This window comes from Triticum urartu, chromosome 6A (assembly GCF_056163025.1).
Source record: "Triticum urartu cultivar PI428250 chromosome 6A, HENAU_Tu73, whole genome shotgun sequence".
Taxonomy (NCBI): Eukaryota; Viridiplantae; Streptophyta; class Magnoliopsida; order Poales; family Poaceae; genus Triticum; species Triticum urartu.
In genome coordinates, this window is record NC_141878.1 from 4,335,646 (window position 1) to 4,624,003 (window position 288,358).

The window sequence follows — 288,358 nt, forward strand, 5'->3', positions numbered from 1 at the left end:
CTTGCCGGGGAAGCCCCCTGCTTGTCGCTGGATGTGCTTGCCGTGGTTGCGGGCTCGTCATCTGCCTCCCTCTCCGCTACTAACGCAGCACTAACCACTTGATTTGTTGCCGCTATATATAGCAGCAACTTCTCTTGTGGCTTAGGTGCGACAAGTATTGGAGGGGAGGACAGGTATCTCTTCAGGTCTTGCAGCGCAGCCTCCGCTTCCGGAGTCCATCTCATTGGGCCTGCCTTTTTCAATAATTTGAAAAACGGCAGGGCGCGCTCAGTAGACCGAGAGATAAACCTGCTGAGAGCAGCCACACAACCGGCAAGTCTTTGTACGTCCTTGACACGCTTAGGTGCTTTAATCTGCTCAATGGCCTTGATCTTGTCGGGATTGGCTTCAATCCCCCGCTGAGATACGAAGAACCCGAGAAGCTTGCCGGAAGGAACTCCAAACACACACTTCTCTGGGTTGAGCTTGACGCTGATCTTGCGCAGATTTGCAAAGGTTTCGTCCAAATCTTGAATCAAAGTTACCCTGTCCTTGCTCTTGACCACTATATCATCCATGTAGGCTTCCACATTTCTGTGTATTTGCGGCTCAAGGGCGACATGGACTACTCTTGCAAATGTTGAACCAGCAATTTTTAATCCGAAAGGCATTCGTACGAAACAGTACGTGCCACATGGAGTAATAAATGCGGTCTTCTCCTCATCCTCTTCTGCCATGAAGATCTGATGATATCCAGAATATGCGTCAAGAAATGAAAGCAAATTACATCCGGCTGTGGAGTCAACAATCTGGTCAATGCGCGGCAAAGAAAATGGGTCTTTGGGACAAGCTTTGTTAACATCGGTAAAATCGATACAAAGTCTCCATTTCCCATTTGCCTTGCGCACGACTACAGGATTGGCCAACCACGTGGGATGGAGCACTCCTCTGACAAGGCCTGCTGCTTCCAATTTCTTGATCTCTTCTGCTATGAACTCTTGGCGCTCCACTGCTTGTTTCCTGACCTTCTGCTTGACGGGCCGCGCATGAGGACAAATGGCAAGGTGGTGCTCAATCACTTTCCTGGGAACACCGGGGATGTCAGACGGTTGCCACGCAAACACGTCGACATTCGCCCGTAGGAAAGCAACGAGCGCGCTTTCCTATTTAGGGTCGAGAGTGGCACTGATGGTGAAGGTACCACCAGTGCCGTCCTCCTTGGCGGACACCTTTTTCGTCTCTGGCGGAGCTGCCATGGTCTTCTTACACTTTCTGGTGGAGCTCGATGGTGCGTCCTCGACGGCAGCGCAGCACTCCGAAGAGGTGCGCTTGCCGGAGTGGGCACAAGAACTCTTGCCGGACTTGGTCTTCTTCCCCCCGGGAGCTTCAGCGGCAAGTGACTCGCGCTCTGATGCGGCTGCTGCTTCCCGGTAGATCTTGTCGGCACAGATAAGAGCATATTTCTTGTCGCCAGGGACAGAGATGACGCTTATTGACCCTGGCATCTTCAGCATGTTATATGCGTAGTGAGAGGCTGCCATGAATTTGGCAAGTGCTGGACGGCCAAGTATCCCATTGTAAGACAATGGAATATCGGCAACGTCAAATGTGACCCTCTCAGTCCTGAAGTTCAGCTCGCTGCCAAATGTTACTGGCAACGTGACTTTCCCCTTCGGCTTGCTCCTTCCCGGGTTGATTCCTTGGAATGTGCCGGTCTCTTTGAGCTCGCTGTCAGGGATTTGGAGTTTCTGGAGTACAGCGGAGGAGATCAGGTTCAAGCCGGCCCCGCCGTCAACTAACATCTTAGTGACCTTGAGGTTGCGGATAGTTGGTGAAACCAACATCGGCAGGCACCCGACCGCAGTTGTGCGATCAGGGTGGTCCTCAATGTCAAAGATGATAGGCGTGCTGGACCATTTCAGAAGCTTGCACGATTCGACAGGTGGTTCCGCTGCATTGACTTCCCGCACCCACTGCTTGAGTTGGCGGTGTGAAGTGTGCAGAGAAGCACCGCTGTCAACGCACAAGACCTCTGTGGCTTTCTGAAATTCCTGTTCACTGGTCTCAACATCATCCATGTCTTCGTCGTCGTCGTCGTCTTCATCGTTGTCACGGCCGCGGGGAGGCCTGTCTCCTTGCCGCTGCTTGGCCTTGCCGCCGCGTCCTCCCCGTCCGGCGCGCTTCTTGCCGGATTCTCCAGCACCTTCTTGGGCCCGCTCCTTGTCTCGCCGCTCGTACTCAGCCTTTTGCTGCTGGACAAGCTGCTCGACCTTCTTGCAGCTCTGGAGGTCGTGGCCCTTGGTGCGGTGAATCTTGCAGTATTGCTTGTCGGAGCCGTCCTGCTTGTCGGCGACTGCCACGGCCTGGCAGTTGGTGCACGCGGCAACCTCCTTGCCGGAGCTACCAACTTTGGCCTTTTTGGCGCCACCTTCATTGCCGGACTGCTCAACAACTAGCACCTCTTTGCCTTTCTTCTTCCTGTTCCGCCGCGGGTTTTTCTTTGCCGGGACAGTATCCTCGCTGTCAGATCCTTCTGCTCCGGTCTTCTCTCCGGGGAGTTTCCTCCCTTCCTCAGTGCGTGCACACTTGTCGGCCAGGGCATACAGCTCACTGACGTCTCTGATCCTGCGCATCGCCATCTCCTCCCTCATCCTGCGGTTACGCACGTTCTGATGAAACGCGCTGATGACCGCGGCGGAGTGGACGTCTGGGATGTTATACTGTACACGGCTGAACCTCTGAATGTATTTGCGCATGGGTTCTCCCTCCTTCTGGGCGAGCAGATGAAGGTCACTCTCTTGGCCAGGAGGTTTCTGGCCGCCTGTAAAGGCGTCGACAAACTGATGGCATAGATCAGCCCAGGAGGATATGGAGTTGTCCGGCAAATGCATGAGCCAGGACCTGAAGTTGGGCTTGAGCACCAGCGGGAAGTAGTTGGCAAGGATCTTGTCGTCCCGCCCCCCGGCAGCCTGCACCGCGATGGTGTAGATGCTGAGGAACTCCGACGGATGCGTCTTGCCGTCGTACTTCTCTGGTACATCTGGTTTGAAATTCTTCGTGCTGGGCCAGTGGACTTGCCGCAGCTCACGAGTGAACGCAGGGCAACCTACCTCGTACGGCAAGTCGCCTGGTTCCCCTGGCGCATGCATGTCGACAGAGGGCCCAGCACGCTGGTCTGATTGACGCCGCGCTTCTCTTCGCCGCTCGATGCGAGTACGAGCGTCCTCTTGCTGTCGTTCTTGAAGAACTTGGCGCTGATCGGGACGAGCTCGCGGATCTAATGATGCGGTGGAGTCGCTGTCGAGGTGGATCCGGCGAGTCGGCGATCTCGGCCTTCGGGGCGGAGAGTGCACAGTAGTTGCACCTCCACCAGTCTTGTCGTCTCCGACTCGTGCCTGGCTGGCTTGCCGCGGCTGCGACGTGCTTGGTTGCCGCGGAGTGTCGCCGTTGGCGAAGCCGATGAGACTCTGGATGGTTTCCCTCCAATCGTCGATCTTGTCCGCCGTTGCAGGGTAGTCTAGGAGCAGCTGAGCTCGCGCCAAAGCTTCGGCTGCAGTGGCGGGCGGTGGTGGCGAACGGTGCGAGGAGCGGGATATGCTCGGACTTCTAACCACGTTAGAAGGAGCAATATCCTGTCCAGGCGACCATGCCTCGCTCGTGCCAGCATGTTGGCGTGCATGGTGGTCCTGAGCGCTCCGAGATCCACCAGCCCGATCTTGGTCTAGCAAACGCATGGTACCATGAGTACCATGACGCTGCCGGTCCCGCGCCACCTGAGACAGGCGCGGTGCATGTACGGACGCCGAGGTCTTGGAGTGCGCCCGGTCGTCGTGGGAGCCGGCTACGCCGCCGATGGGCAACGCAGCCTCGCCCTTGGTCCTGGCAGCACCGTGAGCTCCCTCGTCTGCGCCCGTTCTTCCGCCGGCGCTCGTCCCACCAGCCGTTTGTCCCGGCGGTGGTGGGCAAGGCACGGACGGAGCAGCCGCCTCTGAAACCTTCTTCTTCGGCGGCATGTTGATGAAGATCTAGCTCGCAAGAACGCCGGATCTGGTTCGCACAACTCCGGCGCCCCCCCTACCTGGCGCGCCAAATATGCCGGGGTACTGATCCACGGGCACCTATGGGACCGGCGGACCGGGTCCCTTTCGGTTCGGCGGGGGCGGAGGTCGTGCAAAGAGCAGATCGAGGCGATACACGCGAGCGATTTACCCAGGTTCGGGCCGCACGGATGCGTAAAACCCTACTCCTGCTTTGTGGTTTGTATTGATTTCTTGCCCGGGAGCGTGGAGTGCTACAGTACACTTCAGCAGCTAGCAAGACCGAGCGTGAGTGTTCCCACTAGCTAACCCCCTTCTACGTTGCACACGGGCCTCCTTTTATATGCTCAAGGGGTTCCCGACAGGTGGCAACGGAGGTAAAGGGCAAAAATGGAAAGGTGCGGTGGTAGGCACAGCTACCTGTTACAGTGTATCATACCTAACCCTGACGGCAGGGGACAAGGGCCTTAAATGCCCGTCTATGTCGCCTAAACAGTGCGAAGAGGGACCGCCAGGGACGCCACCGTTCGCCACGATGGCGATCTTGTCAGCGCCGCTTGCCACCGCACGCCGCTGGCTGCACAGCCTCCCGCCACGTACGCCCGGAAGGGTCCCAGAGTGACACGTTGGTGGATGTTACTGGAGCGCGGGCCCAGGGAGGTGGCCTGTCGCGGCAAGCGCCTTGCCGCTGCCGTTGTCTTGTCGCGCCCGGGAGCTTATTGCTCACCGGGCCTCGCCGGGGCGCGTGGTGCGCCGCGGCAAGTTCCTTGCAATGCCTTAGGCGGCCTTCCCGGCAAGCTCCTCTTGCCGGGGTCTTTGGATGCTTTTGCTAGCCTTCCCGGCAAGCTCCTCTTGCCGGGGTCTTGTCTTCTTGGCTTGGACACTTTGTTCTTGAATGGCTCCAAAGGAACCACGGAGGACCTTGGCGGTCACCCGGCAAGCCTTGCCACGGGATGCTGCGACTGCCCGTGCACAAGTTCGGGATACTAGGGTACCCCTACTCTATTACACCGACAGGTTGTCAATCCCTTCATGGTCACTTGCAAAGGTGAGATCTGATAGAGATAGATATAAAAGATCACTAAAACATAAAACAAGATAAAAGTAAATAAATTGCAGCAAGCTATTTTTGGTATATAGATCTGAAAATATATGAAGAAAAATAGACCCAGGGGCCATAGGTTTCACTAGAGGCTTCTCTCTTGAGGTGAATAATAATATGGTGGGTGAACAAATTACTGTCGAGCAAGTTATGACGATATCCAAGGCGATTATGAATATAGGCATCATACATGTAGACCGACTCATGTCTGCATCTACTACTATTACTCCACATATCGACCGCTATCCAGCATTCATCTAGAGTATTAAGTTCATAAGAACGGAGTAACGTCATAAGTAAGATGATATGATGTAGAGGAATAAAATCAAGCAATATGATGAAAACCCCAGCTTTTTACCCTTGATGGCAACAATACAAATATGTGCCTTGCTATCCCTACGTTATCACTAGGTGAGGACACCGCAAGATTGACTCCAAAACTAAGCTCATCTCCCATTGCAAGAAAAACCAATCTAATTGGCCAAACCAAACCGATAATTCAAAGAGAAATACAAAGATATCAAATCATGCATATAAGAATTCACAAAAGATTCAAATAATATTCATAGATAAGCTGATCATAAATCCAGAATTCATCGATCTCGACAAACACACCGCAAAAGAAGATTACATCGGATAGATGTCCAAGAAGATCGAGGAGAACAAGGTATTGAGAATCAAGGAGAGAGAAGAAGCCATCTAGCTACTAACTATGGACCCGTAGGTCTGTAGTAAACTGCTCATGCTTCATCGGAAGGGCAATAGAGTTGATGTAGATGCCCTCCGTGATCAAATACCCCTCAGACAAGATGCCGGAAAAGGCCCCAAGATGGGATCTCATGGGAACAGAAGATTACGGTGGCGGAAAAGTATTTTGGTAGAAGCTTCTGGTCGTTTGGGAATATTTAAAAATTTATAGGACAAGAACTAGGGTTAGAAGAGCTCCGAGGGGCCCACAAGCCAGGGGACGCCCCCCCTAGGGCGCACCCTGGAGGCTTGTGGCCTCCTCGGGACTTCTCTGACTTCATCTCCAAGTCCTACGTGTGTCTTCTGGTCCAAGAAAAATCATCGCGAAAGTTTTATTCTGTTTGGACTCCGTTTGATATACCTTTTCTATAAAACCTAAAAACAAGGAAAAAAACAGAAACTGACACTAGTCGTTAGGTTAATAAGTTAGTCCCAAAAATAATATAAAATAACATATTAATGCATATAAAACATACAAAACAAATAATATAATAGCATGGAGCAATCAAAAATTATAGATATTGGAGATGTATCAAGCATCCCCAAGCTTAATTCCTACTCGTGCTCGAGTAGGTAAATGATAAAAAAAAGAATTTTTGGTGTGGAATGCTGCTACCTCTTGAGCACTGTGTTGGTTTTCCCTTAAAGGGGAAAGGGTGATGCAGTAAAGTAAAGTAAGTATTTCCCTCAGTTTTTGAGAACCAAGGTATCAATCTAGTAGGACACTACACGCAAGTCCCTCGTACGTACACAAACAAATAAGACCCTCACAACCAACGCGATAAAAGGGATTGTCAATCCCTTCACGGTCACTTACGAGAGTGAGATCTGATAGAGATAATAATGACAAGATAAATATTTTTGGTATTTTTATGATATAGATTGAAAGTAAAGATTGCAAAATAAACGGTGCCAGAAGTAACTTGTTGATGTGAGATTAATATAATGGATAATAGACCCGGGGGCCATAGGTTTCACTAGTGGCTTCTCTCAAGATAGTATAAGTATTATGGTGGGTGAACAAATTACTGTCGAGCAATTGATAGAAAAGCGAATAATTATGAGAATATCTAGGCATGATCATGTATATAGGCATCACGTCCGTGACAAGTAGACCGACTCCTGCCTGCATCTAGTACTATTACTCCACACATCGACCGCAATCCACATGCATCTAGAGTATTAAGTTCATAAGAACAAAGTAACGCATTAGGTAAGACTAGTCGCCAACCCGTGCATCCGCACGGGCTAGAATATAGAACATATACAAATAATACCTATGATACTGATTCATTGTTCTTATTTGGTATGTGCCCTGTTTACATGTTGAATTTGCTACTCCCTCTATTCACAAACGTAAGACATTTTGGCAGGCTATTTGTGAACAGAGGGAGTACATCACTATATGTTTCATATTCATAGTTTATGCATATAAATATATAAGGAACATATTTGAGTTCTGAAATTCATTTTGATGCATTTGATTAGTACAACTTTCACAACTTAAGCTAGTTTTATTCTCGATTTTATTCCATTTATGTTTTCAAGTGCATCAATGCGGATTTTATAATTTGTACTGGTTTTTAGTTGCTTACATCATTACATATGCAACCTTTTCTTTTTTTGGACGTGATCTAAAGCTTTTTCCTAGTAGTATATAAATTTCATCTACGTATATTAACGAAAAAATGTTCTTGAAGGTGAATTAAGTGCACATAAGACAAAACACTGACTATTGTTCTTTGTTGACCTGAGTAAGTTGTGCCCCCTTCAAGGGACTTTGATACAACTCATATGTCTTCCATAAACTTATGTTTTGATAGTAGATCATCATCTTTTGTGTTCGGCCGCAAATAGGCCTTCATAAGGCATATCCTGTAGCATCACCTGTTCCTGCTACTATATGCACTATTTTCAAAATTTCTCATAGAAATGAACCATCTATTTAATCCTACAGCTATATTCTGTCAATACCCTACTTAACTTCTAGGGGCTATATAAGATGTACAAACTACTATATGCTTTTCTTACTGTCAATATGATGAAGTGAAGCCTTTTGACGACTATATGCCATCAATTTAGATAAATTGTAGTTTTATCTATAGAGTGGCAGTTATAAAACCGTAGGGAAACATGCCTCGTTCCTTCCTAATAAACACGACCATTAAGTCGGTTCTGTGTATGCATGTATCCCCGGATCTGCACAATCTTCAACTATGTGGAATTTATTTCATATTTAAATAGTACTTTACTTAAGACCCGAAATAAGTGTTTGAAATTATAGTTTTTCATTCCCAGAATATTTTCAAGTTGCTTGATTTTTTCATTCTAAATTATATTTTTTGAATCGAAATTTAAAGAAACATATAAGCAGTATAAGACCGAAACAGTGTCTTTAGAATAAACACTTCTTTTTAAATTCCTATATTTAAGCGTAAAGTAGCACATTCGAATAAGTCTTCTTTACACATGTCATAAGTGTCTCTAAACTAAACATATTACACATCTGCACTTTACATGACACATGATTTTCACCCATGAGACTATATTAATTTATCTTGCAAAAATTGTAGAGCATCATGCTGGTTGTCACTATTGCTCCTACAAATAATATATAAAAAGAAACATCATTTTTTTGCGAATGAGCTAGAAATTAATACCTTGATATGTTTTAAAGTCGAAGGTGTTTTAGGTAGTCGGATGTCAAACTTCCCTTTTACAACCAAAATTGTAACAAATATTTAGGTTGATTGCATTGGTGTAATTAGTTTTATTAGATTATAATTTACCATGAAAAACATTCACGGCATAACTTTTCCATGGTATATTGTTTGTTTATATGCTGACGCAAACGTAGTGATCAAAGTTAAATATTAGAAAACATAAAGAGTTAGAAACTTTTAATATTGATGGAAAACATAGAGTGCAATTTTTGAATTATTACCAATTCCTATCATTATGAACCTATTCAGTTGGTGATCATGTGTTTTTTTTCTATGGTGGCGAATGAGAGTCTTAGTGACTGCATATCATGTGTTGATTGATAATCGTCTTGTAGTACCAATGGTGCTCCAGAGTTAGCTATGGTGCAATATCTAGAGGAGGGCGCAAAAACACATGTTTTTGTCTCCTTCCTCGAGCACGTACCATGACGAACTTGAGCAACTGACAAATACTTCAGTCAATGCTAAATGGTTTGAGGAAAATGCATATACATGCAGCCTACTGCTACGGTAGCTATGGATCCCAAATGATGACATACCTCAACATGAATGCTTGTTTTACATCTATATATGCATGTATGACAGAGTTAATGGACTTGATATAGACGACACCTTTCTTAAAGGAAACATTGTGAGTGAGGCGCCAAGACAACGACAAATTGGTATTTGTCTTTGACGGAATGCCGATTGTCCTTGGTGTTTTCTAAAATAATCGAGCATCCTAATTAGCAAAAAAACAATTTTTATATGGTTGTGTAGATAGCCTTGACGTTAAGGTATTTCTTAAAGGAAACATTCATATATACACTTTCCCAGGATGGCGAATGGAAGGAGTAACCTCGCATTGCAAGTATCCAAACCTGCGAGGCAAACTCCATTCAGAAACTATTCAAAGATTGTCACACAAAAATATACTACATACGTGTTCCTTGGCGAACCCTTTAAATTATCTTTTTATCTCTTAATATGCTTATCCAAACATATAAAATGATACCAGCTATGATATTTAGAGGAAATACCTAAAACTTTCATCCTTTAAACATAATATGATTCTTCCTCAAATTTGATGGAATATAGGCTAAACAGTAATATGTTCTTACAAAAACGCAGTGCCAATATTAGGTTTTTGGTCGTAGCTTGCAATCCATAAAAACAAAACTGGCGCCACTGGAAAGCTTACCACTATAATCCCACAACTTTTATTATTGCCTTAATTTCAGATTACACAATGTTTAATTGCAGTTTTACAATTAAATTGTAGCCACCTATCCACTTTCGAAATAATGACAACTATGGTTTACCTGGGCAACATCGAATATTCTTCCATAGCAAGCTCATGATTTCTCTTTCCTCCCTTGTCTTTTTCTCTGGTTTCATTGGTTGTTGCCTTGATCTCTTCCGGTTGGCTCTAGTCCCATCTCTTCCGATTAAATTCTTCAAGAAGAAATTTGTGCAGCTTGCTGCCGTGGGCTACACCTGGTTGTAGCCTTCAGTCCACTTGTGATCTCTTTGTTTCTCTGATTGGTAGAAAGATCACATGAAACCCACACAACAGCAGCAAAGAGCATGTTTACATGCAACAACAGGTGACGTACGGCTGCAGCGGCAACAGGTCGTGGCTGTAGAACTTCATGGCGATGGCTAGGAACAGAACATCGGCCAGCAGTAGCAAAGAGAATTATCTGCATGTATATGTATATATGGGAAGACGTAGGTGACAGGGACACTTCCTTTAATCTAAGATGCTAAGTATAATTTGTCTCGCTAATGTCCGAACTTTCAGGATGTTGTACGTAGACACTATAAATCAGTCCCACGTGATGGATAGACGGTCTATAATGTTTTTTTTATCTTCATTGGTTCATGTGGGAATTCCAAATATATGGATTAATCTGGACTGTAATAATTCGGTCCCACCAGATGAGCAGTTCCTAATTACTGATTAACGTGGTAATTTCTCGGGAGTCTGTAATTAGTATAGGAATAGATGACATGATGTAGATGGATAAACTCAAGCAATATGATATAAACCTCATCTTTTTATTCTCGATGGCAACAATACAATACGTGTCGTTTCCCTTTCTTTCACTGGGATCGAGCACCGCAAGATTGAACCCAAAGCTAAGCACTTCTCCCATTGCAAGAAAGATCAATCTAGTAGGCCAAACCAAACTAATAATTCGAAGAGACCGGCAAATATAACCAATCATACATAAAAGATTTCGGAGAAGAATCAAATATTGTTCATAGATAGACTTGATCATAAATCCACAATTCATCGGATATTGACAAACACACCGCAAAAAGAGTTACATCAAATAGATCTCCAAGAAAATCGAGGAGAACTTTGTACTGAGATTCAAAGAGAGAGAAGAAGTCATCTATCTAATAGCTATGGACTCGAAGGTCTGAAGTAAACTACACACACATCATCGGAGGGGCCATGGAGTTGATGTAGAGGCCCTCCGTGATCGATGCCCCCTCCGACGGAGCTCCGGAAAAGGCCCCAAAATGAGATCTTTTGGGTACAGAAGGTTGTGGCAGTGGAAATAAGGTTTCGTGGTGCTCCTGAATGTTTTCAGGGTATATGAATATATATATAGGAGGAAGAAGTAGGTCATGTTGCACTAAGAAACAACTGAACATAACATGCATGTATTGCTTTTGCATCCTGCCCTACAGTCATGTTAAAGTGAAATGCATCAGAAAAAAAGAAAAAGAGAAAGAAACCAAAGAAAACCAAGGCAGAGCGAACCTACATGCTATGCTATAGTGACACAAGAAGCAGCGAGCAACCTAAGCTAATGAGTCCGCGTAATAGCTCCCAACAATAAGGTATTCTTCATAGGAATCGATACAGACGGGACATAGCTGTTGCGGTGGAGGACTAGAGGCGTACGCGCTGGATTCATTGTCTCGTGGACGAGGTGGCTCCATCTGGAGAGCAACTAATTAGTGAGTACTCCTTCGTGAGCCTTTGTAGGGGTCCTTTTGGGTGAGATAGGAGTGTGTCATTTGGCGCACTCTCAGCCACCGCCATGTGTTGTGCTTTGAGTGTTTCCTTCGGATTTTTTTTCTCTACGCATTTTCGAATTTTATATGATTTTCCTAGTTTTTTAGCTTTTTGGGAGTTAATTGAAGAGAACCACCACATTTGAGGCAAGGGTTGCAGAAAACCATCTAGTCTCTAATTTTATGCAAAAATCACCGCGTTCTCAGTAATCTGTCTGCAGAAAGCACTGATCGGAGGATTTAGGCCGTTTAATCATTTTCTGACAAGTGGAGCTAGACTGTAAGATGCTGACTTGGCAAAACATTGACATATAACCCCCTGGATCGAAACAAAAAACGCAATCCAACCCAACGGGTGGCCTCCCTCCTCCCTCCGATCCTACAAGCCGCCGCCGCCTTCAGGCCTCCTCTGCCCGGCGCCTCTGGCAAGCTGACGCTCGCAACCTGCAGGCTCCTCACGCCGCCGTCCCCTGCGACCTCTTCTTCTCATTTCTTCTCTCTTGTTCTCTGCAGGAAGCCACCATGGATGGAGGTTCGCAGTTGTGCGTGTGGATGAAGGTCGCAGAGGCAGACTGCTACTACTGCTGTCATTCGACATACTCTGTTCTTGATTCCAATTTCTTTTCACGGGCGAGCGAGTGTTGCGCAACTTCCCATTGACTGCACACAAAGTGGTTGTTCTTGGCAATACAATTCTGTCACAAAATGGATGACGGGGTTGACTTCCCGAGCCAATTCCTGTTCCCCCACCAGGAGATGCCCGGCGCCTTCGGACCTCTTGGCCGCCGCCGCCGCGACCTGCACCCACACCCACCGCATTGCCCAGCTTGCCTGCACCCCCACCTCCGGCCACCTTCGCTCGCCACCATCCCATTCCCGTCCAGATTCGATGTCCTAATCAGAGAGGACAACGACGCTCGGAGCACGAGCCCGCAGCCTGTGGTCGCCTCCGTTTGCCACCCGCAGGCCACTCATGTGGCGGCCTTGAGTGCCGCCGCGACGACCTCGGGCACGGGCAGAAGACGACGAGCGAGGCACCCTACCACTTCCCAGCGGATCCACGGTGAGGCGGACACGCACGAGATGCGGCAGGTACTGGCCTCATCTCTGGGTCACACGAAGCCTGTAGTGGTGGTCGCCGACATGCTTGTCGGCGGCGGCGACGTCGCCGGAGTGGAGTGGGGGTCGGCCAGCTCGGGCTCTCCCTATCCGATGGGATCGAGGCAGCGGGCTCTGTTGGGCATGTCCGGTGGCTGATTGCTTTTTTTAGATCTATACTAGGGGTCTGTGTGTAAATTTTTTGCCAAGTCAGGTCCTTATAGCCCGGTCCCATATGTTAGAAAGTGATTAAATGGGCTAAATCACCTGATCAGTGCAATTTGCAAAAAGTTAACTAGAAACACGGTGGTTTTTGCATAAAATTAGGTATTAGGTGGTTTTCTGCAATCGATGCCCCAAATGTGGTGGTTTTTTGCAATTAACTCGCTTTTTGGTTTACTCCTTATTTTACTTAGGTTTTGGACTGAAAAACATTTTTAAAAAATTGAACGAAAAAACATGTTTCTTTTTTTTCTTTCTTTCGCGATAGGTATGGTTTGCTTCTCGTGAATGCACACATTTCCTACCGCAAGACGCACAGTCATGGTTCGCGGATAAAGAAAAAAAAATGCGTTTCATTCCTTCCGTGAGAGCCATGGATTTTGTTCTCGTGGAGACACGGATTTGCTTTTATGAGAGGCACGATTGTACCTTTAGGAAAATGAAAAAACACCTTTTTCCCTTCCATAAGAGGCATGAATTTAGTTCTTGTGGAGGCACGGATTTGCTTCCGTGAGAGGTACAGTCGTGCCTCTCGGAAAAAGTAAATAAACGCATTGTCTATTTTTCCTTCCGCGAGAGGCACGGATTTACTTCTTATGGAGGCACGGATTTGCTTCTACAAGAGGTACAGTCGTTCCTCTTCCGAAACGGAAAATAATATGTGTTTTTTTTCATTCCATGCGACACAAATATTTATTTCTTATGGAGGCACGGATTTACTTTCGCGAAATGCATAGTTGTGGCTCTTCGGAAAGAAAAAAACATGCTTCTGATTCCTTTTCTATGAACATGGGATGTAGTTTTGAAGATCTCGACGTGAGAAATCCAACGGTGAAAATGGTTCAAGATTTCCATGCACAATTTTAGATAGAAAATGTTTTTGCATAAAGGAAAATATGAAAGAGGTGAAAACTCCGATATTACCACTAGTGGCGCGGATGCAGTGTGCCACTTGTCGTAATCTTAGGAGGTAGATCTTTGAAACGAGTACTTCTTAATTCGTGATTTCGTCGATCTGTTGCAAAGTTGTGCTGCATGTGGGATATGGGGATATCTCCTGATGGGTTGCGCCAGATCATAAATATATCTTTAAAAAAAATCACATTGGAAAGGGGGGCTGTAACTCAGTTTCATTTCGACAACGACCCACCAGTGCGAGTGTCCCTTCTGTTGCGTGGAAAGTTCACTTGGCGCGTAGATTGTTGTATGGTGATCTAGCGCATACCCTCTCGTGTGTCAAGTCCTCTGTATGAGCCGACCCATTCAGGTTTTTTCGCACTGATTTTGGAAAGGTTTAGAACCATCCTTCACTTGGTTTTTTCTTATTCTTTTGTTACCCATGCTTTTATTTCTTTCTTCATCTTTTCTTTTTATTTTTTATCTTATCCTTTTCCTATTTGCAGATTGTTATTTTTCTGAAATTAATGAACATTTTTCAGACGCACAAACATAGTTTGAATCCGTGATTTTTTATGAATGCATTGATAATTTTTAATATCAAGGTTAATTTTCAAATTTGCAAACATTTTGGATGTTCAGGATCGTTTTTGGAAATTCATGAACATTTTTGGAATTCCTGTATATTGTCTGAAACTCTAAAGCTTTTTTACAACTCATGAACATTTTTGATTCACGGATATTTTTATAAATTCATGAACATTTTCTTTGAATTTGCAAACATTTATTGAAATTCGTGAACATTATCTAAAAACTAGCAAACATTGTTGTGAAAGTCATGAGTAATTTTGAAACTCAAGAACATTTTTCTAAAATTCAGGAATTTTTTGAATTAGTGAAAACATTACTATACGCGAACATATTTTTTAAAATTAGTGAACATTTGTCGAACTCATGAATAGCTTTTAAATTTTTTGAACATTTTTGGATATCATTATCATATTTTATCAGTTCACGAATATTTTCTGAGTACGCATTTTGTTTTTGAAAATTCAAAAATTTATTGGAAATTTGCAACTTTTTTCAAATCCTGAATTATTTTAAAGACGGAAAAGTAAAAACAGAAAAATAAAAAGGCAAAATAATTAAACAGGTGCTAGGCCGCTCATGGGCTGGCCCAAAACGAGTGCAGGGAAGCGGTGGGTGCGCGTTCCCTGCCGATTTAGCTCTTAGGTTGCTGAATAGGTGCACCACAAATAACTGAGGGGTACCCCTTTTGGGAGACCCTCAATGGTCACTTTTGGTGGGCTTGGCTCTCAGACGACGCCACGTGTTATTTTATTTTTATTTGTATGTGTTTTTGGGTTTTAGGTGTTTTTTCATAGTTTCTTTTTGTTTTTTGGATTTTGCCCGGTTTCCCCTCGGTTTTGAAATATAAAACTAGAAAAAACATATAAGCAAATTGTGTTTTTTTATTCTGCGAGAGGGATAGATTCATTTCTCGTGGAGGCACGGATTTGCTTTTATGAAAGGCATAGCTCTGCCTCTCAGAAAGGAAAAAGGCACATATTTCTTTCTCGTGGACGCACAGCTTTGCTTCCGCAATAGGCATGGCTATGCCTCATCAAAAGGAAAAAAATGCATTTTAGTGTTTATCTTGTTGTTTCTTGTTCCTAGAAGAATAGGAATTGCATGGAGATGTCGATTATCTGAACAAGAAATGGATGGAGAAGGCCATTTCATGGAGCTGGCAAACTTATAGGGAATTGTATGGACAATTACATGCAAAAATTCCGAAGGCTTGCAATAACCTTGGTTGGTATTCCATCTGTAAAGAAATATAAGAGTGTTTAGATCAGATCTTGTACTATAATTAAAGATACAGCCTTGGTCGGGAACTTGGGATGGGTAAACTAGCGTAGTTAAATAGACATGTAGCACTATGAAACTGTTTAATGGCTTAGCTGTTAGTGACAGAGTATATATAAAACTGAAGTCCCAAGTGGCACGACGCTCATCGAGCTGTTCAGAGAACATGATTGCCGGCGGCTTATTGAATCGATGCATTATTATGGTCTTGATTAGCTAATAGCACTAGTAGAAAACAGGGCTATGGTCCAGGCCGGCTCAGCCCATTAGTCCCGGTTCAGTGTATAACCGGGACCAATGTGGGCATTGGTCCCGGTTCGTGAGCCCAGGGGGCCGGCCGGGCCACGTGGGCCATTGGTCCCGGTTCGTCTGGACCTTTTGGTCCCGGTTGGTGGGACGAACCGGGACCAATGGGCCTCGCTCCTGGCCCACCACCATTGGTCCCGGTTGGTGGCTTGAACCGGGACCAAAGGCTTCCCTTTAGTCCCGATTCATGTCATCAACCGGGACCAATGAGGTGCTTATATATACCCCCTCGCGCAAGAGCAGAGCACAGTGCTCTTTTTTTTATGGCCGAGGGGGAGAGGGCTTTGTGGTGCTCTAGCTCACCTCCTATGCACATGAGGTGTTCGATGGAATGCCCGAGCCACACTACTTAAGCTTTCTCCTCTCGAAGCTCGACCTCCAAGCTCCATTTTCCTCGAGATTTGTCTAGATTTAGCGGTCCGTCACGCCCCGTCCCCGTCTTCACCGCCGTCGATCACCCACGCCGATCTCATCACCGACACCACCGTGGTGAGCCTCTTGTTCTTATCTTCTTTCTGAAAGGAAAAATATTCTTACTTGTATGTTTAGATAGATACTTGTATCATTTTTTTACATTTATTATTACATCTTATATAGTGCGATGGTTTTGGTATCCGTCCCCGGCAATGGATGTACGGTGACAGACACACCCGCGAGTACATTAAGGGCGTGCATGAGTTTCTCAATGCGGCTGAGGCAAACAAGCAGAATGGTTTTATGTGTTGTCCATGCACTGAATGTGGGAATACGAGGTCTTACTGTAACCGGAAAATCCATCACTCCCACCTGCTTTACAAGGGTTTCATGCCACACTATAATGTTTGGACGAGGCACGGAGAAATAGGGGTTATGATGGAAGACGGCGAAGAAGAAGAGTATGATGACAACTATGTGCCCCCTGAATACGGTGATGCTGCAACGGGGGGAGCTGGTGAAAATCAAGAGGAACCAGACGATGTGCCCAATGATGCTGCCACGGGTGAAGCTGCTGAAGATCAAGAGGAACCAGACGATGTGCCCGATGATGATGATCTCCGCCGGGTCATTGTCGATGCAAGGACGCAATGCATTAGTCAAAAGGAGAAGCTGAAGTTCGATCGCATGTTAGAGGATCACAAAAAAGGGTTATACCCCAATTGCGAAGATGGAAACACAAAGCTCGGTACCGTACTGGAATTGCTGCAGTGGAAGGCAGAGAATGCTGTGGCTGACAAAGGATTTGAGAAGCTACTGAAAATATTGAAGAAGAAGCTTCCAAAGGATAACGAATTGCCCGACAGTACATACGCAGCAAAGAAGGTCGTATGCCCTCTAGGATTGGAGGTGGAGAAGATACATGCATGCCCTAATGACTGCATCCTCTACCGCGGTGCATACAAGGATCTGAACGCATGCCCGGTATGCGGTGCATTGCGGTATAAGATCAGACGAGATGACCCTGGTGATGTTGACGGCGAGCCCCTCAGGAAGAGGGTTCCTGCGAAGGTGATGTGGTATGCTCCTATAATACCACGGTTGAAACGTCTGTTCAGAAACGAAGAGCATGCCAAGTTGATGCGATGGCACAGTGAGAACCGAAAGAAAGATGGGAAGTTGAGAGCACCCGCTGACGGGTCGCAGTGGAGAAAAATCGAGAGAAAGTACTGGGATGAGTTTGCAAAGGACCCAAGGAATGTATGGTTTGTTTTAAGCGCGAATGGCATTAATCCTTTCGGGGAGCAGAGCAGCAATCACAGCACCTGGCCCGTGACTCTATGTATGTATAACCTTCCTCCTTGGATGTGCATGAAGCGGAAGTTCATTATGATGCCAGTTCTCATCCAAGGCCCTAAGCAACCCGGCAACGAAATTGATGTGTACCTAAGGCCATTAGTTGAAGAAATTTTACAGCTGTGGAATGGAAACGGTGTACGTACGTGGGATGAGCATAGACAGGAGGAATTTAACCTTAAGGCGTTGCTGTTTGTGACCATCAACGATTGGCCCGCTCTCAGTAACCTTTCAGGACAGACAAACAAAGGATACCACGCATGCACGCACTGTTTAGATGATACTGAAAGTATATACCTGGACAAATGCAGGAAGAATGTGTACCTGGGCCATCGTCGATTTCTTTCGACCAACCATCAATGTCGAAAGAAAGGCAAGCATTTCAAAGGCGAGGCAGATCACCGGAAGAAGCCCGCCATGCGCACCGGTGATCACGTGCTTGCTGTGGTCAATGATTTACACTACGTAATCTTTGGAAAGGGTCCCGATGGACTAGCTGTTCCGAATGACACTGAGGGGCACGCACCCATGTGGAAGAAGAAATCTATATTTTGGGACCTACCCTACTGGAAAGACCTAGAGGTCCGCTCCTCAATCAACGTGATGCACGTGACGAAGAACCTTTGCGTGAACCTGCTAGGCTTCTTGGGCGTGTATGGGAAGACAAAAGATACACCTGAGGCACGGGAGGACCTGCAACGTTTGCACGAAAAAGACGGCATGCCTCCGAAGCAGTATAAAGGTCCTGCCAGCTACGCTCTTACGAAAGAAGAGAAAAAAATCTTCTTTGAATGCCTGCTCAGTATGAAGGTCACGACTGGCTTCTCGTCGAATATAAAGGGAATAATAAATATGCCAGAGAAAAAGTTTCAGAACCTAAAGTCTCATGACTGCCACGTGATTATGACGCAACTGCTTCCGGTTGCATTGAGGGGGCTTCTACCGGAAAACGTCCGATTAGCCATTGTGAAGCTATGTGCATTCCTCGATGCAATCTCTCAGAAGGTGATCGACCTAGAAATCGTACCAAGGCTAAGGAGTGATGTGGCGCATTGTCTTGTCAGTTTCGAGCTGGTGTTCCCACCATCCTTCTTCAATATCATGACGCACGTCCTAGTTCATCTAGTCGACGAGATTGTCATCCTGGGGCCTGTATTTCTACACAATATGTTCCCCTTTGAGAGGTTCATGGGAGTCCTAAAGAAATATGTCCGTAACCGCGCTAGGCCAGAAGGAAGCATCTTCATGGGCCATCAAACAGAGGATGTTATCGGGTTTTGTGTTGACTTCATTCCTGGCCTTAACAAGATAGGTCTCCCTAAATCGCGGTATGAGGGGAGACTGACTGGAAAAGGCACTCTTGGAAGAGACTCAATAATATGCAGGGACGGATATTCTTGGTCTCAAGCACACTACACAGTTCTACAGAACTCTACCTTGGTGACCCCGTATGTCGATGAACACAAGAACAGTCTGCGCTCCAAACACCCGGAGCAGTGCGATGACTGGATTACATGTGAACACATCAGGACTTTCAGCAGTTGGTTGGAAACACGTCTCAGAGGTGACAACACTGTTTGCGATGAGTTGTACTTGTTATCCAGGGGACCATCTTTGACTGTATTGACTTACAAAGGGTACGAGATAAATGAGAATACATTTTACACGATCGCCCAAGATCAAAAGAGCACCAACCAAAACAGCGGTGTCCGCTTTGATGCAGCAACCGAGAGCGGAAAGGACACATATTATGGTTACATAGTGGACATATGGGAACTTGACTACGGACCTGATTTTAAGGTCCCTTTATTTAAGTGCAAATGGGTCAATCTGTTAGGCGGCGGGGTACAGGTAGACCCACAGTACGGAATGACAACAGTGGATCTGAAAAACCTTGGGTACACTGACGAACCGTTCGTCCTAGCCAATGATGTGGCACAGGTTATCTATGTGAAGGACATGTCTACCAAACCGAGAAAAAGAAAAGATAAGGAAGTGAATACATCATACGATGAGCCAAAGCGCCACATAGTTCTTTCAGGAAAAAGGGACATCCTGGGAGTGGACGGCAAGACAGACATGTCTGAAGATTATGAAAAGTTTCATGAAATTCCTCCCTTCAATGTTTAGGCTGACCCAAGAATCCTGATAAACAATGAAGATTATCCATGGTTACGGCGCAATAAGCAAATGACACAAGCGAAGAAAAAGTGAAGACTTTCTCCCGCAACTATTATGATGATACCATGCCAAATTTGTAACAGATGAACATGCTACCATTGTCCGTTTTGTACATGCACATGCTATGTGGGTGAAATTATGATACCATCCCAACTTTCAACTTTTTCAGAGTTCATTTGAAATGCTTTCATGTCTTATGGTTTGAAACTTTAATACTTCGAAAGTGATTGTCCATTTTGTACACGAAGTGCATCAAGTTTTTGTCGTAACCCTCTCTACTTTTTGGAACATGCTATGTGGGAGAAATGATGATACCATGCCAACTTTCAACCTTTTCAGAGTTCATTTTGAAATGCTTTCCAATTTCAGAGTCATTTAGCTCAATGGCCCTCGGGAACGACGAGCTCACAATGGCCCTCGGGAATCTTGAGCACCCTGGACGGACACGAGGCACGCCAGGCTCCATTCCGTGGAAGGTTGGGTTTCCAGACGCAGGCGGTTACAAATCCCATGAGAGGAGGAAAAAAGTGCAGCGGACCCAAATACAGGCGCTGCAAGCAAGGGTAGACGCGATAGAGGAACGAGAAGCAAATCGCAGCAAACGTACTGCCGAAGCCTCCCTCGAAGCTACCCCGCCATCTCAGCGCAGAAGCAGCGTGGCTTCCACCGAGCTGCTTCAGCTGGAGCATGCCTTGACCGCTCCTGCCAGCTATCCCGTGGATGCTATAACGGAGTCTCAAAATTGCCACCTTATGACGCAATGGATGAATTTGAAGGTCAAGGCGGCTGTTGGCTCTGTTTATCCTACTGAACCCAGTGCAACTTTTCACTGCCGGCCGATTCCATAAGGATATGCTAGGGTGATGGTGGATGAGATAACGGAGGGATTTGAGGACCTCCAGCTTGACCACCCTACCGGTGAAGGGGAGACTCGGCTGGGGTCTGCTCTGAAGACTCCATGCCTATGGCGGAAGGAGCTCATCAACCTTCCGAACTGGACGCCATCGCCTCCTCCTCCTCCTACGGCGAGTCAGGGCACTCCGCCTCCACCGCCTCCTCCTCCGGCGAGTGACGATCAGGGACCTCGGCCGGCTCCTTCTCCGGCGCGTGGCGGCACTCCGCCTCCTTCTCCGCCTGCGCCGACGCGCCCGAGCAGCCAGCCTCCTCCTTCTCCGCCTTGTCAGCAAGGGCGGAAGAGACCTGCCGCCGCTCCAGCTGCTCCGGCACGTCGTAGTCCTTCTCCTCCGCCTCTTAAGCAAGTAAAGAAGACAACCGCTCCGTCTGCTCGGTCGGCGTCTAGCAGTACAATCAGAGGCGGGAGGACATACAGATTCGGTCCTTCTCTGAAGACTCCAGAGAAGTTACCATATGAGAGGACCCTGGAGGAGAACGCCGAGATCGCGCGAGAAGAAGTGAGGAACTTCTTTGAAGGGGTGAAAGCAAAGAAACATCCACCTCCGGAGGAGAAGGTAGATCGGGTGAAAGTGAAGCGCACTCTGGCTGCCCTGACAAAACCACTGAAGTCCGATCCGCCGAAAGGAAAGTATGACCGCATTATTGGAAAAGAATTTGCCGAAGCGGAGCGGTCGGGAAGTACTGTCAGTGATCAAAGGCTGAAAGAACGACGAGCTGGGAAACAAATTGCCCAGCTCGGCGAACAAGCGAAGCAATCGTGCCCCCCGCTCAAGGTGCCTAGCCACAACGTCGCTAATGATCCGAGGATGGTGCCCGGTTATAGCAATCTTGCAGATTACCTGCCCGACGAAGTACATTATGAACCCATGGACGTGCAGATACAAAGATACGAGTACGGGAAGCCTCTCGTCAAAGATGAAAGATCTCTATCAACGATGAGGCGAAGATTGCATGATTGGTACTTGAAAATCTGCAGAGACTCTGGGGGGAGGAGTACTTTGTATGTGAAAGTTAAAAAGGAGCATGACCTCGTTGGAATTGATCTGTTTCCTGTTCCATTTGAGGAGTTCTATCAGTTTTTCAATCAATTGGCCCTCGATAAAACAACGGTCGCCTGCTACTGTCTGTAAGTAGTACTACTTCTGTCATTAAGTTTCTTTATATAGTTTAGCTCTTTCATTGCATGTATTTATAATCATCCTCACTATATTATGCAGATTGAAGATCGCCGAATTGAAGAAAAGACAAGTCGGTGATATTGGGTTCATTAACACATATCTCATAGATGCAACTGAGGTTAAACTTCATGCCGCAGCTACCGAGGCCAACTTGCTACGATCGTTCGTAATAAATCAAAACAAAGATATAATACTCTTTCCTTACAACTTCAGGTGAGTGTTACTGTCTTGTGCGTATTCGATTTCCCTTATATATTAGTCAAGGTTATAGTAATGTAATTCATGAGTTATGCATGTGTGTGCAGTTTCCACTACATTCTCCTAGAGATTAAGCTTGAGCAGGGAGTAGTAACCGTCTTGGACTCTAAACGAAAAGATCCCAAGGAGTATGCGGACATGACTGAAATCCTCAAGAAGTAAGTTAAATCGATCATTATCCACCATATCAGCAATTTTGTTCATTTCCTGATATCAAGTAATTGTTTTCTTTGTCCGGCAGGGTTTGGAGAAAATTCGCCAAAACAGTTCCGGGACTGCCGAAGGAGCTGGAATTTAGACACCCGAAAGTAAGTACTATAGTAGCATGTTCCGCGCATCTCCTAGTGATTCAAGCGCTAGTTTCATCAATACCATTTAGCATTCTTGCTTATCAGTTTGATTGACCTCTATTTCTTGTAAAGTGGTTGTGGCAGGAACAAGGGAATGATTTTTGCGGATACTACATCTCCGAGTCCATCCGCCACACGACCTGTGAGCGGGGCGGGTACTCTAACGAACAATATGAAGTACGTAAATAACAACATTCACAATTTTATTTTATTACCATCATTTGTGTTGAGTTTCATTCATTTATATATATATATATATATATATATATATATGTATTGACCCCCTTCTTCAAATTAGATGTTTCGGAAGCGGGATGAACTCCTAGCACCAGCTCGCATGCGAGCAATTCAAGAGGAATTGGCGGCATTCTTTCTTGACCACGTGATCCCTGAAGACGGAGAATTCTATGTGGACCCTGAGTCCGTATGATTATATTTGTAAGAGATAATTATTGTATATATGTAGCCGGTAGTGTCAGATAGATATACGAGAACTTGTTGTTCGACCAATCTCTCGGAGAAGGAGAGGTGGTCGATATCACTTCTCTCTGTATGCATATATGTTCATGACGATCTTCTGTTTCCTTCGTTTGCTTACTAGCTAGCTAGCGTGTCTAGTCCTCTCTATACGTATGTATAGTACGTAGCGTCGACCAAGCACGGACATAACAGAGGACACTTCTCTCTATTAACTATAACTAGCTAACACAATATATGAAACACCTAAATTAACCCCCCAAAATTAACCCCCCAAAACCCCCAACCCCCCCGTTCAAAAAAAAAACAAAAACCCCAGCCACAGAAGTGCTGACGCGTGGATGCCTATTGGTCCCGGTTGGTGCCACCAACCAGGACCAAAGGGTCTCCTGACTGGGCTCTGCGCACTGCCCACGTAACCCCCAACCCCCCCCCCCCCCTTAAAAAAAACAAAAACCCCAGCCACAGAAGTGCTGACGCGTGGATGCCTATTGGTCCCGGTTGGTGCCACCAACCGGGACCAAAGGGTCTCCTGACTGGGCTCTGTGCACTGCCCACATGGAGGGCCTTTAGTCCCGGTTCTGGATTGAACCGGGACTAAAGGGGGAGGTATTAGTACCGACACTTTAGTCTTGGTTCCGAAACCGGGACTAAAGGCCCTTACGAACCGGGACTATAGGCCCTTTTTCTACCAGTGTAGAGTCTACAAAGTGGATAATGCGTTTCGAGTATAAGAGATCTTCTATCATTAGCAAAATAATGCTGAAGAAACGTGTGGCTAGGAGCCATAGCTGGGACCTTCTCTAAAACAAAGAAAATGTCTTTCTCACTTTGCCGCAGTTTAAAAAAAAAGTGCCTCCAAATGGCAGGATACCATGTACACATTAGAAAGAAAATTAATGGGATATCTAAAATACCATATGTAACGGAAGACATATCACTACGGAATTTAGAGAGAAGAGGGGGCTAAGTTTTTTTTAGAAGGTTTTGCTGTTGAATTGGACAAGTAGCAACTACTATATGTAACAGCAGACTTGATTGGAATACATAATTATTCTGGGAAAAAAGGTATTGGTGTATGGTGGCGTGGTCAGCACCTCGGTAGCTGATGATGTCAAAGTTAGATAAATATTGATGCTGTCAGATTTGAATATGTCATGGAATAAAATGTCAAACTTGCTTCAATTATTGTTGAAAGAATATAATGCCTATAGAACGTGTTGACCAACCGGTAGCTGTACGGAATAAGCAACAGGGACTCTCAAGGTTTGTCCATGCATGTCTTCTTTCTTGGCCAGCGTGCTTCATCCCTAACAGGTGAGGCCAACTCCGTTTTAGGCTAAAGTCATTTTTGTTTGCTCTTCGGCTCTCCACTCTGCTCTTGTTCCATGACTTTGGCCAAATCTCATCAGTATGAGCTAACCGTCTTGGTTGCCTTGAATATTAGTTCTCTTTCTTGCACATCTGTGTATATATATCTTAATAAAAAATGTTAGCATCTTGTTTAGTGTGCTAAAATTGCTTGGAGCAGTTCCAGTTTGAGCCACAGGACTAAATTGCTTGGTAAGCATTTCCTTGATGTGTATTTCTACGAGCTTGCATGTCTCAAGCAAACTATAATCTTACCATGCTCACACAGAATGTTGAACGGAGACGAGGACCCGAAGGATCTGCCATTAGCACTGTTACAGCAGATCACAGACCAATTCTCTGAAGAGAGAAAAATTGGTCAGGGTGGCTTTGGAGCGTTTTACAAGGTCAAATATCACTCGTTTGATTAGAACTTACCACGAATTCACGTTGTTTAGTTTCTTTTTTACAAATGGAGGCGTATCTCCGGCCTCTACATCATGATGATGCATGCAACCATCTTATTAAAAAGTCTCAAAATAACACAAAGTCATCACGGTATTACAGCTCGCAAACGGAGCAAAACAAAGAAGATGAAAGTAAACGCTCCAAATTACAACCCGTAAGGCAAAATAAAGGATAAGCTCCCTAGACTCCTATCCGGTTATGCGACCGCCATCCGAACCGGTTGAATATAACCCGTGCTACCATCTCCCACTGGTTGCACTCAGTAACCAAAGGCTCTCTAGAGTCAATAGAAGTGAGTAAGGACCACGTACGGATCCATGCGGTAGCTCTGAAGACAACCTGCAAGAAAGTTAAATTGTGTTTTTTGTTAAAAATCAAATCATTTCGACAATTCCATATAGTCTACAAAAGCGCACATATTTTAATCCGAATACGAGTTGTAGTAGTATGTTCAACCCCAGCTAACCACGTTCCAAACAACGATCCAATATCAACTGAAGGGTTAATGTTGAAGGCTATATGGATGGTTCTCCAAAGCAATTTGGCGAGTGGGCATTCAAGGAATAAGTGTTGTATTGTTTCGTAATGATTATAAAAACAACAACGTGAACTACCTATCCATCGCCTTTTGATTAAATTGTCCTTTGTGAGGATGACTTGCTTATGGACGAACCACATAAAAATTTTAATACGCAAGGGGACTTTAATCTTCCAAATATGCAACGATCTTGAGATTGGGCCAGAATTAATCAAGTCCATATAGAAAGATTTCACCGTGAAAACCCCATTCTTAGCTAGTGTCCAATGCATCAAATCCGCCTGGTCGGAAAGTTGAACATCTATCAATCCCCGAACCAAGTGCAACCAGGCAGTCCATCGCTCACCAACTAACGCACGCCTGAAGTGAATATTCAAGGGAATCATTTGGAACACTGTGCCTACGTAATCCCCCTTACGTTGCACAATGTTATAAAGGGTGGGATATTGCATGGCCAGGGATGTCTCTCCTAACCACGTGTCTTCCCAATATCTTGTTGACATCCCATTGCCAACCAAGAATTTGACCCTACGGAAAAACAAATCCTTCGTTCTCATAAGCCCTTTCCAGAATGGCGAGTCAGTTGGTCGCATGGTAACCTGGGCAACGTTTTAGACTGTAGATACTTATTGCGCAAAATCTGTGCCCACATGCCCTCCGGCTTCGTCTCTAACCTGTACAACCACTTGCTCATAAGGCATTTATTCTTGATTTCTAAGTTCTCAATACCAAGACCCCCTTGGTCTTTTGGCCGACAAAGGATGTCCCATCGCGCCAGTCGGTACTTCCTTTTGGCCTCATCTGACTGCCAAAAGAAACGAGACCTGAAGAAATAAAGTCGCTTCCAGACTCCTTTTGGAATTTCGAAGAAAGATAATAGGAACATCGGCATACTGGTCAGTACCGAATTAATCAGCACTAGCCAACCTCCATAAGACATAAGCTTGCCCTTCCAGCAGCTTAGTTTTTTCTCAATTCGATCTTCGATACACTTTCACTCTTTATTGGACAACTTACGGTGGTGAATTGGTATGCCCAAATAACTAAATGGTAAAGACCCTAATTCACACCCGAAAAGTTGTCTATATGTGTCTTGCTCGTCTTTGACCCTCCCAAAGCAGAATGCTACCTCTTGAGCACTGCGTTGGTTTTTCCCTTGAAGAGGAAAGGATGATGCAGCAAAGTAGAGTAAGTATTTCCCTCAGTTTTTGAGAACCAAGGTATCAATCTAGTAGGAGGTTACACAGAAGTTGTCTTATACCTGCACAAACAAATAAGAACCTTGCAACCAACGCGATAAAGGGGTTGTCAATCCCTTCACGGCCACTTGCAAAAGTGAGATCTGATAGAGATAATAAGATAAATATTTTTGGTATTTTTATGATATAGATTGAAAGTAAAGATTGCAAAATAAAAGATAGCAGAAATAGTAAATTGATAGGAAAGCAATATGATGGAAGATAGACCCGGGGGTCATAGGTTTCACTAGTGGCTTCTCTCAAGATAGCATAAGTATTACACGGGTGAACAAATTACTGTCGAGCAATTGATAGAAAAGTGCATAGTTATAAGAATATCTAGGCATGATCATGTATATAGGCATCACGTCCGCGACAAGTAGACCGAAACGATTCTGCACTACTACTATTACTACACACATCGACCGACTCCTGCCTGCATCTAGAGTATTAAGTTCATGAGAACAGAGTAGCGCATTAAGAAAGATGACATGATGTAGAGGGATAAACTCAAGCAGTATGACATAAACCCCATCTTTTTATCCTCGATGACAACAATACAATACGTGCCTTGCTGCCCCTGCTGTCACTGGGAAAGGACACCGCAAGGTTGAACCCAAAGCTAAGCACTTCTCCCATTGCAAGAAAGATCAATCTAGTAGGCCAAACCAAACTGATAATTCGAAGAGACTTGCAAAGATAACCTATCATACATAAAAGAATTCAGAGGACATTCAAATATTGTTCATAGATAATCTTGATCATAAACCCACAATTCATCAGATCTCGACAAACACACCACAAAAAGAGTTACATCAAATAGATCTCCAAAAGAATCAAGGATAACTTTGTATTGCGATCCAAAGAGAGAGAAGAAGCCATCTAGCTAATAACTATGGACCCGAAGGTCCGAGGTAAACTACTCACACATCATCGGAGAGGCTATGGTGTTGATGTAGAAGCCCTCCGTGATCGGTTCCCCCTCCTGCGGAGCTCCGGAAAAGGCCCCAAGATGGGATCTCTTGGGTACAGAAGGTTGCGGCGGTGGAAATTGGGTTTCGTGGTGCTCCTGAATGTTTTCGGGGTATACGGGCATATATAGGAGGAAGAAGTAGGTCGGTGGGGGGCACGCCGGGGGGGGGGGGGGGGGGGGGCAGGCGCGCGTCCCTGCCTCGTGGCCTCCTTGCTCGTTTCTTGACATCCACTCCAAGTCCTTTGGATCACGTTTGTTCCAAAAATAACTCCCCCGAAGGTTTCATTTCGTTTGGATTCCGTTTGATATTCCTTTTCTGCGAAACACTAAAATAGGCAAAAAAAAACTGCAATTTGCACTCGGCCTCCGGTTAGTAGGTTAGTCCCAAAAATAATATAGAAGTGCTTAGTAAAGCCCATTAAACATCCAAAACAGATAATATAATAGCATGGAACAATCAAAAAATTATAGATACGTTGGAGATGTATCACAGAACAACTCACTCTTGTGAAAGTTTATCTTTAAACCAGACAATTGTTCGAAGAGGCATAATATCAGTTTCATATTGCGCGCTTTGGCAATGTCATGTTCCATGAAAAGGACAGTGTCGTTAGCATACTGAAAGATGGAAACACCTCCATCGACCAAATGAGGAACTAAGCCTTCCACTTGACCATGCTGCTTGGCTCTGCCAATAAGAATGGCCAACATATCGGCCACTATATTAAACAAGAGAGGAGACATGGAATCACCTTGTCTCAAACCTTATGTGTCTGGAAGTAATGACCGATATCATCGTTGACCTTGATTCCGACACTACCATTCTGGATTTGAGAACCCACTTGGTTCCGCCACGCCTCACTAAATCCTTTCATGCGCATTGCTTGCTGAAGGAAAGGCCATTTAAATTTATCATATGACTTCTCAAAATCCACTTTGAAGATAACCCCATCTAGCTTCTTCGAATGGATTTCATGAAGCGTTTCATGCAAAACGACTACCCCTTCAAGTATTTGTCGCCCTGGCATGAATGCTGTCTGACTCGGTTGTACCACTGAATGAGCAATTTGTGTCAATCTGTTGGTAACAACCTTTGTGAAAATTTAGAAACTCACATTAATAAGACATATTGGCCTAAATTGTTCGATCCGAACTGCTACTTCTTTCTTGGGCAACAACGTAATCAAGCCAGATGAGCACTAAAGAAGTCATGAAACATATGCATAAGGTCATCCTTAATAATATGCCAACATTTCTTATAGAATTTAGCTGGAAACCCATCTGGTCCCGGTGCTTTATTCGGTTTCATTTGTGAGATGGCATTCAGAATCTCCTTCTCAGTAAATGGTGCAGATAGAATATCATTCTCCTCTATCTGAAGTTGTGGTATATCTCCAAAAACAGATTCATCAAGGGCCACCATGCTTGCTTATGGATGCCCAAAAAGTTGTTTATAGTAATTAGTGATATAAGCTTTCAAATTCTCATGCCCCACAATTGTCTCCTCGTCCTGTTCAAGCTGTATGATTTTCTTATTCTTATGTTTACCATTCGCAATCATATGGAAAAAATTGTGTATTGCCATCCCCTTGGACGACCTTAAGCACTTTAGCATGCAGTGCCCACTTGAGCTCCTCTTCTCTAAGAAGAGCTCGTAAGCCTTGCTCAGCTTCGGACTTGGAGTTTTGCTCACTAATTGTAAGGAGATTACTTTTGGCTTTTAAGTCTAGCACCTCAATTAATTGAGTGAGTCGTTCTTTCTCTTGTTTGTAAATCCCACTCTTATTTCTAGCCCAACCTTGCAGAAACTGCCTCAGAGTCTGATCTTATTTTGCCATCGCTCAATACTAGTTCGTCCACTAACATGTTTCGCCCATTCGCGTGCAATGATCTCCAAAAAGATTTCTTTCTCGAACCAACCTAGTTCGAAAGAGAAGGCGTTCTTATTCGCGATGTGTGTAGCCTCTCCCGAGTCTACAAGAAGGGGTGTATGGTCTGAGATCGCTCTCTGCATCGCATGAACCGACACCAAAGGATACTTTTGTTCCCATTTCACACTGGCGAGTACCCTATCCAACTTCTCATATGTGGGAGTGGGCAAAGAATTGGCCCAAGTAAATTGTCTACCGGTGAGTTCAATTTCTCTCAAATTAAGACTCTCGATAATCATGTTGAACATCATACACCAACGTCCTTCAAAATTGTCATTGTTCTTTTCATCTCTTCTCCAAATTATATTAAAATCCCCACCGACTAGGATTGGCAGAGTTTCATCTCCACAGATCCGCACTAAGTCTGCTAGAAAATCTGATTTAAGTTCAGGTTGTGCTGCTCCATATACAGCCACAAGAGACCATTGGAAACCATCCAATTTTGATCTCACCCGAAACATGAACGTAAAATCTCCCCGAACCACGTTTAGCACATCAAGTGTTTCACACCTGACCCCTAGCAAAATCCCACCAGATCTTCCTTTAGGAGGTAAGATGTGCCAATCAAAATCAATTCCACTCGAAATGTTGTTTAGTTTGTACCCTTTTGTAATAGGAATGTTAGTTTATCAATAAAATTACAGTAGGAAGTTGTGCAACTATTTCTGTCAAACAAGTACCAGAGTTATAATCAGAACTTGGCCACCCTACTTTCGTATTCTAGGATTGAGCATCATTTAAATGCTGACAAACAGGATGAACTCCAAAATGGGAGTACGGTTGCTGTGAAGAGGAATGGTGTGAGCATACACACAATTGATGACAAGCTATTTCGCCATGAGTTTAATAGCCCGAGGAAGATTAATCATGAAAACAGTGTTCGGTTTCTTGGCTTCTGGTCTAATTCATATCAGACACCCATAGAAGTGCCTGGGTCAGAAGAAATTGACTTGGCAAATGTTAGAGAAAGATTGCTCTGTTTCGAGTAGATCAAGAAGTTTTGATAGCCATATTTCGGGTACGATCTTATTTCTCTTCTTTTAACTTCTCCTCTGGGCTGAAGGACCCTGTGATGGGGAATAATAATTAATGCAGTAATACCGTCTTAATTGTATCTTTGGGCCTAAGGCTTCATGTGATGGGGAGTATATATCATGCATATGATACTAGTATATAATACTATCTTCATAGTACATAGTATTATATATCATCTTATTTATGTTAGACCATCATCGGGCCCCGTCTGGGCTCCACAGAAGCGGAGGAGCCCCCTTTCCCCTTCTGGCTGAAGGACCTTCTTTGCCACTCCGATGAGTGGTGCTGCCGGACATAGGGAAGATTTTGGAATTTCGTAGTCAGGATCGATCACATCAAGTAACACGAACGCACGCGCATACATTGAAAGCCAAGGATCCTTGTCGTGTCCTTATTTTCTCTTTATTTCTTTTCTCTTTTCTCTCTGTTGATTCAAACTCACACACCCTGCGTGCCTTTATATAGGTATACGCAGCAGACAAATATCAACGCACGCATAGCAAACCGACCTGAGCTTTCCTAACCCAACATGGACATTGAGTCAAGTCCTAAACCGGACTCTCCTAATCTAATCACCGGCAAACTTGATCACACGCCTAACATGACTCCAACTCCAACTTCTATACGTAAAATACCTCGTACTTCTACTTGGATACACCGCTAGTTACTACTGCTAGCCGGACTCTTTGCTTAATATGACCATTTTGCAAACTAAACTTTAAACTTGTTTGGATTAACGTAACATTCACCCCCTAATCCAAACATCCGACGTTTCCGGTGGCGTGACTTACCGGACCGCAACTTCTCTCTTCTTGCAACGATGGCCACCACCTCATCGTCATATTTTGCTTCTTATGCCGACTTGCAGACTAGAACCAACAATTATCCGGACTACCAGCCACGCTGCCACATCTTAGCGTGCTACATGCAGACTAAACTCATAGCCTCATGCAGGAACTCAACTTAACTAATGTGCGTCCATCTCACGTTGATCTTCATCTTCTCTTCGGTTGCTTGTGCACGGAGAGGCACATCTTTTCACCCTCCACATCTTTTTTCTTTGTCGTTGATGACACAACTTATCAAACAACACCTCTTGTCCAGCGGCAACACAACTTGCCATATACGTGCAACTCATCTTCAGCGTATATGAACTCACCGGAACTCCACCACCACGAACGGAAACGCAAGGAACAATTCCTTTTTCCTTCCGCACTCGCTCGTAATTCTCTTCTGCCGATGATGCATCTCAACTGCAGCAGAAGATTCACATACCTGAGCTTTTGGACGCACCTTACAAGAACTCATATGCATACCTCGATGACGGCTCGCAACTTTGCCATCTCCACCTTGCACCCTCCAACGATGATCTCGATGATTTCCTCGGAGTCGCAACTTCAGCACCTCCATAACCATCAATGATCATCAATGCCTTGCCAACGACAGCCCTGTCTCCCTCCTCTAGGTAGTTCCATCAAACAAGATCACCCGTCGCCTCGCTTGCGATACCTTCCTCGCCGCCTTCTCGTCGTTGCTCCGCCGAACGACTACCGCCTGATCCTACACGTCGCTGCACCACCCAACGACTATATCACCCGCTCCTCGTCGCTACACCAATGACTTTATTGCCCGCCCCGAGGTGCTAGTAGGTCGCCACCCGGGGCAAGCAAAGCTTCACCGCGAACTTGCTCTAGATACCAATTGTTGGAATTTCGCGGTCAGGATCGATCACATCAAATAGCACGAATGCACGCACACACAAAAACTGATTGCCAAGGGCCCTTGTCATGCCCTTATTTTCTCTTTATTTCTTTTCTCTTTTCTCTCTGTTGATTCAAACTCACACACCCTGCCTGCGTTTATATAGGTATAGCCAGCAGACAAATATCAACGCACGCATAGCAAACCGACCTGAGCCTTCCTAACCCAACACGGAAATTGACTCAAGTCCTAAACCGGACTCTCCTAATCTAATCACCGGCAAGCTTGATCACACGCCTAACATGACTCCAACTCCAACTTCTATATGTAAAATGTAAAATACCTCGTACTTCTACCTGGATACACCGCTAGTTACTACTGCTAGCCAGACTCTTTGCTTAACATAACCACTTTGCAAACTTGTTTGGATTAACCTAACAGAAGATATGGGTGGGGGGGGGGGGGGGGGGGGGGGACAAAGAGATGTGCCGCGGCCGGCCTAGACTAGTAACTAGTATACTGTATCAGTGAGTGTCGTGGGGGTGGAGTTCAGCACGACCGTACGCGCACATAGTTTAACCTTTTTAATTAAATATGTCCAAAAATGTAAATGATTTTGTACGGTTTGAATAAAACCCGCCTTCTTTAACGAATTTCGTACAGTTGGTTCAAAAAATTATTGAAATGTATGCGAACAGCGTTGGATGAACGCCTCCCGCACACGTGCCTACGGACTGGTCCTCCCGTCCGCAAATGGACGCGCGAGGAAATTTACGGGTCGCCGTAGGAGATGCCCTTAGAAATAATGTTGTTTAGGCTGTGTGACATGGCCGAGGTATTGTTGGGGAAGCAATCACAGTGCCGACATGAGTGAGGTTCATGTCATGGATGAATGCAGTTTGCTTGTGTTTGGATACTGTATTAACTAATATCTGGTAGTACTTCAAATACTGTATTAACTAATATCTGGTAGTAGTTCGGATAGTTTTTTATTAATTATTGTTCAAATATTTATCTTTTATGACACATGACATGGATGAATGCAGTCTGCTTGTCTTTGGAATGCAATGTCCTGTAAGTTGCTACCAGTGAAGAGACATTTTAAGCTTTGAGTTTTTCTTGTTTGACAAGTAGTAACGTGCACATGACTATCTGAAAGTGACATTGTCGAATGAACAAATCGGTTGTGTCTATACAGTTCCTGTTGATTTCTTCTCTTTTTAGAAATGGAGGATAACCCCGCCCTCTACATCAAAACGATGCACGCAGTCATCTTTATTAAATTTATTAAATTATTCAATAGAGACTGACAAAATTTACGACTACAAAAACATATTAATGTCACGAAGATATCAATTACATCAAGCCTAGGCTGAACTAAAAGTCCAAATAGACATTGAGGATGTACACAGCCAAAAAGAAAAAAAACTGCGAAGTGATCAGTCACTCCCAGTATCAACGCACTAACCACCACCAAAGACAGCACCCAAACCTCAAAGAGGTCCTCCAAAGACGACGCCTCCAAGAACGAAACAGAGCACAAGCATTTCGTCGCCCGATCAATGATCTTAGGTTTTCACCCTGAAAAAAGCCTTAATTCTTAAAAACAATGCCTTCAAAAAGATCATTGTCAGGCACAACCAACAAAGGTCGGACCTTTAGTTTCTACCACAGATTCGAGACTCGGTACTCGAGGAGCACCACCAAGACTGAAGTCCTCTAGTGCTATCGCCCCCACTTGCCGAGGCAGCTGCTGCAAGTCCCTAAACACAAAGCTCAAGTCTTCATCGCATTCAAAGCACCTTCCCTCCAATTGTTCTAATCCTCTAATCATAGCGATCATGATATTCTCCGCCTCTTGCAATACCATGGAAATCTCGAAGTAGACATGTCCCATGGTACGGAGAAAAAGTGGAGCTTCACAGAGTACCCACTTAAATTGCACGGGCAGATACCGAATCAGATCGGATCTAGAAAATCAGGAGTGTCTTGCGCCAATATGTAAATCTCCGGCGAAGAAATCCGGAACTCATCATGGGCCAGATCGAAGAGGATCAAAAGAGGTAGATCATTAATTTGGCGTGAGAAGATCACAAGGGGAACCACCATTATTGACCCACATCAGCAGCCCACACGCAGCAAATCCACGGAACCAGGCTGCCCCGATCTCCCTAACCGACAACCGGAGCCCCAACGCAGTGCCGGAGTGGTAGGAGAAGGCGACCCACGACGCCGGCCGGGTTCGCCCAACGACGGCCACGGTGGCGGCGAGGAGCGGCAGGTGAAGGGTAGGGCGGGCTAGGCGGCGAAAGGAGGGCTGGCCAACTGCTTGTGGCACCCGGCCCCCTGCATGCCGACCCAGCATAGCCGCCATGACCTGGCCATGATACAACTTTGCCTGGCCATGATTGAGCTACTATGTCCTTTGCATAATTTTTTTTTTGTGATGCCTCGCCTAATCATTGAGTACATCAAGCCAACAAGTTGCAATTGGTCTTAGCCAACAAGATAGGCCCATCTGTTCGAAGATTACTCAATGGAAATACACTCCCAGGTGCCACATCAGCACGTGTCCATCCAATGTATACATAAATCTAGAAATACGTACACAACTACTACTTCCTCAATACGTTTTAATTATGCATGTATAGTACTTTCTTTTTTGTAAGAAAATTTCAATCTTTTCATCTTCAATCATGGCAACACAAAAAATAAAAGAGGTAATAAAACTTTCAACTAGGTCCGTGGACGACCAGCGACGATTACAAGCATTGGAGCAAGTCGAAGGGGCACCACCGTCATCGCCCCTCCGTTGTCGGAGCCGGACAAATCTTGTTGTCGTAGTCAGACATGTAGCCGTCGTGCTAAGGGCCCATTCGAGCAACGCACCAGAGTAGTAACCATCTCCAATGAAGAAAGACGTAGATCAAAAGGATCAAACCTGTAAACACCCAAATGAAGGCGAACGACGACTTAATTCAAACAGAACCAACAAACACCAGCACTGAACAAATCCTGCGAGGTCTGACGGAGACACACACCCTTCGATGAAGCTAGATGCACCACTAGGATGGGAACGAGTACATGGCAGACATTATTCCTATTGAGAGACATCGCTGCCGCCATAGAACCCCACTAGTAGAAAAAGGGGCTTTTGTCCCGGTTGGTAAGGCCCTTTACTCCCGGTTTTCGAACCGGGACTGAAGTGTCGTTACTAATGCCTCTCCCCTTTAGTCTCGGTTCTTACTGGAACCGGGACTAAAGGGCGTGGCCACGTGGAGCTCCACCTTTAGTCCCGGTTGGTAACACCAACCGGGACTAAAAGAAATTTTATGGATTTTTTTTTAAAAAAAATTTGAATTTTTTTATTTTCAAATTTCTGAATTATTTTAATCTCTAGTCTGTAATCACCACCCCTCATCACTGCTTAATTTATCCTCTAACCACCCCTCATCATTCCAAATCATCTAACTTCTCGAACGGTCACCCATCCTCCCACTCCCCCAGCCTGAGCACGCTTAACTTCCGGGTTCTATTCTCCCTCGTTTCCAAGTCTGCACTTGTTGTTTTCCTCACAATAGTAAGATGTCAATCCTATTAACCTTCAGGAATTTTGCTTGAGCATGAAGTGACACATTTCACTGTTTGAGTTTGAAACTATTGTTTTAAAAAACAATAATTATTTAGTAACACTAATATTTCTTCAATAATTAGTTTGACAACAGTTTGACCATATTTGACCAAAATTCGAAATAACTGAAATAATTATTTAGTAACACTAATATTCTAGAATAATTAGTTTGACCATTGTTTGACCACATTTTGACCACTGTTTGACCAGATTTGACCCCATATTTTTTCCAAAAAAAATTTGAAACGATATTTTTTTCTGTTACTACTGGCGCACCTAGCAAATGGTGCGCCACTAGTAAGTTTGAAATTTTTTCGATTTTTCCACTCTAGATCTTAAAAGCCCCGTAACTTTTCCCCCTGTAAAATTCGGATGTAACTTTTCGAGTAGATGATTTTTCATATAAAAAACTTTTTCATCCGAGTTAGTATGCAAAAGTTATGCCTATTTTTACAAATTTCAGAAAGATTTTGCAAATAAAGTCAAAATTCACATTTGCAAATTTTCCCAACAACTAGACCACATATCACATGGGAAACTTATTTTCTTTTATTTTTTTGACATTTCCATCATTTTCTTTTATTTTTCTTAAAACTGAAAAGGCGATCCATAGAGGGGGGGTGTGGAGAGAGTTTGAAAATGGGACCTTTAGTACCAGTTCGTACCACGAACCGGTACTAATGCCTCAAAGGCCATTAGTACCGGTTGGTGGCACCAACCGGGACTAAAGGTCTAACCTTTAGTACCGGTTGGTGCCACCAACCGGGACTAATGGGCATCGCACCCTTTAGTCCCGGTTCGTGGCACGAACAGGGACTAAAGGGCCCAGGTGAACCGGGACTAATGCCTTAGCCGCACGAACCGGGATAAATGCACCCATTGGTCCCGGTTCTGGACTGAACCGGGACTAATGGGGTTACCCGGCGTGGACCAAAGCCCCCTTTTCTACTAGTGCCCCAACCAGGAAATTAAACCTAACAAGAACGAGAACATGGTCCCTCCCACATCGACGGTGAGACCTTTTGGCCATTAAGTTTATTTAGCTAACCAATTATCCAACTTTGTAGGAAGAATTACTTTTTGGTGGGACAAATTCAAATAGTGTTATTAACTAGTATCCGGTACAATTCTGATAGTATTTTATTTTCTATTGGTTGGAGATAGAATTTTTTCACTATATATACATGACCATGTAAACGTGCAACCTTCTTGGTTTAGGAATCCAATGTCCTGGAAGATGCTACCAGTGAAGAGACATGTAAAGTTTTGGGTTTGACCTGTTTGAAAGTAGTAGCGTGCATATGATTATCTGGCAGTGACATTGAAAGTGATATTGTCAAATTAACAAATCGGGGGCGCTTATTGAGTTCATGTTGATTTCTCTTTTAGAAAAACGGTTGCCTACACATTACCGTGGATGAATGCAGGCTAGGCTTAGCAATGCATGTTATTGGAATACACTACCAATGAAGAGACATCTAAAGTTTTTTTTTCTTGTTTGACAAGTAGTAACGTGCATATGACTATCTCAAAGTGACATTGAGAGTGATATTGTCAAACGAACAAAATGATGGTGTCTACCAAGTTTCTATTGACTTCTCTTGATCGAAGTGGATAAAATAATATGGAGATTGAGTGGCACTATACCAAACATCAGTATTAATTTGTACTAGCTAGCTATGTAACTAAATATAAGACGTTTTTGCAGTTCAAAAATAGTTATGTGATGTGAGGGGAGCAAGACTTTGACAAATTGTTGGATCTGTAGTTCGACGTTGCAAGATAAATTTTCCATGTTTTTATGTGAGAAGTTGTGCTCAAACTAATAGCTTGTAGGCAAAAATTTATGCAGCAATATCGGCCTAATTGCATCTTTGTGCCTGATGCTGCCTGGGATGGGAAGTATCATATATTAGTATCATGCATATGATACTAGTTTATGATGCTATCTTCATAGTACATATAATTATATATCATCTTAGCTCTTGGGGCTTGTTGTGCTGATCCCCCAGCAGGACTTTTGTAACTCGTATTGTTGTGTGTGTTTGTGCATGTGTGGTCTGCTGGTCGGAACCTTGCTACGTATCTTTGTGCCGTGGTCGTTGCATTATAATATAAGGTGCGGGAAAACCCTTTTTCGTCTTATATATGATCTTATTTATTAACATGCCTGACACACATTAGTACAACATTTATTATGATACGGTATTATAGCATGATAGTCAAGCCTCTCGTCCCTCTTTAATTTTATGTCACCTCACTGAAATTATCTAGCCGACATACATGATACTTTTACTTTAGGTAGGCTTACAAATACAGTTGTTTAGCTTGTGTGACATGAATTTGGTCAACAACAAAAACTTGTGTGACGTGGCGAAGGTATTTTGTGGAAGCAACCAAAGTGCCGACGGGAGTGAGGTCAGGTCATGGTGCGGCAGAGTAACCCTCCCCGAGTTCCCATTGTTTTTCTTTTCTCTCTCTCTTTATGTGTCGCCTGCATTTGGCGAGAGCTGAGGGGAACATTGCATCATATGCGTTGACCTGATAACATTTCTGGATACGTTGATTCTCATCACGATGAGGATCATGTGGCCGTGTATATATACAAGTGTACCTCATCTTATATACGTGGGAGTCTGGATTTATTGCACCTCAATAGTTTTATACCCTCTATCTAGAACATTCAGTCTGTGTCAGGAGTGGTGCTATTCTTATATAGAAGATTCTCTTTTTTGTTTCTTTCAAACCAGAGAACATTTGACCTTGCAACTTTGCAGGTCGACTGGACACAACTGCCACTCATTGTATAAAATTTTTCAATTTTTTTAATGAAACATAAATTTGCCAAAAATTTGTACAGCATAAATTTATGTGAAAAGGTGAAGAAAAAAACAAAAGATGAGGAGAGGAAACAGCAGTAGTAGCAGCATGGATCTGTTCATCGGTAAACTTTTGCAAGTTGTTAACCGGACGGTGGAGGTATTCTTGTGGAAGCAACCAAAGGGCTGACGTGCGGGTATATAAGAAGGGTGGGTGTGCACCTCATCATACCAGACAGACTATACCAGACAGAACAGGCCGTTCCCGAGGCTGCACCGACCCTCGTGCTGCCGCTGCGTCGTCCCGTCGGGACGTAGCGAGCGTGGCACGCGATCCCTGCAACCGCCCTGAGGTCTTCTCTGCCGTCACCCTGACCTGCTCGCCGCCGTTGCGTCGCCTCTTCGGGCCGTAACGCTGCGGCCCGCGGTCCACCCCCGTCACGCGCGTTGACTTCCATGTGATATACGCCGCGCCGCCTCTTTTGGCGCGGGAACGTCAGCGTCGGCGCCGGTTTTCGTCACGCTGTCGGGTTCATTATCGCCACGATCAAGCACCGCCGCCGCGCTCCTTCTCTAGCAGCCGCCGCCTCCTTAGGCCGCCGCCGCCGCTGCTCTTCTTCCGCGGCTCCACGGTGACTACCTCGACACCGGCGACCCCGACTCGACACCGACCACGGCGTTCTTCGCACGGCTACCTCGACTACGGCTACACCATCCTACGCTCTCCGCTACTTCGACATCGGCACAAAGGGCTATCATCCGCTTGAGCAACTCGTGGGCTTCCTCTACAGTCACCGCGTCCGCGACGCGACACCGTCCATGACGCCCCCGCTACGACCGCGGGGGGATGTCAGCCCGTCGGCTGCTATTCTCTCCAATCTGACCGTCCGCGACGCTCATGTTGTTCGCAACACTACCGCTATGACTGTGGGGGGGGGGGGGATGTTAGAGATATATTTGGGTTACATGTATTTGGTAGTTTAGGATTCCTACCTTATCTTTAGGAGAGGCATCTTGCCCTCCAAGTCTTGTACTCAATATATACTCGCCCTCGAGGCTCAATAATACATCCATCATATTCCGCACCAAACCTCTGTCTCCCTTCTAACAATGTTTAACCGGATGGTGGAGGTATTCTTGTGGAAGCAACCAAAGGGCCGACGTGCGGGTATATAACAAGGGTGGGTGTACACCTCATCATACCAGACAGAAAGGTAGTAGAGCACCATGGCCGCCCCCAGCTCCCATTTCCAATCCCAGCCGCAGCACTTGCTACTGGTGCTGCCAGTGCCAGTAATCCTAGTTCTCATCTTTGCCGCGGGAGTATTTAACCAAAAATTACCACATTTCACGGAAACGTGACAGAAAACTACCACTTTACGTTTTTGTGCGGAAAACTATCACTTTTGTCCTGATACGAGGGAAAAAACTACCAAGTCTCGAAACCTGTCGCTTCGCCCGCGCTAAGCATCAAACTGACCATCCGGTTCCATGTTTCAGGTGCCACGGTGGCCAACCGACGCCCGCCGCGCGTTAACGGTCGTTAACGGCGCGTCCGCGGTCGGACGGCGGCTGTCGGTTTGCGTTCAATGCACTCCGACGGCTGTCGGTTTGCGTTCAATGCAACCTTTTGGTGCATTGAACGCAAGCCGACAGCTGCCGTTTCCGACCGCGGACGCGCCGTTAACGCGCGGCGGGCATCGGTTGGCCACTGTGGCACCTGAAACATGGGACCGGCTGGTCAGTTTGGTGCTTAGCGCGGGCGAAGCGAACGGTTTCGAGACTTGGTAGTTTTTTGCCACGGATTAGGATAAAAGTGGTAGTTTTTGGCACAAAATCGTAAAGTGGTAGTTTTCTGTCACATATCCGTGAAATGTGGTAGTTTTTGGTTAAATACTCTTGCCGCGGCGGCTGAAGCTCAAGGGGGTTGCCGACACAAGTGCGGTAACATCGACATCCCCTTCCCATTCGGCATCGGCGTCGGCCACGGCTGCTTCCGTGATGGCTTCGAGGTCTTGTGTAACGAATCTTCCGTTCCTCCCCGTGCCTTCCTTGCTGGAGGCAAGTACGTCAGGCAGCAGTACAGCTCGCCATCCGGTGACGTTGAGTCGTCCTGGCTGGTGGACCTGGCGAGCGTATCAGTCGCTACAGGCGAGGCACGAGTGTTTGCCCCGGTCTCCTACCACTGCAACACAAAAGACAACGGGGTCGTCTCCATGGCACCGTATATGGAACTCCTGGGCACGCGATTCGCTGCCTCGACGGCGAGAAATGTTGTCATGGGCCTTGGCTGGAGCGCCGACACCTGAGTGCTTTCGATATCGAATTAGACAGGGGGGACGGGTCTTGCTCGGGGTCCTGCTGCCAAGCCACCCTTGCGCGCTACGGCAAGAGCCTCAGATGGACTGTCAAGTTTCTTAGTGACAATACAATTAACATGCCGCGCCTCCCGTGCTCCTATGGCATGCTGGTGGAGAAGTCATGGTACACGTACTCTATGGCGGATCTAGAGGGCTACAAGGTGCTACTCAATAGGTTTCCCCAGGGGCCAATAGCTCCTGTGCGACGTTTTTGAGGTTAATTGGCAAGAGTGCGACGTTGTTCGAGCAAATGGCTGTGGTGCGACAATTTTGAGCAGGCAAATAGCCCACGCACGACATGGCTGTTAAATGTGGTTAAATTGGTCGTCAACCAAGCCCGCCCGTTTATGTTAGGACATGTGGGTCCAACTTAATTGTTCCTCAAAACAGCTGACCGTGCCCTGCCGCCCGACCGTGCCGGGCCCGCCACTCTGCCCCCCTTCTTCTCCGGTGGCGGCGGATCTTGCGTTCTCGGTGGCGGCGGCGGAGCCCTCGTTCTCAACGGCGGCGGAGCCTTCGTCCTCAGAAAATGATGAGTGAATTCAAACCCTAGTCGCCCTCTCGTTCCTCTCTCCGGCCCGTAGATCTCAGCTCGTTTCCTCTGTTTTCGCTTGCGGAATCGATAGGTTGTGAGGGAAGCCCGTGGGCATACTGAGATGGAGCCGCCAGATTCAACTTCGAATAGGTAATGCGCCTCTCTCCGATCCAATTTTGCATGCAATTAGGGGGTGGCCTCGTCTGCTTTTTCTCACGGGCTCACACTGTCCGCCACTGACAGAGGGGATGCTGCCGCTCGGACCTTCGAATTGACAGTCAATTTCTTTCCATCAAAGGCAAAATTAGTTGATGGTAGCATACAGAACATTGAGAGAGACACTATTGTTAAATGGGAGGTTGAGTTTACAGAGATTGATCCACAAGTTCTACAGAACATGGGAGAGACAGCAGTGAAGAAATGGGTGGAAAAAATTGGCGAGAATATTGTTTGGGGTCCAGAGCAAGAAGTATCACTGTTGCGGTTTGATGATTGGAAAGGAGAGTATGTGAGAATAGAAGATGGTGAACAGATTGTTGAAGAAATCGATCGGAAAAACGGCTGGACAAGCAAACGGGCTAATTTTTTTGCTGAGCTCATTGATCTGAACATTTTTTCGAAGGTTGGATATGTGCCATCACAATTGGCTGCGCAGATGGTAGATGATGATTGGGCTACACAGAGGCCATTGATTCCCATGTGTCCTGAACTTACAGTAATACCCGAGGGACAGGCGACTAGAACTGAAACTGAAACTGAAATTGCAGCAACTATTGATTGGAATGTAGTTGAATTAGATGAGCCTACTGATTTGGTCATTGCACCAATGCCTCACATTGAGATGGCCAAACTTTTTGGCATTCCAGTCGATGACAGAGATAAGCAGGAGAGGGGTGAATCTAGTTTGCCTGCTAATGCTGATGAAGAAGTAGATGGACAGTTGATGCAACAAGCTGCAGATGAGGTAGATGATGCACATGATGATTAGCTGGTGCATGTGTATGACAAAGAAAACCCTGTCATTGAAGTAGGAAAGTTGTTCCCAAGCATGAAGGAGTTTAGGATGTGTTTCAAGACTTATGCCGTGAAACATGAGTTTGATGCCAAGACTATTTGGACTGATAGAAAGAAGTTTTTTGCGAGGTGCAGAGGATTTGATGGTAGTGTGAAGCCTTGCAAGTGGTACATATCTGCTAGACTGCAACCTGATGGACGTACTGTCAGGGTTAACCAAATGCCCAATCAACATACTTGTATTACAAGTTCACAGAGAGTATCAACCATGACATCACAACTTTGGGTTGCAGAAAAGATCACCCCAATTTTAGCCAAAACACCAAACACTACTGCGAAGAAACTCAAAATAGACTTGGAAAAGATGTACCCCATTAAACTGAAATATACCACAGTGTGGAAGGCAAAACAAAGGGCAATGAAAAATTTATATGGTGATTGGGCAAATACATTTAGGATGCTTTACAACTTCAAAGCAGAGGTGGAAAAGAGGTCACCTGGCAGTGTTGTGGAGATAGATACAGAGGTATCAGCCAAAGGTGAAGTCAAGTTCTCCAAGTTTTTTATGGCTTTGAAGCCTTGCATTGATGGGTTCAAAGCAGGGTGCCGTCCATATTTGAGCATAGACTCATCATTTTTGACAGGCAAGTGGAATGGTCAGTTGGCAGCATGCAATGCTCTAGATGGACACAACTGGATGTTTTCTATTGCTGTTGGCTTGTTTCAGTCAAAAACAGAGGCTTCATGGACATGGTTCATGATCCAGTTGAAAAGATGCCTAGGGCCAGTGTCACCTTTGGCTATACACACAGATGCATGCAAGGGGCTTGAAAATTCAGTGAAAAATGTTTTCCCACATGCTGAGCAGAGGGAGTGCTTCAGTCATTTGTGGATGAATTTGATCAAAAAATTTAGAGGAGAAGAATTTGGGCGCATGTGGCCAGCAGCAAGATCTTACACTAGACAGACACACAAATATCATCTTGATAAGATAATGGCGGCATGTGATGAGTTTGGTCCATGGCTGAACACCTACCATTCTTTGTTATGGTACAGGTCAGCATTCAACACTGCCATCAAGTGTGACCACATCAACAACAATTTGGCAGAGAGTTTCAACAACAAGGTGAAGGAGTTAAAAGATTTGTCTGTGCATGACATGGTTGACCAAATGAGGATCATGCTCATGCGGTTGTGGGAATTGAGAAGAAGGATAGGTGATTGTCTGCAAGGAGATAAGCTTCTAGCAGTGGTACAACAGGTGGTCAATAGGAGCAGATGTCTTTCACATTTGTTTGTTGAAAAATCTTCACCTTGGGGTGCTGAAGTTAGAGATAACAAAACTGGAAGGAGACATGTTGTTAACACTGAATTGCATAATTGCACTTGCCTCGAGTGGCAACACACTGGTAAACCATGTGAGCATGCCATTCTCTTCTTAGCATCCCAACCGAAGATAAACATGCACCCATATTTGCATGAATATTATTCGGTAGCAAAATTCAAAGCTGCATATGCTACTCCAATTCCAGCACTAACAGATCAGTCTCAGTGGCCTGAAGTAGACATTGAATTTTCCATGTGTCCTCCCTTGATGAAAAGAAAGGCTGGCAGGCCTAAACAGAGTAGATTCAAGGCATGGTTTGAGAAAGGTGGGAGTAGTAAGAAGGGAAATAAAGATGGAAAGCCAAAAACAGATGCAAGTTGTGCCAGGAACTTGGGCACAGAGTGGGATCTGTCAAATGCCGTTACACTCCTGATAAGACAAAGTATGTTCTTGTTTATTTGTCTGTGTTTTGATTTGGTGCTTTTTTCCAATTACTATATCTATAACATTTTCCCAATGGCCAGGAGGAAGCGAGCAAGTCAGCCCCTTGTTGTTGAACAGTGTTGGCCAACAAAAAAAGCAAGAGTCAATGGAGATAGAAAGAAGAGAAGTGTGCCTCAGCCTGAGCAGATTGAAGAAAATCCTGCTGCAGTCAACATTCAGACTGAAGAAACTGCTCTCGAGGTTGAAACTGAACCTGAGCGTGTCGAGGTTCAGACTGAAGAAACTGCTCTCGAGGTTGAAACTGAACCTGAGCGTGTCGAGGTTCAGACTGAAGAAACCCATGTTGAGGTACACACTGAAGAAACTGAAACTGCTGTCAACATTGAGACTGAAGACACTAATCACGAGGGTGTTGGTGAGGTGTTGAAAAGACCAGTGAAAAAAACCAAGATGATCAGTGAACTTGTGTGTGTAGTTGAACCAAAAACAAGAAGTGCTAAGGCGAAGAAGGGCATGCGACGTGGTAGGAAGAGGTAGAACAGAGAACAGTTTTGAATTTGGGGCATGTAATAATATTTGTAACTTGGTGCGTACTGGTAGTCACTATGTATCCCGTATTTCTATTCGAACTTGTTTGTTGGTACCTTGTCTAAACCAGCCAAATAAAATTCAAATTTGGGCTCAAATTTGAATTAGGGATGGGGTATTGATGTTTTAATGCTATCTAAAGTACCTCAACTGAAATATGTTTGTTTGCTGATCATTCCCAGCCCTTTTGGTAAGTTGAACTCATAGTCATGAAAAGTGTGTCTCAAATGACCTTCAAAGGTAGGGTAAATGGCCTCATATTTAAGCAAGTTTTTTTGCACCTTGTCTAAACCAGACAAATAATTTTTCTACACATCTATTCTACCTATATAGTGTAAATCTAAAGTCTCACTATTTATTGAATTAATTTTCTATTATTTTCTTTTTTTGGAAAAACAAGGTTTAATAGAAAATTATATATAAAACAAGTTTAAAAACATGAAAATGAGAAAAGTAAGTTAAGATCTTTCTTAGTCAATCCAAAATGAAGTTTTGGTGAGGTTTTCACACTTTTCATTTTCAAAACCCCACCTATACTCTCGGGTGCCCACTACTCTCTCCCTTGAACTCCATACTACATTGTTCGAGGAATGACAATTTTGTGAAGGATTTTTCGTAAAAATGTATGTAAATCATATTTATAATTTTTTCTCGTTACTATACGACATAATAAGACTATGTGCGCAAGTTTTATATTTTTTTGATTTTTTTTGAATTAGTTATGCTCAACCCTAATCAGCCAAAACCCCTCAAAACCCCTCAAAACCCCGCACACTACTGGGTCGTCGATCGTTGTGCGTGGACGGTTGAGATCAGGCGCTAGGGTTAGCTACAGTGTATATCGATCCGCATGAGACGCCCTGATTGGTTGAATCGGTGGGGTTTGGATCAGCCTCTCGTTGGGGCATCAGGACCGTTCATTTGAATCTAACGACAAGAGTTGACGCGGTGCATGCACCAAGCCTACGCAGTGCCCATTCCCATCGTTGCATGCGTGCCCGTGCCCACCCGCAGCATGCATGCTCACCCGCAGAACTGCGCCCGTGCTTGCATGTGGGCCCGCTTGCATGCATGGCCTCGACGTAGCCCTGCTCCGCCACCCCTACGCAGTAAGCTGTCGCATGCATACCATTACAACCGATGCATCGTCGCATCAAAGCATGCACCCGGCCACAATGGAGCACCCCGATGAAGACAACCAAAAAGCCAACGCTGCATGGCGTGCTGTACATGGCGTGCTCCTCTTTGAGGACGCAAAACTGGCATGGGGTATCGATGCAGTTCAAATGGCGTGCTGCCCGTTACAAGATGGGCAAATGAAGGCGTCCATTATTGTCACGTCTCCCTCTAGCCAGGAACTAGCAAGATGTGCAAATTAATGGGCTACGGCATGAATGCACGGGCGGCACACGCAGAGAACCCGGGGCAGGCGTGTCCCCTTGACCCACGACGGCACAGACGCGTGCGTGAACCCGTCCCCCTTGACCCGCGACCGGTGGCACAGAAGGATCGCAGCCCGTTTCCCACGCTCGTGTACACACTTTCATGGGGCGCCACCAAACGCCGCCCGCCCATTAATTCTAGGGTGCCACCAAACGCCGCCCGCCCATCTTCACCGGTGAAACCACGTCGCACTTGGGCTATTTAAGCCGGGCACTATCGTCTTCCTCTCCCTCCTCATCCACACCCCATCCTCTGCCTCCTCTGCCCTCCTTCTTCCTTCTTCTCCATCAAATCCGATCGAGCCCTCGAGCCACCCCGCCACCATGCAGTACACTGGCCCCACCTACCGCTTCCCCCCAACCACGCCAGAAAGGCTCTACCCGGCCGGAGTGTATGTCGAGAGAACCCTTAGGGTTTGGGCGATCTCGAGGTGGAGGGGCGCAAGGGAGTTAACGGAGTTCTTCCTTGCGGCCGGCTTCCACCACCTCCCCCGCGGCTCTCCTCGGATGTACCATGTTGAGGAGGTCAACCACAACGGCGTTGTGGTTGGGCTCCTCGCCACTTTCACTAACCCTTTTGATGCTTTCCATCTCCTCGGGCGAGCGTTTTGGGTAGGTTGTGAGTTCATAGCTTTCACAACCTACAATATCTTCACCGACTTCAACGGCATCTTCCCCACCAACGGCGTCATGCACACGCTCCCGTACCCCATCAACAACAGGGAGGGGGAGGAGTGAAGGGCGGCGCCCGGAGGAGCGAGGGCGCCCGAGGAGCGAGGTGGCCCCGGAGGAGGAGGAGAAGAAGAACCCGAAGAACCCGCGTTTTGTGCCCCCCTATCTATCTAGCTTAGATCTATCGTATTAGTTTTTTTTTAAGTTGTAATAGTTATGCTACTATTATTAAGTTTTATTAGTACTTAAAGTTGTAAGGCTATCATGCCCCGTGGAACTATGAGTATGCTACTATGTAATCGTTGGGTATGCTTCTATATAATCGTTATGCTTCTATATAATCATTGGGTATGCTACTATATATATTGTGTGTTTTGTGCTATTATTTGTGGATTCCTAGGGGTTGTTTTTGCTTATTATTCGTGCATTGCTATGGGTTGCTACGGGCCCGGGTTTCTACACCCCAATCACCACACACAACATCTTCAAAATATTGGCCAAACTATGGACATGCAACTAGGAGCCCCATGCAAACCCACTATGGACATGGGTGCAACTAGAAAATGCAAACTAATTTACTTCGGGCACTTCATGCAAGCATGCAACTCATTTAGTTCATGGAACAGTAGACATGCATAAAAACAATTAACATTTAGCTTTAATGCATCAAAAAAATATCCATCACAAACTTTAGTGCAAGAAAAAGGCAAAATAAAAGGACAAGTAACATTTTATTGGGCCCCATTTTATTTGCCGAAGTTAGAGATGGGCTGGTGCCCCTACGCGGGTGGGCTGGTCTTGGGCATGGTTATTTTCTCAGGGCCCATTTTCTCACGGCCCAACATCTATTCGGCAGCCCAGTTTTGTTTTTTTACTAGAAACTGAATTTGGGTGTGTACTCTGTTAACTGAAGAACAAAAACAGAGGAAACAGAGCACGAACACTGAATAGGGCCCCTGAGAATATCATTACAATAATTCAAGCAAGTTTTGCTTCACACTAATTCAAATTCATCTAACAAATCCCCTGAAACTAGTTGACACATTAACTGAAACTCTAACAAATTCTAGCAATTGATGAACATCAAGTAAAATAAACCCATAGCAATGACACAACCATAAAATGCTCCAGCCATCATATTTGCTTGCTGCTTCAAATCGATCAGATGCTTTAGTTGCTTGCCAATTTTCTTCAATTCACACTTCAGTTCTGCACTGTGCATCATCGGATCGGCTCTGTCCGCCAAATTGGGGGCTTGTTCCACGGCAAGCCGCCCCCCAAAATTGAGCTCTTGTGTTCCGGTTGATCCCTCCAATTTCAACCTTTCAACATAGTCATCGAGCCACTCAAAATGCCCACATTTCTTCAGAACCTGAAAAACAGTGCGCCGGAGGCGCATGAATCCTAGATCCACCACCCAGATCCACCGCCCTAATTCGAGGAAAAAAGAAAGAAATCGGGAGAAAGGAGACCATAGGATTGGTCAAGAACACAGATCTAACCTGCCCCGGCTGTGGCTTGCTCAAGCATTTCACAAACTCGCGCCCACGGTTGCCATTTTCTTCCCTCACACAAGTCAAACGCTTCAGAGGCTCCATGCGCGGGCAATCGGGGCATCTTGTCAACGGCAGTGCACCATACTGCGTCCATGGTTGGCGGGAGGCCGAAGTCGAGCTAGACATCACTCGCCGGCGGCGCGCTTCGTTGCCGGAGCAGAGGAAGAAGAAGGTGGGAAGGAAAGGGGCAGGGCAAGCAATGGAGGGCGGGGGGGTGGGGTGGGCTGGCTCGGGCTCGTGGCTGGCTCGGGTCGGGGCATGCTTGCGTGGATAAGTTGTGGGTCCCACCCGCATGCGAGCAGGGGCATGCTTGCGTGGATAAGTTGTGGGTCCCACCCGCATGTGAGTAACTTCTAGGTCTCGCGTGTCATAACTCGAATCGCTAACCCCTCGTGTTTTTCATTTCATGGTTAAACAGAGCCATGTCGCATTGGAGCTATTGTTTGCTTCTAAAACGTCGCATCGCAGCCATTCATTCCAACAACGTCGCACTCCTTCCAATTCGCATGAAAAACGTCACACAGGAGCTATTGGCCCGTTTCCCCAGGGCGTCCGCATGGTGCTCAATTTCACTGCTGGGGACGGTTTGTGTCCGGCAAAAGGACAGCCGCCGCCTCAGGACTACGCCTGCCTCAACAGCAACAGCTATTGTGCCTATGCAACATATGGATATACTCCTGGCTACATCTGCAAGTGCCTGGACGGTTACGCGGGCAACCCTTATTTCCCTAACGGATGCCCAGGTACATACTCCAACATCTCCTCCAGTATACATCCAAATAATTGTCCATGCAAATGTTGATTTCCTAAAATGTCCAACATACATACATGACAATTCGTTAACTCCGAAAAATGTTGATTCTTCAGACATTGATGAGTGCAACCTCCTCCAAAATCCATGCTCAAATGGCGGGGTCTGCACAAACAAGCTCGGAGGCTATGACTGTCCATGCAAATTCAGAATGAAGGACGACGGCAGAGGGGGAACCTGCACAGATATATTCCCTCTAGCAGCAAAGGCGGCTGTGGCCTGTGGGTAAGCTACTACTACACTGCACTATCGTAGAAACACATGTAAGAAAAGCGGCTGTATGTAAAAATTATTCAGTAGCTCCATGAAGCCGGTGACAGTCCTAGTTGCCATCCATCCTCTCCTGAGATCTGCCACACGTATGCCTTACAACACTAAAAAATGTTGCCAAAAAGGTACCCCTAAATTTTATAAGTAACCTCACAGAGTAGTAGTAAATCTCTATAAAATTCACACTCTGCTTGTTTCAAAGGACTCCAAACACAGTCGGTTATACTGCTTAATTTATGTGAATGTCCTTACTGCCATTTACAAGCTACTGCCTCTGTTCCAAAATAATTGAAGTTCTGGATTTGTCCGAAGTCAGACTTGTTTTTTATCACATCTATAGAAAAATATACTAATAACTTAAACAGTAAATTAGTTTCTTCAGATTCTTTATGACACATTTTTGTACTATTTATAGTTGGTTTTGTAGATCTTCGCACATTTTTTAATAGAATTGCTCAAATTAGGACAAACCTACAAATTAAGTTATTTTAGAATGGAGGGAGTAGATACTTTCCTTGTCCTCTGCACACATTCCTCATAGTTTCAGCCTCTTGGCTGCCTTGTTTTAGATTCTTTTCTTCTTATAGTTATAGTTGAAAGTTTTTTTAGATTCTGAGTACATGAAAAAAACTATTTACTTCTTAATTACATACATTTCTGCTTGATTTGCAATTGCGAATTTAGTGAAATAAACTAAGTTTATTTTTTGTCCATGTAGGTGCAATAGGTGGTGTACTTTTTGTGGTGATTATATCATTTCTTGTTATTCTTCGCAAAGAGAAAAAGAAAGCGAATGAATTATACAAAAGGAATGGCGGCCCAACATTGGAGAAGGTAAATGTGATTAAGCTTTTCAAAAAGGATGAGCTCAAGCCAATTTTGAAGAATATCAACTTAATTGGAAAAGGTTGCTTTGGTGAAGTTTACAAGGGCCTTCTCGAGAATAAACTAGTTGCCGTAAAGAAGCCGATAAATGGTTCTGTGCTAGAGTGAACAATTTGCAAATGAAGTCATCATCCAATCTCAAGTCATCCACAAGAATATTGTTAGGCTCATTGGTTGTTGCCTTTCATTTCTATCATTTTCTTTTATCTTTTTGAAACTGAAAAGGCGGTCCACGAGGGGGGTGTGGGTTTGGTGAATTTTTTGTAAGGCTCAAACATGTGATGTGTAAATGTTAGTAGTGGCGCACCAGGAGACAGTGTGCCATTAGTAGTTAAAACTAGTAATGGCGCACTATCCCCTGGTGTGCCATTACTAGTTTTAAAAAAAGAAGTAAAAATAATTTGCTAGAAGTGGCGCATAGAGTGTGTGGTGCGTCATTACTAGTTAAAACTAGTAATGGCGCACTGTCCCCTCGTGCGCCATTACTAGTTTTGAAAGAAAAAAATTGTTAGTAGTGTCGCACCGTGGGTGTGGCGTGCCATTAGTGATATGGACACTAATGGCGCCGTACCTTCACATGGTGCGCCACTGCTATATAGCAGTGGCGCACCACATATGTGGTGCGCCATTAATGTCCATATTAGCTATAGTCCTTTTCCTAGTAGTGAAGGGAGCGTCAGACGCCGGAGAACCCTCGACGGCGGACACCTTAGCCTTCGTGTCGACAGGCATAGGAGCAGGTTTCTAGTTAAGCATGCCAGCTCGCTCCAGAAGCTCGTAGGCATACTTCTGCTGATGTAGGAAGAAGCCAGTGGCCCGGCGAACAACCTCGTTGCCGAGGAAGTAGTGGAGAGGCCCCAAGTCCTTGAGGGTGAACTCGGTTCCTAGGCGAGCTTTGATCTTGTGTAGTAGCGCTGGCGAGGACGCAGTGAGGATGATGTCATCGACGTATAGGAGAAGGTACGCGGTGGCGGTGCCCTGGTGATAAACAAGCAGGGAGGCATCGGACCGTGTGGACCGGAACCCCTGCTGCTAAAGGAAGGCCGCGATCTGCTGGTACCAGGCCCGAGGCGCGGGAGAACGGGAGAGCAAGCACACATGGTCTGGATGGTCGGTGTCGATAAAACCAGTAGGCTGCTGACAGAACACCTGCTCGTCGAGGTGGCCATGCAGAAAAGCATTGCACACATCGAGCTGGTGAACGGGCCAGGCGCGAGAAACAGCAAGCTGGGGAACAGCACGAATCGTGCCCAGTTTGACAACCGAGGCGAAGGTGTCGGTGAAATCCACGCCGGCGCGCTGGAGAAAGCCGCGCACGACCCAACGCGCCTTGTAGCGCTCAAGGGAGCCGTTGGGCCTAGTCTTGTGGGGAAGACCCACTTGCCAGTGATGACATTGGCACAGGGAGGCCGCGGGGCAAGCTGTCATGTACGGTTGCGCTGCAGGGGGTTGAACTCCTCACACATTGCAGCAAGTCAGTTCAGATCCCGAAGGGCTGCACGGACGGAGGTGGGGAGCGGGGACGGGGCCAAGGCGGACGTGGCGCATGCGTACTCGTCGGAGGTGTATCGTGTGCTGGGACAAATCGTCCCAGTCCGAGCCCGAGTGACCACACCGGTGAGAGGTGCGGCGACAACCGAGAGGGGGACCGGCGAGGATGAGCTCGAGCCGCTCTCTGGAACGGCTGGAGTAGCCGCGGCGTCGGGGGCGGCCAGCAGGGCCGCGGCATCGGGGGCGGCCGAGGCGACGCCAGGGGCCGAGGTGGCGGGGGTGCCAGGGCCGCGACGGCGGGGGCGCCCGAAGGGGTTGCCACACCCGAGGCACCGCGGGAGGGCGCGGCCGGCGCTGGAGGCGCGAGCAGGGCCGAGCCCAGTGCTCGGCGCGGCGGAGAGGGCAACTCGCCAGGGGTGGGAGCAGGCGCGAGTCGCGCCGCGGGAGGCGCCGATGGTACCTGCTGAAACGGGAACACTAGCTCATCAAAGTACACATGCCGCAAAGTGATAACGCGGTGGGACACTGGATCATTGCATCGGTAACCTTTGGTGTTGGGAGGACAACCGAGCAAGATGCAAGGAAGCGACCGGTGAGCGAATTTGTGAGGAGTGGTGGACGCGGTGCTAGGATAACAGAGACACCCGAAAATGCGAAGACCATCATAAGATGGAGCCGCACCGAAGAGGAGCTAGCGAGGGGAGTAGTTCCAGCAGGGACGACATGGGCGAATGTTAATGAGAAAGCTGGCGGTCGCGAGGGCATCCGGCCAGAACCGAGGAGGCACATTGGAGTAGAAGAGCAACGTGCGGACACAGTCATTAAGAGTGTGGAGGACATGCTCAGCGCGACCATTCTGTTGTGATGGGTAGGGGCAATTGAGCCGGAAGATGGTTCCGTGCGACACAAGGAGATTGCGGACAATGACGTTGTAGAACTCTTTTATGTTGTCGGTTTGCAGGGCGAGAATAGGTCGACCAAATTATGTGGTGACATAGGAGTAAAAGGCGGTGAGTGTGGCGAGAGCGTCGGACTTGCGAGGGAGAGGGAACGTCCACACATAATGGAAAAAATCATCCAATATCACCAAATAGTATAAATAACCCGCGTCGCTTGCAACCGGGGACGGCCAAACATCACTATGCAATAACTGAAACGGAAAAGTAGAAATGTGTGTAGACTTGCTAAAGGGGAGACGAACATGCTTGCCAAGACGGTAGGCCTCACAGGAGTGGTCGTCAACCTTATTACATGAGAATGAAAAACTCTGAAGAATCTGACGCAAAACTGTGGAGTTGGGGTGACCGAGGCGGGCGTGCCAGAGATCAAAACTAGCGGCGAGGGCGGCAGGACGGGTGGTGGTGGTGGCGCCGGAAGGATACACCGGATAAAGCTCGTCCGGGCTGTCACATCAGTGGAGTACCATCTGTGTACGGGCGTCCTTCACAGAAAAGCCAAGGTCGTCAAATTCAATAGTTAGAGGATTCTCACGAGCAAGGCGACGAACAGAGACAAGGTTGCTAACTAGGTTAGGGGAAACAAGAACATTAGACATGTTAATGGGAGTAGAAGTAGAAGGAAACGACATATGACTGACATGTGTAATGGGTAGAGAGGAATTACCAACGATGATATGAGTGGGAGTATGAACAGGAGTGGAAGACGTGAGGTTACCGGGATGAGCAGTCATGTGAGTGGTGGCGCCCGAGTCCATGTACGAGTCACCTCCGCCACCGTAGTTACTTGGTGACGGAGCCGAGTGCAGAGCAGCGAGGAGGGCCGGGTCCCACGGTGGCAGCACCTGGGGAGGGAGAAACCCTCCATAGGCGGGCGCGACACCGTAGGTAGGCGCGGGCGCGGGTGCGGGTGCGGGTGCGGCCCCGTAGCCTCAGTTGGGAGCAGCGTTCTGCGCGGTGAAGAGCGCCTGGTGGCTCGCTGGACAAGGTCCAAGGATGCCCGGAGCAGGAGCCCGAGGGACCGGCATCGAGTACGCATGTACGACGCCCGTGCACGGGTTGGTGCCATACGTCCAGGGTGGGGTGGCCTGCTGCTGCTGCTGACGAGGGGCCCCAGTTGCGCCTGTTTGCGACAACCCCCGCGGCGGTTGCCGCGGCCCCAGCCACCCTGGTGCGGCTGCTGGGGGCAGCGGGAGGGGCGGGGGGTGCAGGCGCGGGCGGTGGCTGGTGGCGAGGCGCGGGCGGGGCGGCCGGTGGTGGGCGCCACGTGAGGTGCCGGCGGCGAGGGCGTGGTGCTGCACGCGCTTCTTGACCCACTTCATCCAGCGCTCCTCCAACCACAAGTATGCCACAAACTTGGGGAAGGAGGGCTCCAGTGTGAGGGAGAGGTTGGATGCGGCGTTACCAAAGTCCGCGTTGAGGCCGGCGGTGAGTGTGCTGAGGAGGAGGTCATCAGCAACCTTGGCGACGATGTCACGGAGCTCATCCGCCAACGTCTTCAGGCGGCAGCAGTAGTCATCGATAGATTGATCATCCTGATGACAGTCAAAAAATTCCTGCTGCAAAAAAACGCGGCGTTGAAGTTTGTTGTCGGTGAAGAGGCCGTTGAGCTTGACCCACAGGGCGCGGGCGTCATCACCATCGCTCATGACCGTGTGAAACAGGTCCTTCGAGATGGTGGTGAAGAACCACCGGATGAGTGTGGCGTCGATCGCGGTCCACTCGGAGTCGCCCACCATGGCGCGGGAGTCGACGGAGCCGTCAACGTGATGCATGAGGTTGTTCTCGCGAAAGAGTAGCAAGAAGTACGTCTTCCATGCAAAGTACGTGGTGTCGGTGGCATCGAGGACGACAGGGACGCGGTCGTGGACGTTGATGTCACGGATGTCAGTAGGGTCCGCCCCGGCGAAGGGGTTGGAGTAGGAGGAAGCGGAGGAAGGCATAGCAGCTCGGTGGTGGTGCAGCGCGGCGATGCAGGCAAGCAGCGGCGGCGAGCGAAGCTAGCGAGCGGCATGGGTGATGCAATCAGGCGGCGCGGGAGCTAGGGAGCGGCGCGAGCGTGGTAACTAGCAAGCGGCGCGGGCGTGGCAGGTAGCAAGTGGGGGCACGTGGTTCGCTTGCTGGGAGGACCGAACAAGCGTGGCAGGTAGCGAGCGGGGGCGGGATCGGGCGGTGAGCTAGTGAGGTGTACAGCGGGATCGGGATCGAGCGGGATCGGGCTGGTGGGCGTACGGCGCAGCTAGCGAGCCGGGCGGCTAGCGAAGCAGGCGGTTAGCGAGATCGGGCAGGTGGCCAGCGGGATCGAGCGGGCACGGCGCGGGAGGGGAGGTGCGGCGCGGGGAGGCGGCGGCGGCTAGGGTTAGACGGAAGCGGGAAAGGATCGACTTGCGATAGATATCATGTAGAGAATGGTTTGGTGCATCGATATCTCATTAATCATGCACTAGGCGCGCGCGCGCGCGCACACACACACACACACATATATATATATATATATATATATATATATATATATATATATATATATATATAAGGGATGTGACCGGTATCGTGTCTCCTAAAATAGACGTACATTCAGAAAAAAACAGACACAACCGGTACTATATACAAGACCCAAACCTACGTACATGTACACATGTTCAACACATATCTATTAAAAGAAGATCGGACCGGTCGGCCGCGGCGCGGGACGCAGCGCCCTACCTTCCAACTATAAATACACAACCAACACCAAGCACACAAGGAGACGAGGAGGAGCGAGGTGCCCACGCGAGGCGCTCGCCTGGCAACACGCAGGGGGCTCGGTCCTGTCCGGCGCCTGCAGCGCATGGGCAGGGGCGGACAGAGACGCGTCGAGCGGACCAGAAGGATGCACCGGGCAAAGCGCCGGAGGATGGACCCAGTAGTCCCTGAGACGGCCTGACGTGCGCTCGTCTTCCTTCTCATGCAGGCGGCCGGGAAGCGAAGGTGAGCAGGCGTGCTGAGTTGTGCATTTGAATTCCCGACGAGAAGACATGCTGATCATCTTTCCCTCAAGGTGAGAGCCAACTTTGATCTCTCTTCTCCCTTCTCTCTCTACATCCCGATGGTGGCGGCTGGAGCTGCGGCCGCACGGCCGAAGATGAAGCCGGCTGCTGCCATCGGCCCTCGATGTTCATGAAGATGACGTGTCCGGTTGTCGTTTCGTGTGCAGCCCCCGGCCACCCTGATACGTCTTCAATATATCTATAATTTTTTTTACTAATCCATCCAATTATATTATTCATTTTGGAGGTTTTATATGCATTATTATGCTATTTTATATCATTTTTTGGGACTAACCTAGCGCCAAGTGCCAGTGACAGAAAGGGACATGACACGTATTTGTATCTTGATTTTTCTTGGTTATTCTTACAATGGGAGAGATGCTTTGTAATGGGTTCAATCTTGCGGTGCTCAGTCCCGGTGACAGAAAAGCACATGACACTGAAGGAAATATGCCCTAGAGGCAATAACAAAGTTGTTATTTATATTTCCTTATATCATGATAAATGTTTATTATTCATGCTAGAATTGTATTTACCGGAAACTTGATACATATGTGAATACATAGACAAAACAGAGTGTCCCTAGTATGCCTCTACTTGACTAGCTCGTTAATCAAAGATGGTTAAGTTTCCTAGCCATAGACATGTGTTGTCATTTGATGAACGGGGTCACATCATTAGAGAATGATGTGATGGACAACACCCATCCGTTAGCTTAGCATAATGATCGTTTAGTTTTATTGCTATTGCTTTCTTCATGACTTATACACGATCCTCAAACTAAGAGATTATGCAACTCCCGAATACTAGAGGAACACCTTGTGTGCTATCAAACGTCACAACGTAACTGGGTGATTATAAAAATGCTCTACAGGTGTCTCCGATGGTGTTTGTTGAGTTGGCATAGATCAATATTAGGATTTGTCACTCTGAGTATCGGAGAGGTATCTCTGAGCCCTCTTGGTAATGTACATCACTATATGCCTTGCAAGCAATGTGACTAATGAGTTAGTTACGGGATGATGCATTACGGAACGAGTAAAGAGACTTGCCGATAACGAGATTGGACTAGGTATGAGGATACCGACGATCGAATCTCAGGAAGGAAACATACCGATGAAAAAGGGAACAACGTATGTTGTTATGCGGTTTGATCGATAAAGGTCTTCGTAGAATATGTAGGACCAATATGAGTATCCAGGTTCCTCTATTGGTTATTGACCGGAGATATGTCTCGGTCATGTCTGCATAGTTCTCGAACCTGTAGGGTCCGCACGCTTAACGTTCAATGACGATTTGTATTATGAGTTATGTGATTTGATGACCGAAGTTTGTTCGGAGTCCCGGATGAGATCACGGACATGACGAGGAGTCTCGAAATGGTCGAGAGGTAAAGATTCATATATAGGACGATGGTATTTGGACACCGGAAGTGCTCCGGGTGATACCGGGTCACCGGAAGTGGTTCCGGACAACCCCCGGCAAAGATATGGACTTAATGGGCCAAGTAAGGGAACACACCAGCCCACAAGGGTCTGGTGCACCCCGTATAGGGCCAGCCACGTCGGGAGAAACGGAAAGGAGAGGAGGACAAGGAAAGTATGAAGTAGGACTCCTACTTCCTTCCCCTAACCCTCCTTCCTTTCCCCCTTGTCCAAATATGGTAAGGGGGCCGAATTGGACTAGGGGCCCAAGTAGGATTCCTCCTACTTGGGCGCGCCCTAGGCTGCCTTCCTCCCTCTCCCTCCTTTATATACATGGGGAGGGCATCCCTAGAACACACATCAATTGTTCCTAGCCGTGTGCGGTGCCCCCTCCACAGGTACACACCTCGGTCATATCGTCATAGTGCCTAGGCGAAGCCCTGCGCCGGTAACTTCATCATCACCGTCACCACTCCGTCGTGCTGACGGAACTCTCCCTCGGCCTCAATTGGATCAAGAGCTCGAGGGACATCATCGAGTTGAACGTGTGCTGAACACTAAGGTGCCATACGTTCGGTGCTTGGATCGATTGGATCGTGAAGATGTTCGACTACATCAACCGCGTTACTAAACGCTTCCGCTTTCGGTCTACGAGGGTATGTGGACACACTCTACCCGCTCGTTGCTATGCTTCTCCTAGATAGATCTTGCGTGATCGTAGGAATTTTTTGAAATACTACGTTCCGAAACAGACACGAATTTGTATTGTTGTCATTAAGGATATAAAGATGGGATTTGTTCATATTGCTTGGATCCATTCTCTACATCATGTCATCTTGCTTGAGGTGTTACTCCGTTCTTGTTAACTTAATACACGAGATGCATTCTGGATAGCCTCGATGTGTGAAGTAATAGTAGTAGATGCAGGCATGAGTCGATCTACTTGTCACATACATGGTGCCTATATACATGACCTTTCCTTCAATATCGTCATAATTACTTGCTTTTCTATCAATTGCTCTACAGTAATTTGTCTACCCATCGTATGCTCTCTTTCAAGAGGAAAGCCTCTAGTGAAAATTATGGCCCCCGGATATATTTTTGTCATATTATTCTTCAGATCTATAAAATGAAAAACACAAAAATACCTTGCTGAAATTTATTTACCTTTACCTTATTTTGTTCATTTACTTATCTTTTATATCCATAACTATCAGATCTCATCCTTGAAATTAACTTGTGTGTTCCTCCTACTGGATTGATACCTTGGTTCTTTTTCTTTTTTGCGGTTGATACCTTGGTTCTAAATTGAGGGAAATACTCATCTCTCTACTTTACTGCATCACCCTTTCCTCTTCATGGAAACCCAACGCAAGCTCAAGAAATAGTAGACCCCATCACGACGGAGCCTATTATGGGACGAAGGGATCAGTTGATCAGAGAGTATTTTTCACTCCGATTAACCGTTGATTGATAGTGATACTATTTGCTTCTGACCCTTGAAACCCACAAAGGACTATTACTATTAGAGAGTGCCTTATTACATTAAATGGCTGAACAAAAGTGCCACTAAGCTCGGGCAATCTCTTGGCCCAGAAAGATAAAGGAAACGAAATAAATGGGATTTCTTGTTGTATGGCTTGGCTCAAACTGTTTGCAGAATCAACGGGTTTCCAATTCCAGTCCCAGGCTTTGATAGGAATACCAAGCCCACAATATCAAAATGTGTGCAATAATAAGGTCTTTTCTTCAGAATCATGAACATCATCTTCATCATCCGCTTGCAGATTCTTTTTTGCTGGCATTTTCAAATCGTCCATATCAACATGATATACCCATTCTTCACGAGGGAATCCACCATAGTTTCTAGATTCACTATTATCACCATACTCATTCTCTTCTTTTTCAATATCACCGGCTTTATAGAAGACACCGCTTTTGTTCAGTTTCTCTATCACCCTCTGTGATAACAAATAATTTCTAGTTAGTTAGGTAACACATCCAAAGACAAAGTGAATGGCAATAAAACGGAACTTCTACATGTGCGCATAACTCTGGCAAACGAAGCAGATCCTTACGAATGTTCTTCAGCTCAATCATAACCCGGTCAGTAATAGGGTTCTGGCTAGCAGATGCCTCAGATGTACTCGCACATTTTCTCCTTCCAGCAATTTTAGACTTTTTCGTACTGCCTTTCTTTTTTTCCAGCTTGTTCAACTCTAATTTTGTTTAATCTGTAATCTTTAGTAATGGTGTCATCAGTCTACAACATTAAGAATCATACATTCAAATTAAATTAACAATATTGCAGGAAGTAAATGCAAATAATAATACATTACACGTATTACCATCCCAACACTATGACCATAATCAAAGTCATACTTGTCTCTCTTCTCCGCTTCATCTTCTTTCCAGTTCCTCATCTAGGGGCACAACAATGCTAATGGATCATATTTCGGACAGGTGCTTGGTTGCACCTTGGCTGCACCTTCTCCCAATATAGATACAGGAAAAACAAAAAAAATTACTTAGCATGTGTTAGACAAATGTTACACAATACAAATGTTTAATTTAATAAATAAATCATACTTGCAGAAGGGCTAGGTTGCCTGCCCACTCCCTAACGTCGGCAAAGACCATACCAATCTCCGACAAACAAAACCGTAAAGTGAACACGTTTTAGTTGAACTTTTTTATTGACTTGACATCTTGCACTAGTGCATAATAATTCTTTGGAGTTCCTAGCAGAACAAGAAATGTTTGCTTCTGCCTGTATTAATATAGTAGCCTTCAAAACCAGAGAGGAGCTGAAGTGCTATGGGGCACGACGACGAGGCTCTTCATCTCAGCCAGCCCGGGCTTCATGTCCAGCCCCACGCGGAACATTGCCACCACAACAGCATCATCTCTGAAAACTGAATCAATACTTGAATAACAGTGGAACAAAAATATATGACCTTAACTGCAGTTTTTTTAGGAGTGTAACATCCTACAGAAGTACATTGTGAAGGAAAGCAATAATAAGATGGAGTTGCTTGCCTGGCCGATGAGACCATACAAACCGAATGGTTATACTTGGTATTTTGATTGGTAGCCAAGCGCAACTCGTACACTAAAGGTGGTCCTTTCTCACCAGTTTGTTCCAACGCCCCGCCAATAGTACACTTTATCACACATGAGACTATGTTCAGAGTCTATGATGTTACAGGGCATTGCAAGAAGTAAGATGATTTACTATTAGAGAATGTTGTTCATGTGGTTATTGATAAGGCACCTGATTCGCTCCGCTTTCTTTATCCAGCGCTGGAAGAAGATGGTTTTCTCAGTATCTTATTGTGAGATGTTTAACTAAGTTGTGTTCGGGAGTCGATTGCTTACCGGGGTATCCGGATGGTTGCAGTCAAGGCCGATGTCCTATGTAGTATTCGGCCACTGTTTTCGTGTCCGAAAGAATACCACATTCCTTTGTGCGCCGTGCCGAAGAAGTGCTGAAGGGTTCATGGTCCTTCCGGATTGAACTACCACAGGCGGAGAGGCCGCCGCTGGCATGGAAGGACCCGGCGGACTAGCATTACTTGGATTACGTTGAAAAGACCGGTGTCCTTCTCAATAAGGTTCCAGATGCGGCTCTGTAGAGTCTGCACTTCGTCGATTGATCCCCAGTCCAACCCCTTATTGATCCATGATGCGAGCGGAATTGGAGGGCCAGACCGGAACATGGGTGTAGCCGCCCACTTGGTGCCACGAGGTTTAGTGATGTAAAACCACTCCCGTTGCCATAAGTCGAAGATTCCGTGAAGGGTCCTTTTAGCCAAACAGCGTTGATGAGTTTTCTCATCGTAGCACCACCGCACTCCGCTTGTTTTCCATCGATTACCTTCGGCTCCACATTAAAGGTCTTGAGCCACAAGCCGAAGTGTGGGGGAATACGGAGGAAGGCTTCGCACATGATAATGAACGCCAAGACGTGAAGAAAGGAGTCCGGAGCTACATCGTGAAAATCTAGCCCGTAATAGAACATGAGCCCTCGAACGAAGGGGTGGAGAGCGAACCCTAGCCCTCGGAGGAAGTGGGAGATGAATACGACCCTCTCGCTGGATCTGGGAGTGGGAATAACCTGCGCTTGGGCAGGAAGCCTGTGGGGGATTTCCGCCGTCAGGTATCTTGCCGCCCGGAGCTTCGCAATATCCTAGCCTGTGACGGAGGAAGCCACCCACCAACCTTGAGGGCTGGGTCCGGACATGACGGGGAAGCTCAGAGCAATTAAATTGACCCTTGGGTGCTGGAGCTCGAGGTTGGAGAGGTTGATGAAAGGTTTGGCGTGAGGAGGCAAGACGGGTTTTAGTCCCTTTATAAAGGCAATGAATATCAAGCACCTCCTCCTAAGCCTTAAAGCCTGCGTATTCCTAAGGAATCATGCCAACATGACGTATTGATGAGGATCCCGCAATAAGGGGACGCGATCTCTGCTTCGACAGGACGTGGCAATGAAACCGTGTCTCGAAACATGGAGCGACAGGCTCAAAAACGGTTCGATATAATAACCGGGTGGTGACGTGATGTCACGCTACAAAAAGTTGTCAGCAGATTGGAGTCGTGAAATATTATACTCTCTGCGGTTGTGTGTGGTACTTGTTTTGCAGAGCCGGACACGGTCGTTGTGTCCGAAGACTGCGTTGGAGTATTCCGAGAAGGAACCCGCCTTGCAATGCCGAAGACAATCTGCGTGCCGGACACCTCGTCATTGAAGCCTGGTTCAGGGGCTACTGAGGGAGTCCTGTATTAAGGGGTCCTCGGGCGTCCGGACTATGATACGTAGGTCGGACTGATGGACTATGAAGATACAAGACCGAAGACTCTCTCCCGTGTCCGGATGGGACTCTCCTTGGTGTGGAAGGCAAGCTTGGCGTCCAAATGTGAAGATTCCTTTCTCTGTAACCGACTTGGTACAACCCTAGTCCCCTCCGGTGTCTATATAAACCGGAGGGCTTAGTCCATAGAGGCAATCATTATCATAGTCATACAGACTAGACTTCTAGGGTTTTACCCATTACGATAGGTAATCAACTCTTGTAATACTCATATTCATCAAGATCAATCAAGCAAGAAGTAGGGTATTACCTCCATAGATGGGGCCCAAACCTGGGTAAACATCGTGTCCCCTGTCTCCTGTTACCATCGAGCTAAGACGCATGGTTCGGGACCCCCTACCCGAGACCCGCCAGTTTTGACACCGACACCCTCCCCATGTATATATAGGTGGGAGGGGTATAGGTGGGAGGGGGAGGGGCACAGCCCTAGGGCGCCCCAAGTAGGAGGAATCCTACTTTTGGGCCTTGATACGTCTCCGTCGTATCTATAATTTTTTCTTGTTTCATGCCAATATTATACCACTTTCACATACTTTTGGCAACTTTTTATATGATTTATTGGACTAACCTATTGATCCAATGCCCAGTGCCAGTTCCTGTTTTCTGCATGTTTTTTGTATCGCAGAGTATCCATATCAAACGAAGTCCAAACGCGATGAAAATTTACGGAGAATTATTTTGGAATATATGTGATTTTTGGGAGTTGGAATAACCGCAAACGGAGGCCCACACAGGGCACAATACACCAGGGCGCGCCAGAGGCCCCTGGCACGCGGTGGTGGGTTGTGCCCACCTCGTACGTCGGTTGGAGCTCTACTTCGAGCGCACGGAAACTTATATCTGGAAAAAAATCGTGTTAAAATCTCAGCGCAATCGGAGTTACGGATCTTCGAGAATATAAGAAATGTTTTTTTGGCCAGATCTGGAGAACGCGAAACAGAAGAGAACAAAGAGGGAGATCCAATCTCGGAGGGGCTCTCTCCCCCTCGCTTCCGGTGGCGCCGGAGTGCCACCGGGGGCAACGATCGGGACGGCGATTTACATTAACAATCTTGCTACCGTCAACACCAACTCTCTCTCCCTCTTTGAAGTGGTGTAACACCTCTGAAAGATCGTGGATGTCGCCTAGAGGGGGGGTGAATAGGCGTTTTAAAATAATTACGGTTTAGGCTTGAACAAATGCGGAATAAACCTAGCGGTTAATTTGTCAAGCACAAAACCTACAACAACTAGGCTCACCTATGTGCACCAACAACTTATGCCAAGCAAGATAGACTACTAGGTGATAGCAAGATATATGATAAGAAACAATATGGCTATCACAAAGTAAAGTGCATAAGTAAAGAGCTCGGGTAAAAGATAACCGAGGCACGCGGAGACGACGATGTATCCCGAAGTTCACACCCTTGCGGATGCTAATCTCCGTTTGGAGCGGTGTGGAGGCACAATGCTCCCCAAGAAGCCACTAGGGCCACCGTAATCTCCTCATGCCCTCGCACAATGCAAGATGCCGTGATTCCACTAAGGGACCCTTGAGGGCGGTCACCGAACCCGTACAAATGGCAACCCTTGGGGGAGGTCACCGAACCCGTACACTTTGGCAACGCTTGGGGGCGGTCACCGGTACCCGTCAAATTGCTCAGGGCGATCTCCACAACCTAATTGGAGACCCTGACGCTTGCCCGGAGCTTTACACCACAATGATTAAGCTCCGAACACCATCAACCGTCTAGGGCGCCAAGGCACCCAAGAGGAACAAGCTCTAGGGTGCCCAAACACCCAAGAGTAATAAGCTTCTCAAACTTCACTTCCACGTATCACCGTGGAGAACTCAAACCGATGCACCAAATGCAATGGCAAGGGCACACGGAGTGCCCAAGTCCTTCTCTCCCAATCCCACCAAAGCAACTAATGCTAGGGAAGAAAATGAGAGGAAGACCGAAAGAAGAACACGAAGAACTCCAAGGTCTAGATCCAAGGGGTTCCCCTCACATAGAGGAGAAAGTGATTGGTGGAAACGTGGATCTAGATCTCCTCTCTCTTTTTCCTCAAGAACTAGCAAGAATCATTGGAGGGATTGAGAGTTAGCAAGCTCGAAGAAGGTCAACAATGGGGGAAGAACACGAGCTCAAAGGATTAGGTTCATTGGGGAAGAAGACCCCCTTTTATAGGTGGGGGAAAAATCCAACCGTTACCCACCTACCAGCCCGCGGCCAGCAGTACTACCGCGCATGGCCAGCGGTACTACCGCAAGGCCGCGTGGTAGTACTGCTTGCAACCAAGCGGTACTACCGCACGGTAGTGCGGTACTACCGTACCAACCTACGGTACTGCCATGACCCCCAGCCAGGGAAACAGACGCAAGCTGGGGCCGTACTTCCGCACGCGCGGTACTACCGCGCCCTCAGCGCGGTACTACCGTGAGGCAAAAAGTCCCGATAGGGGGAATGGGAACTTTCGTGCATACTTCCGCAAAAGAACAGAAGTAGTAAAAACTCGACACAGTAGTACTACCGAGGGGCGGTACTACTGCCTGGCCGCCTAGCGCGGTACTACCGCACGACGAAAGCGGTACTACCACGGCAGGTGCGGATGTAATTTTTTACATCCGCTCCTACTACCGCAACCGGGCGGCACTAGTCTGGTGGGCAGCGGTAGTACGGCTCTAGGGGAGCGGTACTACCATGAGCACCAGCGGTACTACCGTGGATTCCCACGGTACTACCGTTGCTCCTGGAGCGGTACTACCGCTGGGACCCTGACAAAAACCACACTCAAGAAAATCAGAACTGCCATAACTCCAGCATATGAGCTCTGAATTGAGCAAACTCAAGCTTGTTGGAAACAAGCTGGTTATAGTAAGAAGAGGCAGGGGAGGTATGCCAACAAATAGAGGAGTGAAACCTCCAACCGAGAAGAACCGGCAAAACCTCCAACATCGAAAACATCATAGAAGATGCATGCGAACTCTGTTTTCGATGAACTCAAGCTTGTCATCAAGATGACCATAAGCTCTAAGACTCACAAAGAGAACCAAACAAGAACCAAGAAAGATGATGCAAGGAAGCAATGGTTTGAGCTCTCTAAGAACGATACGATCAAGCTACGCATCGAGAGCCCCCCTTGATAGTACGGCAATCGATCCTATAACCCAGTCTCCCAACTACCATCATGAGACCGGTAAAATAGAAAACCTATCAAGGGCAAACCTTTGCCTTGCACATGGTCCACTTGAGCTAGATGAAGACGATCTTGACTCCCTCAAGTTGGACCACCTTTCTTGATTGGGTTGACTTGATGAAGACTAGTTGATTGCTCCCTCATACTCCACTATGGGTGAGCCACTCTTCCGCACATCTTCACAAGTCCATTGTCACCACAAAGGACGGCAAGCTTCAAGCATTTGATCTCTTCGTGATGCTCCACTTGAACTTGCACACCGCAACCTAACCCCACAAAGAATCCTCACGAAGATCATGGGTTAGTACACGAAGCGTAATTGACAATGCTTACCATACCATGGGATCACTTGATCCCTCTCGGTAAATCTTCTACACTTTGTGGGTTGATCAACTTGATTCACTCTTTAACTTAGTCTTGATCGACCTCTCACAAGACCAATCTTTAGGTAATTCCTTGAATAGCACCTTGGTCGACACAAACTCTCCTTGAAACCAACACATGTACTCCAAGAAAAGCCTATGGACAAAGCCTTCAAATATAACTCAAGGCAACCATTAGTCCATAGAGATTGTCATCAATTACCAAAACCAAACATGGGGGCACCGCATGTTCTTTCAACCTCTCCCCCCCCCCCCCGCTGTAATCTCTACTTAAACATGTTGCTCAACTCCATATATTATTTCCCAATGATCTATGGTTATCCTATGATGTTTGAGTAGATCCGCTTTGTCCTGTGGGTTAATCGTGATCTTGGTTGGTATGATTGTATATTTTATTTATGATGATGCCCTACCGTGCCCTCTATTCTCGCGCAAATGTGAGGGGCCCCTGCTGTAGGGTATTGCAATATGTTCATGGTTCGCTTACGGTGGGTTGCGAGAGTGACAGAAACTTAAATCCGAGTAGGTGGGGTATGACGTATGGGAATAAAGAGGACTTGATACTTAATGCTATGGTTGGGTTTCACGACCTAATGATCTTTAGTAGTTGCGGATGCTTGCTAGAGTTCCAATCATAAGTGCATATGATCCAAGTAGAGAAAGTATGTTAGCTCATGCCTCTCCCTCATATAAAATTACAAGAATGATTACCGATACTTGTTATCGATTGCCTAGGGACAAATAAATTTCTTGTTGACAAAAGCTCTCTACTAAAGCTAATTTAGTTGTGTCTTTATATAAACAGCCCCTAGATTTTATTTATGTGCTCTTTATTATCTTGCAAACCTATCCTATCACACCTACAAAGTACTTCTAGTTTCATACTTGTTTCCGGTAAAGCGAACGTCAAGTGTGCGTAGAGTTGTATCGGTGGTCGATAAAACTTGAGGGAAATATTTGTTCTACCTTTAGCTCCTCGCTGGGTTCGACACTCTTATTTATCGAAAAAGGCTACAAATGATCTCCTATACTTGTGGGTTATCAAGCCTAGTCTAATTCGCCCCCACCCCTTTCCATGTTTTCCTAAGAGGGAAGGAAGGGGAAGAGAGGAGGGAAGGAAGGGGGAGGCCGAATTGCCTCCCCTTCCTTCCCTCTTCCCCCTTTCCCATCCCCTTCCTATTCGGCCAACAAGGGGGGGGGGTGCAGAAGCCCATGCTGGCTACTGCGTTTTTCCCTCTTGGCCCAATAGGCCCATATCTTTGCCGGGGGGGGGGGGGTGTCCAGAACCAATTCCGGTGACCCGATATGTACCCGGTACCCCCGGAACACTTCTGTTGTCCGAATATCATCGTCCTATATATGAATCTTTACCTCTCCACCATTTCGAGACTCCTCGTCATGTCCGTGATCTCATCCGGGACTCCGAACAACATTCGGTCACTAATCACATAACTCATATCTCTTATTTACTAATCGGAGGCACCATACGAGGCGCCACGTTAATCCTCACAGTTAAATCACTATTTACCGTTGGATCAAAAGATGAACAGTTAAGATGAGTCCTTTCACCCCCCGAAAAAATGAGTCCTTTCACGGGAATTATCCCCACCAAGAGTCCAGGTCGTGGGTCTTCTCAATTTTTTTTCTTTAAATCTATCCCCAGTGCCCCACTAGGACTCCAGGTCGTGGGTCTTCTCCTCCAAAAAAATAAATAAATTAATCTGTCCCGGATGGAGTCCAGATCGTGGGTCCACTACTAGAAAAAGGCCTACTAATGGCGCACTAGTTTTGCCTACTAATGACGCATCACTGGTGCGCCATTACTAGCACGCCACTAGTAATTTTTACCAATGGCGCACCACTGATGCGCCATTAGTATCTGGTATACTAATGGCGCACCACTGGTGCGCCATTAGTATAGGCCACGGTGCGCCATTAGTATAGGCCACTGGTGCGCCATTAGTATAGGCCACGGTGCGCCATTAGTATAGGCCACTGGTGCGCCATTAGTATAGGCCACGGTGCGCCATTAGTATTTTTGAATTTTGAAGGCGGGAAAATAGTAGTGGCGCACCGTCTAACCCCCACCGTGCGCCATTGCTATTTTTGAATTTTGAATTTGGATCTAGATCGTGATTTTTTGCCCATTTTTTTGCTAGTTTTTTTGCTCGTTTTTTGGCACGATATTATTTCAAATTTTGTTCCTGTTTTTGGATCTTGTACGTTCTTTTGCCGTGTTCTTTTGCCGGAGAGGAGTTCGCCGGAGAGGAGGAGGAGGAGGTCATTGGAGAGGCGCTCGCCTACATCGCTAGAGAGGAGGAGGAGGTCGCCGGAGAGGAGTTCACCGAAGCATCAGAGAGGAGGAAGGAGAAACCATGAGGGAATGGGAGGAGAGGAGGGGGGAGGAGCTCACCGGAGAGGAGGGAGGAGAAACCGTGAGGGGATGGGAGGGGAGGAGAGGAGGGAGGAGGAGGTTCCCGGAGAGGAGGAGGTCGCCGGAGAGGAGGAGGAGGTCGCCGGAGAGGAGGAGGAGGTCACCGGAGAGGAGAAGGAGGTCGCCGGAGAGGAGGGAGGAGGTCGCCGGAGAGGAGGAGGGTAGTATGGTGGAGGAGAGAAGGGAAAATGGAGTGGAGGAGAGGAGGAGAAGGAGTGGAGGAGAGGAGAGGAGGAGATGGAGTGGAGGAGAGGTGGAGTGGAGGAGAGGAGAGGAGGAGATGGAGTGGAGGAGAGGTGGAGTGGAGGAGGTGCGCCCAGCCATATATACGACATCACTAGTAGAAAACAGGGCTATGGTCCAGGCCGGCTCAGCCCATTAGTCCCGGTTCAGTGTAGAACCGGGACTAATGTGGGCATTGGTCCCGGTTCGTGAGCCCAGGGGGCCGGCCGGGCCACGTGGGCCATTGGTCCCGGTTCGTCCGGACCTTTTGGTCCTAGTTGGTGGGACGAATCGGGACCAATGGGCCTCGCTCCTGGCCCACCACCATTGGTCCCGGTTGGTGGCCTGAACCGGGACCAAAGGCTCCCCTTTAGTCTCGGTTCATGCCACCAACCGGGACCAATGGTGGTGCCTATATATACCCCCTCGCGCAAGAGCAGAGCACAGTGCTCTGTTTTTTCTGGCCGAGGGGGAGAGGCCTTTGTGGTGCTCTAGCTCACCTCCTATGCACATGAGGTGTTCGATGGAATGCCCGAGCCACACTACTTAAGCTTTCTCCTCTCGAAACTCGACCTCCAGACTCCATTTTCCTCGAGATTTGTCTAGATTTAGCGGTTTCGTCACGCCCCGTCCCCGTCTTCACCGCCGTCGATCACCCGCACCGATCTCATCACCGACACCACCGTGGTGAGCCTCTTGTTCTTATCTTCTTTCTGAAAGGAAAAATATTCTTACTTGTATGTTTAGATAGATACTTGTATCATTTTCTTACATTTATTATTGCATCTTATATAGTGCGATGGTTTTGGTATCCGCCCCCGTCGGCCCTCGTCCTGTCTATGATTCGGATTTGGTATGTATATTATCTTCATAACTATTGGTTCATTTATTGTTTATGAAAATTATGCCGACCAACGTGACATAGATTTTATTTATCTAGGATGTATGTGAATCGGAAATGCCAACCGACCCTATTGTCGAGAGGTTAAATTTAGTTGAAGAAGAAAACAATTTGTTGAAGGAATAAATAAAAAAAATTGAGGAGGAGAAGATGGTATTGGAGTTGCATGTTGCGGATGTCGTCGATGATCACAAGATCAAGATGGATGCAATGTGCTTGAAGATTAGAAAGATTAGAAAATATGCCATTCATACCGAGGCTTGGTATCATTATGCCGTTGGATCAATTGTTACCTTGGTTGCGATTATGATCGCATTTGTTTTCGCATTGAAATGTTTTACATAGTTTCAATGTATGGTTTAATTAATTAGATGCTCTGGATAGCTATATATTGTTAGATGAGAACTATGTATGCACTTTGGTTTTAATGTGATGATGAACTTCTATTAATTTGGACACTTAATTATATATAATGCACGCAGATGAACCGGCAATGGATGTACGGTGACAGACACACCCGCGAGTACATTAAGGGCGTGCATGAGTTTCTCGATGCGGCTGAGGCAAACAAGCAGAATGGTTTTATGTGTTGTCCATGCACTGAATGTGGGAATACGAGGTCTAACTCTAACCGGAAAATCCTTCACTCCCACCTGCTTTACAAGGGTTTCATGCCACACTATAATGTTTGTACGAGGCACGGAGAAATAGGGGTTACGATGGAAGACGGCGAAGAAGAAGAGTACGATGACAACTATGTGCCCCCTGAATACGGTGATGCTGCAACGGGGGGAGCTGGTGAAGATCAAGAGGAACCAGACGATGTGCCCAATGATGCTGCCACGGGTGAAGCTGCTGAAGATCAAGAGGAACCAGACGATGTGCCCGATGATGATGATCTCCGCCGGGTCATTGTCGATGCAAGGACGCAATGCATTAGTCAAAAGGAGAAGCTGAAGTTCGATCGCATGTTAGAGGATCACAAAAAAGGGTTATACCCCAATTGCGAAGATGGCAACACAAAGCTCGGTACCGTATTGGAATTGCTGCAGTGGAAGGCAGAGAATGCTATGGCTGACAAAGGATTTGAGAAGCTACTGAAAATATTGAAGAAGAAGCTTCCAAACGATAACGAATTGCCCGACAGTACATACGCAGCAAAGAAGGTCGTATGCCCTCTAGGATTGGAGGTGGAGAAGATACATGCATGCCCTAATGACTGCATCCTCTACCGCGGTGCATACAAGGATCTGAACGCATGCCCGGTATGCGGTGCGTTGCGGTATAAGATCAGACGAGATGACCCTGGTGATGTTGACGGCGAGCCCCTCAGGAAGAGGGTTCCTGCGGAGGTGATGTGGTATGCTCCTATAATACCACGGTTGAAACGTCTGTTCAGAAACGAAGAGCATGCCAAGTTGATGCGATGGCACAGTGAGAACCGAAAGAAAGATGGGAAGTTGAGAGCACCCGCTGACGGGTCGCAGTGGAGAAAAATCGAGAGAAAGTACTGGGATGAGTTTGCAAAGGACCCAAGGAATGTATGGTTTGCTTTAAGCGCGGATGGCATTAATCCTTTCGGGGAGCAGAGCAGCAATCACAGCACCTGGCCCGTGACTCTATGTATGTATAACCTTCCTCCTTGGATGTGCATGAAGCGGAAGTTCATTATGATGCCAGTTCTCATCCAAGGCCCTAAGCAACCCGGCAACGAAATTGATGTGTACCTAAGGCCATTAGTTGAAGAACTTTTACAGCTGTGGAATGGAAACGTTGTACGTACGTGGGATGAGCACAGACAGGAGGAATTTAACCTTAAGGCGTTGCTGTTCGTGACCATCAACGATTGGCCCGCTCTCAGTAACCTTTCAGGACAGACAAACAAAGGATACCACGCATGCACGCACTGTTTAGATGATACTGAAAGTATATACCTGGACAAATGCAGGAAGAATGTGTACCTGGGCCATCGTCGATTTCTTCCGACCAACCATCAATGTCGAAAGAAAGGCAAGCATTTCAAAGGCGAGGCAGATCACCGGAAGAAGCCCGCCATGCGCACCGGTGTTCACGTGCTTTCTATGGTCAATGATTTACACTACGTAATCTTTGGAAAGGGTCCCGATGGACTAGCTGTTCCGAATGACGCTGAGGGACACGCACCCATGTGGAAGAAGAAATCTATATTTTGGGACCTACCCTACTGGAAAGACCTAGAGGTCCGCTCCTCAATCGACGTGATGCACGTGACGAAGAACCTTTGGGTGAACCTGCTAGGCTTCTTGGGCGTGTATGGGAAGACAAAAGATACACCCGAGGCACGAGAGGACCTGCAACGTTTGCACGAAAAAGACGGCATGCCTCCGAAGCAGTATAAAGGTCCTGCCAGCTACGCTCTTACGAAAGAAGAGAAAGAAATCTTCTTTGAATGCCTGCTCAGTAGGAAGGTCACGACTGTCTTCTCGTCGAATATAAAGGGAATAATAAATATGCCAGAGAAAAAGTTTCAGAACCTAAAGTCTCATGACTGCCACATGATTATGACACAACTTCTTCCGGTTGCATTGAGGGGGCTTCTACCGGAAAACGTTCGATTAGCCATTGTGAAGCTATGTGCATTCCTCAATGCAATCTCTCAGAAGCTGATCGATCCAGAAATCGTACCAAGGCTAAGGAGTGATGTGGCGCAATGTCTTGTCAGTTTCGAGCTGGTGTTCCCACCATCCTTCTTCAATATCATGACGCACGTCCTAGTTCATCTAGTCGACGAGATTGTCATCCTGGGGCCCGTATTTCTACACAATATGTTACCTTTTGAGAGGTTCATGGGAGTACTAAAGAAATATGTCCGTAACCGCGCTAGGCCAGAAGGAAGCATCTCCATGGGCCATCAAACAGAGGATGTTATCGGGTTTTGTGTTGACTTCATTCCTGGCCTTAACAAGATAGGTCTCCCTAAATCGCGGTATGAGGGGAGACTCACTGGAAAAGGCACTCTGGGAAGAGACTCAATAATATGCAGGGACGGATATTCTTGGTCTCAAGCACACTACACAGTTCTACAGAACTCTACCTTGGTGACCCCGTATGTCGATGAACACAAGAACAGTCTGCGCTCCAAACACCTGGAGCAGTGCGACGACTGGATTACATGTGAACACATCAGGACTTTCAGCAGTTGGTTGGAAACATGTCTCAGAGGTGAAAACACTATTTGTGATGAGTTGTACTTGTTGTCCAGGGGACCATCTTTGACTGTATTGACTTACAAAGGATACGAGATAAATGGAAATACATTTTACACGATCGCCCAAGATCAAAAGAGCACCAACCAAAACAGCGGTGTCCGCTTTGATGCAGCAACCGAGAGCGGAAAGGACACATATTATGGTTACATAGTGGACATATGGGAACTTGACTACGGACCTGATTTTAAGGTCCCTTTGTTTAAGTGCAAATGGGTCAATCTGTTAGGCGGGGGGGTACAGGTAGACCCAAAGTACGGAATGACAACAGTGGATCTGAAAAATCTTGGGTACACTGACGAACCGTTCGTCCTAGCCAATGATGTGGCACAGGTTATCTATGTGAAGGACATGTCTACCAAACCGAGAAAAAGAAAAGATAAGGAAGCGAATACATCATACGATGAGCCAAAGCGCCACATAGTTCTTTCAGGAAAAAGGGACATCCTGGGAGTGGACGGCAAGACAGACATGTCTGAAGATTATGAAAAGTTTCATGAAATTTCTCCCTTCAATGTCAAGGCTGACCCAAGCATCCTGATAAACAATGAAGATTATCCATGGTTACGGCGCAATAAGCAAATGACACAAGCGAAGAAAAAGTGAAGACTTTCTCCCGCAATAAGCAAATGCTATGTGGGTGAAATTATGATACCATCCCAACTTTCAACTTTTTCAGAGTTCATTTGAAATGCTTTCATGTCTTATGGTTCGAAACTTTGATACTTCGAAAGTGATTGTCCATTTTGTACACGAAGTGCATCAAGTTTTTGTCGTAACCCTCTCTACTTTTTGGAACATGCTATGTGGATGAAATGATGAGACCATGCCAACTTTCAACCTTTTCAGAGTTCATTTTGAAATGCTTTAAGTATTTAGTTTTAAGTAGAAATAAAAAATAAATAGAAAAAAATTCTAATTTTATAGTAAAGTTATTCATAAACTAGTGATTCACACAAATTTTTAAAAATTCAAATTTAAACTATTTAAAATTTAAAACTAATGGCACTAACAGAAAGTTTATAATTTTTGTGACCTAAAAGCAAAAAGAAATCACTAAAAAACTGTAAGTATTTAGTTTTAAGTAGAAATAAAAAATAAATAGAAAAAAATTCTAATTTTATAGTAAAGTTATTCATAAACTAGTGATTCACACAAATTTTTAAAAATTCAAATTTAAACTATTTAAAATTTAAAACTAATGGCACTAACAGAAAGTTTATAATTTTTGTGACCTAAAAGCAAAAAGAAATCACTAAAAAACTGTAAGTATTTAGTTTTAAGTAGAAATAAAAAATAAATAGAAAAAAATTCTAATTTTATAGTAAAGTTATTCATAAACTAGTGATTCACACAAATTTTTAAAAATTCAAATTTAAACTATTTAAAATTTAAAACTAATGGCACTAACAGAAAGTTTATAATTTTTGTGACCTAAAAGCAAAAAGAAATAACTAAAAAACTGTAAGTATTTAGTTTTAAGTAGAAATAAAAAAATAAAAAACCAAAAAAAATGCCACTTACTGGGCCTCCACGGCCTGAATACGACTAGAAACCCTACATGGGCCAGGATTCAGGCCCGCAGAAGGCCCAATAGGCCCACAGTCAAAGCAGTGTCAAATTAGGCCCACAGGCCTGCTGTTCAGAGGAGTTCAAGAGGGAGGAGGAAGCAGACCTTATAAACTGGTGTTGGGCGATGTCAACTAGCGATGTGGGACTAAACTTATGGGCGCGGGGCGCACAAGGGCATTGGTCCCGGTTGGAGGCACCAACCGGGACTAAAGGGGGCATTGGTCCCGGTTCGTGGCACCAACCGTGACCAATGCCCCCCTTTAGTCCCGGTTGGTGCCGCCAACCGGGACCAAAGGCCGCCGCTTCCCGCCCTTTGGGCTGCTGAAAATTGGCCTTTGGTCCCGGTTCGTGGCACCAACCGGGACCAAAGGGGGGCATTGGTCACGGTTGGTGCCACGAACCGGGACCATTGCTCTGGCTATATATACAACCCTTGTGAAATTTTCGCCAACTGCTCCATTCCCCATCGCCGACGCCGCCAGGCTGCTCGTCCTCCTCGTCGCCGTCGCCGCCGCCGAGCCCTGCCCCTCATCATTGCCTCCGCCACCGCCGAGCCCTGCCCCGACGCCGTCAGGCTGCTCCACTTCGCCGTCCTCGCCGCCGCCGTCGAGCCCTACCCCGACGCCTTCCCGGCCCGCTCCCACTGTGAGCCACCGTGCCATTCCCCTCCTCTCCTCCTCTCCCCCCGCCGCACCCTGCCACCGCCGCCAGCCGCGCCCCGACGCCGTTGCCCGCCGTGCTCTTGCCGCGCCCCGACGCCGCTGCCCGCCGTGCTCTGCCCGTACGTGCTCCGCTTGCCGCGCCGCCGCTGGTTCGCTGCCGCCGCCCGTCGTGTTCTGCCTCGACGCCGCCGCCTGGCCGCGCTCCGCTTGCCGCGCCGCCGCCCGCCTCTGTTAATTTTTTTGAGATATATGTATGCATGTGTGTAGTGTATATATATGTGTATGTATGTGTATGTGTGTGCAGTGTATATGTGTGTGCATGCAGATATGTATATGTATGTGTATGTATGTGTATGTATGCATGTGTGTAGTGTATATGTGTATGTATGTATATGTGTGTACCAGATAACTTCGACATGAGGGGGGTCGATATACCCCCTCCCCGATAACTTCGACATCATGGGGGGAGGGGGTCGCCGAGGGTCGAGGGTCGAGGGTTGCCGAGTGTTCGAGGGATCGAGGGGGCGAGGGTCGGGAACTAGCTAGGGTAGAGGGTGGAGGGTCGCCAAGTGTTCGAGGGGGCGAGGGTCGGGAAGAAGAGGAGAAAAAAAGAAGAGGAAAAAGGAGAAGAAGAGGAGAGGAAGAAAAGGAAGAGGAGAAGAAGAAAGGAATAGAGGAGAAGAAGAAAAAATAGAAAAAAATTCTATTTTTTCTTCTTCTCCTCTATTCCTTTCTTCTTCTCCTCTTTTTTTTCTTCTTTTTTTTCTTCGATCTTCTCCCCTTCCCGATAGGAAAGTTTTATATAGAAAGTTACAATTTTAGAAAAGTTTTATATATGCAAAAGTTACAATTTTAGAAAAAGAAGGATAGGAAAGAAGAAAATAAGAAGAGGAAAGAAAGAAGAAGAGGAGAGGAAAAGAAGAGGAGAAATAAATAAGAAGAAGAAAAAAGAAGAAAAAGAAGAGGAGAAGAAGAAAGGAATAGTGGAGAAGAAGAGAAAATAGAATATATTCTATTTTCTCTTCTTCTCCACTATTCCTTTTTTCTTCTCCTCTTTTTTTTCTTCTTTTTCTTCTTCTTCTTCTTCTTCTTCTTCTTCTTATTAGCCGGAAGTAGAGAGAGGTTTCCTAGTGTCAAAGTATTGAAGAAATCCATGCCTTCATCATTAGCCAGAAGTAACCAGGGCATGTTGGTACGAAGTTCTGCAAAGTTATTCTGGAATGGAGTCCCGGATAGAATAATCCGCTTTTTGGTACGAATTCAGCAAAGGCCTTCCAAATAGCGATATTCGGAAGGCTCTTGCTGAACTTTGTACCAAAAAGCGAATTATCCTATCTGGGACTCCGTTCCAGAACAACTTTGAAGAGCTTCGTACCATCATGCACATGTTACTTTCGCCTAATGATGAAGACATGGTTTTGTTGAATCCTTTGACACTAGGCAACCTCCCGACCCCTCGGCGATCCTCTTGAACATGAGAGGAAGAAGAGGGTCGTCTAGGGGTCGAGGGTTCCAGGGTCGTCGAGGGTTCGAGGGGTCGAGGATCGCCGAGGGGTCGAAAGAGGTTTCCTAGTGTCAAAGTATTGAAGAAATCCATGCCTTCATCATTAGCCGGAAGTAACCACGGCATGTTGGTACGAAGTTCTGCAAAGTTGTTTTGGAATGGAGTCCCGGATAGAATAATCCGCCTTTTGGTACCAATTCAGCAAAGGCCTTCCAAATAGCGATATTCGGAAGGCTCTTGCTGAACTTTGTACCAAAAGGCGGATTATCATATCGGGGAGTCCGTTCCAGAACAACTTTGAAGAGCTTCGTACCATCATGCACATGTTACTTTCGCCTAATGATGAAGACATGGTTTTGTTGAATCCTGAGACACTACGCAACCTCCCGACCCCTCGGCGATCCTATCGAACATGAGAGGAAGAAGAGGATAAAAAAAGAAGAGGAAGAAGAAAAAAAGAGGAGAAGAAAGAATAGAGGAGATCTTCTCCTCTATTCTTTCTTCTCCTCTTATTTTTCTTCTTCTTCCTCTTTTTTTTATCAGGAACGAGGGTCGTCGAGGGACATAGATGTAGTGTCGTCGTTGTCGATATATACCCCCTCCCGATAGCTTACTATGATTAGGTAGCTAGTTCTACGTTTGGCACTAATATATCCATCTATCATGTTTGAATAATAATTGCCATGTTGTAAATATTTGTAGAAACTATGGACACCGCCCTAGACGAAGCAACAAAAGAAGCGTTGTTGAGGGACATAATCGCAGAAGGAAGTGATGCCATCTCGTTGTTTCTCAACGAAACCGATGGTCTGGAAGGAGAGGGTGAACAAGCTGGCTACGGTGACCTAATGCCGGTGCAAGAAGAAGAACATGAGGACGGCTCCAGTGACCGAGCCGAGTCCGGCCAGGTATATATATTAGTTAAGCCTATGCTGACTAGCTGATTGATGCATTCATTGTTTTGGTATGTACACATATTAATTAAGTCTTTGTTCTTTTTTCTAGCCCTCCGGATCGAGCACAACTTCGGTAAAGAGACGAAGCCCGAAGAAAAAGTTGAGCTCGGATGAAAAGTTTGAGATCATAGCAATCGCGCCCGACGGCCAACCTATTGAACCCCTCCGGACAAAGAGCGCATTTGTTGCTCAGTGCGGGGTTCTGGTTAGGGACAAGATCCCGATAAGCATCCAGCAATGGTTTAAGCCGGCTACAGAAGACCCTGAGGTCTCTTATGTCAATGATATGCAGAAAAATGATCTTTGGACTGAGCTGAAGTCAAATTTCACCCTACCGCCTGAGGATAATCCAGAGAACCCAGTTAAAGAGAAATAAATCAAGTTTTTGCTCTGAAGAGGATGGCAGAACTATTCAGGAGGTGGAAGAAAGAGCTGAATAAGTTTGTCGAAAATAATGAGACACCAGAATTTAAGGGCAGATATGAGAATATCAGAGATCACTGGCCCGCATTTGTGGCCCACAAGACATCGGAAAAGAGTAAGAAGATGTCGGCGACAAACAAGCAAAATGCTGCAAAGAAGAAGCTTCACCATCGCACGGGGTCAGGTGGCTACCTCGTAGCCCGGCCTAAGTGGTCCAAGACTGAGAATGATCTGGTTCATAAAGGGATCGAACCAGAGACAATTAACTGGCCAGACCGTTGTCGGACTTGGTTCTTCGGGGCTGGCGGAACCTTGGACCCTGAAACAGGGAAGTGCATTTGGACAAACGAACAAATGGACATACCAGTCAGTAAGCTTAAGCAGTATATCCAAGCAGCGCAGGAAGGGACGTTCTTTGCAGACAGAGAGCACGACAAGCTCACAATGGCCCTCGGGAATCCTGAGCACCCTGGACGGACACGAGGCACGCCAGGCTCCGTTCCGTGGAAGGTTGGGTTTCCGGACGCAGGCGGTTACAAATCCCATGAGAGGAGGAAAAAAGTGCAGCAGACCGAACTGCAGGCGCTGCACGCAAGGGTACAAGCGATAGAGGAACGAGAAGCAAATCGCAGCAAACATACTGCCGAAGCCTCCCCCGAAGCTACCCCGCCATCTCAGCGCAGAAGCAGCGTGGCTTCCACCGAGCTGCTTCAGCCGGAGCATGCCTTGACGGCTCCTGCCAGCTATCCCGTGGATGCTATAACAGAGTCTCAAAATTGCCACCTTATGACGCAATGGATGAATTTGAAGGTCAAGGCGGCTGTTGGCTCTGTTTTTCCTACTGAACCCGGTGCAACTTTTCACTGCTGGCCGATTCCAGAAGGATATGCTAGGGTGATGGTGGATGAGATAACGGAGGGATTTGAGGACCTCCAGCTTGACCACCCTACCGGTGAAGGGGAGACTCGGCTGGGGTCTGCTCTGAAGACTCCATGCCTATGGCGGAAGGAGCTCATCAACCTTCCGAACTGGACGCCACCGCCTCCTCCGCCTCCTCCGGCGAGTCAGGGCACTCCGCCTCCACCGCCTCCTCCTCCGGCGAGTGACGATCAGGGCCCTCGGCCGGCTCCTTCTCCGGCGCGCGGCGGCACTCCGCCTCCTTCTCCGCCTGCGCCAACGCGCCCGAGCAGCCAGCCTCCTCCTTCTCCGCCTCGTCAGCAAGGGCGGAAGAGACCTGCCGCCGCTCCAGCTGCTCCGGCGCGTCGTAGTCCTTCTCCTCCGCCTCTTAAGCAAGTAAAGAAGACAACCGCTACGTCTGCTCGGTCGGCGTCTAGCAGTACAACCAGAGGCGGGAGGACATACAGATTCGGTCCTTCTCTGAAGACTCCAGAGAAGTTACCATACGAGAGGACCCAGGAGGAGAACGCCGAGATCGCGCGAGAAGAAGTGAAGAAATTCTTTGAAGGGGTGAAAGCAAAGAAACATCCACCTCCGGAGGATAAGGTAGATCGGGTGAAAGTGAAGCGGACTCTGGCTGCCCTGACAAAACCACCGAAGTCTGATTCGCCGAAAGGAAACTATGACCGCATTATTGGAAAGGAATTTGCCGAAGCGGAGAGGTCCGGAAGTACTGTCAGTGATCAAAGGCTGAAAGAACGACGAGCTGGGAAACAAATTGCCCAGCTCGGCGAACAAGCGAAGCAATCGTGCCCTCCGCTTAAGGTGCCTAGCCACAACGTCGCTAATGATCCGAGGATGGTGCCCGGTTATAGCAATCTTGTAGATTACCTGCCCGACGATGTACATTATGAACCCATGGATGTGCAAATACAAAGATACGAGTACGGGAAGCCTCTCGTCAAAGATGAAAGATCTCTATCAACGATGATGCGAAGATTGCATGATTGGTACTTGAAAATCTGCAGAGACTCTGGGGGGAGGAGTACTTTGTATTTGAAAGTTAAAAAGGAGCATGACCTCGTTGGAATTGATCTGTTTCCTGTTCCATTTGAGGAGTTCTATTAGTTTTTCAATCAATTGGCCCTCGATAAAGCAACTGTCACCTGCTACTGTCTGTAAGTAGTACTATTTCTGTCATTAAGTTTCTCTATATAGCTTAGCTCTTTCATTGCATGTATTTATAATCATCCTCACTATATTATGCAGATTGAAGATCATCGAATTGAAGAAAAGACAAGTCGGTGATATTGGGTTCATTAACACATATCTGATAGATGCAACTCACGTTAAATTTCATGCCGCAGAAACCGAGGCCAGCATGCTAGAATCGTTGATAATAAATCAAAACAAAGATATAATACTCTTTCCTTACAACTTCAAGTGAGTGTTACTGTCTTGTGCGTATTCAGTTTCCCTTATATATTAGTCAAGGTTATAGTAATGTAATTGATGAGTTATGCATGCGTGTGCAGTTTCCACTATATTCTCCTACATATTAAGCTTGAGCAGGGACTAGTAACCGTCTTAGACTCAAGACGAAAAGATCCCAAGGACTATGCAGACATGACTCAAATACTCGAGAAGTAAATTAAATCGATCATTATCCACCATATCAGCAACTTTGTTCATTTCCTGATATATCAAGTAATTGTTTTCTTTGTCCGGCAGGTTTTGGAGAAAATTCACCAGAAAAGCTCCGGGACTGCCGAAGGAGCTACAATTTAGACACCCGAAAGTAAGTACTAGCTATAGTAGCATTTTAAGCGCATCTACTAGTCATTCAAGCGCTAGTTTCATCAATACCATTTGGCATTCTTGCTTATCAGTGCCACCAACCGGGACCAAAGGGTCTCCTGACTGGGCTCTGCGCACTGCCCAAGTGGAGGGCCTTTAGTCCCGGTTCTGGATTGAACCGGGACTAAAGGGGGGAGGTATTAGTACCGACACTTTAGTCCCGGTTCCTGAACCGGGACTAAAGGCCCTTACGAACCGGGACTATAGGCCCTTTTTCTACCAGTGCATAGTAATGGCGCACCGTGGGCAGGTGCGCCATTACTAACTTTTTTTTATTTTTTTAATTTATTTTGAATTTTGAAGGCGGGAAGATACTAATGGCGCACCAAGGGCAGATGCGCCATTAGTAACTTTTTTTTTACTTTTTTGACTTATTTTGAATTTTGAAGGCGGGAAGATACTAATGGCGCACCATGGGCAGGTGCGCCATTAGTAACTTTTTTTTTTATTTTTTTTATTTATTTTGAATTTTGAAGGCGGGAAGATACTAATGGCGCACCATGGGCAAATGCGCCATTAGTAACTTTTTTTTTTATTTTTTTGACTTATTTTGAATTTTGAAGGCGGGAAGATAATAATGGCGCACCATGGGCAGGTGCGCCATTGGTAAGTTTGAATTTTTTTGAATTTTTTTGCCTCTCCAGATTTTAAAAGCCCCGTAACTTTTTTTCTGTTAGGTTTTTGAGGATTTTGAAAATGTTTAACGGGGTTTCCCCCGTTAAATTCGGATGTAACTTTTCGAGTAGATGATTTTTCATATAAAAAACTTTTTCATCCGAGTTAGTATGCAAAAGTTATGCCCATTTTTACAAATTCTCGAGAGATTTTGCAAATGAAGTCGAAATTCATATTTGCAAATTTTCCCAACAACTAGACCACATATCACATGGGAAACTTATTTTCTTTTTCTTTGACATTTTCATCATTTTCTTTTATTTTTTTAAAAAGTGAAAAGGCGATCCGGGGGGGTGCATTCGGTGGAAGTGGTGGCCAAGTTACTAATAGCGCACCGTGGCATGGTGCGCCATTACTAGTTCAACTAGTAAAGGCGCACCACTCCCACGGTGCGCCATTAGTAGTTTTGACAAAAAATTTAAAAAAAATTTAAATTTTTTTTTACTAATGACGCACAGTGGATGTGGTGCGCCGTTACTAGTTCAACTAGTAATGGCGCACCACTCCCACGGTGCGCCATTAGTAGTTTTGAAAAAAATTTAATTTTTTTTTTACTAATGGCGCACCCGCGGATGTGGTGCGCCATTAGTATTTGGACATTAATGACGTACCAACACATGGTGCGCCATTACTTTAGTATATAGTAATGGTGCACCACATATCTGGTGCGCCATTAGTGTCAATTTCATCTATAGCCCTTTTGTTAGTAGTGGTCTTCTTCTCCTAAAAAAATTCAATCTGTCCCCGATCTCTATTCTTTCTTCCTTCAAGTCGCGATGTTGGCCGTAGGCTCGAGTTCCCACAGGCAGCGCATCTTCCTCTGCCTCTTTTCTCTTCCATGATCTAACAGAAACACAAACTAATCTACAAAGATCGATCGAGCGGAAGGGAGCATGAATTGCGGTGCGGCGAACAAGTTCCCGTTCCGTGGGGCTACGAACAGGTGCGGAGACGCCAAACTAGAGGATCTAGGTGGATGCACTTCGAGATCTGGGTGATCTTCTCCGGCTTTTCTCAGAGAATAGTGAGATGGAGCCGCTGGGAGAGATCTGCTGCAGAAGAGTACATATTTTATCCATGATTGCTTCTACGATTGGTGTCGTACTGCTGGAGAAACATGGCAACAACAGACAATCATCAATCTTTGTTGATGTGGGTGACAGTTTGACACTCACAACATGGTACTCCCTCCTTCTCGATGTACAGATTTATCTCCCTTGCTGTTTATGGATGAAAATGGGGATGACGTATTAGATGCATGTTATGTATCTTTGCACCCATGGTAGGTATTGCGATTATTTAGATGATAGTAACTATGTGCATCAGATCTTTCTTTTTGTTAGTTTCTTCGCATGATAATGCTTGACTGTTTTTTAAACGCCGATGCACATGCAGCAGGCCGCAGACACACTCCATGCAGGTATTAAGCACCATTGGAGGTCTACAATAGCATAATCTATTAATCAGTGCACATACAGACATGGCAATGTGTTGGATGCAACCTCTCATCACCTTCATACTCAAGGTACCCGCCACATGAGTCTTTATCGTATTTTACTAAAAAGACGTTCTTAATTATAGTACACAATATATAGTGATGAGATATGGTATTAGTTTAAGAAAATCTCATTTGATTGTAGTATTTTTCATGTGAGACATTGATGGACACGGATGCCGCAGTTTGTTTTTCCAGTAGAAATGTCAGGCAGATGTTTGTTCAAGTGCTATGTGAGAATCGCCGATGTGTTGGATAGTGGCCTGGGTGCTAGGATTTGTAAGGACATTCCTCTGGCCTTGACCAGCCATGCCCTCTCCAAGCAGGGAGGCATGGATCCAGCTGTCAAAAAAGTCATTCAGGACATATTCATCTTTACGCAGTGTTCTCAATCATCCAATCTCAGATTCAATCGTTGCCATGGCACTTCGGTGTTACGGGGGATGACGAGGGTGGTCCAGCTCCGCCCCTTCGAATCTCAGATTCAGGTTCGTTCTTCATCAATCGTAATCCCGCGTAATCGTATTTGTATGATACTTGATGATGATCAGATGTATTTAGTGGACACATGCAGTTTATGAACCCATACTTGGATGGTTGGATTATTGATGTGCTTAGGGGTTGATGATGCACTAAACAGGCTCAGTACATGGAGAGAGGATTAAGAATAAGAGAAGTACAGGTTCGGATTTGGTCAGCACATGCATACCCCAGCTCACATACTACGCCAATTACTTCCTTCCCTGAAACATAGGCAAATGTGGACACAACAGTTGATGGTGGTCAGCATGTGATTCTTGATGTTAGGTCGAAGCAACACACAAGAGAGTTCAATGGCCATACGATGTACAGGAGGCTTCTTTAGCTTGTGCTAGAACAAAACAAAACAATCGTACTTTCATTTGATTCTGTTTAATCGAATAGATTATTTTCATCTACTATGATCTGAACTGAGAAATAACAGCACGCATCCATGACTAACGACAAGAGTCAGGGTGTCATCTGCCGTTTGAATGTTGTGCCTCAGTCCAACACATGTACGTTATGTCTTTTGCTACTGTCTTATCATTTTTTGGATAACTTAATATGTTGGTACTAACCCTTTGTGGACTCCTTCATGCAGTTTGTAGGTTGGAGAGATCATACAGTGTGCAAGTTTGAAGCCATACAAACATACATACACCCTTCGCAAGATGAATTTGCTTACCTTTCAAGTGGTTCTAGGTGAAGATTTTTATAATTTTCCAACTAATGGTATGGTTAGGAAATACACACGGTCGAAGCTCTATATGTCTTACAGAAGGTGGTATCTATTATTCAAACCTCTAATTAGTGCTTCCTGATTTACACATTTTTTTGGCACGTGGTTTTCTAAGAAACTAGGAACTGGGGTGATTATCTAACTATTATTCACTAACTATGTTAACGCGTTAAGACCAAATGCATTGGGAGTGCCCTAATTTGATATACAGCTGTGGCCATCAAAAAGTTCTTTGGAATTGGATTGAGGTCTCAGGATTAGTACACTGATAAAAATAACAATGTGAATGCTTCATCCAGCAGGAACAAAGTAGTAACAAGAGAGTTTGGTCTACTTCATTCGCCATGGGAATGAAATTCAACTAAAACAACGATATTTTTAGCAAATGTTTCCTCCACAGATTATACTCTTTTGAGAGTTCGTTTTCTTTGCGCCCTTCTTTTTTTTCTACAGTTGTGCTACTAATGGAAGCATGTCCTACGGTAAAATTATTACTCCCTCCTTCCATCTATATAGGGCATAATGCGTTTTCTAAGACCGTCTTTGACTATTGACAAGATTAATAATACATGACATGTGTAATGTGAAAATTATATCATTAAAAGTTTTTTTCGCACACGAATTTAACAGTGTGTTTTGTGTAAGTTGCATGTCATATATTATTGCTCTAATATTTGGTTAAAGTTAGCCTCAAAAAATACATTAGGCCCTATATAAATGAAAGAAGGGAGTATACTGATATGTTGGTGAAGGTAGCTGGGCGAAAGCAAGGAGCTGGTGGACGATGGCAACCTGCTGGGTGACGGCTACGATGTGCCGGGGTGCCAGCTACGCGTGTGTTGTTGGGCGACGGTGAGGTGAGGCGCTAGGCAACGCGCGAGTTGCTGGGTGACAGCGAGGTGAGGCACAGAATTCAAAGTGAGGGTAAATTTGCCTCTCTACACAGATTTCAGCTGGTCGGGAATACGGAGGGTGTAGTTTTCAATGTTCGTATTTCTCATTATTAGTCCTATATTGACAGTAGAATGATGCAACATAAAAATGCCAAATATATATGATCAATTCTACAATATTTTCTGACACTAAAATGTCAGAAATTTCAGTGAACTTTAAGTCTGCAATGTCAATACTCTAAACAATAAGGATTAAATGGTATGTGCTGAAAGATTAAATGGTCAACGTTCCATCATAAGTGGACTTATTTTAAGTTGGACAAATATGTGCAGCAGACGAACTTCTTCAATAGAGTTCTGTAAGATGACGGTTAAACAATAAGGATTGATTATGTTTCAATAAGAATGTCAAGAATGGCGTTACACTTTAGGTAGGCATAATGTTTCGGTCAAAAGATTTTTAGTAATTGTTAGTCTGGTACCAAACTTAACAACTCATGCACTGTAAGGCTTCCGGCTGGGATTATTCTTCCATCATAAGATAAATTTTCTAACTCTTATGTCGCTAGTGCAATTTACCGGTGGTTAACTAAAATAGAAAATGAAGAGGTGAGGATTCTTTATTACCATATAAGCTAGAAGAGGTTATGAGGTTGCAAATTTACCATAACATGTTCAATATTTGATTTGCCATCATAAAATCTTGATCTATATAGTGAATATATTTCCATTCTTACAAATTTGAGTATATAAGAAATCTTATTATTTTTGTGAAAACCTTGATCTGTATACATAATATATGTTGTTTCCTACAAATTGAATATATAATAAATAATATAATTTCTAAAAAGACCAATATGTTGTTTACTTAAAATTATTAGCCCGTGCAGATGCACGGGTTGATGACTAGTAATATAAAATCGTCATTGAACGTTAAGCGGGTAGACCCTACGGGTTCGAGAACTATGTAGACATGACCGATACACCTCTCCGGTCAATAACCAACAATGGAACCTGGATGCTCATATTGGTTCCCACGTATTCTACGAAGATCTTTATCGGTCGTACCGCAATGACAACATACGTTGTTCCCTTTGTCATCGGTATGTTACTTGCCCGAGATTCGATCGTCGGTATCTTCATAGCTAGTTCAATCTCGTTACCGACAAGTCTCTTTACTCGTTCTGTAATGCATCACCCTGTAGCTAACTCATTAGTCACATTGCTTGCAAGACTTCTGATGATGTGCATTACCGAGAGAGCCCAGAGATACCTCTCCGATACTCGGAGTGACAAATCCTAATCTCGATCTATGCCAACCCAACAAACACCTTTGAAGATACCTGTAGAGCATCTTTATGATCACCCAGTTACATTGTGACGTTTGATAGCACAAAAGGTATTCCTCCGGTATCCGAGAGTTGCATAATCTCATAGTCAAAGGAATATGTATATGTCATGATCAAAGCTATAGCAATAAAACTGAACGATCAATATGGTAAGCTAACGGATGAGTCATGTCCATCACATCATTCTCCTAATGATGTGATGTCGTTCATCAAATGACAACACATGTCTATGGTTAGAAAACTTAACCATATTTGATTAACGAGCTAGTCTAGTAGAGGCTCACTAGGGACTCGGTGTTTTGTCTATGTATTCACAGATATATCAAGTTTCTGGTTAATACAATTCTAGCATGAATAATAAATATTTATCATGATATAAAGAAATATAAATCACAACTTTATTATTTCCTCTAGGGCATAATTCCTAGAGGCAATAATCTCTAGCATATCATACACATACAAATGTAATCATAGCATATACATACAAATAGTCTCATCATAATTATCATCCAACACAAAGTGGTCTGTCATCATCATCTTAAAAATAGCGATACAAGTCTCGAATACTTGCAACTACATCATCATCCATCTAAACAATGATATACGCGAGAAGGGCTATCACTATGAGTGAGAGCGGAACTATCCAGTACATGAGGCGGCAGTTACGAGTCCTCTCTCGCGCTAGCGTGAACCTCAAGTAACTAGCTTCTGCTTCTTGTCTGCTTTTGAAGCCTTTATGGCTGGCGCCCGAGAACCCGTCCACTTGCGCCTGACACTCAGGCCACTCGTCATACTGTCCCGGAACCTTCCCTTTGAACACGACATAACACTGCTTCTTTGCCATCAAGAATCTGGGTACCTGTTAGAGATGCATCTTCATGAAGAGAATGTATGACCATATGCAACAAAATATACTAGAGCAACACGAGAAAGAAAGGGTTGGCAACTAGATGCAACATATAGTACACAAACTAATTAACTAGAGGTACGCAGGTCATCGTACCCAAACTAACAAAGTAGCGTTACGCAAGTTCGGCAGGGACCGTGGACATCACAGAGTTTCATCGCTACAGAAAATATACAAGTTTAACCGACACATATCATCATCATCGGCATCGTAAATCACTAGAAGGTCCATCCTTCCATACCATCAAGGATGGACCCTAGCTTCTTGAACGGCGTGAGGTCATGACGTTGCATGCCTATGCGAGTCCGGACGTCAACTCGCGATATAGGGCCGTGGTGGAACATCCACTTCTCATCGATGACTTCTTTCATGATGATCGTCGCAATGTCGCTCGGGATGCGAAAGAAATCGTCTCTAAGTTTATAATCCGCTTCATCTCCATGACATTCTACTCACTTGCGGATATGATCATCGTTTCTGCTTGTCACACGAAGCTTTTGGTGATCCCTTCTGAACTCCATCATGAAATGAAGGAGGTAGAATCCATCGTTCTTGAAGAGCATCATCTAGAATATTCATTATGTGGGTGTAGTCCTTCTTCTCGTAGTCTCTGGTAGTGTCTGTTGAGGTTGTTCCACCCCAAGAGCTTGTTTTAAGACGAGCTTGTGGATGGATTATGAAGGTGAGAAAGAAAACAATGAAGATGATGCGGAATACAAATAGGTGAGCTAGCTCGGACAATGACATGCAGACAAATTTCGTCAATAGTTTTGTGTATATATATCCATACACAAAACTGATAATCCTTATGATTTCTCTCCTACTTGTGTCGCATTTCATACCCGCCTTTCCAGTTTCCATGGTAGATTCAGCCTGCCAGCTGTGTTCATGGGTAGAAGATCAAGTTGCTGCCGGAAGGTCTTGCTGAAGTGGCGTTCCAGGACATGGAAGGAGATGGCGAGGATAGCGTTGCACTGCCAGTTTTGCATGACATGGGAATCACCAGGGACGAAGCTAGAAAAAATTCAGCACCGGTGTCAGCCACTACACTACCCACTACTGAACTATGGGAAGGAAATATAAGTAACTTTCGGAAAACAATACAAAGGTCGAAAATATGCAATCAATACACAATATAATAGTTGTTATTCTAAAATATTTTCATACCGGGTGAAGTCAAGAAACCTCTTACTTAAAAATTTAGAAGAAGAAAATATTAAGAAAAAACACTGACTTCAGAGCTTCATTTGTAACTTCAAGCAAAGGATGAACAAACAAAATATATTATACTGACAACAATGGTACAAAACAAATAATACTAAGAAATATATGATCAAGAGAGAATTTAAAGTGACTTGAGACTCCCCTTTTATAATTTCCCTTCACGACCTTTCGTCTTCTTAAAGAGATCAATCATGTCATCATTCGTAATGGTAGAAAAAATATATTTTTCCCACATAGCAAATCAGTCAATCACTCAAAACTGCTCCCATTTTGTTACGCAAAACATTGTTGACTGACGCTAAGGAGAATCGAGTATTTGCCTGCACATTACGCAAAAAATCTTGGTCATGATCTTCACATTTACATTAAAATTGTGCCGCTGCCGCTGCGGCCGGCCAGGCGGCATCAAGACAAACTATTGTTGGTTCGCGCTTGGGTTATTCCTCCAAGAGGTGAGAGAGATTGAGATTGCTAAGGTTTGTTTTTCGGTGTGGGAATTGAGGATTGAGGCGGCAAAGAGACGTATCGGTGTGTAGCTGTGGATCGTGCGACCTGCGCGTACTGCAGCGTATATGAGAAAGACCAAGCAGCGATCAGATCAATGTGTTCTTGGCTTTGTGTCAGCGTCACTTGTTACCTTTTTGTTTGCACGACTGTAATTGGGCTAACACTTTGGGCCTGTGTAGCTTCCTGGCGGCTGGGCTGGGGTCAATCGATTTTTTTGGCTGGGGTCAGAGACAGAACTTGTTAAGCATGTTAGTTAGAACGCTAAACCGCACTGGTGTCAACTTGAAAGACCGTATGTGAGCTCCGTCCCTGGAATCACATGGCTAGGTGACATTAGGCATAGTTTATTTCTTGAAAAGGGGGGACTTCCCGGCCTCTGCATCAGAACAATGCATACGGCCAACTTATTAAACAAATAAATAGGTTCACATTAGGCATATTTTGCCAGTACAAGAAAGGAATAGAACCAATACATGTTTCCATTGTCTAAAGATAGAGAAAGGAATCATTATCTAAAAAGAAAAGACAATGGAATAAAGACCCTAGCTTGCAACACCTGCTAGGTATCTCCTGTACTGAGACTGAGCACACACATGTATATATGGCTGACTGAGAGGGAAGCATTCCGTTTGATAATCGGTAGATATGATGATATGATAGGCACACATATATCTAATTAAAGTCGATGAATGCATGCAAGCTGGGTGCTAAACAAGAAACTACTGGAGTACTCATTCACCAGGTATGCCTTGATGTTCCAATTCCTGTAATTTTCACATAGTACATTACGTTTCGTTAGGTTTTCGCAGAGCAGCAAGTAATGATTAATAGAGGCTCATGTTTACATCGCAATGCCATGCATGATGATACTAGCAAATAAATCAAGGCGCCGTGTTGATTTAGGGTACTCACCTTCACCCGGTTGGATTAAATTACTAGTATGTGTACCTATGTTTGGAGTACATAGGAAGGGTATGTGGAAACATGCATGCCTGTGTGCATTATATCTCGATCCAATCACTAAATATCTGTATGTCCAAATAGCTCATTATAATAGGAGGTTGCAAGAATTTATCAGATTTGTTTTTGAAAAGTTTCTCGAAAATATACTAGACAGAATACCTACATACATACACGTGCATTATTCCTCTTTATTCATTGTACATATTCTTTTGCATTAAACACTGGTCGTTGGGTTGAGGCCGGTCATGAGTTAGACCATGAAGGTGAACGGCACCAGCAGCGTGAGCTCCATGGCAGGGTCTCTTGGTTTAGGTCCACAAACGCTAGAATATAATTTGACGGAAGTACTTATAATCATGAATTCTCTGCTATCCGACGTATGTCATTTTCTTGTTTAATTTGGCCGGCTAGCACTAGTGCAGAACCGGGCAATAGCACCGGTTCGTAAGGCCGTTTAGTGCCGGTTTAGGAACCCTAAACCGGCACTAAAGTTTCGGCACTAAAGGCCCCCCACTTTAGTACCGGTTCAGCACGAACCGGTGCTAAAGGAAAACCACGTGGCACGAGCCAGCTCCGGGGGCCGGGAGCCCTTTAGTACCGGTTGGTAACACCAACCGGTACTAAAATTTTTGGGGGGTTTTTGGTTTTATGATTTCTTTTTCATTTAATTTTGTGTTTTCCATTTTAATTCTTTTTCGTTTGCTGGTATTTTACGGTACTACACATTGTACACGTTATGCATATATATATATATATATATATATATATATATATATAAATAGAATTTCTAGTAGAACCAATCATATATATATCATCAATGTCTCACAAACCATCATATTAATTTACACATACACACATGTATAGCTATATACAATTTCTCCTACATATGCATGTTGCCTTCGCAGCCAGTGGCATTAGCCTAATTGGTGCCTTCGGAGCACGATGACAATTGGAAGTGGTTCATGATCTGGTCGATGGGGGCGGTAGCGGGTAATAGTATTCTCCCTTCGGATTTATGACCTGGTCGAGCAAAAATCCCGCTATTTTCTCTTGAAGTGCTTCTACGCGCTCCGTTTCTAGGAGCTTGTCCCATACCTCTTTGAACTGTTAAGAAGGAGATCAATATGCATTTGTATTAGTTGTGTGAGTAGATATCGATAATGATGTAAAAATTGTGAATAGTGTTCTGACAAGCGTACCCATTCCTGTCTTTGAGATCTGCTTCTTTCGGACGCCATCATGCGAATGTTCTCGCAAACGCAGAATGCACACAGATCAGTCCCCTGCGCCTGCTTCAGAGCCTTTATTACGAGAATGGAATTTAATTTGATCAGATAATAATTAATCAAGCATGATAATTAAAGAGATGGCAGCTAGCTAGTACTACTTAATTACTTACCTTGGGTCGAAACCATTTTAGCTGTGGTTTCCATTCGCCTTCCGTGACGCTGATGAACCTTGCCCAAGCCCTGCCCGCCGACAAAGAAAATGAATAAAGGGGTTATTAAATAGTTCATATCATGAAATGACGAACTAAATAGGCCAAGATATATAGTTAATAATGATTGAAATTACCTGTTGACTATCCCAAACAAGATGTTATAGTCACTATTTGCTTTGAGTAGCGAGTCCAGTATTTCAACTGTTCTGGCATCAACTTTAATGATACACAAGATCCAGTGAAATCTGCATGCACACACGTTTGCATGTCTTAATTAAGTGGGCATATGTAAGCAAAAACATGTAGCTAGCTAGTAGGCAAAAACAGAGAATTTATAGTATAAGAAAGTGTGACTCACTGGAAGTTGTAAGGAAGTAGTATATCTTCATTGTATTTGAGGCGCTTCAAGAACTCTAGCATGCTGTCCTCTACCTCTTTTTCATGATGCTTGTTTATTTTTCATGTGTATTCATTAACGGTGTTTGGGTAAATGAACCCAATGCCATAGCGTCCACCTTTTCTCATTTCATACATCTTCATCCTGCAGAATACCACAGAAAAGAATATAGTGAGGATAATTACACGTGATGATTGATCAAAAGGATCACTACAGCTAGCTTGAGACTTAAATTACAGAAAGAAATCACTTACAGACAATAGCAACTGACGATAGATTTGTCGAGTGCGTCTTGATTGTATAACTGAAACAGTTCAGAATACTCAACGACCACAGCTTTCTCATGGTAGTAATCATCCTTCTTGACATACACCATGAGGGACTCTCGATCGGATCTTTTGGTAATGTCCATGTACCATTGATGCAATTCATACATTCTCGTTGGGAGCTTCTTGACATCTTCTGGCTCGACCAAAGGTTGGCCCCGGATATATTTCTATTTTATTTCCTCCTCTGTAATCACAGGCATGTCCTCGATCTCGAGGAGTTGTCCAATAGTGATCTTGAGTTCTTCGGCCTGCATTATATGCTCCTGGGTTATTACCACATCGCCCACCTCGGGAACGTAAACTGTTTGGCCACAATAATATTGGGCGCGCGTACTGTCAGGTGTTGTTGGCGGCACAACAAGCGGGGGGATCGATTGCGCCGCCTGTTTTCCCAGCTGGGCAACGGTTTTCCCGCATTTTTTGACAGCTGCTTGTTGTTTGCTCGAGCTCGAGCTCGCCTCCTTCTGTAGACGGTGTCGATGTAACTTCCTAATGTGGCGCTCATAGTATGTGTCAACAGGCTTAGGAGCTGGTGGTTGAGCCATACGAATGAAGTGGTCAACTACTTCCACAGGCACTTTCTCCCTTGGCGGCGGTGGCGGTTTCGGTCCAAAATGGGCGTCGAGTTCTGCTCGCACTATGGCATTGGTTTGCTCCTCGGTCCTGTGGTAAGCCCTCACAGGAAGAGGAGTAGTGAGGTTTGGACCATATTTATATCGCTTGCCTCCGCCTGTACTTCCGGTACTATGACCTCGACTCGTACCGCTACGCACCATAGCTGCGGGGTGTCTCTTCTGCGATTGCTGAGGCGACGGAGACGGCTGACGGGGCTGAGTTGGACAAGGAGGAGTGGCCTGAAGCTGTGCCGGACTTGGAGGAGGAGTGGCCTGAGGTTGTGCCGGACTTGGAGGAGGAGTGGACGTCTGACGCTGTGTCGGACTTGGAGGAGGAGTGGCCTGACACTTTGCCGGACTTGGAGGAGGAGGAGTGGCCTCACGCGTTGGTGGACTTGGCGCGGGAGTCTGCTGACTCGGTGGCGGACTTCGACGAGGAGTCGGGTGACGTGGTGTCGGTGGCCTTCGAAAGATAATGCAATCCTTTCTCCATAGAATGACATGATGTATGGCCTCTCCCAATGTGTGCTCATCGTCACCTCCAGGAATGTCAAGCTGTAGCTCCGAATATGGGTCCACCACCTCATCAACCAAGACACGAGCATAGCCCGCTGGAATCGGGTTGCAATGGAAGGTTGCCTCGGGGGAATTTGAAAAAGCAACGGCGTCCGCCACCTTCATGGATATGTTCTTCATTTTGAAGTGTAGCTCGCAGTTAGTGTTCTCCGTGATGTCATCCACGGGGTATCTATCCAGCACTGCGTTGCCCGGGGCGGAACCCACGCTGCTTCTCGGCATGGATGGGGCGGTGCTATCCAATGCTGGATCATCCGCTAGCTGCTGCAGCTGCTGAGACCTTTGCTGGCTAAGTGAGTCGATCTGCTCCTGCTGCCGCTGGAATTTAACTTCCAATTCCGCTTGACTTGCTTCTAGGCCTTGAAGGCATTCATAGTCCCGCTTCCTCTGCTCCTCCTCCATCTTCCTCTTCTTCTCCTCCGCAATCTTCTTTCTCGCACGGGTTCTGTAGTCGGCGTTCCAGTCTGAAAACCCCTCATACCACGGAATAGCGCCCTTGCCTCGTGTTCTTCCCGGGTGTTCAGGATTTCCCAGGGCACGCGTAAGCTCGTCGTTCTCTCTGTTGGGCTGGAACACCCCCGATCGAGCCTCTTCTATTGCAACAAGTATCGCATCGTCGGCTCCGTTCAGACATGCCTTCGTCGAAACATTGCCTGTCTTCGGGTCCAACTCCCCCCCATGCGCATAGAACCAAGTCCTGCACCTGGGGGGCCAGCTCTTAGTAACCGGAGTGACACTTGCATCCTCCATCTCTTTCTCAGGCTTATCCCACTTAGGCATTGCCATCGCGTAGCCACCTGGCCCCAGCTTATGGAACTTATCCTTTTTTTCGGCATTCTTCTTCTTTATTCTCGACCGTTCCTTAGCTAATTCTAAATCCTTGAATTTCACGAAATCGTCCCAATGAGCACTTTGATTCTCTAGTATCCCCTCGAATACTGGAGTCTTCCTTCCTCCCTTGACGTACTTCTCCCACGTCGTTCCCTTGTGGTTCTTGAATGCAACCGCCATCTTCCTAAAAGCAGCGCCCTTGACATTCTGCACATCTGCTTCTGTGAAATGATCTGGTAGGGTGAAATGTTCCATGAGAGTATCCCAAAGCAGTTTTTTTTATTCTCGTCGACAAAAGTAACATTTGGACGTGGCTTTGCTGGCTTTCTCCATTCTTGAAGGGAGATCGGGAGTTGGTCCTTCACAAGAACTCCGCACTAATGAACGAACTTGTCCGCAATCTTCTTAGGCGCTAATGGTTCGCCATTAGCTTTGAATGCCTCGATATTGTACTTTACGCCCTCCTTCAACTTTTTGTTCGGGCCTCGTTTCGTCCTTCTGCCTGAAGATTTGCTCGATCCGGATGGCTGAAAGGAGAAAGATCGATTCGTTAATATATCTTCAACTCATTTAAAACATGCGATGATCACCAGATTCCTGCTTATATAAATATATATACCTCGCCGGTGTTTGTTGTTTCAGGATCAACATGTTCTTCGTCGTAGTTCATGACTTCATCTTCTCGGTCGTCGCGATCGAATATCATATCACCCTCTCCGGTGTTGTTTAGAAATTCGGAGCCGTCAAAATCTTCTTCATTCTGATCATCATCTGGCCCGCGTATGATATCGAACATGGTCTGTTCTCTCTCTCTGTCGGTATTGTCCGCCATAGCTTTTATTTAACTATGCCAAAAGAAATATAAAACAATTTAGTATAATCTCGAATAATAGATATAATCTCGAATACATCGTCTCGAATAATAGATATAATCTTGAATAAATCGTCTCGAATAATAGATTTAATCTCGAATACATCGTCTCGAATAATATATAATATTGAATAGTACATCACTGGCTAGGTAACTAATACATCATAGCGCGGGCGGTGGACACCCAAAGAGAAGGAACCCTCACAGGATCATAGCTGAAGTGAGATCCCTGAAGAAACTGCCAGGTATTGGAGAACCTGCCGCCCTCTAACGCAACCATGTAGGGATGGACGTGCTCGTCCTCCTCCCTGACACGACGACGTACCACCTCCGGCGGGGCCGGCTCCCTCCGCACCGAAACTGGCCCACACGAACGCCACCAAACGAGATCAGGGTCGACGACAGGACCCGGGGCCGGGTTCCTCATCAAGCGGCGCGCCCCTCCAGGCAGCACCTCCCAGTGCCAGTCCGGCGGAGCCCAGTCCCGGACATGGGTCAGCTGGACGTCGTCGCAGACGTGTCGACGGCGAGGATGCGGGCCGGGCATCGTCGACAACAAAATACTATATGCCGCAAAAGTAAAGTAACATTTTTTAAATGATGGATTGTGATGATTTCATATATGCAAATTCTAAATTTTATAACTAAAAATATAAGAAACTAAAAAAACATCGATCATCGTCTAACAATTTGAAATTAAGCTAATTCATCTAGTTAGCTAAAACTAACATTTCCAAAATTTCTAACATTTCTATATAACTAACATTTCTATAACATTTGACATTATATATATTATAACTAACATTTCTATATACTATTTGACATTAATCTAATCTAATTAATTAATTCATCTAAAACTTTGTATGAAAAACAGAAAAACAGAAAAAAAACTAAAAGCTAAAAACAGAAAAATTGTGTGTGTGCGCGTGTAGTGTGTGTGTGTGTGCATGTAGTGTGTGTGTGCGCTACGGTCGGCGCCGGCGCCGGTGTGGCTTTGATCGATTGGAGGGAGGAGAGAGGCCGGGGGAGGGGCTCACAGCGCGCGCAGGCAAGGTCGAGGCGACGGCGACGGCGAGGCAAGGTCGATCCAAAGGCGACGGCGACGGCGAAGCGAGGGGATCGGTGACGGGCCGGTGCGGCGACCGGGACGGCGACGGGCCAGTGCGGCGACAGGCCGGCGACGGGGGCGCCGCGGAGTCGACGGGGACGACGCGATGAGGACGGGGGCGTCGCGGAGTCGACGGGGATGGCGCGACAGGGGCGGCGACGACGCGGGACGGGGCGGCGGCAGAGAGAAGTGGGAGATGAGAAACTGAAAATTTTCGAAGTGTTTCTTATATAGGGGACACCTTTAGTACCAGTTGGAGCCACCAACCGGTACTAAAGGCCTGTTTTGGCCAGGCCAAGCGGCGGGAAGTGACCCCCTTTAGTACCGGTTGGTGGCCCCTTTAGTACCGGTTGGAGCCACCAACCGGTACTAAAGGGGGTGCGCTGCCAGTTGGTGGCTCCAACCGGTACTAAAGGCCCCCCTTTAGTACCGGTTGGTGCCACGAACCGGTACTAAAGGGGGTGCGCTGCCAGGCAAGGGGCACAAAAGTTTAGTCCCACCTCGCTAGCCGAGGGGCACTCGCACCTGCTTATAAGCCCCGCCGTCGCTGCTGTCTCGAGCTCCTCTCTTAAGCAGGCCTTCTGGGCCTACCTCTTCTGCGATGCCCTGTTGGGCCTACTGGGCTAGCGGGCCTGCATCCTGGCCCAACTTGAATTTGGGTTTCTAGTCGTATGCAGGCCGCTGTGGCCCAGTAGGTGGGCTTTTTTCTTATTTTTTTTGCTTTATTTATTTTTGTGAATAACTTAACTTTGAAAATAGATTTTTCAGTGATTCTTTTTTCTTATGTTTAATATTAGTGTGTTTTATCATTATATTCAATTTGGTAATGCTTAGGTTATTTAAAAAATGAAATGCCTTTGTAACGGATGAGTTTTCGTCCGAAACCCTGATACTTCGAAACAGATTGTCCATTTTGTACACGAAGTGCATCCAGTTTTTACGGTAACCCTCTCTACTTTTTTGCACATGCTATGTGGGTGAAATTATGATACCATGCCAACTTTCAACCTTTTCTGAGTTCGTTTGAAATGCTTTTCAATTTCAGGGTCATTTAGCTGAAAAAATCAGTAAATGCATGAAAGAATTTTCTTGCACATAAAATTTCTTCGTGTTTCAAATGCCAAAACACATAACTAGCTACCCTAACTATTACAGAGATTCCCTCCTGGGTGTGAAACACAGAAGAAAGTGATGATAGTTAAGCCGATCACATCCCAGATCTTTGGGTGTGAAACTTTTTCTTCGCGTGTGTCCCTTTGCGTCGTAGCCATGGAAAATCTTCATCATTTAACGGGATGCTCGGGTCAATATTCACTGTGAATGGAGCAATTTCATCAAACTTTTCATAATCTTCTGACTTGTCTGTCTTGTCATCCACTCCCACGATGTTTCTCTTCCCAGAAAGAACTATGTGCCGCTTTGGCTCATCGTACGATGCATTCGCTTCCTTATCTTTTCTTTTTCTTGGCTTGGTAGACATGTCCTTCACATAGAAAACCTGTGCCACATCATTGGCTAGGACGAATGGTTCGTCTGCATACGCAAGATTGTTGAGATCCACTGTTGTCATTCCGTACTGCGGGTCTTCCGTTACCCCGCCTCGTGTCATATTGACCCATTTGCACCGAAACAAAGGGACCTTCAAACCACGTCGATAGTCAAGTTCCCATATGTCCTGTATATAACCATAATATGTTTCCTTTCCCGTCTTGGTTTCTGCATCAAAGCGGACACCACTGTTTTGGTTGGTGCTCTTCTTATCTTGGGCGATCGTGTAAAATGTATTACCATTTATCTCGTACCCTTTGAAAGTCATTATATTCGAAGATGGTAACTGGGACAGCAAGTACAGGTCATCTTCAATAGAGGTGTCATGCATGGTACGTGCTTGCAACCAGCTGGCGAAACTCCTAGTTTGTTCACGTGTAATCCAGTCATCAGACCGCTCCGGGTGTTTGGAGCGTAGCAAATTCTTGTGTTCATCCATATACGGAGCCACCAAGGCGGAATTCTGTACAACTGTGTAGTGTGCTTCAGTGAGAGAATGTCCGTCCATACATATTATTTGTTCCCCTCCTAGCGTGCCTTTTCCATCCAGTCTGCCCTTATGCCGCGATTCAGGAACACCAATCGGCTTAAGGTCAGGAATAAAGTCAATACAGAACTCAATGACCTCCTCATTTTGACGGCCCTTGGAGATGCTTCCTTCTGGCCTAGCACGGTTATGAACATATTTCTTTAAGACTCCCATGAACCTCTCAAAAGGGAACATATTGTGTAGAAATACAGGACCCAAAACGTTAATCTCTTCGCATAGGTGAATTAGGACGTGCGTCATGATGTTGAAGAAGGATGGTGGGAACACCAACTCAAAACTGACAAGACATTGCACCAAATCATTCTGTAACCTTGGTATAATTTCTGGATCGATTACCTTCTGAGAGATTGCATTGAGAAATGCACATAGCTTCACAATGGCTAATCGAACGTTTTCCGGTAGAAGCCCCCTCAATGCAACCGGAAGCAGTTGCGTCATAATCACGTGGCAGTCATGAGACTTTAGGTTCTGGAACTTTTTCTCTACCATGTTTATTATTCCCTTTATATTCGACGAGAAGCCAGACGGTACCTTAATACTGAGCAGGCATTCAAAGAAGATTTCCTTCTCTTCTTTGGTAAGAGCGTAGCTTGCATGACCGTGATGTATGCCGTCTTTTCCGTGCATACGTTGCTGGTCCTCCCGTGTCTCAGGTGTATCTTTTGTCTTCCCATACACGCCCAAGAAGCCAAGCAGGGTCACACAAAGATTCTTCGTCACGTGCATCACGTCGATTGCGGAGCGGACCTCGATGTCTTTCCAATAGGGCAGGTCCCAAAATATAGATTTCTTCTTCCACATGGGTGCGTGTCCGTCAGCGTCATTCGGAACAGTTTGTCCACCAGGACCCTTTCCAAAGACCACCTTCAAATCCTTGACCATATCATGTACATCAGCACCAGTATGGTGGCGAGGCTTCGTCCGGTGATCCGCCTCACCTTTGAAATGCTTGCCTTTCTTTCTTATGGGATGCCTGCTTGGAAGAAATCGACGATGTCCCAGATACACATTCTTATTAGCCAAATATATACTGTCGGTATCGTCCAAATAGTGTGTGCATGCGCGGTATCCCTTGTTTGTCTGTCCTGAAAGGTTACTGAGAGCAGGCCAATCATTGATGGTCACGAACAACAACGCCTTTAGGTCAAATTCTTCCCCCATGTGCTCATCCCATGCACGTACACCTGTTACATTCCACAGTTGTAAGAATTCTTCAACTAATGGCCTTAGGTACACATCAATGTCGTTGCCGGGTTGCTTAGGGCCTTGGATGAGCATTGGCATCATAATGAACTTCCGCTTCATGCACAACCAAGGAGGAAGGTTATACAAACATAGAGTCACAGGCCAGGTGCTATGGTTGCTGCTCTGCTCCCCAAAAGGATTAATGCCATCTGCGCTTAGACCAAACCATACGCTCCTTGCGTCATCTGCAAACTCCTTCCCGTACTTTCTTTCGATTTTTCTCCACTGCGACCCGTCAGCGGGTACTCTCATCTTTCCGTCTTTCTTACGGTCTTCTCTGTGCCATCGCATCGCCTTGACATGCTCTTTGTTTTGGAACAAACGTTTCAACCGTGGTATTATAGGAGCATACCACATCACCTTGGCAGGAATCTTCTTCCTGGGGCGCCGGCCCTCGACATCACCAGGGTCATCGCGGCTGATCTTATAGCGCAATGCACCACATACCGGGCAAGCGTTCAAATCCTCGTACTCACCGCGGTAGAGGATGCAATCATTAGGGCATGCATGTATCTTCTGCACCTCTAACCCTAGAGGGCAGACAACCTTCTTTGCTTCGTACGTACTCTCGGGCAATTCGTTGTCCTTTGGAAGCATATCCTTTATCATTACTAGCAACTTTCCAAATCCCTTGTCAGATACACCATTCTCTGCCTTCCATTGCAGCAATTCCAGTGTGGTGCCCAGCTTTTTCTTGTCACCGACGCAATTCGGGTACAACAATTTTTTGTGATCCACTAACATGCGCTGCAACTTCTTCTTCTCCAAATCACTTGCGCAGTTTCTCTTTGCATCGGCAATGGCCCGACCTAGATCATCAACGGGCTTATCTGATGCCTCTTCTTCAGCTTCTTCCCGCATTGCCGGCTCAGCTTCTTCCCGCATTACCGGCTCAGCTTCTTCCCCCATTGTTGTATCATCGTATTCAGGGAAGCCATGGCCAGGATAGCTGTCGTCGTCCTCTTCTTCTTCATTGTCTTCCATCATAACCCCTCTTTCTCCGTGCTTGGTCCAAACATTATAATGGGGCATGAAACCGGACTTAAACAGGTGGACGTGAATGGTTCTTGACGCAGAGTAATTGTGACCATTCTTACAGCGAGCACATGGACAAGGCATAAAACCATCCGCCCGCTTGTTTGCCTCAGCCGCAAGCAGAAAAGTATGCACGCCCTCAACGAACTGGGGAGAGCATCGGTCATCGTACATCCATTGCCGGCTCATCTTCATTACACAACACCGAATAGACCAAATTAATACAAGTTCATACATAAAGTTCATACAACACTTAAATGCAACAAACAAATAACTCTCTAGCTAAAGCATTTAAATGCAACAACAAATACGATCAAGATCGCAACTAAGGTAACAATGGATCCAACAGCATAATGATACCAAGCCTCACTATCGATGGCATATTTTCTAATCTTTCTAATCTTCAAGTGCATTTTCTCCATCTTGATCTTGTGATCATCGACGACATCGGCAACATGCAACTCCAATTCCATCTTCTCCCCCTCAATTCTTTTTAATTTTTCTTTCAAGTACTCGTTTTCTCTTTCAACTAAATTTAACCTCTCGACAATAGGGTCGGTTGGAATTTCCGGTTCAACTACCTCCTACATACAAATATCTATGTCAACTTGATGGGCATAATTTGTCATAAACACGAAATGCAACTAGTTTTAAAAGAGAATATATATACCACATCCGAATCATAACAAGGACGAGGGCCGATGGGGACGGATATCAAAACCATGGCACTATATATATAACAAACAACGTACGGGTAAGATAATTATACGAGTAACTATATATCCAAATCACACAAACATCAATTTTTATATAAAATTTCATGAACAAGAGGCTCACCACAAGGTGGTGCCGCCGACGGGACGGTGCGGGCGATCGACGGTGGTTACGACGGAGATTTAGAAGGCACTAAGTAAACCACACCTACATATGCAAACTAAGTGTTATTTTTGACCTCAAATTGCATATAAATCAAATACTACCACATATATATATATATCCTCCCAAATTACTAAACTCACAAATTAATCACTATACAAAAGCATTGCAAGAGCTAATCTAGCAATGAGAGATGAAAGGACAAAGTTGCTAACCTTTGTGATCATTTGAATGGATGGGGGCCTTCAAATCTTGACAAATTTTGGGCAAAATGTGTGATGAGCTCGAGAGGAAGAGGGGAAGAACAGAGAGGAGAGGGGAAAGGGGAAGAAAAGAGCGAGCTCGGGTGGACGAAGGGTTTATGTAGGACGACCTTTAGTACCGGTTCGTGCCAAGAACTGGTACTAAAGGGGCTGGAGGGGCCCCAGTCTGACAACATCCTGCCACCACTCTCATTAGTACCGGTTCGTGGCACGAACCGGTGCTAAAGCTTCGCCAAGAACCGGTACTAATGAAAGCGGCCCGGCTAGCCGTTGGAACCGGCACTAATGTATACATTAGTGCCGGCTCAAATACAAACCGACACTAAGGTGCTTCACGTTTGACCCTTTTTCTACTAGTGTAGCTAGATACACATACACTAGATAAATTTAATCCATTCTCAACCTCATATCTGTATGTCCAAACAACTAATTGTAAAGAGATTGCAAGAATTTCTTGGAAAATAAGTTTTGGAAAAAATCTCAAAAATATACTAGAGAGAAAACATCATCTACGTACGTACATACATCACACAGATATATATCATGACCCCTTGTTTTCGTTCAAACAAGTCGGCAGTACTTTAGTCATGAAACTAACGTACCTTATATATACACAGCATACCCTGATTGCACCTAATTATCAGAAACAGTTGATGTGCATGCAGTTGTAAATCAAGATCAAGAGAGCTAGTCAACTAGCATCGATCCAAGATTACCTACATCAATGGCAGAGGCTTCAACATACACTACCATTATGCAACTATTCCACGATTGGGAAATCCATGCATTGATTCTCTTGAGCTTTGTCCTGCAACTATTCCTCTTCTTCTCCGGCGGCCTTCGGCGCCGACACAGCCATATGCTGCTTACACTCATGATATGGTTGTCTTACCTATCAGGTGATTTCATCGCAGCATATGCACTTCCACCACAGATGACAATGATCATCATAAACCAGCCCATCAGCTCACTCTCTTGTGGGCACCTTTCCTTCTTAGCCACCTTGGAGGACAGGACATTGTGACTGCTTTTTCATTGGAGGACAATGAGCTGTGGTTGAGGCACCTGCTGAACCTTCTAGGCCAAGCATGCCTAGTTGTGTATGTGTTGTGGAAATGGGCGGCATTGACACACTACCAACTTGTAATCCCGGCTGCATTGTTATTCATTGCGGGGATCATCAAGTATGGGGAGAGGATTTGGGCACTCAAGTTGGGAATCCAGAAAGGCCTCAGGACCTCCACTAACAGAGAAGCAAAGAAGGCATCCCTTGAAGTAGAGAATAGTGAAAACAATGTGCAGGCCTATCAAGCAATTGTTAGGTATGCTGCTCTTCACACAGAGCGAGGCTTGCGGGATATATTTGCTGGACGAAAACTCTTCGACATGGACGAGCAAACTCTTGAAAAATTTGGCGAGGCTTCGGGAGATGTACAAACGGTTTCCAAGAGGGTGGAGATTGAGCTTAGCATAATGTATGATGGCTTCTTCACGAAATCCCGGGTAATTCAAACAATGCCGGGTGCCATCCTTCGGTGTGTCCCCCTCGCCTCCACAGTGGTTGCCTTTGTGCTGTACGTCAAGATGATGATGACTAGTAGTGCCGATGCCGAGAAAACGGAGAAAGAGTATAGAAGAAGTAGAGTTGATGCTGCGATCACCTATATATTATTCTTTGGAGCGTTTTGCTTGGAAGCTTGCTCGTTCTTCATGGTGATGATGTCACCATGGGAGTGGCCCTTCTTGGAAGCTCGAGCTGGATGGTGTCGTGCGCTGCTCACTCGAGTGGCCTGGCCTATCTTCGTGAGGATCCAACCAGAGGCCAAGTCATGGTGGTCAAACTCAATGGGGTAGTACAACTTGTTTAGCTCCACCAGGAGCATGTCAGCTCAAGACCGCAGGAAGTGGGGTAGCACCATCGTGTTAATGGCAAAGAAGATGGCAGGCGTATTTGGAGCTAGTGAGCTATGGAAGAAGATAAGCAACACCAAGCGTGCCCAAGTCACGAGGGAGATCAAGGAGCTCATCCATGACTCATTAGGCCACGAGTGGGGTAGTCCTAAGCCCATGAGCGTTCCAGGTGCTTATAGATTACTACTCACCCTCCCCTTGGAGCGGGCCTTGGTGATGCTACACCTATGGACAGACGTGGTGGTGCACAAGGCAGCCAAATCAACAATGATGATGAGTAGCAGTGGCGGTGGCAGGCCGCCGGTTGATGTGGCCACCCAAGAGGAGGACCAAGAGGCAGCGCGGCGGCGACGTCTTATGGATACCTGCAAGATGCTATCTGAGTACATGTTGTATCTGCTGGTGGAGCACCCTGACATGTTACCCATCAGCACCAACGTGCAGGATGTATTGGCATCGCGCTCAGACTGTGTCAGGGGTGCATCCAGCAAGGACGACTTTCTTGATATATTTACTAGTGGTGAATTGGACTTTCCTGACTGGATCTTCTTGCGGGATCACAAAGCGGTGCTGGAAGACCAATGGGGCATCCAGGCCGAGGTGGAAAGACTGAAGCAGGTGTGGGTGCGGATGCTTGTGTACGCAGCCGGAAAGTGCCGGCCGGAAGAGCATGCCCGACGGCTGAGCACTGGGGGAGAGCTCATCACCTTGGTTTGGCTGGTCATGGCGCATCAGAGGCTGGGAGACGTGCAGAACAGTGTCGGTCTTATCAGAGATGGTATCAGCCGACGACATCTTTTCGATTTTGAGGAGGAGGTGTTAAGTTGTACCAACTTGACGGGTTCTGCACCAAAGGAGGAAGAGGAGTTAAGTACTGCCAACTTGACTTAATCAGTTAACTGCATGGCTTGCCTCCAGGTGTCAGTCTTATCGGAGATGATTTCAGCGCACGATCGACATCTTTTCGATTTGGAGGGTTCTAAAAATAGGCGGCAGAGTTATTTAATGAATTGCATGCGTCCGGGTGTGGTGTGGTTAAGTCAATCGTATAAAGTTAGTATTGTATAACTGATGTGGTGTGGTGTGGTGTGGTTGAGTCATCTATTTTGAAACAGATTTATTGGTCGTGCTGTCTTTTCTTAATTATTATTTCGATACAACATTTGTTGATGTCTTTGGTATTGTATAACTGATGTATAGTAGGATTTGTTTGTTTACTACTCTATGTATGATATACTATATTTGTTTAAATCAAATCACACCGGCTCTTGCTGCGTTTAATCCCCTCCCCAGGCCCTTTCGAAGCAAAAGAAAAAGAAAAAATTGAAGCAAAGTAGAAAGATGTGGATGAACAAGAACCAGATTCCGTTCCAGCATACTCCTTAATTATACTACCTTTTGCTTTTGGTTGCGAATGCCAATGGTTAACTATAATCTGCCCTACACCGACGATTCTATTGTTTGTTGATTCAGGTCGCTATGTCCATGCATGTTCCTATTGGTCCGATCCTCATCAGCTTGGATCGTCAGGGTTTCGGGCCAACAGAGCAGAAAAACTAAACACTACTTCAGTTATACTGCATGATCGAATATCTTTTAACTATGTGAATTCTGTTGCAACAAGTCCAAACATTGGTTAAAAAACCATTACCTAATTTGTAGGACAAACAAAAATTAAAGTAGATGTTGTCTTACTGTCCACCATTTGCTAGATGCTCAGTGTTGTGGACGGCGATTAACCATCAAACCAATCCACCCAAAGGAACATCAAATAGAGTTGCAAAACCAAACATCTGCTTTTCTGAATTACATTCCAGGTTTGCATTGAAAGCAATGAGGTTGCTGGGACCAGAGAATATCTGTGGTTTACAGTCGACACTTGAGTTTTTTTTTTTTTTTTTTGGTGATGGGAGACTTGAGTTGCAGCAAGTTCAAGCAAAGTCCACACAAAAAAAAAGAAGTAAAACTTCTTAATTATACTATCTTTCGCTTTTGGTTGCAAATAACAATGGTTAATTAAAATCTGCCCTACACGGACGATCCTGTTATTTCATCAGGTCATTTCCTTATTTCCATGCATGTTTCTTTTGGTTGGTATTGTAACTCCGTAATTATTAACCGAGGGAGCGAGTGATTTTACTCTATCCATATTCGCTTAACTCAATGCATAGTACGATTTATTCGTGATGGTACATTTAATTACAATCAATGATAGATCGAGCTAGTAAAATTTACTACTGATATTTTTCCATCAACACAAGACCCAATGCAATGAGATATATATATTTTAGCACAAATCCAGTCTTTCCTAGAGATAGTACTCCCTCCGATCCATATTACTTGTCGCTCGTATAGTACTACTAGTGTCCTAAAGTTGTACTAAATAAGCGAACAAGTAATAAGGATCAGAGGGAGTACTATATTATATGCAAAGGGCTTAGGGCATCTCCAACGTGGCTCATCAGACGGACACCCTCAAACGTGTCCACGGACATCCGGCCGAGCGGACACTATCCAACGGTGTCCCTCAAATATCCCCCCATTTCAAGCAGTTTAAACATGAAATTCAGATGAAATTTAACTAGTTTGATATATTACATGCAAATTCAGATGAAATTTAACAATTTCAATACCTAAAACTAACCTGAACCTAATCTAAACTAAAACTACAGGAAATACCAGATGGTGACCTCATAAGCATGGCCTTCGAGGCCACTGGAACCGCCATCGTCATCACTGCCGTTGTTGTCATCGTCGTCGTCGCGGCTGTGGCATAAGCCGCCCCAGCCGCCGCGGCATCTGTCCCGGAAGAGGCGTCGTGCTTGCGCCACAGTCGCCGCGCGTCCGCCTCTGCCTTGCGCCACGCCTTCTCCTCTTTTTCGCAGAGCTCACGCTCCAACTCGACCACCCTGATCTAGAGGAGGTCCTGGCTGATCCAGCGGTGGTTGTGGGCGTCGGTCTCCTTGGTGGTCTTTGACCGGTCACGCTGTTGCTAGCTCCTCGTCCGCCAGGACCTAGTCAGGCGCCGCCTGCGTCTTGGCGAAGGACGCCGAGCAACCGAATCCCCTTGAAATAATTATGTACTATATGAGAGTTTGCAGCAATTAATTTTCCCCCTCGAATGAAGTTTGTATACTCTGGTCCGTTTGATTTGGCTGCCAAAGCGAACTTCTGCTTTGGAAAAGCAGAATCTGAACCAAAGGCATTTTTTTGTGCAGCAGATTTTTGGAAGCTGCAGATTCCGGTAGTGTAATTTTGGCAGCAGCTCCACCCCAGCTTCTACAGCTTTGCGTACAACGAAATCGCTGAAAATTACCCACCATGCCACTGGGAAGTGGCGTACCGCTTCGTTTCTATCCCGAACAGAGGTTGGAGCGTTTCTCCCCGCGACTCCTATCTCATGCTCGCATCGGAGGAAAGGGAGGCTAATGTTCCGGCTCGAACTCCGGCAGCTCATGATGTACTAGATCCCTCCGGCCCGCCGACTCCGGCAGCTCGTCCTGCGCTCCCTGCCGTGCGCCACCATGCTCCGGGTGCACGAGCTCAAGCGCCACTGGAGTGCGGGCGTGCTAGGGGCGGAGCCAGGATCCGGGTATTGGGGGGGGGGGGGGGGGGGGGGGGTTGGGGGGAGGGGGGGGGGAAGTGAAGTAGACAAAAAAATCGCAAAAATAATCTTATACTCCCTCAGTTCTATAATTTTTTTGGGATAAGTATATTGTTCGTCCTCGAACTCTTCCGAGAGTTTAGAACCCGTCCTTGAACTCCAAACCGGATAGTTTTCGTCCCTCAACTATCAAAACCGGATAGTTTTCGTCCCTCGTGCCGCTTCGGGCGGTTCTAGTACATCATGAAACAGTAACTCGGTGAACAGTAAAATAAAAAAATAATACAAAAAAAATATGAAATTTTACAGCATCGAAGAGTTCGAGGGCGAAAAATATACTTATCCCATTTTTTTATGTTTGACCAAGTTTATAGCAAAATATATCAACATATCTATATTAAATAAAGAAAATATGAAAGTATATTTCATGAAAAATCTAACTATACTGATTTGGTCTTATAGGCATTGACATTTTTTCCATAAAAACTTGTCAATGTTAGAGACGTTTGACGTTTTAAAAAACTAATATATACCTTACATTTTGGACGGGAGATATTAGAACAATTTCCCCTTCGACGATATAAAACGTTATTACATTTGTAAGTTTTTAAATTGGCCTCTACAATCGTCAATAATATCAAAAATATTAATAATTTTGATAATATTAGCTATATTGTATTAGTTTGGCATAGGAAGATTTTGCATCACAAATAGGAAGTTGGACAAGATAATTTGCATCACGATATTTATAAAACATGTGCAAGACATAAATTCTTCATAGCATCTCAAATCACACAACAAAACCATCTAAAATCTGATGTATAAAACTGATGTCGAGATGTGCGTGCAAAACATTTTATCCAAATTTTGTGACATTTCAAAGTATGTTTAAAAGACATTTTAAAAACCAGGAGCATATGCTCCCGGATGCCAAAACGCCCCTCTATATGAGATGGTGCATTTTATTCAAACAAATATTCACTAAAATAGATTCCGCTCCTCTTCAAGATAAAGGCAAATGTTACCCGCAAAAAGAGAAGCTAATGCAAATGCTTGTTCACATGTTCTCTAAAAAAAATACAATTTAGCTTTAGTGGAAGCAAAGATAACATATATAGGTCGTTTGTCTAGGTGCATAAGAATGTTTTATATTTTACGTAGTAGAATATACATGGAATTTATGAAGACCAACCACAAAAATTAAAAAATAGTACTTTTATAGATTTTATAGTTGAAAGTAATATAAAAAAATCAAAAAGTTTTTCCATGAACAATAAGAGACTAGTTTGGTATGTTAAGTCTTTCAATTTTCATACTAATTCTGTTGTATTTTTTTACATTTTATATTACTTTCAGTTATGATAATCTATGAAAGTACTAATTTTGAATTAGTGATAAAGTTCAACAAAATAAATTCTCTTATATTGATGAAAACACACTGAATTTCTTGGTTACTTTCTTGGACAATATAACAACAAAATATGGAGATGGCACAATATAAGATAATTTATTGTGTGTTTGTGTTTATCAATATAAGAGAAATTATTTTATTGAACTTTATCAATATAACAATAAAATATGGAGATGGCACAAAACCAAGACTTGAGAGGATCTCTAGGTTTGTGTGTGTGTGTGTGTGTGTGTGTGTGTGTGTGCATTGAAACTTTGCATTTTTGGAAAGGTCAACGAAAGTGCAGTTGGTAGACTAGTACTAGGAAAAGGCCTCACGTTACATTAAGAATATAATTCAGGGTGTATTCTGCATATTTCGAAGTGGCTAGCCGCGTCCCACTGAACGTGACGTGGCGGTCCAGAATACACTGGTGCATCGTATATCGTGTATCACCAAGTCGACAGTACGCGGCCAGTGGGACCACGTCATCACGTTCAGTGGTGCATCGTATCACCACATCACGTTCAGTAGGCCGTATCACTAGATATGCTCTCTGCTACCGAGGTGTTGACCATGCCACCATCCACCAATACCCTTTATGCATCAAGTTGACTTTGTATCCAGTCAAAGCTTCCACTTCAACATCAAAACCATTTAAAATCTTAGATATCACATATTTTCTGAATCAAAATCAGCAACACCCAGCTACACACACACACACACACAGAGAGAGAGAGAGAGAGGTGGTTTGGTTTTTTTAGTTTTCGAGAAGTGCCCAGTTATGACCCCCGGCCACATGTTTCTTGGCCATTATTTAGCTAATGATAGAAGATCTCTTATAATCAAACGGCATGATCCACTTTGTAGACTAATAGTTAATCAATATCCTAATGATGGATTGATCGGCTAAGCTGCTGACCATCGCGTCCTCTGAACCACTTGGGCATTTACTTGGGCTAGGGATTACTTTGATAATGCTACTTGTCTATTGAAAACGCATAGGGAGCTAATCCAAGAATTGAAGCAAAGCACATAGGGTGAAAATATCGCAATACCTGTACAAAGTTCTATTCTCAAAGTATTATTGTTTTTGCATTTTGATTCAGTTGAAATCATACAATTAATGCAGCTGAATTTTTTTTCGACAAAGGGTGGATTTTATTAACACACCCGGCCTCTGCATATCTAGGATGCACACAGCCAATTCCAACACACACACACACACAAAAAACGCCGGCGAATAGCAAAGTCATACAAGACCAAAGCTATGCCCAAACGAGTATAAAAGAAAAAAGACCCTAAAGCGATCAACATCGATTGACAAACTATTATAAACCATATCCGCACCAACCATCTCTTGACACCAGAAGGGGAAGGGGGTTGGGGGGAGGGGGGGGGGGGAAGTGAAGTAGACAAAAAAATCGCAAAAATAATCTTATACTCCCTCAGTTTTATAATTTTTTTGGGATAAGTATATTGTTCGTCCTCGAACTCTTCCGAGAGTTTAGAACCCGTCCTTGAACTCCAAACCGGATAGTTTTCGTCCCTCAACTATCAAAACCGGATAGTTTTCGTCCCTCGTGCCGCTTCGGGCGGTTCTAGTACATCGTGAAACAGTAACTCGGTGAACAGTAAAATAAAAAAATAATACAAAAAAAATATGAAATTTTACAGCATCGAAGAGTTCGAGGGCGAAAAATATACTTATCCCATTTTTTTATGTTTGACCAAGTTTATAGCAAAATATATCAACATATCTATATTAAATAAAGAAAATATGAAAGTATATTTCATGAAAAATCTAACTATACTGATTTGGTCTTATAGGCATTGACATTTTTTCCATAAAAACTTGTCAATGTTAGAGACGTTTGACGTTTTAAAAAACTAATATATACCTTACATTTTGGACGGGAGATATTAGAACAATTTCCCCTTCGACGATATAAAACGTTATTACATTTGTAAGTTTTTAAATTGGCCTCTACAATCGTCAATAATATCAAAAATATTAATAATTTTGATAATATTAGCTATATTGTATTAGTTTGGCATAGGAAGATTTTGCATCACAAATAGGAAGTTGGACAAGATAATTTGCATCACGATATTTATAAAACATGTGCAAGACATAAATTCTTCATAGCATCTCAAATCACACAACAAAACCATCTAAAATCTGATGTATAAAACTGATGTCGAGATGTGCGTGCAAAACATTTTATCCAAATTTTGTGACATTTCAAAGTATGTTTAAAAGACATTTTAAAAACCAGGAGCATATGCTCCCGGATGCCAAAACGCCCCTCTATATGAGATGGTGCATTTTATTCAAACAAATATTCACTAAAATAGATTCCGCTCCTCTTCAAGATAAAGGCAAATGTTACCCGCAAAAAGAGAAGCTAATGCAAATGCTTGTTCACATGTTCTCTAAAAAAAATACAATTTAGCTTTAGTGGAAGCAAAGATAACATATATAGGTCGTTTGTCTAGGTGCATAAGAATGTTTTATATTTTACGTAGTAGAATATACATGGAATTTATGAAGACCAACCACAAAAATTAAAAAATAGTACTTTTATAGATTTTATAGTTGAAAGTAATATAAAAAAATCAAAAAGTTTTTCCATGAACAATAAGAGACTAGTTTGGTATGTTAAGTCTTTCAATTTTCATACTAATTCTGTTGTATTTTTTTACATTTTATATTACTTTCAGTTATGATAATCTATGAAAGTACTAATTTTGAATTAGTGATAAAGTTCAACAAAATAAATTCTCTTATATTGATGAAAACACACTGAATTTCTTGGTTACTTTCTTGGACAATATAACAACAAAATATGGAGATGGCACAATATAAGATAATTTATTGTGTGTTTGTGTTTATCAATATAAGAGAAATTATTTTATTGAACTTTATCAATATAACAATAAAATATGGAGATGGCACAAAACCAAGACTTGAGAGGATCTCTAGGTTTGTGTGTGTGTGTGTGTGTGTGTGTGTGCATTGAAACTTTGCATTTTTGGAAAGGTCAACGAAAGTGCAGTTGGTAGACTAGTACTAGGAAAAGGCCTCACGTTACATTAAGAATATAATTCAGGGTGTATTCTGCATATTTCGAAGTGGCTAGCCGCGTCCCACTGAACGTGACGTGGCGGTCCAGAATACACTGGTGCATCGTATATCGTGTATCACCAAGTCGACAGTACGCGGCCAGTGGGACCACGTCATCACGTTCAGTGGTGCATCGTATCACCACATCACGTTCAGTAGGCCGTATCACTAGATATGCTCTCTGCTACCGAGGTGTTGACCATGCCACCATCCACCAATACCCTTTATGCATCAAGTTGACTTTGTATCCAGTCAAAGCTTCCACTTCAACATCAAAACCATTTAAAATCTTAGATATCACATATTTTCTGAATCAAAATCAGCAACACCCAGCTACACACACACACACACAGAGAGAGAGAGAGAGAGAGGTGGTTTGGTTTTTTTAGTTTTCGAGAAGTGCCCAGTTATGACCCCCGGCCACATGTTTCTTGGCCATTATTTAGCTAATGATAGAAGATCTCTTATAATCAAACGGCATGATCCACTTTGTAGACTAATAGTTAATCAATATCCTAATGATGGATTGATCGGCTAAGCTGCTGACCATCGCGTCCTCTGAACCACTTGGGCATTTACTTGGGCTAGGGATTACTTTGATAATGCTACTTGTCTATTGAAAACGCATAGGGAGCTAATCCAAGAATTGAAGCAAAGCACATAGGGTGAAAATATCGCAATACCTGTACAAAGTTCTATTCTCAAAGTATTATTGTTTTTGCATTTTGATTCAGTTGAAATCATACAATTAATGCAGCTGAATTTTTTTTCGACAAAGGGTGGATTTTATTAACACACCCGGCCTCTGCATATCTAGGATGCACACAGCCAATTCCAACACACACACACACACAAAAAACGCCGGCGAATAGCAAAGTCATACAAGACCAAAGCTATGCCCAAACGAGTATAAAAGAAAAAAGACCCTGAAGCGATCAACATCGATTGACAAACTATTATAAACCATATCCGCACCAACCATCTCTTGACACCAGAAGGGGAAGGGGGTTGGGGGGAGGGGGGGGGGAAGTGAAGTAGACAAAAAAATCGCAAAAATAATCTTATACTCCCTCAGTTTTATAATTTTTTTGGGATAAGTATATTGTTCGTCCTCGAACTCTTCCGAGAGTTTAGAACCCGTCCTTGAACTCCAAACCGGATAGTTTTCGTCCCTCAACTATCAAAACCGGATAGTTTTCGTCCCTCGTGCCGCTTCGGGCGGTTCTAGTACATCGTGAAACAGTAACTCGGTGAACAGTAAAATAAAAAAATAATACAAAAAAAAATATGAAATTTTACAGCATCGAAGAGTTCGAGGGCGAAAAATATACTTATCCCATTTTTTTATGTTTGACCAAGTTTATAGCAAAATATATCAACATATCTATATTAAATAAAGAAAATATGAAAGTATATTTCATGAAAAATCTAACTATACTGATTTGGTCTTATAGGCATTGACATTTTTTCCATAAAAACTTGTCAATGTTAGAGACGTTTGACGTTTTAAAAAACTAATATATACCTTACATTTTGGACGGGAGATATTAGAACAATTTCCCCTTCGACGATATAAAACGTTATTACATTTGTAAGTTTTTAAATTGGCCTCTACAATCGTCAATAATATCAAAAATATTAATAATTTTGATAATATTAGCTATATTGTATTAGTTTGGCATAGGAAGATTTTGCATCACAAATAGGAAGTTGGACAAGATAATTTGCATCACGATATTTATAAAACATGTGCAAGACATAAATTCTTCATAGCATCTCAAATCACACAACAAAACCATCTAAAATCTGATGTATAAAACTGATGTCGAGATGTGCGTGCAAAACATTTTATCCAAATTTTGTGACATTTCAAAGTATGTTTAAAAGACATTTTAAAAACCAGGAGCATATGCTCCCGGATGCCAAAACGCCCCTCTATATGAGATGGTGCATTTTATTCAAACAAATATTCACTAAAATAGATTCCGCTCCTCTTCAAGATAAAGGCAAATGTTACCCGCAAAAAGAGAAGCTAATGCAAATGCTTGTTCGCATGTTCTCTAAAAAAAATACAATTTAGCTTTAGTGGAAGCAAAGATAACATATATAGGTCGTTTGTCTAGCTGCATAAGAATGTTTTATATTTTACGTAGTAGAATATACATGGAATTTATGAAGACCAACCACAAAAATTAAAAAATAGTACTTTTATAGATTTTATAGTTGAAAGTAATATAAAAAAATCAAAAAGTTTTTCCATGAACAATAAGAGACTAGTTTGGTATGTTAAGTCTTTCAATTTTCATACTAATTCTGTTGTATTTTTTTACATTTTATATTACTTTCAGTTATGATAATCTATGAAAGTACTAATTTTGAATTAGTGATAAAGCTCAACAAAATAAATTCTCTTATATTGATGAAAACACACTGAATTTCTTGGTTACCTTCTTGGACAATATAACAACAAAATATGGAGATGGCACAATATAAGATAATTTATTGTGTGTTTGTGTTTATCAATATAAGAGAAATTATTTTATTGAACTTTATCAATATAACAATAAAATATGGAGATGGCACAAAACCAAGACTTGAGAGGATCTCTAGGTTTGTGTGTGTGTGTGTGTGTGTGTGTGTGTGTGTGTGCATTGAAACTTTGCATTTTTGGAAAGGTCAACGAAAGTGCAGTTGGTAGACTAGTACTAGGAAAAGGCCTCACGTTACATTAAGAATATAATTCAGGGTGTATTCTGCATATTTCGAAGTGGCTAGCCGCGTCCCACTGAACGTGACGTGGCGGTCCAGAATACACTGGTGCATCGTATATCGTGTATCACCAAGTCGACAGTACGCGGCCAGTGGGACCACGTCATCACATTCAGTGGTGCATCGTATCACCACATCACGTTCAGTAGGCCGTATCACTAGATATGCTCTCTGCTACCGAGGTGTTGACCATGCCACCATCCACCAATACCCTTTATGCATCAAGTTGACTTTGTATCCAGTCAAAGCTTCCACTTCAACATCAAAACCATTTAAAATCTTAGATATCACATATTTTCTGAATCAAAATCAGCAACACCCAGCTACACACACACACACACACACACACACACACAGAGAGGTGGTTTGGTTTTTTTAGTTTTCGAGAAGTGCCCAGTTATGACCCCCGGCCACATGTTTCTTGGCCATTATTTAGCTAATGATAGAAGATCTCTTATAATCAAACGGCATGATCCACTTTGTAGACTAATAGTTAATCAATATCCTAATGATGGATTGATCGGCTAAGCTGCTGACCATCGCGTCCTCTGAACCACTTGGGCATTTACTTGGGCTAGGGATTACTTTGATAATGCTACTTGTCTATTGAAAACGCATAGGGAGCTAATCCAAGAATTGAAGCAAAGCACATAGGGTGAAAATATCGCAATACCTGTACAAAGTTCTATTCTCAAAGTATTATTGTTTTTGCATTTTGATTCAGTTGAAATCATACAATTAATGCAGCTGAAATTTTTTTTGACAAAGGGTGGATTTTATTAACACACCCGGCCTCTGCATATCTAGGATGCACACAGCCAATTCCAACACACACACACACACACAAAACGCCGGCGAATAGCAAAGTCATACAAGACCAAAGCTATGCCCAAACGAGTATAAAAGAAAAAAGACCCTGAAGCGATCAACATCGATCGACAAACTATTATAAACCATATCCGCACCAACCATCTCTTGACACCAGAAGGGGAAGGGGGTTGGGGGAAGGGGGGGGGAAGTGAAGTAGACAAAAAAAATCGCAAAAATAATCTTATACTCCCTCAGTTTTATAATTTTTTTTGGGATAAGTATATTGTTCGTCCTCGAACTCTTCCGAGAGTTTAGAACCCGTCCTTGAACTCCAAACCGGATAGTTTTCGTCCCTCAACTATCAAAACCGGATAGTTTTCGTCCCTCGTGCCGCTTCGGGCGGTTCTAGTACATCGTGAAACAGTAACTTGGTGAACAGTAAAATAAAAAAATAATACAAAAAAAAAGAAATTTTACAGCATCGAAGAGTTCGAGGGCGAAAAATATACTTATCCCATTTTTTTATGTTTGACCAAGTTTATAGCAAAATATATCAACATATCTATATTAAATAAAGAAAATATGAAAGTATATTTCATGAAAAATCTAACTATACTGATTTGGTCTTATAGGCATTGACATTTTTTCCATAAAAACTTGTCAATGTTAGAGACGTTTGACGTTTTAAAAAACTAATATATACCTTACATTTTGGACGGGAGATATTAGAACAATTTCCCCTTCGACGATATAAAACGTTATTACATTTGTAAGTTTTTAAATTGGCCTCTACAATCGTCAATAATATCAAAAATATTAATAATTTTGATAATATTAGCTATATTGTATTAGTTTGGCATAGGAAGATTTTGCATCACAAATAGGAAGTTGGACAAGATAATTTGCATCACGATATTTATAAAACATGTGCAAGACATAAATTCTTCATAGCATCTCAAATCACACAACAAAACCATCTAAAATCTGATGTATAAAACTGATGTCGAGATGTGCGTGCAAAACATTTTATCCAAATTTTGTGACATTTCAAAGTATGTTTAAAAGACATTTTAAAAACCAGGAGCATATGCTCCCGGATGCCAAAACGCCCCTCTATATGAGATGGTGCATTTTATTCAAACAAATATTCACTAAAATAGATTCCGCTCCTCTTCAAGATAAAGGCAAATGTTACCCGCAAAAAGAGAAGCTAATGCAAATGCTTGTTCGCATGTTCTCTAAAAAAATACAATTTAGCTTTAGTGGAAGCAAAGATAACATATATAGGTCGTTTGTCTAGCTGCATAAGAATGTTTTATATTTTACGTAGTAGAATATACATGGAATTTATGAAGACCAACCACAAAAATTAAAAAATAGTACTTTTATAGATTTTATAGTTGAAAGTAATATAAAAAAATCAAAAAGTTTTTCCATGAACAATAAGAGACTAGTTTGGTATGTTAAGTCTTTCAATTTTCATACTAATTCTGTTGTATTTTTTTACATTTTATATTACTTTCAGTTATGATAATCTATGAAAGTACTAATTTTGAATTAGTGATAAAGTTCGACAAAATAAATTCTCTTATATTGATGAAAACACACTGAATTTCTTGGTTACTTTCTTGGACAATATAACAACAAAATATGGAGATGGCACAATATAAGATATTTAATTGTGTGTTTGTGTTTATCAATATAAGAGAAATTATTTTATTGAACTTTATCAATATAACAATAAAATATGGAGATGGCACAAAACCAAGACTTGAGAGGATCTCTAGGTTTGTGTGTGTGTGTGTGTGTGTGTGTGTGTGTGCATTGAAACTTTGCATTTTTGGAAAGGTCAACGAAAGTGCAGTTGGTAGACTAGTACTAGGAAAAGGCCTCACGTTACATTAAGAATATAATTCAGGGTGTATTCTGCATATTTCGAAGTGGCTAGCCGCGTCCCACTGAACGTGACGTGGCGGTCCAGAATACACTGGTGCATCGTATATCGTGTATCACCAAGTCGACAGTACGCGGCCAGTGGGACCACGTCATCACGTTCAGCGGTGCATCGTATCACCACATCACGTTCAGTAGGCCGTATCACTAGATATGCTCTCTGCTACCGAGGTGTTGACCATGCCACCATCCACCAATACCCTTTATGCATCAAGTTGACTTTGTATCCAGTCAAAGCTTCCACTTCAACATCAAAACCATTTAAAATCTTAGATATCACATATTTTCTGAATCAAAATCAGCAACACCCAGCTACACACACACACACACACACAGAGAGAGAGAGAGAGGTGGTTTGGTTTTTTTAGTTTTCGAGAAGTGCCCAGTTATGACCCCCGGCCACATGTTTCTTGGCCATTATTTAGCTAATGATAGAAGATCTCTTATAATCAAACGGCATGATCCACTTTGTAGACTAATAGTTAATCAATATCCTAATGATGGATTGATCGGCTAAGCTGCTGACCATCGCGTCCTCTGAACCACTTGGGCATTTACTTGGGCTAGGGATTACTTTGATAATGCTACTTGTCTATTGAAAACGCATAGGGAGCTAATCCAAGAATTGAAGCAAAGCACATAGGGTGAAAATATCGCAATACCTGTACAAAGTTCTATTCTCAAAGTATTATTGTTTTTGCATTTTGATTCAGTTGAAATCATACAATTAATGCAGCTGAAATTTTTTTCGACAAAGGATGGATTTTATTAACACACCCGGCCTCTGCATATCTAGGATGCACACAGCCAATTCCAACACACACACACACACAAAAAACGCCGGCGAATAGCAAAGTCATACAAGACCAAAGCTATGCCCAAACGAGTATAAAAGAAAAAAGACCCTGAAGCGATCAACATCGATCGACAAACTATTATAAACCATATCCGCACCAACCATCTCTTGACACCAGAAGGACAACGACGTTCTTCAACAGCAACGCCTTCATCAAGGAAATGACGCTCAAGCGCCTCCGTTACCGGAACCAACCGCCAAAGGTCAGATTCTAGGTTTTCACCCTGAAGAACATGTCCGAGCAAATCCGAGCAATGCCTTCAACAAGGAAGCGACGCAAAAGCATCGTCATTGCCAGGTTTAACAACATGAGTCAAACCTAGGTTTAATGCAGCTGAAATGACCACCACAAAGGAACATACGTCGATTGCTCCAGTAAAAAACAGCTGATGCAAATGTAGAAGCCATAATTGTAGCAATACTACTACCTCCATCCGGCATAGTGGTACATACATCGGTTTGAGCGTCAAGTAATTCCGAATGGAGGGAGTAAAGGAAAGTTTGATCCTTGTAGGGGGATGCTGCGATCATGCCGATTAGCTGAGTGCATTCTCACTTTTCTTATTTTCTTATGTAGACGAACGGGGAAATCCTGCAGGCTGCAGGTATAGCTGTGATCCCAAGTTGCAAAGCCACCTCCGCGGCGGCGAGGGAAAACACTTCACGCCTCTTTTTTTGAGGGAAAACACTCCACGCCTCCACGTTCGAACATGTCGAGCACGTGAATCCAAGAGCCCGGCTGGTCAACTGTTTGATGGCTGACTTAACCCAAATATACTTGCACCAATTTGCTAACAGAATAGCAAGTTGTAACCTCAACGGCCCAAGATGCCTCCCCTGATTAATCTAGCGGCGACTTTGCTTCTTCTATAACTATAACAAAGTACAAAGCCTATGCATCGCACCCGCAGAGGAAGAGTTTGAAGGGCGCACCATGACCATGCCCTCGCAATACGCCCAGCTTCTGACCATACTCCTCCTCCTCTTCCTCCTCCTTGCAGCAACGACTCACACCATCCTGGCTGCCGATGCCGTCACACTTGCTGGTTGCCCCAAAAAGTGCGGCAACATCAGCATCCCCTTCCCATTCGGTATCGGCCGGGGTTGCTTCCGTGATGGCTTCGAGGTCTCGTGCAATGACTCCTTCGTCCCCCCTCGTGTCTTCCTTGGTGAGAAGAGAACAATTGGCGACTTCAACGGATCACAGGTCTACAAGCAGTCTTACCCGCTCGAGCTTATGGGCATGTCAGTCGTCATGGGCGAGGTACGAGCGCATGTCCCGATTTTGTCCAGCTGCGGCATCGACGACAACACGACGCTACTCAACAGGTTCCCCCAGGGTGTCCTCCTCGCGCTCGATTTCACCGCCGGGAACACTTCCTGTCCAAGTGAAGGACAGCCGCCGCCTCCACACTTCGCCTGCAAAGGAGGAGAAGAGTTTATGTTACTAAAAAATCCAATACATATCTAAAACGGCCATAATTATGCATGCACTCCAACCCTTATTAGCATTTTAAACCTATTTGGAATTCCATCTGTTTGGTGACTATAAAAGTTAGCGACGCTTGTAGGAGGATACAACAGCTAGTGACCATTAATGTTGGTGACACCTTGTGAGAGAATACAAATTAGACGCTATTTGAATAACTGACCATGTAGAGTGCGCAAAATTGCATTTGTTCCGGAAGAATAAAAAAATGCTAAACTTACGGTGGAGTTTTACGGAGTTAACGAACCGAGCATCTCTCCTCTCTAAGGCTGCCCGTAGTGGGTAGTATAGTAAGTTAGCATCGTGCATATGATGAAAATGTATGATACTCTCTCTGTAATGCATAGTATTATCGATTAGTATCTTAGATGACCTTATAATAGTACATTATTTATTATGATACAGTATCATTATATGATACTCAATCATTTCTTTTCATTTTTGTGTAACCTCATCAAAATTGTCCAGTATACATGGAATAATTACCGATCAAAAAAAACAACCACGGTCCTACCATTGAAATTCGTATAAACCCTCGGTAGTTTTGGCATTATTACAACAGAATCAACACACTTCCGGTGTAGCCGTGTAGGTGGCACCAGGTAAAAGTTATTGGTCTGCAATCCAAACCAAAAAAAGCAATATTTAATCCTAATTTATTAAGGGTGGGGCTCCACCATTTTCAGTTGGCTAGGGATAGCATTTTTTTCTGTTTGGTTGGTGAGTGATGGTAGCCTATCTTTTTTTGTTTGAAGGATGAAACATGGTTGGGATAACCATTTTTCCATACTTTGTTATTATTTTTTTTCTCATCTTATCTCTTTCATCAACTGAGGCATACACAACTCCCCGCACCAAGCAGCTCGCGCACGCACATCACACACATGTACACCACGTCATAGCAGGCTGCCCATGTACACCGTATACAGGCAATACAACATCGGCCGGCCGCGTACGCCGTATACAGCCGGTACAGCATCGGCCGTCTGTGTACAGAGTACAGCCGCCAACGGCCAACGTGCGCCCGCGCACCACGTACACGGAAGCCCATGCACTGCTTTTGGGAGGTCAGCGCCTCAGCGAGAGAAAATGTTTTGTTCGCGTGTGAGCGGGGCCGGATATTAGATGTATATTTCCAGTACTTCCTCCGTTTCAAATTACTCGTTGTAGTTTTAGTTTAAATTTGAACTAAAACCATGACAAGTAATTTGGAACGGAGGGAGTATATGGCTATCCCTATCCTATCTCATCTCAGCTCATCCACAAACCAAACGACTGCTATCCAATAAGATATGACTATCCCTATCCCTTGGGTGGCTAACCCGTTAATCAAACGCACCCTAAATAAACGGCTTTTTAGATATTCTGATATATAGACTACATAAGGAGTAAAATAAGTAAATCTAAATTGTAAAATATGTTTATACATCCATATATAGTTCGTATTGAATCTCTAAAAGGGCTTATATTTAAGAATGGATGACCTAGATTTTAGACAAGATATCTCTTAGTTTTTTTTGCGGTGTAAGATATCTCTTAGTTGGGAGCCTTAAGATTAATTTTGGAGAAAAGTGCATCGCTATGTTCGAAAATTTCAGTCGTGTATTTAATTTTGAATTAATTTGTTTTCAAAATACTATAGTTTTGAACCACACGCCATAATTACCATCCATTTTCCTCATTGGATCTCTCGTGATGGGATATTTGAAACTAGACCATATGTGAGTATGTTTCGATGATCTTTTTTCCAAAAGCAACTTTGGTGCGATGGGAATCAAATTTATTGCTACAGGAAGCAACTTCCTATTAGGTTACCTACAATCATCGCCGATTAGCCTAATGTTCAACTAAGTTGGCTACCATAAATAGCGATGGCATGCAGCCAACTCCGATGCATAATTGGCTTGGTAGTAGCTTCAGTCGGGTGCTTCATATGGGAGGATTTCTCCTTTAGGCCTGAATGTGACGGCACCAGCCACCCACTCGAGCTGCGTAATGCGGTGGCCACCGAAGTGTCTTCGTCAGGGGTCCTCTTTCGAGATCCGGAAACTGATGCTGGCTACTTGTTCTGGCGAGGTTGTGGGATGCAGCTGGAAGGCTCCTTTTGTAGTTTTGGCGGCTCTCACTCCAGCCAGTTTTCCTTTGGATGTGAGATGCAATCAATGAACGGCTACTTGACACAGAGGGGTATGGTTGTTCAATGTTGACGGTATGATTCTTAGCCCAGTCAGTGGTCTCTAGTGGTGAGACATTGTGGACGTGATCCCATCTGCAAGTACACAGGCGGCAGGCATTGCCTACCGCATCCCTACATTGGCGGTCGCTTTCTATGGTGAGCGGGTGGCACCGTCATGTCAAGGAATTGCTATGATGTAGGTGTCGGCATCGCGGAAAGTGCCCACTCTCGTGCCCTAGGGTGAAAACCCTAGGTCTTACCCGAGTTGCTCATACTTTGCAATGACAATGTTTTCCCATGTTATCTTGCTGAAGGCATTGCTTAGAAATGCTTGGAATTATTCTTCGGGGTGAAAACATAGAATATGGCTTTTGGTGGCTGGATTCAGTGATGACTCTTCAACACCATTCCCTTCCAAAAGGCGCTGCTGTCGCTGTGGAAACTCGATCACCCATGGGGCAGGGCTGCCTCTTTGTGGTTCGCCAAGTGGACGGTCACATCGCACAAAGAGCAGAAACAACAGGGCAACGTGGTGATGGGCAACTCTCTTTGTAGCGGCCACTTTGTAGCGTAAAACCCTACTACTGCTTTGATGGATTGATCTAGAGGTGGATGAAGACGCAGCATGCTCAAGCCTGGCAAGGTGCCTTGGGGAGAGCAGGTGCGCGTATACAAGGGTGAGGGATCAAACGTTCGAACCCCTTGCTAGGTTGCCCCAGGCCTCCTTTTATAGGTTAAGGGATGACCACAGTGGCAAAACAGTCTTTTCAATGTGATTAGATAGCTAACAGTGTTATCATACCGAACTCTGGCAGTGAGGACAATAAGCATTAAATGCATCACCAGGTGTCGTGTCGAGGTTGAAGCTCGGCAAGCATGTTGCACCGCTTATTAGCTTGACACGCCTCCTGGACGGGTGTAAATAAAGCTAATTGCTTCTTCATTATGTCGCCACGTGCTTGACTTCATCCACCTAGTTGCTTGGGAGGTTGACACCACATTGATTGGTTACTTGCGTGCGATGAGGTGGAGCGGTGGCATCTTGACGGGACTTGTAGATGAGGAGCCTGGTGATGAAGCTATGTACCTAGGGTAGGGGCACGGACCTGTCCAAAGAGCCCTACCCAAGGACATCCCTAGAAGAAGTCACCTTTCAATCGACTTGAAGGTATCCCACTCGACGGATTCAAGACACTCGACCAAGAAGCTATCACTCGACCACGAAGCCAACCACTCGACTACCAGGAGATCTAAAGTCACTCCGCAGGCAAACGGTCGGTCATTAAGTAGCCTTTATGGTCATTATAGCACTTTATTAGGGGCATTACCAGTAACGCCCAGCCTTAATGTACTTTAAACTCTGCATTATTGAGGGCAGGAGAGGGCTGGCGAACTCTATATAAGCCACCCCCCTCCTCAGTATCAGGGGTTCGCACCCCTGTCATTCTCACACATATAATCCAGTCGACCGCCTCCGGGCACCGAGACGTAGGGCTTTTACTTCCTCCGAGAAGGGCCTGAACGTGTACATCTTTGTGTGCTTACAACTTCTACATAGCTAAGATCTAGCCTCTCCATACTTACCCCCCTACATCACTGTCAGACTTAGAACCACGACAGTTGGCGCCCACCGTGGGGCCGGAATCTTAGCGCTTGATTGTAGGAGTTGCAATTTTTCCGATCCCCTTGATCATGGTTTCATGCGGAGCTTTGGTGGAGGGCCGCGGATCCATCTCGGCGCGCTCACATTCATCACCGACGACTCCGCTTGGCTTCAGGAGGCTCCATTCGACATCGACGCGCTCCCCGTCCGCGGAGCGACGCACTTTCGCGCGTGTGTTCGTGGCGTCCTCCTATGGCAGCCGTCGACCCAGTATCGGTCGGCTCCCGTGTCGTCTCCCCGCCTCGTCTCTCGCCGGCACAAGCGCTCTGGTCGATCGAGACTTCAGAGGTGGGTGAGGCATGCAGTGGCTCGCCAGTCGGCCACCCCACAAGTCGCGGCAATCGAGCCCGACGAATCCCTCTACGGCCTGTTCGACCTGTCGACTGGCTCCACAGAGACCGCATCCGAATGCGACAGCAGTGACCCTGCGGCGGAAGTTCTAGCAATTGATGGGACACGCAGCCCTCCTAGTTTTCCTCATACCGACGGGGGCGCAGGTGGAGGCGGCCCGTCGCATCCCCACGAAGAGTATCTCCCTGAGCCTCTCACGTCGCTGCAGCGAGAGGAGCTTCGCCGCCGGAACATGGATGCACTCCACACTCCTATCGTTGGAGAAACCCCCGAGGCCCGAGCCTTGGAGGACGCGCGCTTGGCTAACTTGGCCGAGCGCACTCGAATGGAGAATCTCCAGCGAGCACTCGACGAGCAAGCGCGTCAGCGGGCACCCGAGTCTAGTCGACGTCAGCTCTTCCCGCCTACTCAGGTATATCAAACTCCCATTCAGAATTTGGCAGCCGCGGCTCGAATAGCAGAATCAATTCAGCCCTCCCAGTCAGAGGCCGGCAGGGGCTTGTTGCAAATCAGGGCGCTGCTCCGGGCAGCGGGTAACCAGAATTCCGCTGTTTCTCAGTCACGGAATAGGATCTACAGTCGATCCGTTGTAGCAGATACGGTGCAGTCGGCTCATAGCCCAAGATCGCCTCCGAGGCATGAGGGGCGTGGAGACCGACACGATCAATACAGAAGAAATGAGAAGTATGATCACCGATTCGATCGTGATGATCGACGTCGAGTGCCAACCCCTCCCCCAAGGAGTGGGTCATATGCGCCTCGACAGCAGGATGACAGACGCCCTCAGAGTGTTGGGCGGAGGATTCCAGTCGACCCCAGGGAACCAGGCTTTGACACGAGATCCATCCTCGTTCAAGGTTTGGTCGATAGGAACAGGGCTCACAGAGAAGGACATGACAGAGATGCGCCTGCCAGCAGCGGAGTACATGTTTCAGGGCCAGAGTGTTTCAGTCGAGCCATCAGAGCCGCAGTGATTCCTCCCAATTTCAGGTTGGCGACTGGGGTCAGCAAGTTCACCGGTGAGTCTAAGCCTGACACTTGGCTCGAAGATTACCGAGTGGCTGTCCAGATTGGTGGCGGCAATGATGAGGTGGCTATGAAGCATTTGCCTCTCCTGTTAGAGGGCTCAGCCAGAGCGTGGCTGAATCAGTTAGCACCCAGCAGCATCTACACTTGGGAGGACCTCTCCCGAGTGTTTGTCACGACCTTTGAAGGAACATGCAAGCGACCGGCAGGCCTTACAGAATTGCGGTCTTGCGTGCAGAAACCGAGTGAAACTCTAAGGGATTACATCCAGAGGTGGATCACTTTGCATCATACGGTTGAGAATGTACCAGAACACCAAGCAGTTTGTGCCTTTAAAGAAGGCGTCAAGAACAGAGAATTGAATCTGAAGTTCGGTCGGACTGGAGAAATGTCTCTGAATCGGATGATGGAAATTGCCACCAAATACGCTAATGGTGAAGATGAAGATCGACTCCGGAGTGGCAAGCAGAAAGAAGTCGCCTAGGAAACCGGAGGCAATTCCAGTCGGAAACAGAAGCGGAAGGCCGAGCCAGCCGCTCCTGGGGAGGCCCTGGCCGTGACCCAGGGAAAATTCAAGGGGAAACCTAAGGGGCCCTGGAACCCCAAGAAAGTAAAAGATCAAGACGGAAATGATGTTTTGGATCTGCCGTGTCACATTCACACCAAGAAAGATGAAGAGGGTAAACTCATTTACCCAAAGCATACTACTCGACAGTGTCGGCTCCTGATCCAGCAGTTCCAGGGCAAGAAGTCCAAGGACAAGGAAAAAGAGTCAGACAAAGTTGAGGATAAGGAAGATAGTGACGACGGGTACCCCCAAGTCAATTCCACCTTGATGATTTTTGTTGATGTCGACAGCAAAAGTCGACTGAAAGTCATTAACCGTGAAGTAAATATGGTTGCCCCGGCAACAGCCAGTTACCTAAAGTGGTCTCAGACTGCCATCACGTTCGACCAGTCTGATCACCCCACGCACATCACCACCCCTGGGAGGCAAGCTCTGGTGGTCGATCCAGTTGTCGAAGGCACTCGACTGACCAAAGTCCTGATGGATGGTGGCAGCGGCCTGAACATACTGTATGCAGAAACGTTGAAAGGGATGGGCATTCCGATGTCCAGGCTCAGTACCAGCAACATGAGCTTCCATGGAGTCATTCCTGGAAAGAAAGCCGAGTCACTCGGCCAGATTGCTCTCGATGTGGTTTTCGGTGATTCAAAGAATTACCGCAAGGAAAAGTTGACATTTGAGGTTGTGGACTTCCAAAGTGCTTATCATGCTATTCTGGGCAGGCCAGCCTATGCACGCTTCATGGCTCGACCGTGCTATGTGTATCTCAAGTTGAAGATGCCTGGTCCCGGAGGTGTGATCACTGTTACAGGCAATCGGAAGAAAGCAGAAGAGTGTTTTCAGAAGGGCTCAAAGATCGCTGATGCTCAAATGGCAGTAGTCGAGTTGCAAGAGTACTAGAAGACTACTGATCCGAGTGAATTGCTGCGAGCCAAGAAGCCTGCTTCAGAGTCAGCTTTTCAGTCGTCCGGTGAAACTAAGCCAGTCCACATTCACCCGACCGACCCCAATGCTGCTCCGACTCACATCTCAACGACGCTCGACTCCAAATAGGAAGAAGCGCTCATCCAGTTCCTCCGTGAGAACTGGGACATCTTCGCATGGAAACCTTTTGACATGCCTGGAGTTCCCAGGGGGCTGGCTGAGCACCGTCTACGAGTCGACCCAAAGTTTAAGCCTGTGAAAGAGCATCTTTGACGGTCCGCCGTCCAGAAGAGGAAAGCTATTGGCGAGGAGGTGGCTCGGCTCTTAGCAGCGGAGTTCATCCGAGAGATTTACCACTCCGAGTGGCTCGCCAATGTTGTCACGGTCCCCCAAAAGGACAAGTCGCTTCGCATGTGCATCGACTTTAAACATATCAATCGGGCCTGCCCAAAAGATCATTTTCCTCTCCCTCGCATCGACCAAATACTCGACTCGACCGCGGGGTGTGAGCGATTGTCTTTTCTAGACGCCTACTTCGGGTACCATCAGATCCATCTGTATGGGCCCGATGAGATCAAAACATCTTTCATCACTCCATTCGGGTGCTTCTATTATGTCACCATGCCATTCGGCCTCAAGAACGCCGGGGCCACGTTCATGAGGATGATTCAGAAGTGTTTACTCACTCAAATCAGTCGGTATGTGGAGGCATACATGGACGATATTGTGGTTAAGTCACGGAAAGGTTCTGACCTGCTGACTAACCTTGCTGAAACCTTTGCCAACCTCAGGAGGTATGATATCAAGCTCAATCCATCAAAGTGCACATTTGGAGTCCCAGGTGGAAAGTTACTCGGTTTTCTCGTTTCCGAACGAGGGATCGACGCCAATCCCGAAAAAGTTGGCACCATACTCCGGATGAAGCGCCCTGTGCGCGTGCATGATGTACAGAAGCTTACAGGTTGCTTGGCCGCCCTAAGTCGATTCATTTCCCGTCTCGGTGAAAAGGCGTTGCCTCTTTACCGACTGATGAAGAAGTCTGACAAATTCGAGTGGACTCCAGAAGCTAATGCAGCGTTTGCAGACCTCAAAGCTCCGCTCTCCACCCAGCCGGTGCTTGCTGCCCCAATCAGTAAAGAGCCTCTGCTGCTTTACATTGCGGCCACGGGACAAGTTGTCAGTACAGTACTTACGGTCAAGCGGGAAGAGGAAGTAAAGACCTTCAGAGTTCAGCGCCCAGTATACTATGTTTCTGAAGTTTTGACCCCTTCAAAACAAAGATATCCTCATTACCAGAAGCTTGTATATGGGATTTACATGACCATGAAGAAGGTTGCACACTACTTCTCTGATCATTCCATTGCAGTCGTCAGCGACGCTCCACTGTCAGAGATTCTGCACAATAGAGATGCAACTGGTCGAGTGGCCAAATGGGCGATTGAACTTCTTCCCTTGGATATCAAGTTTGAGGCAAAGAAAGCTATCAAGTCCCAAGCAATTGTGGATTTTGTCGCCGAGTGGATCGAACAGCAACTTCCGACTCAAGTTCACTCGGAGCATTGGACCATGTTCTTCGATGGATCTAAGATGCTGAATGGTTCCGGTGCTGGGGTAGTATTGGTTTCCCCCCGAGGAGATAAGCTTAGATACATTCTCCAGATTCACTTCGATTCCTCCAATAACGAAGCAGAATATGAAGCACTTTTGTATGGGTTGCGCATGGCCATTTCACTCGGCGTCTGTCGCCTCATGGTCTATGGCGACTCAGATTTGGTGGTTAATCAGGTGATGAAGGAGTGGGACGTCAGAAGTCCAGCCATGACTGGTTACTGCAACGCAGTAAGAAAGCTGGAAAAGAAATTAGAGGGGTTAGAGCTTCATCACGTCCCCCGACTGAAAAATCAAGCGGCTGATGATTTGGCTAAGATAGGCTCCAAGAGAGAAGCCATTCCCAGCAATGTGTTTTTGGAGCACATCCACTCGCCGTCAGTCCAGGAGGATCCCTTTACAGAGGAAGCCCCGCAGCCTAAAAGTGCCACAGATCTGACTGAAGTCAAAGTTCCTGCTGTGGTCGACCTAATCATGGAAGTCTTGGCAATCACTCCCGACTGGACGGTACCATACATCGCGTATATCTTGAGGAAAGAACTCCCAGAGGACGAGGAAGAGGCTCGACAGATCGTCCGTCGATCCAAAGCCTTCACGGTCATAAAGGACAGTTGTATAGAGAAAGCGCGACTGGAATCGGTCAGAAGTGTATAACACCAGAAGAAGGTCAGATAATCCTTGATGATATCCACTCGGGGACCTGTGGTCACCATGCGTCCTCTCGGACCATTGTGGCCAAAGCATACCGAGCAGGTTTTTACAGGCCAAGAGCAAACGAAATGGCGAAAGAGATAGTCGACAAGTGTGAAGGCTGCCAGTTCTACTCCAACATGTCGCACAAGCCAGCATCATCCCTGAAGACCATTCCACTCGTCTGGCCCTTTGCTGTTTGGGGACTGGACATGGTTGGTCCACTAAGAACAGGCAGGAGCGGATTCACACATGTGCTTGTGGCAGTCGACAAGTTCACCAAATGGATTGAAGCTAAGCCTATCAAGAATCTTGATGCTAGCACTGCTATCAGTTTCGTCAGGGAGTTAACATTTAGATATGGAGTCCCGCATAGCATCATCACTGACAATGGGTCAAACTTCGATTCAGACAAGTTCAGAGCTTTTTGCGCCTCCCAAGGCACATGAGTCGACTACGCGTCGGTCGCACATCCCCAGTCGAATGGACAAGCTGAAAGGGCAAATGGTCTGATTCTCAAAGGACTTAAGCCTCGACTGATGCGTGATCTCAAGCACGCAGCAGGTGCTTGGGTCGACGAGCTTCCGTCAGTTTTGTGGGGATTGAGGACCACCCCGAACCGGTCGACTAGAAGAACTCCGTTCTTTCTGGTTTACGGAGCCGAAGCAGTCCTGTCGAGTGATCTACTTCACAATGCACCCCGAGTCGAGCTTTATACCGAAGACGAAGCAGAGCAAGCCCGGCAAGACGCAGTCGACCTCCTAGAGGAGGAGAGGGAAATGGCTATGATCAGATCGACCATTTATCAGCAAGACTTGCGTCGATTCCATGCCAGAAGTGTGAAGAGTCGAGCCTTCCAAGAAGGAGATTTGGTCCTCCGAGTGGATCAACAGAAACCACACAAACTTGCTCCTACTTGGGAAGGTCCCTTCATCGTCACCAGAGTCCTCCACAACGGAGCATATCACCTCTACAATGTTGATCGCCAGATCGACGAGCCACGAGCTTGGAATGCGGAACTACTCCGCCCATTTTACACTTGAATTCTCACTCGGATGAGATGTAATAAGAAAAACTTCTGTAGTTTATTTTTATCAAAGGCAAGAGTGTTCCAGTTTCTCGTGTAATTGCTGTCACTTCTGTTTGCGTATGAAATCCCCCAGTGGGTGGCTTAGTTGCGAATCCGTTTCGCCTAAGTTTGCAAAAAGAAATCCTACCGAGTGGTGAGCCTGACTCCCACTCGGAGGCTTAGCTGCAGCTCAGTGCTTGCCTAAGTGTTTAAAATCCTACCGAGTGGTGAGTCTGACTCCCACTCGGGGGCGCAGCTGCAGTCCAAGTACTCGCCTAAGTGTTTAAAAATCCCACCGAGTGGTGAGCCAAACTCCCACTCGGGGGCTTAGCTGCAGTCCAAGTACTCGCCTAAGTGTATAAAAATCCAACCGAGTGGAGAGCAAACCTCTCACTCGGGGGCTTAGCTGCAGCCCAGTGCTCGCCTAAGTTTGAAAAATCCTACCGAGTGGTGAGTCTGACTCCCACTCGGGGGCTTAGCTGTAGTCCAAGTACTCGCCTAAGTGTTTAAAAAATCCCACCAAGTGGAGAGCAAACCTCCCACTCGGGGGCTTAGCTGCAGCCCAATGCTCGCCTAAGTTTGAAAAATCCTACCGAGTGGAGAGCAAACCTCCCACTCGAGGGCTTAGCTGCAGCCCAGTGCTCGCCTAAGTGTATAAAAATCCCACCGAGTGGAGAGCAAACCTCCCACTCGGGGGCTTAGCTGCAGCCCAGTGCTCGCCTAAGTGTATAAAAATCCCACCGAGTGGAGAGCAAACCTCCCACTCGGGGGCTTAGCTGCAGCCCAGTGCTCGCCTAAGTGTATAAAAATCCCACCGAGTGGAGAGCAAACCTCCCACTCGGGGGCTTAGCTGCAGCCCAGTGCTCGCCTAAGTACAGAACAAGATGCGAATCGACTGTTACCTCCTCCTTCGGAGGCGCACCACAAATACGAAGTTATTTCGAGTGAAGATCAAGTCCCACTCGATAGATAATTCATGAAGATATTCAACGATAAATCAAGTTCGGATAAGACCCAAAGGTCCCAGACCTCAGATCAAAGTACTCGAGCCCTCGGCTCGACAGAGTTTAACGGTTACAAATCCACTCGGCATTCCGAGGCAAATTTAAAGCGAAGCATAAAAGTGTTTTACTCCTCAGGCGGAGGACTGGAAGGGGCAACGAACTCGTCCAAGTCAATCCCGTCTGCAATGCGGGTGGCAGTAGCAATGAAAGTCTCCATGAAATCCTGAAAGCTGAGCTTCCTGGTATTGGCAACTTGGATGGCGGCGAACTTTTCTTCTCGCACCTCCTTGCAGTGGATGCGGACGAGAGACAAAGCGACATCGGCACCACACCTTGCGGAGGATTTCTTCCATTCTGTCACTCGACCAGGGACATCATTCAGTCGAGTCATCAGAGACTCGAGATCATTCGAAAGCGTCGCCCTGGGCCAGAGAGACGTGTCGATCCGCGACACCGCAACCTTCAGCCGAGCCAGATAGTCAACCACGCTGGCAACGCGAGACTCCAGACGGAGCACATTCATTGCAGCCTCGTCCTTCACGAGAGAATTGGCGGGGTCCAAGCCTGGCTCCACTCGACTGGTCTCCTCTTCAAAGTTCTGGCAGAATTCTGTAAACACAATTCAAGAATAAGACAGTGGCTCTACACGAGTTTGGTTACTACAAGCCAGACAGATCAAGATTGTTACCCTCAAGCATGACGAACAACTTCTTGGCGAGTCCCCCGAGATAAGCCTCAAGATCGTTCTTCTTCCCCACCAACTCGCTCGCCTTGTCATTCAGAGCAATCTTGTCGTTCTTCAGACGGCTGACCTCCTGATTAGCTGTGTCAAGAGCAGCCTTCAGTCTAGAGTTCTCCTGTTCAAGAGTACCGACTAAAGCCAACTTTTCTTCAACAAGCTTCGTTTTGTTCAAGGCCTCCTTCTGCGCTTCTGCAAGATCTTGATCCTTCTTCTTCAGAGCTTCTTCCAGTTTACCTGCAGTACGTCGAGTCAAATCAACATCAAGAATGGACAAGAAAGAAAAGTCACTCGTCAAGAATGGAGAACCTCACTAGCCATACCTTTTGCTTCTTCTTGTGCCTTCCGCAAGTTCTCTTGAGCGAGCTTCAAGTCAAGGTTGAGCTGGATCTGCTTATTCTCCAACTCAGCGTAGCGAGCCACAAGTTCGCAGGATTTCTGCAAAAAATCAGTCGACAGACGTCCAAGATAAGTTGCTTCCGAGTAACTAAGAGACAATGATGACGTTTCTAAGACTACAGCCGAATCAAAAACATTCGACAGTAGTCTCGGGGACTACACCCAGTGGGTGCACTCAGCGTGCCCCCACCGGTAAAAAAAGGATCGACTGCCCGCAGTCGACCTGATACAGTTCCATTCGACATGGCCTGACCAGACCGAGTGAAGAAGTACAACTACAGCAACACAGTATAAAGACTACAGTCGACTGCCAGCAGTCCACCATAGTCTCGGGGACTACACCCAGTGGGTGCACTTAGCGTGCCCCCACTCGTCCAAAAAATTAGCAGAGACACACCCAGTGGGTGTACAGATATAAAGATCTTCGGAAGAGAGATTCTTCAAACAGCATATTGTAACAGACCAAGAGTTGAGTCGACTGACCTGGACGTTGCTCTGAAGAGCCGAACTCGCGTCATAAGCTGCTTGGCTGGCTTCCCGGGCCACTTTCACTTGCTCCATCATGATCCCCGCCTGACGTATGGCCTCTTTTGCGGCACCCGCTTGGTCCTCAGGGACAGGGTATGTGGCGAAAAGTGAAGGAGGCTTTGCAGTCGACAACGAAGGCCGCACGCTCGTTAGAGGAACAGCGAAAGTCACGGAAGCCCGAGTGGTGTCACCACCATCCCGAGCTACGGCCTCAGACGCCGGAGCGGATTGGGGAGTCTTGCCAGCCAACGCCTTCCTGTTCCTTCTCACTCTCAGTGGCACGTCGTCGTCGTCATCCGGGAGGTTAATAACATGAGGAGGAGCTACAAGAAAAATTCAATCGACCAGAGTTGCATTAAGTATCCAGTAGGCTCAAGGCAGTACATCAGTAATCATACCAGGGTTGGATGTAACAGCATCCTCCATCTCTTGATCGTCGTCCTTGGCGGAGAGCTCAGAAGTAGCAGCACTGCAAATCTCGAAAGTCAGTCAGTTGGCTCAATGAATCGACCAAGGATCTTTCCACGGTCGACAAAGGAAAACAAGTTCTGTTATTACCCGGAAATGGTGGGGACGGTCATCTTCATCTTGGGCAGAGCCTTGGGCGGCTTGGACGGCGTCGCACGTGGGTGCTTGGGAGCCTTTTCAGTCGGCGTAGGAGAAGAGGTCCGAGGGCGTTTCGACGACTTCCCAACAAGAGAAGTCGCCTTACCACGTTCCTGCGCTGGATCGTGTGTAAGCTTGGATCGCCTCACCAAGCGGGGGGGGGGGGGGGGGGGGGTTCAATTTCCTCCTCCTCCTCTTCGCTGGAGTCGACGTCGTCGTCTCCCTCTCCTTCGCCATCGGATTCCCACTCGCCTTGTTCGTCTCCACTTTCAGCTCCGCTCGCCTCCCCTTCCTCAGTCGGCTCCTGCGCCCCGTTGGGCGTCGAGTACATCTCAGTAGTTGCCTGAAAAACAACAGACAGGACAAAAGTCAATCGACCAATTCAAAAAAGACCAACGAAGAATGCAAGATCTCAGTCAGGAACATAAAGTCAGACCTGGTCCACTTCGTATGTATTGTCGAGTGGAGGAACCCTTCTGGCCCCTCGGGGGTTGTCTTTGTTCCCCATGATGCTCGACAGCCACCCTTCCAGCATCTCATCAGTGACCTCCTCCGGGTGGATCCGAGTGGTGTCTTCGAGCCCCAAGTACAGCCACATCGGGTGGTCACGAGCCTGGAGCGGTTGGATGCGCCTCCGAAGGAAGACCTCCAGCAAGTCCATGCCGGTCACGCCATCGCCGACAAGCTGAACCACTCGACCAACCAGCACTTTGACTTGTGCCCTTTCTTCTGTTGGGGAACGTAGCATAAATTCAAAATTTTCCTACGTATCACCAAGATCTATCTATGGAGAAACCAGCAACGAGGGGAAGGAGAGTGCATCTACATACCCTTGTAGATCGCTAAGCGGAAGCGTGCAAGTGAACGGGGTTGATGGAGTCGTACTCGTCGTGATTCAGATCACCGATGATCCTAGTGCCGAACGGACGGCACCTCCGCGTTCAACACACGTACAGCCCGATGACGTCTCCCACGCCTTGATCCAACAAGGAGAGAGGGAGAGGTTGATGAAGATTCAGCAGCACGACGGCGTGGTGGTGGATGCAGGGCGTCACAGTAGCAGGGCTTCGCCTATACTACGAGAGAGAGACGTAACGGGGAGAGAGGGAGGCGCCAGGCCTTAGATTGGTTTGCTCCTCCTTTTTCCCCACTATATATAGGGCCAAGGGAGAGGGGGAGGCGCAGCTCTTGCCCCTTCCTCCAAGGAAGGGTGCGGCCAAGGGTGGGGAGGAGCCCATCCTCCCCAAGGCACCTCGGAGGTGCCTTCCCCCTTTAGGACTCTCCCCTTTTTCTCTTCTCTTGGCGCATGGGCCTCTTGGGGCTGGTGCCCTTGGCCCATATAGGCCAAGGCACATCCCCTACAGCCCATGTGGCCCCCCGGGGCAGGTGGACCCACCCGGTGGACCCCCGGGACCCTTCCGGTGGTCCCGGTACAATACCGATGACCCCGAAACTTGTCCCGATGGCCGAAATAGCACTTCCTATATATAATTCTTTACCTCCGGACCATTCCGGAACTCCTCGTGACGTCCGGGATCTCATCCGGGACTCCGAACAATATTCGGGTTACTGCATACACATATCTTCATAACCCTAGCGTCACCGAACCTTAAGTGTGTAGACCCTACGGGTTCGGGAGACATGCAGACATGACCGAGACGTTCTCCTGTCAATAACCAACAGCGGGATCTGGATACCCATGATGGCTCCCACATGTTCCACGATGATCTCATCGGATGAACCACGATGTCAAGGACTTAATCAATCCCGTATACAATTCCCTTTGTCTATCGGTATGTTACTTGCCCGAGATTCGATCGTCGGTATCCAATACCTAGTTCAATCTCGTTACCAGCAAGTCTCTTTACTCGTTCCGTAACACATCATCCCGTGATCAACTCCTTGGTCACATTGCGCATATGATGATGTCCTACCGAGTGGGCCCAGAGATACCTCTCCGTTTACACGGAGTGACAAATCCCAGTCTCGATTCGTGCCAACCCAACAGACACTTTCGGAGATACCTGTAATGCACCTTTACAGCCACCCAGTTACGTTGTGACGTTTGATACACCCAAAGCACTCCTACGGTATCCGGGAGTTGCACAATCTCATGGTCTAAGGAAATGATACTTGACATTAGAAAAGCTTTAGCATACGAACTACACGATCTTTGTGCTAGGCTTAGGATTGGGTCTTGTCCATCACATCATTCTCCTAATGATGTGATCCCGTTATCAACGACATCCAATGTCCATGGTTAGGAAACCGTAACCATCTATTGATCAACGAGCTAGTCAACTAGAGGCTCACTAGGGACATGGTGTTGTCTATGTATCCACACATGTATCTGAGTTTCCTATCAATACAATTATAGCATGGATAATAAAAGATTATCATGAACAAGGAAATATAATAATAACCAATTTATCATTGCCTCTAGGGAATATTTCCAACAGTCTCCCACTTGCACTAGAGTCAATAATCTAGTTCACATCGCCATGTGATTAACACTCACAGGTCACATCGCCATGTGACTAACACCCAAGAGTTTACTAGAGTCAGTAGTCTAGTTCACATCACTATGTGATTAACACTCAATGAGTTTTAGGTTTGATCATGTTGCTTGTGAGAGAGGTTTTAGTCAACGGGTCCGAACCTTTCAGATCCGTGTGTGCTTTACAAATCTCTATGTCATCTCCTAGATGTAGCTACCACGCTCTATTTGGAGCTATTCCAAATAACTGTTCTACTTGGAGCTATTCTAAATTGTTGCTCCATTATATGCATCCGGTATCTCTACTCAGAGCTATCCGGATAGGTGTTAAGCTTACATCGACGTAACTCTTTACGACGAACTCTTTTACCACCTCCATAATCGAGAAAATTCCTTAGTCCACTAGTTACTAAGGATAACTTTGACCGCTGTCCCGTGATCCGTTCATGGATCACTATTGTACCCCTTGACTGACTCATGGCAAGGCACACTTCAGGTGCGGTACACAACATAGCATACTGTAGAGCCTATGTCTTAAGCATAGGGGACGACCTTCGTCCTTTCTCTCTATTCTGCCGTGGTCGAGCTTTAAGTCTTAACTTCATACCTTGTAACTCAGGTAAGAACTCCTTCTTTGACTGATCCATCTTGAACACCTTCAAGATCATGTCAAGGTATGTGCTCATTTGAAAGTACCATTAAGCGTTTTGATCTATCCTTATAGATCTTGATGCTCAATGTTCAAGTAGCTTAATCCAGGCTTTCCATTGAAAAACATTTTCCAAATAACCCTACATGCTTTCCAGAAATTCTACGTCATTTCTGATCAACAATATGTCAACAACATATACTCATCAGAAATTCTATAGTGCTCCCACTCACTTCTTTGGAAATACAAGTTTCTCATAAACTTTGTATACACCCAAAATCTTTGATCATCTCATCAAAGCATACATTCCAACTCCGAGATGCTTACTCCAGTCCTCAGAAGGATTGCTGGAGCTTTGCATACTTATTAGCATCTTTCAGGATTGACAAAAACTTCCGGTTGTATCATATACAACCTTTCCTCAGAAAATAGTCGAGGAAACTATGTTTTGACATCCTATCTGCAAGATTTCATAAATAATGCAGTAATCGCTAATATAATTCCAACAGACTCTTAGCATCGCTACGAGTGAGAAAGTCTCATCGTAGTCAACTCTTTGAACTTGTCAAAAAACATCTTAATGACAAGTCGAGCTTTCTTAATGGTGACATTTACCATCATTGTCCGTCTTCCTTTTAAAATCCATCTGTACTTAACAGCCTTACGACCATCAAGTAGTTCTTCCAAAGTCTACACTTTGTTTTCATATATGGATCCTCTCTCGGATTATATGGCCTCGAGCCATTTATCGGAATCCAGGCCCACCATCGCTTCTCCATAGCTCGTAGGTTCATTGTTGTCTAGCAACATGACTTCCAAGACAGGATTACGTACCACTCTGAAGTAGTGCACATCCTTGTCATCCCACGAGGTTTGGTAGTGACTTGATCTGAAGTCTCATGATCAATATCATAAGCTTCCACTTCAATTGGTGTAGGTGCCACAGGAACAACTCTTTGTGCCCTGCTATACACTAGTTGAAGTAACGGTTCAATAACCTCACCAAGTCTCCACCATCCTCCCACTCAATTCTTTCGAGAGAAACTTTTCCTCGAGAAAGGACCCGATTCTAGAAACAATCCTTTATTGCTTTCGGATCTGAGACAGGAGGTATACCCAACTGTTTCGGGTGTCCTATGAAGATGCATTTATCCGCTTTAGGTTCGAGCTTATCAGCCTGAAACTTTTTCACATAAGCGTCGCAGTCCCAAACTTTTAAGAAATGACAGCTTAGGTTTCTCTAAACCATAGTTCATACGGTGTCATCTCATCGGAATTACGTGGTGCCCCTTTTAAAGTGAATGTGGTTGTCTCTAATGCCTAACCCATAAACTATTGTGGTAATTTGATAAGAGACATCATGGTATGCATCATATCCAATAGGGTGCAGTTATGATGTTCGGACACACCATCACACTATGGTGTTCCAGGCTGTATTAGTTGTGAAACAATTTCCACAATGTCTTAATTCTGTGCCAAACTCGTAATTCAGATATTCATCTCTATGATCATATCATAGTTATTTTTATCCTCTTACCACGACGATCTTTCAACTTCACACTGAAATTACTTGAACCTTTCAATAATTCAGACTCGTGATTCATCAAGTAAATATACTCAACATCTACTCAAATCATCTGTGAAGTGAGAACATAACGATATCCACTACATGCCTCAGCACTCATTGGACTGCACACATCAAAATGTATTACTTCCAACAAGTTGCTTTCTAGTTCCATTTTACTGAAACGGGGCTTTCAGTCATCTTGCCCATGTGGTATGATTTGCATGTCTCAAGTGATTCAAAATCAAGCGAGTAAAAAACGGTCCATTTGCATGGAGGTTCTTCATGCATATACACCAATAGACATGGTTCGCATGTCTCAAACTTTTCAAAAACGAGTGAGCCCAAAGATCCATCAACATGGAGCTTCTTCATGCGTTTTATACCGATATGACTTACGTGGCAGTGCCACAAGTAGGTGGTACTATCATTACTATCTTTTGGCATGAACATGTGTATCACTACGATCGAGATTCAATAAACCATTCATTTCAGGTGTAAGACCATTTGAAGGTATTATTCAAATAAACAGAGTAACCATTATTCTCCTTAAATGAATAACCGTATTGCGATAGACATAATCCAATCATGTCCACGCTCAACGCAAACACCAAATAACAATTATTTAGGTTTTAATACCAATCTCGATGGTAGAGGGAGCGTGCGATGCTTGATCATATCAACCCTGGAAATACTTCCAACACATATCGTCAGCTCACCTTTAGCTAGTCTCCGTTTATTCCGTAGCTTTTATTTCGAGTTACTAACACTTAGCAACCGAACCGGTATCTAATACCCTGGTGCTACTAGGAGTACTAGTAAAGTACACATCAACACAATGTATATCCAATATACTTCTATCGACCTTGCCAGCCTTCTAATCTACCAAGTATCTAGGGTAATTCTGCTCCAGTGGCTGTTCCCTTTATTACAGAAGCACTTAGTCTCGGGTTTGGGTTCAACCTTGGGTTTCTTCACTAGAGCAGCAGCTGAATTGCCACTTTATGAAGTATCCCTTCGTGCCCTTGCCCTTCTTGAAACTAGTGGTTTCACCAACCATCAACAATTGATGCTCCTTCTTGATTTCTACTTTTGTGGTGTCAAACATCACGAACATCTCAAGGATCATCATACATGTCCCCGATATATTATAGTTCATCACGAAGCTCTAGCAGCTTGGTGGTAATGACTTCGGAGAAACATCACTATCTTATCTGGAAGATCAACTCCCACTTGATTCAAATGATTGTTGTACTCAGACAATCCGAGCACAAGCTCAACAATTGAGCTTTTCTCCTTAGTTTGCAGGTTAAGAAAATCGTCGGAGGTCTTATACCTCTTGACGTGGGCACGAGCCTGAAATTCCAATTTCAGCCCTCAAAACATCTCATATGTTTCGTGACGTTTCAAAACGTCTTTGGTGCCTCAACTCTAAACCGTTTAACTGAACTATCATGTAGTTATCAAAACGTGTATGTCAGATGTTCACAACATCCACAGACAACGTTCAAGGTTCAGCACACTGAGCGGTGCATTAAGGACATAAGCCTTCTAAGAAGCAATGAGGACAATCCTCAGTTTACGGACCTAGTCCGCATAATTGCTACTATCAACTTTCAACTAAATTTTTCTCTAGGAACATATCTAAACAGTAGAACTAAAGCGTGAGATACGACATAATTTGCAAAATCCTTTTTGACTATGTTCAGGATAATTAAGTTCATCTTATGAACTCCCACTTAGATAGACATCCCTCTAGTCATCTAAGTGATTACATGACCCGAGTGAACTAGGCCGTGTCCGATTAACACGTGAGACGGACTAGTCAACGTCGGTGAACATCTTCATGTTGATCATATCTTCTATACGACTCATGCTCGACCTTTCGGTCTCTGTGTTCCGAGGCCATGTCTTCACATGCTAGGCTCGTCAAGTTAACCCTAAGTGTTTTTGCATGTGTAAAACTTCTTACACCCGTTGTATGTGAACGAAAGGATCTATCACACCCGATTAACACGTGATGCTTCGAAGTGACGAACTGTAGCAACGGTGCACAGTTAGGGGAGAACACTTCTTGAAATTTTAATGAGGGATCATCTTATTTACTACCGTCGTACTAAGTAAACAAGATGCATAACATGATAAACATCATATGTAATCAAATAGTGACATGATATGGCCAATATCATGTAGCTCCTTTGATCTCCATCTTGGGGCTCCATGATCATCTATTACAAGAACATGATCAATCTCATACATTACATATATCATTCATCACATCCTTTTGGCCATATCACATCACATAGCATACCCTGCAAAAACAAGTTAGACGTCCTCTAATTGTTGTTTGCATGTTTTACGTGGCTGCTATGGGTTTCTAGCAAGAACGTTTCTTACCTACGCAAAGACCACAACGTGATATGCCAATTGCTATTTACCCTTCATAAGGACCCTGTTCATCGAATCCGATCCGACTAAAGTAGGAGAGACAGACACCTGCCAGCCACCTTATGCATCTAGTGCATGTTTGTCGGTGGAACCGGTCTCACGTAAGAGTACGTGTAAGGTTGGTCCAGGCCGCTTCATCCCACGATGCCGCCGAATCAAGATAAGACTAGTAACGGCAAGCATATTGAACAAAATCAACGCCCACAACTACTTTGTGTTCTACTCGTGCATAGAATCTACGCAATAGACCTAGCTCATGATGCCACTGTTGGGGAACGTAGCATAAATTCAAAATTTTCCTACGTATCACCAAGATCTATCTATGGAGAAACCAGCAACGAGGGGAAAGAGAGTGCATCTACATACCCTTGTAGATCGCTAAGCGGAAGCGTGCAAGTGAACGGGGTTGATGGAGTCGTACTCGTCGTGATTCAGATCACCGATGATCCTAGTGCCGAACGGACGGCACCTCCGCGTTCAACACACGTACAGCCCGATGACGTCTCCCACGCCTTGATCCAGCAAGGAGAGAGGGAGAGGTTGATGAAGATTCAGCAGCACGACGGCGTGGTGGTGGATGCAGGGCGTCACAGTAGCAGGGCTTCGCCTATACTACGAGAGAGAGACGTAACGGGGAGAGAGGGAGGCGCCAGGCCTTAGATTGGTTTGCTCCTCCTTTTTCCCCACTATATATAGGGCCAAGGGAGAGGGGGAGGCGCAGCTCTTGCCCCTTCCTCCAAGGAAGGGTGCGGCCAAGGGTGGGGAGGAGCCCATCCTCCCCAAGGCACCTCGGAGGTGCCTTCCCCCTTTAGGACTCTCCCCTTTTTCTCTTCTCTTGGTGCATGGGCCTCTTGGGGCTGGTGCCCTTGGCCCATATAGGCCAAGGCACATCCCCTACAGCCCATGTGGCCCCCCGGGGCAGGTGGACCCACCCGGTGGACCCCCGGGACCCTTCCGGTGGTCCCGGTACAATACCGATGACCCCGAAACTTGTCCCGATGGCCGAAATAGCACTTCCTATATATAATTCTTTACCTCCGGACCATTCCGGAACTCCTCGTGACGTCCGGGATCTCATCCGGGACTCCGAACAATATTCGGGTTACTGCATACACATATCTTCATAACCCTAGCGTCACCGAACCTTAAGTGTGTAGACCCTACGGGTTCGGGAGACATGCAGACATGACCGAGACGTTCTCCTGTCAATAACCAACAGCGGGATCTGGATACCCATGATGGCTCCCACATGTTCCACGATGATCTCATCGGATGAACCACGATGTCAAGGACTTAATCAATCCCGTATACAATTCCCTTTGTCTATCGGTATGTTACTTGCCCGAGATTCGATCGTCGGTATCCAATACCTAGTTCAATCTCGTTACCGGCAAGTCTCTTTACTCGTTCCGTAACACATCATCCCGTGATCAACTCCTTGGTCACATTGCGCATATGATGATGTCCTACCGAGTGGGCCCAGAGATACCTCTCCGTTTACACGGAGTGACAAATCCCAGTCTCGATTCGTGCCAACCCAACAGACACTTTCGGAGATACCTGTAATGCACCTTTATAGCCACCCAGTTACGTTGTGATGTTTGATACACCCAAAGCACTCCTACGGTATCCGGGAGTTGCACAATCTCATGGTCTAAGGAAATGATACTTGACATTAGAAAAGCTTTAGCATACGAACTACACGATCTTTGTGCTAGGCTTAGGATTGGGTCTTGTCCATCACATCATTCTCCTAATGATGTGATCCCGTTATCAACGACATCCAATGTCCATGGTTAGGAAACCGTAACCATCTATTGATCAACGAGCTAGTCAACTAGAGGCTCACTAGGGACATGGTGTTGTCTATGTATCCACACATGTATCTGAGTTTCCTATCAATACAATTATAGCATGGATAATAAACGATTATCATGAACAAGGAAATATAATAATAACCAATTTATTATTGCCTCTAGGGCATATTTCCAACATCTTCCAGCGCCACTTTCAGAGAAGCAGGTTTTTGAGCTCGGTCCAGAGAGAAAGGGGGAAGCCCAGTCGACTGTCCTGGGGTCGCCTGGTCTTGACAGTAAAACCAGGTCGACTGCCAACCACGGACCGACTCAGGGAAAGTGATAGATGGAAAAGAACTTTTTCCCCTCATTTGGATTGCCAGGCCCCCGCACAACTGGATCACCTGCGTCCTTTCATCACTCGACTTGGCCTTCTTGACCGACTGGGAGCGGCAAGTGAAGATGTGCTTAAAGAGTCCCTAATGGGGGCGGCAACCCAAGAAACCCTCACACAAGGAAACGAAAGCAGCAAGATACACGATGGAATTGTGAGTGAAGTGATGGAGCTGCGCTCCGAAGAAGTTCAGAAAGCTCCGGAAAAAAGGATGAGGAGGTAGAGAAAACCCGCGATCGATATGAGTGGCGAGGAGGACGCACTCACCGTCAAGGGGCTGAGGTTCGACTTCTCCCCCTGGGAGACGCGCAGCTTCGTGAGGAATGACTCCCCCCTCAACCATGTCATCAATATCTTCCTGCCGAATCACCGACGGCATCCAGTCGCCCTGGATCCAGCCCTTGGGCAGAGCAGTCCTTGAGGAAGATCCGCCCCGAGCGGACTTCTTCCCTTTCCCCTGCGCCGCCGCCTTCTTCGCGCGCTCCAGAGCGGACGTCTTGTCCTTCACCATCGTCGCCGGCGAGACTCGAACGGGCCTACGGCGCTAGGGTGAGAGTGGAGGTGGCGGAGGACCTTGCGAAGGGAGAAGGAAAAGAGAAAGCACGCTGTTTGGGAGCCCCGAGCCGGCGGTTTATAAGAGGCCGCTTCCGAGTGGCTGACTGGTAGGCCCAGGCTATCCCGCCAAATCCCGCAGCAGACGCGCGCGCAGTACGCGGCCAAAAAGGTGGCGCGGAGATCGAGGAGTTTCCGCCTTATCACATCCGATTACTGCGGCCGCTCCCGTCCCGCGCGCTTCCCAAAAATCAAATCCCGCGAAATCCGCGGGTTGTAGAACAATTCGTCAGACAGAAGATCCCTTTTACACCATCATTCGTAACTTCACAAGCAAGGAAATTCACTCGACGAAAGGCCTAGAATGGATCAAGGCGACTGAAAAAGGTTGACAACGTCATCCGTGATGATTGATCCAAAACAAGGCACTCATGTAGCACAAAGAACCAGTCGGAAAGATCCCCAACTCTTTCCCCACTCTAACCTCGATCCATTCGGGGGCTAATGAGGAAGCTATGTACCTAGGGTAGGGGCACGAACCTGTCCAAAGAGCCCTACCCAAGGACATCCCTAGAAGAAGTCACCTTTCAATCGACTTGAAGGTATCCCACTCGACGGATTCAAGACACTCGACCAAGAAGCTATCACTCGACCACGAAGCCAACCACTCGACTGCCAGGAGATCTAAAGTCACTCCGCAGGCAACCGGTCGGTCATTAAGTAGCCTTTATGGTCATTATAGCACTTTATTAGGGGCGTTACCAGTAACGCCCAGCCTTAATGTACTTTAAACTCTGCATTACTGAGGGCAGGAGAGGGCTGGCGAACTCTATATAAGCCACCCCCCTCCTTAGTATCAGGGGTTCGCACCCCTGTCATTCTCACACATATAATCCAGTCGACCGCCTCCGGGCACCGAGACGTAGGGCTTTTACTTCCTCCGAGAAGGGCCTGAACTCGTACATCTTTGTGTGCTTACAGCTTCTACATAGCTAAGATCTAGCCTCTCCATACTTACCCCCCTACATCACTGTCAGACTTAGAACCACGACACCTGGCGGCCTCGGAAGCCTTGCCGGGGCGAATTGGCCCTAACCCTCAGGCGGGTCCTCGACCCCGCCGAGCTCGTCTGCCCAGCAAGGGAGGCCTTCCTGAGGCGACTCCTCTCCCAACTTGGCCTTCTTAATGCTCTCCATGCCCGGCAGGATTTTGCCCGGCGGGGCGTACAAGTCTGTGCACCGGTCAAGGGAAAACAAATACCCCTGTTTGTGTACACCGACAGTAGCCCCCGGGCCTGTGCCATACGTGCCATGGGCGTCGTTGGGTTAGGCCCAAGAAGTGCACATACACGCGGCGAAAACCCGCTGCCCACGCGTCAAAGACGTTACTGTCCTGTCGATCACACGTCCATGCCACGCAGTTACTGCGGGTCATGGAATCGTGGCTTTGGGGTAGTTACTGGGCAGTGCACCTGTTAAAGGCAGATTTTGCAGGGGTAATAGTGGGGAGCCAGCCCTCTCACGTTGTCCCAATAAAACAGGGAAGACGGGAAGGAGCGCTGCTCATTAACATCCTTCGCCCCTCTCGCTCCATCTTCTACCACGAGATGTGATGAACTAAACACTATGTGGGTATGATGATGATGGTTCTCCTCCTTTACAGACTAACCATCTATTTTATATAGACACCAGGGGTACCTGGGATTACATATGGTCGGTTACCATTAGGGGATAAATATTCCGGTTACGGTAACCAGACTTGGAGGGTACGCCAAGTCTTCGGAGGTTTCCTTCTCGAGCACAGGGTCGCCCGCAGTCCGACCTTCCTTTGACGAATCAAGAGCGGCCCACCAGTCTGGTCCACGAGAGACAGGCCGGCAGCCCGATGACCCCTTAGTCTGGGATGCTCTCGCCAATGACGAGCTTAGATTTGAAAATGAGGGGGGAAACGGCTGCCACAGTATCCACTGCCTTGGTGTCAGGCACTCGGATGCTATGGAGCTGGCCGTTGTCAGACACCTACGTGGTGAACGAGTAGACAAATTTTGGGCTCAGTTCCTTGAAAGAAAGAATGAAACCATCCACACTACGATGCAGAAGCCCTGGAAACATTCAGAAACAGTATAAAAGATGATAGGCTTATTCGGACCTCTGCCGACACCCACCAAGGACCATGGCCGATCTCCTTGACATGATGTCCCATTTTTGGACCATGGAAAGTGCCTGGCTGGCCAACATGAAGAATAGGGGTGCTGACATTCGACCACCCGAAGTACGTGATGGACGCAAAAACTCACAACGTAGCAGCAAGTGGCGTGGCAGAATCGTCAAGGGCGACCAGCACGAGGAGGATCTGGTGGCTAGCACCAACACAACCAGAGGAGGTTTTAGGGGGATAGAAACCATGGTAGTTGCCAACTGGATGCCATCCTTAGCTAGCCATGTGCCATACACCTCGGAACGGCGCAGCGGCCTGCCACCCATACAAACTAGAATAAATGGGTCTCCAAGCGATTCACTGAGGTTGGAAGAGTCCACCCAGGGAAGCCTAACTGCATAATGAAAATGACGGAGATAGGCAAGACCCCGACGGGAGTGGACACGACATTTAGAAGCAGTGCTCATCCGACTCAAAAGACGTATGTTTCCGAGATTCTTACCCGAGTTGGTCATACTCGGCAATGATGATGTTTTTGCCTTATTATCTTGTTGAAGGATTGCTTAGAAATGCTTGGACTTGTTCTTCAGGGAGAAAACCTAGAATCTTGTCTTTGGTGGCCGGATCTGGTGGCTATGCTGGAGCGCCATTCCCTTCCTCAAGGTTTTGTTCTTAGACAAACTTTCTTGTTTTCCTTGCGGTGTCAAGAGATGGCTGGTGCAAATAAGGTCATTGTTGTAGTTTGTCGATCGTTTTTTTGATGGTTTCAGGACTATTTTCCTTGCTTAGGCATAGCATTGGTCTTGTATGAATTTTCTCCTTGCCGGTATGTTTATTGGTGTGTGTGCGTCATTGGTTGTTTCTATTCAAGTTATACAATGGCCTATGTGTTCTCATTATGTTTGTATTCCCTTGGTGCTTCATTTTGAGTCGATGAAATACATCATTTTTTGAATAAAAAGAGGTAAGTTGCTTCAACATATAATATATATCTACCTGGTGCCAATCTGAATTGTCAAACATAGGAACTACATGCTTATAGATCTCTTGATGGATAGGATACACGTTGCGTAGACAATTGTTTGAATTTCAATCAGTCATTTTTATACTACTTAATTACTATATGAATGATCTTGCTTAGTGTAATTTATGAGCTACATTTCTTCCTTATGTTCTGCTAGTAATTTGTCAAAATTCCGAGCAGATGGACAAAAGAAACTATTATTTCTTATACTATTTTTTCCCTGCTTTGTATCTACAGATTTGTTTACATAAACTAAGCTTGTTTCTTGTATATATAGGTGCCATACTAGGTATTCTTGTCATGACGGTTCTATTTGTTGTTATCCTTCGCAAAGAAAAAATTAAGACAAAAGAGTTCTACAAAAAAAAATGGCGGCCCTACACTAGAGAAGGCAAGTGTCATTAAACTTTTCAAAAAGGAGGAGCTCATGCCAATTTTAAAGAGTAGCAACTTAATTGGGAAAGGTTGCTTTGGTGAAGTTTACAAGGGCCTTCTTGGCAATAAAAAAGTTGCGATAAAGAAGCCCATTAATGGTAGTGTGCTAGAGAGTGACCAGTTTGCAAATGAAGTTATCATCCAATCTCAAGTCATCCACAAGAACATTGTTAGGCTCATTGGTTGTTGCCTTGAAGTTGACGCGCCCATGCTTGTCTACGAGTTTATCTCCCAAGGTAGCCTGCATGATATTCTTCACAATGAAAATAACAAGGTGCCTCTCAACTTGGATACACGTTTAAATATTGTTGCACAGTCAGCGGATGGTCTAGCTTATATGCACTCAAAAGCAAATATTAAGATTCTACATGGTGATGTTAAACCAGCAAATATACTCTTGGATGATAACTTTGTACCCAAGATTTCAGACTTTGGCATATCAAGGCTGATTGCAAGAGACAAGGAACACACTGCATCAATCATTGGCGACATGAACTATATGGATCCGGTGTATCTACAAGAAGGCCTACTCACCGAAAAAAGTGATGTTTACAGTTTTGGGGTTGTGATCTTGGAGCTTATTAGCAGGAGGAGGGCATTGCATTCTCACAATAATAAGTTGGTAAAGAATTTTCTTGAAGCCCATAAGAAACAAAAGAAAGCAACTGAGCTTTTTGACAATGAAATTGCGATACCAGAAGATTTGGAGCTTCTTGACAGTCTAGCAGCTTTGGCTGTGGAATGCCTTAGCCTTGACGTGGATCAAAGACCAACGATGATGGAGGTAGCTGAGAGGCTAATCATACTAGGCCGATCTCGAAAGGTGTAAGATGTTTGTAACAAAGTTATTTTTGAAGATATGAGCGGCAAAGGTGTCCTTGAATATTTGTAATCGTCTTTCTAAGGTAGCTGAACCTTTGTAAGCTCCATTTTTAACCGCTTGAACTCGTGTAGGTGTAAGATGTTTGTATGCTACTTTTTTACCAAATTTATAAATGTGTTATTACACATAATACATTCTTTTCACTTGCATGCGTAGTCTGTGGAGTTTTAAAGCACTTTTATTTTTTGCGGGTGTTGAAAGCAATTTAACAGGCAGTATGAAAAATCCTAGCGTCATTCCCCGCTGACTTTTCCGCCCTCACTTTGGCATTAGTTTTGGTTGAGGTATGTCATAATGAAGTGATCGGTTTTATGCCAAGTTCGGGTATTATAGGGGAGAAAATCAGGGTTGTTTTCTCGCCCGAGATTTTTGGAAACCGGATTTTCCGCTACCCAACGAGAAAACTAGATCTCGAACGATTTTTTTCAAATTTTGATTTTGAATGGTAAGAACGATCATATAGACTATGTATACACGACCTTCCACGGGCTGCATGATGTTTTCTGAGCGCTCATGACTACGGTCATCAGGACAGCGGCAGGTAACCATAACAAGCTCATGATGATGAACTCTATTGCAATGTCCCTCTTGGTTTGGTTTCCATGTAGACGTTGCCTGTTGTTAATTGCTACTTGGTCTTGCGTGGTTGGCTTGTGCCAGTCGCAGGTGTTGTGCTGATGTGTTGACATTGTCTGAATCGCTATTTATGTCCCTTCACTTTCATTTACAGAAATAATTTAGAGGAAATGACTAGATCTTTCCCTTGAAAAAAGGAAAGGAAATTACTAGATCTGAAATCTGCATGCATTTCCAAAGGCGTCAGCAATGGCTGGTAAACAGAGGAATGGTCATCGGCAAGGTGACCAGTGTGGTACGCTTTGTAAGTGTAATCGTGCTTAGTTTCCTTTGTAACAACAGGCAGAATTGTACCTCAGCTTGGCTGCTGGCTGCTTTGTTCGATATTGTGCTCCCAAAGACCAAACCACTTGTATAAGTAGGAAGCAGCATCGTCGGTTTTGCTGCACAAGGTGGTGCTGCACGTGCCAAGACCAAAGTCTTGCCTACTGCACATCAGTTGCTCTGTTAGTATGGCCCTTGTGTACCCTGCCAAGACTTAAAAGATGCTGCTCCTGCAGACTTCAAACTCGCCGCCTGCTATTTGGTTGGCTAACCCAAACCATATTTTTATTCCTCCAAATAAATAAATTAAATTGCTAGTTGTGCTGTCACTTTTTTGTCTTTTATTATACTACTAAATGCGTACGTGCAACGCACGTGTAATCTTAAGATTTTTGTTTTGTTTATTCTCTTCATTGGTTGTAATCAAACCAAACCAATCTCTTCAAGTTGTAGGTTTCAATATATAAGCTGTGAGGTCTGTTTCTCACATGGCAAGATACACTCTCATATGCAACAGGGCACTGCACTTCGGAGTGCGATTGCATGCCCTACCAACTTACTATCGCATGACCGATTAGATGCATTATGGGCGTTTGATCGATTAGTGGATTGCCTCGTGCCATAGTGACATGTACAAAATTAGAACGTGGTTTATGAAAATTTTGACAAATAAATCACACAAAATGCTAAGCGTTAAAGGTATAACGCACCTGTAGGGATGCAGGACGATGCCCTTAACCTTGAACGTCAGGAGCGGTCACTGGCCATCCTCGCCGCCATCTCTCCCTCATTGGTGGCCACCTAGGCTGCCGCCGGCCTTGATTTTCTCCGCCCATGCTTGTCCTTCGGCTTGATCTTCTTCGCGAACTTGCTGCCGTCGTCCTAGACGGCCGGCACAGCCGGGCCCTAGGTGGTTTAGTCCCCGTCGGCTGGCACGACCGAGCAGGCAGTGTCCTGGACGGCTGGGGCCGCAGGCGGTTTGGGGGGCGTCTCCGGCGGCTCGGTTGGATGCGGCTTGCAGTGGTTCCCTTGTGTCAGCTTCCTTTCTATGAAAGGGTATGGAAGGAAGGGGATCGGGGTGGAGAGATGATTGGTTAGCACTAAACGTGTTTAGTCGCCCACCATCAGGAAAATAATGCCGGTTGGATTAAGGCGAACGGATGATGGAGATTTGTTGGATATGCCCCACTAGGTCTTTTTATATTGATATAGATATAGATGTGTAACTGATTCATTATTGTGGTGATCTCTCTGGCAAATCTTCTTTGCCCATATAAAAGGATTTTAATATTGCAGTATTTGAAGCACACTGCAATGTTTTCTGATAAAATATTAAGCCTTTGACGTTTCTAGAGTTGCATAGCATGATGGTGTCTACTTAAAAACCAACTGATGGTCCGAAAATCAAGACATGTTTTTTTCTTGTTGTTGTTGTGGGCATTCTTTCTAGCAATTAATTTTATTTTTTCATAGCGTGGTGGTTGAGTGAAAAAAAACGGCCTTCTTGATAGCATGGTGGTCCTAATTAATATTTTTTGCAGAATTGGAAGAGGAGAAACAGTACAGTAGGGGTTCCAACAATGTGCATCTCCCAAGAGCAAGAGTTCCTCAAGCTACATTTCCATGGACTAATACAATCATCGAGGCGATCCAAGAGACGGCCAGACGCCATTGTAATAGCCCAGGCTCAGCGAAATTACCAGAAACGGTGAGCTCTTGCGCTCGACAAAGAAAATGGCAGTCACGGATGCAGAAGCAGAGTACAAGCAGAGATCAGCTGGGAGATAAAGGAAGGTCAGCAAGGCTTGTAGAGAAGCCGCTCGATACGCAGACGACGACTGGGTGATGTAATTTATGGGGTAGCGGTGGACTACATGAAAGCATGTGTGCCTTGATCGATGAGAAGCTCAGGAAGAAGACGTTCAAGATGATCGAGAAAAGCATGATCAGATAGAAAAAAAAAGATAGAAAACCTATCAAGTTTGTTGTCGAAAACCCAACAGGTTGTTAAGATGATAAGGAAATTTTATGGCTCTGTGTATTGTGTCGCTCAGATGGGCCTGGCTAAGCCCGCCTGGGCCCTCTCCACAAATTTATAATTTACCAACTAGAATAAGCCCACGTTGCTTCTTTAATCAAGCAAGCCAAGACATGAGGATGAGATATATGGGTGATCTTTACCCTTCAGATAAAAAAGAAGAATCCAAAAATGCATAGACCCAGCGATACGAGCGGCATCGAAGCATCAACTCCTGGGTCTGAAGTCCGGCGACCCTAGAAGCGGACGAAGGGATCGAGACGGGAGAGGCGGCAACCTCCATGGCGGGTCCCTGGAGGACTCTAGCGGTTGATGGATCAAGACGGAGAGGCGGTGATCTCCATGGCGGGCTCCTTGGAGGCCACCAACGACGGCCTGTTTGGCCCATGCGAAGGATCCGGCTGTTCCGGTGTGGATCCAGTGGTGGCCGGATCGAGACGGAGAGGCGGTGTCCTCCATGGCGGGCTCCCTGAGAAAACGCATGGGAGATATTAGAGAGGGGGCGGGCGTGTTTAGTCTGCTTGTGCGGTTGGAGGAGGCAGGGATGCGCTGGCGGACAAGCTTATCTCGCCGGCGGCAGCGGCTTGCTGCGGTGGCCGGTCGGGCGAGGGGTCGACCACTGGAGGATGGCGGCGCAGCTGAGAGGAACGAGAGGGTCGTTGGTGGGATGCTCTATCCCGATCGGGAGAGAGAGGAGTGTCTAGAGTTAAGGTCAGGTTTGATGGACCTTGGGCCGTGGGGCCTTCTAGGGCGAGAGAGAAGGAGCCGCGCTGGTAGACAAACAACAGGCTTTTTCCCCTAGGGCTTGGCGGCGCTATGGTTCCACACTTTCCTCCGGCGATCTACCGCCGCAGTCCACGTAAATCCTGCCCGATGGTTGGTGTTCCGGCCGCGGGGAGTGTACCAATTTCTGCCGGAACTTTTCTTGCGGTTTGCATGGCGGATCTACCGCAAGATCGGGCTGCTTATGCGGAGAAGGGAAGGTTGGGGGGGGGGGGGGGGGGGGGTGGGACTCTAGCTGCGGACCAATCTGTCAATGAGGGATCTGATCTGTCCGGGGCAGAAGAGGAAGAGGAAAGAGATCATGAGGAGGTGGAGCAGGATCCTTAAGAGGAACAAGAGGAGGAGGGATACTATGGGCCTGAAGCAGATCTTGAAGATCAGTTTGCTGGGATTAATCTGAATGGGGAAGAGACAGAAGATCTTGACTTCTCTAGCGAAGTTGATGATCTGATCAAAGAGGTGCGTTGGCTAGGCATATTCAGAGTTCATATAACTCGTCCCTTTGGGCACTCGGCACTGCTGAAACAGATGCGCAATGCGTGGGCTGCCGTGTAGGGTGTCACTTCCAATATCAAAGGCCCCAATTTGTTCTTAGTTCACGGCCATTGTCTTGGGGATTGGAACAGGATCATGGATGGGGCGCCTTGGCTGTTTCGCATGGCGCCGGTAGTTATTCAAGAGTATGATGGTTTCTCAGATGTATCTCAGTTCAAGCTCAACAAAATCCCTGTATGGGCCTGGATCAAAGGACTGCCACCGGGTCTAACTGCCAAGAAGGCGCTAGCATAAAAGGTTGCTGCTAAGGTCGGAGGTCCGCCGATCATGGTTGCAATGAATGAGGGGGTAATAAACCCTAACAATACTCCGAGGGCGAGGGTATACTTGGATGTTAACGAGCCTCTGGTTCGATTTGTGCCAATAACCCTGAGAGAGAGAAAGAGGTACCCAGTGTCTTACGAAAAACTCCCCGACTTCTGTTACTTATGTGGATTGATGGGGCATATTGTGGAGGAATGTGGGGATGGGGTGCATGACCCAGAGGCTATAAATGGGGCGACTGGCTGCTCTGGACACCGGAGCAGAACCCGGGAGCTCCATCAGAGCGTGATGGTAGAGGCAGAGGGGGTGCAAGAGGAAGAGAAGGTTGGTGGGGAGATGGAGGAGGAAGGTAGGGAAGAGGCAACCTGGCAGGGGGCAGAAACAGTAGAGGAAGAGAAGAGGCAGATGGAGAGATGGATAATGATCAGTCTGAACAGAGAAGTGCAGGGGAAAGGAACATACGCAAGAGGCTGGTTTCACCTGACGAAACGCTAAATGTGAGAGGACAGCCAGTCCCTAATCTTGCAGGCAAGGTGGCCGATACAGTCCTCATGCTGGTGGGAGGCTCAACGTCAACAAGCAATGAGGGGGAGCAGAAGGCACCGGGCAAGGCGCCGGTAGTGAAGAGAAGGAAGCAGGGTGCTACAGGGGATTTTCGGCGTGACAAACTGATGACTGAGACGGCCTCCCGCGAGGTGGAACCCAATGAATGCTTTGTGTTGAAACTGTCATGGTTTGGGCAATCCCGCGACTATTCGAGAAGTCTGTGATCTCACGGCAAAATTTGCTCTGGCCATGTTATGCTTAGTAGAAACTCAATTGTCGAGTGCACGTGTCGAGATCTTAACTCAGTCTTTCGGTTATGATAGATCTTTTGTTGTTAGTAGCTCGAGAAGGAGCCAAGGCCTTATTATTTTTTGGAATGATTCAATAAAGTTAGAAGTTCAGGGCTACTCTCATTATCATGTTGATACTAATATATCAGATCTAGGACCTTCTCCTTGGAGGTTAACGTGTGTGCACGGAGAAGCATAGGTGGTGGAAAGGTACAAGACATGGGACACATTGTGTTCTATTGCTGGAGCTTCAACGATGACATGGGTAGCATTGGGAGATTTTAATGAAGTCCTTCTTCAGACCGAACATGAAGTAGTAAACCTTAGAGGCCAAGGGCAGATGCAAGGGTTCCGGGATGCGCTGGATATATGTGGTCTGGTTGACATAGGCCATAAAGGCACGTGGTGGACCTTTGAGAAAAAAGTGGCTGGTGGAACATATACGAGAGTCTGCCTCGACCGCGCAGTCACAGACGCTGCATGGAGTTCGGCTTTCCCTTTTGCTGAAATGAGTAACGAGACAGCAGCGTGTTCAGATCATGGACCTATTATACTAAAACTAAATGACGAGGAGGATGCTAGAAGGAAGCCGAAGAACTTCAAGTATGAAATAATGTGGGAGAGGCATCCAGATTTGCAATCCTTCATTGAAACAAATTGGAATGGCAAACCAAAGGGTATTCGGCAGAAGAGGTCAGGGACAAGTTGAAAGATCTCAGTGAACATTTATATAGCTGGGATCGGCAGATTTTCGGTAGTGTCATGTAACAGCCTCGTTTTTGGCCATTTTCTTTTTCTTTTTGATTTATTGGTTTTTGCTCTGATTTGTAATCGTCATGATCAAGGGCTCTGGACCAAATATTTATTGGCATGGTAAGCATGTATCGTTACAAATACAGTACAATTACTGCTGTAATTTAGAAATTAAATTCATAATTGCTGCCCTCTGATGTCAATAGTTTGGTTCGGTACTTCAGTTTATTTCTAACCCATGCATTTTATTCAGAGACATTGTGCAATAAGATACTCAGTCACAAAGCAAAGCATCATATCAATTTTGTACTGTCCGAAATTGGTGCCTGAGTGTATTTTCAGTTCAGGGATGTGCATGTATATAGGTTGACCTTAGCACATCACTCAAGTAAAAGTTAATTTCAGTAAATTAAAAGAAGATTTATCTTATCTCGTTATTAGACTGCCGAACAAATGTTCCATTGATTTATAAACTAAATTTGAATGTTTAATTGTGTCATTCTCTATCTTACTGAAAACACAGATATGAAGTTGTTCTTAACTATCAGTCCCTTACCCATGTGTAACCAATTCGTCAAAATACTTTTTAGAAAACTATAAATCTGCACACTAGGGTTTCAAATCTGCACGCTGCAACTAGGAGGGGGGAGTGGAGGGAGAGACCACAAGAGAGGGAAAGAGACCTTACCGTTGTTGTTACCGCCATGGATGGCTGGTCACCGAAGGTTGGTTGGCAGAGATGGAGGCACATGTCGCCGGAAGCAGAGGGACCAGAGGCCCCTAGCTCGCTCTGGACCACCGGGAGCGAAATGACCTTGACCCCTTCAGATCTGGCACCATGGGAAGGAGTGGAGAGGGAGGAAGGGGAGAGGGAGCCGGCTATGGGTTGGAGCGGTGGCGCCATAGGAGGGAAGAGTGAGGTCGCCTCTCTCGGCCGGCGGCGTGCGTGGGGAACGAAAGGAGCTAGGGTTTCGTGCATGGGGAACGAAAGGAGCGTGGAGCGGCGGCGTGCTTGTGATTTTGAGCGAGAAAACTTCGCGGGCTGGGCCGGTTATTGGCGCTAAAAATTGGCCATTTGCGTGGGAGGCCCAAGTAGCATCGGACTGTCGGTCGAGGTTATTTACCGACCGATGGTCTGTTCGCCATAATAGAATTCCCGGCCGACTGTTGGACGGTATATATTGTAGCATTCCCGACCGACAATAGGTCACTGTACATAGATTTTCCAACCCACAGTCTGTTAGAAATTTTCGTGGCTGACTGTGGGTCGGCAATAGTGACTTTTTCCCAACAAACGTCGGTAGGGAATTCTGGTGTGTGGTGTAGTGTAAGCCCGCGAGTGGGAGGGTCGCTCTCCGCTCGGTAGGATTTTTCAAACTTAGGCGAGTACTGGACTGCAGCTAAGCCTCCGAGTGGGAGGCTGGCTCACCACTCAGTAGGATTTTCAAACTTCGGCGAAACGGGTTCGCAGCTAAGCCTCCAAGTGGGAGACTTGCTCGTCACTCGGTAGGAATTTTTTTACAAACTTAGGCGAAACGGATTCGCAGCTAAGCTACCCACTAGGGGATTTCTCACGCAAACAAAAGCAACAACAATCACTGGGAAAATTATAACACTCTTGTCTTTGATAAATAAACTACAAAAGTTTTTCTTATTACATCTCATCTGAGTGAGAGTTCAAGTATAAAAGGGGCGGAGCAGCTCCGCATTCCAAGCTCGTGGCTCATCAATCTGGCGATCGATATTGTAAAGATGGTACGCTCCATTGTGGAGAACTCTGGTGACGATGAAGGGGCCTTCCCAAGTAGGAGCGAGTTTGTGTGGTTTCTGTTGATCCACTCTGAGACCAAGTCTCCTTCTTGGAAGGCTCGACTCTTCACATTGCTGATAGATAGTAGATCGGATCATGGCCATCTCTCTTTCCTCTTCCAGAAGGTCGACTACGTACTGCCGGGCTTGTTCTGCTTTATCTTCAGAGTAGAGCTCGACTCGAGGTGCATTGTGAAGCAAGTCACTTGGCAAAACTGCTTCAGCTCCATAGACCAGAAAGAATGGAGTTCGTCCAGTCGATCGATTAGGAGTGGTCCTCAATCCCCATAGAACTGACGGAAGTTCGGCGACCCATGCGCATGTTGCGTGCTTGAGATCGTGCATTAGTCGGGGTTTCAGTCCATTGAGAATTAGGCCATTTGCTCTTTCTGCTTGTCCATTCGACTGGGGGTGAGCGACTGAAGCGTAGTCGACTCGTGTGCCCTGAGAGGCGCAAAAAGCTCTAAACTTGTCAGAATCGAAGTTTGACCCATTATCAGTGATGATGCTGTGCGGAACTCCATATCTGAATATCAACTCTCTGATGAAACTGATAGCAGTGCAGGCATCAAGACTCTTGGTAGGCTTAGCTTCAATCCATTTGGTAAACTTGTCAACTGCCACTAGCACATGAGTAAAGCCGCTCCTGCCCGTTCTCAATGGTCCAACCATATCCAATCCCCAAACAGTGAAGGTCCAGACAAGTGGAATGGTCTTCAGAGCTGACGCGGGTTTGTGCGACATATTGGAGTATAACTGACATCCTTCACATTTGTCGACTATGTCTTTCGCCATTTCATTTGCTCTTGGCTAGTAAAATCCCGCTCGGTATGCTTTAGCCACAATGGTCCGAGAGGATGCATGATGAACACAGGTCCCCGAGTGGATATCGTCAAGAATTATTTGACCTTCTTCTGGCGTTATACACTTCTGACTGACTCCAGTCGCACTTTTTCTATACAACTGTCCCTTTATGACGGTAAAGGCCTTGGATCGATGGACGATCTGTCGAGCCTCTTCTTCGTCTTCTGGGAGTTCCTTCCTTAGGATGTACGCGATGTACGGCACCGTCCAGTCAGGAGTGATGACCAAAACTTCCATGATCAGGTCGACCACCGCTGGAACCTCAACTTCAGTCGGATCCGTGGCACTTTTTGGCTGCGAGGCTTCTTTGGTGAAAGGATCCTCTTGAACCGATGGTGTCTGGATGTGTTCCAAAAACACGTTGCTGGGAATGGCTTCTCTCTTGGAACCTATTTTTGCCAAATCATCAGCTGCTTGATTTTTCAGTCGAGGTATGTGATGAAACTCTAACCCCTCGAATTTCTTCTCTAGCTTTCTCACTACATTGCAGTAACCAGTCATGGCCGGACTTCTGACGTCCCACTCCTTCATCACTTGATTAACCACCAAATCTGAGTCGCCATAGACCATGAGGCGACGGACGCCGAGTGAAATGGCCATACGCAACCCATACAAAAGTGCTTCATTATTGGAGGAATCAAAGTGAATTTGGAGAACATATCTGAGCTTATCTCCTCGGGGGGAAACTAACACTACCCCAGCACCGGAACCATTCAGCATCTTAGAGCCATCAAAGAACATGGTCCAGTGCTCCGAGTGAACTTGAGTCGGCAGTTGCTGTTCAATCCACTCGACGATGAAATCTGCTATTGCTTGGGACTTGATGACTTTCTTTGCCTCAAACTTGATATCTAGGGGAAGGAGTTCAATCGCCCATTTTGCCACTCGACCAGTTGCATCTCTGTTGTGCAGAATATCTGACAATGGAGCATGGCTGACGACTGTAATGGAATGGTCAGAGAAGTAATGTGCAACCTTCTTTGTGGTCATGTAAATCCCATATACAAGCTTCTGGTAATGGGGATATCTTTGCTTTGATGGGGTCAAAACTTCAGAAACATAATATACTGGGCGCTGAACTTTAAAGGCCTTTCCTTCTTCTTCCCGCTCGACCGTAAGTATTGTACTGACAACTTGTCCTGTGGCTGCAATGCAAAGCAGTAAAGGCTCTTTGCTGATTGGAGCAGCAAGCACCGGCTGGGTGGAGGGCAGGGCTTTTAGCTCTGCAAATGATGCATCAGCTTCAGGAGATCACTCGAACTTGTCTGACTTCTTCATCAGTCGGTAAAGAGGCAATGCCTTTTCACCGATGCGAGAAATGAATCGACTTAAAGTGGCCAAGCAACCAGTAAGCTTCTGGACATCGTGCACACACACAGGACGTTTCATTCGGAGTATAGTACCAACTTTCTCTGGGTTGGCGTCGATTCCTCGTTCGGAAATGAGAAAACCGAGTAACTTTCCGCCAGGAACTCCGAATGTGCACTTTGATGGATTAAGCTTGATATCATACCTCCTGAGGTTGGCAAAGGTTTCAGCAAGGTCAGTCAGCAGGTCGGAACCCTTCCGTAACTTGACCACAATATCATCCATGTATGCTTCCACAGTCCGACTGATTTGAGTGAGCAAACACTTCTGAATCATCCTCATGAACATGGCTCCGGCATTCTTGAGGCCGAATGGCATGGTAACATAAGAGAAGAACCCGAATGGAGTGATGAAAGCTGTTTTGATCTCATCGGGCCCATACAGAAGGATTTGATGGTAACCGGAATAGGCGTCCAAAAAAGACAGACGCTCACATCCCGCAGTCGAGTCGACTATCTGGTCGATGCGGGGGAGAGGAAAATGATCTTTCAGGCAGGCCCGATTGATATGTTTAAAGTCAATGCACATGCGAAGTGACTTGTCCTTCTTGGGGGTCATGACAACATTGGCGAGCCACTCAGAGTGGTAAATCTCTCGGATAAACTCCGCTGCTAAGAGCCGAGCCACCTCCTCGCCAATGGCCTTTCTCTTCTGGACGGCGGACCGTCGAAGATGTTCTTTGACAGGTTTCACTTTTGGGTCAACTCGTAGACGGTGCTCAGCCAGCCCCCTGGGAACACCTGGCATGTCAGAAGGCTTCCATGCGAAGATGTCGCAGTTCTCACGGAGGAACTGGATGAGCGCTTCTTTCTATTTGGAGTCAAGTGTTGTTGAGATATGGGTCAGAGCAGCATTGGGATCGGTCGGGTGAATATGAATCGGCTTTGTCTCACCGGACGACTGAAACGCTGATTCCGTAGCGGGCTTCTTGGCTCGCAACAAATCACTCGGGTCTGCAGTTTTCTGGTATTCCTGCAGTTCTACCACTGCCATTTGAGCATCGGCGATCTTTGAGCCTTTCTGAAAGCACTCTTCCGCCTTCTTCCGATTGCCAGTAATAGTGATCACACCTTTGGGACCAGGCATCTTCAATTTGAGGTACACATAACATGGTCGAGCCATGAAACGTGCATAAGCTGGCCTGCCCAAAATAGCGTGATAAGCACTCTGGAAATCCACAACTTCAAACGTCAACTTTTCTTTGCGGTAATTCTTGGAATCACCGAAAACCACATCAAGAGCAATTTTGCCGAGTGACTCAGCCTTCTTCCCAGGAATGACTACATGGAAACTCATGTTGCTGGTACTGAGTCTGGACATCGGAATGCCCATCCCTTTCAACGTCTCTGCATACAGTATATTCAAACCACTGCCACCATCCATCAAGACTTTGGTCAGTCGAGTGCCTTCGACAACTGGGTCGACCACCAAAGCTTGCCTCCCAGGGGTGGCTATATGCGTTGGGTGATCGGACTGGTCGAATGTGATGGCAGTCTGAGACCACTTCAAATAACTGGGTGTCGCCGGAGCAACCATATTCACTTCTCGGTTGATAACTTTCAGTCGACTTTTGCTTTCAACATCAGCAAAAATCATAAGGGTGGAACTGACCTGGGGGTATCCATCATCACTATCTTCCTTGTCTTCAGCTTTGTCCGACTCCTTTTCCTTATCTTTGGGCTGTTTTCCCTGGAACTGCTGGATCAAGAGCCGACACTTTTGAGTGGTATGTTTCGGGTAAATGAGTTTACCTTCTTCATCTTTCTTTGTGTGAATGTGACATGGCAAATCCAACACATCATTTCCATGTTGGTCTTTAACTTTCTTAGGGTTCCAAGGCCCTTTGGGTTTCCCCTTAAACTTTCCTTGAGTCACAGCCAAGGCTCCTCCAGGTGCAGCTGGCTCAGCTTTCCGCTTCTGCTTCCGACTGGAATTTCCTCCTCCGGTTTCGTGGGCGACTGATTTGAGCTTGCCACTCCAGAGTCGATCCTCATCTTCACCATTAGCGTACTTGGTAGCAATCTCCATCATTCGACTCAGAGACATGTCGGATATCGTTATTTTCTCACCTTCACAGATGATTTAAGCAGATACGGGTATATCTACTTAATGAAACATAAGTCTGAAACATTTGAAAAGTTCAAAGAATTTCAGAGTGAAGTGGAAAATCATCATAACAAGAAAATAAAGTTTCTACGATCTGATCGTGGAGGAGAATATTTGAGTTACGAGTTTGGTGTACATTTGAAACAATGCGGAATAGTTTCGCAGCTCACGCCACCCAGAACACCACAGTGTAATGGTGTGTCCGAACGTCGTAATCGTACTTTACTAGATATGGTGCGATCTATGATGTCTCTTACTGATTTACCGCTATCATTTTGGGGGTACGCTCTAGAGACGGCCGCATTCACGTTAAATAGGGCACCATCAAAATCTGTTGAGACGACGCCTTATGAACTATGGTTTGGCAAGAAACCAAAGTTGTCGTTTCTGAAAGTTTGGGGCTGCGATACTTATGTGAAAAAACTTCAACCTGATAAGCTCGAACCCAAATCAAAGAAATGTGTCTTCATAGGATATCCAAAGGAAACTATTGGATACACCTTCTATCACAGATCCGAAGGTAGGACTTTTGTTGCTAAATTCGGAAACTTTCTGGAGAAGGAGTTTCTCTCGAAAGAAGTGAGTGGGAGGAAAGTAGAACTTGACGAGGTAACTGTACCTACTCCCTTATTAGAAAGTAATACATCACAGAAAACTGTTTCTGCGACACCTACACCAGTTAGCGAGGAAGCTAATGATGATGATCATGAAACTTCAGAACAAGATACTACTGAACCTCGTAGATCAACCAGAGTAGGATCCGCGCCAGAGTGGTACGGTAATCCTGTTCTGGAAGTCATGCTACTAGATCATGATGAACCTACGAACTATGAAGAAGCGATGGTGAGCCCAGATTCCGCAAAGTGGCTTGAAGCCATGAAATCTGAGATGGGATCCATGTATGAGAACAAAGTATGGACTTTGGTTGACTTGCCCGATGATCGGCAAGCAATTGAGAATAAATGGATCTTCAAGAAGAAGACTGACGTTGACGGTAATATTACTGTCTACAAAGCTCGACTTGTTGCAAAAGGTTTTCGGCAAGTTCAAGGGATTGACTACGATGAGACCTTCTCACCCGTAGCGATGCTTAAGTCTGTCCGAATCATGTTAGCAATTGCCACATTTTATGATTATGAAATTTGGCAGATGGATGTCAAAACTGCATTCCTGAATGGATTTCTGGAAGAAGAGTTGTATATGATGCAACCAGAAGGTTTTGTCGATCCAAAGGGAGGTAACAAAGTGTGCAAGCTCCAGCGATCCATTTATGGACTGGTGCAAGCCTCTCGGAGTTGGAATAAACGTTTTGATAGTGTAATCAAAGCATTTGGTTTTATACAGACTTTTGGAGAAGCCTGTATGTACAAGAAAGTGAGTGGGAGCTCTGTAGCATTTCTGATATTATATGTGGATGACATATTACTAATTGAAAATGATGTAGAATTTCTGGATAGCATAAAGGGATACTTGAATAAAAGTTTTTCAATGAAAGACCTCGATGAAGCTGCTTACATATTAGGCATTAAGATCTATAGAGATAGATCAAGACGCTTAATTGGACTTTCACAAACCACATACCTTGACAAAGTTTTGAAGAAGTTCAAAATGGATCAAGCAAAGAAAGGATTCTTGCCTGTGTTACAAGGTGTGAAGTTGAGTAAGACTCAATGCCCGACCACTGCAGAAGATAGAGAGAATATGAAAGATGTTCCCTACGCATCAGCCATGGATCTATCATGTATGCAATGTTGTGTACCAGACCTGATGTGTGCCTTGCTATAAGTCTAGCAGGGAGGTACCAAAGTAATCCAGGAGTGGATCACTGGACAGCGGTCAAGAACATCCTGAAATACCTGAAAAGGACTAAGGATATGTTTCTCATATATGGAGGTGACAAAGAGCTCATCGTAAAAGGTTACGTTGATGCAAGCTTTGACACTGATCCGGACGATTCTAAATCGCAAACCGGATACGTGTTTACATTAAACGGTGGAGCTGTCAGTTGGTGCAGTTCTAAACAAAGCATCGCAGCGGGATCTACATGTGAAGCGGAGTACATAGCTGCTTCGGAAGCAACAAATGAAGGAGTCTGGATGAAGGAGTTCATATCCGATCTAGGTGTCATACCTAGTGCATCGGGTCCAATGAAAATCTTTTGTGACAATACTGGTGCAATTGCCTTGGCAAAGGAATCCAGATTTCACAAGAGAACCAAGCACATCAAGAGACGCTTCAATTCCATCCGGGATCTAGTCCAGGTGGGAGACATAGAGATTTGCAAGATACATACGGATCTGAATGTGGCAGACCCGTTGACTAAGCCTCTTCCACGAGCAAAACATGATCAGCACCAAGACTCCATGGGTGTTAGAATCATTACTGTGTAATCTAGATTATTGACTCTAGTGCAAGTGGGAGACTGAAGGAAATATGCCCTAGAGGCAATAATAAAGTTATTATTTATTTCCTTATATCATGATAAATGTTTATTATTCATGCTAGAATTGTATTAACCGGAAACATAATACATGTGTGAATACATAGACAAACAGAGTGTCACTAGTATGCCTCTACTTGACTAGCTCGTTAATCAAAGATGGTTATGTTTCCTAACCATGAACAAAGAGTTGTTATTTGATTAATGAGGTCACATCATTAGTTGAATGATCTGATTGACATGACCCATTCCATTAGCTTAGCACCCGATCGTTTAGTATGTTGCTATTGCTTTCTTCATGACTTATACATGTTCCTATGACTATGAGATTATGCAACTCCTGTTTGCCGGAGGAACACTTTGGGTGCTACCAAACGTCACAACGTAACTGGGTGATTATAAAGGAGCATTACAGGTGTCTCCAAAGGTACATGTTGGGTTGGCGTATTTCGAGATTAGGATTTGTCACTCCGATTGTCGGAGAGGTATCTCTGAGCCCTCTCGGTAATGCACATCACATAAGCCTTGCAAGCATTACAACTAATATGTTAGTTGTGAGATGGTGTATTACGGAATGAGTAAAGAGACTTGCCGGTAACGAGATTGAACTAGGTATTGGATACCGACGATCGAATCTCGGGCAAGTAACATACCGATGACAAAAGGAACAACGTATGCAGTTATGCGGTCTGACCGATAAAGATCTTCATAGAATATGTAGGAGCCAATATGGGCATCCAGGTCCCGCTATTGGTTATTGACCGGAGACGTGTCTCGGTCATGTCTACATTGTTCTCGAACTGTAGGGTCCGCATGCTTAAAGTTACGATGACAGTTATTATGAGTTTATGCATTTTTGATGTACCGAAGTTAGTTCGGAGTCCAGGATGTGATCACGGACATGACGAGGAGTCTCGGAATGGTCGAGACATAAAGATTGATATATTGGATGACTATATCCGGACACCGTAAGGGTTCCGGAGAAGTTTTGGATAAAACCGGAGTACCGGAGGGGTTACCGGAACCCCCCGGGGGTTAATGGGCCTTATGGGCCTAATGTGGAGAAGAGGAAGGGGCTGCCAGGGCAGGCCGCGCGCCCCCTCTCCCCCTAGTCCGAATTGGACAAGGAGGGAGGGGCGGCGCCCCCCCCCCTTTCCTATTCTCCCTCCACCTCTCCTAGTTGGACAAGGAACGGGGAGGGGAGTCCTACTCCCGGTAGGAGTAGGACTCCTCCTGCGCCCTCCTCTATGCCGGCGCACCACCCCCCCCTTGGATCCTTTATATACGGAGGCAAGGGGGCACCCAAGAACACACAAGTTGATCCTCGTGATCGTTCCTTAGCCGTGTGCGGTGTCCCCTGCCACCATATTTCACCTCGGTCATATCGTTGTAGTGCTTAGGTGAAGCCCTGCGTCGGTGGAACATCATCATCGTCACCACGCCGTTGTGCTGACAGAACTCTTCCCCGAAGCTTTGCTGGATCGGAGCCCGGGGAGCGTCATTGAGCTGTACGTGTGCTAAGAACTCGGAGGTGCTGGAGTAACGGTGCTTGGATCGGTCGGATCGGGAAGAAGACGTACGACTACTTCCTCTATGTTGTGTCAACGCTTCCGTTGCGATCTACAAGGGTACGTAGATCATACTCTCCCCTCTCGTTGCTATGCATCACCATGATCTTGCGTGTGCGTTGTAAATTTTTTGAAATTACTGCGTTCCCCAACACTCGCATCAAAGCTTGGTTCCCTGGGGTCGACTGGAATCCTTCGCCCAACACTGTGAGGGCGTCTGTCATCCTGCTGTCGAGGCACATACGATCCACTCCTCGGGGGATGGGTGGGCACTCGACGTCGATCATCACGATCGAGTCGGTGATCATACTGCTCACGGTTCTTGTACTGATCACGCCGGTCTCCACGTCCCTCACGCCTCAGGGGCAATCTTGGGCTGTGAGCTGACTGGACTGTATCTGCGGCAACAGATCTGCTGTGGATCCTGTTCTGCGACTGTGAAACAGCTGAATTTTGGTCTCCTGCTGCCCGGAGTAATGCTCTGATCTGCAACAAGCCTCTACCAGCCTCTGACTGGGAAGGCTGAATCGACTCTGCTATATGGGTCGCAGCTGCTAAATTCTGAATCGGAGTTCGATATACCTGCGGGGGCGGAAAAATTTGTCGTCGACTGGACTCGGGGATCCGCTGTCGAGCGCACTCATCGAGTGCGCACTGGAGGTTGTCCAGTCGAGTGCGCTCGGCCAAGTTGGCCAGGCACACCTCTTCCAAGGCCAAAGGCTCGGGAGTTTCTCCAACAATAGGAGTGTGAAGTGCATCCATATTACGGAGGCGAAGCTCTTCCCTCTGCTGAGACGAGAGGGGCTCGGGGAGGTACTCTTCATGGACGCGCGACGGGTCGCCTCCGCCGTCGCCACCACCACCGCGGGGGAAGCCTGGAGGACTGCGCGGACCGTCGACCATCAGGACTTCCGTCGCGGGGTCACTGCTGTCGCACTCGGACGCAGTCTCTACGGAGCCAGTCGACAGATCGAACAAGCCATAGAGAGATTCGTCGGGCTCGACTGCCGCGACTTGGGGGGTGGCCGACTGGCAACCACAGCATGTCTCACCCACCGCTGGATCCTCGACTGACCAGAACGCTTGTGCCGGCGGGCCGCGGGGAGCGAGGACGTCACCAGGGCCGACCGATATTGAGTCGACGGTTGCCGTAGGAGGACGCCGCGGACGCATGCACGAAAGTGCGTTGCCCCGCGGACGGGAAGTGCGTCGACGTCGAGCGGAGCCTCCTGAAGCCAGGCGGAGTCGTCGGCGATGAACACGAGCGCGCCGAGATGGATCTCGCGGCCCTCAGCCAAACCTCCGCCCGAAACCATGATGATGGGAATCGAAAAAATCACAACTTCTCCAATAATTAGCTAAGACATCTGCCCGACGGTGGGCGCCAACTGTCGTGGTTCTAAGTCTGACAGTAGTGTAGGGGGTAGGAATGGAGAGGCAAGATCCTAGCTATGGAGTAGTTGTAGACACACGAGGTTTATGAGTTCAGGACCTTCTCTAAGGAAGTAATAGCCCTACGTCTCAGAGCCCGGAGGCGGTCGACTGGATTATGTGTGTATGAATTACAGGGGTGCGAACCCTTTACACTGAGGAGGGGGGTGGCTTATATAGAGTTCGCCAGACCCCTCCCGCCCTCAGTTATGCAGGGTTTAAGGTACATTAAGGTCGGGCATTACTGGTAACGCCACAAATAAAGTGCTATGATGACCATAAAAGCTACTTAATGACCGACCGTTAGCGTGCGGAATGACTTTAGATCTCCTGGCTGTCGAGTGGTTGTTTTCATGGTCGAGTGGTAGTCTTCATGGTCGAGTGTCTTCGAGTTCGTCGAGTGGAACACTCCTAAGTCTATTGAAAGGTGATTTCTTCAAGAGATGTCCTTGGGGAGGGTAGCTTGGACAGGTCCATGACCCTACCCTAGGTACATAGCTTCATCAGGGAAGGCATGAGAAGATTTGCACCAGAGGTGGAAGGCACGTCAGATGAGACATCCTCAGGACGAGGGCGACGAGTATAGTGGAGAGGGAACGGTGAGAGAGGGCGACGAACTGGTGATGATGGTGAAGAGGTGGATGAGAAGGATGGAGAAGGTGGGGTCGGTGGTGAAGGAGAAGGAATGAGAGATGGCGGAGGAAGAGATGACACAGAAGGAACATAGCAAGGTGTATCAGGAAGGAGAAGGAAATAGAGATCATCCACAGAGAAGCTCGAGGATGAAGGACGTGGGTAGTAGGAACGAAACTCGTCAAAAGTCACATCACGCGAGATGCGCAAGCGACGACTCACAGGATCCCAACAGCGATAGCCCTTGTGCTCATCACTGTAAGCAAGAAGGACACACTCAACCGATTGAGCAGTCAGTTTGGTGCGTTCACGGGGGGCAAGAAGAACATAGCACACGCAGCCAAACATAGTCAGGAGAGCAACCAGTGAGACAATCCAGAGGAATACCACCCTGCAAGGCAGTCGATGGCTGAATGTTGATGAGATAGGTGGATGCAGAAACAGCCTCAACCCAAAAATGGGGTGGAAGAGAAGCAGCAATCATCATCGCACGAGCGGTCTCAAGCAAATGACGATGCTTATGTTCAGCAACACCATTCTGAGCATGAGCTCCAGGATAAGAGAACTGGGCAAGAGTACCCTGTTCCGCGAGAAAACCACGCAACAGCTGGGAGATAAACTCTCCAGCGGAGTCAGCACGAAAAGTACGAATGGGCATGGAAAACTGGTTGTGAACCATGGCAGCAAATCGTTTGTATATAGAGAGAACCTCACCATGAGATTTCATGAAGTAGAGCCAAGTGTAGCGAGAGAAATCATCAATAAACATTACATAGTAGCGACGACCACCTTTCGAATCAAAGGGAGCAGGACCCCAAACATCCGAATGAACTAAGTCAAAAGGACGCTGAGATACCGACTCACTGGTGGGATAAGGTAACTGTGCCTGTTTGCCCAGTCTGCAACCATTACAATGTAAAGAAACATCTCCAGATACAGACCCTAAGAGACCCTAACAAACTAACGAAGACAAGCGAGAGCCACAAAGGTGACCAAGGCGATGATGGCACTGTTGGAAGGACGCAGACGAAGAGGCAGCAAGAGCATGGGAGCTGGCAGAAGTGGTGCCAGCGAAAGGAACACAAAGCTAGTCGACCTCCCAAAGACCCTCTAACTCACGGCGCCGAGGGCCAGCACCAACCAAAGCCTTGGTGCGACGATCCTGAATAGATCAAGAGTCGGTATCAAGAATGACATGACAACCAGAATCAGTAAGTTGGGCAGCAGAAAAAAGATTCATGGTAAGACGAGGAACATGTGAAACACTTGGAACCGAAAAGGAAGGAGTGGAAAGAATGCCACGACTAGCAACAGGAAGAGGTGTGCCATCAGCGGTAAGAATATTAACAGGCGAATCAAGAGGTCGAAGAGAAGACAGAGCGGAAGAATCAGAAAACATATGAAAAGAAGCTCCAGAATCAAGAACCCACGAAGATATACCTGACTGTGTAGGTGGCTGCGATGGTGATGAAGGGGATGCAGTCACTACAGCAGCAGAACCAGTCGACGAGGAGCCGGATGAAGCAAGTAGATGCTTGAGGCGTACAATGTCCTGATCAGTGAGGGACGGAGTCGAGGAAGACACAGGAGTCCCGCTGGAAGGGGAGCGCCTCTGGTCTCGCTTCTTCTGGCGACAATCAGACTCTGGGTGACCTGACCGGGAGCAGTAACCACAGAAGGTGTCACGGCGCGACGGGCCCTTCTCAGCATAAGGAGGACGGCTGACCCCCCCCCTGGAGGAGTAGGCAGGAGCGGTGGAGCTGTGAGGCGAGCAGATGACACAGGAACTCGGGCGGCCAGCACTGACAGAACCAGAAGCAACCCAGCAGAGCGAAGGCGAGTCTCCTCAGCACGAAGCTCGGCAAGTACCTCCGAGATAGGAACACGACCACGAGCAAGTAAGTGAGCACGTCGAGGTTCAAACTCAGATCGGAGACGAGATAAGAACTCATGAACACGCTGAAACTCCAGATCAGACCGAGTAGTCTGACAGCAACGACAGGTTTCACAAACAACTGTCCGAAGAGAATCAAGCTGGCGCCAGATGGCAGAGCACTGTGAATAGAACTCATCAACAGAGGAATCACCTTGCTGAAGTGCATGCTCTTGTCGCACCACAGATAGGTAGAGAGCATCACCAGAGGGCTGATAGCGCTGACACAGATAAGACCACATCGCTGCAACTGTGCCAAGTCCCATGAACTCCGAAGCAAAATGAGGGAGAACACTCGCAGTGAGAACAGCAGCCGCTCGAGCATCATCATTGCACCACTGAGTATACCTGCTGATCATAAGTATCAGAATAGGCAGAATAGGCAGATACCTGCTGATCATAAGTATCAACTGCAGCATTATCAAGAGCCTTGGTTGCATCCCGATCAGCCTGAGAAGCATCAACAGCAATCACCGGCGATACTGGCGGAACAGGCGCCACTGGAGCAACAGGGCACGGCGGACAGGGTACCTCGCCAGAGAGAACACCCCACAGCAGAAGGCCGCGCATATGAATACGCATGAAACCAGCGAACTCAGCATAGTTGGTGCCATCAAAGATCACCGAGCAGCGAGGAACAGCCACATAGCCCGAAGATGACATACTGAGGTATCCCTTTTTGCTGTTTCTGCCCCTTTTTTTTTGGAAGTCAACGGGTACAGGACAACCCAATCTGGATCGAGGGAAACACGAGCGCTCGCTCACGCCTCGCTCGGGCAATCGAGGCAGCGAGCAGGGCCAGCGACTCGAGCTCAAGCAGAGCCGACGGGTTGGGGACCCCCAACCCCCCCCCCCCCCCCCCCCCCCCCCCCGCTCGAAGCTGAGCAGCAGCTGAGCCGGCCTGATGGAACAGCACCCGGGCGGAGAGCTCAAGCGGCGGCCGGCCTCGAGCAGAGCCGAAGCGGAGCAGGGGAGCAGCAGCGGCCCGGTGGCAGGAGGCGCGGAAGCAGGGCCAAGCCGGGCAGCGGAGCAGGCCGGGACGGGCAGAGCCGCGGCGAGTAGGTCCGGGGCTGCCGGATTTGTCGAGAGGAGAGCCAGGACGGCCGGAGCCCAGCGAGAAGGTCCGGGGCGGCCGGATTCGCGGAGAGGAGAGCCGGACGGCCGGATCCGCGGGAGGAAGAGCCGGACCTGGCAGTGGGCGAATCGAGGGAGGAGCTAGCACGGAGTTGCAGCGTGCGGGAGAGAAGGGAACCTAACATCTGATACCATGTTGGATGAATGGCAACTAACATTACCGAGGGCCAAAGGCCAATACATATACATGTGTGGTGAAGTGCAGTAAACCCCTTATACAATGAGGATATACCGAAAAGAGACTATACACATCTAACAGGATTATCCTACCACACGTACGTGCAACTCCTGCATGTGGAGCTGCTTGGACTAGCAACGACTTGATTGATTCAATTTCAGCTCTTCGGCGGAACTAGCGAACGAAACAACAGATCGACAGACTTTCGGTGATAGCTACAGGGGCTTGTCGCTCCTGGCTTCTTTTCTCTTAATTGCTATTTTTTGTTGTGGTTACAGGGCTGGGGTAACACTTTGGTGGTCAGGCCCGCGGTTCTCCCCCCTCCTCTCCTGGCAGCTTATCTCCAAGCTCGCGCTCTGATTCGATTCACCTTTGTTCTTGTCAGGGAGAGAGGGACAGGCGAAGTCGACGCCATGGCGATTGGGCTGCGGTTTCTTCTCGGGTCGTTTGATTCGTGACGCTCCTTCTTTCGTGGTGGTCCACAAGCCCTGTGTCTCTCCCCCCGTCGCCTACCTGAGGTTGTTGGTTTGCAAGCACCCCTCCCCCTTTTTCATTCTCTCTTCATTTTTCTGTGTGATTTGGTAGATCTGGTTGATTGTCTCGTTGTATTCGTCTACTTGCATTTGTCGTGTGTGGTATTTTTTGTTGCACATGTAAATTTAGCGGTGGATCCCTCTTGTCTATTTTGATTTCTTCTTCCGAATGTAGATGTAGTTTTCCTGTGGAGGCCTTTGAATTAGCGGTGTTGATCCATTGGCGGCTGCTAGTGTGGTAGCTTGATGTTTGTCTGGTCTAGCCTGTTTTTGATGTAGATGTGTGGTTTTCTAGTGTAATTTCTGATGTGGATGTGTATGGTTGCTCCGCTTTTCACCTGTTGTTTGATTCTGAACTGAATTTCTTCAGGTAAGTAATAGTTATTTGGTCTGTACTACTGCAGTGTAATTTTGAGTGGATTTCACTGTAATTAAGTAACAGTTGTTTGGCTACAATAGACTGCAATAGTGATTGGCCATTGTAAATGTAATGTTAGGTTTAATTTTACAGTGATATCTCTACTGTAGTTTTAGTCTATAGTAGTCTATCTTACACTGGTTTTTCACTGTAAATGGCAAGTGTAAATGTATTATTTAGGTTTTATTTTGGACTGAATTTCTTCAGTTAAGCAACAGTTGTTTGGTCTGTACTGTAGTTATATCTCTATTTAAATTTCACTGATATCTCTGTGTAACTTTCAGTGTAGATGGTGGTACATTTAACTGAATTGTGTGCTTTCATTGTTTTATACTTTTGTTTACATGGTGGTACATTAACTGGTTTTTTCAGTACATAGAGAAAATAATTTAATGATGATAGATGTAGGCATGCAAATGTTGAGTCTCCTAGTAGGTTGAGTCTCCTGATATGTACGTGTTGGTCTGAAAAAATTCTGTTTTAATTTCAGTGTTTCAGACTGTAATTTCTAGTGTAATTTTGAGTGGATTTTCATTATAGTTTCATTTTTTAGTCCAGTGTAAATGTATTAGCACAAATGTTGTTTTTAGTTCAAATTTACAGTGATATTTTTTACTGTTGGTTCAGGTATATAGACTTTTATCACTGTAATTTTGTTTCTTGTAACTTCCAATCTGTGTTAAACTGAACAAGGGTTTAACCCCACCATTAATTTACACTATAAATTAGTGTAGCTAACCTGTAATTTTAGTACTTACAGTCTATGTACTGGAATTTTCCAATCTAACATGCAGTGTAATTACACTGTACTTTCAGTGTAGTTAATCTGTCTATTATGTGTAACCAACCTGAATTTTTGTACTTACAGTCTATGCACTGAAATTTTCCAGTCTAATTTGCAATGTAAATACACTGTAATTTTCAGTGTAATTAACCTATTTTTTTAGTTACAGTCTATGTACTAAAATTTTGTAGTCTAAAATTGCAGTGTAATTACACTGTAAATTTAGTGTAATTTGCAATGTAATTACACTCAGTGTTTAACATGTGTGTTAAGTGTAATTAACCTGTATTTTTTTTCTTGCTGTCTATGTACTGTATTTTTCCAAGCTAAATTGCAGTGTAATTCTACTGTAATTTTTTTATCACATTTATGTCATATAAGGCCTGTGGGCAGGGACCCCTTGTTATTTATCCTAATGGCAGTGTAAATTGTTCAGAGAAGCCACATAGACGAGTTTCCTTTGCATCACGTTGTACATCAGTGTTGAGTTTTCATCAAAAATGGGAGGAGGCTTGTGTATCATGATCATCGACTCCATCTGTCTATGATATACTTGTCAGGTATCCTCTCTACGTTCAATTGGATCATCACTCTGAGTATGTGTTAGGATAGGATTCCATCCTTGTGAAATGCGCAACAGATGCATCATGCATGAGTACTTCTCTTGCATCAAATCTATCTGTACTAGGAACTTTCTTCTTCTTAGTTCTCTCGAATGATAGGTCTCAGCTTGATAAACCATGTAGGGTTTTTTCTTTTTCAAGCTCAAACACATGCAGCCTCGTTGTATCTTCCATTTTCTTTTGGAACTTCCTAAAGATGCGAATGTTGTAGAGCTCATGCACTTGTCTTTCTAAACTGTATTTGGACCAGAACTTCTTGTGTGCATCCTTTTTGTTTCTAGACAAGTGATCACATTCTTGCTCCCTCTCATGAATGACTTCTATTAGCCTGTCATACTCTCTTAGGAAGCTTGTTGCACTGAATTTAGCCCCCACTCCCCCTTTTGAGTAGTGCATTTTTCATACTCTCTTTGAGGTACAGTGACTACCCTTTGATGCTATATTCCATTGCATCTAATTCGATTGCAGGCACCTGCACTCAATGTTTTCGGAAAGTATATGTAATGAAGTGTTGTAGAATAAACAAGAGCATTTCTGCTGTCCCCATTTGTCCTTTTTTGCATGTATGTATGTTTATGCATATGTCGGATGCAACAAGTAGATCAGAAATGCAGTAAAGCATGTTGCAAGTCATTGGCAACGATTTTTTGTACATTTTTGTCTTTGAAACCAGAGTTATTTGTGTCAATTCCAGTAGTCTTTTCATACACAAGTTTTTGATTTCTTCTATTTATGTGCAAATCAGAGCTTGTAATTTACAATGTAGGATACAGAGTAATTACATAGAGAAGGTCAGAGTAAATTTATCAAACAAGTCACAATAATTTGATTTCAGTATATAGTTTCTTTTGTTAGTGTCAACTAGTGTCAGTACTTAACCTGATTGTCCTCGGTCCTTTTTGTGATCATTTTACTTTCACTGTTAATTTTCATGGCAGATTAGTCATTGTGAACTAGTATCAGATCATAGTAATTTGAACTATAACTTTGTACAGTACCATTGTTTCTAAAATATAGTCATGTATTCACATCTTTATACTGAAATTTAATCTCCCATGTCTAAAATACAGTCATAGATTCACAGATACAAGTGTCTAAACATGATCAAAACTATCTGAACAATGTACAGTTTCTCAGCACCAAAGTTTCTGAAGTTACAGCAGTACTACTCTTTTTGTTTGAACAAGTTTTTCCTAAATGGAATTCATAGCTTCCTGAACATGCCCCCTCTCATCCCCAAACTTTTATTTGGCCCAGTGTTGTGGCTATAGCTGCGAATTTCAGAGCGCTAATTTTGCAACTAGTTTTCAGAATGTAGTGTTCCAAAGTGTTATTCCTGTGACCATGGACCTAGTAGTTTGTGTGTTCATAGTCTAGTTGTTCCTAGGGTTTCTCCTGCTTCATGCTATCTTTGCTGCCTGTGTTCTAATCTTTGTTCTGTTAAGTTGTGATCTTCAACATATGTGAATGATCCTCACAGGGATCTTGTTTTTCTTTCAGATGTCATGAGGTAGGAGAGACATCTTGGAGGAGTGAATGCATAAGAGTTGGGTGTTTACTTGTGTTTTTTCTGCATCTCCATCAAGATTTGTGTCCCAGATCATGGAGGAATTGCCCTCTCTGCTGGTGTTTACAGTGCATTTTCTTAATGGTTTTACAGTGTAATTCCTACTGTATTTCCAGTGTAATTGTAAGTGGATTTACAGTGTAATTCTAAGTGAATTGACACTGTAATTCCTACTGTATTTACAGTGTTTTTCTTAGTGGATTTCCGCTGGAATTCTAAGTAGATTTACAGTGTAATTCTAACTGGATTTACACTGCAGTTCCTACTGGATTTACAGTGGTTTTCTTAGCGGATTTCCACTGTAATTCTAAGTAGATTTACAATTTAATTCTAAGTGAATTTACACTGCAGTTCCTACTGGATTTACAGTATTTTTCTTAGTGGATTTCCACTGAAATGCTTAGTGTAATTTAGTACAAATTATTTGGATTGTTAGTATATTTTTAGCGGTATTTACAATGTAAATGTTAGTGTAATTTTAGTGGATTTTACAGTGTAATTTTAGTGGATTTTACATTGTAATTCTTAGTGGACATCCAGATTTTACAGTGCATTTTTCAGTGGATATTAAGCTGAAACTCTTTATTGGAATTATTAGTGTAATATTAGTTCTTTTCCAGTGTGTATTTTGTCATTTCATTTTGGTCCTTTCCTCCCTTTGTTAGCTTTAGCTTAGTGGACATAGGAAAGCTTGGCTCCAAAGTTGGGTGTTTTTCTCCTTTTTTCCTGCTTTATGTTGGGGCTGAAAATGCTGGGGTGTGGACCCGTTAAGAACATGTTGCTGGACTGTGTAAAAGCGAGACAAGTAAGAACAAACAGAAGACAGGGGACACAGGACAGGGGGACACTGGTGGAAAAATATGGCTGAAAGTGAATTGGTTTTTATCTGGATGTAAAATAAACAGTCCCTTTTTCATGTTGGGTGTTTTTTTCTTAACGGGTGATACGATAGGGAATTGGGGATCTGCAGAAATTCCTAGTGTGGAAATTGTGAAGCGTCTCAATCTCCATACATGGAGACCCGCGATGTATATATTGATTGAGGGGGTTCGGTACAGGAGGCGGCGGCGTCGAGGCTAACCACCAGAGATATTACAGGAGGGTTTAGGAGATAAGAGAGAGATAAACATAAAAAGAATAACCTCCTAACTACCTTACCGTGTGCCTCAAGGCCACGCTAATAACCTGTACAATATTATGTTTAACACTCCCCCATAATCACAACTATGACAAGTTGAGATTACGTTTAAACTCTTCAAAACTTCTGACTGGCAAAGCTTTAGTGAATCCATCTGCAAGCTGATTTTTGGATGGTATAAATCTGATCTCAAGCTGTTTATTGGCAACACGTTCTCTCACAAAATGAAAAATATATTTCAATGTGCTTTGTTCTGGCATGGAAGACTGGATTCGCAGACAAGTATGTAGCACCAAGATTATCACACCATAAACACGGCGGCTGAGTCTGAATTACTCCAAGTTCTCTGAGCATGGATTGAACCCAAATGATTTCTGCTGTTGCATTTGCTAGTGCTTTATGTTCTGCTTCTGTACTTGACCTGGAAACAGTGGCTTGCTTTCTTGCACACCATGATATTAAGCTAGATCCATAGAAAATGGCAAAACCACCTATTGACCTTCTATCATCCAAGCAACCAGCCCAGTCTACATCTGAGAATGCACTAACAAGTGTGGAAGATGACTTGCTGAGTGTGAGACCCAAGTGTATAGTGTTGCTTATATACCTGAGAATTCGTTTTGCAGCTGTCCAGTGTGCTGTGGTGGGTGCATGAAGATACTGACACACCTTATTAACTGCAAAAGAGATGTCAGGTCGAGTAAGAGTCAAGTACTGAAGTCCACCGACTAGACTTCTGTAACCAGTGATGTCCTCTTGGTGCAATGGTTCTCCTTCTGTCAAGGACAAGGGTTCTGAACTAGACAAGGGTGTTGGTGAAGATTTACAATTCTGCATACCAATCCTACTCAGCAGTTCAGTGGCATACTTGGCTTGAGATAGATGAATACCATTGCTATGTGTTGACACCATATTTTGGCACGGCCAAGAACTTAATTAAGATGGTCTCAAATGGAGAAGTGCTCAAATTGAGAAAGTTCCGTATCGTCAAAAGGAAAAACTTTGATATTTGGGCGATAGACATTCGGTCTCATCTCTAAGGCCGAAGTTGTGTTCGAAGTACTCAGATTTTGTATTCAGAACACTATTCGGCTGATTACACCCCCAAGACGGCCTCATATGGGAAAAGTTTCTACAAGGATTGTCTTCGTCTCGTCGAAACGATCGATTTTGATATAAAAATCATTCAAATCCGAGTTCGTATGCAAAAGTTAGAGCAATCGGAGTGCAGCCCTGTCACGAGGCGAGATGTGGCGCGCCCCACCAGACACATGTCTGACGGGTAGCGCGAGGAGATAGCCTGTGTTGCGAGACCGATTTGACCCTCAATATGGTCTCTGATCAAAAACCCTTCAACATAAAAGTTGTTCGTCTCGTCGAAACAGTCAAGATTGCTTTTGGGCTTGTTTTCATCCGAGATCGTTTACCACCGCAAAAATGACTCGCAAGGTGCAGCCAGTTTAAACCGAACAGTTTTGGAAAGTTCGGATAAAACCAAGTCCGAATTTGACTAGGGTTTTGGACGTGAATTGATGTAATTTTCTTGTAAGGAAAGTCTAGATAAATCCTTTGCTTGTACGGGAAGACCAGCCGCCTCTTATATATGTTGGGGGTGACGGCCGATTGAAACAACACACAATCGAACAAATCTATCTACTATTTTTTCGTGTTCATCTACTTTTTATCTCTCCCTTGTATCTTTCTTCTCGTTCTTCGCTAGTTCTTCATGCTGGAGGGCTGTGGATCCACGAGGCTCTAGGGGCGAGCAAATCAACCTGGAGCAGCCCATAGCCGCCGCGAGCCCTGACGGGGTCCCTCCCGGGCAAGCGGGGCTTCGGGTCTACAAAAGCATCTGCCGGCTGTCCTGCGTATCGTGCTGCCGGTCGGATCTCCTTCTACGCGAGCTGCGGTGCATCACCCTCGGCGTTGGAGGTATACGGTGACGTGTTCGTGTGCGAACACACTTTTTGGCGACTCCGCTGGGGACGAAGCTTTGAACGGTCTCCAGCCCGTTCTTGCTACGAAGAGATCGTCATCAAGTTGCTGCAATCTACAAAGGTAATATGAATACCCAATTCCCCTTTGTAGATGCAAATAATCCATATGTTGTTGCTGGATCACCTAATGAGTATAATGTATCGGCTAGCCCTAGTTTTATCAATCATGCATCTAATTATGCGCAAGGGCCCATGCAAAACAATCTTCATGCTTCAAATTCTTATGATTTAAGCAATGTACAACATATGTATCCAAACCCTCATGCATCGGCAGCCCCACAAATCCATATGCCGATGAACAACATGATGGGTTTGGTTAATCAATTTGAAACACCTCATGTTAGAATTTTCCAATGCCATGCAAAAAAGTGTTTCATCTTTTTATTCATCGGCAACTAATTTGAAATATGTGAATCCAACCCTGCCGATGGATGGGAGAATCACTACAGGAAACAGGTAATTTGCCGTCTGTGGGCCACAGACGGCAAAGACCTAAATCCAGACGGCAAAGATTTTGCCGTCAGGAAGCAGACGGCAAAGTCAGACGGCAAAGATAAGTTGGCAAAGAATATTTTGCCGTCAGCTTTTCGTCAAACAGATGGCAAAGATTTTACCGTCAGCCAAACTCTGGATTTGCCGTCTGCCACAAAAATAGCAGACGTCAAAGAACTTTTCTTTGCTGTCAGTCAAATGGTGTGCTTTGCCGTCAGTCAGATTAAACTACAGACGGCAAAGTTTGTTTTTTCTTTTTTTTAAAAAGACACCGGAGCAGAGCATCTCGCCCAACAACCATTTTTTTAGAGGAAAAGAGCACAAGAGGTCCGGCTCCATTACATAGCAAAGAAACCAAATTGTCTTACACAGTACCAAATCAGCACGCGGAGGACAGCCCCACCGCTGCCCCAGCAAAGACTACAAGCCTAAATGACAGAATTAAAACTAAGATCAACTAAGGGCGCACACCCAAAAGGGGACAACGACACTAGTAAAGCAGCAAACTCATACAGAACCATATCACATTGAGGCGGAGCTCGCCGGAACTGAGCTGCTCGCCCAACAGCGCCGAGAGGGCCGCGTCGCGTGTCGTCATGGAGCTTCACACGGCGGAGACGAAGGAGCTTCATGCGGCGGAGACGGAGTTGAACGCGACAGCGACGGCGGTGCTGCACACTGACGAAGATGGACAGGCAGGCGAGGGGCGCGGTGCTGTTAGGACGAATGAGCGGCGTGGAGTGCGGCTTCTCGGGGACGGGCGGGCGCGGCGCCGGCCGGACGAGCAATGGGCGCGGAGCCGGCTGCTCGGGGACGGGCGGGCGCGGCGCCGGCCGGATGAGCGACGGGCGCGGAGCCGGCTGCTGGGGACGGGCGCGCGTGGCGCCGGGTGGAGGAGCGACGCGCGCGGAGCCGGCTGCTCGGGGATGGGCGGGCGCGGCGCCGGCCGGATGAGCGACGAGCGCGGAGCCAGCTGCTAGGGACGGGCGGGCGCGGTGCCGGCCGGACGAGCGACGGGGGCGGAGCCGGCTGCTCGGGGACGGGTTGACGGGAAGGTGTTGGCCGGCGGCGTGCGGGTGTGCGGCTGCTCGGGGACGGGTTGACGGGCAGGTGCTGGCCGGCGGCGTGCGGCTGCTCGGGGACGCCGGACGGGCGGGCGGGTGCTGGGAGAGAGGAGGAAGCAGGAGATATGAGGAAGCTGGCCGGCGGCATGGCTCTGGGTGGGGAAGACGGAGAGAGGAGCAGGAGAGAGGAGGGCGCTGAGGGGATAACGAGAGAGAGAGGAGATGGGCGCGTGGGGGTCGTGGGTCAGGGCAGGCCTCATGGGTGGGGCCCTGACCCGTGGGTGGGTGGGTGCGTGTGTCCGACGGCAACGGTGGAAGAGAACGTCTGTTTTGGATCTTGCCACGTCACGGATCCGCGTGATCAATCCGCGTGATGTGTTTTCTCTTTGCCGTCTACCAAATAAAATACAGACGGCAAACATCTCACTTTGCCGTCTGCAGAACAAAAGAACAGACGGCAAAGTCTGTGTCGTCTGTTATTGTTTTGGCAGACGGCAAAGTGAGCTGTTTGCCGTTTGTATTTTATTTGACAGACGGCAAAGTCTATTTTGCCGTTAGTATTTCTTTGCCGTCTGCAGCAGACGGCAAACCTTGTCTTTGCCGTCTGGTCCGACGAAAAGCAGACGGCAAAGACGCCTCCTGACGGCAAATTATCTGTTTCCCGTAGTGAATTGGCCATGCTACTACTAGCTATTCGGCCAGTTACTCTCAATCATCATATGCTACACCTCATCTTAGTAATTTTTCAGCACCGTATGCAACTGTAGATGTTCATAATTCGGCCCCGCATCTTCATGATCATAGACGAATAAGTGAAAAATTTACACGAGCGGTTGTGCCCAATATTGTAGAAGATGAGGTAGTGGTGGCTGCATTAAAGAGTTTAGCCCAAAATAAGAGGATTAGTGCTCTTTGCCTTGAACAACATGAAAAGGGGCTATTTCCTGATTATGCCGCAATAAAAGCTAGAGTTTTGCAAGAAGATGAATTTTTGCCAATTGATAAAATTGGCGAGCAAAAGTATGGTATTACAACAATGCATATGCCTTCACCTAGTACTACATCATATTATACACCCCCTACACTATTGCAAAATTTCGGCAACACCCGTGTGTCATTGCCGAAAGAATCTAAAAGCATTGGGGGGCAATCGTATCCAGAGTGGGCTGAAATTGAGAAAAAGCTTAAAGCCAACTTTGCCGCTCGCCGCCAGAAACAAATAGAAAAGGAATTGGCTCAGATAAAAGAAGCATTGCCAATTGGTAGTATCAATGAAAAGAAGGATGATTCAGAACTGGAAAGTGCTTCGGTTGAAAAAGCCGAATCAAGTAGTATATATTCCAAATCCATCAAATCCAAAGAGGCAAGCATTATTGAGAAAGGGCATGGCAAGCATAGTAAAACAACCATGCTTGATTTTTCTGAAGTTAATGGAACCTACTTCCTGCCCTATGAGTTCCGTGCCGTAGAAATTGACAAGCCTCAAGGACAAGAGCAAGTAGCCAAACAAAGTTCGGCTGATAAGGATCTTCAAGGTAATGATGCACGGAATAAAGAAAAAGATGATGAAAAGGCATTGGAGAGTCATCCAAAGATAAAGCAAGATATTGTTCAAGTTACACCACAATCATGCTCTCTCAACATATTTAAAGAGGTATGTCTAGCAAGTAATTTACCTGTTTTCAGATTTGGTCACAACTTTATTGTTGATGCATCTATTAGAAAAATCCTCATAAGTAATTTTCGAAGACCATTGAAGAAGGGTAATATACTTATTAGCAATAAAATAGTTTTAGAACATATCGGTCAACCAATTGTGCCATTTATAAAGACCGATAATGATTTATTGTTGCAGCCAAAGCTTTCTCCGTTGCTTTATCTAAAGTTCATATCTATTTGGGTAGCTTTGCTTATTTCGTACTTGGCTTGCACTTGGTCTCAATTGAGACATGTGTGTTCTAACTATTTTCGTTTTAGAAATTTAAAGCCAAGATTAAATTCTGTTGAGAAAACCGATGCTAGTATAATATCTTACCCAAAGACATCGGAGATAGAGTGCAAAGCACAATGCATAGCCGAATGGTGTGATGCAAAATTTGAACCATTCGTTTGCTTAATTCCAAAGCCGTTCTCACAGCAAGATCGGCTAGAAAACAAGAAGTATACCTTCAATTCAAGCATGTGTGATCAAATATTTGATTTGTTGCTGAAAAATAATTACATTACAATTCTTGATCACCATGTTAAGCCATCAATCCAAGGAAGAATGTATTGTAAGTTGCATGATTCGTCCAAGCATAATTTTGAGGATTGCAACATGTTTCGTCAAATAGTTAAATCGGCCATTGAAAAAGGACGATTGAAGTTTGTTGAAACACCAAGAGATGACCAGTCTATTCCGATTGGTCCCGATGGCAAAAAGTTTTTGCATCGGCCGCTTCAAGCCGATCCATTTAAAGAGAAGGTAAAAACTACAGGTGATGGGATCAAGCTTTCAAGTAAAGAAGTTGTTGAAGAGCATAATGAACATAATCTTGAGGGTGAGAATTCCATCGAAGCTACAATGGAGACGCCAAGGACTGGGGGGCAGCAAGCAAATCCAATGATCGATGAAAGCAAACCAAAAGTAAACAAAGGCCGAAATAAGCGCAAGTGTAAGAGATCAAAAATCACCTTCTCTGAACTATTGGATAAATATCAAAAGAAGAGTGAAGAGAAGAATGCTTATCGGCCCAATCATGCAAAGAAACCAAGATCACCCCCAAGGCGTAAATATGAGGATCGGTATTGGCAAAGTGAGAATTTTAATGCAACATATTCATATCCTTATTTTGGGCCGCCAATGCCAATGTCGCGGATGCCTCCCTATGCTCATATAGATCCATATCCATCATGGGACAGGTATGATACAAGGGCACATTCTCCATCTTATTTTAGACCATCTCACCAATATTATGCAGCTCCGAGAAGATCATTATCTGAACAATCACATGTTAAAGACCGTTTCAATCATAAGGAATCGGTCCAGAGCTCAAGGATGAAGAAAGAGGTGTTCAAGCAAGTTTACCGTGTTAAAAGAGATGGTCGTAAGAGTGCAACTTCGGATTTGATCTTAAATAAAAAAGAGCCAATTAAAGTGTTAACATTGGCTACTAAAGGCAATGAGACAAAGCAACCAATTATTGAGAGTCAAAGTGCCAAATCTGAAGAAAAGAAGTTGAGAGTGCATAAGGCCAAAAAGGAACTGCCATTGGTCAAAACAGAATTACAGCCGAGATGCCCACTCGGCTTAACGTATTGGCAAAAGAAGGAATTACAAAATCTTAGTGCACAAGAGCTGAGACAGAAGAACATGGCATGGGTTCCCAATTGATGTGCATGCTTCTATTGCAACAAGTACAATAAAAGTGAAGAAAGAGAAGAATGGAAGCAACAAACAATTAAGCCGAAGGTGTGGATCACAACATCAAAATCTTCGGTTAGAACATCATCCATTTTCTTCAACAATACCATTGATGCCTTTGCCATGGAATTCATCCACAGGTATGATCAGTTACCCTCCATGGACTTATTTTGATCCATGGATGCAACATAATTTTCTATATCATGACAGAGTATTACCAAATCACTATACATTTGGTTAGTTACATTTTTGTTGCTAATACAAAGGGGCTGAAATATCTTATTGCTATTTCATTTGTTTATTTTGGCTATACATACTTTGGTAGGTGAATACTACATGGACCTCATTGTAATGGCCGATATTTATCTATCGCCCTAAGAATATATCTAAGAATGGCCGGTGTGGTATTCTAAAATCGTCCTTAGTTTGAGATAAGTGCTTGCAAAGGAATTTGTCAAATTGATGCCATTGAAGATATTATGCATAGACCAATTCACCAGGATTGCAAAGTGAACTTATGTTTTGATTGGGTGTGCTTTAGCTTATTAATATTCAGAATTTATGTAAGGCCAAATCATGGTTGATTTTATTATTGAGCATCATATTGACATCATGCATAATATTGGTTTTAGCTTGATCTCTCTAGTACCATGGAGGTTATATATTGATGGTCAAATTTGTAGCAATGGCCAAGGTGTTGGTGTTGTTTATATATCTCCTTATGGTGCTATTTTGTGAAACCTCATGCCGCATAAAATATTTATGCACAAATGATCAAAGCCGAATATGGATTGTTATTCAGATTGGAGCTTTTCCTTGCTATAGGTGCTATACATATTGAGGCTTTCGGTGATTTGTTATGAGTAGTACGACAATGAAAAGTTATCAATATTTTGACAAATCACTTATAGTTTATATTGGGTTGCTTTAAAATTGTTCATACATCCAGATATGACAATTTGAAAGAGTTGGCACAGCAAGCATTCGGCTACTATGTTAACCATGGTGTATTACATTTCTATCAATAGCCGATGCTAGGTCTTGTCAACATAGGTAAGGCCGAACCGAAGCCCACCGCTTCGGCCACTAATAAAAATTTTATGCAGGCGAAAGTAAGGATTGGAGAAAGTTTATTGTTGAGTATCTACAAAATCCTAGCAAAAGGGTGAAGAATATGGTTCGGAGGATGACATTGAGATACATATCTGTGGAACTTTATCACCAGATTGTTAACGAAGCTGAGAAGGTTTCACCCAAGTTTGCATCAGAAAGTTCACACAAGACATGGCCGATATATACTTATCGTCCTAAGAACATATAAATGGCCGATGGAGTGTTGACATCGTCCTTAGAACAAACTTGGTACAAGTATTTTTCGGCATGCAAGTTTTGCCGAAAAATAGGGGGGCATGTGTTGACACCATATTTTGGCACGGCCAAGAACTTAATTAAGATGGCCTCAAATGGAGAAGTGCTCAAATTGAGAAAGTTCCATATCGTCAAAAGGAAAAACTTTGATATTTGGGCCATAGACATTCGGTCTCATCTCTAAGGCCGAAGTTGTGTTCGAAGTACTCAGATTTTGTATTCAGAACACTATTCGGCTGATTACACCCCCAAGAAGGCCTCATATGGGAAACGTTTCTACAAGGATTGTCTTCGTCTCGTCGAAACGATCGATTCTGATATAAAAATCGTTCAAATCCGAGTTTGTATGCAAAAGTTAGAGAAATTGGAGTGCAGCCCTGTCACGAAGCGAGATGTGGCGCGCCCCACCAGACACATGTCTAACGGGTAGCGCGAGGAGATAGCCTGTGTTGCGAGACCGATTTGACCCTCAAGATGGTCTCCGATCAAAAACCCTTCAACATGAAAGTTGTTCGTCTCGTCGAAACAGTCAAGATTGCTTTTGGGCTTGTTTTCATCCGAGATCGTTTACCACCGCAAAAAGGACCCACAAGATGCAGCCAGTTTAAACTGAACAGTTTTGGTAAGTTCGGATAAAACCAAGTCCGAATTTGACTAGGGTTTTGGACGTGAATTGATGTAATTTTCTTGTAAGGAAATCGTAGATAAATCCTTTGCTTGTACGGGAAGACCACTGATGATCGATTGGCGGAGAAGCCGCTCCCGTGTGGGGTGGCCGTGAGAATGATTCCGAGTCTTCCTGACCAGACCCATGTGGAACTTGTAAATAAATAGGTTTGTAAGTGCCTAGATGAGTAATAAGATAAGTACCTTTGCTAATAATCCAAAACCTTTCGTCTTCTCTTTCTAGATATAGCAGCCTCTTATATATGTTGGGGGTGACGGCCGATTGAAACAACACACAATCGAACAAATCTATCTACTATTTTTTTCGTGTTCATCTACTTTTTATCTCTCCCTTGTATCTTTCTTCTCGTTCTTCGCTAGTTCTTCATGCTGGAGGGCTGCGGATCCACGAGGCTCTAGGGGCGAGCGAATCAACCTGGAGCAGCCCATAGCCGCCGCGAGCCCTGACGGGGTCCCTCCCGGGCAAGCGGGGCTTCGGGTCTACAAAAGCATCTGCCGGCTGTCCTGCGTATCGCGCTGCCGGTCGGATCTCCTTCTACGCGAGCTGCGGTGCATCATCCTCGGCGTTGGAGATACACGGTGACGTGTTCGTGTGCGAACACTATGTTTCTTGACTTCAATACCCAAGAAGAAATGCAGATCTCCCAAATCCTTGAGAGCAAACTCAGAGCCTAAATCCTTAAGCAGTGCTGCTACAGCTCCATCAGAAGAACTAGTGACAATGATATCATCAACATATATCAAAACAAATATGGATGTTCTATGCTTGTTATAAATGAACAGAGATGTGTCAGACTTTGATGGAACAAAGCCAAGTGACTGAAGTTTCATACTTAACCGTGAATACCATGCTTTGGGTGCCTGTTTCAAACCATACAGGGCTTTATCAAGCTTGCAGACATATGAAGGTGCACTTTTATCCTCAAACCCAGGAGGTTGTTTCATGTACACTTCCTCTTCCAGAACACCATGAAGAAACGCGTTCTGAACATCTAGCTGTCTCAGACTCCATCCCCTGGACATAGCTATTGATAATACAAGACGAATTGTTGCAGCTTTAACAACAGGACTAAATGTATCCTCATAATCCATGCCATACCTTTGCTTGAATCCCTTTGCTACAAGTCTTGCCTTGTATCTATCTATGGTACCATCAGATTTTTTTTGATTCTGTAGACCGACTTACAATCAATCAGATTTCTGCCTGGTCGTGGGGGCACTAGGTGCCATGTTTTATTTTTTCGCAATGCCATGATTTCATCTTCCATGGCTGCCTTCCACCTTCGATCATCAAGTGTTGTTACTAAACTATTAGGCTCGCTAGTTGTACAAGACATACCAATCTTAGAGAAATTTTTGTAATTTAAACAAGTAGTTACTCCCTTCTGTAGCCTTGTGCGCGGCGCCACAGGAGAAGCCACAGGAGGCGGAGCCACAGGAGATCCACCATCTGTGCCAGGCGCTTGCGAGCCAGATCCCGAGGGGGATTCTGTCGCTGCTGCTGGCGACCGCGACCGAGGCGAGGTGTCTGGCCTGGGCGAGTCCAGCCGGTCGGAAGTGGCGGGCCCCGACGAATCCGGCGCAGGCCAATCAGGCGAGCGAGGCCCGGCTGCGCGAGTATCCTCCCGCCACGTGTCATCTGCCGATTGGCGCGGGGCAGCGATGTCGCTTTCGCGACCGCTCGCATGCTCGAGGCCCGGGGCGCGACCAGGTGATGCCCGTCCTGTCCGCCCGTATCCCGGAGAGGATGCTGCCTCCTGTCGTGGGGATTCCGAGGCAGATCCTCCTCAATGCGCGTCGGTGTCTCCAGCTGGGGGACACATGAAATCTTGCCCGTTTTGCCTCGGATTTTCACCATTTGGACTGATTTCTGCAACAGTAATCTCAGGCATAATATGATGATTAGATGCAAGTTGATTAGTACTATTATTTTCTCCCCCATGATCAACGCCGGATAAGGATGAGGGCAGGAGAAGGATTTCTTTGCGGAGCAATGCGCCGGCATTTGGGTGGAGTTTGGCAAAGGGAAAAACTGTTTCATCGAAGACGACATCTCGAGAGATATACACACGTCCTGTGGCTACGTCAAGACACTTGACGCCTTTGTGTTGTGCAATGTAGCCTATAAACACACATTGTGTCGAACGAAACATGAGCTTTTTGTTGTTATAGGGACGGAGGTTTGGCCAACATGCGCAGCCAAATACGCGAAGGTGTGCATAGTTGGGTTTGGTGTGAAGGAGGCGTTCGGTGGGCGTTTCGTGATTGATGACACCGCTAGGCAGAATATTTATAAGATGTACTGCTGTGAGGAACGCCTCATCCCAAAACTTTAGTGGCATAGATGAGGCAGCAAGAAGAGAGAGGCCAATATCAACAATGTGCCTATGCTTGCGCTCTGCTGAACCGTTTTGTTGGTGAGCATGAGGGCAAGAAACATGATGAGAGATTCCTATACGTTGGAAGGAGTTGAGTTTTTCGTACTCACCACCCCAGTCTGACTGCATAGCAAGTATTTTGCAATCAAATTGCCATTCTACCAATGCCTGAAAGTTAAGGAAAACTTGGAAAACATCCGAGCGTTTTTTAAGGAGGTATATCCAAGTATACTTGCTAAAATCATCAATGAAGCTCACGTAATAGGTATGGCGTCCAACAGAGGAGGGAGCCGGTCCCCAAACGTCTTTAAACAGAAGTTGCAAAGGTTTTGTGGACACACTTGTAGATATAGGATATGGTAACTGGTGACTTTTTGCTCTTTGGCAAGAGTCACAAATAGTTTCACGATCATGCTCATCAACAAAAGCGAGCTTATTTTTGCTAAGAATCTGATAAACAATGGAAAAAGATGGGTGGCCTAAACGATTATGCCATCGTTCGGAAGACACTTTGAAGACTCCATAGGCTTGCTTATTGAACTTGGAAATTTTGGGGATCAATGGGTAGAGGCCTTGCACACATCTACTGCGATAAAGCACCCTCCTCGTGACCTGATCCTTGATCAAAAAGAAGAAGGGATGAAACTCGATGAAAACACCATTGTCAAGAGTGATGCGATGTACGGACAAAAGATTTTTAGATGCATTTGGAATGTGAAGTACATCATCTACAAGAATATCACGGTTTGGGGTTTTAATAATAGACTCTCCAACATGACTAATCATCATACCTGGACCGTTTTTAGCGGTGTGGACGTGATCTTGGCCGTGATACTTCTCGTGGATGGTCATCTTCTCAAGCTCGGAAGTGATGTTCTCATTCGAGCCGGAGTCATGATACCAGTTCGAATCAACTCCGTATGAAGCATCGGCCGCAGCTGCAACGCGCCTTTTCCTGGAGTTATCCTCTGCATAGCGCCATTTACATTCTTTGGCAATATGGTTAGTTTTCTTGCAGATCTGGCATTTGTTTTCGTACTCCTCATACCCGACGAAGTGGCCCCCTTGGTTGTTGTTGTAGTAGTGGCATGGGGGGCCATTGTTGTTGTAGTAGCCCCCGCCACCGCCGCCACGATGGCCGCTGCCTTGGCCGCCGCCATTGCCATGGTTGTTGTAGCCTCCGCCACCGTGGTTGTTGTAGCCGCCGCCGCCTTGGTTGTAGCCGCCGCTACCCGTGCCAGGATAGCCGCTGCTAGGGTTTTGGCTGCCACCACCGGAGTAGCCGCCGCCGCGACCACCTTGCTTCTGGTTGCGGTAGCCGCCTCTGCCGCCACTCGATCGGCCTCGGAAGCGGCATTCGCTGATGATTTGAAGCCACCAGCGCTGCTGAACATCTCAGCGCGTTGATCGAAGTTTGCCACCATCGAGAAGAGAGCATCGACGGTGATAGGCTCGGTGCGGACGTCGAGTGCAGAGATGATGGGCTGATACTCCATATCAAGCCCAGCGACGATGAAAGAGATAAGCTCGTCCTCCCCGATCGGTTTGCCTGCCGCCGCAAGCTCGTCGGAGAAGGTGGAGGCCGACTGTGACCCCCTTCTGGGCGTTTGTGAGGGCCGATCTGATGTTATTGACACGAGACAGAGAGACCGCAGAAAACATATTTGCTAGCGCGGTCCAAATTGCATGTGATGATTCAAGCGAGGCTACTTGAACGAGTACCTCTTTTGACAGATTTCGGAGAAGATATGCTACTATTTGCTGATCTTGAACAAGCCAAAGATTATGAGCAGGGTTGGGAACTACCTGATCTTTGCCATCTTTATCTTTGCTGATGACTGTTTTTGGAGGCTCCTCTATAGTCCGATCTATGTAGCCTAACAAGCCGGTGCCCAATATCTGGGATCGTGCTTGGGCTCGCCAGAGAACATAGTTCGTCCGGCTGAGGGGTTCTGAGGTGTTGTAGTTGAGGCCAGAGAAGGGGACTGCGGAGGAGGTGGACATGATTGCGGCGTGATGATTCTGGGAAGGAAACGGATGGAGGAAGATGAGCTAGATGTCGTGGAAGAAGCCTGCTCTGTATACCATGTGGAAATTGTGAAGCATCTCAATCTCCATACATGGAGACCCGCGATGTATATATTGATTCAGGGGGTTCGGTACAGGAGGCGGCAGCGTCGAGGCTAACCACCAGAGATATTACAGGAGGGTTTAGGAGATAAGAGAGATATAAACATAAAAAGAATAACATCCTAACTACCTTACCGTGTGCCTCAAGGCCACGCTAATAACCTGTACAATATTATGTTTAACACCTAGTACTTGGTCCTCTCGCCGGAGTAGTCCCTGGGCACGCTGTCGATGAAGAAGAGGAGGGTGGGGTAGCCCTGCACGTCATGGGCCTGGGCCAGATCGTGGTCATCGATGGCGTCCACCTTGGCGAGCGCGAAGTCGAGCCCGCCCTGCTCGGCTAGGGCGGCGGCGGCGGCAGCGTTGTGGGGCACGAGCGCGGGTAGATCTCGACCATGACATGGCGGCATGCAGCGAGGACGGAGGTGAAGTTGGCGGCGGTGAGGAGGAGCACGTGGGCCTCGTCGACCTCCTCCGGGTGGGAGGAGTCCTCTGGCCTGTCGTCGTCGCCGAAGAGGTCCTCCTCGTCGTCTTCGTAGTCGGCGTCGAGGCGGGGGAAATCCGGGGCGCCTTCCTCGATCGGGGTCGTTGGGGGCGGCGTCGTCGAGCCGGTGTTCTTGATGAGGTAGTCCAGGTCGATGTCCGGGTTGGAGGTGGGGGCTGAGGTGGAGGAGGCTATGGGGAGTAGGAGGAAGGGGGTGGCCAGGAGGAGGAGCAGCAGGAGAGATCCGGGCGTGGTCGTCGGCATCACTGCCATGGCCGGTCGGCCGGCGAGGAGCGTGGGAGAGCGTGTGCGGAAGTGGCCGTGGAATGGAAATGGAAATGGATCCGCCGACGAGACTCGGTTTGAGGAGAGAGTCCAACACATGAGTGAGGACCGCGTGAGGCCCAACAACTCCTGCTGCTGCTGCTGGGCGCTGTGGTTCTGGGGTGAAATCCCCTGACGGTCTCTTCGGTCTCGGCAACAGCGACATGTCGTTGCCGTTTCTCTCCTTGGAGCATCGTCGTGGAGCTCAGGTTGCCGCCGCCATCGACTTAGTTGTCAGTGTTGCAAAACTAGGACCGATGCTTTTCCCCCCTGGAGGCGTTGTTTCGTCTCCTGTCGCTGTCGATACTCTAGGTTACTTTGTGGTAGGGTGTGAGTTCTCCTGTTCAATTTTTTTTAAGTATGATCTGCTTTGTAGCAGGATCTTCTCATATCCCTATATCAGTTTGGCCGTATGGCTTTTTATATAAAGCGGGATGAAAGTCTTTTTTGGCAAATTTTCATGTTCACCCGTGAGTACTATAAGGATGTCATTCCAATGCTATGTACGAAACATGATATTTGTTTCCTTTTCCATGTATTTTTTAAAGTACACAAAAAAATTCAAATTTGAAAACTTCCTTCAAATTAATGAACTTTTTCTCAAATAGGAGAATTGTTTTGGAATGTTTTTACTTGAATTTGTGAACTTTTCCGCCTCAAATGCACGTGCTTTCTTCATGTCCACGTTTTTTTTAATCCGTGTTTTTTTTCGGAATTGATGAATTTTTTTTCAAATTTATAAGCTTTTCAAGATTCATGATTTTTTTTCGAACTTTTCTCTTGTTTATCTTTTGTATTTCATGCTTTTTTTCAAATCCATGAACTTTTGTTTGCATGTTTTTTGAATTTTGTGAACTTATTGTGCAGCATCACACAATTGTTCGTCACAAAGAACCACTCACAAGTACGTACTATATGCATGCTTGCGAAAAGAAGACACGTGCTTACAGGCCTGGTGCAGCCTGTCCGTTTTGGTGCTTTACACAAAAAATCAACCGAAAATAAACCATCGACTTGGCTTGCACGGTCAGCACAATAACTTTTTTTTCGATAAAGTATGGATTTTATTGACTCAAAAAAGCATCAATAGGATACAATATAATGAGCACACACACCCGGCCTCTGCATAACTAGAATGCGCACAGCCAACTTAACACACACAAGCGTGAAAACACACCAGCAACTAGCAAAGTTCTAAGACCAAAAGCTATGCATAGGCGTGGAAAAAAGAAAAAGAAAAAAGAAAAGCCCCAATGCGATCAGATCATCGATCGACAAACTACAACTCAGACCATATCTGCACCAACCATTGACGGCACATGGATTAAGAGGATCTTCAACGGCAACGCCTTGAGGAAGGAAGCGTCTCAAGCGCCATGGTTGCCGGATCCAACCACAAAGGTCAGAGTCAAAGTTTTCACCGTGAAGAATCAACCCGAACATATCCGAACAATGCCTTCAACAAGGTAACGAAGTAAACAACATCGCCATTGCCAGGTATAACCACTAGGGTCTAACCTAGGCTTTCGCCCCGGAGCTCAAGACCGGGTGCTCACAGCAACAACATCAAAGTCGCATGTGTCGTCGCCACCGCTTTTCCGCAATCCCAGCAGCTACAATTGGACCGCCGCCACTCCACCAACATCCATCTGCGTCAAGTCTTCGTCCATAATTTGCTAGTCAACACTGAAGTCATCCACCGAATAAAGAGATAGAAGCCTCCTGAAGTATTTTCGATGACCCCCCGCTGTCGTGAATATGTAGGAAGTAGCCGCAGGACAATCTACATTCACCATCATCCGGTCAATCGGATCTAGATCATCACCACTAACCGAGGATCGCAACATCGGCGGTGCACACCAGACTCAGAAGTCTAGCTCATCACCACAACCCCCCAATGTCGAGAGTCCGTCGTGGCCGGAGCAGTGCGCAAAGATCCGCGAGGCACCACTCTAACACCACGACACCATAATAACTAGGCAAACATAATAAGATGAGTTAAAAAGTGGCACAATTTTTTTTAAATGTGGGTATAAGTTCAGAAAAAATTGCTAAATTGGGTCTGATCCCACGACGGCTCTGCAGTCGGTCGGATCTCGGATTGGCGGCAGCAGCATGGAGTGCTTGGTGGATGGATCGGTTGTACGTGTGATTTGGCTGGTGCGGCCTGCTCCATGCGCGGAGCAGGTCAACCCCGCATCTGAATGCGCCGGATAATACGATTTCCTTTTTTTTCTTGCATACAGAATATGGTCTAGTAGGCATCATTTTTTTCCTTCGCTCGTATTAATAACTGGAGGGTAAATCAAGTACCCATTTGTGACTGTGTGTGATTTCCGTATCAGTGACAGTACGTATATTACCGTGTGCGACGGGTGATGTTCACAAGACGGGTTCTACAGAGGTAATTTTCGGTCCACTATTGTTTTTTGTTACACACTACTATTTAATTGGTAGTGTTTGATGGAGCTCGAGAGCGAAAAGACTCATACGCGGCCGCGCGTACGACACTGTCGGAAAGAGCGCAGGGCCCACCCACATGTCCAGACCATCCATAAAACTCTGCCGCGTGATTTCAATGGTGGGGCCTAGTGTCTCCTTCCATATATAAAACTCTGCCCCGTGATTTCAACCGGTGGGGGGCCCATTATGCCTGATTAATTAGTCTCACCCTGATTTCTTTACAAGGAAACTTGAGTTTCTAACACGCTGTCGGAAATCGATCGTTCTAACGCGCGCGCGCGTAATAGCATCCCTGGAGAGAGTTATGAACTTAAAGTCAAAGTCTGAGGTTTAGGATAGATGTGCCTTAAGTTTTTTATTTGTGGTGGTCATAGTGGGGAGTAACTTATAGTAGTGTCATGCATATGACACTAGTGTAAATTACTATCTTCACTAGTCGCGAACCCGTGCGCTTGCACGGGCTAGTAATTTGAAAGCCACATAGTGAGTCATGTGTTGTTTTATGCATGATTTTTCAAAATCCATGATTTTTTTAAAATATTTCTACTAAAGCATGTTTTACTTTACCAAATATTTGGCTCCAGCTGTTAGAGCCATATTGACACGTATGTGTATTGTCAATAACAATTAATACGTTGTAACTCGACATATTCATCACCAACACATATACATATGTATAGTTCTTTTTTGCGAGCATGTTTGCGGTAGCAACTTTGATATAGTTAAGTTTAGCCCATGTGTTTGTTTTCAAAAAATGTGGCTTAGGCGAACAAAAGCAAGGGCATAACCGTGGTAAAATTTAGCAGAAGGATTATTATAAGATATGTCAATTACAATAGGAACTTTCAAGTGTACAAAATGACAACTCTATATGGTGAAAATAAAATACATATCTCACAATTGGTACCCATTATTAAATTAAATATAGGCATACTATTTACATCCAACGTTAATGTTTATATGAAATCTAGGACATGTGATTCAACCATTACATAATATAGATAGGTGGCTTGTATATTCTATCTAATGGGATAGTGTCTCTGTGAAACTGGGATTTCATGCTAGCTACTTTAAAAAAGAATGATGAGAGCTTGAGAAGAGGTCCTTTAATTAGTAGACGAATATAGTGAAAAATGCTATGGAGGACGGACCCCATGCATGAAGCCAATTAATGTTTTCATAAAAAAAATGTGATTTTTCGATTTTCTTGTCTTTTTGGCGTATTATATGTATCTTTTTTTTGCATGCTAGTATATGTATTTGTGAAATATCAATACATATTTTTGTATGTACCATACACAAAAAATACTTAAATTAAAATGGACTTCGTTTTTTTGCTGCATTTTGGCTAGAATTCTGTATACTAGTCGTCAACCCGTGCGGCCGCACGGGCTACAATATCAAAAGGAGCATGCTATTTCTTTCAAATACACATTCTAAAAGAAATAAAGGTTAGAAATATCTCTGGGATGGACTTTCATTATTACTAAAAACATCATAAGTTTCTTAAATGCTCATAATGTCGAAGGGTATCCATGATTTCCTGGATCAATTTTTTAATGTACACATGATTTTCCAATCATGGCATAGTTGTATAAAAGTGTAGAACCATGTGAAGTATGATAATTCAATTTATCAAAAAATTAATTACTCTGTCACTAAAATTTGAATGTGAATTATTGTTCTAATCCAAGCAAAGAAAATTAAAAAGAAAACATACATCCATGGCAAAGTCAAATACTCATGACAAATTCAGTCATACAGAACCAAAATAAATCAGAATACAGTGGCATATCTGTATTGCAAAGAAAGCATGCAACCCTAAAGTATTCATTGTGCCCTGCTATATAGCCCCGCACTAAAAAATGCAGCAATAGACCAAGAACAATAACATGCAGAAAAGGGCAAGCTACCGTTGAATAAATTTAGTGAAATAAGAAGTCCGGAAAAAATAAGTGAAGTAGGCAAGTAATCTACCCCTCAAGATATAGAACAGTACAACTTAGTGGTAGTTCCTAAATATGGTACATCAACTATTCCATAATGGATAACATCAGCTTCTTAATCACTTAGTATACCAATCATATTAAAATGAATCCCTAGTGTAGCGATTTAAATCACATGGCAAAAAAATCTAGCTAACTACCTTGATCAAAACTGAAAAGATACAACACCGCCCAGTACTTGTGCCGTAGATACATATTTAATGGAAGTTAACTTAGAATACAATATATGAACTTATTGTGGTAGACCCCCGCATGCATGACTGCGAGCGAGACAAAGAACTAACTGTAAACGTGTTGTGTGGCTCAATTTTGTATGGACAAACGATTCTCCAGTTTAATGTGTCATAGAATCTGGAGTATCTGAATAACATTAATGAAATGTTTTTTCCTACAAATGAACATTTCACACTAAAAGTGAAAGCGTATTTGTGATGAATTTCACCAAAAATGAAAAGCTATACATACATGGAAAAAATCATACTGTGTGAGTAGCATAAAAATTATGAAAAATCAAAGATTTATGAGAAAATCAGTCGTACAGTCGCAAATATATGACAATACAGTATCGTATCTGTATTGCATGCAGAGAATGGATGCAACCCCAAAATATTCATGATGCCCTGCTATACCCCCGCATCAAAAGAGCAAGAACAGTAGCAGATTTAAAAGGGCAAGTTACAGTTGAATAAATTAAATGAAATAAGTTCTAAGAAAAGACAACTGGAAAAGATGTGTGAGTCAAGCAAGCAATCTACCCCTCAAGATACAGAATAGTTCCACTTAGATCGAGTTTCTAAAAATCTGGTACAACAATGATTGCATAAAGACTAACATCAGCTTCTTAAGCACATAAAGACTAACAGCAGATTCTTAAGCACCAAGTATAGCAACCTTAGTAAAATGAATCACTTGTATAGGGATTGAAATCAGTTGGCAACAAAAATCTAGTAAAATGAATCACTCGTATATGATTGGACATATATGGGTCAAATGGCGATGCTACATAGCTGCAGAAGTTTTTCTGTCAAAAAATGCCGATGCATCGACGCGGGCGACTCCAGTGATCAGCCAATGGTAGCTCACTGGTCAACTATTCTGGTTCTGCAGTCCGTGTATACTGGAGAAAATTTGGGGAAAATAATTAAAAAATAATGTATATTAATTAAGAAGAAAAAACACTTATTATATATCAAGCCAAGCTTTGCACGATTACACTATTTGATTTGATCAAATTACATGATATATATCATAAGTTCCTGAATACTTGCTTCTTCACATGTTGAACCAGATTTATTTATCAATTCAGCATCATCAGTCTTAAAGGAACTGGAACGTGTTTTTGATGGGTTCTTGGGATGGCCGCTGTATAGGCACGTGAGACATGAAGGCTAGATTAGACGAATCGATATAGATGTGCTGGTGACCAAACCCTATAAAGGCATGTATACAGAGGGAGAGAGAGAGAGAGGATGTGAGAGATTTAGTTTACTTGTGGCACATGACACATGAAGATCGAATTAGGTGAAGAACTGCTGCATTGATGCATGGTCTTGGTGTGTCGGCACGGGCCATATATGTAAATAATAGATGAAAAAATATGGAGAGAGAGAAAGGGTTTACTTACCAAAGTTGATGCTGCCATTAGCGACTGCGCTAGCAGAAGGATGGTACATGATCTCCGTTGAACAACAGCAACATGGTAGAGCTTTTCTTCTACATATGTACATCCCTAATTAAGCAAGCCAGAGCAGATTGAAACGTGGTTAGCAATGGTAGAAAGGCAAGCTAGGTAAGGTCATTAATCCGGGCTAAATACATGCATAATATCCGGGAAGAAGCGCATATCAGAGAGAAAAAAAGAGGTGAACCGGTTCCAGTACTGATTCTAAGATTTGTTGAAGAAAACCTAGCGAGGGGAGGAGATCCAAGGAGTCCACGAAGATAGGCTGCCCGTACCTTGACCAGGAGTTCTGCTCTTGATCTGCGAACGCATCTTCCAATATGAAACCCTTGCGCATGAGACGAGGTGGTGGAGTAGCCCAGTATACAGACAACGTAAAGGAAGGAGGGTCAATCTGTTGTCGGTCAGAACTCCATGATGGTAGAAGCCATGGAAGAAAACTTTGCATCTAACGGCTTAGAGGAGAGATATACGTGAGATTTTATCCTTCTAGGAGAGATACGTGAGAGATTGTTAGAATTGGGTTGTGCGAGAGAGATGAGTATGTGAGAGTTTTTTACACCTGAGAGATTTCAATCGTGGGGGAGATATCCATGAGTTTTTTTTCCTTTTGGGAGAGATTGATTTTTTTTTCTTTTTGGGAGAGATTGAAGAGAGATCTACATCATAATAATTTGGTCCCACCAGATTCACGTTCCAGTAGAATTAACATGGAGGCTAGGTTAGATCCAATCCATGTACTATGATATGGTAGGTGTTTCCAACTTTGCATCTAACGGCTTAGAGAAGAGATATACGTGAGATTTTATCCTTCTAGGAGAGATACGTGAGAGATTGTTAGAATTGGGTTGTGCGAGAGAGATGGGTACGTGAGAGTTTCTGATTGATTTCAGTCGTGGGGGAGATATCCATGAGTTTTTTTCTTTTTGGGAGAGATTGAATTTTTTTTTCTTTTTGGGAGAGATTGAAGAGAGATCTACACCATTATAATTTGGTCCCACCAGATTAACGGCTCCTAATTAATGATTAACGTGGTAATTTCTAGGGAGTCTCAAATTAGTAGAGGTATAGATAGATAGATAGATAGATATAGATTGATAGATAGTGCAAAGTAACATAATTGTAGTGTCATAGATGACTTCATTTAATAGCTTATATATTCATCTTGTCTTGAAAAGCGCTATGTTACAGTAACATATTATATTACCATTTTTCATTAACTACTGGCCACATAAGCAAAAATTTCTCAAAATATGCTATGTTACTTCTTAAGTTACTCCCACTATGGCTAGCCTCACTATCTATCTTGGTTGGTGAAATTTTAGATTTAAACCCTATAAACCGGAAATATGTCCAGCGGCTGTGTTTCACAAAGACTTGGATCGATCGAGGTCGAGGTCTTAAGTTAACTAACTACTCAAAATCTGATACTTTGTCTGTCAATACTAGGATCGGTCTAGGTGTGTCTTGATGAAATTAATAACAACTCTGCAGATTGATCCGAGGAATCTGGGCGGTGCGCGCTAGCACGCTCACCTAACGTGATCCATTATTGATCCACAACAGCTAGCTAGTTGCTCATGAGTATATCCCGGGACCTCCATGAAAGCAAGTATGTGACTGGAGTACTTAGATTCCTTAGGCACTTGTTACCGAACCTGCCTAGCAAGTACACATGCAGGCAGGCAAGCTGTGTGCAGGTTGTGTAAGATGCATCTTCAATCTCACTTCAGCTCTCTGGGATGTACAGCACGTCTATCTGTCGTATGCACCGCAAAATCGAATGACGAGATCTACCTCTCTGATAAAACTTGGGATCATCGGGTCGACCGAGATACTGATTGATTTTTAATGGTCCGATCGTATCGATTACATAAAACTGTTGTGACAAACTAACAATCCACTGCTCCACAACTTGAGGATAAGTAGTAGTTAATTCTGACATGAACCAAGATGCCTCCTTGATCTACTACGTCGCTAACATGTCATGACAAATCTAGTTTCCACTAAGCACGCACAAAGTCAGCATGATCGACTCAAAGATGATGTTCCACAAAGCACATGTAGATGTATATGATTTACCTAATGATGATTGTTACACTATAATTTATGAATCAATCCTGAAATTTTGATATGAGACGGATGGGAAGTATTGCTAAGAAAACTAGCATGTTTAACCTCAAAATCTGATATAGTGTCCACGTCGACCATGTCGATCATATACCCGTATCGTATTAGAATAAATCTGAGGCATACCGTTGAGGACCAAGCACGACAGTGATATTTGTTAACGAGGTTCACCAATATGGCTACATCCCCGGGGCCTGACTATGGGCGCTCCTCCCCGTGACACCGTCACAATACCGCACACCGGCCAACCAGGCGCCGGCACACGCCGCCGGCTCCCCCTTGCGTGCCTGTGCTATTACGTTGGCATAGGTTACATCGTGTGTCTACCCTTGCTATATAAGAAAGGCCTAGGATACAAGTGTCCTACTAGGAGACAACTCCATATCCTATCTAAACACAATACTACTCAGAGTCCAACTGTAACCTACCTTGTAAACAATATTCGACACAACTCTAACAAACTCCACCTTGGCGAATATTCTCCACTACCTTGGATTCGTCAATGCGTCAAATTTCCATGTACATTGACTTGAGCTTATCCCATGAGTACCGCTGCTACTCCAAAGACTCCATATGACTCCACCTGCAACTTGTAGTCCCTTCTTTTCTTGACCACGGTCAACACTCGAGTAAAATTAAGTTCCTAGTTACTCTAACTTGTTCTCCCAACTTCCAGAGTGTATCCATCCAATGACATCACATACCGATCACTGACCTGCATGAAAGTGAACAACTCACATATTGGGTGTCAAACATAAGAGCTATCTGAACTCAACATCACCGCTCCTTTCTGGACCGACTGGCTAAAACTTGAAGGAATTTCACCATTGATTGTAGTCTTCCTGAGTCAAATTCGCAGTTGTCTCACCACGTGTATTACCACCAGAGGCCTGGCCCGTCTCCATGTCCCGTGTGTATCGCACACCTCGCCGCTTTTACCGCGTCGAGCCTCCGCTGTCCCGGTCGAGTCTCAAGGGTCACGAACCCAAACCACTCAACCCCCACTGCAGAGTACCACTGGTCATCACCGACCAATGGCGAGTTTCATGCTTCCATCAGACCACTGCGATCCAGTCCGTACTACGTGTCACTCATTTTTTTCCCGCTAAAATAGGCTTCGACTCTCTAAGCTCTTACATCGTAGCCCCTAAATCCAGCTCCACCTTCAACATGACTCCATGGTAGATGATCAGTCCACCCTCGCGCCCCGTCGACTTCAAGCTCTCATGTGCGCACCGTCTTGAATCAACCCCACGCCATAGTCTTGTCGAAGCCACAGAAGCCCTCAGGCCTGCGCCACGTGTTTCCACGTCCCAGAAGTCGATCACCATCAGCATCACGCTCCTATGTCATCGTTGCCGATCCCACCACCGTCTTATGTACCAACCGACTTGCGTCGATACCGTCAGACTGTCCAGTCCAACCCAGCCGAACTTGTCCGGCTGAACCATAAGCTCGAGGCTCCCAAATCGAGTTCCGCAAATTTCCATCCATCACATGATAATTCCATCTTAACTGACATGACTTCCTGCAACGCCTTCAAGCCAGGGCCGGCCCTGAGGGGGGGGGGGGTAGGTGGGGCGGCCGCCCCGGGCCCCCGAAACCAAGGGGCCCCCTCTCCAGGCATATGTGTGAGCATTCGTACCCTAAATTTCAGCCATTGAAGGTGCTCCAACTGTTGTTTTGTGTGTCAACGAAGAAGAAACACGATATGTTATGTTTATGTTTTGGCGCAATGGGCCTTGGGCCTTTATTTCTTTATTAGTATTAGAGTATAACATGAGTTACGTGGTGGTGGGCTGGTTGTCTCGGGGCCTTTTTTAGCAGGAAATAGCGATCCTGTTTTGGAAGATTAAAGCGATCGATTGATTTATACTTTCCTCATTTTCATGCGGCAGCGGAAAAGCATTAGCGCACCAAGCCAAACCCTAACAAAGTAAAATGAATGGCGGAGATCCAGGAACTGCACACACGACCAACGAGGCTTCCCGCCTGCTTTTTATGGCGTCCAAATTTATGTTATGGATCACAGCTGATTGTTTTATCAATATAATTTAGTGTAAAACTTTCTGGATCCTTCTCTAGTCTTAAATATTTTTGTGCATAGGCTGATTGTAATTCTCATCTGGCTGATTGTACATTTTGTGCGATGGAATTTTCTCATGCCATCAAAAATATTGTTTGTAAGTTGGATGGTTAGGAGGATAGGCTCTTGGTGGATAGACAACTTCTTGCCCACCTATTATATGGAGTTTTACTTGTGTCTGATTTCACAAGAGGTGTGTAAAACTCAAATTTACCTTTCGTCTGATATGAAACATCGTTGCAACGTATTTCTTGGAGTAAATAACTTAAGTTTCTCGACAAATTAATGATCCTATACATAGTTGCTAAATGTAATTTCGACATGCTTATTATTATTCGATGTTGTATTAAGGGGCCCGGGTTCTAGTTTCGCCCCGGGCCCCCGATATCTCAGGACCGGTCCTGCTTCAAGCATCCCTGTTATGCCAACAAATCTTTCACCCTTGTCCGCCATAACCCAAAGCTTCTAGTTTCATTGAACTTCTCCAGTTCAAACCTGATACCAGATGGTGCCATGATACTTTGTATGGCTAACCCATGAAAAATTATCCAAGCTTCTCACGCGAATTCCAAGTACATAACATATGTACTACTAGTAGCCTAGTTGATCTTCACGTGATTCAACTTCTAGATCCTGACTCAACTCTTGATGCTATTTGCTTTGCCTTGTCCTTGCGCTAGTTTCATTGGATTCGTATCAATGGATTTCTTCTCCCGATTAATCTGCTTCCTCCGTCCGCGTCGCACACAAGAACTCGGTCCTCCTTTTGGTCCAAACAAAATCTCCTAGAGTATCAATCGGACCTGCATCGCAGATCTTCCACGCAGAGCCTAGCCAGCTCCTTCCGCGCCTGGTCCACCAGCACAACACGTACACGCACCAGCTAGCCCCGTTGGGCCAGCCCACACCGCGCGCACTTCTGAAAGTGCGTTATATCGACTAGAGGGGGGGGTGAATAGGCGATTTTTATGAAATTCTTCACTGAGGAATTTGCTGGTGAGGAAATTCCTTAGCGAAGAACTACTAGCAGCGGAATAAGTACTCAGAAGTAAACATAGCAGAATACATGCATGGTCATCATGATGAAATAAAGACAAACACAGAGTACAGAAAGCGTAAACACAGGATAGCACAAGATGAAGACAAATAGACTGAAGAAATTGAACTAAGGAAATTGAGAAAATCTTCAGTCAAAGTCTTCAAACAGAGATATGAACAAACAAGCAACACGGTAATGAGGAAATGAAAGTGTTGAGGAAATAGAACCAGTTAGCTTGGTGAAGACAATGATTTGGTAGACCAGTTCCAACTGCTATCTCAGTTGTACATCTGGTTGGAGCGGCTGAGTATTTAAACTCGAGGACACCCAGTCCCGGACACACAGTCCTCACCGTATTCTCCTTGAGCTAAGGACACATAGTCCTCGCCCAATCACTCGCGGTAAGTCTTCAGGTGACTTCCGAACCTTGACAAACTCGGTCACTCGGCGATCCACAATTCCTGTTGGATGCTCTAGACCATGACGCCTAACCGTCTGGAAGAAGCACAGTCTTCAAAGGTAACAAGCGTCGGATCCACGTAGGATCAATCTCTTCAGTGATGCTCAATCACTTTGGGTTTGTAGGTGTTTGGGTTTGGGTTTTGGATTTTCCTCACTTGATGATATTCGCTCAAAGTCCTCAGAGGATGGGTTGCTCTCAAATGACAAGTGTCAAGTTCTCTCGGAGCAGCCAACCAGCTAGTGGTTGTAGGGGGCGGCTATTTATAGCCTAGGGAGCAGCCCGACATGATAAGACATAAATGCCCTTCAATGATATGACCGTTGGATGGATAAGATATTTTGGGACAGCTGGCGCGTAGCACAGCAACGGTCGGAAATTTGAGGTACAAATACCTCAGGGCTATCATGTTCCTCACTGTGTAGGCAATCCGCACTGGCGAATTCCTAACTCCTTAGTTAGAACAAAGTCCTCGGTGACCAGAAGAACTGCGTCTCTGTCACTGAAGAAATTGACTGGACTGTATGAGATTTCCAATGGCTTCACTCGAAGGGATTGGTAGGTGTAGGATTTGAGTTGAGCATCACATGGAAATTTTCTCCTTAGTATTTCCTCGACCCCCATTAACAGTATGGTGTTTCCTATGACTCAAGAAAGAGAAAATGAAACTACGAAAACAAAAGTCTTCATGCTTCATGTTCCTCGAATGAATACCAAGTCTTCAGGGTTACACCAATTTCTTCACTTTCAAAGTCTTCAGAAAGTCTTCAGAATATCAAAGTCTTCAGTCAAAGAACTTCATTTTTAGGGGTCGACTTTCTCTGTAAATATCAAACTCCTCATAGACTTATAGACCTGTGTACACTCATAAACACATTAGATCCTTAACCTATAAGTCTTCAATACACCAAAATCACTAAGGGGCACTAGATGCACTTACAATCTCCCCCTTTTTGGTGATTGATGACAATATAGGTTAAGTTTTCAACGGGGATAAATATATGAAGTGTAAATACTGATACTGAGGAATTTGATTGCAAGATATAGAAGAACTCCTCCTGAATATGTGCATAGTGAGGAATTTGCTTTTGAAGCAATGCACACTTGAAGAGTTGAATCATGGAGATCTCCCCCTATATCTTGTAATTCATACACGCATTTGATATATAATATGAAAAATTTGAAATGCATGATGAAATATGGTGCCTGATGAAATTCAGCATGCGTGCAATAATATTAATGAGGAATAAGCATGTAGAATAGTGCATCAAAAAGCGTTAGAGTACGGCGCATCAAAAGTATCAGCGCACCATCGGGTTTAAGATTACAACTCGATCCAATAAACTTTCAGAAGAACGAGAGTTGTAACTTAGCAAAAAAACGATATATAAGGGCGTTAAAATAAGACCCGCTTGAAGACTAATTCAAAATTCTCCCCCTTTGTCATCGAATGACCAAAAGGATTGAAACTGAGGACTAACGCTCCTGAAGATAATCAAGTTGATGAAGGAGCGCCAGCGTTGTTGGGTTCGGTCATTGAAGTAGGGCCTGCCGCAGTGTCGTCCAAGTCTTCATTTTCATCAGTCTCACATGATGAAGAATAGGAGCTGGCCACCAAAGAAGGAACCTTGACCTTCTTGTATTTCTTCGGAGGAGGTGTAGACCAGTCAAACTCTTCTTTGAGACCCATTTTCTCCAGATATTCAGCGCTGTAGACTTGAGACAGAACAGCCCAGGTGCGGTTGAGGGTTTCATGGAGGTAGTAGTGGTTTTTCTTCACTGCATTGTGTGTTGAAGTCATTGTTGGGGAACGTAGTAATTTCAAAAAAATTCCTACGCACACGCAAGATCATGTGATGCATAGCAACGAGAGGGGGGAGTGTGATCTACATACCTAGTAGATCGACAACGGAAGCGTTTGGTTGATGTAGTCGTACGTCTTCACGATCCGACCAATCAAGCACCGAAACTACGGCACCTCCGAGTTTTAGCACACGTTCAGCTCGATGACGATCCCCGGACTCCGATCCAGCAAAGTGTCGGGGAAGAGTTCCGTCAGCACGACGGCGTGGTGACGATCTTGATGTACTACTGCTGCAGGGCTTCGCCTAAGCACCGCTACAATATTATCGAGGACTATGGTGGCTGGGGCGCCGCACACGGCTAAGGAATAGATCACGTGGATCAACTTGTGTGTTTTTGGGGTGCCCCTGCCTCCGTATATAAAGGACTAAACGGGGGGAGGCTGGCCGGCCAAGGAGGGCGCGCCAGGAGAGTCCTACTTCCTCTGGGAGTAGGATTCCCCCCCCCAACCCTAGTTGGAATAGGATTCGCGGAGGGGGGAAAAGAGAGAGAGGGGCCGGCCCCCTCTGCTTGTCCTATTCGGACCAAGGGAGGGGAGGGGCGCGCGGCCCATGGAGGGCTGCCTCTTCTCTTTTCCACTAAGGCCCATCATGGCCCATTTAGCTCCCGGGGGGGTTCCGGTAACCTCCCGGTACTTCGGTAAAATCCCGATTTCAACCGGAACACTTCCGGTATTCAAACATAGGCTTCCAATATATAAATATTTATGTCTCGACCATTTCGATACTCCTCGTCATGTCCGTGATCACATCCGGGACTCCGAACAAACTTCGGTACATCAAAATGTATAAACTCATAATATAACTGTCATCGTAACCTTAAGCGTGCGGACCCTACGGGTTCGAGAACAATGTAGACATGACCGAGACATGTCTCCGGTCAATAACCAATAGCGGGACCTGGATGCCCATATTGGCTCCTACATATTCTACGAAGATCTTTATCGGTCAGACCGCATAACAACATACGTCGTTCCCTTTATCATCGGTATGTTACTTACCCGAGATTCGATCGTCGGTATTCCAATACCTAGTTCAATCTCGTTGCCGGCAAGTCTCTTTACTCGTTCCGTAATACATCATCCCGCAACTAACTCATTTAGTTGCAATGCTTGCAAGGCTTAAGTGATGTGCATTACCGAGAGGGCCCAGAAATACCTCTCCGACAATCGGAGTGACAAAACCTAATCTCAAAATACGCCAACCCAACATGTACCTTTGGAGACACCTGTAATACTCCTTTATAATCACCCAGTTATGTTGTGACGTTTGGTAGTACCCAAAGTGTTCCTCCGGTAAACGGGAGTTGCATAATCTCATAGTTATAGGAACATGTATAAGTCATGAAGAAAGCAATAGCAACATACTAAACGATCGGGTGCTAAGCTAATGGAATGGGTCATGTCAATCAGATCATTCTCTTAATGATGTGATCCCGTTAATCAAATAACAACTCATTGTTCATGGTTAGGAAACATAACCATCTTTGATTAACGAGATAGTCAAGTAAAGGCATACTAGTGACACTTTGTTTGTCTATGTATTCACACATGTATCATGTTTCCGGTTAATACAATTCTAGCATGAATAATAAACATTTATCATGATTATAAGGAAATAAATAATAACTTTATTATTTCCTCTAGGGCATATTTCCTTCAGTCTCCCACTTGCACTAGAGTCAATAATCTAGATTACACAGAAATGATTCTAACACCCATGGAGCCTTGGTGCTGATCATGTTTTGCTCGTCGAAGAGGCTTAGTCAACAGGTCTGCAATATTCAGATCCGTATGTATCTTGCAAATCTCCATGTCTCCCACCTGGACTAGATCCCGGATGGAATTGAAGCGTCTCTTGATGTGCTTGGTTCTCTTGTGAAACCTGGATTCCTTTGCCAAGGCAATTGCACCAGTATTGTCACAAAAGATTTTCATTGGACCCGATGCACTAGGTATGACACCTAGATCGGATATGAACTCCTTCATCCAGACTCCTTCATTTGCTGCTTCCGAAGCAGCTATGTACTCCACTTCACATGTAGATCCCGCTACAACGCTTTGTTTGGAACTGCACTAACTTACAGCCCCACTGTTTAATGTAAACACGTATCCGGTTTGCGATTTAGAATCGTCCGGATCAGTGTCAAAGCTTGCATCAACGTAACCTTTTACGATGAGCTCTTTGTCACCTCCATATATGAGAAGCATATCCTTAGTCCTTTTCAGGTATTTCAGGATGTTCTTGACCGCTGTCCAGTGATCCACTCCTGGATTACTTTGGTACCTCCCTGCTAGACTTATAGCAAGGCACACATCAGGTCTGGTACACAGCATTGCATACATGATAGATCCTGGCTGATGCATAGGGAACATCTTTCATATTCTCTCTATCTTCTGCAGTGGTCGGGCATTGAGTCTTACTCAACTTCACACCTTGTAACACAGGCAAGAACCCTTTCTTTGCTTGATCCATTTTGAACTTCTTCAAAATTTTGTCAAGGTATGTGGTTTGTGAAAGTCCAATTAAGCGTCTTGATCTATCTCTATAGATCTTAATGCCTAATATGTAAGCAGCTTCACCGAGGTCTTTCATTGAAAAACTTTTATTCAAGTATCCCTTTATGCTATCCAGAAATTCTACATCATTTCCAATTAGTAATATGTCATCCACATATAATATCAGAAATGCTACAGAGCTCCCACTCACTTTCTTGTAAATACAGGCTTCTCCAAAAGTCTGTATAAAACCAAATGCTTTGATCACACTATCAAAACGTTTATTCCAACTCCGAGAGGCTTGCACCAGTCCATAAATGGATCGCTGGAGCTTGCACACTTTGTTAGCTCCCTTTGGATCGACAAAACCTTCTGGTTGCATCATATACAACTCTTCTTCCAGAAATCCATTCAGGAATGCAGTTTTAACATCCATCTGCCAAATTTCATAATCATAAAATGCGGCAATTGCTAACATGATTCGGACAGACTTAAGCATCGCTGCGGGTGAGAAGGTCTCATCATAGTCAATTCCTTGAACTTGCCGAAAACCTTTTGCGACAAGTCGAGCTTTGTAGTCAGTAATATTACCGTCAGCGTCAGTCTTCTTCTTGAAGATCCATTTATTCTCAATTGCTTGCCGATCATCGGGCAAGTCAACCAAAGTCCATACTTTGTTCTCATACATGGATCCCATCTCAGATTTCATGGCTTCAAGCCACTTTGCGGAATCTGGGCTCACCATCGCTTCTTCATAGTTCGTAGGTTCATCATGATCTAGTAGCATGACTTCCAGAACAGGATTACCGTACCACTCTGGCGCGGATCTTACTCTGGTTGATCTACGAGGTTCAGTAGTATCTTGTTCTGAAGTTTCATGATCATCATCATTAGCTTCCTCGCTAACTGGTGTAGGTGTCGCAGAAACAGTTTTCTGTGATGTACTACTTTCCAATAAGGGAGTAGGTACAGTTACCTCGTCAAGTTCTACTTTCCTCTCACTCACTTCTTTCGAGAGAAACTCCTTCTCCAGAAAGTTTCTGAATTTAGCAACAAAAGTCTTGCCTTCGGATCTGTGATAGAAGGTGTATCCAATAGTTTCCTTTGGATATCCTATGAAGACACATTTCTCCGATTTGGGTTCGAGCTTATCAGGTTGAAGCTTTTTTACATAAGCATCGCGGCCCCAAACTTTTAGAAACGACAACTTTGGTTTCTTGCTAAACCACAGTTCATAAGGCGTCGTCTTAACGGATTTTGATGGTGCCCTATTTAACGTGAATGCGGCCGTCTCTAGAGCGTACCCCCAAAATGATAGCGGTAAATCAGTAAGAGACATCATAGATCGCACCATATCTAGTAAAGTACGATTACGACATTCGGACACACCATTACGCTGTGGTGTTTCGGGTGGCGTGAGTTGCGAAACTATTCCACAATTTTTCAAATGTACACCAAACTTGTAACTCAAATATTCTCCTCCACGATCAGATCGTAGAAACTTTATTTTCTTGTTACGATGATTTTCAACTTCACTCTGAAATTCATTGAACTTTTCAAATGTTTCAAACTTATGTTTTATTAAGTAGATATACCCATATCTGCTCAAATCATCTGTGAAGGTGAGAAAATAACGATATCCGCCACGAGCCTCAATATTCATCGGACCACATACATCTGTATGTATGATTTCCAACAAATCTTTTGCTCTCTCCATAGTACCGGAGAACGGCGTTTTGGTCATCTTGCCCATGAGGCACGGTTCGCAAGTACCAAGTGATTCATAATCACGTGGTTCCAAAAGTCCATCAGTATGGAGTTTCTTCATGCACTTTACACCGATATGACCTAAACGGCAGTGCCACAAATAAGTTGCACTCTCATTATCAACTCTGCATCTTTTGGCTTCAACATTATGAATATGTGTGTTACTACTATCGAGATTCAACAAGAATACACCACTGTTCAAGGGTGCATGACCATAAAAGATATTACTCATATAAATAGAACAACCATTATTCTCTGATTTAAAAGAATAACCGTCTCGCATCAAACAAGATCCAGATATAATGTTCATGCTTAACGCTGGCACCAAATAACAATTATTTAGGTCTAATACTAATCCCGAAGGTAGATGTAGAGGTAGCGTGCCGACTGCGATCACATCGACTTTGGAACCGTTTCCCACGCGCATCATCACCTTGTCCTTAACCAATCTTCGCTTGATCCGTAGTCCCTGTTTCGAGTTGCAAATATTAGCAACCGAATCAGTATCAAATACCCAGGTGCTACTGTGAGCATTAGTAAGGGACACATCAATAACATGTATATCACATATACCTTTGTTCACCTTGCCATCCTTCTTATCCGCCAAATACTTGGGGCAGTTCCACTTCCAGTGACCAGTCTGCTTGCAATAGAAGAACTCAGTTTCAGGCTTAGGTCCAGGTTTGGGTTTCTTCTCTTGAGTAGCAACTTGCTTGCCGTTCTTTTTGAAGTTCCCCTTCTTCTTTCCTTTGCCCTTTTTCTTGAAACTAGTGGTCTTGTTGACCATCCACACTTGATGCTCCTTCTTGATTTCTACCTTCGCAGCTTTCAGCATCGCGAAGAGCTCGGGAATAGTCTTATTCATCCCTTGCATATTATAGTTCATCACGAAGCTCTTGTAGCTTGGTGGCAGTGATTGGAGAATTCTGTCAATGACGCAATCATCTGGAAGATTAACTCCCAATTGAATCAAGTGATTATTATACCCAGACATTTTGAGTATATGCGCACTAACAGAACTGTTCTCTTCCATCTTGCAGCTATAGAACTTATTGGAGACTTCATATCTCTCAATCCGTACATTTGCTTGAAATATTAACTTCAACTCCTGGAACATCTCATATGCTCCATGACGTTCAAAACGTCGTTGAAGTCCCGATTCTAAGACGTAAAGCATGGCACACTGAACTATCGAGTAGTCATCAGCTTTGCTCTGCCAGACGTTCATAACATCTGGTGTTGCTCCAGCAGCAGGCCTGGCACCCAGCGGTGCTTCTAGGACGTAATTCTTCTGTGCAGCAATGAGGATAATCCTCAAGTTACGGACCCAGTCCGTGTAATTGCTACCATCATCTTTCAACTTTGCTTTCTCAAGGAATGCATTAAAATTCAATGGAACAACAGCACGAGCCATCTATCTACAATCATCATAAACAAGCAAGATACTATCAGGGACTAAGTTCATGATAAATTTAAGTTCAATTAATCATATTACTTAAGAACTCCCACTTAGATAGACATCTCTCTAATCCTCTAAGTGATCACGTGATCCAAATCAACTAAACCATGTCCGATCATCACGTGAGATGGAGTAGTTTCATTGGTGAACATCATTATGTTGATCATATCTACTATATGATTCACGCTCGACCTTTCGGTCTCCGTGTTCCGAGGCCATATCTGTATATGCTTGGCTCGTCAAGTATAACCTGAGTATTCTGCGTGTGCAACTTTTTTGCACCCGTTGTATTTGAACGTAGAGCCTATCACACCCGATCATCACGTGGTGTCTCAGCACGAAGAACTTTCGCAACGGTGCATACTCAGGGAGAACACTTCTTGATAATTTAGTGAGAGATCATCTTATAATGCTACCGTCAATCAAAGCAAGATAAGATGCATAAAAGATAAACATCACATGCAATCAATATAAGTGGTATGATATGGCCATCATCATCTTGTGCTTGTGATCTCCATCTCCGAAGCACCGTCGTGATCACCATCGTCACCGGCGTGACACCTTGATCTCCATCGTAGTATCGTTGTCGTCTCGCCAAGCTTGTGCTTCTACGACTATCGCTACCGTTTAGTGATAAAGTAAAGCATTACATCGCGATTGCATTGCATACAATAAAGCGACAACCATATGGCTCCTGCTGGTTGCCGATAACTCGGTTACAAAACATGATCATCTCATACAATAAAATTCAGCATCATGTCTTGACCATATCACATCACAACATGCCCTGCAAAAACAAGTTAGACGTCCTCTACTTTGTTGTTGCAAGTTTTACGTGGCTGCTACGGGCTTAAGTAAGAACCAATCTCACCTACGCATCAAAACCACAACGATAGTTTGTCAATTTGACTCCATTTTAACCTTCGCAAGGACCGGGCGTAGCCATACTTGGTTCAACTAAAGTTGGAGAAACTGTCACCCACAAGCCACCTCTGTGCAAAGCACGTCGGGAGAACCGGTCTCGCGTAAGCGTACATGTAATGTCGGTCTGGGCCGCTTCATCCAACAATACCGCCGAACCAAAGTATGACATGCTGGTAGGCAGTATGACTTATATCGCCCACAACTCACTTGTGTTCTACTCGTGCAAATAACATCAACATATAAAACCTAGGCTCGGATGCCACTGTTGGGTTTCATAGTAATTTCAAAAAAAATCCTACGCACACGCAAGATCATGGTGATGCATAGCAACGAGAGGGGGAGTATGATCTACATACCTAGTAGATCGACAACGGAAGCGTTTGGTTGATGTAGTCGTACGTCTTCACAATCCGACCGATCAAGCACCGAAACTACGGCACCTCCGAGTTCTAGCACACGTTCAGCTCGATGACGATCCCCGGACTCCGATCCAGCAAAGTGTCGGGGAAGAGTTCCGTCAGCACGACGGCGTGGTGACGATCTTGATGCACTACAGCAGCAGGGCTTCGCCTAAACTCCGCTACAGTATTATCGAGGACTATGGTGGCTGGGGGCGCCGCACACGGCTAAGGAAAAGATCACATGGATCAACTTGTGTGTTCTAGGGTGCCTCTGCCTCAGTATATAAAGGACCAAAGGGGGGAGGCTGGCCGGCCACATAGGGCGCGCCAGGAGAGTCCTACTCCCTCTGGGAGTAGGATTCCCCCCCCAATCCTAGTTGGAATAGGACTTGTGGAGGGGGAAAAGAGAGAGAGGGGCCGGCCCCCTCTCCTTGTCCAATTCGGACCAAGGGAGGGGAGGGGCGCGCGGCCCATGTAGGGCTGCCTCTTCTCTTTTCCACTAAGGCCCATCATGGCCCATTTAGCTCCCGGGGGGTTCCGGTAACCACCCGGTACTCCGGTAAAATCCCGATTTCATCTGGAACACTTCCGATATCCAAACATAGGCTTCCAATATATCAATCTTTATGTCTCGACCATTTCGAGACTCCTCGTCATGTCCGTGATCACATGCGGGACTCCGAACAACCTTCGGTACATCAAAATGCATAAACTCATAATATAACTGTCATCGTAACCTTAAGCGTGCGGACCCTATGGGTTCGAGAACAATGTAGACATGACCGAGACATGTCTCCAGTCAATAACCAATAGCGGGACCTGGATGCCCATATTGGCTCCTACATATTCTATGAAGATCTTTATCGGTCAGACCGCATAACAACATACGTCGTTCCCTTTGTCATCGGTATGTTACTTGCCCGAGATTCGATCGTCGGTATTCCAATACCTAGTTCAATCTCGTTGCCGGCAAGTCTCTTTACTCGTTCTGTAATACATCATCCCACAACTAACTCATTTAGTTGCAATGCTTGCAAGGCTTAAGTGATGTGCATTACCGAGAGGGCCCAGAGATACCTCTCCGACAATCAGAGTGACAAAACCTAATCTCGAAATATGCCAACCCAACATGTACCTTTGGAGACACCTGTAGTACTCCTTTATAATCACCCAGTTACGTTGTGACGTTTGTTAGTACCCAAAGTGTTCCTCCGATAAACGGGAGTTGCGTAATCTCATAGTTATAGGAACATGTATAAGTCATGAAGAAAGCAATAGCAACATACTAAACGATCGGGTGCTAAGCTAATGGAATGGGTCATGTCAATCAGATCATTCTCTTAATGATGTGATCCCATTAATCAAATAACAACTCATTGTTCATGGTCAGGAAACATAACCATCTTTGATTAACGAGCTAGTCAAGTAGAGGCATACTAGTGACACTTTGTTTGTCTATGTATTCACACATGTATTATGTTTCCGGTTAATGCAATTCTAGCATGAATAATAAACATTTATCATGATTATAAGGAAATAAATAATAACTTTATTATTGCCTCTAGGGCATATTTCCTTCACTTATTCCACCAATGATGACTCTGCCACACATGACTCTGCTGCTAACACTGCCAAGCCAAATCCTCAAGCCACAGCACCCAGGGTGATGACTGATCGAGAGTTACTCCTCAGTCTTCATCAAAAGGTTGATCGCAATCACAAATGGGTCAAGCGTCAGTTTGGTTCAATTCTTCACAACATGACTTCCACACATAATGCAGTGAAGAAAAACCATTACTACCTTCATGAAACCCTCAACCGCACCTGGGCTGTTCCGTCTCAAGTTTACAGTGCTGAAGATCTGGAGAAAATGGGTCTCAAAGAAGCTTTTGACTGGTCTGCACCTCCTCCGAAGAAATACAAGAAGGTCAAGGTTCCTTCTTTGGTGGCCAGCTCATATTTTTCATCACGAGAGACTGATGAAAATGAAGACTTGGATGACACTGCAGCAGGCCTTACTTCAACAACCGACCCCAACAACGCTGGCGCTCCTCCATCAACTTGAATATCTTCAGGGGCGTTAGTCCTTAGTTTCGATCCTTTTGGTCATTTGATGACAAAGGGGGAGAAATCTGAGTTAGTCTTCAAGAGGGTCTACTATATGGGCGTTTCGTTTTTTTTAAGTTACAACTCTCGTTCTTTCGAAACTTTTATTGGATCGAGTTGTAATCTTAAACCCGATGGTGCGCTGATACTTTTGTTGGACTATTCTGCATACTTATTCCTCATTAATATTATCGCACGCATGCTGAATTTCATCAGGCACCATATTTCATCATGCATTTCAAATTCTTCATATTATATATCAAATGCGTGTATGAATTACAAGATATAGGAGGAGATCTCCATGATTCAACTCTTCAAGTGTGCATTGCTTCAAAAGCAAATTCCTCACTATGCACATCTTCAGGGGGAGTTCCTCTATATCTTGCAATCAAGTTCCTCAATATCAGTATTTACACTTCATATATTTATTCCCGTTGAAAACTTAACCTATGTTGTCATCAATCACCAAAAAGGGGGGAGATTGTAAGTGCATCTAGTGCCCCTTAGTGATTTTGGTGTATTGAAGACTTATAGGTTAAGTATCTAATGCGTTTATGAGTGTACACAGGTCTATAAGTCTATGAGGAGTTTGATATTTACAGAGAAAGTCGACCCCTAAAAATGAAGTTCTTCAAGTGAAGACTTTGATATTTTGAAGACTTTCTGAAGACTTTGAAAGTGAAGAAATTGGTGTGACCTTGAAGACTTGGTATTCATTTGAGGAACATGAAGCGTGAAGACTTTTGTTTTCGTAGTTTCATTTTCTCTTTCTTGAGTCATAGGAAACACCGTACTGTTAAAGGGGGTCGAGGAAATACTAAGGAGAAATTTCCAAGTGATGCTCAACTCAAATCCTACACCTACCAATCCCTTCGAGTGAAGCCATTGGAAATCTCATACAGTTCAGTTAATTTCTTCAGTGACAGAGACGCAGTTCTTCTGGTCACTGAGGACTTTGCTCTGACTGAGGAGTTAGGAATTCGCCAGTGCGAATTGCCTACACAGTGAGGAACATGATAGCCCTGAGGAATTTGAACCTCAAATTTCCGACCGTTGCTGTGCTACATGCCAGCTGTCCCAAAATATCTTATCCACATAACGGTCATATCATTGAAGGGCATTTATGTCTTATCATGTCGGGCTGCTCCCTAGGCTATAAATAGCCGCCCCCTACAACCACTAGCTGGTTGGCTGCTCCGCGAGAACTTGACACTTGTCATTTGAGCGAAAATCATCAAGTGAGGAAAATCCAAACCCAAACCCAAAACACCTACAACCCAAAGTGATTGAGCATCACTGAAGAGATTGATCCTGCGTGGATCCGACGCTTGTTACCTTTGAAGAATGTGCTTCTTCCAGACGGTTAGGCGTCATGGTCTAGAGCATCCAAGAGGAATTGTGGATCGCCGAGTGACCTAGTCTGTGAAGGTTTGGAAGTCACCTGAAGACTTACCACGAGTGATTGGGCGAGGACTGTGTGTCCTTAGCTCAAGGAGATTACAGTGAGGACTGTGTGTCCGGGACTAAGTGTCCTCGAGTTTAAATACTCAGCCGCTCCAACCAGATGTACAACTGAGACAGCAGTTAGAACTGGTCTACCAAATCATTGTCTTCACCAAGCCTACTGGTTCTATTTCCTCAACACTTTCATTTCCTCATTACTGTGTTGTGTGTTTGTTCATATCTGTGCTTGAAGACTTTGACTGAAGACTTTCTCAATTTCCTCAGTTCAATTTCTTCAGTCTGTTTGTCTTCATCTTGTGCTATCCTGTGTTTACGCTTTCTGTACTCTGTGTTTCTGTTCATTTCATCATGATGACCATACATGTAATCTGCTATGTTTACCTCTGAGTACTTATTCCGCTGCTAGTAGTTCTTCGCTAAGGAATTTCCTCACGAGCAAATTCCTTAGTGAAGAATTTCATAAAAATCGCCTATTCACCCCCCTCTAGTCGATATAACACACTTTCATCCTCAAACCAAGGATCGTGACAGGTTCGATGGCCTTCATAGACATCGGAGAGACGGTCCCAGATAAGCTTCGCATGATCAAGATGCATGACGTTCCTGAACTGATTTTGAGACAGACAGGAGCAGATGACGTCCTTCACCGTGAGATTGAGAAGGGTGTACTTGCGAATGTCATCAGCTTTCGCCGTCTTGCACAGATCGGTCAGACCAATCTCAGTGACGGTCCACAGCTCGCTGTTCATCGCCATGAGACGCTTCTTCATCATGGCCTTCCATTTGGGATACTCGTGACCGTCAAAGATGGGCATGTCACTTTCTTCAAATCTGCGGTCGACATAACTAAAACTCCAGGCGGTTAAACCAAAATCACACAGAATAATGGAGTATCTCGCTCTGATACCAATTGAAAGTGCGTTAGGCTATCATGATGGTCTCATCGATCGGGTGGCCAACAACTGTCAGGACCTTTCTTGATCCAAGTTAGCTTGACATGGCCAATGGATGGAGCACATGCAAGCACATTATTCAGACGTTGCACTGTCGACATGATTCCTCGTAAGAATGAGATCATGGGTCTGTACTAACGACGCCATCTTCATGAGACTCAGAAGATGATATTCCCATTGGTATGTTTTACAAAATGCATGCTTGTTCAATACGATCTACCTAGTTTTTGCTCTAGAGGCAAGCACTACAGGAATCAGCTACTTTGCCGTCTGCCACGGCGGACGGCAAAGGCATGAACGGCGGACGGCAAAGGCCTTTGCCGTCAGCCGCGGACGGCAAAAGGCTCCGGCAAAGTAGGCTTCGGTAAATAGCTACTTTGCCGTCTGCTACTGATGGCAAAGTATTTGCCGTCCGCCGCAGACGGCAAAGAGAGCGCGGCAGACGGCAAAGAAGGCGGACGGCAATAATTGCGCTGTCAGTCCGTTAAGTGGCTAACGGCAGGCCTTTGCCGTCCGCCGCTGACGGCAAACTTTCTAGTGTCTTTGCCGTCCGCCGTATGATGTCATCTACACGTCACTACATGGCAGGTTCTTTGCCGTCTGCCACTGATGACAAAGTCTTTGCCGTCTGCCACTGTAGACAAACTGACCAAACGGGTCAGCTCCCAGGAAGCACAGCTGGATGCCACGTGCCTTCTTTGCCGTCCGCGGCCGACGGCAAAGAGCCCGTTGCCGTCGGTGGCAGACGGCAAAGAGCCTGCATATTGGCTCTTTTATCTGTTTTTTATTAAATCCAACAATTTTCATCAAAAATATAGATGACATATATAGATATATTTCAAAAGGCCATTACAGAGCAAACATATAAGATATCCAACAGATAACTTCATCATCCAACCATATATATTACATGCATAGTTCCATCATACATAACAAGTTCAACATAGAGGCATCCAACCATATATATTACAATAGTTTCATCCAACGATACATGCATAGTTCAACGATACAAAAGAAACAGAGAAAGGGATAAGGAGCACTCCATCTATGCAAGCTTTCGTCAAGTGAATGAACTCTGCAAAATGAAAAATAAGAAAGTTAGAACAAGAAGAGTAGAACAAGAAGAAGAGTAGAACAAGAAGAAGACTAGAACAAAAAGAGTAGAACAAGAAGAGTTTGTCATTTATGAGCTAACTTACGTGAAATGGATCATATATGAGCTAACTAAGTTGAAATGGGTCGTTTATGAGCTTGCTAAGGTGAAATGGATCATTTATGAGCTAACTTAGTTGAAATGGGTCGTTTATGAGCTAACTAAGGTCAAATGGATCGTTTTTCAGGTAACTAAGGTGAAATGGATCTTTTTTAGCTAACTTAGATGAAATGGATCATTTATGAGCTAACTTACTTGAAATGGACCGTTTTTGAGCTAACTTAGGTGAAATGGATCATTTATGAGCTAATCTAGTTGAAATGGATCTTTTTGAGCTAACTTAGGTGAAATGGATCATTTATAAGCAGAGGTGTCGGGGTCGGGGTGTCGTGTCAGGGTGCCGGGTCGGGGTCAGGGTACCGTGTCGGGTCGGGTTTTTTTTCCTTTTCTTCTTCTTCTTCCTCTTTTTCCTTTTCTTCTTCTTCCTCTTTTTCCTTTTCTTCCTTTTTTTCCTTCTTCTTCTTCTTCTTCTTCTTCCTCCTTTCCTTTTTCCTCTTCTTCTTCTCCTCCTCTCCTCTTTTTTCTTCTTCTTCTTCCTCCTTTCCTTTTTCCTCTTCTTCTTCTCCTCCTCTCCTCTTTTTTCTTCTTCTTCTTCCTCTTCTTCTTTTTTCTTCTCCTCCTCCTCTTCTTCTTCTTCTTCTCCTGATCTCTTCTTTTTCTCTTTTTCTTCTTTCCTAAAACTAAACTAAACCTAAACCTAAAACTAAAAAAACAGAAAAAGAAAAAAACTAAATCTAAACCTAAAACTAAACTAAAACTAAACCTATAAACCTAAAAACTAATCCTAAAACTAAAACTAAATCTAAATTAAACATAAACCTAAAACTAAAAAAACAGAAAAAAGGAAAAAAAGGAAGAAGCTCACCTGCAGGGTGGAGGAGGGGGGCGGTGCGGCCGGGGGCGGCGGAGGAGCGGGGCGGGGCGGCCTGGGGCGGCGGCGGAGGGGGGCGGGGCGGCCTGGGGCGGCGGCGCCGGGCCCGGCCGGGGCGGCGGGCCGCGGAGGTGCCGGCGCCCAGACAGCAGGGCGGCGGGGGCGACGAGGCGGGGGGCGCCGGGGCGGCGGCGGGGGGCGCTGGGGCGGCGGCGGGGCGTGGTGCGACGGGGTGGCGAGAGGTGGGAGAGAAAGAGAGAGAGGGGGTGTGGGGCGCGGCCCCGTTAACGTTACGTGGGGCTCCCTCTTTGCCGTCCGCGGCACTTTGCCGTCCGCCTTCTTTCTCTTTGCCGTCCGTTAGCGGACGGCAAAGAGGGGGCCCGTTAGGTTTTTTTTTTTGCAGTTCGTCAGTGGGGCCCCTCCCTCTTTGCCGTCCGCTAGCCGACGGTAAAGAACTGGCTGATGGTAAACTTGGTTTTTGCCATCAGCTAGTTCTTTGCCGTCTGCTTTTTGGAAGCTGATGGCAAAGAGCTTCTTTGCCGTCCGCTAGCGGACGGCAAAGAACTGGCAGATGGCAAACTAGCTGATTCCAGTAGTGAAGTGTCTCTTATTAATTACCTGATGATCGATCGAGGTCTTCAGTTAACTAGCTACTAAAAATCTGATACTTGGTCACCAGCTGGGCCGTGTCTGTGAAGACTAGGATCGGTCTAGGTCAGTATTGATGAAATTAATTCCCACTCCGCAGATCGATCCGAGGAATCTGCGTGCTAGCACGTTCGGCTAACGTGATCCATGGCCTCATCGGTGGATCGGACTGACAACAGCCAGCTAGTTGTTCGTGACTCTCTGTCGAGACCTACATGAAACCAAGTTGACCTTCTCGGCTTGGACAACTGACGAAGCACTTGGGAGGAAGGAACATATGTGATTCCAGTAGATTCCTTCGGCACATGTTAACAATGCTACATAGCAAGCTGTGTACATGCATGCTTGCGTGCGCGGGGCCAAGAGCAACGAGAACAAAAATTTCAACTGGATCAAAGCTCGACTGTATTTTACGGCCAATCCGACATTATGGTCTTCCGCCTTTTTTCTACAGATACTTCCATTGCACGTCTAGTGAAACATTATTGTAAATCTCAAAATTAGTTGACAAGATCATTGATTTAAAAAAAATGAGTTCACCGATTTTGAAAACTAGTTCATCAATTTATTTTAAAAGTTCGTAGAACTGAAAAAAAAGTTTCATCAATTTGAAAAATAGTTCACACTGTTGAAAAAAAAAGAAAGAAGTACATCAAATATGAAAAAAGTTCATCGAAATTCCAGAAGAAGTTCATCGGAATAAAACAAGTTCATCGATTATGGAAAAATTGCATAGAATTTGAAAAAAGTTCATAAAATTGTATAAAACAAAGTTCACGCATTTCCGGAAAACAGAAAAGTAAAAACAGAAAAACAAAAGAAAAAAGAAAGTAAGGAAATAGATGCTTTTTGTATGTACATGAAACAAGCTGTCTAGCGTGTCGATTATATTCTGATCTCCGATCCGATGTTTCACGAGCTCAGTCACTTGCATGTGTATTGGTAATTTGGTATACATTTGAAATGAATGGTCGTATGATGTATGATGTTCAGTTAGTCCAAATACACACTGCGCAGCATGTCGGTTCATATTCTAATCTCCGATCGGAGGAATCCCTGACGTCTAGATGTATATGGACAAGTTGTCTGACATGTTAGGATAATCAGAAAAGTTAATTATGATACCCTAGGATTAGATTCTTCAACTACTTCGTACGTCAAGAGTGTCCATGAAGTTAGCATGTGAGATATCTAAGTACCTGATGCTAGCCAGTATTAATGTGACTCGTACAACCTCCGTTCAAGTCTTCTCTCCAGTCTGTCCAGCATAGCTCTGTGTAACTACATGATTGAATCGGTATAATGTACAAGATAATAAAGATACATAGTTAATAATTATAATGGATATTTTGTTTGTTTCTCGTTGATTGACTCAGTGTATTTTAGTCATGTTGAATCCATTCCCTTGAAAAAGAAACATGTTCAAACCCCAATTTAGTGTGTTCCGTGTATTTTCTGGTTCCCAAAACGTCATCCCGACAATTTCAGCCAACACGCAAATAATTAAATAATCATACATACCAACCGAGTCATTTAGTTTTGGTGAGCTTAATGAATCTACCCATTGGCATGTTTTCAAAAATGCATACTTGTTCAATATGATTTACCTAGTTTTTGCTCTAGAGGCAAGTGTCTTTTATTTATGGGATAAGTATACTTTTCGTCTTCAAACTCTTCCGAGAGTTTAGAAATCGTCCCTCAACTCTAATCCGAAGAGTTTTCGTCCCTCAACTATCAAAACCAGATAGTGTTCGTCCCTCGTGCCGATTCGGGCGGTATTCGTGTGGCGCGAACAATGCACTTTTTTTTGCTAGAGCATCTCTTATGTCATTTGTGCACGAAAATCTGCATGCACCTTGCACACCTAAGCATCTTTGATACCAAAAAAATTCTTTACTTTTAGAATTTGTTTTCTAATTTTTGTTTGCTATTTTTTTCGGATTTACTGTTCACGTCGGACAGAAACCGCCCGAAGCGGCATAAGGGACGAAAACTATCCGATTTTGATAGTTGAGGGACGAAAACTCTCCGGACTAAAGTCGAGGGACGATTTTTAAACTCTCGAAAGAGTTCAAGGACGAAAAGTATACTATTTCCTTTATTTATTACCTGATGATCATGAGAGTTTGATTAATCTCAAAATGTCCCTATAAATACGGTGCGCGTCCAGCGGCTGTGTTTCTCAAAGACTTGGATCGATCGAGGTCTTCAGTTAACTAGCTACTCAAAATCTGATACTTTGTCTCCAGCTGGGCCGCGTCGGTCAAGACTAGGATATATAGTTCTAGGTCGGTCTTGATGATATTAATTGCCACTATACAGATCGATCCGAGGAATCTGCGCGATAGTACATGGCATCATCGATGGATCGGATCCACAACAGCTAGCTAATTGCTCATGAGTATCTCTCTCAGGACCTCCATGAAAGCAAGTTGACCTACTCGGCTTGGACTATGGACGAAGCACATTGGAGGAAGGAACGTATGTGACTGCGGTAGATTCCTTGCAAGCTGTGTACATGCATGCATGCGTGCGTGGTGCTCGGCTCGTCAGTATTTTCAACTGGATCAGGCCTCGACTGTTTTTTACGGCCAACCAGACATTTTAGGGTGTGTTTGGTTGTTGGGCTATCCCTCTTTGGACAGGGATAGCAGTTTTTTAAATGGATGCCACCTGTTTGGTTCTTGGGCGAGCTGGGATTAGGAGGGATATGAACATCCAGATGCTTGGAATATCCGTTCAAAATCCGGCTCCGCAGCGACCCAAAAAAGTCACGGACCTGGCTATCCCGCACTCGCCGCGCAAAACGTTTTCCCCGGCCTCGTCTCTCCTCCGTTCACTTCCCTGAAAAGCCCAACGGCCTATTTCCTCTAATCGCGGCGGTTGCGCATCTTTCGTGACGGCCGAGGTTGAGTGAGCAGCGGCATGCCTCTCTCCTTCTTCATCTTCCTCCTTGTCACGCCCTCTCCTTCCTTTCTTCTCTCTCGCGCTTGAGCTGGAAGCCATCAGAGTCATCGGCACGGCATTACTGGGGTAGACTTTACATGAAATTAAAAATGACCCATGATTCCTCGGATGATGGCCTCGAAACGATGTGCATTCGGTCGGCCTCGAAACGGCTGTCAAAGCCGGTCCAAATACCATTTGTCCCATGATTCAATACATACAAAAAAATTACATGAAATTCAAAATGTTTTTTTAGAAGAACACGGAACTAACTCACTGGTTCCCAATTGCCAGAATGTACCATGTAGGAATTTGTTAGTAGGCCTTTGGCCCAAAGCCCATCTAAAACTCTGAAATTCTCTTGCCCCATTCATGCATAGCTAGTGAGTGGGACTAAAGTTTAGTCCCACCTCGGAAGTTGAGCGAGAGTTGCACCATTTTATAAGGTGAGCTCTTCTACCACTTGTATGAGCATGCGAATAGAAGACCTACACGCGCTCCTCCTCCTCGCTCGCCTCGCCACGGGAATGGGCCTGATAATTACTCAGCCGTTTCCGGTTCTTTTGGATCATTGTAGGCCCGCATTATGTAGTCAGGCGAGGCTCCGCCACGCAAGTCTTCTCCATCCCTCCTTCCAGCGTGCATCATGAGAAGGGACAGCAAGCCTCCGGAACCCCGCCTCTCGTGATCCTGTATGGAGGAGGGGCGATCCAGTTTTTGGGGAGCGCACTCGCGCGACTGCTGGCAGCGACAACTTCGCCAACCATAACTTCTTCACCGACCTCGGCAACCTCCTCATCAACGACATGGGCGACAACATCAATGCCGGTGATCTTGTCCTCCTTGTTCGAGATCATGGAAGAATTCATGTTTCTAGTCTGTGCCGTAGATTCAATCTGTTCATCTACTATGCTAGTCTGCACGATTAGTTTAATCTCTGTTATTTTTGTCATGATTTATTTTCTATTTATTCGGATTAAATCTTGTATTAATTTGCTCATATATTCAACAATCCAAAAACCTTATTATAGGAAATTTACTCTGAGTGGTTCTGCTGCGCATTTGAAGCCGCCCGCCTTTAAGTGGGTGCAATATAAGAGATGGCGCACGAGAGCCGTCTACTGATTTTTACCTTATTATTCTTAGTTTAGTATACCCCTTTTATCCAGTGTCCTATCAACTTCTAGAATAGGCTATTTCCAAACTCCGGTTTGTGTACGTACGTGGCTGTGTGAAGTGACAACGTAGTAACCGGGTTTATGATGCCTTCCTATCTGCTCAATCCATGTGGGTTCGACACTTTACTTATCACGAAAACGCTACAACAGCCCTATACACTTGCAGGACATCAATGGGCCATTGAAAGTGGCCCAAGACGAAACCGACCTAAGGGTCATTAGCGCGGCTGACCAGGCTGGGAGTGAATATGGTGAGATGCCCCGTAGCTGGGACACTCTCATTCCCTGCCATTGCTAGTCTGTTTTGCTGTAGTGATGGCAAGCATTCTGCCTGCCCCTTGGAACCTGTTAGCAGTGGTGTGAGGCAAGTGTCAGGCGCTCTCCACGGCCAAGCTCTTTACTAGTAGACATTTTGGGCCCGCCACGTCTAGCTTGTGCCGCATCGTTGTTTATTTCTCTTATCATACTAACCTTACTATCATTGTCTTTTGGTATAGCCTTCCACTCTCACTAGCCCATTACCTCTCCTTGTACTGATCTTATGTTTCTCGGACTTGGATATCGGCGGATCCAGGATAAAGGTTGCGGCAAGAGACAAATAATCGAACGAAAGTATAGATTAAAATAAATCGTCAATCCCAAGTTTTTCACAACACAAGGCTGCAAGGCTGCCCCCTCGGCCCCTTACCATGTCACCTAGATTTTAACTGGAGCACTCACATCTGCCATAGCTGCAATCTTATGGGGGAAAAAAGATTTCTTGCACGAACCTTGATGTAAAAATAGTCGGTGAGAATAGAAAGTACACTCGTATGGGGATACAACTAGAACTTTCCAATTAATTTAATGCAACCATAAAAAATGATGGTAGTAAAAATATTATTAATCGCATCCTAAGATTTTTTTTCATGGAGATATTTGACCATGTGAGAACATACTACACATAGAGCAGATACCTCATATTTTCAATTTGTCTTAGTTTGTGTCCTTATCCTGCCAACTTTTTGTTGTTTGGTTGTTTTTTGGTGTGTACTCTCATTATAAACTTACCGAGGAAAGGCAGATGATTATTGGACTTAAGCGATAGGGCGTGCACTAATTAACTTACATTGATTTCCATTTTTCACAACCAGCCATAGATTACTTTTTGTACGGTGGCATCCTGGAATGGTTTCATGGCCGTTGTAGTGTTGATCATTAGGCGCTTGTTTAATTCAAATCAGACGTATACATGGTTTTACGTGAGCTATCATGACGTACACGCGTCTTGCGTAAGCAACCTGACGTACATGAATGGAATCTTTAACTGCGCATCTGACTTTGTTATGGCCCGCGCCTGTCATGCATGTTACTTCTTTGTTTTTTGGAGGGGGTCATGTTACTTGTTGCATATAGCTCTGCTTTCATATCACCTATAAAAGCAACACAACCAAGCTGAGCATGAGCACATCCAAACACCACCAACACATTACCATTACCATCAAAATCAAAATGACTGGCCACACGCTCAGTTTCTCCACTTGTACATGTTCTTTGTTAGCGCTATGTGTGCTCCTTGCCATGAGCTGCCTGATGCTAGCCGGCTGCTCTTCGGAGTCGTTGCCGACAAGTGATGACGAGCACCCTGGCAATCACCATGATCCGATGATCGACAGATTCCACGCATGGATGACGGTGCAGAACAAATCCTACTCCACGGCCGCTGAGAAGGTTCGTCGGTTCGGGCTATACAGGAGGAACATGAGGTACATAGAGGCCGTGAATGCCAAGGCGGCCACCTCTGGGCTCACGTACGAGCTTGGGGAGGGTCCCTTCACCGCCATGTCAAATCAAGAGTTCATGGCGCTTTATACCGGCCAGATTCCGGAGGTTGAGCATGGAGAAGATGGTGAGCAAGATGAGCAGATTATCGCCACCCATGACGGGCCCGTGGGTCGCGCAGACACAAATACTGTGTACACCAACTTCTCAGCGAGTGCGCCATGGAGCATCGACTGGAGGAAAAGAGGCGCCGTCACCCCCGTAAAAGACCAAGGGGATTGCGGTACACACAACATCTCTTGTTAATATTTTTCCTCCACTAGCTATGTACTCCCTCCGTCCCAAATTACTCCTCACAGAAATGGATAGAAATGGATGTATCTAAAACTAAAATACATCTAGATACATCCATACCTACGACAAGTAATTCAGGACGGAGGGAGTATAATATACCATGTCAATTATTATGTTAAGCATTGATATACAACTACAGGAAGTTGCTGGGCATTCTCCGCGGTGGCGGCCATTGAAGGAATACACAAGATAAAGAGAGGGATTCTGGTGTCTCTGTCGGAGCAACAACTGATAGACTGTGATTTAGTTGATGACCACGGTTGCAATGGCGGCCTACCTAGCAAAGCCTTCCAGTGGGTCAAAACACATGGAGAGATCACCGCCGCATCTTCCTATAGATACAAGGCAACCATAGGTGGGTGCTTGACCAACCGTAAGCCGGCGGCAAAGATCACTGGCTCAATCCGAGTCAAGAGCAACAGCGAGGTGTCGCTGATTAACGCTGTGGCGATCCAACCGGTGGTTGTTTTGATCTCAGTACATGGCAGACAATTCCCCCACTACAAGCGGGGCACCTACAACGGGCCATGTGGTGCCGGTCTCAACCATGCCGTCACCGTTGTAGGTTATGGGCAACAGATACAAAATGGGCCCAGGTACTGGATCGTGAAGAATTCGTGGGGGGCGACATGGGGTGAAAAAGGCTACATTCGAATGAAGAGGGGAACAAAAAATCCATCGGGGAAGTGTGGCATTGCTACGAGCGTTAATAGGCGTGCTTCCTTTATATTCAGATCCATCCATTTTCATTTGTCCAATTTTGTAATTCCTGCCTGCATGTGCACAGTGCCTACGTACTCTGCATGCGCTAATAGGCGTGCACTCCCTTTCGGAAATAAGGATCTGTATTTACTAAGTTTGTAAGTTCTGTTGATATGGTTTGATGGCAAGGTGCCAACTTATTTCTAGCGCCACCATGTGCAGCACGTCATTTCATTTGCTAAAATGATGATATGACTCAAAAAATTGATACTATCGGAAAGGTCGGTTTCCCGGGAGGTGGTGGGGTGCACCTGTCAGGACACTAACGATTTTTTTGTAGGTGGAACTCGGTGATTATGCTATATTGCCACCGAGTCTGTTTTGCCTGGCATTCAGTAATCGATGACGTTTTCTAAGTCCATTTATGAGCAAATTCGTTAGAGACCTTACACTGCAGCTCCCGATAAATTGATCTCGGCGAAATCCTAGATTCGACTAGTGTTCATCGGATCGATCGCCGGAGTACCTTATTAATTGAAGATATAGCCGAGCTGGAGGCACTGTATCAGATCGATTTTGAGATTAGACTTGTTTGTTTGCCTCGGAGAATCCTCAAGGTGATTTGTATGCGGTTGGAGCCGGTGGTCAGGGAGGTTTTTCCCAACATGAATAAAAGGCAACATAATCCTAGGATTGGTCCACCACCTACTTTAACATAGGCATAATGTCGGTCCAACAAGACTACTATTACCAATATATCCATTTTCATATTTCGTTTTATCGGTTTACAAGTTTTTGGCTGTGTGCATCTTAATTATCAAGAGTCTGGGTTTGTCTCATCAAGCTTTATATCCTCTTGATGTTACTCCCTCCGTTTCAAAATATTTGTCTTTCTAGATATTTCAATGCACTATAACATATAGATATATATCGACATATTTTAGAGTGTAAATTCACTTATTTTGCTTCGTATGTAGTCACTTGTTGAAATCTCCAGAAAGATAAATATTTGAGAACGGAGGGAGTACACTTCAAGTTAAATGTGCGATTTATCAGAAAAAATCATCTTTGAGTCTCATGGAGACTTTGTGCTTAGTGGAAACTTGATTTGTGTATGTGGTGGGCATGCAACATCTAGGTGACAGAGTAGAGGAGGCATCATGGTACATGTCAGAGTTATCCAGTTAAATCTCAAGCAGTCTAGCAAGTGTTGATTGTTATTTTGTCAGAACAGTTTTATATAATCGACCGGAACTCAGGATTCAAACTTGGTACTCTTGCATGAGCATCACTTCCCATGTACTGGTCCCCTGTTTATTAGAGCCAACTTGCTTCCTAGTTTTAAACAATGTACTCCTGGATAGCCAGTTGCAGATGAATATAATTTGATTGCAGTGCTCTGCACATTACTCGATCTCCACATTTCCCCCCCAACATTATTATAATCTCTGCACATTACTATAACCTAAGTTATTTTTCTGTATTAATTGCATATGATATGAATGATGATTTTGTAAAAAACTTACATCTACTCCACTGCAAGGCAAAGTTCAGCCGATGAACCTCCTCTAACGTTCCTTGCTCAATGTTTGTCCATATGAATATATACACGTTTGAGCAACCTGGATTAATCGACGTTCGGAAATAACCAGCTAGATGTTGGCCAGACGATCGATGAGACCATCACGTTAACAGAACATGGCTAGCAGATTCCTCGGATCACTCGTCCGAGTATCTGTTTCCTAAAGACCTACCTGGATCCATTCAAGTCTTTGATCGACATGGCCGAGATGGAGAAACCGGACAAGATTTTGAGATAAAACTTGCTTCTTTGCTTAGCAATATATACCCGTCCGTCTTGAATCACATTGGGAGAATAATAGAACTCTGGCAATCATCAGGTAAATCATGTATACTTGTCACCAGAGCAAACCAGGTACATCATTTTGAACAGCAAACAGACAAATAGGAACATGTTGTTTGAGATTCATGAAGATGACTTTGTTAGTACAGACCTAGGAGCTCATTCATACGAGGAATAGCCGTCAACTGTGCCACGTCTCAACAACATGCATGCATGTGCTCTATCCAATTTGCCGACTCAAGTAAACTTGGATCGATGGAGGTCCCCAGAAATGCTCGCAGACAACTAGCTAGCTGTTGGCCAGAGGATCAACGAGACCATCACGTTAACCACATATGGCTCTTGCAGATTCCTCGGATCGATCAGGCGGAGTAGCTGTTCGATTAAGACCTCGATCGATTCAAATCTTTGATTGACATGGTCGAGCTCGAGACACCGAATAAGATTCCGAGATAAAACTTGCTAGTTTTCTTAGCAACAACTCGTCCGCATTAAATAACATTATGATACTAATTAAACTGTGATGATCAATAGGTAGTGAATCATATATACTCGCCGTTTGAATTAACGAGGTAAATCGTTTGAACAAGCATGCAACGGCAGCTCTGTAACATGCCATCAAACCATTTATTTTACTCTTAGTCAAGTATGGGACGTTGGAGTGAAACAAAGATCCTACATGTGAAGTGGCAAGGGAGAAGCATTTCAAGGGTATGGGCTAGTGTCAGTTTGATGTGCAGTGGGAGGGAGCACCGAGAGGGACAACAGCAAATTCTACATAGGTCCCATTGACCTGCGGTATGTCGGTGTAGTTACACGCAAATAGGGAGGGTGAAATATTTGTTTGGGTTATGCAAAGGAATGAAAATTTATATGCATTTTTCATTGGACAACCCATGTACTATTGCACAATGATTATCAATAAATCATCTGCTATGTCTTTAGTTTCTCGGACATGTCTAGTATTAAGTTCTGCTACAACAGTAATCATGAGTTTCTGTTACATCAATCATTGGGCGCCACGAGTGCTCATCACCGAAAGGAGCCGAACCCATATCGAACTTTCCGTTTGATATCAACAATCTATACCTATACCTGCCTCTACTAATAATAAAGTAAGGCACGTTTCTTCAAGTTTTTCATCCGATCATCTATATTATTTTTATTTTTTGTTATTACCATCCGAGGTGATACTAATTTTTTAGTCCTTATTACTGTTCCTTTCTTTTTCGTACGTAACCAGCCCATCACTAAAATTTGAAAAGAAGCCCGTCACGTGAAGCCACTAAAACTTGAAAAGAAGCCCATCACGTCGAATTCAGAAACTTCCACACAGAGGGAGTCCTTGACTGGGCCGGCACACGACGGAGTAAAGAGCGGATTAAAAATAAACCAAAAAACAAAAGGAGGCCTAAGCCACGGAGCTCTTTTACGGTCATTGGAGAGTTACGGATTGTAATTCCGTGTAACTCTCCCACTGATTTTTTTCCACCGTTGATTTCAACCTGTAAATTTAAAAGATAAGTTTAATCAATTAGGGTATTATGGTCATGTGTGATTTTCTTAGTACTCGCAGGCCAAACCGCCGCATCTGGCTAACCATCTCGCGAGAGGGAGGCGCCGGCGCGAGGAGGTAGGAGACGGCGGCGCAGGAGCAAGGACCTGGAGGCGAAGACGCCGGCGCGAGGTCTAGGAGGCAAAGCCCCGGCTAGTCTTGGTCGTAGTGGCCGCTCCCCCACATACGTCCCCGCTCAGGGTGGACACGGTCCGGGCCGGTCCAGGCCCTGACCGAGCCGCCGTCTGGACCGGCCACGGGCGGACCGGACCAAGCAGTGCCGCGGTCTGCTTTCCATGGACCAGACCGCCGGTGGTAAAGCTCGGGCCAGACCGAGAGGACCGCCCATGGGCCATGGCGTCGTACGGCGACAACGAGCGACGGCGGATGGCGACTGCGAGCTCCTGCAGGAGATTACGGGGCACGGGGAGGAGCGGAAGGAAAGAGACACATACGCGTGCACATCATGAGCACGTTTAAGAGGTCGGCGCGGCCAGATACATGACGACGGCGATGAATGCAGATGTTGCCATAGAGGTGGTGGCGTCGCAGGAGCCGGTGGAGGTCACCTCGAGATGGGGCTGCTGGCCTAGAGTTCTTCGTCTGGGAGGCCCCCGAGCGAATGAAATCCTGGCGACATGCAATTAATCTCGTTGCCTCGTTGTTTCCTATTTTGTTATTTTAAGGGTGTTTTCTATTTTCTGTCACGTTAATACTATTTGTTTTTTGAAAGTACCACGTTAAATCGTTTAGTCGATAGGAGTCCACATTATAAGATCGTTGCATGTCACATAACTATCCCTTTTACAATTTGCATGTTACAAATAAGTAGGGCCTGTAACGTTTATGCCCACGTACAAATGTACATTCAGTCAGACAAATTCTGATCCGGCACAGGTTAATAGGATCGTGGGGAGGTGTAGGATGGAAGGAACGTATGCGATCGAGCCCAATTTTCTCATTCTTTCTGTTTCTGCTCCGTTGAATAAAAGGAAAACTCCAAACATATTAGCCAATAAAATTCCTATTCCTACGAAGTAAATTGTGGAGATAACTGTCTCTCCAATAACGTGGAGTGAATCATGGAGACAACTGTCTCTCCAATAACGTGGAGTGAATCATGGAGACAACTGTCTCTCCAATAACGTGAAGTAAATCATGGAGATAACTCTCTACCTCGAGCCAAAGAATCCATCGCGTGAGTTGATTCCTGCGTAAGAAACAGCCGAGCTCGATCGGTCCAATCGAGTTAACCGAGCTAAGCCCGGACCGGACCGGTCGATTTTCGGGCCGAAATTCCCAGCTCGGACCGGCCAGTTTTCTCAGCGGGCCGGGACCGATCGGTTCGGTCCAGATCGGTCCATGAGCGGGCCGAAAAGCCCGCTCGGTACTTCTAGCCTAAGATTGAACTGCCTTTTCAGTTGCCGCGCGCTTCCCTTCTTCATGCGATCCTCTCCGACGCGGGCACATCGGATCATCTCCCATGCCTCCTTCGCTGTGTCACGGTCCGCAACCTGCAACATAACATGATCCGGGACGGACTGGGAGAGTGCCGCGAAGGCCCCCTCGTCCGCCGCTTGGTCATACTCGCCGGAGCCGTCAATCGCCGACCAGACGTGCAGCGCCTTCATCAGCACATTCATCTTGATAGCCCACAAAGAGTGGTTCATGTCGTCAGCATGGGGTACTGCACGGGCACATTGGTGGCTCTCGACGGAGCAGCCAGGACCACGGCGCCATCACCGTCGCCTGTGCTCGGCCTCCTAGCTGCCGGCGGCGTGTACTTTCCGCCACCGCTGCTGCCGCTCTTGCCGTCGCTCTTCTTAGGAAACGTATCCTCCATCGCCGCCAATCACCTCTGATCACCGCCGCCGGACGCCGCAGGAACCTAGAAATCCGAAGCTCTGATGCCAATTGACAGCTTTCAGTCAGTGATCTACACACACGCGATCTGTGGATGCCTCGATCTGAGCCCAGGAGGAACTCGAGGACGAATAGAAAACACACACGAACACGGGAGACAGTTTTGCGACGCCTTAATTCCTGCGTCTTTTCTGTTTCTCTTCTTTATTCAACAGGGAAAACCAAACTGAGCGACTTCTACGCCATGACCCAACATGCTCGCGCCATCCCACGGCTTCGGATCGTGGACTCGCTTGTGCTACGAAAACGCTAGACACGACTTGGCCGCAACGTGGACTGAGCACGCTTCTGGCCATACAGAAACATGTACGTACAAAACACGTACAGATAAACTCCAAGGTGTCTATAACTGAAACACAAAGAAGAAAGACGTACAGTCTTAGGAAACTAGGAAAGAGGACAAGGTTAACAACAACACAGACAAGCTATTATTGTACAATGATAGCTCTATCAAGTTTTCCAGCTTGCCAATGCTCTCTGGAATCACTCCGTATATGGAAGTATTTACTATTGCGAGTAGTTCCGGACCAACAAGATTACCGATGTTGGTAGGAATACTCCCAGAGACCCTATTGCCCATTAAGTATAACTGCTGGAGAGTCGTTGAGAGGTTCACAGTTGAACCCGGTAGTTGTCCCCCAAAAGAATTTTTGCCTAGTACCAATCGCCATAGTTGGCTGCAGTTTGCCAAAGAAGTAATGAATTCCCACCCCTTGTTGTCATTCGCTTCAAGCTTATTGTCAGCGAAGTTCAGAAGTTGGAGAGCTCCGAGCCTCCCGAGAGAGGGTGGCACATACCCACTAAATCTATTTTCGAAGATTCGTAGTTCTGTGAGATCAGACATACACTAGTAGAAAAAGGGTCAAACGTGAAGCACATTAGTGCCGGTTCCAACGGCTAGCCGGGCCGTTCTCATTAGTACCGGTTCGTGGCGAACCTTTAGCACCGGTTCGTGCCACGAACCGGTACTAATGAGAGTGGTGGCAGGATGTTGTCAGACTGGGGCCCCTCCAGCCCCTTTAGTACCGGTTCTTGGCACGAACCGGTACTAAAGGTCGTCCTACATAAACCCTTCGTCCACCCGAGCTCGTTCTGTTCTTCCCCTTTCCCCTCTCCTCTTTGTTCTTCCCCTCTTCCTCTCGAGCTCATCACACATTTTGCCCAAAATTTGTCAAGATTTGAAGGCCCCCATCCATTTAAATGATCACAAAGGTTAGCAACTTTGTCCTTTCATCTCTCATTGCTAGATTAACTCTTGCAATGCTTTATATAGTGATTAATTTGTGAGTTTAGTAATTTGGGAGGAAATATATATATGTGCTAGTATTTGATTTATATGCAATTTGAGGTCAAAAATAACACTTAGTTTGCATATGTAGGTGTGGTTTACTTAGTGCCTTCTAAATCTCCGTCGTAACCACCGTCGATCGCCGGCACCACCTTGTGGTGAGCCTCTTTGTTCATGAAATTTTATATAAAAATTGATGTTTGTGTGATTTGGATATATAGTTACTCGTATAATTATCTTACCCGTACGTTGTTTGTTATACATATAGTGCCATGGTTTTGATATCCATCCCCGTCGGCCCTCGTCCTTGTTATGATTCAGATGTGGTATATATATTCTCTTTTAAAACTAGTTGCATTTTGTGTTTATGACAAATTATGCCCATCAAGTTGACATAGAAATTTTTTCTAGGAGGTATGTGAACCGGAAATTCCAACCGACCCTATTGTCGAGAGGTTAAATTTAGTTGAAAGAGAAAACGAGTACTTGAAAGAAAAATTGAAAAGAATTGAGGGGAGCAGAGCATTAATCCTTTTGGGGAGCAGAACAGCAACCATAGCACCTAGCCTGTGACTCTATGTTTGTATAACCTTCCTCCTTGGTTGTGCATGAAGCGGAAGTTCATTATGATGCCAGTGCTCATCCAAGGCCCTAAGCAACCCGGCAACGACATTGATGTGTACCTAAGGCCATTAGTTGAAGAACTCTTACCACTGTGGAATGGAACAGGTGTACGTGCGTGGGATGAGCACATGGGGGAAGAATTTGACCTAAAGGCGTTGCTGTTCGTGACCATCAATGATTGGCCTGCTCTCAGTAACCTTTCGGGACAGACAAACAAGGGATACCGCGCATGCATGCACTGTTTGGACGATACCGACAGTATATATTTGGCTAATTGTAAGAAGAATGTGTAGCTGGGACACCGTCGATTTCTTCCGAGCAGGCATCCCGTAAGAAAGAAAGGCAAGCATTTCAAAGGTGAGGCGGATCATCGGACGAAGCCTCGCCACCGTACTGGTGCTGATGTACATGATATGGTCAAGGATTTGAAGGTGGTCTTTGGAAAGGGTCATGGTGGACAACCTGTTCCGAATGACGCTGACGGACGCGCACCCATGTGGAAGAAGAAACCTATATTTTGGGACCTGCCCTACTGGAAAGACCTAGAGGTCCGCTCCACAATCGACGTGATGCACGTGACGAAGAATCTTTGTGTGACCCTGCTTGGCATCTTGGGTGTGTATGGGAAGACAAAAGATACACCTGGGGCACGGGAGGACCAGCAACGTATGCATGGAAAAGACATCATACATCAGGGTCATGCAAGCTACGCTCTTACCAAAGAAGAGAAGGAAATATTCTTTGAATGCCTGCTCAGTATTAAGGTACCGTCTGGCTTCTCGTCGAATATAAAGGGAATAATAAACATGGCAGAGAAAAAGTTTCAGAACCTAAAGTCTCATGACTGCCACGTGATTATGACGCAATTGCTTCCGGTTGCATTGAGGGGGCTTCTACCGGAAAAATTTCGATTAGCCATTGTGAAGCTATGTGCATTTCTCAATGCAATCTCTCAGAAGGTAATCGATCCAGAAATTATACCAAGGTTACATAATGATTTGGTGCAATGTCTTGTCAGTTTCGAGTTGGTGTTCCCACCATCCTTCTTCAACATCATGACGCACGTCCTAGTTCACCTATGCGAAGAGATTAATGTTTTGGGTCCTGTATTTCTACACAATATGTTCCCCTTTGAGAGGTTCATGGGAGTCTTAAAGAAATATGTTCATAACCGTGCTAGGCCAGAAGGAAGCATCTCCAAGGGCCGTCAAAATGAGGAGGTCATTGAGTTTTGTATTGATTTTATTCCTGACCTTAAGCCGATTGGTGTTCCTGAATCGCGGCATAAGGGCAGACTGGATGAAAAAGGCACGCTAGGAGGGGAACAAATAATATGTATGGACGGACATTCTCTCACTGAAGCACACTACACAGTTCTACAGAATTCCGTCTTGGTGGCTCCGTATATGGATGAACACAAGAATTTGCTACGCTCCAAACACCCGGAGCGGTTTGATGACTGGATTACACATGAACAAACCAGGAGTTTCGTCAGCTGGTTGCAGACACGTACCATGCATGACACCTCTATTGAAGATGACCTGTACTTGTTGTCCCAGTTACCATCTTCGAATATAATGACTTTCAAAGGGTACGAGATAAATGGTAATACATTTTACACGATCGCCCAAGATAAGAAGAGCACCAACCAAAACAGTGGTGTCCGCTTTGATGCAGAAACCAAGACGGGAAAGGAAACATATTATGGTTATATACAGGATATATGGGAACTTGACTATCGACGTGGTTTGAAGGTCCCTTTGTTTCGGTGCAAATGAGTCAATATGACACGAGGCGGGGTAACGGAAAACCCGTAGTACGGATTGACAATAGTGGATCTCAACAATCTTGCGTATGAAGACGAACCATTCGTCCTAGCCAATGATGTGGCACAGGTTTTCTATGTGAAGGACATGTCTACCAAGCCAAGAAAAAGAAAAGATAAGGAAGCGAATGCATCGTACGATGAGCCAAAGCGGCACATAGTTTTTTCTGTGAAGAGAAACATCGTGGGAGTGGATGACAAGACAGACAAGTCAGAAGATTATGAAAAGTTTGATGAAATTGCTCCATTCACAATGAATATTGACCCGAGCATCCCGTTAAATGATGAAGATTTTCCATGGTTACGGCGCAAAGGGATACACGCGAAGAAACAGTTTCACACCCAAAGATCTGGGATGTGATCGGCTTCACTATCATCACTTTCTTCTGTGTTTCACATCCAGAAGGGAATCTCTGTAATAGTTAGGGTAGTTAATTTTGTGTTTTGGCATTTGAAACGCGAAGAAATTTCATGCCTTTACTGATTTTTAAAGTTAAAGTTATTCACAAACTAGTGATTCACACTAATTTCAAATAATTCAAAATTTAAACTATTCAAATTTGAAAACTACGGGCACTAACAGAAAGTTTGTAATTTTTTGTACCTAAAGCAAAAATATTCACAAAAAAATTCTAAATACACAAAAAAAACAACTCAAAAATAAATAAAGAAAAAAAAATAAAAAAAGCCCGCTTACTAGGCCAGAGCGGCCTGCATACGACTAGAAACCCAACCCGTTGTTGGGCCAGGATGCAGGCCCGCAAAGGCCCAGTAGGCCCAGAGGGCAGCACAGAACATGTAGGCCTAATAGGCCTGCTTTGGAGAAGAGCTCGAGAGAGCTACCGCACTGGGGTTTGTAAACCAGTGCGGTCGCCCCTCGGCTAGCGAGGTGGGACTAAACTTGCGCACCGCACCTGCGCCAGCGCACCCCCTTTAGTACCGGTTGGTGGCACCAACCGGTACTAAAGGGGGGCCTTTAGTACCGGTTGGAGCCACCAATCGGTACTAAAGGGTGTGCGGTTCCCGCCGCTTGGCCTGGCCAAAACAGGTCTTTAGTACCGGTTGGTGGCTCCAACCGGTACTAAAGGTCCATCCTATATATGCAACACATACGAATATTTCATTCTCCTTCTGTTTCTTCCTCTGTTTCCCCATTGAAGCACCGCCCGCGCGCCCCGATCGATCGACGCCGTCGCCGTCGCCGCCCCCGTCTCCGTCGCCGCCCCCGTCCCTGTCGCCTCCCTCGTCTCCGTCGCCGTCCCGGGCCCGTCCCCGTCGCGCCGTCCCCGCGTCGCCGCCCCCGCGTCACTCCCCCGGCCCGTCGCCGCCCCCGGCCGTCGCCTCGCCGTCGCCCCGCTGTGAGCTCTCCCCCTCTAACCCCTCTCCCTCGCCCCCGGCGGCCACCATGGGCGCCGCCCCTCCCCGAGCCCATACACACACACACACACAAGCATGATGAACACACACACACACACGCACATATGTATGAATTAATGCATGTATATATTAGTATATACGTATTTTGTATGTTTAATTAGTTTAGATTTTTTTAGATTATTATTTTTTCACTAGTATATATGTATGAATGCATGTTAGATGGATATAATTAGTGTTTAATTAGTATGGAAATTTTTTATATAATGTTGTTTTTCAGTTTTTTAATGGATGTATAGAAGTTGTGTTTTCTGTTTTTAGTGTTAGATGCTTAATTAGTATGAAATAGCATATAGAATTTTGACATATGCAATGATAGCATAATTAGTGTTATATAGAAATGTTAGAAATTTTAGTTATCAAAATCCAATCATTAAAAAATGTTACTTTTTGCGGGCATATAGCTAGTATTTGTTCTCGACGATGCCTGACCCGCATCCTCGCTGTCGACCCGTCCGCGACGACGTCCGACTGACCCATGTCCGGGACTGGGCTCCGCCGGGCTGGCACTGGGAGGTGCTGCCTGGAGGGGCGCGCCGCTTGATGAGGAACCCGGCCCCGGGTCCCGTCGTCGACCCTGATCTCGTTTGGTGGCGTTCGCGTGGGCCAGTTTCGGTGCGGAGGGAGCCGGCCCCGCCGGAGGTGGTACGTCGTCGTGTCAGGGAGGAGGACGAGCACGTCCATCGCTACATGGTTGCGTTAGAGGGCGGCAGGTTCTCCAATACCTGGCAGTTTCTTCAGGGATCTCACTTCAGCTATGATCCTGTGATGGTTCCTTCTCTTTGGGTGTCCACCGCCCGCGCCGCAGGAACCGCGAGTGTCCTAGATTCTTCTGTAGTATTCGATCTTTAATTAGCTACCTAGCCAGTGATGTACTATTCAATATTATATATTATTCGAGACGATGTATTCGAGATTATATCTATTATTCGAGACGATGTATTCAAGATTATATCTATATTATTCGAGACGATGTAATTTGAATACTAAATTGTTTTATATTTCTTTTGGCATGGTTAAATAAAAGCTATGGCGGACAATACCGACAGAGAGAGAGAACAGACCATGTTCGATATGATACGCGGGCCAGATGATGATCAGAATGAAGAAGATTATGACGGCTCCGAATTTCTAAACAACACCGGAGAGGGTGATATGGTATTCGATCGCGACGACCGAATTGATGAAGTCATGAACTACGATTATGACGATGACGAAGAACATGTTGATCCTGAAACAACAAACACCGGCGAGGTATATATATTTATAGAAGCAGGCATCTGGTGATCATCACATGTTTTAAATGAGTTGAAGATATATTAACGAATCGATCTTTCTTCTTTCAGCCATCCGGATCGAGCAAATCTTCAGGCAAAAGGACGAAAGAGGCCCGAACAAAAAGTTGAAGGAGGGCGTAAAGTACAATATCGGGGCAATCAGACCTAATGGCGAACCATTAGCGCCTAAGAAGATTGCGGACAAGTTCGTTCGTCAGTGCGGAGTTCTTGTGAAGGACCAACTCCCGGTCTCCCTTCAAGAATGGAGAGTACCAGCAAAGCCACGTCCAAATGTTACTTTTGTCGACGACAGACAAAAAAAACTGCTTTGGGATACTCTCATGGAACATTTCACCCTACCAGATCATTTCACAGATGCAGATGTGGAGAAAGTCAAGGACGCCGCTCTTAGGAAGATGGCGATTTTATTCAAGAACCACAAGAATCGTGTATGGGACAAGTACATCAAGGATGGAAGGAAGACTCCAGTATTCGAGGGAACACTAGAGAATCAAAGTGCTCATTGGGACGATTTCATGAAATTCAAGGATTCAGAATTAGCTAAGGAACGGTCGAGAATATGTTGGGGAACGTAGCAGAAATTCAAAATTTTCCTACGTGTCACCAAGATCTATCTATGGAGAGACTAGCAACGAAGGGAAGGAGAGTGCATCTACATACCCTTGTAGATCGCTAAGCGGAAGCATTCAAGTGAACGGGGTTGATGGCGTCGTACACGTCGTGATTCAAATCACTGATGATCCTAGTGCCGAACGGACGGCACCTCCGCGTTCAACACACGTACAGCCCGATGACGTCTCCCACGCCTTGATCCAGCAAGGAGAGAGGGAGAGGTTGATGGAGATCCAACAGCACGACGGCGTGGTGGAAGTAGCGGGATTCCAACAGGGCTTCGCTAAGCGCTGCGGGAGGAGGAAGATGTGTCACGGGAGGGAGAGGGAGGCGCCAGGCCTTAGATTGGTTTGCTCCTCCTTTTTCCCCACTATATATAGGGCCAAGGGAGAGGGGGAGGCGCAGCCCTTGCCCCTTCCTCCAAGGAAGGGTGCGGCCAGGGGTGGGGAGGAGTCCATCCTCCCCAAGGCACCCCGGAGGTGCCTTCCCCTTTTAGGACTCTCCCCTTTATCCCATCTCTTGGCGCATGGGCCTCTTGGGGCTGGTGCCCTTGGCCCATATAGGCCAAGGCACACCCCCTACAGCCCATGTGGCCCCCCGGGGCAGGTGGCCCCACCCGGTGGACCCCCGGGACCCTTCCGGTGGTCCCGGTACAATACCGATGACCCCGAAACTTGTCCCGATGGCCGAAATAGCACTTCCTATATATAATTCTTTACCTCCGGACCATTCAGGAACTCCTTGTGACGTCCGGGATCTCATCCGGGACTCCGAACAACTTTCGGGTTACCGCATACTAATATCTCTATAACCCTAGCGTCACCGAACCTTAAGTGTGTAGACCCTACGGGTTCGGGAGACATGCAGACATGACCGAGACGTTCTCCTGTCAATAACCAACAGCGGGATCTGGATACCCATGATGGCCCCCACATGTTCCACGATGATCTCATCGGATGAACCACGATGTCAAGGACTTAATCAATCCCGTATACAATTCCCTTTGTCTATCGGTATGTTACTTGCCCGAGATTCGATCGTCGGAATCCAATACCTAGTTCAATCTCGTTACCGGCAAGTCTCTTTACTCGTTCCGTAACACATCATCCCGTGATCAACTCTTTGGTCACATTGCGCATATGATGATGTCCTACCGAGTGGGCCCAGAGATACCTCTCCGCTTACACGGAGTGACAAATCCCAGTCTCGATTCGTGCCAACCCAACAGACACTTTCGGAGATACCTGTAATGTACCTTTATAGTCACCCAGTTACGTTGTGACGTTTGATACACCCAAAGCATTCCTACGGTATCCGGGAGTTGCACAATCTCATGGTCTAAGGAAATGATACTTGACATTAGAAAACCTATAGCATATGAACTACACGATCTAGTGCTATGCTTAGGATTGGGTCTTGTCCATCACATCATTCTCCTAATGATGTGATCCCGTTATCAATGACATTCAATGTCCATGGTCAGGAAACCGTAACCATCTATTGATCAACGAGCTAGTCAACTAGAGGCTTACTAGGGACATGGTGTTGTCTATGTATCCACACATGTATCTGAGTTTCCTATCAATACAATTATAGCATGGATAATAAACGATTATCATGAACAAGGAAATATAATAATAACCAATTTATTATTGCCTCTAGGGCATATTTCCAACAGTCTCCCACTTGCACTAGAGTCAATAATCTAGTTCACATCGCCATGTACTAACACCCAAGAGTTTACTAGAGTCAGTATTCTAGTTCACATCACTATGTGATTAACACTCAATGAGTTCTAGGTTTGATCATGTTGCTTGTGAGAGAGGTTTTAGTCAACGGGTCTGAATCTTTCAGATCCGTGTGTGGTTTACAAATCTCTATGTCATCTCCTAGATGCAGCTATCACGCTCTATTTGGAGCTAATCCAAATAACTGTTCTACTTGGAGCTATTCTAAATTGTTGCTCCATTATACGTATCCGGTATCTCTACTCAGAGCTATCCGGATAGGTGTTAAGCTTGCATCGACGTAACTCTTTACGACGAACTCTTTTACCACCTCCATAATCGAGAAAATTCCTTAGTCCACTAGTTACTAAGGATAATTTGACCGCTGTCCTGTGATCCATTCATGGATCACTCTTGTACCCCTTGACTGACTCATGGCAAGGCACACTTCAGGTGCGGTACACAGCATAGCATACTGTAGAGCCTATGTCTTAAGCATAGGGGACGACCTTCGTCCTTTCTCTCTATTCTGCCGTGGTCGAGCTTTAAGTCTTAACTTCATACCTTATAACTCAGGCAAGAACTCCTTCTTTGACTGATCCATCTTGAACACCTTCAAGATCACGTCAAGGTATGTGCTCATTTGAAAGTTCCATTAAGCGTTTTGATCTTATCCTTATAGATCTTGATGCTCAATGCTCAAGTAGCTTAATCCAGGCTTTCCATTGAAAAACACTTTCCCAATAACCCTATATGCTTTCCAGAAATTCTACATCATTTCTGATCAACAATATGTCAAAAACATATACTCATCAGAAATTCTATAGTGCTCCCACTCACTTCTTTGGAAATACAAGTTTCTCATAAACTTTGTATACACCCAAAATCTTTGATCATCATCAAAGCATACATTCCAACTCCGAGATGCTTACTCCAGTCCCTAGAAGGATTGCTAGAGCTTTGCATACTTATTAGCATCTTTCAGGATTGACAAAACCTTCCGGTTGTATCACATACAACCTTTCCTCAAGAAAATCGTCGAGGAAACAATGTTTTGACATCCTATCTGCAAGATTTCATAAATAATGCAGTAATCGCTAATATAATTCCAACAGACTCTTAGCATCGCTACGAGCGAGAAAGTCTCACCGTAGTCAACTCCTTGAACTTGTCGGAAAACATCTTAACGACAAGTCGAGCTTTCTTAATGGTGACATTTACCATCATTGTCCGTCTTCCTTTTAAAATCCATCTACACTCAACAGCCTTACGACTATCAAGTAGTTCTTCCAAAGTCTACACTTTGTTTTCATACATGGATCCTCTCTCGGATTATATGGCCTCAAGCCATTTATCGGAATCCGGGCCCACCATCGCTTCTCCATAGCTCGTAGGTTCGTTGTTGTCTAGCAACATGACTTCCAAGACAGGATTACGTACCACTCCGAAGTAGTACGCATCCTTGTCATCCTACGAGGTTTGGGAGTGACTTGATCCTAAGTCTCATGATCAATATCATAAGCTTCCACTTCAATTGGTGTAGGTGCCACAGGAACAACTCTTTGTGCCCTGCTATACACTAGTTGAAGTAATGGTTTAATAACCTCATCAAGTCTCCACCATCCTCCCACTCAATTCTTTCGAGAGAAACTTTTCCTCGAGAAAGGACCCGATTCAAGAAACAATCCCTTATTGCTTTCGGATCTGAGACAGGAGGTATACCCAACTGTTTTGGGTTGTCCTATGAAGATGCATTTATCCGCTTTGGGTTCGAGCTTATCAGCCTGAAACTTTTCACATAAGCGTCGCAGCCCCAAACTTTTAAGAAATGACAGCTTAGGTTTCTCTAAACCATAGTTCATACGGTGTCATCTCATCGGAATTATGTGGTGCCCTATTTAAAGTGAATGTGGTTGTCTCTAATGCCTAACCCATAAACTATTGTGGTAATTTGATAAGAGACATCATGGTATGCATCATATCCAATAGGGTGCAGTTATGATGTTCGGACACACCATCACACTATGGTGTTCCAGGCTGTATCAGTTGTGAAACAATTTCCACAATGTCTTAATTCTGTGCCAAACTCGTAATTCAGATATTCATCTCTATGATCATATCATAGATATTTTATCCTCTTGTCACGACGATCTTTCAACTTAACCCTGAAATTACTTGAACCTTTCAATAATTCAGACTCGTGATTCATCAAGTAAATATACTCAACATCTACTCAAATCATCTATGAAGTAAGAACATAACGATATCCACTACATGCCTCAGCACTCATTGGACTGCACACATCAAAATGTATTACTTCCAACAGGTTGCTTTCTAGTTCCATTTTACTGAAAACGAGGCTTTCAGTCATCTTGCCCATGTGGTATGATTTGCATGTCTCAAGTGATTCAAAATCAAGCGAGTACAAAACGGTCCATTTGCATGGAGTTTCTTCATGCATATACATCAATAGACATGGTTCGCATGTCTCAAACTTTTCAAAAACGACTGAGTCCAGAGATCCATCTACATGGAGCTTCTTCATGCGTTTTATACCGATATGACTTAAGTGGTTGTGCCACAAGTAGGTGGTACTATCATTACTATCTTTTGGCATGAACATGTGTATCACTACGATCGAGATTCAATAAACCATTCATTTTAGGTGTAAGACCATTGAAGGTATTATTCAAATAAACAGAGTAACCATTATTCTCCTTAAATGAATAACCGTATTGCGATAGACATAATCCAATCATGTCTATGCTCAACGCAAACACCAAATAACAAATATTTAGGTTTAACACCAATATCGATGGTAGAGGGAGCGTGTGATGCTTGATCATATCAACATTGGAAACACTTACAACACATATCGTCAGCTCACCTTTAGCTAGTCCCCGTTTATTCCGGAGCTTTTATTTCGAGTTACTAACACTTAGCAACCGAACTGGTATCTAATACCCTGGTGCTACTAGGAGTACTAGTAAAGTACACATCAACACAATGTATATCCAATATACTTCTATCGACCTTGCCAGCCTTCTTATCTACCAAGTATCTAGGGTAATTCTGCTCCAGTGGTTGTTCCCCTTATTACAGAAGCACTCAGTCTCGGGTTTGGGTTCAACCTTGGGTTTCTTCACTAGAGCAGCAGCTGATTTGCCGTTTCATGAAGTATCCCTTCTTGCCCTTGCCCTTCTTGAAACTAGTGGTTTCACCAACCATCAACAATTGATGCTACTTCTTGATTTCTACTTTCGCGGTGTCAAACATCGCGAATATCTCAAGGATCATCATATATATCCCTGATATATTATAGTTCAACACGAAGCTCTAGCAGCTTGGTGGTAATGACTTCGGAGAAACATCACTATTTCATCTGGAAGATTAACTCCCACTTGATTCAAGTGATTGTTGTACTCAGACAATCTGAGCACAAGCTCAACAATTGAGCTTTTCTCCTTAGTTTGTAGGTTAAGAAAATCGTCGGAGGTCTTATACCTCTTGACGTGGGCACAAGCCTGAAATCCTAATTTCAGCCCTCGAAACATCTCATATGTTTCGCGACGTTTCAAAAAACGTCTTTGGTGCCTCAACTCTAAACCGTTTAACTGAACTATCACGTAGTTATCAAAACGTGTATGTCAGATGTTCGTAACATCCACAGACAACGTTCGAGGTTCAGCACACTGAGCGGTGCATTAAGGACATCAGCCTTCTATGAAGCAATGAGGACAATCCTCAGTTTACGGACCTAGTCCGCATAATTGCTACTATCAACTTTCAACTAAATTTTCTCTAGGAACATATCTAAATAGTAGAACTAAAGCGTGAGATATGACATAATTTGCAAAATCCTTTTGACTATGTTCAGGATAATTAAGTTCATCTTATGAACTCCAACTTAGATTAGACATCCCTCTAGTCATCTAAGTATTACACGATCCGAGTCGACTAGCCCATGTCCGATTAACACGTGAGACGGACTAGTCAACGTCGGTGAACATCTTCATGTTGATCGTATCTTCTATACGACTCATGCTCGACCTTTCGGTCTCTGTGTTCCGAGGCCATGTCTTCACATGCTAGGCTCGTCAAGTTAACCCTAAGTGTTTTTGCATGTGTAAATCTTGCTTACACCCGTTGTATGTGAACGAGAGGATCTATCACACCCGATTAACACGTGATGCTTCGAAGCGACGAACTGTAGCAACGGTGCACAGTTAGGGGAGAACACTTCTTGAAATTTTAATGAGGGATCATCTTATTTACTACCGTCGTACTAAGTAAATAAGATGTATAAACATGATAAACATCACATGCAATCAAATAATAGTGACATGATATGGCCAATATCATATAGCTCCTTTGATCTCCATCTTGGGGCTCCATGATCATCTTGTCACCGGTATGACACCATGATCTCCATCATCATGATCTCCATCATCGTGTCTTCTTGAAGTTGTCTCGTCATTGACATGCAAGTCATGATTCCGTTGACAAGAACATGATCAATCTCATACATCACATATATCATTCATCACATCCTTTTGGCCATATCACATCACATAGCATACCCTGCAAAAACAAGTTAGACGTCCTCTAATTGTTGTTTGCATGTTTTATGTGGCTGCTATGGGTTTCTAGCAAGAACGTTTCTTACCTACGCAAAACCACAACGTGATATGCCAATTGCTATTTACCCTTCATAAGGACCCTTTTCATCGAATCCGATCCGACTAAAGTAGGAGAGACAGACACCCGCTAGCCACCTTATGCAACTAGTGCATGTCAGTCGGTGGAACCTGTCTCACGTAAGAGTACGTGTAAGGTTGGTCCAGGCCACTTCATCCCATGATGCCGCCGAATCAAGATAAGACTAGTAACGGCAAGCATATTGAACAAAATCAACGCCCACAACTACTTTGTGTTCTACTCGTGCATAGAATCTACGCAATAGACCTAGCTCATGATGCCACTGTTGGGGAACGTAGCAGAAATTCAAAATTTTCCTACGTGTCACCAAGATCTATCTATGGAGAGACTAGCAACGAAGGGAAGGAGAGTGCATCTACATACCCTTGTAGATCGCTAAGCGGAAGCGTTCAAGTGAACGGGGTTGATGGAGTCGTACTCGTCGTGATTCAAATCACTGATGATCCTAGTGCCGAACGGACGGCACCTCCGCGTTCAACACACGTACAGCCCGATGATGTCTCCCACGCCTTGATCCAGCAAGGAGAGAGGGAGAGGTTGATGGAGATCCAACAGCACGATGGCGTGGTGGAAGTAGCGGGATTCCAACAGGGCTTCGCTAAGCGCTGCGGGAGGAGGAAGATGTGTCACGGGAGGGAGAGGGAGGCGCCAGGCCTTAGATTGGTTTGCTCCTCCTTTTTCCCCACTATATATAGGGCCAAGGGAGAGGGGGAGGCGCAGCCCTTGCCCCTTCCTCCAAGGAAGGGTGTGGCCAGGGGTGGGGAGGAGTCCATCCTCCCCAAGGCACCCCGGAGGTGCCTTCCCCTTTTAGGACTCTCCCCTTTTTCCCATCTCTTGGCGCATGGGCCTCTTGGGGCTGGTGCCCTTGGCCCATATAGGCCAAGGCACACCCCCTACAGCCCATGTGGCCCCCCGGGGCAGGTGGCCCCACCCGGTGGACCCCCGGGACCCTTCCGGTGGTCCCGGTACAATACCGATGACCCCGAAACTTGTCCCGATGGCCGAAATAGCACTTCCTATATATAATTCTTTACCTCCGGACCATTCCGGAACTCCTTGTGACGTCCGGGATCTCATCCGGGACTCCGAACAACTTTCGGGTTACCGCATACTAATATCTCTATAACCCTAGCATCACCGAACCTTAAGTGTGTAGACCCTACGGGTTCGGGAGACATGTAGACATGACCGAGACGTTCTCCTGTCAATAACCAACAGCGGGATCTGGATACCCATGATGGCTCCCACATGTTCCACGATGATCTCATCGGATGAACCACGATGTCAAGGACTTAATCAATCCCGTATACAATTCCCTTTGTCTATCGGTATGTTACTTGCCCGAGATTCGATCGTCGGAATCCAATACCTAGTTCAATCTCGTTACCGGCAGGTCTCTTTACTCGTTCCGTAACACATCATCCCGTGATCAACTCTTTGGTCACATTGCGCATATGATGATGTCCTACCGAGTGGGCCCAGAGATACCTCTCCGCTTACACGGAGTGACAAATCCCAGTCTCGATTCGTGCCAACCCAACAGACACTTTCGGAGATACCTGTAATGTACCTTTATAGTCACCCAGTTATGTTGTGACGTTTGATACACCCAAAGCATTCCTACGGTATCCGGGAGTTGCACAATCTCATGGTCTAAGGAAATGATAGTTGACATTAGAAAAGCTATAGCATATGAACTACACGATCTAGTGCTATGCTTAGGATTGGGTCTTGTCCATCACATCATTCTCCTAATGATGTGATCCCGTTATCAATGACATTCAATGTCCATGGTCAGGAAACCGTAACCATCTATTGATCAACGAGCTAGTCAACTAGAGGCTTACTAGGGACATGGTGTTGTCTATGTATCCACACATGTATCTGAGTTTCCTATCAATACAATTATAGCATGGATAATAAACGATTATCATGAACAAGGAAATATAATAATAACCAATTTATTATTGCCTCTAGGGCATATTTCCAACAGTCTCCCACTTGCACTAGAGTCAATAATCTAGTTCACATTGCCATGTGATTAACACTCACAGGTCACATCGCCATGTGACTAACACCCAAAGAGTTCTGGGTTTGATCATGTTGCTTGTGAGAGAGGTTATAGTCAACGGGTCTGAACCTTTCAGATCCGTGTGTGCTTTACAAATCTCTATGTCATCTCCTAGATGTAGCTACCACGTTCTATTTGGAGCTATTCCAAATAACTGTTCTACTTGGAGCTATTCTAAATTGTTGCTCCATTATACGTATCCGGTATCTCTACTCAGAGCTATCCGGATAGGTGTTAAGCTTGCATCGACGTAACCCTTTACGACGAACTCTTTTACCACCTCCATAATCGAGAAAATTCCTTAGTCCACTAGTTACTAAGGATAACTTTGACCGCTGTCTTGTGATCCATTCTTGGATCACTCTTGTACCCCTTGACTGACTCATGGCAAGGCACATTTCAGGTGCGGTACACAGCATAGCATACTGTAGAGCCTATGTCTTAAGCATAGGGGACGACCTTCATCCTTCCTCTTTCTTATGCCGTGGTCGAGCTTTAAGTCTTAACTTCATACCTTACAACTCAGGCAAGAACTCCTTCTTTGACTGATCCATCTTGAACAACTTCAAGATCATGTCAAGGTATGTGCTCATTTGAAAGTTCCATTAAGCGTTTTTGATCTATCCTTATAGATCTTGATGCTCAATGTTCAAGTAGCTTAATCCAGGCTTTCCATTGAAAAACACTTTCCAAAAACCCTATATGCTTTCCAGAAATTCTACGTCATTCCTGATCAACAATATGTCAAAACATATACTCATCAGAAATTCTATAGTGCTCCCACTCACTTCTTTGGAAATACAAGTTTCTCATAAACTTTGTATAAACCCAAAATCTTTGATCATCTCATCAAAGTGTACATTCCAACTCCGAGATGCTCACTCCAGTCCTTAGAAGGATTGCCGGAGCTTTGCATCCTTATTAGCATCTTTTCAGGATTGACAAAACCTTTCGGTTGTATCACATATAACCTTTCCTCAAAAGAAAATCGTCGAGGAAACAATGTTTTGACATCCTATCTGCAAGATTTCATAAATAATGCAGTAATCGCTAATATAATTCCAACAGACTCTCAGCATCGCTACGAGTGAGAAAATCTCACCGTAGTCAACTCCTTGAACTTGTCAGAAAACAACTTAACGACAAGTCGAGCTTTCTTAATGGTGACATTTACCATCATTGTCCGTCTTCCTTTTAAAATCCATCTGTACTCAACAGCCTTACGACCATCGAGCCGTTCTGCCAAAGTCTACACTTTGTTTTCATACATGGATCCTCTCTCGGATTATATGGCCTCAAGCCATTTATCGGAATCCAGGCCCACCATTGCTTCTCCATAGCTCGTAGGTTCATTGTTGTCTAGCAACATGACTTCCAAGACAGGATTACGTACCACTCTGAAGTAGTATGCATTCTTGTCATCCCACGAGGTTTGGGAGTGACTTGATCCGAAGTCTCATGATCAATATCATAAGCTTCCACTTCAATTGGTGTAGGTGCCATAGGAACAACTCTTTGTGCCCTGCTATACACTAGTTGAAGTGACGGTTCAATAACCTCATCAAGTCTCCACCATCCTCCCACTCAATTCTTTCGAGAGAAACCTTTCCTCGAGAAAGGACCCGATTCTAGAAACAATCCCTTATTGCTTTCGAATCTGAGACAGGAGGTATACCCAACTGTTTTGGGTGTCCTATGAAGATGCACTTATCCGCTTTGGGTTCGAGCTTATCAGCCTGAAACTTTTTCACATAAGCGTTGCAGCCCCAAACTTTTAAGAAATGACAGCTTAGGTTTCTCTAAACCATAGTTCATAGGGTGTCATCTCATCGGAATTACGTGGTGCCCTATTTAAAGTGAATGTGGTTGTCTCTAATGCTTAACCCATAAACTATTGTGGTAATTCGATAAGAGACATCATGGTATGCATCATATCCAATAGGGTGCAGTTATGATGTTCGGACACACCATCACACTATGGTGTTCCAGGCTGTATTAGTTGTGAAACGATTTCCACAATGTCTTAATTTTTGTACCAAACTCGTAATTCAGATATTCATCTCTATGATCATATCATAGATCTTTTATCCTCTTGTCACGACGATCTTTCAACTTCACACTGAAATTACTTGAACCTTTCAATAATTCAGACTCGTGATTCATCAAGTAAATGTACTCAACATCTACTCAAATCATCTGTGAAGAAAGAACATAACGATATCCACTACATGCCTCAGCACTCATTGGACTGCACACATCAAAATGTATTACTTCCAACAATTTGCTTTCTAGTTCCATTTTACTGAAACCGAGGCTTTCAGTCATCTTGCCCATGTGGTATGATTTGCATGCCTCAAGTGATTCAAAATCAAGTGAGTCCAAACGGTTCATTTGCATGGAGTTTCTTCATGCATACACACCAATAGACATGGTTCGCATGTCTCAAACTTTTCAAAAATGAGTGAGTCCAAAGATCCATCAACATGGAGCTTCTTCATGCGTTTTATACCGATATGACTTACGTGGCTGTGCCACAAGTAGGTGGTACTATCATTACTATCTTTTGGCATGAACATGTGTATTACTACGATCGAGATTCAATAAACCATTCATTTTAGGTGTAAGACCATTGAAGGTATTATTCAAACAAACAGAGTAACCATTATTCTCCTTAAATGAATAACCGTATTGCGATAGACATAATCCAATCATGTCTATGCTCAACACAAACACCAATCTCGATGGTAGAAGGAGCGTACGATATTTGATTATATCAACATTGAAAACACTTCCAACACATATCATCAGCTCACCTTTAGCTAGTCTCCGTTTATTCCGTAGCTTTTATTTCGAGTTACTAACACTTAGCAACCGAACCGGTATCCAATACCCTGGTGCTACTAGGAGTACTAGTAAAGTACACATCAACACAATGTATACCCAATATACTTCTATCGACCTTGCCAGCCTTCTAATCTACCAAGTATCTAGGGTAATTCTACTCCAATGGTTGTTCCCCTTATTACAGAAGCACTTAGTCTCGGGTTTGGGTTCAACCTTGGGTTTCTTCACTAGAGCAGCAGCTGAATTGCCGTGTCATGAAGTATCCCTTCTTGCCCTTGCCCTTCTTTAAACTAGTGGTTTCACTAACCATCAACAATTGATGCTCCTTCTTGATTTCTACTTTCACGGTGTCGACCATCGCAAGTATTTCAAGGATCATCATATATGTCCCTGATATATTATAGTTCATCACGAAGCTCTAGCAGCTTGGTGGTAATGACTTCGGAGAAACATCACTATCTCATCTGGAAGATCAACTCCCACTCGATTCAAGCGATTGTTGTACTCAGACAATCTGAGCACAAGCTCAACAATTGAGCTTTTCTCCTTAGTTTGCAGGCTAAGAAAATCGTCGGAGGTCTTATACCTCTTGACGTGGGCACGAGCCTGAAATCCCAATTTCAGCCCTCGAAGCATCTCATATGTTTCGCGACGTTTCAAAAACTGTCTTCGGTGCCTCAACTCTAAACCGTTTAACTGAACTATCACGTAGTTATCAAAATGTGTATGTCAGATGTTCGCAACATCCACAGACGACGTTCGAGGTTCAGCACACTGAGTGGTGCATTAAGGACATAAGCCTTCTATGAAGCAATGAGGACAATCCTCGGTTTACGGACCTAGTCCGCATAATTGCTACTATCAACTTTCAACTAATTTTTCTCTAGGAACATATCTAAACAGTAGAACTGAAACGCGAGCTACGACATAATTTGCAAAATCCTTTTTGACTATGTTCAGGATAATTAAGTTCATCTTATGAACTCCCACTCAGATAGACATCCCTCTAGTCATCTAAGTGATTACATGATTCGAGTCAACTAGGCCGTGTCCGATCATCACGTGAGACGGACTAGTCATCATCGGTGAACATCTTCATGTTGATCGTATCTACCATACGACTCATGCTCGACCTTTCGGTCTTCTGTGTTCCGAGGCCATGTCTGTACATGCTAGGCTCGTCAAGTCAACCTAAGTGTTTGCATGTGTAAATCTGTCTTACACCCGTTGTATGTGAACGTCTGAATAAAACACCCGATCATCACGTGGTGTTTTGAAACAGCGAACTGTCGCAACGGTGCACAGTTAGGGGGAACACTTCTTGAAATTATTATGAGGGATCATCTTATTTACTACCGTCGTTCTAAGTAAACAAGATGCAAAACATGATAAACATCACATGCAATCAAATAGTGACATGATATGGCCAATATCATATTGCTCCTTTTGATCTCCATCTTCGGGGCTCCATGATCATCATCGTCACCGGCATGACACCATGATCTCCATCATCATGATCTCCATCATCGTGTCTTCTTGAAGTTGTCACGTCATCTATTACTTCTACTACTACAGCTAACGGTTAGCAATAAAGTAAAGTAATTACATGACGTTTATGTTGACACGCAGGTCATAAATAAATTAAGACAACTCCTATGGCTCCTGCCGGTTGTCATACTCATCGACATGCAAGTCGTGATTCCTATTACAAGAACATGATCAATCTCATACATCACATATATCATTCATCACATCCTTTTGGCCATATCACATCACATAGCATACCCTGCAAAAACAAGTTAGACGTCCTCTAATTGTTGCTTGCATGTTTTACGTGGCTGCTATGGGTTTCTAGAAAGAACGTTTCTTACCTACGCAAAACCACAACGTGATATGCCAATTGCTATTTACCCTTCATAAGGACCCTTTTCATCGAATCCGATCCGACTAAAGTGGGAGAGACAGACACCCGCCAGCCACCTTATGCAACTAGTGCATGTTTGTCGGTGGAACCGGTCTCACGTAAGAGTACGTGTAAGGTTGGTCCGGGCCGCTTCATCCCACGATGCCGCCGAATCAAGATAAGACTAGTAACGGCAAGCATATTGAACAAAATCAATGCCCACAACTACTTTGTGTTCTACTCGTGCATAGAATCTACGCAATAGACCTAGCTCATGATGCCACTGTTGGGGAACGTAGCAGAAATTCAAAATTTTCCTACGTATCACCAAGATCTATCTATGGAGAGACCAGCAACGAAGGGAAGGAGAGTGCATCTACATACCCTTGTAGATCGCTAAGCGGAGGCGTTCAAGAGAACGGGGTTGATGGAGTCGTACTCGTCGTGATCCAAATCACCAGAGATCCTAGTGCCGAACGCACGGCACCTCCGCGTTCAACACACGTACAGCCCGGTGACGTCTCCCATGCCTTGATCCAGCAAGGAGAGAGGGAGAGGTTGAGGAAGACTCCATCCAGCAGCAGCACAACGGCGTGGTGGTGGTGGAGGAGCGTGGCAATCCTGCAGGGCTTCGCCAAGCACCACAGAAGAGGAGGGAGAGAGAGATGCAGGGCTGCACCAATGAGAGATCGAATCACGTATGTTCTGGGCAGCCCAATGCCTCAATATATATAGGGAAGGGGAGGGGCTGCGCCCCCTCTAGGGTTCCCACCCCTAGGGGGGGCAGCAGCCCTAGATGGGGAGGCAAGGGGGCGGCCAAGAGGGGATGGGAGAGGGAGGCGCACCAATATGGGCCCTAAGGCCCATATACCATTAGGGTTTGCCCCCTCTCTCTCTCTTAGGCGCATGGGCCTTAGTGGGGCTGGTGCCCTTGGCCCATGTAGGCCAAGGAACACTCCCTACAGCCCATGTGGCCCCCCCGGGGCTGGTGGCCCCACTTGGTGGACCCCCGGGACCCTCCCGGTGGTCCCGGTACGTTACCGATAAACCCCGAAACTCTTCCGGTGACCAAAACAGGACTTCCCATATATAAATCTTTACCTCCGGACCATTCCGGAACTCCTCGTGACGTCCGGGATCTCATCCGGGACTCCGAACAACATTCGGTAACCACATACAAACTTCCTTTACAACCCTAGCATCATCGAACGGGTCAATAACCAACAGCGGGATCTGGATACCCATGTTGGCTCCCACATGTTCCACGATGATCTCATCGGATGAACCACGATGTCAAGGACTTAATAAATCCCGTATACAATTCCCTTTGTCTAGCGGTACGGTACTTGCCCGAGATTCGATCATCGGTATCCCGATACCTTGTTCAATCTCGTTACCGGCAAGTCTCTTTACTCGTTTTGTAACACATCATCCCGTGATCAACTCCTTGATCACATTGTGCACATTATGATGATGTCCTACCGTGTGGGCCCAGAGATACCTCTCCGTTTACACGGAGTGACAAATCCCAGTCTCGATTCGTGCCAACCCAACAGACACTTTCGGAGATACCTGTAGTGCACCTTTATAGTCACCCAGTTACGTTGTGACGTTTGATACACCCAAAGCACTCCTACGGTATCCGGGAGTTGCACAATATCATGGTCTAAGGAAATGATACTTGACATTAGAAAAGCTTTAGGATTGGGTCTTGTCCATCACATCATTCTCCTAATGATGTGATCCCGTTATCAATGACATCCAATGTCCATGGTCAGGAAACCGTAACCATCTATAGATCAACGAGCTAGTCAACTAGAGGCTTACTAGGGACATGGTGTTTTCTATGTATCCACACATGTATCTGAGTTTCCTATCAATACAATTATAGCATGGATAATAAACGATTATCATGAACAAGGAAATATAATAATAACTAATTTATTATTGCCTCTAGGGCATATTTCCAACAGCAGGTGTCACTCCGGTTACTAGGAGCTGGCCCTCCAGGTGCAGGAGTTGGTTCTATACGCATGGGGGGGAGTTGGACCCGAAGACAGGCGAAGTTTCGTTGAAGGCATGTCTGAACGGAGCCGACGATGCGCTAATTATTGCAATAGAAGAGGCTCGAACGGGGGTGTTCCAGCCCAACAGAGAGAACGACGAGGTTACGCGTGCCCTGGGAAATCCTAAACACCCGTGAAGAACACGAGGCAAGGGCGCTATTCCGTGGTATGAGGGGTTTTCGGACTGGAACGCCGACTACAGAACCCATGCAAGGAGAAAGATTGCGGAGGAGAAGCAGAGGAAGATGGAGGAGGAGAAGAGGAGGCTGGACTATGAACGCCTTCATTTAAACAAATATCTGCTTAAACTCCAATGACTCGGAGTTCTTGAATCTGCTTAAACTGGCAACATTTACTGAGTCATGTCATCGTAGCCCCCGGGTCTCAAGGCGGCTTGAGGAGTTGTCTTGAGATTCTTCATATTTGACCGTAATATAAACCAATATGAGTCATTCAGCAGCTCAGTTATATAATAGTCCTTTGCAGTGACAACTTGTCCTGCATTAGAGAACATGCAAGCCAGAGTAATTAATTGCTCTTTTAAAGAAAGCAATATGTAATTATAAAATATACTTGATGGATTTCATCTAATATGTTAAGACAGAAATTATCCACCGCGGAGTTGTTGATCACCACGGTGAAGCTGAAATCAATCACGGCCGAGTCGGCCGCGGAAGCGGACAGATGAAACGGCCTCGGCGTTAAGTCAGTGCGGACGGGCAAGGCAATCGTAGGCGCGGTAAGCCGCGCGGACGGGCGAATCAACCACGTCATGTTGATGTAAATTTGGGCCGTAAAAACGATGGTTTGCACATATATTCGTCGAGCATCATGACACGGTCAGATGCTAGCGCATTATAATGGTGGCGCGAGCTATACATCCGTGACACGACCATCGCTCTTGCAGTGAACAATTGTCCTGCATAAACAATATTACAGACAAAGGTAAAGATAAAGTGTTTTTTTAACAAAAATAATATGTGTTAATAAAACAAATTTAGATGGATATCACCTGCTTTGTTTGGATGACCGATGATCCAAAGGAGGCATCCGTAGATAACTTTTCAACATAGTCCTTTTTATCCTTGCAAACGAGACAGCTAGGAAGCGGCGACTCGTAGCCACGGTGAGCCGGCGGAGAAACAAATGCAACATCGGTGACTCAGTGCTACACCGACGGGTCAATGGAGTAGTTCCAAAACGGGCGGCTCATCCGTGGACGACATCTCCACGTAAACCTTCTTCTTTTCTTTTTGTGAATGTTTTGACTAGAAAACGCCATGTTGCCTTCAGCTCCTACATCATGATCTGAAATACATGCTATTGTTTTCCAATGTTGAGTTTCATGCCCACAACCTGATGAAACTGAACCATCATAATTGAAATCATGCCTATCTTGTTCTTTGTCCAAGCCCTGTATAGGGTATGTGCGGCCAATGAACCGGAATGCAGAGGCGACGCAAGGTCGGGCTCGTAAGCGGCTTGGCGCGCCGGCCATTCGGAACAAAAATGAGCAGAGGTGGCTTGGAAGCGCTAGCGACAGAAGCGGAGGCCGAAGCAGTGACTCGGACCTGGCAGAGCCAGTGGCTCGAGGGCAGATGCGTGCGGCGGCTCAAGGCGAAGGTGAGCCCAGCCCGGCGCGAGTGGCTTGTGACGGCGGCTGCTGAGGCAGAGTAGTTCAGAGGCGTGGTCGTCGCCTTGGAGGCAGCAGTGGGCGGCGACTCAAACAGGCCGTGGCCGCAGCAGCAGTGGAGGCACGGAGGCAGAGGGCAGGGGAGGCCGACAAGGCAGGGCGCCGGGCCAGTCCGCGGCCAGAGGCAGCAGAGGCGCTCGCGGGCCATGGCCGAGTCCTCCGAATTGTGGAGGTTTGTAACATCTCGCATGATGGAATCCATCTACCTCCACGTAAGGGAGATATTTCCCAGGCTTGAGCAAAGTAGTAGTACTAGTTTTGTTTTTTCCTAGTAGTACTTTTGACTTCACTTTAATGTCTTGATTGTGGACACCGGGTCAGCAGATCGCATCACGGGATTTTTCTTTTACTATTTTCCTGAGAACATTGAGGTACGGAGATCTACGGTGGAAAAACTCCTTCGCCTCATGAACGTTCTCAAAAAACTGATCTGGCTTCGCATCGTCGGATCGCAAGCACATGCCGTGCCGCGCCATGCAACCCTAACTTCTGCTGTAAATCTTTTCAAACCGGCTCTTCTTCACAGGAAAAAATTGCGACCTTCTCGATCCTGAGAAAGATCTCTCCAATAACTCAACACCATTGTGCGCAGCCTCATGGTGGACGCCAATTGTCGTGGATTTGTCACGGCGGATGTCCTAGTGTGAGGACTTGTCGTGAGGCCAACGCAATTAGGTAGTAGCCTGAACGGGGTTGATCGGAATTGAGAGACGCGAGGTGGGCGAACACAGAAGACAAGGGTTTATACAGCTTCGGGCCCCGGGAAACATCATACGGTAATAACCCTACATGCTATTTGTGGCTAGGTCTCAATATGCTCATGAGGGAATCGCCGCATAAGCCGGCTCCCCTTTAGTTGTGTCTAGCCTTAGAGATTATTTCCTCTCCTCCTCGGGATACCCTGGCCCTCCTTATATAAATTGGAGTGGGGGTTACATGTGGAGTCCCAATAGGATTAGGACTAGTCTATCTGTTAATACAAACCGGATACAAGTCCGGGTCTTGACTCCTTGTAAAGGAAATATTCCTCACGCCTTTCCTCTTAATCTAGCCCACCATCACATGAATCGGCCTACTGGGCCTTGGGCCTTGTCGTATGTCTGACCCGCCCGCCGGGTCACTAGTGAGTCTCAATGTTTAGGCGGGTTGCCCGTAAACCGCCAGGTCCGGATCGGTCGCCAGTAAGTCTCCAAGCTCTAGCAGGATCATACATCCGGCGGGTTACACCACAGGGTATATCCCCGACACTCTGCACATGCCAAACTTAAGGATATGCAACTGGTCCTCTTTACTGGGAAAATCGACCTTGTAAGTCTGGTTCTCCAAGTTGACAAGATCCCACTGGTGGTTGCTGTTAAATTGTGATCCAAATTCTAGTACCGTATTGGACTAGACGTAGTACATACGGTGTGGGCCTTTTGCGTTGGTACCGACGCGTACGAGTACAACTCATTTACTTGTCCTACAAGGACTCCTATGTGTTGGCCCTCATATATACCCCATGTCGTCGCACCTCAGACGGTCTGTCGTCTCGTGCTTGTAATACTCCTCATAGTGATTGCGCCTTCGTGCGTCCGTGGTTTTCTTCCGCAAGGGTTTCCACGTAAAAATCTATGTGCTCTCTTTGTCTCGTTTATTTCTTGTTATTATCTAACAAGTGGTATACAGAGTTGAGGTAGATCAAGAGGGATTAGGGTTGCGGTCAGTCGCGCCGCCGCCGTTCTGCGATTCATCCGATCGTTTTTTACTCTGCCGAGACCGACTCGATTTCGCGTGGACATCCCTCAAAGCTGCAGCCGTCCTGGCCGTTTCGCCGAGTTGCTACTGCTGGCTGTTTCAAGTCCCGCGGGGCAATCTGTCCAAGCCGCTAGAGTTGCTGCTGCTACAGGCATCTTCTGCTGCCGCTGCTGCTCCATTACGCAGTGCCCGTTTTGCTGTCCAGAGGGAATCAACCACGATTGAATTGATTATTAACTGCTGCTGCTCCACGCCATTACCCAAGGCAAAAGCGATCTGCTACGCTGCTGTGTTGCTGCTTCTCAACGCCTCCACGTACAGGCTCACGTGAGTACTAGTTGAGTACTAGTAGTCCGGATTTTGTCCTTTTCCATCTTCAATTGCTACGGCAACCAACGAGCTACCAGGTGCTATTTATTCAGTATTTTTTATTCGCTCCGCAAATTTATTCCATCAAGAGTTTTTCTATGACTTGTACTATTTTGTACACAGTTTATCAACTCATGGCGTCCATGAAGTATGATTTTCCGCTGCTGGATCGTGACACAAGGTTTACCCTATGGCAAGTCAAGATGCGGGCGTTGTTGGCACAGGCCGACTATGATGTAGCACTGGATAGTTTTGGGAAGAACCGAATTGAGGACTGGACTGCTGAGGAGAAAAGAATTGATTGTAAGGCTTTGTCACAAATTCAACTCCATTTGCATAATAATATTTTGCAGAAAGTTTTGAGCGAGAAAACTGCCGCCGCTCTATGGTTAAAGCTGGAAGGGATTTGCATGACTAAAGATCTCACCAGCAAGATGCATCTGAAGCAAAAATTATTCCTGCACAGGTTACCCGAGGGAGGTAATGTTTTGAATCATATTTCAGAATTTAAAGAGATCATATCTGATCTAGCTGCAATGGAGGTTAAGTATGAAGAGGAAGATACTGCTTTAATGTTACTTTGTTCACTGCCAAGTTCTTGTACCAATTTTAGAGACACCATATTATACAGTCGTGATACTCTCACGCTTAATGAAGCTTATGAAGCTTTGAACTCTAAGGAGAAGATGAAACTAATGGTGCCTCATGATGGTTCAAGTTCATCCCAAGCCGAGGGATTATCTGTTCGTGGCAGGACAAAGGAGAAGAACTCACATAATGGAAACAGAGGCAAAAGTAAGAACGGCTACAGGGGTCGGTCGCAATCCAGAGACAAGAGTATTGCAGGTATTGCAAGAGAGACGGGCATGACATCTCTGAGTGTTTCAAGTTGCAGAACAAGGAAAAGAGGAAAGGTAACAAACAAGGTGAAAGTTCTGCTAACGTTGCTCGTGATGATAGTTCCAATGATGCTCTTGTCGTTATTGCTGGATGTGCCGAGACCAATGATGAGTGGGTACTTGATACTGCATGTACTTTTCATATGTGCCCGCATAAAGATTGGTTTAATACTTTTGATTCCACTACTTCTGTTGGTTCCGTTTTGGGTTTTGATAATTCACCATGCAAGATTGAAGGCATAGGTTCTATTCGAATCAAGATGTTTGATGGCATAATCAGAACTTTGACAGATGTTCGGTATATTCCAAAGATGAAGAGAAATCTTATTTCTATGAGTGCCCTTGATGCAAAGGGATACAAGTATTCAGGTGGATATAGTGTTTTGAAAGTCACCAAAGGTTCCCTTATTGTGATGAAAGGTGATTTGAGTTTGACCAATGGTCTTTATTACCTTCGAGGTTCTACCATTTCAGGTAACGCTACTTCAGTTATTTCAAAGAATTCTGATTGTGATGCTGCTAACCTTTGGCATATGCGTCTTGGACATATGAGTGAACTTGGTTTAGCAGAGTTAAATAAGAGAGGTCTTCTTGATGGATATGAACCTGGTAAATTAAAATTTTGTGAGCATTGTATATTCGGCAAGCACAAGAGGGTGAAGTTCAACACTTCGACTCATACAACCGAAGGTATTCTTGATTATGTGCATTCTGATTTATGGGGACCATCTCGCAAGAAGTCACTAGGTGGTGCTAGTTACATGCTGACTATTATTGATGATTATTCGAGAAAAGTTTGGCCTTATTTCTTGAAGCATAAATATGAAGCATTCTCAGCATTTAAGGAGTGGAAGATTATGATTGAAAAACAAACTGAAAAGAAGGTAAAGATACTTCGCACTGATAATGGTATGGAATTCTGTTCTAAGCAATTTAAGAATTATTGCAAGTCTGAAGGCATTGTCAGACATTACACCGTTCCTTATACTCCTCAACAAAACGGTGTTGCTGAGCGTATGAACAGGACCATTATTTCCAGAGCCCGTTGCATGTTGTCCAATGCAGGTTTGCATAGGCGTTTTTGGGCTGAGGCCGCTTCCACTGCTTGTTATCTCATTAACCGTTCACCATCTATTGCTCTTAATAAGAAAACTCCAATTGAGGTATGGTCTGGTTCACCTGCTGATTATTCACAGTTGAGAGTTTTTGGTTGCACTGCTTATGCTCATGTTGATAATGGAAAGTTGGAGCCTAGGGCTGTTAAGTGCATCTTTCTTGGTTATAATTCTGGTGTTAAAGGTTTTAAATTATGGAATCCTGAAACCCAGAAGGTTGTTATTAGCAGAAATGTTATCTTTAATGAATCTGCTATGTTACATGATGTTTCATCTACTAATGTTCCCGTTGAGAGTGAACAACAGCCTACTATTCATCAGCCTACTGTTCAGGTGGAGCATGTTATTAATTCAGGTGATACATCTGGTAATGAAATTGTTGATGCACATGATGAACCCGCCGTTAATGATGATAATGTCACTCCCACTCCAAATCAGCCTATTGTTCCACCCAGTTGGAATCTTGCACGTAACAGAGTTAGGCGGGGTACTAACAAACCTGACAGGTTAATTGGAGAGTGCAATATTGTTTCTTTTGCTTTATCTGTTGCAGAAGAAATTGAAGGTAATACTGAGCCTTCTTCATATTCCGAGGCTATTATTTCTGGTGATAGTAATAAGTGGATGACCGCTATGCATGATGAGATAGAATCACTTGAAAAGAATGGCACTTGGGATTTAGTAAGATTACCTAGAGAGAAGAAACCTATTCGTTGCAAGTGGGTTTTCAAGAGGAAAGAAGGTGTTTCTCCTAATGATGAGACAAGATATAAAGCAAGGTTAGTTGCTAAAGGTTACAGTCAGATTCCAGGTATTGACAATAACGAAGTCTTTTCTCGTGTTGTGAAGCATAGCTCTATTCGCACTTTACTCAGTATTGTTGCCATGCATGATCTTGAGCTTGAACAATTGGATGTTAAAACTGCATTTTTACATGGAGAATTAGAAGAGGATATATATATATGGAACAACCTGAAGGTTTTGTTATTCCTGGAAAAGAAAAGCTTGTCTGTAAGTTAAAGAAATCTCTTTATGGATTGAAGCAATCCCTGAGACAGTCGTACAAGAGATTTGACACCTTTATGCTCTCTCAAGGTTTCAAAAGTTCTAATTATGATAGTTATGTTTATTTGAAAACTGTCAAAGGTTCAACTATTTTTTTGCTCCTTTATGTTGATGATATGCTAATTGCTGCAAAGAGTATGTCAGAGATTAATGAACTAAAGAAGCAATTGAGTAATGAATTTGAGATGAAGGATTTGGGTGCAGCAAAGAAAATACTTGGCATGGAAATATCCAGAGATAGACCGTCTGGAAAAGTGTATCTAAGTCAGAAGGGATATATTGATAAAGTTCTTCGTCGTTTTAATATGCATAATGCCAAGCCTGCACACTTCAAATTATCATCAGCTTTATGTCCTAAGTCAGATGCCGATATTGAGTACATGTCTAGAGTTCCCTATTCAATTGCAGTTGGTTCACTTATGTATGCCATGGTTTGTTCTCGCCCGGATTTATCATATGCATTGAGTGTTGTCAGTAGATACATGGCTAATCCTGGAAAAGAGCATTGGAAAGCAGTTTAGTGGATTTTCAGATACCTGCGAGGTACTTCTAATGCTTATTTACAGTTTGGGAAATCTAGAGATGGACTTGTTGGTTTTGTTGATTCTGATTTTGCTGGTGATTTGGATAAGAGAAGATCACTCACAGGCTATGTTTTCACCATTGGTGGTTGTGCTCTAAGTTGGAGAGCAACTTTGCAGTCTATTGTGGCTTGTTCCACTACTGATGCCGAGTATATGGCTATTTCTGAGGCATGCAAAGAAGCTATCTGGTTGAGAGGTTTGTACACTGAGCTTTGTGGAGACTCATCTTGCCCTATCGTATTTAGTGACAGTCAAAGTGCTATATATCTTACAAAGAATCCAATGCATCACGAGAGAACAAAGCACATTGATGTCAGATATCACTATATTCGAGATGTTGTTGCTGAAGGCTATTTGAACGTATGCAAGATAAGTACTCATGATAATCCTGCTGATATGATGACAAAGCCAGTTCCGACCAATAAGTTTGAGCTTTGCTCAGGCTTAGTTGGTATTTCTCACTAGTCCTATGGACTTTGACGCATAAGGTGTTTAAGCTGATTTGGATGGAGTTATTCACTTTTTTCGACTACTGGAGGGAATTTGGCTCAAGGTGGAGATTGTTAAATTGTGATCCAAATTCTAGTACCGTATTGGACTAGACGTAGTACATACGGTGTGGGCCTTTTGCGTTGGTACCGACGCGTACGAGTACAACTCATTTACTTGTCCTACAAGGACTCCTATGTGTTGGCCCTCATATATACCCCATGTCGTCGCACCTCAGATGGTCTGTCGTCTCGTGATTGTAATACTCCTCCTCATAGTGATTGCGCCTTCGTGCGTCCGTGGTTTTCTCCCACGAGGGTTTCCATGTAAAAATCTGTGTGCTCTCTTTGTCTCGTTTATTTCTCGTTATTATCTAACAGTTGCCTGGTACCAACTCCCGCAACTGTCGCACAATTTGTGCCTCTGTCAAACTCCCATTATTAACCTTGACAACTGCGGGGAAGGAGATCTCCATCACATGCGTCATAGGTGCCACATCAGGTGACTCAAAAAACATTAGCACCTGACAGCAAACCCCATAAATATTGACCACCGGCTTGGGGCCTGAAAGAAGCGGGAACTCACCGGACACATGCTGCAATCTACAACAATAGTCACATAACTCTGTGGTGCACTCTGCCACAAAATGTCCTGGCTCGGCACATCTATAACACGGTAGCTACTTCTTCTTAATAGCCCACTTCGATAACTTTTCACCATTACATTTGTCCGGAACCTTGTTAGAATCTCCATCACCGACCTTAACATCCCTGGTGTTGGCCACCGGAATGCTAGCCGCTGCCAAAGCCCGGACTGTGTCTACAGCCACCTCGCGAAGATCATGTGAGGCCGTCTGCACCGTAGCAGCGGGCTCGGCTTGTGCCACCGCATCCGTAGCAATAGGCGGTGGTGGAGACCGTGGTGGAGGCGGGCGTCTACCCCCTCCTCTCTCGCCTCAGAAAGCACGGTGAGCTCCCCAGTTATACTGGTTGGTTGGGCCAGCCACCACCACGACGAAGTTGCCTGGAGGTCCTTGAAAACTGCTTCCCGTTCCTCCACCATTGTACCATCCAGAGCCACGTCCACCGCCCGACGAAGAGCCACAGTTTGAACCTCGCCGTACGCATCATATCCGTCATCACCCCACTGTCCATAGCGATTGTACCTGTAGCTGTCACCATCGTAGTCCCGACCACCACCGTAGTCGTGACCAGCCCCGCCGTAACCCCCGCTGGCGTAACCGTCATCTCGGCTCCGACCGGCGTCTTCGCCCGCAGCAACATGCACCCTATGCGGAGGTGGCTCCTGCCGTGCACCAGCCCGAGCAGCGTGCTACCTCTTGAGCACTGCGTTGTTTTCCCCAAAGAGGAGAGGATGATGCAGCAAAGTAGCGCAAGTATTTCCCTCAGTTTTTGAGAACTAAGGTATCAATCCAGTAGGAGGCTACGCTCAAGTCCCTCGTACCTGCACAAAACAATAGCTCCTCGCAACCAACGCGATTAGGGGTTCACTAGTAGAAAAGGGGGCTTTGGTCCAGGCCGGGTAAGCCCATTAGTCCCGGTTCAGTCCAGAACCGGGACCAATGGGTGCATTTATCCCGGCTCGTGCGGCTAAGGCATTAGTCCCGGTTCACCTGGGCCCTTTAGTCCCGGTTCGTGCCACGAACCGGGACTAAAGGGCCCAGGTGAACCGGGAGCGATGCCCATTAGTCCCGGTTGGTGGCACCAACCGGTACTAAAGGTTAGACCTTTAGTCCCGGTTGGTGCCACCAACCGGGACTAATGGGCTTTGAGGCATTAGTACCGGTTCATGGCACGAACCGGTACTAAAGGTCCCATTTTCAAACTCCCCCCCTGTGGACCGCCTTTTCAGTTTTAGAAAAAACAAAAGAAAATGATGGAAATGTCAAAAAATAAAATAAAATAAGTTTCCCATGTGATATGTGGTCTAGTTGTTGGGAAAATTTACAAATATAAATTTCGACTTTATTTACAAAATCTCTCTGGAATTTGTAAAATGGGCATAACTTTTGCATACGAACTCGGATTAAAAAGTTTTTTATATGAAAAATAATCTACTCGAAAAGTTACATCCGATGGAGACTGCCTACAGCCTGTTTGCAAATTTGTAGAATCCTCAAATTCCAAAAGGAAAAAAAGTTATGCTCAAATTTCAGTTTTTTTCTGAATTTTCATTAAATCTGGTCAAACTATGGTCAAACTACTTATTCAAGAAGTATTAGCGTTACTAAATAATTATTCAAGAATATTAGTGTTATTAAATAATTATTTCAGTTTTTTTGAATTTTGGTCAAATCTAGTCAAACTATAGTCAAACTGTGGTCAAACAATGGTCAAACTACTTATTCAAGAAATATCAGTGTTACTAAAAAATTATTATTTTTTACAACAATAGTTTCAAACTCAAACAGTGAAATGTGTGACTTCATGCTCAAGCTAAACTCCTGAGGGTTAATAGGATTGACATCTTACTATTGTCAGGAAAACAACGAGTGCAGACTTGGAAACGAGGGAGAATAGAACCCGGAAGTTAAGCGTGCTTAGGCTGGGGGAGTGGGAGGATGGGTGACCGTTCAGGAAGTTAGATGATTTGGAATGATGAGGGATGATTAGAGATTAAATTCAGCAGTGATGAGGGGTGATTAGAGGTTAGAGGTTAAAATAATTCAGAAATTTGAAAATAAAAAAAATTCAAAAAAAATTTCAAATTTAAAAAAAAAATCAGAAAATTTCCTTTAGTACCGGTTGGTGTTACCAACCGGGACTAAAGGTGGACCTCCAGACAGCGGCCACGTGGAGGGCTGTTGGGGAACGTTGCAGAAAACAAAAATTTTCCTACTCGTTTCACCAAGATCCATCTAGGAGTTCATCTCGCAACGAGTCATCGGATGCATCTACATACCTTTGTAGATCGCGCACGGAAGCGTTCAAAGAACGGTGATGATGTAGTCGAACACGACGTGATCCAAATCACTGATGACCAAGCGCCGAACGGACGGCACCTCCGCGTTCAACACACGTACGGGACGGGAGACGTCTCCTCCTTCTTGATCCAGCAAGGGGGAAGGAGAGGTTGACGAAGATCCAGCAGCACGACGGCGTGGTGGTGGATGCAGGGCGTCACAGTAGCAGGGCTTCGCCTATGCTATGAGGGAGAGCCGTAACGGGGAGAGAGGGAGGCGCCAGGGGCTGGGGTATGAAGTCCCTCCTCTCCCCCACTATATATAGGGGTGCTAGGGGGGGTGTCGGCCCTAGTAGATGGAATCTACTAGGGGGGCGGCAGCCTAGGGTGGGGGGCTTGCCCCCCAAGCAAGGGGGCGCCCCCCTTTAGGGTTTCCCCTCAACCCTAGCCGCATGGGCCCTAGGGGGTGGCGCCCCAGCCCACTATGGGCTGGGTTCCCTCCCACTTCAGCCCATGGGGCCCTCCGGGATAGGTGGCCCCACCCGGTGGACCCCCGGGACCCTTCCGGTGGTCCCGGTACAATACCGGTGACCCCGAAACTTGTCCCGATGGCCGAAACAGCACTTCCTATATATAATTCTTTACCTCCGGACCATTCCGGAACTCCTCGTGACGTCCGGGATCTCATCCGGGACCCCGAACAACATTCGGGTTACTGCATATACATATCTTCACAACCCTAGCGTCACCGAACCTTAAGTGTGTAGACCCTACGGGTTCGGGAGACAAGCAGACATGACCGAGACGACTCTCCGGTCAATAACCAACAGCGGGATCTGGATACCCATGTTGGCTCCCACATGCTCCACGATGATCTCATCGAATGAACCACGATGTCGAGGATTCAATCATCCCCGTATGCAATTCCCTTTGTCAATCGATATGTTACTTGCCCGAGATTCGATCGTCGGTATCCCAATACCTCGTTCAATCTCGTTACCGGCAAGTCACTTTACTCGTACCGTAATGCATGATCCCATGACCAGACACTTGGTCACTTTGAGATCATTATGATGATGCATTACCGAGTGGGCCCAGCGATACCTCTCCGTCATACGGAGTGACAAATCCCAGTCTTGATCCATGTCAACCCAACAGACACTTTCGGAGATACCCGTAGTCTACCTTTATAGTCACCCAGTTACGTTGTGACGTTTGGTATACCCAAAGCACTCCTACGGTATCCGGGAGTTACATGATCTCATGGTCTAAGGAAAAGATACTTGACATTGGAAAACTCTAGCAAACGAACTATATGATCTTGTGCTATGTTTAGGATTGGGTCTTGTCCATCACATCATTCTCCTAATGATGTGATCTCGTTATCAATGACATCCAATGTCCATATTCAGGAAACCATGACTATCTGTTGATCAACGAGCTAGTCAACTAGAGGCTTACTAGGGACATGTTGGTGTCTGTTATTCACACATGTATTACGATTTCCGGATAACACAATTATAGCATGAATAAAGACAATTATCATGAACAAGGAAATATAATAATAATGCTTTTATTATTGCCTCTAGGGCATATTTCCAACAGTCTCCCACTTGCACTAGAGTCAATAATCTAGTTACATTGTGATGAATCGAACACCCATGGAATTCTGGTGTTGATCATGTTTTGCTCTAGGGAGAGGTTTAGTCAACGGATCCGCTACATTCAGGTCCGTATGTACTTTACAAATCTCTATGTCTCCATCTTGAACATTTTCACGAATGGATTTGAAGCGACGCTTGATGTGCCTTGTCTTCTTGTGAAACCTGGGCTCCTTGGCAAGAGCAATAGCTCCAGTGTTGTCACAGAAGAGCTTGATCGGCCCCGACGCATTGGGTATGACTCCTAGGTCGGTGATGAACTCCTTCACCCATATTGCTTCATGTGCTGCCTCCGAGGCTGCCATGTACTCCGCTTCACATGTAGATCCCGCCACGACGCTCTGCTTGCAACTGCACCAGCTTACTGCCCCACCATTCAAAATATACACGTATCCGGTCTGTGACTTAGAGTCATCCAGATCTGTGTTGAAGCTAGCGTCGACGTAACCCTTTACGACGAGCTCTTCGTCACCTCCATAAACGAGAAACATTTCCTTAGTCCTTTTCAGGTGCTTCAGGATATTCTTGACCGATGTCCAGTGTTCCTTGCCGGGATTACTTTGGTACCTTCCTACCAAACTTACGGCAAGGTTTACATCAGGTCTGGTACACAGCATGGCATACATAATAGAACCTATGGCTGATGCATAGGGGATGACGCTCATCTCTTCTATATCTTCTGTCGTGGTCGGACATTGAGCTGAGCTCAATTTCATACCTTGTAACACAGGCAAGAACCCCTTCTTAGATTGATCCATATTGAACTTCTTCAATATCTTATCAAGGTATGTACTTTGTGAAAGACCTATGAGGCGTCTCGATCTATCTCTATAGATTTTGATGCCTAATATATAAGCAGCTTCTCCAAGGTCCTTCATTGAAAAACTCTTATTCAAGTAGGCCTTGATGCTGTCCAAGAGTTCTATATCATTTCCCATCAAAAGTATGTCATCTACATATAATATGAGAAATGCTACAGAGCTCCCACTCACTTTCTTGTAAATGCAGGCTTCTCCATAAGTCTGTGTAAACCCAAACGCTTTGATCATCTCATCAAAGCGAATGTTCCAACTCCGAGATGCTTGCACCAGCCCATAAATCGAGCGTTGGAGCTTGCATACCTTGTCAGCATACTTAGGATCGACAAAACCTTCCGGCTGCATCATATACAATTCTTCCTTAAGGAAACCATTAAGGAATGCCGTTTTGACGTCCATTTTCCATATCTCATAACCGTAGAATGCGGCAATTGCTAACATGATTCGGACGGACTTTAGCTTCGCTACCGGTGAGAAAGTCTCATCGTAGTCAACCCCTTGAACTTGTCGATAACCCTTAGCGACAAGTCGAGCTTTATAGATGGTCACATTACCATCCGCGTCTGTCTTCTTCTTAAAGATCCATTTATTTTCTATGGCTCGCCGTTCAACGGGCAAGTCAGTCAAAGTCCATACTTCATTTTCATACATGGATCCTATCTCGGATTTCATGGCTTCTAGCCATTTGTCGGAATCCGGGCCCGCCATCGCTTCTTCATAGTTGGAAGGTTCACCGTTGTCTAACAACATGATTTCCAAGACAGGGTTGCCGTACCACTCTGGTGCGGAACGTGTCCTTGTGGACCTTCGAATTTCAGTAGGAGCTTGATCAGAAGTATCTTGATCATTATCATTAACCTCCTCTCTAGTCGGTGCAGGCACCTCAGGAACATTTTCTTCAGTTGCGCCATTTTCCGGTTCAAGAGGCAATACTTTATCAAGTTCTACTTTCCTCCCACTTACTTCTTTCGAGAGAAACTCTTTCTCTAGAAAGGACCCATTCTTGGCAACAAAGATCTTGCCTTCGGATCTGAGGTAGAAGGTGTACCCAATAGTTTCTTTTGGGTATCCTATGAAGACGCATTTTTCCAACTTGGGTTCGAGCTTTTCAGGTTGAAGTTTCTTGACATAAGCATCGCATCCCCAAACTTTTAGAAACGACAGCTTAGGTTTCTTCCCAAACCATAATTCATACGGTGTCGTCTCAACGGATTTCAACGGAGCCCTATTTAAAGTGAATGCGGCAGTCTCTAAAGCATAGCCCCAAAAAGATAGCGGTAAATCGGTAAGAGACATCATAGATCGCACCATATCTAATAGAGTGCGATTACGACGTTCGGACACACCGTTACGCTGAGGTGTTCCAGGCGGCGTGAGTTGTGAAACTATTCCACATTTTCTTAAGTGTGTGCCAAATTCGTGACTCAAGTATTCTCCTCCACAATCTGATCGTAGAAACTTGATTTTCCTGTCACGTTGATTCTCAACCTCACTCTGAAATTCCTTGAACTTTTTCAAAGGTTTCAGACTTGTGTTTCATTAAGTAGATATACCCATATCTACTCAAGTCATCAGTGAGGGTGAGAACATAACGATAGCCACCGCGAGCCTCAACACTCATTGGACCGCACACATCAGTATGTATGATTTCCAATAAGTCGGTTGCTCGCTCCATTGTTCCTGAGAACGGAGTCTTGGTCATCTTACCCATGAGGCATGGTTCGCACGTGTCAAATGATTCATAATCAAGAGACTCTAAAAGTCCATCTGCATGGAGCTTCTTCATGCGTTTGACACCTATGTGACCAAGGCGGCAGTGCCACAAGTATGTGGGACTATCATTATCAACCTTACATCTTTTGGTACTCACATTATGAACATGTGTAGTATCACGTTCGAGATTCATAAAGAATAAACCATTCACCATAGGAGCATGACCATAAAACATATCTCTCATATAAATAGAACAACCATTATTCTCGGATTTAAATGAGTAGCCATCTCGAATTAAATGAGATCCCGATACAATGTTCATGCTCAAAGCTGGCACTAAATAACAATTATTACGGTTTAAAACTAATCCCGAAGGTAGATATAGAGGTAGCGTGCCGACGGCGATCACATTGACCTTGGAACCATTCCCGACGCGCATCGTCACCTCGTCCTTTGCCAGTTTCCGCTTATTCCGCAGCCCCTGCTTTGAGTTACAAATGTGAGCAACTGCACCGGTATCAAATACCCAGGAGCTACTACGGACACTAGTAAGGTACACATCAATTACATGTATATCACATATACCTTTTGTTTTGCCGGCCTTCTTGTCTGCTAAGTATTTAGGGCAGTTCCGCTTCCAGTGACCGCTTCCCTTGCAATAAAAGCACTCAGTCTCGGGCTTGGGTCCATTCTTTGGCTTCTTCCCGGCAGCTTGCTTGCCGGGCGCGGCAACTTCCTTGCCGTCCTTCTTGAAGTTCTTTTTACCCTTGCCCTTCTTGAACTTAGTGGTTTTATTGACCATCAACACTTGATGTTCCTTCTTGACTTCTACCTCCGCTGATTTCAGCATTGAGAACAACTCAGGAATGGTCTTTTGCATCCCCTGCATGTTGAAGTTCATCACAAAGCTCTTGTAGCTTGGTGGAAGCGACTGGAGGATTCTGTCAATGACCGCGTCATCCGGGAGATTAACTCCCAGCTGAGACAAGCGGTTATGTAACCCAGACATAGTGAGTATGTGCTCACTGACAGAACAATTTTCCTTCATCTTACAGCTGAAGAACTTATCGGAGACTTCATATCTCTCGATCCGGGCATGAGCTTGAAAAATCATTTTCAGCTCTTTTGGAGCCCCGGCTCTAAGCTGTAAAGCATGCCGCACTGAACGAGGGAGTAGTCGTCAACACGTGTCTGCCAAGCGTTCATAACGTCTTGGTTCTGTGGGACGGGAGCTTCACCTAGCGGTGCTTGTAGGACATAATCTTTCTTGGCAGCTATGAGGATGATCCTCAGGTTCCGGACCCAGTCCGTATAGTTGCTGCCATCGTCTTTCAGCTTGGTTTTCTCTAGGAACGCATTGAAGTTGAGGACTACGTGGGCCATTTGATCTACAAGACATATTGTAAAATATTTTAGACTAAGTTCATGATAATTAAGTTCATCTAATCAAATTATTAATGAACTCCCACTTAGATTAGACATCCCTCTAGTCATCTAAGTATTACATGATCCGAGTTAACTAGGCCGTGTCCGATCATCACGTGAGATGGACTAGTCAACATCGGTGAACATCTTCATGTTGATCGTATCTTCTATATGACTCATGCTCGACCTTTCGGTCTTCTGTGTTCCGAGGCCATGTCTGTACATGCTAGGCTCGTCAAGTCAACCTAAGTGTTTGCATGTGTAAATCTGTCTTACACCCGTTGTATGTGAACGTCTGAATAAAACACCCGATCATCATGTGGTGTTTTGAAACAGCGAACTGTCGCAACGGTGCACAGTTAGGGGGAACACTTCTTGAAATTATTATGAGGGATCATCTTATTTACTACCGTCGTTCTAAGTAAACAAGATGCAAAACATGACAAACATCACATGCAATCAAATAATAAACGTGACATGATATGGCCAATATCACATAGCTCCTTTGATCTCCATCTCGGGGCTCCATGATCATCTTGTCACCGGCTTGACACCATGATCTCCATCATCGTGTCTCCATGAAGTTGCTCGCCAACTATTACTTCTACTACTATGGCTAACGCGTTTAGCAATAAAGTAAAGTAATTTACATGGCGTTTCTCAATGACACGCAGGTCATATAAAAGAATAAAGACAACTCTTATGGCTCCTGCCGGTTGTCATACTCATCGACATGCAAGTCGTGATTCCTATTACAATAGCATGAACATCTCATACATATAGATCATTCATCATTCATCACAACTTTGGCCATATCGTATCACAAACCACTTGCTACAAAAACAAGTTAGACGTCCTCTAATTGTTGTTGCAAGTTTTACGTGGCTGAATTAGGGTTCTAGCAAGAACGACTTCTTACCTACGTTAAAGCCACAACGTGATTTGTCAACTTCTATTTACCCTTCATAAGGACCCTGTTCATCGAATCCGCTCCAACTAAAGTGGGAGAGACAGACACCCGCCAGCCACCTTATGCAACTAGTGCATGTTAGTCGGTGGAACCGGTCTCACGTAAGCGTACGTGTAAGGTTGGTCCGGGCCGCTTCATCCCACAATGCCGCTGAAGCAAGAAAAGACTAGTAGCGGCAAGAAAGTTGACAAATCTACGCCCACAACAAATTGTGTTCTACTCGCGCAAGAAGAACTACGCATAGACCTAGCTCATGATGCCACTGTTGGGGAACGTTGCAGAAAACAAAAAATTTCCTACTCGTTTCACCAAGATCCATCTAGGAGTTCATCTCGCAACGAGTCATCAGATGCATCTGCATACCTTTGTAGATCGCGCACGGAAGCGTTCAAAGAACGGTGATGATGTAGTCGAACACGACGTGATCCAAATCACCGATGACCAAGCGCCGAACGGACGGCACCTCCGCGTTCAACACACGTACGGGACGGGAGACGTCTCCTCCTTCTTGATCCAGCAAGGGGGAAGGAGAGGTTGACGAAGATCCAGCAGCACGACAGCGTGGTGGTGGATGCAGGGCGTCACAGTAGCAGGGCTTCGCCTATGCTATTAGGGAGAGACGTAACGGGGAGAGAGGGAGGCGCCAGGGGCTGGGGTATGAAGTCCCTCCTCTCCCCCACTATATATAGGGGTGCTAGGGGGGGCGCCGGCCCTAGTAGATGGAATCTACTAGGGGGGGCGCCGGCCCTAGTAGATGGAATCTACTAGGGGGGGGCGCCGGCCCTAGTAGATGGAATCCACTAGGGGGGGCGGCGGCCTAGGGTGGGGGGCTTGCCCCCCAAGCAAGGGGGCGCCCCCCTTTAGGGTTTCCCCTCAACCCTAGCCGCATGGGCCCTAGGGGGGTGGCGCCCCAGCCCACTATGGGCTGGGTTCCCTCCCACTTCAGCCCATGGGGCCCTCCGGGATAGGTGGCCCCACCCGATGGACCCCCGGGACCCTTCCGGTGGTCCCGGTACAATACCGGTGACCCCGAAACTTGTCCCGATGGCCGAAACAGCACTTCCTATATATAATTCTTTACCTCCGGACCATTCCGGAACTCCTCGTGACATCCGGGATCTCATCCGGGACCCCGAACAACATTCGGGTTACTGCATATACATATCTTCACAACCCTAGCGTCACCGAACCTTAAGTGTGTAGACCCTACGGGTTCGGGAGACAAGCAGACATGACCGAGACGACTCTCCGATCAATAACCAACAGCGGGATCTGGATACCCATGTTGGCTCCCACATGCTCCACGATGACCTCATCGGATGAACCACGATGTCGAGGATTCAATCATCCCCGTATGCAATTCCCTTTGTCAATCGATATGTTACTTGCCCGAGATTCGATCGTCGGTATCCCAATACCTCGTTCAATCTCGTTACCGGCAAGTCACTTTACTCGTACCGTAATGCATGATCCCGTGACCAGACACTTGGTCACTTTGAGCTCATTATGATGATGCATTACTGAGTGGGCCCAACGATACCTCTCCGTCATACGGAGTGACAAATCCCAGTCTTGATCCATGTCAACCCAACAGACACTTTCGGAGATACCCGTAGTCTACCTTTATAGTCACCCAGTTACGTTGTGACGTTTGGTATACCCAAAGCACTCCTACGGTATCCGGGAGTTACACGATCTCATGGTCTAAGGAAAAGATACTTGACATTGGAAAACTCTAGCAAACGAACTATACGATCTTGTGCTATGTTTAGGATTGGGTCTTGTCCATCACATCATTCTCCTAATGATGTGATCTCGTTATCAATGACATCCAATGTCCATAGTGAGGAAACCATGACTATCTGTTGATCAACGAGCTAGTCAACTAGAGGCTTACTAGGGACATGTTGGTGTCTGTTATTCACACATGTATTACGATTTCCGGATAACACAATTATAGCATGAATAAAGACAATTATCATGAACAAGGAAATATAATAATAATGCTTTTATTATTGCCTCTAGGGCATATTTCCAACAAGGGCCTTTAGTCCCGGTTCTGGTTTGAACCGGGACTAAAGGGTCAGGGCATTAGTAACGACCCTTTAGTCCCGGTAAAGGATAGTAACATTGTCCCTTCTCTCCTTTTCTCTCATTTTTTTGGGCCTTTTCTCTTTTTTTATGGATTTTTTTTATTTTTTTATGGATAGTAACATTCCCCCACAAGTCTCCATCATCCTTTCCTCACTTGGGACAATGCTCTAAAAATGATGATCATCACACTTTTATTTTTCTTACAACTCAACAATTACAACTCGATACTTAGAACAAAATACGACTCTATATGAATGCCTCCAGCGGTGTACCGGGATATGCAATGGTTCAAGAGTGACAAGTATGAAAGAATTATGAACGGTGGCTTTGCCACGAATACGATGTCAACTACATGATCATGCTAGCAATATGAAAATGATGGAGCACGTCATAATAAACGGAATGGTGGAAAGTTGCATGGCAATATATCTCGGAATGGCTATGGAAATGCCATGATAGGTAGGTATGGTGGCTGTTTTGAGGAAGATATATGGTCGGTGTATGATACCGGCGAAAGGTGCGCGGTATTAGAGAGGCTAGCAATGGTGGAAGGATGGGAAAAACTGCATATAATCCATGGACTCAACATTAGTCATAAAGAACTCATATACTTATTGCAAAAATCTAGAAGTTATCAAAGCAAAGTCCCCGACAACCACTCATAAGGAAGACAATCAATAAATAAATCATGCTTTGACTTCATCACATAACGGTTCACCATACGTGCATGCTACGGGGATCACAAACTTTAACACAAGTATTTCTCAAATTCACAACTACTCAACTAGCATGACTCTAATATCATCATCTTCATATCTCAAAACAATTATCAAGCATCAATCTTTTCTTAGTACGTTTCACAAATCTTGAATACCAAGCATATTATTATTAAGCAATTTACAATGCTATTAGAGACTCTCAAAATAATCTAAGTTAAGCATGAGAGATCAATAGTTTCTTTAAAACAAATCCACCACCGTGCTCTAAAAGATCTAAGTGAAGCACATAGAGCAAAACTACATAGCTCAAAAGATATAAGTGAAGCACATAGAGTATTCTATAAAATTCCAATTCATGTATGGCTCTCTCAAAAGGTGTGTACAGCAAGGATGATTGCGGCACACTAACAAACAAAGACACAAATAATACAAGACGCTCCAAGCAAAGCACATATCATGTGATGAATAAAAATATAGCTCCAAGTAAAATTACCGATGAAAGTAGACGAAAGAGGGGATGCCTTCCGGGGCATCCCCAAGCTTTGAATTTTTGGTGTCCTTGGATTATCTTGGGGGTGCCATGGGCATCCCCAAGATTAGGCTCTTTCCACTCCTTGTTCCATAATCCATCAAAAGATTTCACCCAAAACTTGAACACTTCACAACACAAAACTCAATAGAAATCTCGTGAGATCCGTTAGAGAAAGAAAACAAAAGACCACTTCAAGGTACTGTAATGAACTCATTCTTTATTTATATTGGTGTTAAACCCACAGTATTCCAACTTCTCTATGGATTATAAACTATTTTACTAGCCATAGCTTCATCAAAATAAGAAAACAACACACACAAAACAGAATCTGTCAAAAAACAGAATAGTCTGTAGTAATGTGTAACTAACGCAAACTTCTGGAACTGCAAAAAGAGAGAAGAAGCCATCTAGCTAATAACTATGGACCCGTAGGTCTGAAGTGAACTACTCACACTTCATCGGAGAGGCTATGATGATGTAGAAGCCCTCCGTGATGTCGGCCCTCTCCGGCGGAGCTCCGGAACAGGCCCCAAGATGGGATCTCGTGGGTACAGAAGGTTGCGGCAGTGGAATTAGGTTTTTGGCTCCGTATCTGATCGTTTGGGGCTACATAGGTATATATAGGAGGAAGGAGTATGTCGGTGGAGCAACAGGGGGCCCACGAGGCAGGGGCATGCCCTAGGGGGGGGGCGCCCCCCACCCTCGTGACCGCCTCTTTTGTTCCTTGGAGCTGGGTCCAAGTCTCCTGGATCACGTTCAGTGAGAAAATCACGTTCCCGAAGGTTTTATTCCGTTTGGACTCTGTTTGATATTCTGTTTCTCAACTCTGAAACAGGCAAAAAAACAGCAATTCTGGGCTGGGCCTTCGGTTAATAGGTTAGTCCCAAAAATAATATAGAAGTGGAAAATAAAGCCCAATATAGTCCAAAACAGTAGATAATATAGTATGGAGCAATTAAAAATTATAGATACATTGGAGACATATCACAACGTCCTAGGCAATAGCATCCCTCGCCGGCGGCCTCGCAGGAGGTGGCTCATGCCGCGCACCGGCCCGAGCGGCGTCCTGGGCATTAGCAGCCCTCGCTGGCGGCCGCGCAGGAGGAGGTGCTCCCGTTTTGGCCGGAGGAGCTCCTCGCCCCGCCATGCTCTTGGGACTGCTAGCACCGCAGTATATCCGTGTAGCTCGCCGAGGACCAAGCGAAGCGAACCCAGGCTTGCGGAAAACCCTATCGATAGAGGACCGATCAGGCGGCGTCTCGGGTGTCGATGCCTCATGCAACAACAACGAGTCGGACGTGATCGCTAGCGGGGCCTGGGACTTCACCTGGGCCTCAAGGGCAATATCATTAGAGCCCACAACCAGCTCGTCAACGAAAATCTCCTCGTGGCCCAATAGAGAATTCAAGCGCGCCCGTCTGGCCTCTTGAATTTCGTTGGCCGCCCTGACCACCGGCGGTGGCTACAGCGGCTGCGGCCTCGTCGACCGACCCTTCTTCCCCTTCTACTTCTTTGTAACGAGAGTCCACGATTCCGGAATGAAGTCGGAAAGAGTCATACTAGCACGGTTTACCTTCGGGATCGGTCCTATCCAAGGTTTCGCGTGCATCTGTGATTTTTTATGAATTTCCCTCTTCCGGCGAAGGTCGACGACAGTAGAGTCTCCCGTCGGTGTCGGCGTCGCGCACACCGTTTTAACCGAGATTATCTCCCCTGTGTTGGCTCCCTTCTCTTCCTCCATTCCCACAAGAACATCCTCTTGCTCCTCCTCATCATCAGTATCGGCAAAGACCCAAAAACGTCCTCCCCATCGATGCTTTGAGCCCCCGACTTCGGGTGTTGTTGTTAAGTCAATCAGATCGACATCCTCCTCATGATCAACCTGCAAAACACAATCTATGCGCACGTCATATATATCAATGCGAAACTGAAAAACCTAAGATGATCCGGTTGTCGGCCGCCAGGAAGTCGCCGACGAGGATATCGTTGTCCAGATTTCGTTGACTCGTCCATCTAGAGATCAGATTGTGTTGGAGTCAACCCTCGATCCAGCCTCCGTAGCGGCACACGTCAAAGAAATGCACCTTCCAATGTTCCGCCAGCGCCCTCTTGGGGATCACGTCGTCATCAGAAGATCCAGTCCTCCGGAGATCCGCCTCCGACGATCCCGTCGAGACCCCTTCGGCCCCCTGCATCGGCTGTGCTAGCAAGGCGGAGCGGCGCGCTGGAGAACCAAGAGGCGGCGGGCGACCCTCAGGCGGCCGGGGGCAGTCTCCCCAATCGCCCCGATCGCCCATCGGCCCCTCCTTCCCCTAAAAATTGTTTGGGAGATAAGACCTTGGAATCCTAAGTTTAACAATACTTTTTTAATTGCTATGTCATGGAGATCAGCACCCTGCAATATGAAGCCATATTATGCCATGAAAAAAAGCTGTCTGCTTGTCCCATAAAACTGATCAAATTTCTATTTTATACTGCTCTTTGTTAGTCGCTATTTCAACCAAGACATAAATGTTAATTCGAACACTACATTGCCATTGATATATGATTTTCATAGACAAAAATATTATATTTGAAATGTATATCTTGTGTAAACATGACGGCAGCGAGCCGCGGCTCCTTCTCCTTGACGCACGGCGAGCCCAGGCTCCCGCTTGACGGCGGCGAGCCCCGGCTCCATCTTAGGTTTGACGAAGCGCGGAGGTGCCGAGGAGGAGGCGCGTCGGCCGCCCTCGTTAATGACGATGCCGGCGCTGCGGGTGCACCGACCGAGCAGCGTCTCCCCAGCGGTCTCTGGCTTGACGCCGAACAGCGCCGGCAAGCCGGTAGAGTGGGAGTAGGAGGAAGAGTCGAACCTCCTTGGCACCCATGGCCCAGCGATCCGGCAGGGGGGGGGGGGGGGGGACGGGCGCCGCGGCAGGGTATGCCAGCGGCCGGTTGTTGACGCCCTCGAGGTTCTCCAACACCCTGTGCAATATGCGGCCGGGGACGACCCACTAGAGGCGGCGACCGTCGCTGTTCTTGATGCCCCCCACGACCGGCGCCCCGTTCATGGACGCCAGCCGCTGTGCCTGCCGCCGCTGGAAGTACTCCACCCATGCCGCGTGATTGTCGGCGGCGTACTGGGGGAGGGCGCCCTGCTCTTCAGTCAAGGACGACCGCACGCGGTCGACCTCTGCGGCGTAGATGTCGGGGCGCACGTCGACGTCGGGCACCCAGGGGATGGGGACACAGCCGTTGCTGAGCCTCCACCCCGTTGGCCCGGCGCCGGGATGTTGGCCTCGAATAGAGGCCACGCCTCCGACGACTGGAGCGAGCGGCGGCCGAAGCCGTTGGCCGCCGCGGCGTCGCCGGGGAAGCATTCGGCCATCGCTGGAGTGGGAAGGAGGGAAGGGGAGGACGGGGGAGATAGAGCTTGGCGGTGCGGACAGGAGAGAGCGGAGCTCGGCGGTGGCTGGTTTGGGCTCGGGCTGGTGTGGCCAGCGGCGAGGGGGGAGCGGCGGGTCTTTATAGCCCGTGCCGTGTGTACGCGTGGCGGGAGGGGAGGCGTCGCCGCGCCGCCCGTGACTCGCCGGCCCGTGAGGAATTAATGGAAGGCTGACCGGCGGCAGCCTTGCCATTTATTCCCTGCGGGAAACCGAGGCGCTCTGGGGAAGACGAGGCGTCGTCTTGCTGACGCGGCTGGCCTGCGGCTCTTTCACGCCAAAACCGTTCGCCCCGGCGCCCCCGGGCTCCCCAGCGCGCCGGGTTCGGCCTGGGTCCGCCGGCGTCAGTTTCGGCGCTAACCGGCGAAAAAGGGCTCGGGGGGGGGGGGGGGGGGCGACTGGGCCGATTTTTGGGCGCCGGCGCCGCAAAAATGCCTGGGGAGGGCCTGTTGGGGTCACGGCTGGAGATGCTCTTACATATTTTGTGAACGCACCACATACTGAACAAAATAAAAATTTATTCATCTGTACATACACATAGTTTGACATACAGATTTCTTTCACACATTACAGAGCTAGCAATTCATGCTCCTTACTAATATCGTAAAGCGGACTAAATAAACAAGGGTGCTTCTGGCAAATTTTTATCTTCATATAGGGTGTGTTTGGTTTCAGTAATGTACTGGAATGTCATAGGTTGGACCTGTTCTTGGGCCTGGTTCTTGTGTTTGGTACATACACAGAACGGTGACCAACTTGTTCCCACAGACCGAATATTCGGCCCAGATGCGGAACGAGGTGAGACCTCGAAATCGAGCGGACCGCGCGGAACCGTCTCCCCCCTCGTCTCACTCTCGCCCGGCAAACCTTCTCCCTCACGGCCTTCTCTCCTCTCTCATCTCTCCCTAAGGTCGGCGACTCTCCTATCTCGTCTCTCCCTCAGGCCGGCGACTCTCCTCTCTCGTCTCTCCCTCACGCCGGCGACTTTGGGCCGTCAACCCCCTCGTCCCTGCTGGCGGCGGCGGCGCCACACCACAGATCTGGCCGAGGGTTGGTGCGTCGAAGCGGCGGTCGCGTCGGAGCAGCAGGCAAGCAGAGGATTGGCGCCGTATTCATCTCTGCATGCCTCGTCGTCGTTTCCTACAGCAGGCACGTCCTTCCTTGCTGGAGGGTTGCCACGGGCAAGTGCAGCGACGATGCGGTCTCCCTGTTGGAATTGGCAGGAGCCACTCCAATTCTTCCTCTAATCTGATGCGGTCTTCCTCTAAAATTCTGAATTTAGTGATTAGAGTCAGCTAGTTATTCTTTTGACTGTAGGTATGCTCAGATGCAAAAGAGATAATTGTATATTTACCAGACTAAGCAGTGTATGTTTCATCTGCAAATCATTGTAAATGCTCAAGAAAATTTGGATTGCAATGAACTTTTGAGATATGGGCTACTCTATTATATCTGTGAGTGAATGTATAAATTATTTGTCCTACAAATACAATTAAAATGCCATATAATTTGTTATTGCAAATATAAAACTATAATGTCACCGCTTCGTTCCATCTCGCCAACCAAACACAGAACTGTCACCGTTCCATTCCACCTATCTTCCTCAACTAAACACAAAAACGGAACCGACCCATTCCAATGAAATGGAACCATTTCATTCCATTCCATTTCGTTCCTCAACCAAACACACCCATAAGGTACGAACTGCACAATACAAGTCCTTAGCAGAAGGGGTGGAGAGCCATGGTTCTTTTCTCAGATCAAAGAACTAAAAAGTATGAAAAGTGGAAGCAGTGGGCCTGCTCTAGATCCTTAATGTTCTCCCGGCTCCTTTTCTCAGGACGATCTGGATCCTCTCCTAACTGGACACGAAAGATATGGCTCGTGAGCACAGTGGTCGCCTTGGGTGATGAATCGGTTCCATTCCAGGCGCATCTAGGAGTAGCCATTGCCATCGCACACTATGAAGAGTAATGCGGCAGCAAGAGCGCATCGGCGTCAAGCACCAGCCCGTTGAGTTCGCGGAGCCTGATGAGCAGGTGCAGCCACTACTAGGAGAAATCTTATAGATAAAACCTTAGCAGTAGCGCGGGTTAGGAAAGCAGCGCTTCTAGTAATTAGTAGTAGCGCGCGGAAGAATCGAGCGGTACAGGTAGGGAGGTAGCAGTGGCCAGCGCTACTGCTAAGTGGTCCCATACCATGATGTCGCCGTGCCCCACGGGCTGGTCATAGCAGGAGCGTGGGTCCTTGCTAAACACGTTAGCAGTAGCGCGGTCCCTTGTCCCGCGCTGCTGCTATGGCCAGCCCGGGCCCAGCTGCTTGTCCCCACTTAGCAGTAGCGCTGCACTCGAGCGATGCTGCTAAGCCAAACATTCTCCTCCCCTGCTCGTTCCTCACTCTCCCTGTGCCACTCTCTCACCACCGCGACCGTCCTCCTCCTCGTACCGTCATCACTGTCGCCGCGTTGCTGTTGTCGTCGTCGCCATCCCCCTGCCTCGGTAAGCCTCCTCCTCCTCCTCCTCCCTCCTCTAGCCGCCCCTCCTCCCCCCTGCTCCTCCCTCCTCGAGCTGCCCTCCTCCCTCCTCCTCCATCCACATCCTCTGCTCCCTCCACAGCCCTTCCTCTAATATTTTCTCAAACATGAAACTCTCGTCGAGATGCTGGGAGGAGGATCAGCTGGTCAGACAAGGATGCATGTGATCCCTTAAGCACATTGCTAGGAAACCTTTCTCTATCTCTGCTCTCACTCGGTGTGAACTAAACTAGAAAGGGGATGGGGAACTTGTAAGTGGAGTACGTCAGTATAGACCATGATGTTCATGTTCGACCCGTCAAATCATACAGTGGTTTTCGTCTAAGCGAACTACTATTCGACACTAAGGTGGCAGGCCTTGTACACTAAGATTCATGCTTAAATATCCAATGGTACCTGGGTGGTTTGCCGCTAATGATATTTTTCTTGACATTTGGCAATTAGCATTTCCCTGTACAATTATTAGCTATAGACGCACAAGCCCTTGAAAAGTCTGTTCTATGAACTTTTATTCCAAAAATGTTCAAATTATAATTTGTGTGAGCCTCGATGGAGTTGCTACTCTATGATGTGTGGGTCCCACAAACTGATAGAAATTTAGAAAAGATGAACGTAACCAACATTAGACTACCCGTGTATAGTTAATAATGTGTAATGTAAGGGGATATTCAAAGCAGACCCTCAAACCGCCAGCAACTGTATGGACTACACAGTTCGAACATGTTTTGCCATCCAACGCGGGCTGCATTGGTTTGCCAACGGGTCCAGACGCACTTTTTCCCGCAAATCAGAACCAAGCAGGTCGGGGACTTTGCGGGAGTCCAGACCGTAGCCACGTAGGACTCGGCACCCCCAACCCACCAAAACCAATCCCAGACCTCATGCCTCCATCCTTTCATCTTTCTTTGTCTCTGTTTCATCTATTGCCTCCACTGTCGCTCCACCACACTAGCCGCCCAGCCACGCCCTCATCGGAACTCCACGACTCCGTGACCTCCACCGCTACACCCGGGATCAACGCCGCTTGTCCTCCACCACCGATCCACACCACTCATTCTTCTGCTGCACATGTACAATTCGCACCTACGTAAGATATTGGCAATGCCCAACAAGTGTTCTGTGAAAGGCCCATGCTAATTTTTTCCCTTCCTCTTTGAAGCATTGAATTCAGATATGGAGTAGATATACGAGCAATATGCCACTATGTTGAGTTGTCCAACCACTCGTCCGGTAAGAAGGACTATACGGATGAGATGACGATGATGTAGGCTGTCCATGCAGACACGAAGCATGCAGACGAGCATGTTCTCAGTTTCAAGTGATCAATAAAGGGTCATTGAGTGCTCAACCAAAAAAGGGCATGCGGCCATTTGACACTGATGGATGACTACATTGCCCTTGTGAAATTCGCTGGATAAATTCGGTGCTTTCGAATGCGAAAAAATGTCTCTGATTGTCTCTACCATGGTGCCTGGTCCTTAGATGACTACTTCGTATTGAAGAAGAATGTCGTAGGAAGGACTGGATTCTCAGGTTACCAGAAGTGCACTGCCACATTGCAGATGCTTGCATATGGCACAACCAGTGATTTGCGTGACGAATACCTATGGATGCCCGAGAACACATGCAGAGACGGCATGGTTAGATTTGCTACTGTTGTGGTCTCGGTGTTTGGACATCAGTACCTGAGAGAACCAACTGTCATAGACACAGAGAGGATCTTGGTAATTTCTGAAGCAATAGGGTGGTCCGGTTTGCTCGAATTTCTGAAGCAATAGAGATAGAAGAACTGCCCAAAAGCTCTACAAGGGCAATATCATGGTCATGTTAAGAAGCCCACCATCATCCTTGAAGCAGTTGTAGCACATGAACTCTGAATTTGACACGCTCTCTTTGGCCTGCCTGGGTCTCACAGTGACATCAATGTGTTGCAGCGCATCATGACCGTTAGCTAGACTGACTGAAGGGATTGCTCCTGCTTGCAACTATACTGTCAATGGGCATGAATACAACAGGGGCCACTATCTGGTTGATGGTATCTATGCTCCGTGGGCTATCTTTGGCAAGATCATCTCTGAGCTACTTGGTCAGAAAAAGTCCCCTGCCCCAAAACAAGAAGCAAATAGAAAGGATGTTGAGAGGGCATTTCGAGTTCTGCAGGCATGTTTTTCACTTGTTCATGGACCTGCTAAACAATGGAATACGAAGATCTTATGGGAGGTGATAGGTTTTGTGATCATGCACAACATCATCATGGAGGACGAGGGTGAGGATGCTATCACGGCTCTTGAATTTGAGAACATCACTACTAGGAAAAGGCCTACTAATGGCGCACCTAATTTGGCCATTAATGGCGCATTAGTGGTGCGCCATTAGTATATTTTACTAATGGCGCACCACAGGTGCGCCATTAGTATCTGGTATACTAATGGCGCACCTCAGATGCGCCATTAGTATATACAACAGTGCGCCATTAGTATGCCTCCCAGGGGGCCATGTATACCCAGGTGCTTTGGCATACTAATGGCGCACAACACCAAGATGCGCCATTAGTAACTTCGGCATACTAATGGCGCACTGTTCAATGATGCGCCATTAGTATCCTTTGGCATACTAATGGCGCACTGTGATGTGATGCGCCATTAGTATGAATATTAGGTTTTTTTTTAATTTTCTGTTTTTTGCACAGGTTACAAAATGTATAATTGGAGAAAATATAGACAGCACACATCAACAACAGATTCATCGAATACAATAGAAGATTAGTCTCTGAATACAATTCATCATATTAGTCTCCGAATACAATTCATCATATTAGTCTCCGAATTGAAAAGACCGAACAAAGATAGAACATTATATTACAAGTCTCGAAACCGCGAGTAGCGAGTTTGTCTTCATATTACAAGTCGATATCGATCATCTAAACTACCATCACATAGAAGAGAGCTGCGGTCATCACGATGAGCATCATCACGATGAAACTCGTCTTCATCCGGTTCCTCCAACGCTCCCTCCCCTCTCCCGCTAGATAGCGGGCGTATCTAGATTCGGCCTCGGCCCTAGTGGTGTACCCTTTGTAACTGTTATCGCTGAATCGGTGAACCTGTCTCCGACACTCCTCCCAGTCGTCGTAGACTCCAGGAACCTTACCCTTGTACACGACATACGACGGCATCGCTATGCACTAGCCAAATGAAACGTTAGTACCAATTCACAGACAATACATAAGCAATATATAAGTATGCAACAGAACGATCGGAAGAGAAAAGCAAGACATTAATAGCATCGATTACATCTAAGTTGAACGATTCTCGAAACCAAAGAGACATACTACAAGTTCATTAAAGTTTAATTACAACATGAGCCAATCGATGTTTCAGAACTAGACACAGCATCACTGCTTTCGACTCGACTCAAGGGACCGGAGTGTGGATGAAGCCGCCGTCTATCGTGGGAGTCATGAAATAATGGTCGTTGTCAGCCTGCATTTGTATCATTGTGTCGATGTCACTGTTGGAAGGTTGACTTCTGAGGTAGAACTGTCCCGAGGTATGAAGGACATCTTGATAGATGATTTCCGCAAACTCCGACTGGATGCGAAAGAATTCTTGTCTGATGTCCGCGTCCTGGATTGCCGACACGCTCGCGGCCCAGTCTTTGAGTTTACTCGATAGCAGAAGTTGATGATGGTCCCGTACGATCACCCGCATGTGATGGATGGCGTAGTAGGCACCCTTCTGACCGCCAGGCGGCTGCTTGACGCATCAGAACGTCGTATTGTGGGAGAACACGTGCTTGCCGTACTTACGAATAGGCCTGGTGAAGGTGCCTCCAGATTTGGCATAGCCGGGGAGAACATCATCAAGAACCTTGTTGACATTTGTGTAGTCTACGTTCGAATGACGGTCCGGGTCGAAATACGTGGCCATGGAATATTTGGGGCTTAGGAGGATGAGCGTGCAATGTGTGTCACTGCAGAAAACACGGAATGTTAAAAGAAAAACAATCGAAATCTAAGAATTCATATGTTACGGGGCGGTTGAGGGGAGGACTTACTCGGGAAAGTAAGGCACGAGGAAGTTATCCTTATCTTGGTTTGCCAGAATGACGCCTTCGAGGTAAGAACTCGCGACTTGCCGGTCCCCAGCGCTGCCCAAGATCTTGGCACACATGTAGAAGGGGTCGACTATCACGATGTCCGGGGTCTTGTCGCGAATGATCCGCATCTCCATACTCAGTGAAAATAGCCGAACGAAGGTGTAGTGCAGCGGATGAAGGTTCAACATAGCGTGGATGTCATCAAACCGCAGGACGATCGTACCCCCGATGGAGTTATCCACAAAGCCCTTGCCCTCTGGCACCTTGGCCGCGAAAACCGGGTATGCCACATCCTTCTCTCTGAGACGCCGCTTCTCCAAAGAAAGAACACTGTCATGTAGACTCCGCATAGCACCGGTTGCAGCATCGAGCATATTTCTCGGTAGCATCGGCCTACCCGCCACATGCAGCCTCCTCATTAAATCCTCAGGTGAAGGTGGCCCGTCCTGAGCACGGATCGTACTCGGTGCCGGCTGAAACGCACCCTTGTTAGTCTTTCTTTTGCGTGCCTTCTTCTTCTCCTGTAATGGGACCGAGTTCTGCTCACAGACCGCCTTCTTGAGTGTGTTGGGGCTGATAATATTTCGCACCTCGCCTATCTGAGGCTCGGTGAAGTCGGCAGCTGGAGGCGTCTCCTGAGAGCTGAACTGCAGACGACACCTGTTGCAACTTGGCTTCTCTGCGGTACCAGCTAGATCGCGCACGTTTTTTGTTGGGTTGGGTTCTTCAGAAGGAGGCCCCATGAAGTCGCCACCGTACCCATGATCGGCAAAGTACTGATCGACGTTGCCAAATGTATCGTCGTCGTCGTCGTTCTGATCCTGTGCCATATGCATGTTTGGATCTAGTGGCATAGGGATGTCCGGCACTGTTGCGGCGGTCTTGCCATGGGGCCGACTTGGCGCCGGCACGACTGGCGGTGTTGTCTTTGGGGTGGTGTCCCCCGCCCCCAAACGAATCTGGCTCTTCGGCCAAAGCAGGGGCCAGCTCAGGCAGGCGCTGAGGGTCATCACGTCATCATCGTCGGCCCCGACGGGTCGAATCGGAGGTAACAACTCGTCGCAGCCTGGCAGCACCCGAACCAGTTGAACCCTAAACAAGTTGGGTGGCATCTGGGTACCGTGGAACAAGGGGTTGCCCGGTTGAACGATTTTGCCCTTGGCGACATCGACCAACTCGTTGTTCACGAAGTGCAGGAGAGTGCACGGAACGTCGGCGGCGCCTGCGAAAACATGTAGGGCGTCAGGGATGCCCAGTCAAAGGCAAGGAGATGAAGTCCTCGGCCGAGAGAGGCTTAATTAGTTACCGTGATGATGGCGTCGAGCTCGGCTAATGTCGAGGCACCGCCAACGGCGGGCGTGCAGTTGACGGAGGGGCCGCTTGCTGCAGAGGTGCCGGCCGGCGTACACCCGGGTGCATTAAGCTCCCGTGCCGGCGTCGGAGACACCAATGCCGCCTCCGCCGGAGACACCAATGGCCCCGCCATCGCGTTCTGCGAGTTGCTGGCCGCTCACATGGCACAATGGCATCTATATCCCTTTTTCTAGTAGTGCATGGGTGAGCCTATGAAACTTCCATAGCAGAATCGTTTTGATATGTTTGTTCAGATGCATCAAGAAATTCACCATCAAGCAAGTCACAAGCAATAGATGAAAGATTTGATTGAGCACATGTGAGTGGTTGAATGGGACAACTGCTGGTTAAATTGAAGTTTGAACTACAATAAATTGAATGTTTTTTTGGATTGTGATATTTAAATTGGAACTACTGTTGAACTTGAACAGTTAACATTTTTCTAGCTAAAGTGAAACTTGGTACGTCGCTATTTTGAGCGTGCATATTTAAGAAAAATTGGGGGAAATGTATACGGCAATGGTTGGATAGCCAGCATCCGTATCAGCGTCCGCGGACTGCTCCCCCGATCCGCGAAAGGATGCAGTTTACGATTTAAGTGTCAGCGATAAAGATTGCCTAATGGTGCGAACCAATTATTGTTTTGACGTTTTTGGTAGAAGTAATAAGTATCGCGAGGGACAAAAACTAAAAAAGAAGAAGGTATAAACACGAAGCATGCAAAGCAGTAACCGCAACTCATAAGAATCTGCGAATCGAATTATGGTTGGATAATTAGGAGGACAATGGTATCTCCAGCCCACGAGGATTCAAGTACCATTGCTCGTATTTTTCGATATTTATGTTAGGATTTTCTTCAATGCACGTTTAGCGAGAGGAGACGTTACGGTCGACTATGATGCGCCGATGATGACTTCATCAACCTCAGGATGATATCCCGCCTCAGCTTCTCAGATGTGCTCATAGAGTCTGCATGTGTGCGTTCATAAGGATGAGTGTATACATGTGTATATGAGCACTTGCGTCTGTGAAAACACGCAGAATCTAATATTTTCTCAAAAGCAAAAGGAAATCCAATATTTCTCAATAAGTACAAAAGAAGCAAAAACTAGCTGGGCCCACCATGAAACGTATTTCATGATGACCCGTGAGCCAGCAACCAAAACGTATTTTACTACTAGCCCCACTGCTCAGAGTACGTAATCTACTCCTACAAGTGCAAACCCTGTATCCATCTCTCCTTCCTCCGTCTGCTGCAGGCCAATGGGAAACCCCACCAAGTTGCCTCTTGCCTCCTGCCTATCGGCGTCCCACTCCCCTCTTCTCCGCCATCTCCACCATGGCGGCTCCTGGTCTCTCCAGATCCACCGGCTATTAGCATCCTTTAGCCCGGTATAAGGTTGTGCGGCTCTGGTTATCTAGATTTTGTGCGGCCTATTGAAATCAAAATTTAATGGGAATCGTCGATGCTATATGCCAGATTTGTGGGACGCCCATTACTCTTTCTGTCTCTTGCGGAATATAAGTATTAGCTTCAGTGTTGCCGGATTGAACGAATGATACTGAAATGCACCTCCTCTCAATCGCAAAAAAGAGAAAGAGAAAAAGAAATGCACCTCCTCTGTTCATGGTGATGTAGAATGATTTTCTGCTTCAGACCAAATCGCTTGTGCTGTAAAAATGCATTAATTGGCCCGTATTTCATTGATGGTGCAATACTATTGCTATGTTGCTATTCCACAACACTAGGATTTGACCTTTTTAAATTACAACGAGTCAATTACATCGGTGGTGTTTGAACTTGGCGTAAACGGTCACTTTGGTGCTAGAACTTGCGGCATACATCGAACTGATGTAACAACTTGGCTCATGCGTGCAAATATGGTGCAAACCTCGGTTGTGTACGCCCGAGCCGCTGATTAGGCGCGCCAACATGGCATGGGTCCCGCCGTCAGTGACCCAAAGGCAAACAGGAGGGTGTGCGGCCAATTTTTTTGCGTAAACCCCTTTGAATTATTATTTTCCCACAAAAAGGCCATGTCGACATTGGAAGATGGCATTTCATTTTTTCCGACTATATAGCCAGCGGGCCCCGTGCATACATACCGAGAATTATTAACAAGAAAAAAGGAGGTCTCCACGTCTCAAACTGCGACCCTTGCCCATGTCACAGTCTGGCTTCAGTCTTCACAACTTTAGATAAATTTTTGTATTCATCAATTTGAATATTAAATATAAGCAGCAAATGTATATTTTTCTATTAAATAAACATTTTAAATGTCCATATTTGATAAACAATTTTATATAATAGATGTGTGTATGTTTAAATGTTTTTATCTACTAATTATTGTTTGTATGTCTAATATTTATAAAAAATAAATAATTGAGCATTATTTTAATTACTTACGTTTCACAAATATTTCAAAAAGAATTAGCGCGTGCAAATGGGTTGCACTATCTGCAGCCAATTTAAGCCCCACATGTATCATCCTTACACTACATTAACGACTGTTATCCTTGTTAGACATCCGAATGTAATTGGTGCAGGGGCTATGAGCGCAAGCGCCTTAACAGTAGGTTGTCATGTTGAATTCTCAAAAAGAAAAATGGTCACGTGTTGGAGTGTAGGAGTCTAACATTTTCCTTTTTAATTCCCGCCAAAAAAACATTTTGCCCTTTAATTTTCACGTCGGGACTCACCTACCATACAGCAAACAAAATACAATACCATCTACCACGTGGACAGGGTCTTTTTTTTGTGAGAAATAAAAAATGTCAAGGTTTTTCTGCAAAGAGAAAAAAAACAGGCCACACACTTCTAGTCTTTGACAAAGGGCCCCACGCCAAGCTGGCGGCCAAGTCAGCGTTGATTTCGTATCCAAGTGCGGTTAACACTGTATTTGCACACCCGAATCAAGTTATTGCACCAGTTCAATGTATGCCACAAGTTCTAGCACCAAAGTGACCGTTTATGTCAAGTTCAAGCACCACCGGTGTAATTGACTCAATTACAACGACTACATTCATCTGATACTTGTTCTTGTTCCAAAGAAAATGGCTGCAGTAACCAAAAAACAAAAGGTTTACTCTTTTTTTTCTCGTACGGTCGCTGATGGTGCGATACTAGTTAAGGTCCTCTGGCCCTGCTGCTACAGTGCTATTGCACAACATGGGGATGTTTTTGAATTACTTTTTTTTCTCATACGGTCGCAAAAAGCAATGCTAGTTAGTTGTACTTGTACAAACAAATGCTCTCCAGATTCACATCCTCCTAGGTACTACTTTTTCTCATACAAACGTGTTGCAGGATTTGATGACTTCATCAGAACAGGATGAGTGCTTTCTTCTGGGAGGTAACCACTTCTCCGCCAAAACTGCATATGTAGTGCTACTATGAGAGCCGGACATCGACTATAACGCCTCCCTCATTTCGCACTCTCAGGTGCCAAACAAGATCAAGGTCTTCGGGTGGCTCCTATTTCGTGATAGACTCAAGACGCATGCCTCGTTTTGATCTCGCGTGAATAAATGATAGGGGTGGACTAACGAGCAGCTCGGCTCGTTAAGCTCGTACTCGTTAAGCTCGTGCTCGTTAAGGCTCGGCTCGTTAAGCTCATTAAGATTAACGAGCAGAAAACCCTGCTCGGCTCGGCTCGTTTGAAGCTCGTTAAGCTCGTTAAGATTAACGAGCAGAAAATCCTGCTCGGCTCGGCTCGTTTGAAGCTCGTGAGCGCTCGTTAACAGATTATAATATGTTATGATATACATGATGAATGTGTAGGCATGGTTTTCAAGATGAAATATGGTGACTACAAAAAGAAATGAAGTAGTTTGTTGCCTCATATGTCGATTAGATTAAATAGATGGGTTGAGATGCTACAAAAAGTTTGTCACATAAGATAAAAATATGTGTTGTGTTGTTGCTAACGAGCTTAACGAGCTACTCGTGAAACTCGTTAGCTCACTCGTTAAGCACGAGCTATAATCAATGATTGGCTCTGTTCATTAAGAAGCGAGCTATGAGCTTAACGAGCCGAACTATCGAGCGCTCATTAAGCTCACAACCTACGAGCTTTTGATCCAGCCCTATTAAATGAGGAGGAAGAAGAAAAGCTGTAGATTGAACACAGCACAAAACATCATCTCTCCCTCGTTTTTATCTCCTGTGAGCTCGAGCTAAGATTGACAACGACGGGGAAGACCCCTCTCCACCACCCTGCAGAAGCAGCAGCTCCTGGTCGTCCAGGTGCAGCAGCTTGGGCTGGAGCAGCTCAGACTTCCTTGTTTGGCTGCAGGTTAGGAGGGCCGATGTTGTCCACGCTCTCGTATAGGCAGCCGATGCTCCACGGCCGGCCGAAATACGCTTCACCATGGCACCGATGGGCAGGGTCAGCAGGCTGCTGATGAAGTCCGCTAACTCCTTGTCGGGCTGAGTGAATAATACAACTAAATGATTCAAATAAGCGATTTCAAAATGATAAAAAATTTACCAAGATTTATACTGTTTGGGTGTTAGAGCTAAACACGGCTTAGTAGTCCTTGTCCGGAAAGGACTTGTAGGCAGTCCCGGTATAGGATACGTATAGTAGTTTGGCTAGGGCTAGATGCTATATATATCTCTGTACCCCCACGTTGTAACACCAGATCATAAGAAGAAAAGCAATAAAGAAAGCCAGGAGCGACACGCTCCTGTAGCCATCAAAAAGGTCTTCCTGATCTGTTTTGTTCACCAAGTTCCGTCGACACCGCCAAAGGAAATCGATCGATTGGTCGCTCGGTCAAGCCAGCTTCACGTACGGAGTCTGCGCTAGGCACGTACGTTGGAAATCAATCCACCTGCTAGCTAGCTTGCTAGCTAGTTGCACGTACGTGGATCTCCCAGAGGGTTTTGAGGGATCAAAACCAACATTGGGAAATACTTTCAGAAACAATTTCAATTATTTCCATGTTTCAGTCATATTTCATAAACACAACCAATGTCTCTTATATGCTTTCTTAAATCAATCAATTTTGTGCCCTATGTTATAACAACTTTTCTTCGCTGGATTATAATGCGACCTTCTATTTTACTCTCTGAGCTGGAACCTGGAGTACTACGTACATGTC

At 45.6% G+C, this 288,358-nt stretch overlaps 3 protein-coding genes, 1 long non-coding RNA gene and 3 pseudogenes across 4 annotated transcripts; 5 read left to right on the top strand and 2 right to left on the bottom strand.

Moving 5' to 3' along the window:
• The first annotated feature begins 40,032 nt into the window (after nucleotides 1-40,032).
• Nucleotides 40,033-147,276, top strand: LOC125513676 (wall-associated receptor kinase 4-like; annotated as a pseudogene).
• LOC147962994 (uncharacterized) lies at nucleotides 43,172-45,022 on the top strand. The gene is made up of 2 exons (XM_087531347.1): nucleotides 43,172-44,451; nucleotides 44,566-45,022. Exons 1-2 carry the CDS (start codon nucleotides 43,172-43,174, stop codon nucleotides 45,020-45,022), a joined length of 1,737 nt encoding a protein of 578 aa, XP_087387473.1.
• On the bottom strand, nucleotides 48,254-48,869 carry LOC147962995 (uncharacterized). Its single transcript, XM_087527608.1, has 2 exons — nucleotides 48,690-48,869; nucleotides 48,254-48,559 (listed from the first exon to the last, which is right to left on the bottom strand). The coding sequence occupies exons 1-2, from the start codon at nucleotides 48,867-48,869 to the stop codon at nucleotides 48,254-48,256; spliced, it is 486 nt and encodes a 161-aa protein (XP_087383734.1).
• LOC147962996 (uncharacterized) lies at nucleotides 102,396-104,473 on the top strand (annotated as a pseudogene).
• Nucleotides 147,277-169,160: 21,884 nt separating the features above from the next.
• LOC147962997 (uncharacterized) lies at nucleotides 169,161-172,957 on the top strand. The gene is made up of 3 exons (XR_015607379.1): nucleotides 169,161-169,441; nucleotides 171,095-171,218; nucleotides 172,782-172,957. It is a non-coding gene; the product is annotated as an uncharacterized LOC147962997 (long non-coding RNA).
• A 13,823-nt stretch (nucleotides 172,958-186,780) lies between these two features.
• LOC125517775 (small nucleolar RNA Z247) lies at nucleotides 186,781-186,919 on the bottom strand (annotated as a pseudogene).
• Nucleotides 186,920-221,959: 35,040 nt separating this feature from the next.
• LOC125513662 (ananain-like) lies at nucleotides 221,960-225,524 on the top strand. The gene is made up of 3 exons (XM_048678827.2): nucleotides 221,960-222,512; nucleotides 222,723-223,288; nucleotides 225,498-225,524. The coding sequence occupies exons 1-3, from the start codon at nucleotides 221,960-221,962 to the stop codon at nucleotides 225,522-225,524; spliced, it is 1,146 nt and encodes a 381-aa protein (XP_048534784.2).
• The last annotated feature ends 62,834 nt before the right edge of the window (nucleotides 225,525-288,358 follow it).

Coding starts and splice junctions, on each gene's coding strand:
- LOC147962995 (XM_087527608.1), bottom strand. CDS start 48,869: ATGTCTAGCTCGACTTCGGCCTCCCGCCAACCATGGACGCAGTATGGT. Junction 48,560..48,689: donor GCAAGCCACAGCCGGGGCAG/GTTAGATCTGTG, acceptor ACTGTTTTTCAG/GTTCTGAAGAAATGTGGGCA.
- LOC125513662 (XM_048678827.2), top strand. CDS start 221,960: ATGACTGGCCACACGCTCAGTTTCTCCACTTGTACATGTTCTTTGTTA. Junction 222,513..222,722: donor AAAAGACCAAGGGGATTGCG/GTACACACAACA, acceptor ATACAACTACAG/GAAGTTGCTGGGCATTCTCC. Junction 223,289..225,497: donor AGTGTGGCATTGCTACGAGC/GTTAATAGGCGT, acceptor TGGCTCTTGCAG/ATTCCTCGGATCGATCAGGC.
- LOC147962994 (XM_087531347.1), top strand. CDS start 43,172: ATGCTTTACAACTTCAAAGCAGAGGTGGAAAAGAGGTCACCTGGCAGT. Junction 44,452..44,565: donor TTGGGCACAGAGTGGGATCT/GTCAAATGCCGT, acceptor CCCAATGGCCAG/GAGGAAGCGAGCAAGTCAGC.